The following is a 288,358-nucleotide window of genomic DNA, read 5'->3' on the forward strand; positions in this document are numbered from 1 at the left end:
CTAATAATTTGATAGCTTCTTTACCTCTGTTGCCTCTACTAGTACCTAAACTTTTCTCTCGAGATCCCATCCCCTCTGCTCCTACAGTGTTCACTGATGGTGGAAAAAAGGGAGCTGCTGCCCTTATATATTATCCAGACCAACAATACCCCAAACCTCTCTTTACTGAACTTCCTGATAATTCCCCTCAGTACAAAGAACTTTATGCTGTTTTCCTTGCATTAAAAGCTGTACCAGAATCCTTCAACCTTTTTTCTGACAGTGTGTATACTGTTAACTTACTTCCATGGCTTGCTCGATCTTATGTAAGAATTGATGACAACCCACTTTCTCCTCTTTTAATTCAAATTGCCTCTATGCTCTGTTCTCGAACCCATCCACTGTATGTTCAGCACCTATGTTCCCACAGCCCTCTTCCTGGTCCCCTGTCCGAAGGGAATGCTGCAGCTGACCGCCTTGCCTCCACAGGAATTCTCCTAGCCTCTGTCTCTCATCCTGCTGACTTTCATTCCCTAACCCATGTTAATCTTAAAGGTCTTCGAGCTCGATTTCCTGATATTCCTCTGCCACAGTTAAAACGTATTCTTGCTACATGTTCCTCCTGTGCAGGTCTAATCAAAACACCTGCTATTCAGACTCTAGGGGTTAATCCTCGAGGTTTCAAAGCCAACGCTCTTTGGCAAATTGATGTTACCCACATACCTAACTTTGGCAAACAAAAATATGTGTTCGTCTCAATTGATACCTTCTCTAAGTTTATGTGGGCTACAGCTCAGACTGGAGAAAACTCAAAAAAGCTTATAAGCCATATGCTCTCCTGTTTTGCTGTAATGGGCTTACCTCTTCAACTTAAAACGTACAATGGACCTGCTTTTACCAGCAAACAATATAAAGATTTCTGTTCCCTCTGAAACATTACTCATACTACAGGCATTCCGTATAATCCACAGGGACAAGGCATTGTTGAGAGGGCCCATCAAACTCTTAAGGCTCAATTAAATAAAGAAAAAGGGGAAATGTACCCCCCTAATATCCAGCTGGCAAAAGCCTTAACTACATTAAATCTCTTTAATATTTACAAAAACTCAGACCAACCTCCTATAATTCTTCATTGGCAAACACCACCCACCCTCCCAGCTGTTAAAGTCAAATGGAAAGACCCACTTGATAAAATTTGGAAAGGACCTGACCCCCTGTTGACTATGGGGAGGGGTTTCGCATGTATTTTTCCACAAAATTACTCCAAGCCTGTTTGGGTTCCTGCCCGCCATGTTCGGCAATACCCACATGATGGCGCTGATATCCCTGAAGAACAAGAAACACTGCAAGAAGACTGGCTGCAAGAGGACTGGCTACAGGATGCACCCCAGGATCCATAATACAGCATGGCAGAATCAAAAAAAAAAAAATCTGATTCACAGAACTCTTCCCCCCCCGAATGAATGTCTTATGCTATGACTGGCCAGTTGTGTTTTGTGAGTGAGTGAGTGAAAAAAAAATTGAGTGAGTTGAGTGACCAAAATTTTTGTATGACCCATTGTGCTCAGAGTACTCTGAAAGTTAACAGACTTTATATAAAATGGCTGTACGCAGCCATGGTTTCTGGAGACGTCCAGAAACAGTCCAAAATTTGTTCATTCCCCCTTCTTGATTTCTTTTTTAAGTCTTGATATCAATATGAAATGTTTAGTCTTAAACTGTGTGAGTAAAGATGGTTCAACTATGACAGTAGATCTAAATTCACATTTGAAATGATATATCTTATTTACAAGTTTTTCTCCTCCTGTATGTTATAAACTATATGTTTAATATGCGTGTTTCAAGTTTGGTAAACATTAACAGTTAAATTGTAACTTCGAAGCTACATTTTTATGAGAAGAGGTAAAATCAATTCATTAAGTAACTGAGTGTTTAAGGTAAAACTCTAAATATTCAATGTGACAATTCATCATCTCCTAAGTTAAAATACAAATTCTCTATACAGGACATTTTTGGAGGACCCCCCAAAATGTCCTGTAAGCTATCTTGTGGAAATTAATCCACAACAAATTTGGCATCAATCCTATATTGTAAATGTACCAAAAAAAAAATTGTCACTAAAATGTGTTAACTCTAGTAACCTGAGTTTGCTTAAAAACCCAATGTAAAAATAGTTAAGAATCAATATATGTGACTTAAATTCGGTATGAAAACTTTGCTATGTAAAGCATGAGGTCACGTAAGATGACCTTTACACGAAATTATAAAGATACCTAAACCAATTATAATCATTGAGTTATCAATTGTAGTAAACTTCTAATTTGTTACAAAGTTTTTTCATAAGTAATTGACTACAGCTATGACAAGCCTTCGCATAAAGAAGCATCTGCTCATATAGAATCCCCAGAAATCCATCTTGGACCCCTGACCTCTGACATCACCCACAATTACAGCCATCCCCCGAAACCCATGATGTGACCTGACACGATCTGGAGAACCTGATTCACAGACTCCAAAGGACAAGACTTTCCTACTGCCTTTCTCTCAACCATCGGTGTCTGCTCTTCCTGCTTCTGTTTCGCCCATCATGTTTTGGCGGTTCCAGGTCACTCTCTACAGAGAAGAAAAGTTCCAGTGGCCGTCCTCCTCCATCAAGATAGACGTGTGGCATTTATTTCCTGGCCTTTGACATTGGACTGATGCTTCTATAGAACTTGCTGGACACTCCTTTTATACTGCTGGACTTCTTGAAGAATGACTGTAGCAGTTCATAGAACTTACCGCCAGCTGACTCGGGATTTTGCAATGCCAGATCACCCCTCTAGCCCCTCGGCTTATCAGGCCCCCACTCCTCCACCCATCAGGCTCACTCTGTCTCTTGCTACTCTTACTTATCCCTCCCTGTCTTGTGCTAGTTCTTTTTGAAGACACTTACACACTATCATTCTGCTTTCTTCCCAACAGGTTTCCGTTCACCCCTACACTGCTATTCCACTGACAGAGATGAAGCCTTTTACAGACATTGACCCAGTTATATATGGCCATTAAGTAAGAGGAAGATGTTGGGGAATTGTGAGGATATGGTTGAGCTTGGAAGGGCTTGAGCCTGAGGGGTGTGTCAATCCTGTTAGTCTCTCTCTCCACGGAGAGGTTGAGCAAGGAGGGACAGTAGAACCCCAAAAAGGTGTGCCTCTTATCAGTCTCCCTGCCTCACAAAGTGCTCCGCACTCCTGATACTATAGCAAAAAGTTAAAAAGAAAGGGGGAGATGTTGGGTAGTTGCCACCTCCCCCTGGCTTCTGCTTAACCATATGCCTATATAGGGATTTTACTGATCCAAAGCTTTGGTCTATTTACATAAATCACTTTTACATAAAGCACTCCAGGGCATTGGTGGTTCTATGATAGGATTCTCTCCTGCTCCACCCCCTCCTTGTCACACACTGATCCCTTCTTTGTCACACTCTGATTTTCACCAGTCACTTTTCTCTCCACCCTCTCTATATCACATCCTGTTTCCACCCTACTTGGAGAGTATAAAAACAGCTGCTCTTCTGATTAAAGACACTTGGAAATTGCTTTCCGGCTCCGAGAGTTCCAGAGTGTATCTCCTGCGGAAGTTGGTGCAGCACGAGTTCCTGATCCCTCTCCCACACAGCAGCCTAGATCAGCTCCAGTTGAGTTCTCTCCAACCCAGAGAGCACTAGCTCGGGAAGAAGTACCCTCAGGCTATCCCGGCAGACCTCAAATAAATCCCTCTCTCAATTGTTACAGGTCATCCTTATCAGGAACAACAAAAAAGACCCCTTTGTAGGCCCCCCATAGGACCTTGGCCTCAACTTGGATCAACAATGCTAGAGAATGTTCCATCCGCCCTTAGGAGGATGAATAACATACTCTATGCTACACCCAAGGAAGATGGGTCTTGATATCAGGCAGCTTGGAATGTTTCTACTCATGACCACAGACTATGAGGTCAGATGTACAAGGATGTATAGGGCACATAGGCAGACCAGACTTCCCTGGATAGAAGACCCCCCCCCCCCCACACACACACCAATGTGTTCTGGAGCTCTGATTCCCCAGAGCCCAACCCCACTAGAGAAAGAGAGAGGCAGGTTGGGAGTATGGATAGACCAGTCAATGCCCATGTTCTGTGGGGAAGCAATTACAGAAGCCAGACCTTCCACCTTCTGCATCCCACATGACCTTGGGTCCATACTCCCAGAGGGATAAAGAATAGGAAAGCTATCAGGGGAGGGGATGGGATATGGAGATCTGGTGATGGGAATTGTGTGGAGTTGTACCCTCTTATCCTGTTGTTTTATTAATGTCTCCTTTTTAAAATAAATAATAAATTAAATAATAATAACAATAAAATTGGCTAGTAAGCACATTCATGAAAAATTTAAAGTATATTCTTTAAATGAGACTAGTTTAAATTCATTTGTTTTTAAAAATTGTTACTTTATCAATACAGAAATTATGTGCTAATTTTCTTAGGACAATATCACATTAAAACTTTTACCATCAAAGAAAAATTGCAACACAATGATTGCCACCTCAACATGCTTCACTTCAGACTGTGTCCAGAGACTTCACGTGTGAATGACAACCCTTCAGCTTCATTACTCGGGTGAGACCTTCCCTTTCATAGTATACTCTAATTCCATCTCAGGTGGTTAACTTTCTAACAAAGTCCCAAAACCTAGATATACACCAGTTTCTGTGAGAGAGAGCATATGTTCACACATATCCGTAAACTACTGAAAAATATATACCTGAAAGTAGAAGTACACTAGAGTTTGCAGTGAGTATCCCCCTAACACTTCCTCTCCACTATTCCAAGCTTTGGGTCCATGACTGCTCAACAATTTGTTTGGTTTTGTATGTTAACTCTCTTTTCAGTCACCAAGTTCCAGATGTCATCAGGATGCCGGCCAGGCTTCCCTGGACTGAAGACCCCACTAATGTGTCCTGGAGCTCTGCTTCCCCAGAGACCCACCCTACTAGAGAGGCAGACTGGGAGTATGACCAACCAGTCAACACCCATGTTCAGCGGGGAAGCAATTACAGAAGCCAGACCTTCCACCTTCTCCAACGCACAATGACCCTGGGTCCATACTCCCAGAGGGATAGAGAGTGGGAAAGCTATCAGGGGAGGGGGTGGGATATGGACATTGGGTGGTGGGAATTGTGTGGAGTTGTACCCCTCCTACCCTATGGTTTTGTCAATTAATACTTTGTTAAATTAAAAAAAAAGAAAAAAAAAGAATTGCTAGTGATCTTGCAATATACTGTGAAAATGTGTTGTTTATTTTAAATAGATATACACATGTAAGATGGATGCAAAAAACTTAAGACCATTCTGGTTGTTGGAGAATGTAATGGCATTGCCATTTAAAAGCAATTGCATATATTGATTACATTCAGCATTCAGGAAACACTAATAGAGATTCAATGGTTTGTTGTCTAAGTTGTTAGGTGTTGTCAAACAAATTATCTGGGTCTAATTTTTGATACACAAAATATTTCTCTTTTGGCATGAGTTACTGGAGTATTGAGTAATATTTTGATTGAAGGTACATCTTCTGAGACACTCATATTATTAGGTAGATTGACCGCTTTAGATTGCTATGTAACCTTTATTATTTGTAAAGCTTATACCAATTCAGACGACCTAATGCTTATGAAATGGTTATTGACATGATCAAAATGTCTATAATTTCTCAGGAGGCAGAAAACAATATTTTCTGAGCTAGAATCAAAACAAAACATCCCAGGAGTTGGGAGGAAGCGCAGTGGGTTAAGCACAGGTGGCACAAAGCACCTGGCACAGGTGGCACAAAGCACAAAGGACCAGCATAAGGATCCTGGTTCCAGCCCTTGACTCCCCAGGAGTAGCTTCACAAGCGGTGAAGCAGGTCTGCAGGTGTCTATCTTTCTCTACCCCTCTCTGTCTTCCCCTCCTCTCTCCATTTCTCTTTGTCCTATCCAACAATGACAACAACAATAATAACAACAATAAAACAGCGAGGGCAACAAAAGGAAATAAATAAATAAATATTTTTTAAAAGTCCCAAAGAAATGCATCATTTGGTCTTATCTAATATACACAAACAAAACAATGTCATCATTGCCTAATTATCTTTTTTTTTTGGTCAGTGTTAGGACACTTTCCAAGGACAGGGTTTGAGTATGTTAACATGTTACCAATTATTTGATGTACTGAATACATATTTTCTTTTTAAAAGCATTATTTATTTGATAGAGAAAGTCAGAAATCTATAGAAGGGAGAGAGACAGAGAAACACCTGCAGCACCTGTTTAGAGACCCCCTGCAGGTAGGGATCTGGGGGCTCGAACAGGGATCCTTATGCTGGTCCTTGCCCTTCGCGCCACGTGCACTTAACCCTCTGTGCTACCGCCCAACTCCCATTACTCTTTTGTTCTTATTAGAAGGAATAATTATCCTATTTTCTATCTACATACATTTTTTCACATGTATTTTTCAACAAGGCAGCTTCAGTTGTGCTGGTAATATTTAATTTTATTATTATTAGGATTTCGGCTCTGTTAAGTGTGTTCCTTTTGTGAAAATACATAAACTAGACATTTATGTTTTAAGCACACACTATACATACATATACATTTGTTTTTGTCACTAGGCTTCACCACTACATTGACATTTCCAAATAGAAAAGCAGAGACAAAGATAGACATAAAGAGAGACATCAGGGGCCAGGCAGTGGCGCACCTGTTTAAGTGTTCACATTATAGTGCTCAAGGATCCAGACTCTATCCCCTGGTCCCCACCTACAGGGGAAGGCTTCACCAGTGGTGAAGCAATGCTGCAGGTGTTGCTCTGTCTCTTTGTTTCTCCATTTCCCTCTCCCTTCTCAATTACTCTCTGACTCTATCCACTAATAAATAGAGAGAAGAGAGAGAGGGAGGGAAAGAGAGAGACATCATAGCACTAAAGCTTCCTTCAATGTGGGGAGGGCAAAGCCCAAACCTGGGTTGTGCCCATGACAAAGAAGGGCACTAACCAAATGACTTTGCAGACGTCTCTGTCTCTGTGTGTGTTCCTATCTGTATTTTATGCTTCATAAATTTTGCATATTGGCTTGGGTGCAATTCAATCTAATGTTCTGTGGAATCATTTTTTTTTGTTAGATTGAAAAATTTATGTGCATAAAGTTTTCAAATGAGTATATGCTCATTTTATGAATTGTGACATTTCATAAAATGTTATTATTTATGTAATAATTATAAATATATGATTATTATATATTTATGTGATTTAAATATTCATATGTACACTAAAGCAATATTTTTTAATTTTATCTTTATATAGATAGAGAAGGTAAGGCAGTGAGGGAGTGAGAGAGACCATAGCATCAACACTTCCTTCAATGTAGTGGGGACTGGACTTGAACCTAGTTGTGCACATACCAAAGCAGTACAATATCTAAGTGAGATATTTTTCTGGCGTAAATAAAAGCTATTTTTCAAAAAATTTTATTTGTTGTCTTTAACATTATCACTGGGGTTGCACATCTGACAGATTCCATAGCTTATAGTGCACTCTATTTATTTATTTATGTAATTATTTATTTTTAAGATAAAGATTGAAAGTCAGAGAGTAACAGAATAATTTAGACTGGGAGAGAAGGAGAGAGGGAGAGAGAGGGAGAGAAAGGGAGAGGGAGAGAGAGAGGGAGAGGGAGAGGGAGGGAGAGGGAGAGGGAGAGAGAGAGAGAGAGAGAGAGAGAGAGAGAGAGAAAGAAAGAAAGAAAGAGTAACACTGTGTGTTCTCATGTGGTGGCCAGAGGTTCAAACCTGGGTCCTCATGCATGGCAAAGTGGTGCTCTGTTGGGGAAGCTAATGTGTGGCATTTGTAACCATTTTCTTAAAATACTTTAATTTTTACTTATTCTTTTAAAAATTTTTATTTATTTTCCCTTTGTTGCCCTTGTCTTTTTATTGTTGTTGTAGTTATTATTATTGTTGTTATTGATGTTGTCGTTAGATAGGACAGAGAGAAATGGAGAGAGGAGGGGAAGACTAGAGAGGGGGAGAGAAAGCTAGACACCTGCAGACCTGCCTTCACCACCTGTGAAGCGACTCCCCTGCAGGTGGGGAGCTGGGGGCTCCAACCGGCATCCTTAGTCCAGTCCTTGTGCTTTGCGCCACTTGCGCTTAACCCACTGCGCTACCTCCCGACTCCCTTTTACTTATTCTTAAATGTGTACCCAAAGGGTAAGTACTTATTGCTTGTAGATCCTGCCTTTTAGATTAGTATTTTCCCACAAGTGTAAGAAACCTAAATAAACTGACAATGCCATTTGATCATATACCACTATTATATTTCACATTTAATCTACTTTTAGAAACACAGTTGTTTTTACATAACTATTATGAAAAAATAAATTTACGTAATTTTAAAAAGAAATCTCTTATGAAATTAAGTGCAAAATCTCTGAAACACTAGAAATAGAAAGATAAATGGAAAATAAAACAGTAATATTCTATTACTTGACTAAAGTTGAATAGTGAGTGAATGTTTATTTTCATGTATATATTTTATATTTGAAAGAATATAAGAGACTAGTAAAAGTAATCTCTTTTTTTGTTTTTGGTCTGATGCTTAAAATTAGAAATATTGAGAAAAAATTCTAGATAATTTTATTGGAAGAATAATGGCTTATATTACAGTTGTTGACTCATGGATACAATTTCTCGTTTACCCATCATAGGTGCCTGCAAAACACTCCCTTCCTGAACTTAAGTCCATTTTCACTCTTATGTGTTGGGAACTCAGTGTTTTCTCTACCCTGTCCATCTCATCTTCTCCTAGAGTCTTTTACTTAGAGACGATACACCACACCTAATCAAAATTTCATCTTGAGTTTTCTCTTTCTTTCCTTGTTTCTAAAGTTCTACTTCTAAGTGAAATGAACTGCTACTCATTCTTTTTAAAAAATATTTATTTATTTATTTATTCCCTTTTGTTGCCCTTGTTTTATTGTTGTAGTTATTATTATTGTCATCGTTGTTGGATAGGACAGAGAGAAATGGAGAGAGATGGGGAAGATAGAGAAGGTGGGAGAGAAAGATAGACACCTGCAGACCTTCACCACATGTGAAGTGACTCCCCTGCAGGTGGGGATCCAGGGCTCAAACCTGTATCCTTTTGCGGATCCTTGCACTTTGAGAAACGAGCGCTTAACTTGCTGCGCTACCACCCGACTCCCACTCATTCATTTTTTAAGGCTTATCTCACTTAATCTGATTCCTTCAAGATCTATGTTGGATGAGGCAAAGGCAATGACTTCATGACTTCACTGCTTTTAAAGACTGAGTGATACATATATCACATTTTTTTTTTCCAGAGCCCTGCTCACCTCTGGCCTATGGTAATGTGGGGGATTGAACCTGGGACCTTTGAGCCTGCAAGCATTCGAGTCTTTTTGCATAACTATTATAATGTCTCTCCCATCCTATCACAAAGTTCATAACCACTCATTTGTCATTGGACATCTCAGTTGCTTGTAAATTTGAACTATCACAAATTGTACTGTTATTTTAGAACAAAAAGATGTGTCATGCTAAATATCTTTTAATTTCTAGTTAATGAAAAAGATGGTTTGTCTACAAAAACTTAAGGATATTATTGTTCAAATATATAATAACTTTCCTAAGCAACTAACTCTTTACATTCTATAACCCATATGAAACACACTGACATACAGGGAATATAGTCTGCCTTGGTGGGAATGACACCGTTAACAAAGGAACCATCACACTCAGGAGAAAATATAGGGAGGGGAGGTGAGAGGAATCTAAAAAGATATGGGACATAAGCCAAAGGTAAACTCTGTTGCCTTGTAAGGTTTGTCTTGTTAATGGCTGTGAAGGCTGCCAACTTTGGGGGAAAACAGAGGTACATCATTTTCACAAAGATTCTTCCCTTTCACTTTCAGGAAGATGAATTGCTTGTTTCTCCCAGAGTTCTAAGAGGTAGATTCATTACTTTTAAGTTATAGATGAAATAAGTTGTGCTGGAAAGGAAATGTTTCACATTTTATATACTAAATGTGAGCTATTCTTCCTGTCTCTTAGCAATATTCATCGAAGCGTTGCTATAATAACTTTTATTTTTTTATACAAATTGATTTTTTATTACAGTCCTCTGGGATGTCTCATGTTTCCTGTCATTTTAAATAAAACAAATGCATGGTTTCAAATATTTAAAGTAGTTGTTTAAGGTCTATTTTAAAAATAGGAGAACTATTTTGTTTATGATTTGAGAAAGAAATGTCACCATCCCAGAAGAAAAGTTCATCCTTTTTAGATCATTCCTAAGTTAGCCCATTGTAGTTAAATGTATCTTCCTACCAAACAGACTTTATTTGACCTAATGCTATAAATTCTTCTGTGATATGTTAAATAATCTTGATATGAGATCAAAATTATTTATGAATATTAAAATTGTCTATATTTGCATTTCAAATTATTGTTTCAAAGTTCATAGCATAGTGTCTGGGAAGATGACTCCACTGGTATAGTTTCAGAACTGTATGTCTGATTCAATCCTCAACACTGCATGTGCCAGAGATGTTCTAACCCCATCCCCCATGTGAAACTCTCTCATATGTAATGAAATACATTTTTAAAAGTGTATAGCATGTTTGTTCTATGTAATGGATATTTAATTTTTATCCATAACATTAGGACTGATATGAAATGTGATAAATGGTAATAAAGCTTGTTAATAAAAAAAGTCACCTTCCCACCAAGTGGAAAATCAATTTTACTTGGATTTTGCAGGACACAGAGCCTTGTGTCTTCTGGTCATGAGCTATGTTATAGAGTAGGAAGAGAAATCAATATTCTTTCTGTATCTCAGGAGTCTTATGTTTAAATGCAGGCAACAACATCTAACATACTGGATGGTTAACGGAATCAAATATAAACTTATTTAAAACATTTTCTAGGGCTGGAGAGATAACATAATGGTTATGCAAAAGCCTTTCAAGCCTGAGTCTCTGAGGTCCCAGGTTCAGTCCCCAGCACCTCCATAAGCCAGAACTGAGCAGTGTTCTGGTCTCTTCCTCTCTCATGGTATCTTTCCCTCTGTATTTACTCGTTCTCATTAAAATAAATAAAATATTTTTAAAAAACATTTTCTAGCTTTTAATGCTTCATGGAATGTTGTTTTCCACCTTCTTATGATATTGGGAAGTTGAAAAGTTGCAATACTATAAAATGCTTTATTGAATAGATAAATATATGAATCAGCGGGTGAGTGCTCGGTACTATGCAAGGAACTGGGTTCAAACCTCCTATCCTCACCCACAGGGAATAACTACACAAGTGGTGCAGCAGTTCTTCATGTGTGTGTGAGTGTGTGTGTGTATGTCTTTCTCTCGTCCTCTCCCCTCTCAATTTCTGTCTCTATTTGAAATATAGTAAATAAAAGTACTAAAAAGTAAAAAATTTAAATATGCAAAGAAAAAGCTAGTAAATGCCAAGAACTGAGTGAGAACTTTATTTTGTGATAATTCCATGGTTAAGATTTACTGTACCATACATGATCTTTAGTCTCAGTAGTCAATTCAAATTTGTAAAATGACTGAATTCAGACACTGGAATTAAATTTTTAAAATATTTCTAAAGGTAACTTTTTTTCCCAAAATCTAAATTACTTACAATCTTAGACAAAATAGATCAGAATCAACTTGCCCTGTCAATATCTATAATATAATTATTTATAAGGAGCAATAAATTACATATGCGATTTCTTTCATTTTGTGAGTTAAACCACAAAACAAATCCCTTGTGATTGATTGAGTAGTGACCTCATTATTTATTTATCCTGAAATGTTTTAACTCATTATAGCAATTTTTCAGTTGAAATGAAGCATCTTTTCTTCTACAATAATCTTAAATCTGTCTGGTCAAAGTTAAAGAAAAAATATTAACATATCAACCAGTTTAAATTAAAGAAAAAAAGAGTATAGATAGTAGGGTTTGAGGATTTAAGAGTTCTCTTCAAACTGCTCACATTGTTGAACAGAGAATTATGTTGGCTCAAGGGTATTTTTCCCTACCAGTGCACTCACCAAGGGACTAAAAGCACACCTGGGATACTTGGATTATGTATATGACAAGCCCCTGGAATTGCCAGACAGAAGCCACTGTAAAGATAGTGTTCTTTATACAGCACAGGCCTGAAACTAATGATGCATTACTTGCTGCAGCCATTGAGATAAAACCATCTGTTAGTTTACTTATCCACCATTTTGTTGCTACAGGTTAGAATTAAGGAGAAAAAGAAAACATGTCCTGAAAGCAATGTACATGAAGAGGTTTGGGAAATGTAGACATGCCCTAATGACTACAGGTCAATAAACTTGAAACTTTCTATCACCATGCTGTCTTATATTCCTTAACCCACACATTCTGTGTGACCCCAGCAGCATGAAAAATTAAATTACCAGCAGCATTGAGCCATCAACTTAATTAGTTTATTAGAATGAGATATGAATTCAAGATGTAAAAAGCCTGGAGAAGAGTCAAGCAGATTAACATCAAGAACTATTAAAAATTGTGAACAAGTAGAATTATCAGACAGAACAGCTAAATATGGTTCTATAGAATAACACAATGAAAATTTTAGCAATCACTGTGATCTGACCATTGCCAACTCACTCTAAGAACAACACTTAAAATAATCAAAAGTTAAATCAAAAGTTCTGGTATTATAGAAAGGTAAAATTTTGGAAATACTGCTGCTAATGATTCAATTCTGAGACCGAAGCAGAAAGATCATTTGCTAATTGTGGCATAGTCTTATCTTGACAGGAGAAAAGGTAAGATATCAACTCAAAATACATAAGCAAGTTTAAGATCTCTCTACGTATAAGATATGTCATATTCCTTTTTTTAAAAAAAGGTTTATCTTTATTTATTTATTGGATAGAGACAGCCAGAAATTGAGAGCAAAGGGGGTTATAGGAAGAGAGACAGATGAGACACCTGCAGCTTCACCATTTGCAAAGCTTTACCCTTGCAGGTGGGGACCAGGGGCTCGAACCCGGGTCCTTGAGTACTGTAATGTGTACACTCAACCAGGTGTGCCAACACCCAGCCCCTAAGTCATATGCCTTTTGGCAAAGCAACCCACACCATCAAGTCCAACATCAGTAGAATAGAAATACCTATTTCTTCAGTGGTGGGATGAAAAGAATGGTATAATCTACCATAATTATTTATTTGGGTAAACTATTAGCGTTATTTTTAAAAATTATCTTTATTTATTTATTGGATAGAGATAGCCAGAAATTAGAGTGAAGGGTTGGATAAAGAGGAAGAGAGACAGAAAGACCCCTGTAGCCCTGCTTCACCACTCCTGAAGCTTTCCCCCTGCAGGTGGGGACCAGGGACTCAAACCTGGGTCCTTTCTCATTGTAACATGTATGCTCAACCAGGTGTGCCACCACCCAGCCCCTAAACTATTATCTTTCTATAATTCATTCAAACTCCAACCAAAATGAACCAAAGGAGATGATTTAATCATTTTAAACAGTTGTAACCCAGGTGAGATAAGTCAAAAAGAGAAGAACAAATACCAGATGATGTTACTTAAAGCTAGAATTTAAGAAACAAAGACAGAAAAATGAAAACACAAAACAAAATTCAGACTGGATGGGATATTCTTCACCAAAGCAGAAGATTAGGAAGGAATGAGTCGAGCGGATGTGGAAAGGGCCTTGGATATTGATCTATATCGTTGTCAACAACCATACTTTAAGCAACTAACCCTCTAATAAAATGAAAAAACAGCAATTTCATCCTAGATCATAGAATAGATAAGGCTAATTATTGATTTTTACCTAAACAAGTCAGATATTATTATATATATATATTTTTGCTTTTGAGACAGAAGGATATATATATATATATATATATATATAGAGAGAGAGAGAGAGAGAGAGAGAGAGAGAGAGAGAGAGATGGAGAAAGACAGGCAGAGAGAGACAGAGACAGTATTTCCCCATGCAGTTGGGGACAGAGGGCTTAAACCTATAGTGTCCTTGCACACTATAATGTGTACACTCAATCAGGTGTGCCACTAGTCTGCACCCATGGCATATTCTCTAGAAGACAGTTGATAGGTGTTTCATCAGAAGAACAAATTAGCATACATATTATCTTAAGAAGAAACTGTGTTATTTACAATATTCTCTTTGGCTTCTTTGGTTAATTTTCTCAGTGCCATTCAGGTTACTCAGAGTTTAGCTTGACATAAATTTGCTTTATAGTACGATACTATATTATAAATAACAGTGGTAAAAAGAAATAGAACCTCTCAAACTATAGGTGAGAGTTTCTTTTATTGAGTTGAAAAGGTTATTTTCTATGTAGCAATAATACATTTCAGGATCACAAAATTAGCATTATTGGAAAATTATGACTTTAAATAAAAAAGATTGACAATTACATTTCTTTATTTCTTTGTTGGGGGATTAATGTTTTACAGTCAACAGTAAATATAATAGTTTGTACATGCATAACATTTCTCAGTTTTCCACATAACAATACAACCCCCACTAGGTCCTCTGTCTTTCTTTTCCAGGACTTGTAATCTTCCCCCACTCCTGCCCACACCAAAGTCTTTTCCTTTGGTTTTCTCTTCTGATCTTGTTTTTCAACTTCTGCCCGAGAGTGAGATCATCCCATATTCATCCTTCTATTTCTGACTTATTTCACTTAACATGATTTTTTTCAATCTCCATCTAAGATGGGCTGAAAATGGTGAAATCACCATTTTTAATACCTGAGTAATATTCCATAGTGTATATAGACCACAACTTGCTCAGCCACTCATCTGTTGTTGGACACCTGGGCTGATTCCAGGTTTTGGCTATTACAAATTGTGCTGCTATGAACGTAGATATACACAAATGTTTTTGGATGGGTATGTGGGGTTCCTTAGGATATATCCCCAGGAGAGGAATTGCAGGGTTATATGGTCGGCCCATTTCTAGCTTTCTGAGAGTTCTCCAGACTGCTCTCCACAAAGGTTGGACCAACTGACATTCTCAACAGCAGTGCAGGAGGGTCCTTTGACCCCACAACCTCTCCAGCATTTGTTGCTGCTACCTTTCCTTATGTATGACATTCTCACAGGAGTGAAGTGGCATCTCATTGTTGTCTTTATTTGCATTTCTCCAAAAATCAGAAGACTTGGAACATTTTTTTCATGTTTCTTGGCCTTTTGGATCTCTTCTGTGGCGAATATTCTGTCCATGTCCTCTCTCCATTTTTGTGTGGGGTCATTTGTTTTCTTGTTGAGTTTGGCAAACTCTTTATATCTTTTGGTTATTAAACTTTTGTCTGATGTATGGCATGTAGAGATATTCTCCCATTCCGTGAGGGGTCTCTTTGCTTGGGTATTGGTTTCCTTTGATGTGCAGAAGCTTTTCAATTTGATGTGTTCCCATAGGTTTACACTTCCCTTAATCTTCTTTGTAATTGGATTCATTTCATTGAAGATGTCTTTAAAATGTAAGTGGAAAAGAGTTTCGCCAATATTTTCTTCTAAGTATCTTATACTGTCTGGTCTAACATTCAAGTCCTTGATCCACTTGGAATTTACTTTTATGTTTGGTGAGATATAGTCTTTCAGTTTAATTTTTCTGCATGTTTCAACCCATTTTTTCTAACACCATTTGTTGAAGAGACTCTGCTTTCCCCATTTAATAGTCTGGGCACCTCTGTCAAAGATTAGATGTCCATAGATGTGCGTGCTTAGTTCTGGGCTCTCAGTTCTATTCCACTGGTCACTGTGTCTATTCATGTTCCAGACCAAGCAGTTTTGACTACAGTGGCACTATATACAATTTGAGATATGTGATGCCTCCAGTTCTGTTCTCTCTTCTCAAGATTGTTTTGGTAATTCTAGGTCTTTTCTAGTTCCAAATAAACCTTTGTAGCATTTGTTCTATTATCCTAAAAATGTGTTTGGGATCTTGATGGGGGTAGCATTAAATTTGTATATGGCTCTGGGTATATATTCATTTTAATGATGTTAATTTGTCTTACTCATGAACATTGAATATCTTTCCACTTCATTGTGTCTTTTTCTGTTTCCTTGAGTAGTGACTCATAATTTTCAGTATACAAATCTTTCACTTCTTTTGTTAGGTTGATTCCTAGACATTTTATTGTTTTTGTTGCTATAGGAAAAGGAATTGTTTTCTGGATTTCATCTTCTTCTTAGTGTTTGCATAGAGGAATGCCCCTGACTTTTGTATGTTAATTTTGTAGCCTAACACCTTACTGGATTGTCTGATGATTTCCAAAAGCTTCTTACTGGATTCTTTAGGCTATTCAATGCATACTATCATGTCATCTGCAGATAGGGAGAGTTTGACTTCTCTTCCAATCTGTATGCCTTGAATTCCTTGGTCCTACCTGATTGCTATGGCAAGAGCTTCCAACACTATTTAATAGTAATGGTGATAGTGGGCAGCCCTGTCTAGTACCTGATCTGAGGGGAAATGCTTCCAGTTTTTCACCATTGAGTATGATGTTGGCTATAAGTTTGCCCCACTATCTTCAGGAATTTTCCATCTATTACCATTTTTTCTAGAATTTTGAGCATAAACAAATGTTGGATTTAGTCAAAGGCTTTCTCTGCATTATAATCATGTGGTTTTTGGTCTTGCTTTTATTGATGTGGTGTATCATGCTGATTGATTTACATATATTAAAACTGAGGGCTTTTAAACTATAAACTGAGGACTTTTAAACTATAAGTAGGCTTCTTAGCTTAATCATTCACTTGTGAACAAGAGATAAAGCAGTGAGGGGAGAGATAGCATAGTGGTTATGCAAAGAGACTTTCACACCTCAAAGATGCAAAACTCAGGGTTCAATTCAGCTTCTCTGCCAAGCCAGGCAGCACTGCTGGGCCCTGTGAGTTTCTAAAAAAGTCCCATTTATAGTCCGTAGGTTCTGAGGCCATTATTCACCATGTTCTCCTTGGGAGAACAATGTGGAAAGGTTCCAACTATATAGCCTCACTGCTAGGCCACCGAGGTGCAGATCTTCTCCTGAGTTTCCTGGTTCTCAGTTCTTATCAGCACAGGTCCTCCCCACTGCTGCTCCAGCCTCTGACAACAGTAGCAATGGAGACTCACAGTTGCATTTGGTGAGTCTTAGGGGAGTCCTTTCCTCCCTTCAGCAGTCTTTATGTTGGTAAAACAGACTGGAGGTTGTGTCTCAACTGGTAAACTGCTGGACTGTTACCAGCCGCTCAATCTCTCCTTAGGATCCTCTCTGTCCATGAACCACACATGTTTGCACTCACTGTTAATTTGGTGGGTTCCTGAAATCATTCTTACCCTGTTGTTGTGGTCTCAGGTAATCTCCTTTGGTATTCCTTGTTGACTTGGGAGAAGAAGGGAGAGAAACACAGCTGCTGCTCCCTAGTCCCAACAATAAATTTTTATGATTACTAGAGAGGGAAATAGAAACAGAACAGAATTTGCAGAATCTGGGCTTATAATTACTTGTATTTCATGTTTTATATCACTCATCAATGTCGTACAATATAACTATAATCTATTATAAAATATTAAAAGTTAAAGTGAGGTAAATATCATAGTTATGAAGAAATCAGCATAACAAAGTTTATGTCTAGTATCATTTTCTAAATAAAAAAGCACTGTTAGAGTAGATTGTCTGGAGTGAAAGGGTGGGTTAGTGTGCTTCTTTACAGTAATATATATATTAAAAAACTAACCAATGAGATAAAATATGTGACTGAGTCCCGTATTTAGTGAGGGACTCATTATAATTCTGGCTTTTTTTTTTATTATTATTGACCATAATAGTGATGTTCTAAAAAGATGGTGATAAAGAAGATAAATAAAACCTTTAGGAAAACAAATGCTTTTTTAAATTTATTTTTTATTTAAGAAAGGATAAATTAACAAATCCATAGGGTAGGAGAGGTACAACTCCACACAATTCCCACCACCCAATCTCCATATCCTATTCCCTCCCCTGATAGCTTTCCCATTCTCTATCCCTCTGGAAGCATGGACCCAGGGTCATTGTGGGTTGCAGAGGGTGGAAGGTCTGGCTTCCGTAATTGCTTCCCTGCTGAACATGGGCGTTGACTGTTCGGTCCATACTCCCAGTCTGCCTCTCTCTTTCCCTAGTAGGGTGGGTCGCTAGTGAAGCTAAGCTCCAGGACACATTGGTGGGGTCTTCAGTCCAGGGAAGCCTGGCTGGCATCCTGATGGTATCTGGAACTTGGTGGCTGAAAAGAGAGTTAACATACAAAGCCAAACAAATTGTTGAGCAATCATGGACCCAAAGGTTGGAATAGTGGAGAGGAAGTGTTAGGGGTATACTCACTGCAAACTCTAGTGTACTTTTGCTTTCAGGTATATATTTTGCATAAGACATAAGTTCCTGTCTCTCTCTTTCCCTATTGGGGAAGGGCTCTGGGGAAGTGGAGTTCCAAGGTACAATGGTGGGGTTGTCTGTCCAGGGAAGTCTGTTTGACATCATGCTAGCATCTGGAAACTGGTGGCTGAAAAGAGAGTTAATATACAAAACCAAATTGTTGGACAATCATGGACCTAAAGGCTGGAATAGTGCAGGTGAAGCATTAAGGGGGGGGGGGTCCTCCATTTTGTAGATAGCTAGTAGGCATATTTTAGTTATATTTCAAAGGGCCTGTAGCTATACTAGTGGTTTTTTGTTTGTTGTTTGTTTGCCTGAGCCTGAAATCTGATATGCAGGTGAATCCTACTTATTGTCTGGGGAGATGATGTCATGACTGGGAAAAGGACCAGAAAGCTGGATCAGGGAAGAGAGTAGCTCCCTAATATGAGAAAGGGGTATAAATATTGTTGACTGTAAACGCCATCAATTTGATGTGATCTGGGGCCCATAATTAGCTTAGGAGCCTATGTGACCTCTACATCCCTCTAGATCTGAGCTCACATTCTGTGGTCATGAGTAGGAACATTCCATGCTGCCCCAGTATCAGTCCATCTTCCTCAGGTGTAGCATAGAGTATGTTGTCCATCCTCCCTTCGGAGGATGGAACATTCTCTACCATTGTTGATCCAGGTTGAGGGCAAGGCCCTATGGGGGCCTACAAAGGGGTCTGTTTTGTTGTTCCTGATAGAGATGACCTGTAACAACTGAGAGAGGGATTTATTTGAGGTCTAGGCCCATCATGTCTGTTTGGGAGACTCAGGACTCACAGATTAGAGCCCCAGCTGGTGGAATGACCTAATAGTGACTAAAGAGTCATCATTAAAGTATGCCAGTCTCTTTCCCTTATTCAACTTGCTTTGCTAAAGTTAGCTTTGGAGTGAGTGACAGAACTGTAATAGGAAGTATGTGAGGAAGGTATCTAAGTGTAAGTAGATACTATTTAATTAGGAACTTGATACTGACTCACTAAAGACTATTGTGTATTTTTGCTCTCAGGTATATGTTTTGCCCTAATTTATAGATACATGTGAACATATGCTCTATCTTACAAGACCTGGCCTATATCTAGGTTTTGGGACTTTGTTAGGAAGTGAACCTCTTGGAATAGAATTAGAGACTACCATGAAAGGAAAGGTCTCACCCGAGAGATGAGGTTAAAGAGTTGGAAATCCATGCCTGATGTCTCTGTACACACTCTGAGTTGAAGCATGCTGAGATGGTACTTGTTGCATTGACTAGGTTGGAATCAGAGGATACAATGTCATTTAGCCTGACTTGAGAGAAGCATGCAGGGAAGTGAGGCCCACCCCAGAGGTTCCAGGATTGGGAGAAACATAGGCTCTATAGATGAAGTGGGGGATTCCTGTTGTCTTAGAGTTTAAGAAGACAATAGATAGTTATTGCAATAATTACATTGTTTGACAATTGGGTTAACTTTGAAGAAACCCTTTGTTAGGATTTGCTGTATCATACAAACCCTCACCGTATTTTATGTCCTTTGACATTATTTGCATATAGCTATGCCACTAGTTGCTTTTGTTCTCCCTGGACTAAGTTTTTAAGAGAGTCAACATATCAGATTCAGCATATGTATTAAAAAGACTCAGTGTGTGCTTTAATAGTTTGAGACATACAATTTTCCCCTCTTATATTAATTAAATTATTATTTATATGACTACAAATTAATAGGAGTGTACATAAACCCCATTCCCACCACCAAAAGACTATGTCCCATCCCCTCCCACCCCATGAAGCTGAACATTCACCCTCACCCTTCACCCAGGGTTTTTTCTTTGGTGCCCTACTCCAAATTCAACTCCTGCTTTGAATTTCCCTTTCTGTTCTTCTTTCTCAACTTCTGATTATGAGTGGGATCATCCCATACTCATCTTTATTGTTCTGACTTAGCTCACTTAACATAATTTATTTTTTTATTTAAGAAAGGAGACATTAACAAAACCATAGAATAATAGGGGTACAGTTCCACACAATTCCCATAACCTGATCTCCATATCCCATCCTCTCCCCTGATAGCCTTCCTATTCTCTATCTCTCTGGGAGTATGGATCCAGGGTCATTGTGCATTGCAGAGGGTGGAAGATCTGGCTTCTGTAATTGCTTTCCACTGAACATGGGCATTGACTGGTTGATACATACTCCCAGTCTGCCTCTCTGTTTCCCTAGTAGGGTGGGGCTCTGAGGAAGTGGAGCTCCAGTACACATTGATGGGGTCGTCTGTCCAGGGAAGTCTGGTCAGCATCTTGCTGGCATCTGGAACCTGGTGGCTGAAAAGAGAGTTAATATACAAAGGCAAACAAATTGTTGAACAATTGTGGACCTAAAGACTGGAATAATGCAGATGAAGTGTTGGGGGATGTTCCCTGAATGCTCTTGTGTACTTTTGCTTTCAGGTAAATATTTTTCCCTAGTTTATGGGTACGTGTGAACCTATGCTCTATCTCAGGGGACCTGGACTATATCTAGGTTTTGAGACTTTATTGGGGAATGGACCACCTGGAATGGAATTAGAGAATACTATGAAAGGAAAGGTCTCACCCGAGTGATGAAGCTGGGAAAGGTTGTCATTCCACACCTGAAGTCTCTGGTCACAGTCTGAAGTGAAGCATGCTGGGGTGGCATTCGTTGCGTTGATTAGGTTGAGATCTGTGGATGCAATATTATTTGATTTGAATTGAGAGCAGCATGCAGGATAGTGGGCCCCACCCTAAGGTTCCAGGACTGGGGGAAATATAGGCTCTATAGTGGAGATGTGAGGTTCCTGTTGTCTTAGGTTTCAAGAAGACAATGGATAGTTAGTGTTATCATCACATTATTTGGTGATTGGGTTAACTTTGGAAAGTCCCTTTGTTAGGGTTTGGCGTATAATACCCAGCATCTTGTATACAGTTGTGCTATCGGTTGCTTATGTTCTCCCTGGTCTAGGTTTTTGAGAGAGTCAACATATCAAAGACAGCCTATATATTAAAAAGACTCAGTCTGTGTTTTAAGAAGTTCTAGACATGATCAATTTTCCCTTCTCATATTAATTAAATAGTGGATTATATGTCTACAATTTAATAGGAGTGTACATAAACACCATTCCCACCACCAAAAGACTGTCCCATCCCAACCACCTACCCCTGCATCCCCTACCCCCTGCCGTGCAGGGAAGCCCAATGGCCACCCTCCCCTTCATCACAGTGCTTTTATATTGGTGCCTGCTCTCGATTTAATCAGATCCTGCTTTTAGTTTCCCTTTCTGTTCTTCTTTCTCAACTTCTGTTGATGAGTGAGGACATCCCATACTCATCTTTATCTTTCTGACTTAGCTGACTTAACATAATTTCTTCTAGCTCCATCCATGATGGGTCAGAGAAGGTGGGTTCATTGTTCTTAATAGTTGCTTAGTATTGCATTTTTTATATACATCACAGCTTTCTCAGTCACTCATCTGTTGTTGGGCACCTGGGTTGCTTCCAGATTTTAGCTATTACGAATTGTGCTGCTATGAACATAGGTGTGCACATATCTTTTTGTTTGGCTGTTATGGAGTCCTTGGGGTATATCCCCAGGAGAGGAATTACTGGGTCATATAGAAGGTCCATGTCTAGCTTTGTGAGAGCTCTCCAGACTGCTCTCCACAGAGGCTGGACCGATTTACATTCCTACCAGCAGTGCAGAAGGGTTCCTCTGTCCCCTCAACCTCTTCAGCATTTGTTGCTGCTCTCCTTTTTGATGTATGCCATTCTCACAGGAGTGAAGTGGTATTTCAATGCTGTAAGAAGCAGCATTTTATTTGTTTATTCCTTTTTGATGCTCCCATTTTTATTGTAGTTATTATTGTTGTTGTTATTGATGTCCTTATTGTTGTTGGATAGGACAGAAAGAAATGGAAAGAGGAGGGGAAGACAGAGAGGGGGAGAGAAAGCTAGACACTTACTGACTCACTTGTGATCCGAATCCCCTGCACGTGGGGAGCCCGGGACTCTAACAGGGATCCTTAGGCTGGTCCTTGAGTTTTGCGCCATGTGCGCTTAACCCACTGCACTACTGCCAGACTCCCAGAAGCAGCATTTCTAATAAAGATTTTGACAAGCTGACTTTCAGCTCCTTTCCTTGCTAATCCACTAAAATGTTTAATATTTTTGGTTCCAATATGATGAAATGACACTGCTTGGAGAGTTCCCTGCAGTAGTCTATTTATTTTATGACCTACTCAGCAGAAATTATTTCCATGGCTGCCGGCCACTAGGTGTGTACTAACTCTGTGACTTGGCACCATGGTGCTTCCTTCCATTTGATTTAATTTAAGCATCTTCTCCACTTATACTTTCCAGTCAATGCCAGAGGCTTTCCAAAAAGGGTGCTAGAAAGAGCACTGGATTGAGCCAGCTGTTTGAATATTTTGGTTGTAGCTCTGTGTACATGACTCTATGATGTGGTTCTGTCTTACCTGATGTTTGAATCTATTCCAAAGAGGCTTTGAAATGTGCTTTTTCTATGTGCACATTTTCCAAATACGCTTTTTCTCAGCTTCATTTTATAGTCTGTATATTATTTCCCTCTACTCTACTGCAAAGAGCTTCAGAATTCAAGAAGACTAAATGCAGACCCTATTCACTCTGTGTGCATAAGTTTTTCATCCATAGAAGAGGGGTGATGATCCCTCAGAGTTACTTGGAAGAGTAAGCAGGCTACAGGCAGCAGTATTTAAGATATTAGGACAGAACTTGAACCTTCCCTGTTTGGTCCCCTCAAGTACTATAATTCCTTCCCTTTTGAACTCCATCTCCATCCATAGTCACCTTTTTGTTTCACTAGCCCTAAAAGGGACCAGCAAGTGTTCTAAGGAGCCCTGGTGGATTCTGCCTGGGATTCTGTTTGGTAAGGCTGAAGCTTTATAATTTTTACAGTTGCCTTAGTGACTCTGGACTGAATGATAGGAGATAGACTGTAGTTCTATATAAGAAAACTGAGGGTAGTCAAGCATAACCATAATTATATTATTTTTATTGAGGCTTCAAGTTTGATATGCCAGCAAAATTGGGGGGTGGGATAATGATTTATAATATAGTCTTTACATATAAGCACAGTCTCTGATCTCTCTACTTGAATGAGAAAGTGTCTCAAGAGTTAAAAATCATGCATGTGTGTGACCACAGTTTTTTTTAATAGCATTTTCAGAATTGAAGATATTGAAGTTAAATTAAAAAACAGCAAGTGGTTGATGTACTGCACCAAACTAAAAGACTCTGGGGTGTAGGGGTAGGATTCAAGTCCTGGAACATGATAGCAGTGGAGAACCTAAAGGGGGCTGAATTGTTATGTGGAAAACCGAGAAATGATACATATGTACAAACTAATGTATTTTACTGTCAACTGTAAACCATTAATCCTCCAATAAAAATTATATATATATATATATTTCAAAAGCAGCAAATGTTTGGCTGAAAAGTGGGGTGCTCAGTTGAGTGCACACACTGCCATACCCAAGTACTCGGACTCAAGTTCCTGTTCCTTACCTGCAGAGAGGAGACTTCATGAATAGTGATGCAATGTAGTGGGTCTCTTTGTCTCTCTTTCACACACACACACACACACACACACACACACACACACACACACACACTCTTTCTCCCTCTCCCTTTCCCCTTTCTTTCTCTTTCACACACACACACACACACACACACACACGCACACATTCACTCTTTCTCTAATTCTCTTCACTCTCAATTTCTCTGTCCTATCAAGTGAAAAATGCAAATATTCACATTTATCGTTCAAATGGTTACCTGAAATTCAAGTCCAAAAGTACTAGAATATACAACCTGGGAAACAGTTCAGCTAAAAAGCACAAGATTTATATGCATGAGGTCCCAAGTTCAACTACCAGAACTACACCTACAAGATTAGTACTCTTACATCTCTCACTTATTCTCTCAATCATTAAACTATAATGGGTACTAGTATTTAAATTATTATTATAATTTTAAAGTGTATTAATAGAGACAGAGATAAATTGAGAGGGAAGGGTAATATAGAGAGGGGAGAGAGAAAGAGACCTGTAGCCCTACTGCTTCATGCTTTTATGAAGCTTTCCTCCTGCTGAAGGGGACAAAAGTATTGAACTAAGGTCTTTGTGTATTGTAACATATATGTTCAACTGTGTGTGCTATTACCTGACACATAAAATAATTTATAATTTCATTATTAAATTGCTGGAAACTTTAAAACATTGTTATTTGTTTCCACCAGGGTTATCACTGGGGCTTGCCGCCTACAAAATAAATCCACTGCTCCTGGTGATCAATATTTTTCTTTACATTTTTTCTTTCTTTTAATTTTTTTGATAGTGACAAAATAAATTGAGAGGGCAGGATTAGAGAGAGGAAGAGAAAGAGAGACACCTGTAGCACATCTTCACTGCTCATGAAACATTCCCTGAGGTGGTGGCCAAGAGAGCTTGGACTGGGGTCACTGAGCATGATAACATGTACACTATGTTAGCTGCAACACCCACCTACCCCCAAGGAAACTTTTAAAGTCATGAAACTCATTGTTCTTTTGATGAATTCTGCAATTGCAATTTCTAGTGTAGTGCAAATATGAAAGTCCAAAGAAACAGAAAACAGCTAAATCAAGTGGCCAAAATGACCATGCTTCCAACCAGAGAAACCTTAGAGATATTTGTGGAACCCTTAGGATTTATAAAAATACTTTGAAGACCAGACTTTAAATCAATAAGTAGTTATAGTATCCTGGGCTGAGGGTCAAAAACACTCAGAATCTACAAAGAGTAATCAAAGCTCAACTAGATGAAAAAGGATTTTTAGTTTCATGAAAAATGGATTATAAAAATAACTAATAGATTATAAGTTTTATGGCTTAAAATTTTAAATTTATATGGTTTTAAAGGGAAAAATATTCAGTAGGATACTTGAGAATTTTAAATTACTCCCTGAATTTATAAGCATCTAAAGGATGTCATCTAGCTAAATGTGAACTATTTGTCTGTCTTTCCTGCCTCACCTTTAATGTTCTGGTTTCCAATTACTGTTCAAGGTTGTTATAGCAACAAAATGTTATTTACAATAAGTTTAGTAGAAAACCTGTTTAGAACACCTAATTTATTATAAGTGGAAAACATTCAGTTGTTTGAGTGTATGACAGATTCTTTTTCCATCTAAAATTATTTGATCATATTTGCACTAGACTATTTATTAACCATTTTATAACATAGTATAATTTTTACAGTATGTAGACAATAACACAAAATAACTCCAATACAGACATAGCTCTATCTAGTCAATGCAATTTCTACACTGTTATTTAGACTTTAGGTTTCACCAGTCTCAGCTCATTCCATCTTATTTACCATCAGACACTGATTTATTTAAAATATAGATTTCATATATTCATTATTTCTTAATTTTCTTTCACTGTGAATATAAATGCACTTGAAATAAGTACAATGCAAAAATTAGAAGTAAAGTTGATACATAATACCACTACCAACAACTTTTATTTGAAAGAAGACACACACAATTTTTTTATGTATTGCTTTTCTCAAAAGGTTTAAATTTTACTCTCACCAGGAGAATAATGTCTAGATTCCCATAAAGGTCATCCAAAATTTTACTTGTTTATTTTTTCTAGCTTCAATTTTATTTCTTACACTCATAAATGAGCCAGCACAACTAAACTGGCATAAGAAGGTCTCCAAGTTTCCTTGCCCCACTGTACAATTCTAAAACATTACCCATCATTTAATATTGGTCTATTTCCTATGCATGTCATAAGCAATTGTTTTTGTTTTTCCTTTGCAAACAGTTGTAAGGACTTGCTAAATAATTTGCCTGAATAGTGAATTTGCTTTACATGTGTCGCTGGTTCAACTTGATAGCACCTCACTGGAGGAAAGTGTGGTACTGTGATATGTGTGCTCTACAAGGTGAACCCAAACTGGACCTTCCCTCCCAATTTAGCATACTATGTGCTCAGTAAATTATTATTGGGATGCATTGGATCGACCTTCCCATGAGTACCCATTCATTGGGGAAACTGATGATCCTTCCTAGCCTACTGAATACACATGGATCCCAGTCACTTTCAAAGCCAGCAACAAGCAGCAATAAGCAAGCGTCAACCCGGCTTTGACCTAGCACGTTATGATTGGGCCCTCCTCAATCGCTATTGAACAGGCCATGGCCGGTGCGCTGCTATGTTCCATCGCTGGGGAGCAAGACAACCCGAACTGCCCCTGCGGCTACAGACAGACTGACCCACATAGTCAACGACTGCCACCTCTCCAGATTCAAAGTAGGTCTCGAAACTTTACATCAGGCTCAACCCAACGCTGTCGACTGGCTACGGAAGAAGGGCAAACGCTAGAAGAAGAATAAAAGTAAATTATTGTTGAATAAATAACAGAGTATGTCTAGAAATGAACAGTAGAAAATGGTTACTTGAAGGCAAGCCTAGAGAACTTTGGCATAAGAAATCTTTTCAGACTGATCATTTTTTACTATAAGGGAGATTAAAGAGAAGGGGATAAAAAGAAATTATAAAGGAAATTTCAACATATGGGAACAGCAAAAAAAACCTAAAAATACTGAACAAGACAAAGGTCACCTGTCTTATTTAACTCACTTATAACCCCAAGCCCTGAAACCAGTAGTTTAGGTCATCAGGAGGCTGCATTTAAGAGGCAAGCTGCATTGCACCTACAACTGTGAATCTACCTGACTACATTCCAGAAATAAATGGAATCACAAATTCTAGCAGGAAAATGTTGTGGGGAAATATGAGGCTGAGGTTGAGCATGGTGTGGACCTCCTATGAAATAGGTGCCTGGCGGTACAGCTGCCCCATCAGATTCCCCCACCTGAGGTTGAACAGGGGGGGCCTTGGCCTCCAGGATTCTTTATCCCTGTCAGACTCCCTTGCCCCACAAGGGCTTCACATTCTCTAAGCACAAAGGTTCACTTCCTTGTTATCAAACCGGTTAGTCAGCTTACTCAGCTACTAGAAACCCCCTCACCTCTTCCCTGTCTCCCAGTCTTCTGACCATATATGGTTTAGTTCCCCCTGCCCATGCAGACTCCCCTCCCTCTCTCTCTCTCTCCCTGTGCCTGCTGATAATCTCACTTCCTCATCCCCCAAACTGGCTAGACCACCCTCCCAACAGTTATTGGAAAAACCCTCACCCTTTCTGAACCTCCTGGAGCCTTAACCATATTATGTATAAACAAACTTCTTCCTCTTACCACCCTGTAAAGGCTCTGCTCTGCTGCTCAATAAACAGACTATCTGTAGCCATATTCTCCTGGGGTGATCTTTGGTCTTGTCTCTTGCTGTGGTAGCAAAGGTATCCCAGTGTACTCTACCCTGTTGCTTCGGGGCATATTCTTGCTGGTGCCTGTCTCCAGTGGCCAATGGAACAGTCACACCAGAGAGTTTATACCTGAGATAGCTCCACACCCCCACGAGAGCCTGACAAAATGTTTTCTGTGAACTATTTTATACTGCTAGAATCAAAAAAGTTGGTTGTAGTTGTCCTAGAACCAGCAGTATCTCAGAATACTCAATATGCCTTCTGTGAATTTACTCACACTGGCTATATAGAGAGTGAGGCTTGGCTAGCCAGAATCTTTTGGTCCCTGGAAAATATTTGAAAGACTGAACTGTAGGCAGGGTTGAGGAGTGAAATCCAGTGAACTGTTTGTGGTTACCTGAAGCTAGGGGATTAAACTTCCCTGAGAGTTCAGTCTTCTGTCTAGCCTACCCTAGTTCCAGTACAGTGCTTAGACTAAGTCTTCAGAGAAAACAAGACCAACAGTACCTACAGATAACAGAGAATATTCCCAGTGGCAGTGGGAAAATATTGTAAGAAATAATTACTTCTGTTGGGTTTTTGCTTTAGGGTTTATTAAAAATGACAGGTTTATTAGGTATACATATATATAAACAAAACAAAATGGGAAAAATAGGCAGGAGAACAAGGCTATAAATGTGGCAGGAGCCAAGAGTCTTTTTTATTTTATTTTTCTCTCTTTTAAATATTTCTTTATTGGGAGATTAATGGTTTGCAGCCAACAGTAAAATACAATAGTCTGTACATGTTTAACATTTCTCAGCTTTCCACTTTTCCATTCAATCCCCACTCACTAGGTCCTCCTCTGCCGTCATGTTCCAGGACCATAACCCTCCCCCAACTCTAGAGTCTTTCACTTTGGTACAATACACCAACTCCAGTCCAAGTTTTCCATTGTGTTTTGCCTTCTGTTCTTACATTTCAACTTTTGTCTATGAGTGAGATCATCCCATATTCTTCCATCTCATGCCATGAGTCTTCTACACATTCAGCAGCTTTCAGATTCATAGCATATGGGTCTCAGGAGAAACTGCATTGAGTGGATCCTGGGAGAAGATGGAAATGACCAGGTGAATGGTGACCAGGAGGGAATGATGAAGAGGAAAAAGGCCAAAGGGACAAATTTATGTTAGATGATTACTTAAATAGTCTCTAATAACAACAATTCCTGGTGATTTTGAGTATGTCTGGTCTTCCTTGTGCTCTTGACAACAATCTGACATCAGCTGCATGCTACTAACATTCATGGCCCTTTTGCTCACAGTAAGTTAAACAGGGTTCTCAGTATCTCCCCATTTCTAGTATAAAATGGACAAAGATGTTCAGAGTCTATGAATCAGGGAATAGGCAAATATTCCCTGTCATTGGGGTTTACTGTGCAAGATCTGATCTTGCCTCCAAGAGTGTAGGCACATTATCTGGATATAAGATAAAGGTTTTCTGTTAGTCTTGAGACCTGTTGGTTTGTTTACCTGTCTCTAACCCAGATATGGTCAAATGGCCTTAGAAGCTCAGAAAAGACCAGCAGAGGTAGCCTGGAATTAGGTGATCCCTGAGTGGTGATCATGGTTTATCCAGGGTATTAAAGTACTGTAGTAAAGTAAAGATTTAGCTGCATTGTCATGGGTCCAAATAAAATCTGTGGAAGACAAAACTAAAAACAAACAAACAAAAAACATAGCCTCAACCTTAACTTAGTAATCACAAAAGGCTAGACAAAGCAAAGAGACTTTTTAAAAGAAAATATCTAGAGTAAGTCCAGATAACATTTTTTAGGGTTTTCCTTTGGCCATCTCATGGAAAGGTTTTACTAAATGTGGTGATAACAGTAGTGCACCTTTTGGAGGAAGAACAAGCTCTGTGAAGAAAAGTGACATTCAGCAGCTGTCTTATTAGAATAATTGCAATACAAAAAAAATTAAAGTGTATTAATCTCTCTGAATTTTTCTATTTCTGTTAAACAATCTGTCTTTTTACTAATACATTATAGCATTCCACAATTAGTTGTCCAGTGGGGTTGAAAACTATGCCAGTAATATGCTTAATATTTCCTAAGGTAAGAAATGAGCCATAGTCTAGCAACATACACAGGGCTATTGTTAGTCTTAATTTAATGAGGAATGCTTTTAGCAGCAAAGGCAGAGAACAAGTGTTCATGAACATGAGTTGTCTTCTGTGTGGCAATAGCATGTATAAAGCCTTAAAAAAGTATCAACAGAGACATGAGCATGTTTTAATTTTGCCAAACAAAGGGATGTGTGTAACATCCATTTGCTACACAGCATTAATTGCTAGAAAACTCTCTGGGACTAACACTCATAGAGAGGAAGAACTATGAGTAATAGCTTGACAATCTGGACATGGAAAAATAATGGCTCAGGCCTGTATGTAATAAGTATCATATTCTTTATATCCCTTTCAGTCAAAAAGGATAGGTGTGTATTGAAGCATTCCCCAATCAACAGTGGCACATCCCCTACTGTTCTAACAAATCACATACCCATTATGGAACTGTAAAGTCTAAGACATGGAAGGATAATTTTGACCTTTAAGAGATCAAAGAATTCTTTTACAATCTTGATTTGCATTAGCATAAGTTAACTGCTTAATTAGGATTTTGGTTGCCTCTTTATTGTCTATCTATCTATAGCTACCTGTAATCTGTCCACAGAGTCCATGAAAGATTCTGTAGCTTTGTGAAAAATAGAGCTAAAAGACCCCCAGAGGGTTACTAGGGTCTGGTCTCTTATTCCATTCCATCACTGAAGATCGTGCAGTAAGGCAAATTCCTCATTTCCCAGTGTTCATTTGCTCACTGGGAGAAGCAAAATCACCCTCACCCACTAAATGACTAGATGGGATAGCTTTAAGGACCTGATAGGGCAAAGTTTGATATTTCATTTCAGTCCCTTCCTTTTCAGTGAAATAAGGACAGGGGGGTGAGAGAGAAGATAGAGAGGAGTTGAGTGAAGTACAGTCATGTGGGATAAAAGATGAGATAAAAAAGAGTCTAACATCACAAAAAGAGGAGGGAGAAGAGACTGAACAGTAGAAGTTGTGGAGAAAGGAGGGGAGCAGGGGGGCTAGAGAAAGTATTTCTATGGATTAGATGTTACAGAAGTGGAAAAGTGGACAGAAATGTTGTGAAGTTTGGGACAGCTAAGCAATATGGCTATGTGCCATGTTCACCCCATTCTTTGGCAAATCTATTAATTGTCAGGTAAGGACAAGTTTTCAAGTGAAATTGAGCTCCAAAATAAGCAAAGTAACTGCTTTGACCCAGCAATATGTAAGAATATTTGGGTTAATAGGCACACCAGAAACAATCTGTGTCTGTGAAGTGGGTAAGAAAGAAGATATGAATTCGGAAACAGGAAGAGAAGGAGGAATTAAGGGATTTGTTGTAATGAAACCTGCAGTTGCTTCAGAGCTAAGAGGTACAAGTTATATGTATGTGAATATTTAACTGTGTTCAGACCTGAAGTTTTATACATATCTAAGAGACACTGACAACAACAGTATAAACATGTGGGTTGACAATATATATAATAATAAAATTATATATATATATATATGTTCTACCAGAAAAAAAAAGAGTGGAAGTGGAAGAAAACATGCTAGATAACATAATAGCAGAAAACTTCTACACACTAAACAAGAGGAAGGACATAAATATCTAAGAAGCTCAGAGTGTCCCAAGCAGAATTAACTCAGTGAATCGACAAAGACAAAGTGAAACCTAGATTGGATTTGGTGCATTGCATAAAGCAAAGGTTGATGGGGAAGAAGGGAAATAGAGTGGATGGTAAGGGTACTGGTTTTCAGTGCCTGTTGGTGAAAACAGACTTAAATTGGAGGAGTGTTTGGCAAACATCTGTTAATGAAAAATGAGAAATTGTAATTATGCATCCACAACTGTATTGTAAATCATTAAACTCCAATAAAATGATTTAATAAAAAATGTGAATTTGTAGTATATAATCTTGGAAAGTCTTTTTGCAGATCTTGACAGACAGAAGAATAGTGTCTTCACTTTATGTCCGTCATTAAGCTTAATACTACTGTGCATATTTATTTATTTATTTATTTGATTAAAGAGAGAGAAAGGGAAAGGACAGAGCATCACTGATATATAGGGTGCTAGGCATAGAAATGAAACTTTTACTGTGTTACCTCCCTGGCTTTCAACTTGGGGTAGGCAAATCAATCTATAGACTGGGTGAAGACACCAGAGTTCCAGTGGTCAACACTATGTTAAAAAAATTCACATGGAGAAATGTGTTTAGGAAAGGGTTGATGTAGATGGTCAGAACACTGATTACAGGACTAAGATATTGACGTCATCCTCTGCCCTCTTTTTTAATTTCCAATAAATAAGTCTTCTTTTCCAAAAGTCACTAATGTTACATGCTGATGAGTCTCAGAGGAAATGAACCTGAATCTATAATGGTTATCCTAGTCTTGTGTTAAGCTTTATATCATTTTTTAACTCTTGTATTATTTTATTTCATACATATTTAAAATCCAAACCATTCTTCTTGATTATTTTAGTCTCAGATTAAAAGACTTCTACCCATTAGAGAAGATAGAGGATTTGTATAGTACATTATTCATGATATCTTGGCCCTCAGATGTTCTTGAAAGCTTTTCAAAATTAAAAGTAATTTATGAAACTTTGGATCAACACTTAGGGAGAAATATAGCATCAATTGTTTATGTACTATGGTCAAGTTATGTTTTTTTTTTTTTTTGTACAAAGGATTTAAAAACAGATATGTACTTACAGTTGATTTTTCTTTGTCTTTTCTGCTCAAACCTAAAGAATTTTTATTTCTTTCTTTATTTATTTTGTCTCCAGGGTTATCACTAGGGCTCGGTACCTTCACTATGAATCCACTGCTCCTGGAGGATATTTTCCCCCTTTTCCTGCCCTTTTTTATCATTGTTGTTATTTTTATTGTTTTTTATTGCCATCATTGTTGGATAGGACAGAGAGAAATTGAGAGAGGAGGGGAAGACAGAGAGGGGGATAGAAAGACACATTCAGACCTGATTCACCACATGTGAAGCTACCCCCACAACCCCCCTACCCCGCAGGTGGGGAGCCGGGGGCTTGAACCTGGTTCCTTAAGCCGATCCTGTGCTTTGCACCATGTGTGCTTAACCCGTGGTGCTACCTTTGAAATTCTTTTGAACTGCAGAAACTTAGAGATTATTGTAGGCAAATACTATATTTTTTAAAGCTAAAAACCAGAGGCTAGAGAATAGCACCTTCTTTTTTATAATTTTTTAATAATATTTTTTTTATAATTTTTTATTTATAAAAAAGAAACATTGACAAAACCATAGGATAAGAGAGGTACAACTTCTTACAATTCCCACCACCAGAACACTGTATCCAATCCCCTCCCCTGATAGCTTTCCTATTCTTTAACCCTCTGGGAGTATGGACCCAAGGTCATTGCGAGATGCAGAAGGTGGAAGGCCTGGCTTCTGTAATTGCTTCCCCACTGAACATGGGCATTGACAGGTCGATCCATACTCCCAGCCTGTCTCTCTCTTTCCCTAGTGGGGAAGGGCTCTGGGGAAGCGGAGCTCCAAGGCACATTGGTGGGGTTGTCTGTCCAGGGAAGTCTGGTGGGCATCATGCTAGCATCTGGAACCTGGTAGCTGAAAAGAGAGTTAACATACAAAGCCAAAGAAATTGTTGACCAATCTTGGACCTAAGGGCTGGAATAGTACAGTTGAAGAGTTGGGGGGTTCCTCCATTTTGTATATAGCTAGTAGGCATATTTTAGTTAAATTCCAAAGAGCCTGTAGCTATACTAGTTTTTTTTTTTTTTTTCTTTTGTCTTTTTGCCCTGAGCCTGAAATCTGATATGCCAGTGGATCCAAGTTATTGTCTAGGGAGATGATGTCATGGCTGGGAAAAGAACCAGAAAGCTGGATCAGGGAAGAGAGTAGCTTCCTAATATGGGAAAGTGGTATAAATATTGTTGACTGTAATCCCCAATGATTTGATCAGATCTGGGACCCATATTTATCTTAGGAGCCTATGTGACCTCTGCATACTTGTAGATCTGAGCTCATGAGTAAGAGGCCATGAGATCATGATCTGAGGTCATGAGTAAGAACATTCCATGCTGCTCCAATATTAAGACCCATCTTCCTCAGGTGTAGCATAGAGTATGTTGTCGATCCTCCCTTTGGAGGATGGAACATTCTCTACCATTGTTGATCCAAGTTGAGGGCAAGGTTCCATGGGGGCCCACAAAGGGGTCTATTTTGTCGTTCCTGATAGAGATGACCCGTAACAATGGAAAGAGGAATTTATTTGAGGTCTAGGCCCACCAAGTCTGTTTGGGAATCTTGGGACTCCCCTATTAGGGCTCCAGCTGATGGAATGGCCTGATAGTGACTAAAGAGTCATTGTTAAAGTATGCCAGTCTCTTGCCCTTATTCAGCTTTTGCAGTCCTTATGAGCTACCTAATGGCATGTTTCTTACTGTTCTCTAATTTTCATTTTGCTGGGCATTTACCCATAAAAAAGTGTATAAACAAATAATGAAGTAACAGATACACCTCCAGAAGGATATTTAAACAGACTTTTGTCCTAATACCTACCTTTTCCTTCATATTCTTTCAGACTTGATATGTCATTTGAAATAGTCCATTTGACTGCTACTTTGGCTGCATTGACACCTAGTTTTTAGCCTCCGTATATTTGGAAAACTCAGAAGATTGGAAGCATGAAAGCATGTTTGTGTACATTTTTTAAAAAAACAACTATTACTCTTCTTGATACACTCCTCTTTTTACTTCTATAGAAAAAAAAACCTGGTTCATACAAATACTCATTTACAAATTTATTTAGTTTTAGTCAGATTATCACTGAATTTATGACTTTAATAAAGCTTCCTACTTTGAAGACTCACCTTACATAGTGTTGAAACATCCAAACATGCTCTATAATCAATTGGGTTAAGAGTAAATGTGAAAAGAAAAATTTGCCCAGAAAATTCCAGAAACAACTAAAATTGACAATATTTTCCAGAAGTTTTTGTCTGTATCATCTAAGGTATAAAAGTGGCTTATGCAGAGTAGCCCCAAGGTATAGTCATTGTGCCTGCATGCGAGTCTTGAATTCTTTAATTCTATGTATAGAGCAGAAGTTACTGACAAATAGTCCTAGAAAAGAATTAGGTACGGATTAGATGGTTAAATAGACACATTGCCATGTGCAAGGGCCTGGATTCAAGCCCTGCTCCTTGCTCCCCACCTGCAAATTCCAAGAGCAGGTCTACAGGTGTCTATCTTTCTGTCTTTCTGTTTTCCCACTCTATGTAAATTTCTCTTTGTATTATCAAATTAAAATATAGATAGGGAAAAATGTAGCTGCCAGTAGTGGTGGACTTGTTGAACCCCAGTGATAATCCTGGTGGCAATATAATAACAATAATAAAAGAATTAGACTGAGTTCTTGTTTATGATCTGCCAATATACCTAGAGAAACTCAAAAACCACCAAAATATTACTGGAAATAATATATTCAGTAAAGCAGCAGGATGCAAAATCAATACACATAAATCTGTGATGTTTCCGTATACAGAAAGAGTCAGGGGAGAAGGAATTGGAAGATTAAAATCTATATACGTTTGAGCCCAAATAAATAAAGGGGTGTAAAGGACCATTACTAAAAAAAAAAAAACTATAGTATATTGCTAAAAGAAATTGAGAAAGGTGTAACAGAATATTTATTGAGAATTCAGCAGTTATCACCTATATAATTCAGTGCAAGCTCCTGAAGCAAAGGTGATGCTATACCTGATTTCCTTATTGGTTAATGTTATGAAAATGGTTAATGGTTCCATAAATGTATATTAAGACAATTATCAGTAATCAAGCTATGATTAGGATAAAAAGTATTGGATTCTGCTAGATTTATAATAATATCACCCAATTACTTTGCTTTATTTATTTTTATGACAGAGAGTGTGAACAATCAAGACAGAGACTAGAGTGCCACTCAACTGTGACAAAAGCAGTACTAGAACTTGTACATGGAATCTCATGCATACAAGTCTTGGACTCTACTGATGAGTTATTTCCTATTGGTGCAATGTTTAAAATAAGCAAACGTTAAAAAGAACTTTGAACTTAATCAGTTATTTTTAAGTTATGAATTCAAGTTCTCCTTCATAAGAATATGTATTTCCAAGAATATATGATTCAAATAAGTAAGTAGCCCAAATAATTTTAACTTTTCACCCAAATGATCAGAGTATGTAATGGTTTCTAGTTCAATAGTTCAAATCTAAATTTTAAATGTTATGGAAGCATGTTTTAGTAGTGTATGCAAATGCAGCCCTTTATTAAGTTATCAGGAAGCATTATGAACAATTAAGCTCCCCAGATAGCCCTAAAGACTAACTTCTATTATATGAGAGAGATCAGAACTGGTTGGAATTATATAGCAATGCATTTTATAGCACAGACATGTTTTCAACAGAAAAGATAACTCTCAGGGGATTTGGTCAGCTGCTCATCCCTGTATTGGAGCCAGTTTCATGCCTATGCAGATACCAAAACAGCCATCTGTTAAGAATTGGGGGAGTCAGGCAATCGCGCAACAAGTAAGTGCAGGTGGTGCAAAGCGCAAGGACCAGCATAAGGATCCCAGTTTGAGCCCCCGGCTCCCCACCTGCAGGGGAGTCGCTTCACAGGCTGTGAAGTTGGTCTGCAGGTGTCTATCTTTCTCTCCTCCTCTCTGTCTTCCCCTCCTCTCCACTTCTTTTTGTCCTATCCAACAACAATGACATCAATAACAACAACAATAAAACAATAAGGGCAACAAAACAGAATAAATAAATATTTAAAAAGAAAAGAATTGGGAGGTAAAACCTTGGGTTTAATGCTTTATTTATGAAGGCAGCAATCCGCCATTATTTAGAGACTAAGAGTTCTGAAGTGGTTACATATTAACAGTTTTATTTTTTCATTTTATTTTATATCATAAAATATATTATCATTGCCAGTATTATCGTTGGTGCTCTGTACAGTCATTAATCATCATTTAATAACACATCATTGAATCAAAATTAATTTATTTTGGATTCAAATAATAAATTAAATATATTTATATAAATTCATAAGAATTTTCAACAAATGTTTTTTGTGACCATTGTAATGGGCTGAATGTTTATAGCCCCTCATAATTCCTAGTTGGAAATAAATCCAAATCCCCAATGAGCTGGGGTTTGCTGCTACTTTCTTGGAGGAAGCAGTTATATCTTGAGAGTGGAGCCCCCATGAATATACTGACTTTATGAAAGAATACTACTATAGAGGATTCTCTCTTTCCATCATATGAAAATATAACCAGAAGGCAATAGACTGAGAAAAAGTACGTTCACTAGAACTAACTCCTGTGACAGTTTGTCTCAGATTTGGTCTCTTAAACCATGAAATGCATTTCTATTATTTGTGGCCCATCCAGTCTATGACACCTGTAGATTCTGAGATAAATAGTGGTGGAGATAGAATACACCCTCCCATATGCATACACGCTGGGTTTATGAGCCCTTGGGCATGGCTGTGACAGTCTGGAAGGTACAGAAGGTTGCTATGTTGGTGTAAAGCAGAACAAATTATTTAATACACACGCACATACACCCTTTAATTCCAACTTTCCTTTAGTACTCCACCTTACCCTTTTCCAAATCCCCAGTCTTGAGCAGACAATCTTAATTTGTGAGGGACACCTCTTTGGAGTACTAGACATCATTCATATGGTAGCAGCACTGTAAGATTTAAGAGAATCTGGAGGCCCAGCTTTAAGCATGATCAAGCATTTCTAATATAACCCTAGGGTCTCTGGGTTGCCTTAGAGGGAGCACTTATCTTCTGATTGCTCTGAAGCTAGTTCTGAATCTTCTCATTTTCTTCCACAACCCCACCAATGTGTCCAGGAGCTCCTATTCCCCAGAACCCTGTCCCACTAGGGAAAGAGAGAGGCAGGCTGGGAATATGAATAGACCTGCCAATACCCATGCTCAGCGGGGAAGCAATCACAGAAGCCAGACCTTCCATCTTCTGTATCCCACAATGATCCTGGGTCCATACTTCCAGAGGGATAAAGAGTAGGAAAGCTATCTGGGAAGGGGATGGGATACGGAGTTCTGATGGGAATTATTTGGAGTTGTACCCCTTTTATCCTATGGTTTTGTCAGTGCTTCCTTTTTACAAATAAATTAAAATAAAAAAATATATAGAACAAAAATATTATTATTATTCAAAAACCATTTGTCGCCTATGATTCTTTACATATATTCATGGGGGGAAATCCTGAAAGTCATTAAAAAATTAGCAAATAATTTTTTAATGAATAAGTGATATTTTAATTAAATTTAGTTTAAATTAAAATATGTATTATCTTTTAATTTATTTACTGGTTAGAGACAGTCAGAAATAGAGAGGGAAGGGGGAGTTAGGTAGAGAGACAGAGAGACACCCGTAGCATTGCTTCACCACTAACAAAGCTTTCCCCCTGCAGGTGGGGACTGGTGGCTCGAACCCGGGTTCTTCAGCATTGTAACATGTGCGCTCAAGCAGGAGTGCCACCACCTGGCCCCTTGAATTTTTTTTTTTTTTTAATCACTGAAAATTTGTTGGGGTGGGAGAGAGAAGATTATTTTTTTCTAATTCCCAATAACTTTATTATGTAGTTTTAGCAATTCAACTGTTGCAAAATTTCAATTTGTATCTCTTATTACATGAGAAAAATCTGTCCCCCAAATATCTTTAAATTAAATACCCAATATCACTCCTATTATGTGTTATACATATGAGGACTTCATTGATTCAGGATGTCTTTTTCAGATAGAAAAGGTGACAGAGACAGAGACAAAGACAAAGAGGAGAAGAGAGAGTGTGTTTGTAAAAGGGACCACAGCATGGCAGCTTCCTTCAGTGAAGGGGGACAAGGTCCGAACACAGTAAACACGGTAAAGAAGTATATCATCCAAGTGAGCTATTTTGCCATCCTTCCCCTTCCAGTTCTGTGTTTTAGGATCTCTACAACGTGCTTTCTGAATATAGTAATATTGTACCCATAGAGTCTCTCTTTAAATGTTAAGTAGTTTTATTCAATGAAATATATAACTTCCCCTACAAATTTCATAAAAACCCATTATATCTGAGAAACCTGTAAGTTTATTAGTATGTACTAACAAACTTTGGAAACAGGCACGGTTATGCAGAGACTCTCATGCTTGAGACTCCAAAGTCCCAGATTCAGTCTTCTATGCCACCATAAACCATATCTGAGCAGTGCACTGGTTAATAATAATAATAATAATAATAATAATAATATAGTAGAAGTAAGATAATTCTATCTTGAGAAAGCCTTTAATAATTTCTTTTCCTAGTAAGTAAAAAAATGCTGTCAAGAGAGAGGAATGGAGCTGAGTTGCTGTGTACCTGGCTAAATGCACACATTATTATGCTCAAGAACCTGGGTTCAAGCCCTCTATCCTCACTTGCAAGTACTATAGATGTCTTTCTGTTTCTTTCCCTCTCTATCATTTCTTCACTTGTTGATATCCCCTACCAAATAAAGAAAAAAGGAAAACACGGTCACTAGGAGTGATGGATTCATTGGGCAGGCACTACACTCCAGCGTTAATCCTACTGGCAAAAAATGAACAGACAACAAACAAACAAACAAAAAAAAAACACTAGAATAAACGTTGAGTAGTCCTGTTTAATAAGTTTGGCCACCAGTCACCCTGAACTGATATAGTCTGACCTAAATATAAGAAGTTACATTTAAGGAAATCTGCATCACACTGAGAATATAATAACTACAATATTTTTGGATTTTCTATTTTTTTTTTTTTTTTTTTTGCCTCCAGGATTATCGTTAGGGCTTGGTGCCTGCACTACAAATCCACTGCTCCTGGTGGCCATTTTTCTTTTTTCCATTGCTATTATTGTTTTGTTGCTGTTGCTGTTGTTGGATAGGACAGAGAGATTGAGACATCTGCATACCTGCTTCACCACTCTGTGAAGCCACTGCCCCCTGCAGGTCCGGAGCAGGGGGCTTGAAAAGGGATTCTTGCACACCTGGGTCCTTGCGGTTCTTACTATGTACACTTAACCAGATGCGTACACGCCTGGCCCCTGCTCCCAAATAATTTGGATTTTCTGAAGCACTTAAACCATAGAAAGCTTTTCCCAATGGTAACTTGAAGGACTTTCTGACTTCTTAGACATTGGAGACTTGGAGATGTTTGTTAGTCTAAGAAAACACAGTCGATCATAGCCAGTATTTATATTGTGTAGGCATCCTTTCCCAAAGAGAGAGATTTCTATGATAGTTGCATGTCACTTGAATATCTGGGAATAGGGCCACAAAAACACAGAAGAACTTCCTGGATTGGGTGGTGGCACACTAGGTAGAGTGCAAACATCACATTGTGCAAAGACTTTAGTTCCAGGGAGTCAGGCTGTAGCGCAGCGGGTTAAGCGCAGGTGGCGCAAAGCACAAGGACCGGCAGAAGGATCCCGGTTCGAACCCCGGCTCCCCACCTGCAGGGGAGTCGCTTCACAGGCGGTGAAGCGGGTCTGCAGGTGTCTATCTTTCTCTCCTCCTCTCTGTCTTCCCCTCCTCTCTCCATTTCTCTCTGTCCTATCCAACAACGACTACAACAACAATAATAACTACAACAATAAAATAACAAGGGCAACAAAAGGGAATAAATAAATAAAATAAATATTTAAAAAAAAAGACTTTAGTTCCAGCCCCTAGTCCCCACCTCTAGTTGGAGAAGCTTTACAAGCAATGAAGGAGGTATTCAGGTGTCTCTCCTTCTTTCTCCTTTTATGTCTCCCCCTTCTGTCTCCCTTTCTCTCTCAATTTGTCTTTGTCTCTAGGAATAGAAAATTTTTTTAAAAGTTGCTGATTGCAGTGGATTTATAGTGTAGGTATTGAATCCCATTGATAGCCCAGGTAGCAGATAATTGAGATAAATTTTTTAAATAATAATAATAATAAAAAGGACTCCCATTCAGAATCTTAGTGAAAAGCATTTGGAGTAAGTGACTTTGGTAATCAGCCAGTGAGGACCACCTTCGGCCTAGACTGTTATTAGATATTTCCTGCAAAAATATCCCTGAATGAATTCTTACACAAATAGTTACTTCTGTTAACCACGACATTCCATTCACCACAACATCTATGCATATAATCTCTAATGTGTTTCTCCACACTGGACTGTGAGCATGTGGAAAAATTCTAACTACAACCACATTCAGTGATACTACATTGCCTTTAGGATTTTTTTGTTTTTCCATATTCCATTCAAAATTCCAGCAGAGCTTGTTTCTTTGGACATTTAACAAATGGATTAAGATATTTATCTTCTACAAGAGTTTTAAGCTCTCCCATAACCTTGCAATAAACTTTGCTGAGTCACCTCTGTGAATTTTAAAAGTGTGAATGAAGTAGGGAGAGAAAGGAAGGAAAGAGGGAGACACATAAAAACAACAACTCCGGGAGTTGGCCAGTAGCACAGCCATATAAGCTCATGTGGCAGGAAGTATAAGGATCTGAAAAGGGTCCTGGTTTGAGCTCCCGGATGGCTCCCCACCTGCAGGGGAGTAGATTCACAGGCAGTGAAGCAAGTCTGCAGGTGTCTTTCTCTCTCCCTCTCTATCTTCATCTCCTCTCTCCATTTCTGTCTGTCCTATCTAAGGATGACGGCATCAATAACAACAATAATAACTACGACAACAATAAAAAAAGAAGGGAAACAAAAGGGAAAATAAACAAATTAAAAAAAAAAAAAAAACACCACTCCATGATCCACTGAGCTCTACTTGTTTTGTCTTAGTTTCTTGCATATGGCATTACGGATCCAATCTCAGGTCCTCATTTATATAAGGGATACAGTCTACCTCTGTGCTCCCTTCAGATCAATAATTTTAAAGTTCTGCTTTTTTCAGTAGGGTATATTCAACAGTCATTGAAGTTATTTCCAGTTTTGTTTGGTTGTTTTTCAGAGCTGGAGATGGGGCCTAGCACACAGACAGAGCATAGAGCCAGATTCATTAAGTTCCATAGCACCTCCCGCATGTTATTAGGGCTCAAATTAAGCCCACACATGTGGCAAGGTACATGGCCTTCCTGGTGAGCTGTCACTCCTATTCTAAAATTTCTTATTCTGTATGTATATTTTTGCTATAGAAGAACTGATTTTCTTTTTCCAGGCAAAGAGTGCAACAAATGTACTTGTAGCTTCTGAAACTAAGGGCAAGGAAATGTTTTCATTAAGTTCAAAGATTTTTGCTTAGCAAATTTTGGTGCATTTAAAGTCAGATAAAGTCTAAATAGTGATACCACTGATGTTCATTCTGAGAACATTGTTACAATTCCTATAATGGACTAGATACATATGAAATTCTTATGAACTTCTTTCCAGTCCCCCAGAGAATACTAACATCTTTGGCTACATGTGTTTTTTTTGTTTGTTTGTTTTGTTTTCTTTGTAAGACCAGATAATGCTATGGAAAAGCACCTTTGCTGGTTTCAAAATGTGTTTCAGTTCAAATGTAAATGATAAGTCATCCATACAAGATTGTAAAGAAATTAATGCATTATATTCGGGAAATTCCCATTTATGCAGACTATTTTGAGTCTATGATAGTTTGTTTGTTTTCTGGAGCTACAAATCGTGAGAATGCCATCATTTGGGAAAACTATACTTCAAATATTCTCTTTAATTTGTTCCTGCGGCAATTTAGTCAAGCTACCTCCTTGGAAGTAATCTATTTGTAACACCTAGGTGGGGAAAAACCTGCCACATTGTATAATTCACTGAGTAGATTTTGGTTCCCACTCCACCAATCCATCTTAAACAGTGGCCAGTGCCCTGCATCTAGCAATACGTATGAGCAAGCAAAAAATGAGAACAGCCGTGCCACTTGGCTTCCCTGCAGACATTAATCTTCGAGAAAACCAAATGCATCTAACTTTTGCCAGCGTTTAATAGCTAAACTGTCACGTTGTGCACAAATGAGTATTGGGTCTGTGAGACTGGTGTAGAAGGGACTGGTAGGAGCCAAGAGGAGGAGGAGAAGGAAGAGTCTGAGGTGGGGCTGCTTACTGGACTGTTTCCAAAGTGGCTCCTGTATTTAGGGGAGGGGCTGAGATGCTCAGCGCAGCAGAAGAGATGAAGTAGTTAAACAAGATTACTAGCGAGGGGCCTGGAACCTCGGATGTGGGTATATAAGAGGGCGCTGGAGGCGCTGAGCTACTGCTGCCTCTGCTGTGAGCCTGGAATGGGTCTGGGTCTCTTGAGCTGAGTTCCTCCCTAGCCAGAGACAGGGAGAGGAGAAAAAGAGGGTCGCCGGAGTTCTGGCAAAGGTTCCTGTTTCACTTCTAGGACAGACAGAGGAACCCCTAACTTGTGTTTTCTCTCCCCGAGCCCTCAGCAGGGTCAGTGCGGTGCGCTTTAGCCCAGCCCACCCGCGCGAGGCACCCCAGCACCCTGCAGCAGGTCGCTTCCAAGGCAATGCGCTTCCAAGCAGCTGGGCTTGGACTGCGAGAGTAAGGACACCCAGCAGAGAGCCGGGGAGACTGAGGGGTTAGAGCTTCCAACAGCGCAGGGGACAGAGGACGCCTCCCCGCAACACCACACCTGCTGCTACTGTTGCCACGGCGCGGAGATGCACCCAGCTGTCTCGCTGCTGCTGAGCACAGCGCTGCTCTGTGACCACGGAGCCTTCGGTCGGCGAGTGGTTAGCGGTGAGTCAGGGGTCTGTCCGCCCCACCCGCGGTGGGAACCATTGGACTCGCGGGCTAGAAAGGCACGCGGCAACCAACCGGGGTGGATGTTCTCCTGGGGTGTTGGAAATCAGTGAGAAACTGGGGAACAGAGGGGTGAAGGCAGACACAGACACACACACACACACACACACACACACACACACACACACACACACACACACACACAGAGAGAGAGAGAGAGAGAGAGAGAGAGAGAGAGAGAAGAGGGAGGAGAGAGAGAAGAGAGAGAATATGAATGTTTACTCCCTTACTCTGCAAACACATGCACATAGAAAAGTTAAATTAATTAATTAATTTTGGAAGTGGCCTGTTCAGAAGCTGCAAAAAACGATTTGTAGTTTGTCAAGAGCGGCACAGCAATTCTTAGGAATAATATACACTTCTTATGAGAGAGTCTGCCACATGGCAGGGCTTTGGCACCTGCCATAGGGGTGGGGTACCTAGGAGGCTCTGCGACCGAAGAACAGTTGTAGAAATGCCACCCCCTGTTGGTCTGGCTCTTTAGTTCCTGATTATTGCTCATTATGGTGATTTTAAGGCCAGGCCCTTTTCTTTGAGTTGCTTATCCATCCCTGGGAACTCTGCCTTTGTTCTCAGGAGGACCAACAAAGAACAAAAGATGATTGGTCATTACCTGTAGATGTCTTTCTTTTGTGCATCTCTTTTCAAGTTGGGGACGTCCAGAAAATGAAAGACAATGGGCTGAAATCTATAGGGCAATGAATACAGGTTCTTGCACAGCACTATGTACACAATTAGATCTGTCAATCATTTAATGGGGATAGATCAGCCTTGGCAAGATTGCCATTATTCTTTCTGACTTTTCTTTTACTTGGGCTATCACTATCCTATTAAACAATTTGCTTTTGTATTCACCATGGGAAAGTGAATACAAAAAAGTGAATGCCTTTTGGGAAAGTCTCTTCAAAACCATGTAGGGTCCCAAAGGACTAGGATAAAAATGTCTTTGCCTGAAAGTTGAGCATAGCTACCTTAAGTGAACTCTCTAGTGATTCACTGCAATAAACATTTGTTGAATGTGTGTGGATATGTGATTTAAGTTTTTTTTTTTTTTTAATGTCAAAAAGAGCAAATTCCTTTTCACGTTTTATTTCTTTGTATAACAGGTGTCAGTAGAGGTAGAGATAGATGACAAATGACAACAACATAATCAATAGTGAAGCCAGACCTTTAGAGGCTGGCACGTAAACTTAATTGTTACTGATCTTCCCCTCAGCAATATGTGATCTTTGTTGTCTTTAGAATATAATTCAAAATGTCTATTTATCAATCACTCTCCACTAACTTTTTAGCCCTCTGGAGATACTGGAATTAAATTCATTGTAAAATGGCATTTGGAAGTGACTGCCGCTTTATACATTTTATTTGGAAGAAAAGCAGGCTGTTTCTATTTGTAAAGTAGAAACTTCACGTTATCAAATAAAGATGTTATTGAGATCCTTATCCTGCGATTTAAGTTGGAAGAAGTGTTTAGTATGTAAACACACCCAAATATCTGAATTACTTACCTGACTGCCTTTGTGTTTCTCAGAATTATCCTGGCAAACAAATCAAGAACAAGGCTAGGCATTACATTTTAATCAATGCTTCATAATACTCCTTTGATATACTGGTGTCTATATGCCTTAAACTCTGCAAGGGGAAAGAGGAATGCATAAATTAAAAACAGAAATTACAAATATGTTGATGGAAAGTTTAGTTTGTAGCCTATTATTGTATAAATTGTTAAGATTTCTCTGTTTTTATAGACATCTTATAAGTGACAGCTGGAAAGTTTCTGATGAATTAAACATGATACATTTTATTTAACATGATGTTTATTTGATACTAAAACAACTGCTTAGTTGTGCTTTTCTTATGAATAATTTAGTAGTTGCCATGCATAAAAAATCACATAGAAATTTAAATATTATAAATTGATTTGTGATTTTATCATTTGTAGGCTAGTTTTTAGAGTACACATTTTAGCAGTAATGGCATGAGTTCAGAATAGTCAAAAGTCTGAGGTGCTGAAAGGTGCTTGTAGGTCTAATGTCTGGTTGTGTTAAATTTCAAAAGGTTTATGATAGTTTCTCATGCCACTAGGCAGCATTTACCAAAATTCTACTCATGTGCATGTCAACTGAATTAATCTTTGGGGTAATCACAAGAATCATACTTAAAAGTCCACAGAATAAAATTTACATTTATTAAAGTGATTACAACTCATTATAAATTATATGAATTATGCCAAAGTGATCACCCCAGGAAAGACAAAAGGAAGTAAACAATTTTAACGAGTAGTAACATTTCATAGAACTTCATCACAGTCTACTCCACAGTGATAGGATGATGATTTATGCTAATGATCAGGTATATTTTGATGCATATGTATGTAATTAAGTATATAACCATGACAATAAAATTAAGGAATATTTAGTGACTTTATGAGTCTAGGTTAGAACCTACTTTTGGGATCCCAGACTTAGACTGATTTATTGCTAAATACAAGTCTGTAGACATTTATTGCTAAATACAAGTCTATAGATGTGTAACTGCTTAATTTTATGAAAGCTACTGGTAGACAGTGACATCTTTGGAATAAAAAGGATTTGACTTAAGATGATGTAAATACATCTGTAAAAGAAGAGTTCAAAATTCAGGTCTCTGGAAGCAAGTGGGCATTTTTAGACTTTTGAAGTGTCCTGGAGTAATTTGTTTCTTTTTACTTCTTTTTACTTTGTCTTATTCTTTATAGGCTATGCAATAGAGAAGCCCAGCCTGCTCATACTGTAAGATTGGTTTGGTGTCTATCATAATCCCTCCATGTGTTTCTGTAAAAAACGTTGATACATGTCAATTTGAAATTGGGAAAATTGACATAAACTTGATGGCCTGATTTAGACACCACTTTTTACCATGTGGTTGCCACAGGTTATTGTAAAATTTATGGGTACTGATGAGTAACCTGTCGCATAATATAACAGCAAGGGAGATACTAACAAAACTGCTGAGCAAGTCAATGGTAGTATTCCATGACATCATCAGAAGCATAAAGTGATGACAGTGCAGTTTTCAGATGCAATTACTTTAAGTATCTGCTGGGCAAGAAAGGGACAAATTAATCTTATTAGTGGTCATTTAATAAACTACACATTTGTCATAGCCATTACTGCTTGACTGCTGTTTCTCATAATTTTGTGGCTTTGCTTTTATAACTCTTTTTCTCCAAAGATGGCAATACCTATTTCATTAGCAATGGAAAAAAAGAAAATGCTGTATAAAGAGCTATATAGCGGAAACCCAGCTGATGTTCCCACTAGTAATATTTACTTTTTACAACTTCCTTCTTTTTTTCCTTTTGTCACCAGGGTTATTGCTGGGGCTGAGTGCCTGCACTAGGAACCCATTGCTCCTTGAGGCTATTTTCCCCTTTTGTTGCCATTGTTGTTGTTATTATTATTATTGCTGTTATTGTTGTTGGATAGGAAAGAGAGAAAGGAGAGAGGAGGGGAAGACAGAGAGGGGGAGAGAAAGATAGACACCTGCAGACCTGCTTAACCTCTTGTGAAATGACCCCTGGCAGGTGGGGAGCTGGGAGCTCTAACCTGGATCCTTACCCTGGTCATGTGCACTCAACCCACTGCGCTACTGCCCAGCCTGCTACAACTTCCTTTTTATTCAGGTGGAGGGATATACAGTTACTGGCAAGTCTGCTTTTTTTTTTTTCTTCCCCCCCTCACTGTTCTAATATGTTACCAATGGTCTAACATAAAACTAAAGGTACCCTCCTTGTGATTGGTGAATAAAATTTCACTTTTGGTCTTGTTTGTTTGATTTGGGAAACAAAAAAGCTGGGCTATAAAATTAAGATCAGTATTAATATATGTGATTTCAAGACATAAGGCAGGTGTTCCAGTATTAACCCTATGTCCAAATCTTTAGTAATAAAAAATATAAAATATTCTTAGAAACAGCCCTTTTTTTTTTTTTACTTTTTATTTTTTTATTTTTTATCAGAGCACTGCTTAGCTCTGGCTTATGGTGGTGCAGGGGATTGAACCTGGGACTATGAAGCCTCAGGCATGAGAGTCTCTTTGCATAACCATTATGCTATCTACCCCTGCCCAGAAAAAGCTCTTAATGCATATCCCTTGCATATAGCAATCACGACAAGAACAATACTGTATCAGTGATAACAATCATAAAATAGAAGAAATGAGTAATGGATATATTCATCATTCCTTTTACCCGTGAAATCTTCACTTCAGAAAAATACTATAATAAAGTACATGTGAAAGTACAGATATCTTGGCAAATGTCTGAATTTTAGAGATAGACCACTTGATTCTAAGCACTGATTGTATATGAACTTTGTGAATTCAGTAAATTATTTTTTTGCCATGCTCCTTTGCCTCATTTTTAAAACATTTATTTATTTATGTATTTATTTATTAGAGAGAATATGAATATCACTTTGGCGTATGTGGTGCCAAGGATCAAACTTGGAATTTCATACCTGCAAGTCCAGCACTTTATCCACTATGAACCTCTTGGACTGCCCTTGCTTTATTTTTAAAGTGCATTGAGGGAGCTGGCAATGGCACAACAGGTTAAGTACACAAAAATGCAGAATGACTGGTGCAAGGACCCAGGTTCGAGCCCCGCTCCCCACCTGCAGGGGGGACACCTCACAAGTGGTGAAGCAGGTCTTCAGGTGTCTTTCTCTCTCCCTCTCTATCTTCCCCTCCTCTCTCAATTTCTCTCTATTCTTATGCAATAAAATGGAAACAATAAAAGGAGAAAATGGCTACTGGGAGCGGTGGATTTGTAGTGCTGGCACCAAGCCACAGAGATAACCATGGTGGGGGGAGAGAGATAGATAGATAGATAGATAGATAGATAGATAGATAGATAGATAGATAGAGGACTGTTTAAAAAATATAAATAAATAAATAAAATGAGTTGCGAATAGAGTGTCTTGGGAGTTGGCATAGTGAATAAATAAATAAAGCATGAGGTCTTGTGTTTGATTTTTGGCTTCACATCTGCCTTCTTTTTCTTTTCTCCCCTCTTCTATATTCATTAGCAAATAAATCTTTTAAAATTTTTTTCAAACAATTATATCACAGGATTTTTGGAGGGTTGAAGGTATCTGAGCACTGAATTAAAGGGATTTCTGTGTGCAAGCCAAGAAACTCAGAACTCTCAACATCTAGGCCTCACCCTAGACCTGACACCTAGAGGGACATATGGCTTTTTCTAGCTGAACAACTTATATCATCACCAAGAGAGATCACCTTTTCTCTTTTTTCTTTTTTAAAATTTTCATTTACTTCATGGATAGAAAGACAGAAAAATTGATAGGGAAGAAGTAGAGAGATACCAGACATTACCTTTTCTTTTTCATTTTTAAAAATATATATATTTATTTTTAAAAATTATTATTATCTTTATCTATTTATTGGACAGAGACAGCCAGAAATTGAGAGGAAAAGGAGTGACAGGGAGAGAGCCAGAGAGACATCTACAGTTTTGCTTCACCACTTGTGACACTTCCCCCTGCAGGTGGGGAACAAGGGCTCAAACATGGGTCCTTAAGCACTGTAACGAGAGCCTAACCAGGTGTGTTACCACCTGTCCCCCATATTACCTTTTCTTTAAGTTCTTCAAAGCATTAATTGTGCTAGAAGTGAGGCCCCACATACTATTAAGAATTGTCACGTTATCATAATTATTTATCTAAGAAATATATATTAGGCAATGTACAGTTCTTTCTAGGTAGCAATACTGAGGTCATCAAAGTTTGAGAAATATTGACCATGGTTTCCCCAGTTTAAGCACAGCACCCACACTCAAAACTGGTTCTGGTTAATTACCTGAATTGTTAAATAGTTCAGTTTCTAGGTTTACCATTTAATGTTGCTATCTTGTTTGTAAAAATCAACATCTTAAAGGTCAGCAAAAACAATTCATCTAGATAGTGTATTTGCTTTGTCATGTATATAACCCAGATTTGAAATTGGCCACTGTCATTTTATAGGAAGTGTTAGTGCTGTGGTGTTCTTTACCCCTCCCCCTCATCTTTCTATCTCCTTCAGTCTGACAAAATTGGTCCTGGAGCAGTGAAGCCCGGATGATGAAAAAATAAATAAATAAATAAATAAATAAATAAATAAATAAATAAGATTTTAAATCGTTTCCCAGAAAGCATTTTATGTTTCTCAGCTGGAATGATAGGGTTTGCAACTGCCACCACCATCCGTGGAATCATCCAAAATAACAATTTAGGTATTGCTACCAAAGTAGGAGAATGGATCCTAGCACAATAATGAAGTGCAATATGTCATTAATTATAGTTAATAATTCTCTATTGCAAAAATAAAGTGATTAAAACTATACTTCTTATATAAAAACTTTTAAATTAATGTTCAAACTTTGTTTTATTTCATAGGAAGGGGGGAGAGAGAGACAGGGACAGAGAGACAGAGAGATACCTGAAGCACTTCTTCTCTGCCTGTGAAGCTATCTCCTTGGAGGTAGGGATCAGGGACCTGAACCTTGGTTCTTGTGCATAGTAACACATGCACTTTATCTAGTACACCACCACCCAGTCCTAAAGAAAAACTCTTAAGAACTTGGTGTGATATTGAACATTGAAATCAGACTAAATTACCAATATAGTTGTCTTGTAGTTCTAAAGTGTTGATACTGTTATATGTTGCACTGTTTATTGAATTTCAACAGTGATTAGCGTCATTTTAAGAGGAGTAAGAAAGAGCCATGAAAAGGTGTTTATTGTTGTGTGATTCTTATGAAATTTCCAAAATCTAATTAATCTCACTGGGGGAAGATTTATCATTTTAATCCTGATTTGTGTGCCCTATTTAATGGCAACAAAAATATCTTGTGATTAAATAATAACAATTCATGAGATATCTTCCCTGTTATTGAAAAATATTATGTAGATATGATAGTTACTTAATATTAATAATATATTATTGTAATGTGAAGTACTAACAGAGAAATCATAACACTTTCATAGCTGAAAACTATAGCTATCTTCAAGTTAATAATTATAAAAAATAAGACCAAATTATAATTTTTGCAATATAAATGTTTTCTTATTTATAAAAGTCATGAATTTATGTGTGACTCCAGTTTTACATTGTTGTCTCAAGCACATAAAACTTCCATTATCTATCTCCAAAGCGATTTTGATGAATACAGAAGATAGTAATAGTAGAATCTTAGCTGATTCTAATATGAATGTTTATTAGTAATTAATGTATTATTAGTAATTAATGCTTACACAAACATTGTGTGATTGATTCAAGGGTTCCTCAATTACATGTGTAGAATTTAAGATTGAAGGTCTTTGCTCTTCTTGGAAATAAGCCAAAATCAAAATATATTTCTCACTTCAGATGCTAGATAACATTTAGTAAGCTATTCTTAGACAGTATCAAGATAACATTGTAGTAGAAAGTGTCATAAGGTTATCAGTTTACACATCTTGCCCATAGGATATTTTATCTAACTATAAAGCATTTAAGAGCAAGAGCAAAGGAAATTATCCATGTGATTTCACAGAATGAGAATGAGGTATTAATAATGGTTCTCTAGGAAGATTACCCTTTCGAAAGTGGGAAAATTTCTTCCAGAAGATCCATAATAATGGAACTTTTCTGGGAATTAGAGCAACATTTGTTTCCCAGCTGTTGGAGTTTTACTCTGGTACAGCCAAATATGCTTGGGCTAAGTGATGGTGAATATTTCAGTAGCTTCTTCTGCTGAGCTTGCTGCAACTTGGACCATATTTGCACAATCAGGAGGAAATCAGTAGTTAAATACAATTGGATGTAAAGAAACCCACAGTGTCAGTGTTAATTGTTAATGCATAAGCCATGAGTAAACTGTGCAATGTGTCTATAATTCCCTGAAAATTGTCTTTCTAGATGTGAAATGCTAATGATTTTTCAGTTCAAAATCCATGGTGCAGCTGGAATAATAATATACTTTGGATTTAATATCTAACACCTATGTGCACTTGATATGTGCCCCTGTCTTGTCCATTTGACTTGTCTCTGCTATACAACTACTACTGTCACTATCCTTCTCCCCAGGACCCCTGGACTAATCCATCATCTGCAACTAAAGAAAGGGTGTCAAGAATAGATAGTGCCAAGGCTGGCTGTTTTCCAGGTCCCAGACAGTATTTGTTGTTAATCATTTAAATAAAATCCCTATTTATAGGATTTTGTAATTTTATTTCTCTAATCACCAGCAAAGTGGTGTTAGAAGTTTCCACATGTCACTAAAACCTCTTTTGTGAACTTAATTTGAAGTGCTATATTAATTTTATAAACCAGTTAACTCATTATCTTTGAATCCTCACTGCACATGAACATTGTGACTTTATTTTTTAGTGTATCAGAAATAACAAGTAGAGACCTTAAGCTTGTAAGTCATATTTAGGCATTTTTTAAATATGTTCTGCTTCTTTACTGGAGTCATTTTTACTCATTAAAAGACTAGTTTATTTTCTTTTTCTTAACTTGACTTCTTTTTGACATCTTGCAGAACAATCTTGTGGGACAAGTGCAACATTTCAAAAGTGCCAGAAAAAAACCCAAAATCCACATCTGAGAGTTCTTGGAGTAAAACACTGTTGAACAAATTGAAAAATTCAAGAGAATGAAATTATGATATTTAAAAAAATTCAGAAATATTTTACTAATAAGTTAGAAAAAAAACTATAAAAATATGCTGAGGGCCAGGTGTTGGTACACCTGTTGAATATACAAGTTACCATATACAAAGGCCAGGGTTCAAGACCTCCATCTTGGGGGAAGTTTTGTGTGTGGTAAAGCAGTGCTATAGGTGTCTCTCTTTCTCTCTCCCTGTCTATCTCCCTTCTCCCTCTGAATTTCTGTATTATATTAAGTAAAATAAATATTTTTATATGGTAGTATACTGAGTTTACTAGCATCAACCTTTGGGGATTCCATAATCACTTTTCAAAGATGGTTTATTTCAGATAGATTTCATCCTCCTCAAGCCTCTTTAAGTTCAGTTTGTTATGACCATTTTAGAATAGTAGCTATCATTAACAGTTACTTGGGGACACTTGTTAATTTGTTCATATCATTTGGTGTCTTACTGCTGTGTCCAAATGGTTAATCAAAATGAAAATGACTGTCTTATTTGGAAATGCAATACAGTTATTTTGTTAGCTGACTTTTCCCAGCTAGTTTCATAATATTGAGTGCCTGTCACTCAAACACTGTGGTAAGGTTAATGGCTTTCCACTGATTTCTGTTCTTTCCTGGCTTGAATGTCATCACAGGTCAATAATTGCTGTTGCTGGGGGAGGATGGATGTGATACTGATACTAGATCAGTGTGGTATATTGTAATTAATGATACAAAGCTTGACTCTTCATTTTATAGCCTTTGTTTGCATATTACAATATGCCAGTTGCCTGTTACTTTCAGATTCACTTAATTGACTGCAAAATTAAATATATAGTGAAAAATCCTTGAGTTTTAACAAGAATAACGTGGCTAGGGAGATTGCATAGTGGCTATGTAGAAAATAATATTCATGCAGGTGAATTGTAAGAAAACACAAAAGGTCAACTTCACTTGTTAGTACAAAGTCATTTGACTTAATGTTACATAAACTGTCTTGATACTCTGTTTTCCTAGGCTAAAACTAAACTGAAATAAGAGAAAGCCAAGAGTAATGGGGTTTAAGGACAATAGGTTGGGCATGAGAGCAGTGACAAAGAGGGATCCAAGGTAGTTTTCATAGTTGACAGCAGAGGTCAGAAATGGACTAATGAAAGCCAAAATAAAATTGATAGGGTCAATCTAGTGGTTGACCCTGCAATCTTGGTGCATATCTTTATTGGTCAAAGAGGGTGAGGTTCCATTGTTGTTAGGGTTCAAAAACTAGAAAATTTGTAGTGGTATATATTTTTTATTGTTCTTGTAGTTATTGTTGTTGTTATTGATATCATTGTTGTTAGTTAGGACAGAGAGAAATGGAAAGAGGAGGGGAAGACAGAGAGGGGGAGAGAAAGGCAGACACCTGGAGACCTGCTTCTCCGCCTGTGAAGTGATTCCCCTGCAGGTGGGGAGCTGGGGGATTGAACCGGGATCCTTATGTTGGTCCTTGTGCTTCGCGTCATGTGTGCTTAACCTGCTGTGCTATACCCAACTCTCAATGATATAATTTTTTTTCAAAGACAGAGATTCCTTTAGCGCAGTATATCTTGTCATTTCTAATACACTATCACAGATATATATATATATATAGTTTTTATTAGGATTACCTTAATTCTGCCTCTATTAACTTTTAATTTTAGTGTGTTTGCTTTCAGGAATATGCAACAAAAACAATACTTATATAACTTGTCACTATTATCTACATGATATTTCATATATCACTGTGGTTCTGTAGTTTACCTGTTTTAGTTATTAAATTCCTTTATGAATTCTTGTTATCTTTTCATTTTTTTCCTCAGATTTCTTTATTATGCGTACATCTGAAATTTCATTAGCCATTTGTGTTGACTATGGGCACTAGTCTATAAATTATAGGTGAGAATTATCTTCCCTTTACAAAAGTTTCCCTGAAGTATTATGTTCAAAAATTTCTGTCAAAGATTTAATAGGAGATCAATTTATTTTCATAAGTTGAAAGCATTAGTTAATACTAATGACAGAAACTTTTGGCACATGATATAATAGAAGCAGCAGTCTTAGTAGAATGTTTCTTGTTTTGCTTGAGTCTTTAATTTTAATTCTCAGTGCTATGTATGGATTTAGTTAAGATTAGGTAACCACTGATAGATGAGAGCCTAAGAAAGTTGTGGTTGATATGTACACAATGGAATAGTATCAACTATTAAGTATGTTGTCATGTTGTGTGCTTCATTTCACTTTGGATGGGGCTTGAAGGAATCATGTTAAGTGAGATAAGCCAAAAATAGGATGAATGCTGTATGATTTCACCCATAGGCAGAGCATTAAAAACAAGGATAGAAAGGGAAAACATAAAGTACAACTTGAATTAGCTTTGGTGTATTACACCAAAGCAAAGGATTCTGGGATGAAGGGCATGGAGGGGATTGAGAGTAGAATTTGGGGTTCTGGTACATGATGGTGAATAAGTACCTAAGTTGGGATGAGAGTGTTTTGTAGACACCTATCTTGGTGAGATGAGAAATTTTCTCATGTGTCAACAACAGTACTATAAAGAATAAAATCATAAAAGAAAAACTATTGGTGTATTTCTTTCAGGACAAAAGGTGTGTTTTACTGACTTCAAGCAACCCTGCTACAAAATGGCCTACTTCCATGAACTGTCCAGCCGAGTGAGTTTTCAGGAAGCTCGCCAGGCTTGCGAAAGTGAGGGGGGTACCCTTCTCAGCCTTGAGAATGAAGCTGAACAGAAGTTAATAGAAAGCATGCTGCAAAACTTGACAAAACCAGAAACAGGAATTTCTGATGGTGATTTTTGGATTGGGCTTTGGCGAAATGGAGAGGGGCAAACATCAGGTGCCTGCCCAGATCTCTATCAGTGGTCTGATGGAAGCAGTTCCCAGTATCGGTGAGTTTGAGGGACACAAAAGGAAATTTCTGTTGTTTGTAAAGAATACCAGAGTAGAGGGGACAAAATTACTCAGCAGTGTTCCTATTGCTTTATACTTACAGAAACTGGTATACTGATGAGCCTTCCTGTGGAAGTGAAAAATGTGTTGTCATGTATCATCAACCAACAGCCAATCCAGGCCTTGGAGGTCCCTACCTCTATCAGTGGAATGATGATAGATGCAACATGAAGCACAATTACATCTGCAAATACGAACCAGGTAGGATGTACTGCAAGTCAGTGCAGCAGATTTTCTGCATAGTCCCTGTACCTGACCACTTTCTCTGGCTTTTGGTTTATCTACACTGGAACATGGAATTACATTGCAATTGGTCACCTAGTTTCTTGTATTCTATACAAAAAATAGGCAAATACATTAAAGAGAAGGAAGTAATAGGAACATCTGGAGAGATGTCTTTAAGAAAAATAATATTTCAAAACATCAAGATCAGTTTTACAGTTTTTGCAAACAAATTTTGTGAAAAATATGTATTATAAATCACTTAAATGATGAACAATGTGTGAGACTGAGTACAAGTCACTAAAACACAGATTTACACATCTGAACAACAATTACTTTAGGCATTTATCTGGTGATTCAAGAGAAATAAGCAGATTTCTTCTTTAATATTAGCATATCATTTTATGGCATGATACTTGGCTTATGTCTCTGCATGGAAGTTTGATCATAACTCATCAAGCATAGTGATAAATGTGTAGAGGCAGGTATTAGGATCTTCTTATGATGTTAAATCTTTGAAATATGCATTTTTAGAAAGTTTTTGTTTGTAGTCTCTTAATTATTTCCCATGCAAATGGAAGGCAGCATTGATCTGAATGACATTAGTACAATTTCCAGGTGAAATAATGAATTTGAATTACTTTGAGACAACTTAACTGAATAGCTATTTGGACAAAAGAGACTAGTTAATTTAAAAAAAAATAATTCTTAAAAACTGTGAAGGTATTTTGTTGATGCTATCATGGGGATATAAGGAAAAAAATTAAACTAGATACTTAGATTTTGAGGATTGTTTTTTCTTATCTTTCTTTTAAGTGTCATTTTTACCTTTTTCAATGCTTGTTTAACCTCATATGTTCACAGAAGGCAAATATAATCAAGTGTTACTATTTCCATTATTTTCTTCAAATTACATGATTCCTTCCCTAATAAAACCATAAGGCCCAAGGGATTATTTGGATTAGATTCATCCTTCTCTTAGATTTATCCTGCTCTTGAGTTTATTAGCCAACTCATATCCCTGGTGAGTTTATACTTTAAACCCCTTGGCGACTAAATCCATTCTGATACTTTTAGAAGCTTTTCAAAGCTAAATCTGTTCAGCTTTTTTGTTTTCATGTTTTTTTTTAAAACAACTAGAGTTGTTATTTTTAAACTGTGACACTATGCACTTAAGACAAATGAAACACGGTACATATCCTTAATACAATATTGTCCTTTTACTTCTTTAAAGTTATATTTTTATTATCATTATCTATTTATTAGTTGGAGACATCCAGAAATTGAGAGGAAGGGGGAGATAGAGAGATAGAGAGACACCTGAAGCACCCCTTCACCACTTGTGAATCTTTCCGTCTAAGTGGGGACCCGAGGCTTGAACTAGGGTCTTTGCACATTATAGCATGTTTGCTCAACCTGGTGTGTCACCACCTGGCCCCTGTCCTTTTCCTTTAAGGTTTTAGGTGAATTACTTCATCCTTTATACATTTATTTATTTTGTAGTCATAGAACTTTTTAAGATCTAAAATGTTTTTTTTTACCGTCTATATTTTATTCATGTATTACTTTTGAAACATGTGCTGCAATTGACATTACTAACATGCTTATAACATGTTTGTCTTTAACTGTTTTCCACTTAGTTAACCTCTCATTAATTTTTTTATTTGTGAAGAATGTTAGTTTGATTAATTTCCCTGCCTATAAAATCAATGAGTTATTTAGTATTGAATGGCTGACTTTTTAGTGAGTGAATTGAATATTAAATAGGACTAAATAACATATACTAATTGTAACACTAATTATGTTAAACTTTATTCTTCAACTATAATGGAATTTATGTGTGCTTTAAAATCAGTGTCCTCTTTCTGTTCCCAGATGCCTTCTAGTATGATTCATGGAATCTGAAGTGACCAAGAAAAAAAAAAAAAGAAAAAAGCCTAGAATGTAGACTGAAAAATTCAGTTATGAGCTTCCTCATTCTCTTCTCCACCAATATTTGCTTTTGTCGTGTGGTTGCATATCTATTATTTGGGTATACCAATGTTATTCAAATATATTTTATCAGGCTATTTCTTACTCTAATTTTGTGTTTATTAAAATTGTACTATACATGCTTTGGTTTAGATAGTAAAGCTTAGCGTTTAGCATTTAACAATTTCATCAAAGGAGGGGATGGGTAACGTAATGTACTTGCTAATGCAAAGAAATTCTCTTCCCTGAGTCTTTAAAAAGCCCTAGGTTCAGTCACCTGCACCACCTCAAGCCAGAGATGAACACTGCTCTGGGGAAAAAAAAAAAATAGGGGCCAGGCGGTGGTGTACCTGGGTAAGAGCATGCATTACAATGCAGAAGCTGCTGGGTTCAAGTCCCTTGTCTCCATCTGCAGGAGGAAAGCCTCACAAGTAGTGAAGTAGAGCTGAAGGTCTCTTTCTGTCTCTATCCCTCTCTATCTCCTCCACCATTCTCAATCTCTGTCTTTACCCAATAAGAAAAATAAAATAAAAATAAAAATAAACAAGTGCATTAAACAAATGTTTGTTAACAGTTCATGTTGAACTGCATAACATCTATTATTTACAGCACTGGTAGTGAGTACCTACAAGAACAGAGTGTCTAAAGTCTTGGGAGGATAACAATCTTATAGGGTGGTATGTGGTCAAGCTGCCCAAGAATAGAGGTAATATTAGCAAGTATTACATTGAAATGATGTTCACTGCTTGGAGTTTGAGTAGCCAGTTAATCAGTGCCTCACATCCTAATGCCCACTAATTAACATATCTTTTCCCCCCACTTTATCAGAGGACTAATTGTTTAAAGTATAGTTGCTGACACATAGGTAGACTGATCTTTACCTAGCTTTATGCCTAATTGTTATTATTACTACAGCATAAATGGTTGATCGTTAAGTGAAGGTTTTAGTTACAGTGAGTCACTAAATGTATTTGTTACCCAATAAAGTGTTCATTGCTTGAAGTTTGAGCACCCAGTTAATCAGGAGGCAAGGGCTAATGTGAGTAAAACAGATTTAACCAGGTACCAGCAAAGTCAGAGATGATGGGAACCTCGTCTCAAGGAACCCTCTTCTCTAGAGGCTGGAGTTCAGAACTTAGAAAGGACAGTGTATCACTTGGGGAGAAAAAGTTCAGTCATGTAGCCATCTGATTGAGTCAAAGGCTGTCTACCAGGTTGTAGGGGGTGTCATCACAAAGTCGTTTCTCAGTCTGTAAAGGGTCCTTTTACTAGGTGCTTTGTCCAACTGGTAGAGATATTATCAGAAAGAATAAATCATCACAGCCTAGTGGTTTGTAAAACTTCAAGATAGAATTATTCTTATTATTCTTATTATTGTTATTATCATTATTATTACTTGCCTCCAGGGTTATTGCTGGAGTTTAGTGCCTGCACCCTGAATCTACTGCTCCTAGAGGCCATTTCCCCCCCTTTTGTTGCCCTTGCTGTTGTAGCCTTGTTGTGGTTATTATTGTTGTTGTTGATATCGTTCGTTGTTGGATAGGACAGAGAGAAATGGAGAGAGGAGAGAAAGACAGAGAGGGGGAGAGAAAGATAGACACCTGCAGATCTGCTTCACTACTTGTGAAGCAACGCTCCTGCAGATGGGGAGCCGGGGGCTCAAACCGGAATCCTCATTCTGGTCCTTGCACTTTGCGCCAAGTGCACTTAACCCACTGCGCTACTGCCTGACCCCCCCAAGATAGAATTATTAAGCAGGTCTTCATAACAGTTTTTTTTTCATTTCCCAGAAATTTATGTCACATGCTTCTGGTTTTGTACTTTAAAAGTATACAAGTGAACAGCAAGATGGGGTCTTTAATGCTCATTCACTTACAAACTCGTTATCGTAAGGATTCACCAAGTAGAAATCTTTATGTAAAGATAATGAAAGTTGTTTTAATCATTAAATGCTTTTATGTAAATTTAAATGAAAATATAATTTTAGCAATAAATTGTTCAGAAACTAAAAGAATGCCTAGCAGTACTTTGGGTTTTAATGTGTATTTATCTTACTCTGTTTTATGCACTGATTATTTATTGCACTTTATTTTCATCTGTTTGCCTATCTTGTTACTTATTATTTACAGAGATTCATCCAACAGTTCCTGTAGAAAAGACTTATTTTACAAATCAACCAGGAGACACTGATCAAAATGTGGTTGTTACTGAAGCAGGTAATTAGTTCAAGTGTATTTAACTCTCTTTTAAAGACCATAAACTACTTTCAAACAGTACATTGGCATGCTTTTTCTGTGCTGCTTGGTACAGTGGTGCACTAAACATGAGCTTACCAAAATTTGCTTTTCGTCTATATTAGAACAAATGATGAGGGTTGGGGAGACAGCATAATAGTAATGCACAAGGCTCTTGCACCTGAGGTTCTGAGGTGTCAGGTTTGATCCCTCCTACCACCATAAGCCAAAACTGAGTAGTGCTCTGGGAAACAAGAGGGGGGGGAGAAGAGAGAAGGAAAAAGGAGGAGGAGGAGAAGAAAATAGAGCAGATGATGTTAAACTGGTGATCAAAGAGAAGAATCTACTTTGTTTTCTTCTTTTTTGTTTCTTCAAGTAGATACATCTGCATTAAAACCTACATTGGCAAAGATCTTCCCAAACAAGTAGGCATTATGATGTTAATTGGCATCATTAGTTATCTTCAAATAGTGTTGTACTAATGATTGTTCAGGAATTGAATGGGTTGGGGATCTTCATTAAATATCAATTAGAGCTTGATTTGTAGCCTTTGAGGATTTCCCAGGTGTAAGTACTTGATTTTGGCTGACCTCAAACTACCAAACTGGTGATACTAAATAGTAGCTGGGGAAGAATGCATATAATGAGCTATCAGCCCAGATGCCTGTGGCATAACTCTGTCTTCTAGGAAAGCAAAATGCAGTCTCAAATGTAAATAGCATATTAGGTACAAACTTCTTCATAGGACCAGGTAGTGGTGCACTTGGTTAAGTGCATACACTATAGTACGCAGTGAAAAAAAGTTTAATGATGTCATTTTAAGCTGACAGGAACTACTATGTCACAGTTTGTTTTATTTTTATTAAGATTTAGGATTATCAGTTATGATAAAACATGATTAAAAGATGATTCATTTCAGAATTAAAGTTAAGTCTCTATGCTACCTATGTCTTCTGTCTCTGGATATAACTGTATCATCTGTTACAAGTTACATATGTTGGCTTAACCTCAAAGAATCTTACATATCTTTGAGTTGAGTTTATTGGCTGAGCTTATTGCCCATAAATCAGTAAGTATTTTAATAATGACTATTATTCTTTACTAATCAGGGACTATCTGATTGATAACTGGGAAGGGTAAATGCAGTGACAGAACTCAGGTTATCAATACATTATGAAAATAGTATCAATCTGAATTACAGATTTAATAAGCCTTTTGAAACTATGAAAATTAAATTGGAGCATACCAAGTAGGATAGTATGATTTTGTCTTTACTATTTATTAAGTTTGACCATAGCTGTATTTTACATAAATTTATTTGAATTGTGTAATTTTGGTGTTAGACTCCTATTTCACTTTTATTTTGCACTGAAACTGTCTTACTTTTGCAGGCATAATTCCCAATCTAATTTATGTTGTTATACCAACAATTCCACTGCTCTTACTGATACTGGTTGCCTTTGGAACCTGCTGTTTCCAGATGGTACATAAAAGGTAAATAATTCATACAAGTAGAAAAGACTTGACATTAAAAACATAAAATTTCAGAATAAAAAGTTAATGTAGAGTTATGTGTTTAACTTGCCCAAGACAGTTTTTAATTTTCATCTGTCAGTGCAAATGCAGTATATACAATTGAATACAATCCACCCTTTTTTTTTTCAGAATTCATGCATTATCTCATTTACTACTCAAAGTCTGAAGTAGGCATCCTTTTGTTCCTGTTTTTCAGTTGAAAAGATGTTGACCTAAATCAGCTATGCTATTTGCTTTGTATTCCATAGCTTGTATATATGGTGAGGCTGAAAATTAAATGTTTATAAGCTTACAACATATATAACTTCACTAGACTGCCTCAAGTTTAAGTATAAACATTAATTCATCAGATTTCAATCTTCATTTTAAATATTATGTGAACTTTTATTTATTTATTTTTTTTAGGTATAATTTGTAACATATGACACAGCAGCACACTATCCAAGTGTTCCATTAAAACAAGAGACAAAAGAATCTGTGAAGTACAGGGAAGATTTGCTATTAATCCTCCCAAACTGAGAATAGCTGTAAATGACAAATCATCTTGACAACATAATTTGAAAAAGGATATAGAATTTCTCATTTCTAAAATAATAATTATTTTTAAAATTTTATTTATTCCCTTCTGTTGCCCTTGTTTTTATTGTTGTTGTTATTGATGTTGTCTTTGTTGAATAGGACAGAGAGAAATGGAGAGAGGAGGGGAAGACAGAGGGGGAGAGAAAGTTAGACACCTGCAGACCTGCTTCACCACTTGTGAAGCGATGCCCCTGCAGGTGGGGAGCCGGGGGCTCAAACTGGGATCTTCATGCTGGTCCTTGCGCTTTGCGCCACGTGCACTTAACCCGCTGTGCCACCACCCGACTCCCCTAAAATAATAATTATTAACATGCCAGTAACTTGAGATTTATCTAAAATTTGTTCTCCTTCCAAATAGTGAATTATCGTGAGTTTCCATTTCCAGGTTTGAAGATAATATGGAATTTCTGCTTGTTCAAACTTCTTAGAGTGAGAAAATAAACCACAGTAGAGAACCTGCAGCTGCCAGAATTAGTTTTAGTACATAATTCATTCATCCTTAGCTACTGCCCTTTTCCTTTCTTCCAGGAAAGCAAGGAGAAACTTCATCAAAGACTCAACTCCATTATCATCTGAATGCCTTGCAGAAAGTTTAAATTCCAATCTGGTACACATAATGCTTCCTGTCATTCCATCTTGTATTAAAAATAATAACACTTGTCTAACTCCAATAAAGTACTAACATCACACAAAAGTTGCACTAATAACAAAAGCCATATTAATAATTTAATTTCCCTTTTTAGCATTTATAAAACTGTCGTACTTTTCATAAACCTTGTTGAAAATACTAGGTGACATCATAGATAAAGATGTGTTGAAGTTATCTGTATGTAATCTCAAAAAACATATGATTTAGATAATAAATCTTGGGAACTAATTTAGTGTTAAAATCAATGAAGTAATATTACAAAACTGTATTGCTCGTACTTGCTTAAAAATAAAATTATTTTCTTCCTTTTAAATCCTGCTGTCCTCATTGGATATAGAGTGAATTCAATGAGGCAGAAAAAAAAATCTATTTGGGATTGGGGCAGATATTGATATTACAAGTGTTGTCCAAAAGAGGAAGTTTAAGTTCAGAAACACAATTACCAAGGACAGAAAGTATTTCATAAACCTATTGAGGTTAAATGTAAGGAAAGTATATCAATAAGAATTTAAAACTTAATGAGTAATTTGGTAAATAATGACTTGGGTTAATTCAAGAAGAGACTGTTAATGGGGGTGGGTGGTTGGGTTTGATTGAAAGACAGTTCAATCTGAGTAAATAGGTTTGATGTGTGGTGGGTCCAGATTCTCAATCTGACAAAAGTGAAGTTGCATTGTCAAATCTAAGTGAACTCAGATATTCCTACATTATCAAGGATGGACTCAGCTTTGAATTGTAATAATTTCAATGACAAAGCAAAACCAAACTTTCAGGAATTAAATGATTTAACTATAGAACATAGAGATCAATGAGAAGGGAGGGATTCTTGGGACAAAGAATATTAATGTATGATTTAATATTAATTTCATCATGTTAATGGAAAATATATAAAAAGATTTTAAAAGTCAGCAAATAGTTATCATTGATTCCAGTTAATATTTTTGGTTTATATTGGACACATTTGAGTATGTGCTTGAATACTAGAGTCAAAGGCAGAAAGGCATACCATTTAAAAAATGTTTTATATGAAATCTTTATCTTGTTACAAACTGGAATAATTGAAGCTTTTTTTTTGTAGCATTAAGAAATATGCTGGTGAATAAGGAACCCTTGATAACAAGGACCTGATAGATTTCCATTTGGATAAAGACATGTCTAGTTTGATATTAAGTCTTATATACTAATTTTATTTCTTGTGTTTTTCAGTAAAGGAAGAACTAAAACTAGCCCAAACCAGTCTACACTGTGGATTTCAAAAAGCACCAGAAAAGAAAGTGGTATGGAAGTATAACAATTTATTAACATGACTCGTGGAAATGAGTTTTATAATTCTGGATTTGTATGAAGAATAGCATCAGAACAGTAGCTTGGAATGGCTTAAAAAATCTCAAAGGATCTGCAAGATGAACTGTAAGCTCCCCCTTGAGGCAAATATTAAAATAATTTTATATGTTTAGTTCACTTACAAAAAAAAAAAAGGCTGTGCTAATATTGGAGTGAGACATGCTTATTTTGCTAAAGGAAGCACCCAAACTTCAAGTAAATGGAATAAAGATAAAAGATAAAATTGTAAACACATTAAATGTCTGTGTGTTGGAAGCAGTTATTTGTGTTTCCTTCACCTTTCGTGAGCTGTAATCTAGTTAATGTATTGTAAACATATTGAAATTTACATGTGTAAAAATATTTTACCTTTACACAGGTGTTTGATAAAAATTAATTCTTTGAATATTTATTTTTATGGTGTTTCATTTTTAATACATGTTCTGATTAAAGGAATTTATCATGGTGTCAACTGAATTTACACACACAAATATATTACCATACATTTCTTTTCTAGAAAAGGTTCATTGTCTTTCAGCTTGTCTGCTTCAGATAAAAGTTTAAGAAACTTCTTCAGAAATAAGGATCTAGATCATTAACTTTGGTATAAATCTACTATTTTACTTAGAGGCAAGGCTTATCTAATTTTGACTGTGTAAGACATGTGCCTTACAATTACTTTTAGTTTACAATCTACCACATTTGGTAGTAAGTTTTTAAATAGCTGTATAAACAATAGTAAACTAAATCTAGTACAAAAGAAGTGGTATACATGGTATAAATCATGTCTTCACATGTTGCCTAGTCACAAGCACCTCTCTGAGAGTTTTCCTATCCATTTGGTTACTCTCTTGACCACAAAATCAAGAAGGTTATTTGGGGTATTCTTGATTAACTGGGCAAGACAGGTACAGAACATCCTTAAAGTTTTGCCAAGCTTTGTATAAGCTGTCAGAATTTAAAAGGATCTAAAGTTGGTACAAAGTGAGTGGGCACCACTAACAAGGAGGTAAACATCACCCGGACATTACTGTAAAAAAGAAAAGTCATGAAATTTGTGTGAGAATAAGTAGGAAAGTATCAGTGATCATGTTCATTGCTGAGTGTTTGTCTAGGAGGGTAAATGGGGTAAGTCTTATGTTGCTGAGGAATTATTCTGATGCAGTCTCTGCCCCCAGGTTTTCCCACACCCCACGAAATCCTAGCAGTGCCCCCTTCAACCAATCCTGGCCCCACACGTCACCCCTGGTTGTCACCGAATAAAAAGCCTCCTCACCGCCCCCCCCCCCCGCTCGTTCTCTCTGGGCTCTCGGCTCCCCTCTCTCAGATCTCTCTCCCTTCTCTCGCCCTGTGGTCAGGTAGTGGGGACGGCCATTGTCGGCTGACTCCATGTGGCTTGAGCCACCCCCCCAACCTACAATAAAGATTTGTGTACCCCCTTGCTCCGGACTTCCTCTCTCTTCTCCGCGGTGCAGCCCGACACCTGGCCACAACAACATCTGGTGCCCAACGTGTTACGCACCCACGTCCCGCTGGACGGCCCGGCCTGAGGTCCCCGAAAGCCGCCCAGACACAGGTAAGTGGCATCCGCCCACCTCTGTGGCCCCGCGTTTCCCTCCACCATGGAAAATTTTTCATTTTATGAGGAGGTGTTCCAGTCATTATCTCCTTCTCTCCTGGGACATATTCGCGCTCTCAGAGATGGTTTAATTTTCGCTACACCGTGGGTTCTCATAGCTATAATCGCGACTTACAAGATATGTACAAAGTGGTCTGCCTTGAGGATACGCGACCCTGAGGCTGAGATACGAGAGTTAAAGCACATGTGCTTAAGACTTAGACGCCCTAAGTGATTAGTGTCTAGACCCAAAAATTCCGTTCCCACAGACACGTACACGTGTTCAGATGCTCCTCCTCTGATCCCGCCCCCTGCTGATACGTCATCATTAAGGAACATTGTGGCTGAGATACGAAAGTTAAAGGATATTTTTTCAGCATTTAAGGACTTTAAACCATGTGCAGTCTGCCCCGAGAGCTCCGTCCCCGTAGATATGCGTTCAGTTTCCCCTGCGGCCACTACAGCAGTTTCCACGGCACCTTCCACTTCTGTAGCTCCCTCTCCTGCACCATCAGACCAAATCCACACCTTGCTGGTAAACGTGGCCCCTTCTAAACAAAACCCTCAGCCGTGGAAGCTATACACCTCTAAAGAGTTTGGACAACTCAGACAAGCAGTCAGGGAGTATGCGGTCCACGCTCCATGGACCAAGTCCGTTTTAAGGAGTTTTTACCAGCATCTTAACACGCCCCAGGATTGGAAAGATCTGGCTCGTGCTGCACTCCCAGACACAGTCTATCTACAGTGGAAGGCATGCTTCCATGATGAGTGCTCTATACAGTCACAAGAAAATAGTAACAAACAGGTAGAATAGAATTCTGATGCTTTGTTTGGAACAGGAGCTTATGAATCTGGAGCTAAGCAGGCAGAAGCCAGGTTTTCAACCAGTTATTTTAAACAGGTACGCATCTGCGCAACACAAGCATGGGAAAGGGTGACCATAGCCGATGTAGATTCATCAGTTCCCATTAACTCTCTTCGCCAAGGCACTGATGAATCATTGGCGAGCTTCATCTCAAGACAAGCTTAGAGAGAAAGGTATATAATCCTGACGTCCACTCACTACTCCTGTGCTCTATTGTCTGGGAAGGCATGAAGCCACAACTCCTTCAGGCATGCCTTAATCTTAAACAACTACACTCAGATAATTGAATTTTAGCGACACAGGAACTTACATCAGGCAATTATGGGGCACCCTCTACGACACAGGTTTATGCAGTTACCCCACGTAATCAAAACGGGGCCTGCTTTCAGTTTGGTCACCAAGGACATTGGCATAACCAATGTCCTGATGAGCTGCGACCACAACTCCAGTCAGGGAAACCATGCCTCCAGTCAGAGCAACCCCGCTTTCAGTCAGGGAGCCAGAGGCCATGTACTGTTTGTCCAAAATGTCGTAAGGGGTTTCATTGGAAGAGAGATTGTTGGTCCCAATTTCATAAAGATGGTTCGCCCCTGAATGGTACAAATTCGGGGCCTGAGATTTTGTGGACCACTCCTGTTTTAGAATGGGGTCACCCTTCTATGACAGTAAAGATTGGCAATATTCCTTTTAAATTTTTGATTGACACGGGGGCAGCAAAGACTATTTTAAGGCTAGAAGAGGTTCCCCAAGATTGGGAACTCCTTCCTGGACCCAGTATACATGGAGTAGGAGGGATGACCCCATCATTTCTCACATGAGATTTGCTCATGAGGGAAGACCCGGAAGGCTCTACCAGACACTTCCGCCCTTTGGTAGCTAATATTAACACGAACCTACTGGGCAGGGATCTTCTGGAATGTCTTGATGTTAGGATATCCACAGATGCTTCTGCAAAGCGTTAACACTCGCTTCTGCAAGACCAGGTCGAATCAGCACCCCCAATAATAAATGCCACTGTTCATAGCCAAACACCCTGCTGAAGCTGGCTTTCTAATGAGCCTGTCTGGGTGTAACAGTGGCCTTTACCTAGGGATAAACTAGAAATTTTAAAAGAGCTTGTCCGAGAGCAGTTGTCATTGGGACACATTCGTCATTCTCGAAGCCCATGGAATACTCCTGTCTTTGTGATTAAAAAGTGCTTGGGAAAATGGCGCCTCCTTCAAGATCTTCATGCAGTAATTAAAACCATGCAGGTCTGGGGCTCCCCTCAAAGGGGTTTGCCTCTTGCTTCTGCAATTCCCACGGGAATTACAGTCATAGTTATTGATATACAAAATTGTTTTTTCTCTATTCCCTTGCATCTGCAAGATTGTAAACATTTTGCCTTCTCTGTTCCTTCTATTAATAATGCCAGCCCTGCTGATAGATTTGAATGGTGGTGCTACCCCAGAGTATGGCCAATAGTCCTACAATTTGTCAGGAGGCTGTTAAATCTGCCCTTTTACCATATATTCATAAGGGCCTTCATGTTTTTCATTATACAGATGATATTTTAATATGGGGAAAATCAGATACAGATCTCTGTGCCTTACGTGATTTTCTCATTCCTCCATTAAAGAAAAGTGGCCTTAATGTAGCCACTGAGAAGATACAGCTAATGCCTCCAATATCCTTCCTAGGTCCAGAGATTTCTCTAATGCAAATTTGTCCCTTAAAACCTAATGTCACCTTCCCTTCTAACCTTACTCTTGCTTCTTTACAAAGTTTTCTAGGAAATTTAAATTGGCTTAGGAAGTATCTCTATCTGCATACAAGCTGCCTCCAACCACTGTTTGACCTGTTGAAAGGAAACAAATAGCCCTCTTCAAAACGTAAGTTAACTCCCGAGGCCTCCTCAGCATTAGAGAGGGTTAACCAGGCCCTCCAGGACATGCACCTTGTTCAATTACCCCCTCCTCTCTGGTAAACCTTCTAATATTCAACTCCACCCCCACAGTAGTAGGGGCATTGTGGCAAAACCATGGGGTTCTCAAGTGGCTTCATACGCCAGTAGGAGGAGTTCCAAGACTCCTCACTGAGATAGATGTGTTAGCATTCATGGTTCGCCAAGGGAGAAATAGGTCTGTGCAGTTCTTAGGGAATGAACTGGATTTAATTATTCTACCCTTTTCTCTCACAGATACAGAGTGGCTTATACACCATCATTCCCACTTTGCCATAAGCTTCGTGGGGTTTCCAGGACAAATAGATAACCATTTTCCTTCTAATAAATTGATAGCTTCTTTACCTCTTCTGCCTCTACTAGCACCTAAACTTTTCTCTCGGGATCCCATTTCCTCTGCTCCTACAATCTTTACTGATGGCAGAAAAACAGGAGCTGCTGCCCTAATATATTACCCAAACAATCTCCTAAACCTCTCTTTACTGAGCTTCCTGAGAATTCTCCTCAGTACAAAGAACTTTATGCTGTTTTCCTTGCATTAAAAGCTGTACCAGAATCCTTCAACCTTTTTTCTGACAGTGTGTACACTGTTAACTTACACCCATGGCTTGCTCGTTCTTATGTGAAAATTGATGACAACCCACTTTCCCCTCTCTTGATTCAATCGCCTCTATGCTCTGTTCTCAAACCCAACCACTGTATATTCAACACCTTCGTTCCCACAGCCCTCTTCCTGGTTCCCTGTCCTAAGGGAATGCCGCAGTTGACAACCGTGCCTCCACAGGAACTTTCCCAGTCTCTGTCTCTGATCCTGCTAATTTTCATTCTCTAACCCATGTTAATCTTAAAGGCCTTTGAGCTCGATTTCCTGATGTTCCTGTACCACAGTTAAAACATATCCTCACTACATGCTCTTCTTGTGCAAGTCTCATAAAGACACCTGCTATCCAGACCCTTGGGGTTAACCCCCAAGGTTTAAAAGCTAATGCTATTTGGCAAATTGATGTCACCCACATAGCAAACTTTGGCAAACAAAAATATGTGTTTGTCTCAACTGATACCTTTTCTAAATTTGTGTGGGCTACAGCTCAGACAGGAGAAAGCGCTAAAAAGCTTAAAAGCCATATGCTCCCCTGTTTTGCTGTGATGGGCTTACCTCTTCAACTGAAAACTGACCGTGGACCGGCGTTTACCAGCAAACAATTTAAAGATTTTTGTTCCCTCTGGAACATTACTCATACCACAGGCATTCCCTATAATCCACAGGGACAAGGCATTGTCGAGAGGGCCCATCAAACCCTTAAGGCTCAACTAAATAAAATTAAATGAATCCAATTACAAGGAAGACTAAGGCAAGTATAAACCTATGGGACTACATCAAATTAAAAAGCTTCTTCACAGCAAAAGAAACCACTACCCAAATCAAGAGACCCCTCACAGAATGGGAGATCTTTACATGCCATACATCAGATAAGAGTTTAATAACCAACATATATAAAGAGCTTACCAGACTCAACAACAAGACAACAAATAACCCCATCCAAAAATGGGGGGAGGAATTGGACAGAATATTCACCACAGAAGAGATCCAAAAGGCCGAGAAACACATGAAAAAATGCTCCAAGTCTCTGATTGTCAGAGAAATGCAAATCAAGACAACAATGAGATATCACTTCACTCCTGTGAGAATGTCACACATCAGAAAAGGTAACAGCAGCAAATGCTGGAGAGGGTGTGGGGTCAAAGGAACCCTCCTGCACTGCTGGTGGGAATGTCAATTGGTCCAACCTCTGTGGAGAACAGTCTGGAGAACTCTCAGAAGGCTAGAAATGGACCTACCCTATGACCCTGCAATTCCCTTCCTGGGGATATATCCTAAGGAACCCAACACATGCATCCAAAAAGATCTGTGTACACATATGTTCTTGGCAGCACAATTTGTAATAGCCAAAACCTGGAAGCAACCCAGGTGTCCAACAACAGATGAGTGGCTGAGCAAGTTGTGGTATATATACACAATGGAATACTACTCAGCTGTAAAAAATGGTGACTTCACCGTTTTCAGCCGATCTTGGATGGACCTTGAAAAATTCATGTTGAGCGAAATAAGTCAGAAACAGAAGGATGAATATGGGATGATCTCACTCTCAGGCCGAAGTTGAAAAACAAGATTAGAAAAGAAAACACAAGTCGAACCTGAAATGGAATTGGAGTATTACACCAAAGTAAAAGACTCTGGGGTGGGTGGGTGGGTGGGGAGAATACAGGTCCATGAAAAATGATGAATGAAATAGTGGGGGTTGTATTGCTAAATGGGAATCTGGGGAATGTTATGCATGTAAAAAAAAAAAAAAGAAGTAGAAACGCAAAGCAGAAATTGACTGAGTTTGGAGTATGGCACCAAAGTAAGAAAGCAGAAGTATACTAGAGTTTGCAGTGAGTACCTCCCTAATACTTCCTCTCCACTTTTCCAAGCTTTGGGTCCATGATTGCTCAACAATTTGTTTGGCTTTGTATGTTAACTCTCTTTTCAGTCACCAGGTTCCAGGTGTCATCAGGATGCTGGCCAGACTTCCCTGGATTGAAGACACCACCAATGTGTCCTGGAGCTCAGCTTCCCCAGAGACCCATCCTACCAGAGAAAGAGAGAGGCAGACTGGGAGTATGGACCGACCAGTCAACGCCCATGTTCAGCGAGGAAGCAATTACAGAAGCCAGACCTTCTACCTTCTGCAACCCTCAATGACCCTGGGTCCATGCTCCCAGAGGGATAGAGAATGGGAAAGCTATCTGGGGAGGGGGTGGGATATGGAGATTGGGCGGTGGGAATTGTGTGGAGTTGTACCCCAATTAAAAAAAAAAATTAAAGGAGGAATGTACCCCCTGTATATCCAGCTAGCAAAAGCCTTAACTACGTTAAATCTCTTTAATATTTACAATAACTCGGACCTATCTCCTATCATTCTTCACTGGCAAACACCATCTACCCTCCCATCTATTAAGGTCAAATGGAGAGACCCACTTGATAAAATTTGGAAAGGACCTCACCCACTATTGACCATGGGAAGGAGTTTTGCATGCGTTTTTCCTCAAAACTTCTCTGAACCTGTCTGGGTTCCTGCTGGCCATGTCTGACAATACCCGCAGGATGGGGCTGTTATCCCTGAAGAACAAGAAATACTACAAGAGGACCAGATGCAGGATACATCCCAGGACCCGAATATGACATGGCAGTACCTACAAAATCTGTCTCACAGAGACCTTCTTCCTACCCTTTCCCTGAATGTCTTATGTTACAACTAGCCAGTTGTTTTTGTGAGTGAGTGTGTTGAATGACAAAAAAAAATTTTTTGCATGACCCATGTGCTTGGAGTACTCTAAAAGGTAATTGGCTTTATATAAAAATTCTGGACACAGCCAAATTTTCTGGAGACGTCCAGAAACATTCCAAAATTTTTGTTTTTCTCCCTCTTTTGATTTTTATATATAGTTTTGGTATATATGTAAGTGTTTAATCTTAGACTGTGTGACTAATGACAGATATAAATTTGTTTTTAAAAATAATATGTTTTATAACAAAAGTTCTTTTTCCTCCAGTGTGTTATAACTAAATGTTTATGGGTATGTCTCAAGTTTGGTAACACTAACTTAACAGTCAAAGTGTAACCCTACAACTACATTATTCCCAGACAAGGTAAATATTAATTTGTTAAGGTAACTAACTATTTAGGTAAAAGTCTAAATGTTTAACATGACTATACATTCCCAAAATTAAAATATATAAATTTTATATACAGGACACCTTTGAAGGGCCTCCAATGGTGCCCTGTAAACTATCTTGTAGAAATTAATCCACAACAGATCTGGCATCAATCTGGGACTGTAAACGTTAAAATCATTATCACGAAAATGTGTTAACTCTCTAAGCAATTTGAGTCTGTTTAAAATACATATTTTAGCTAAAATTGGTCTCAAGATCCTGCGGTAGAGACTGCTACAGGAGGTCACTTTAGATGACCTTTAAATATAATCATAAAGAGATTTTAAACCAATTATAATCATCGAGGTATCAACTATAACAAACCTATAACTTGTTACAAGTTCAAATTAACCACGAGAAGCGGATTATTTTTGTTTCTTTCACAGGAATCCCAGAAAAACCAGTTGAACCCCTGCACACCCAGGTGTCACCCACTAGATGGCATGACTACAGTGGCACACCTCCGGAAACCCTAGATGTCACTTAACACCATCTGAAGAACCTGATACACAGACTCCCAAGGACAGAACTTTCTTAATTCCTGCCTGCCTTTCCTGCTTCTGATTTGCCTGTTAAGTGTTGGCGATTCCAGCTGGCTATCTACAGAAAAGCAGAATTCCAGCGGCTGACCTCCCTCATGCAGTGTCTCATCCCCTGCCAATTCTTCCCCTAGCCATCTACTTCGGACTGAGACTTGTATCGGACTTTCTGGCATACCCTATAGACATTTTACACAATTTTAAAGCAGCTTATTTCCCTTCACTCTGCTGGTTTTTTATAGACTGATCCTGAGTAATTCATAGACTTTACAGATTGTTGCCTTGAGGACTATACAATGCCAAATAGCCCCTCTGTTTTGTGGGTCATGCCCTCCCGCCTCCCCCTCATTATGTACCCTTGCCCCTTCCCCCCCCCCCCCAAGCAGGGAACATTCCTTTACACACCAATCCTTCCCTTCACTTCACACTGGCTTTTACTTGTCCCTTCCTGTTTTGTTATATCATTTAGGTTTATGCCCAAAATGTTTCTGCTCCATGATAGTCTTTTACAGACTTTGAACCATCTTATGCTATTACTAGATAGAAAAATAGAAAAGATGTAGAGATATTGTGAAGAGATGGTTGAGCAGGCTGCGCTTAAACCTATGAGATGAGTCCCTCCAGGTAAGTCTCTCTCTCTAAAGAGGGGTTGAGCACAGGAGGACACATAAATCTCACAAGGTTGGCAGCCATTTAAGCCTTCCCTCCTCCACAGAAAGTCCTACATCTTATCACCTGAGCACGACATTCCTTAAAAACATTTAAGCCTGCTCCATTCCATTTTTCTTTACTGTGTCCATTTAGATATAAAGGGATAGGAGGAGATGTTGCTGAGGAATTAATCTGATGCAGTCTCCACCCCCAGGTTTTACCAATCCTGGCCCCACAAGTTACCCTGGTTGTCGCCCAATAAAAATCCCCCCCCCCCCGGGCTCTCAGCTCCCCCTGTCGCATATCTCTCTTCCTTCTCTTGCCCCGTGGTCAGGTAATGGGGACAGACATTATCGGCTGACTCCACGTGGCCTGAGCCACCCCCCCATCCTATAATAAAGATTTGTGTACCCCCTTGCTATGGACTTCTTCTCTCTTCTCCGTGGTGCAGCCCGACACCTGGCCACAACAACAACAGTCTTATCCATCTTACCTTTTCCTAGTTTCTTTAATACTCAAGGTTTTGTGTTTTGAAGCAAGTGTTGTAGCTATCTGGTCTACAAATATTACTATTCTCCTTTTAACTAAATAAAAAATTCTTGTTTCTGAGGAATGATCAGTGGTGTTGTCTAAATTTCTTAAGTGAATCAAAATGGATTTAGTTGATTCAATACATAAAGATGAAAAATTGTTTTTTAATAAATAGTTTATTTTTTTATATTTTTATATTACAGGATTACATGTCGACAGGGATTTGAATCCACACCATTCCCACCACCAGAGTTCTGAATCTTGACTCCTCCCACTGCAATCCACCACAGTTCCCCTAAGGCTGTAGACATGGGCCAACCATCTTCTCTACAACTATCTGTCCACATTTTTAAATAGTTGCCTCTTCTTTTTCTAATTCAATCCTCTAAGCTACTCATGACATAATAACTACCTCCATATATCCCTCTCCTTTTCCTTCTCTTTCTTTGGATGCTGATAGAGCTAGAGTGTAGAGTTCTCTTATCTTCATCCTATCACTTCTATCACTTCTCCCCCGCTGGGAGTATGGATCAAGGTTGTTTATGGGGAACAGAGGTAGGAGTTCTGGCTTCTGTAGCTGCTTCTCCACTGAGCATGGGCATTGATAGGTCCATCCATACCTCCAGCCTATTTTTAATGAGACTGATGTGTGTGTGTGTGTGTGTGTGTGTGTGAGAGAGAGAGAGAGAGAGAGAGAATAGCACTGCTCAATTCTGGCTTATGGTGGTGCTAGGGATTGAATCTGGGAGCTCAGAACCTATAGCATGTTAGTCCTTTGTAGAACTATTGTAGAAATTATTGTTTAAGTGTAGAAGAATATATGTTGTAATTATAGGATGTTTTAAGCTTCATATTTCCTGTCAGTTCTTTTCAGCTAGACAATACAGATTTTTTTCGTCAAACAATTCACAGCTACAGTTGATTGGTATGACTAAGAGACAAAATAGAAATGAACGGACATTGACCCCTTTTCAACTGCTTAGAGAATGGGCAGCTGCATTACAAACTTGGATTTTACCCATGATTAACATCACTCTTTTCTCGGCCACTCATCTTTCTGGACAGAATGGGAGACCAGCTGCTGTGCTCTACTTCTTCCATACAAACTTCCACCATGCATTTCCATGCATTTCTTCTTTAATCAGGACTTGATGGGAAAGAAACATGGTTCTCCCTTTGTGCCACCCAGACTACAACAGCTGCACAGCAGGAGGGGCAAAGCAATGGGGAAGAGCTTTGATATTGCCTTTATCTTGATCTGGGCCTGGCTAGCTCATTTGGTATCAGTTACTAAACTCATAGGTTACCATGGGTAGAGATGGCAGTAAGGCTGTACTGAAAGCTACTTAAAGTTTTGTTTGACCTTTGAAAAAAAGTATACATAGATATACTTCTTATATATCTCTGTATTACATTTACATATACATTTATATTTATATATTGCCTGTATGATCAGAAATCACTTCTAATATATGTGCTTTAAAATGTCAACGAAACTGTGGAGCAATGTTTAGGTAGTAAAATCGAATAATACAAATCTACTTACTACCCCCCCCCCCCATGATACTCTATCTTTCCTATTAGAAGCAGAAACAGTATGTTCAGAGGTTATAGATTGTGATACTAAGAATAAATATTAAATCTTAATTTTTTTTACCAAAAAGTTTATAATAATCATTTGGCTACACCTAATTTTATACAATTTTTATTAGTGATTTAATATTGATTTACACAATTATCAGATAACAGGAGTACAATTCCACACCTTTCTCACTACTGATCTGTGTCTCCATTCCAACCATTGGAAACTGCATTAGTTCTCCAAAGATTACAGATAGGGTTTGACATTTATTTCTATAACTAACTATACATATTCTTCCTTTCTAAGTCACACCTACTGAGTATTCTTTTTTTTTTGTTGTCTCTACTCTTCTCCCTCTGAATCCTGATGGAATTGGTTGGAGCTTAAAGCATTCTGGTCATCATCTTCTTCTAACATTTACCTCTCTGAAAGTATGGGACAAAATTCTTTATAGAATGCAGAAGGTGGAAGGGCTTGCTTCTGTAGTTGCTTCTCCACTGGATATAGGTATTGGCAGGTGGATCCATACCACCAACCTATATCTATCTTTCCTTATTGTGGCAGGGATCTGAGGTAAGGTTCCAAGACACACTGGTGAGGTCATCTTCCTAGGCAAACTAGGATGAAATTGTGGTAGCATCTGAAAATTGGTGGCTGAATTTTAGTAAAATATAAAGCAGGACAAAGTGTTTAATGAACAGGAGCCATAAAGTAGGAATAGAGTAGATGGGAATAGGGATTTTATGGTGAAAAGAAGCTGGGAAGTCTAATTTAAGTATATTCCTAGGAGCCCATGACTGGTGATTTTTACTGGAGCTTGCTAGCTAACTTGCAGGCCACACCTTCTTTAAAGCTTTTCCTTTCACTGACCTTCCTGAGAGAGACCTTTCTTCTTGAACTTTCAGGTTTTGTTTCATATGGATAGTGATCTAGAATACCCCTCCCCCCTTTTTTTTCTACCAAGGGTTACTGCTGGGTCTTGGTCCCTGCATAATGAATCCATTGCTCTGTTCTTGGCAGGGTGTTTTTCCTTTTTCATCCTTCTTGTCCTCCTCCTCCTCCTCCTCTTCTTCTTTCTTCCAATGAGATAGGATAGAGAGAATTGGGTGTGGGTAGAGATGGAAAGATAGAAAGAAACCTGAAGATCTGCTTCACCACTCATGAAGCTTCCTTCTGTAAGTGTGGAGTGGAAGATTGGAGTAGGGCCCTTGTGCATGGTAGCTTATGCACTTGCATCACTGCCCTTCTCCCCCCCAAAAAAAACACACACACTCAATGCCCTCTTAAATACACTAATTATTCATTCATGGCCTCGTCTAAGACATATATATATATATATATATATATATATATATATATATATATATATATATTTGGTATGTGATCAATCTACATGGTCCCTTCTTTTAACTCTTCAACCTATTTTCTCTTCTGTTGTTTTGGAACACATATATTTATATATCTATGAAAGAATGTGGTTGTGGTGTGTGTGTGTGGGTGTATTAAGAAGGTATGCATTTCATCTCAAATATATCATTACGCTTTTGTTAAGCTAAATTGAAATTTGTACTTATTCTGGAAGTGATTCAAGAGATTAGAGCAGCAAAGCAAATTCATTTATTCCACATCTTTGGCCTTCTACTAGTCATTTCAGCTGTATCTAAATAAGCTTTGTATGTGTTATAGACATCCACTCTAACACATATAAACTAGAAAAATTGAAATTATTGCCTTTTGTTTAATATTTTTTTTAAAACTTAAAAAATAGTAGTTTGAAATAGAGCTAAATAATGCAAGTAAAGAATGATTAAGTAAAGCAGGACCATTTCAATTGTGATTCAGTGAAAGAAGGGCCATATTAGTAATTTTATTTTTATTCTTGGTTGAAAAGAGACATGTGTGTTTGTTGTCTAGTTAGCTTATTAATGCGCATGCTTATGAGTAGGGGAAATATTAAAAGGATTCTCTACATGAGTTGGGAATACACTTGGGAAGAAAAAACAGAAGAAAATAATGATCTAAGATAATTTATAGAAGTTTTATTCCAAATGAAAACATACTTTGCAAGGTACTTTATTTCACCTCTATTCTTTTTTAAGTCAAGTTTCCTTAAATACATGCTTTAAAATAACATCTTTAATTAAGAAAAGTTTATAAAATAATTTTTATGAATGACAGAAATATCTGTGAAAGAGTAACATTTCCTGGTAAAATAAAAATACATGATTTTTTTAACATTGTTTTGTATAGATGAATTTCCTTATTTTATATTCTTTCACCAAGATTTTGTGGCTTTATGTAAAAATTAAAGCTTTAGAAAGAATTTTTTAAATAAAATTATTAATTTCCATGAACTTTAAAGTATAAAGAAAAGCTGCCTAATCTTCTTGCTTGATTTAGGAAACACTTTAATTTAGAAAACTTTGTATCCATTCTGTGAACCTCCTGACCCGGACATAGACCCCTGGGCGCCTGGGCCGTGCACACTCATATCCATATGATGTCACACCAGCCAGGAACCACCTGTTGTTTTCTTGGCACATTAATGGTCCTCCAGAGTCTCCCTAAAGAAAAAACAATGTAAAAGAAAGCTGTAGATAGCTGGTCACTTGTTATAAGTATACACGATAGTTTTTAGCGATTCAATTCCAAAATAAAGTTCAAGCATTAAAGTTAATTGCAGGTCATCTCTATTTACACCATTGGTTTTGGTCAATCAAGAATAAGAACCTTGCTCAGTACACATATATATATAGAAACTGTGACAACTAAAACATAATTACATACAATATTCATGATGTACTGCTTTTTTTCCTATCTTCCTTTTTTGTATTTTTTATTGCTGGGGCTCAGTGCCTGCACCACGAATTCACTGCTCCTGGAAGCTATCCCACCCCCTCCTTTATTGCCCTTGTTGTTTTATCGTTGTTGTGGTTATTATTATTGTTGTTACTGATGTTGTTGTTGTTGGATAGGACAGAGAGAAATGGATACAGGAGGGGAAGACAGAGAGGGAGAGAAAGGACACCTGCAAACCTGCTTCACTGCTTGTGAGGCGACTCCCCTGCAGGTGGGGAGCCAGGGGCTGGAACCGGGATCCTTCCACCAGACCTTGTGCTTTGCGCCACCTACACCTAACCCGCTGCGCTACCTCCCGACTCCCACATTGTATGTTTTTATGAATGGGGAAAACTAGTCTATGACAAATTTCTAGTGATAAGCATATATTTTTAACTGAGATTTCAACAATAAAAATGTCTTTAATTTTCATAGTATTAGACTCTATAGAATTAATTATATAGACTTTACTTGAATAAGAAAATTACTTTATAGTCCAGTAAACACAGTTCAAATGTCTCATACCACACCGTTTTATGATAAGGGATTGATCAGTATTTCTCATGTTAACTGTATAAAAGTGTGGAATTAAGCTGTTCTCTCAAATAATAAGGAAAGTCGTGAAAATACTGTATACTTTGAAATTATGTTGCAATTGAATATTTCAACCCAACCTTGCATTTATAAATATTCTGAAAAAACTTTTGCTAAGGACTGGTATAAGGATCCCCGATCGAGCCCCTGGCTCCCCACTTGCAGGGGAGTAGCTTCACAGGTGGTGAAGCAGATCTGCGGGTGTCTATCTTTCTCCCCCCCCCCCATCTTCCCCTCCTCTTTCCATTTCTCTCTGTCCTATGCAACAACGACTACAAGGGCAACAAAAAGGAATAAATAAATATTTAAAAAATTATAAAAAATAACTTTTGCTGATTAATTTTACCATATATATACATCTGTAGCTTCACTATTCTGTTTTTTTTTTTTTCTAGACAGAAATAGGAAGACAGGAAAGGAGAGAGAAGCAAAGAATCTATAACACCAAAGTTATCTTCCATCTGGTAGGGCCAAGCTCAAGCCTGGGTTGCAAACATGGAAAAACTGTACACTATCCAAATGAGCTATTTTGTTGGCCCTATTTTTATTATCCTTAAATTTCACATTTAAGGTGGATAATAAGCTCTAAAAAGCATCTTTTCTCTCTTGTGCACAGTGGAGTATAAATTTCACTGACAACCACAGCTTACCTCTATCTTAGATATAACACATGAGCTCAAATTGATTGAAGGTGGAGGTTATAATATTAACTTCTGCACCTTACCTCTTAGTCCATAGAACAGGTTCAGAAATATTTATGAAAGATTATCAATCCACAATAGCAATACAAACTTAATAGTATGTTCAAAATTACTAAAAGTAACCCTCAAGAATTTCAATATTTTAAGTGATTTATTTTTTCAATGTTTTCAAAAACAACTTAGTTTTAAAACAGAGAATAGAATACAGATGTTGATTACACAAAGTTTTTAATTTACCCATTACAAATAGGTTGAGTTACAGTTATTAATAGGATCCACCAACAGACCTAATGGTCAACTACTGGGTGGTCTGTCTTGTTGAGAGACCTATCTCTGATTCTACCACTTCTCAAAATTTAACTAAATAATTTCGATTCAACTGTGTAATTTCTCATCTTTTTTTTTCTTTAAAACAATCTCTATCAAAGCATGTTTGCTGAGGTACAATTGACATACAACAAGCTTTTTAAAATGTTTTATTTACTATTTATTTTTATCAGAGCACTGCACAGCTCTGGCTGACAGTGAGTGGCATAGAGAACTGAATCTATGATTTCAGAGCCTCAGGTATGAAAGCCTTTTGCAGAACCATTATGCTTTCTCCTTCCTTCTCCTCTTTAATTTTTTTAATTGACGAGGTTATTCTTTACAGTGCAATCATTTAAATATGTATACAATTTCATTATATAATATGCCTGAGAGTTTTCCTCCTATCCTCTCTCTCTTCCTCCCCAGAGTCCTTTGCTTTGTTTCAACACACTATGTTCTTTTTTAATTTTATGATTTTTTTTATGAATGTATTGTCTTATTCTTCTATCTCAGAGATGCAAAAGAACTTTCTTTGGAAGTCTCCGTGAATATCCAGAAAATAACATAATAGCCTAACTTTATTTCTACTTAGATGCTTCATTTGTAAATAAAACAAAAATCACAAGCTTCTTGTAGTATCTGAGTGTGTTAATGTCCATTACAGTTAAAAGAAATGATGCTCAAATATGCGCAGAATCACATGAAGAACATGCTAAACCACATATTACTGGGTCTCATCTTCAGAGATTCTGATTCAACAAGTCTATGAAAGGAGTACAAAATTTATTTCTAACAAATTATCAGGCATTGTCTTCTAGAAAGGAGGTTGTGCTTTGAAAGTCATTGGTTCTCAATGGTTAGCCAAAGTGTGTGTGTGTTACTTAGTATTAAATAGATTGGTAATTCTACAGACACTCACTGTGCCTTAAAAATGTAGACAAATGCCTCTTAAACACGAATCTTTGCTAAGCCCGAAGTATTCATGGATTTGCGAGTGACTTAACAAGATAAATTATTTGCCGCTAAGGGGGTGGGGAGAATAATGCTTCAAAGAACTCATTCAAGTGATATATCAATAAATTACCTGTTCATAATTTCCAGTAACTTACTCTTATTTAAACAGTTGGTCTTCTTATATATCATGGTAGTAAGGTTGAACAAAGACAATCATGTAACTCTCTACCTATTAATTACCCAGTCATGATAAGATTATACTCCATGTAGTATTGCCCAGAGTGGGGGTTTTCTTACTTGTTAATGAGTAACTACTTAGACGCTAGGAAATCAGAGCCAAACTTAAGATTTCAAGATCTGGCAGGGGCTGTTGGTTGAATGTAACTCTAACATCAATAGCATCAGCAGTCATATTTTCTACCTTCTGCATGAGGTGTCTGTCACACAATCTCCATTAGCTGTAATTGAAGTTGCATAGCTGATTTCCCCCATGAACAATAATTCTATAAATCTCCCTCTAAGTGGCCGTATATCTTACTTTTAACATACTTTCATTTTAAAAGGAAAGTATTGGATCCTGAGATAAATTTTAAATAAGAAATCTATTATATTTCTCTGGACTTTGCTCAAGTATTTATCAGAGCAGATTACGTATATAACTAAGTTGAAAGGTTAGTGTGACTTGAGACATTAATTAAATGAAAAGATGCATATATACATTTATCTGCTTAAAGTCTATTAGAAGTCTTATATATCACGGAGGATTATACGTATCTAATATATTTGTGACATATTTGTTACATATAAAACAGTTTTCATTTAAAAAAATGAAATTTTTTTCTCCACGGAATAAATTATTGCTTTCATATTAGTAAATAATTTATTTGTATAGCATTGCTGTCAGGTTTGATCTAATTTATATAAGTTAATTAGTACACATTTCATTAATTTTTAATATTATTAAGTTTTTTTAAAATCATCTTTATTTATTTTATTGAGATAGCCACCAATTGAGAGGAAGGGGAATATAGAGAAGGAGAGATACAGAGACCTACAGCACCGCTTTGCCACTTGTGAAGTTTCCCTCTACAGGTGGGGGTTGGAGACTTTAACCCGGATCCTTGCACTCAACCCGGCCCCTCATTTTATTAATTTTCAGATTCAGAAAGTAAGAATCAAATACTCAAAGCAAAGGTCAAGTAATGGTAAACAACACATTATCTGTTCTCTTTATAGCTGTTTCATGTTCCACTGAAAAAAAATAAACTTAGAAGATATGACAGAAATTACATTTTCTTTACTGAATGCATGTGAATCTGGAATTACTAGATGGTTCTGTTACTTCTAGGAGGTAAAAATGTTTTGTTTCCTATCGGGTAGTTTGTGAACACGGGTTTTGTCTGATTTAACAAGTCATTTATACTTTAAATACATTAAAATATTCACAAGCAGTGACTTCATGTTATATCTTTAAAATTAAATGCAAAAGAAAATATGAACATTATATTTGAGGTACTCCAGAACCACATTAGGTTCTGACTATTAGGTGAGTTATTTATTTACCTCCTGCAAATGGTTAGTTTAAAATATGTCCTTAGGTTATTCACATGGGTTTCATCTAGAAATTAATTGTGGTCACTAAACACTTCCGCCATACTCTAAATAATAACTGAATATGAGAAGCCAAGAAATTAAATTGATCTTAGACCCAACTTTGATAGCTTAAATGTTGCAAAGGACTTTTAAAGGATTGGGATTTTGAAAATAAATTATTTTAGCTAAAATGTACACTCTGCAACTCAACAACAGGCTTACGGCTGTGTGTCTTATCTGCTTCTCACAAATCCATATCCCATGCCTTATTCCTAAAGATTTGTAACACTTGATTTCAGAAAATAGTTTTATTTCTGCAGGCATATGTTTATGAAAGATTAACTTGTTATTTAGAGAGAGTCACATGAGCAGAGAAAAGTACAGAGATGAAATTAAGATCCCAACCTGATACCCACCCCCCACACTCTTTTTTTTTTATAATTTATTTATTTATTCATGAGAAAGATAGGAGGAGAGAAAGAACCAGCCATCACTCTGGTACATGTGCTGCCGGGGATTGAACTCAGGACCTCATTCTTGAGAGTCTAGTACCACTGTACCACCTCCTGGACCACACCCCCCACACTCTTAATACATTGTTGAAAAAGGAAATCATTACACAATAGTGCTTCCTTGGAAATGTAAGTGAGCAGTTTTACATATTTACCTTACAAGAATCTATCCCTCCTTCTTCATAGCCTGCACACATCATGTTTTCTGTAATGTTATATTCTGGCATCTGTTGCTGGCATTTCTCATTTGATACAAGAGGAACCTCAGCTTCTTGCAATATATCTGCAGTAGGACCTGTTCATAGTGGATAATGCAGACAGGCAGAAGTGATCTACATGCATCATTGAACAAACCACCATCAGTCTTATTTATTTCAACAGTTCTCTCTCATTATGCAGTACTATGTGTATACATAATGGAGCTGAAAACTAAACCTTGCACTTTCAAATACATAATAAAGCCCATCTGTAGATTTTTGGATAACAGGAAAACATTTCTTTCATTCCCAAGGGCTACTAGGAATGATAAATTAAACTACATTTTCTTTAGGTATATTCAGTAATTTTAAACATTTATAGTTTGCTCACAGAGATAAACAGGCCACCAACAGAGTTTCATTCATGGAAATGAGAAATGAGCAATGGCTCAGAAATCCTGAAGTTCTTTTCATTTAGCACCTGAAGAGGTGCTTCCTTATAAAACATTCAGTGCCATTGTGATGTTGTGTTAGTGAGCAGGTGCACTTATACCAGAAGACAAAACTCAGATGAACTGTGCCCTGGTCTAAATCATCCATGTGCAGGTGAAGAGAAAGGAAGCATTTTGTGATACATTTTTACTTCCATGCATTTTAAAAAATGACTGATCATCCTGGAAACATGAATTTCTATTTACTGATATACAAATCCCAAGAGGGATATAAACAAGCAGGTGTTTAGCACCCCTGAAAAGGTACACAAATGGGCATTTCTAATAATCAGCAAGTCTGTTTAGTTTGAGAAGCAGATAGTGGAGAGTAAGTCATTCCAAGTGACAACCAATGCTGTAAAAATGTATGTGACATCATTCTCAACTAAGTTTAATCCTTGCACCAAACAAACAAAAACACTGAGGATAAAAAAAAAAATCTCTCACTTTTTCTTTCAGAGAGGGGGGGGGATGAGGGGATATGACACTTAGGTGTGGAACAACTTATGTGTGACTCAGTGGTGTGCTACTAAATGTTTAATAACTAGTTCTCAAGGGAATCAATTGAAGCCTCAGTGTGTACTGTCTGTTGAAATGCCTGGTGTAAACACTCTGATTATAGACAATTTCTAAGTACCAGCATGACAGTGACAGGATAGTAGGAGCTGTGTACAAATATGGATCGACCTGTCAACACCCATGTTCAGCAGGGAAGCAATTACAGAAGCCACACCTTCCACCTTCTGCACCTGATAATGACCCTGGGTCAATACTCCCAGAGGGATAAAGAATAGGAAAACTATCAGGGGATGGGATGGGATACAGAGTTCTGGTGGTGGGAATTGTGTGGGGTTGTATTCCTCTTATCCTATGGTTTTGTCAATGTTTCCTTTTCATAAATAAAAAATTTAAAAACAAACAAACAAACAAAAAACAAATTGCTATTACCATCAGGTATCTGACTCCGGTTCCTTTTTTTTTTTTTTTTTTTTTGCCTCCAGGGTTACTGCTGGGGCTCAGTGCCTGTACTACAAATCCACTACTCCTGGAGACTATTTCTTCTTCTTTTGTTGCCCTTGTTGTTTATCTTTGTTGCCATTATTATTGTTGTTGTTATTGCTGTTGTTGTTGACTAATAAGACAGAGAGAAATCAAGAGAGGAAGGGAAGACGGAGAGGTGGAGAGAAAAATAGACACCTGCAGACCTGCTTCACAGCCTGTGAAGAGACCCCCTGCAGGTGGGGAGCTGGGGGCTCAAACCAGGGCCCTTATTTTTCATGCCATGTGTGCTTAACCTGCTGCACTACTTTCCAGCCCTCTCCAGTTACTTTTTAATAACTGACCAATATTTAAAGTTTGACAATAAACTTTTCTTTAAGGTGAATTGGAACAGTTAAGACAGAGAAGAATCAACTCAGTTTCTGATTATCATCCATCTCACGAAGATCAAAGATGGGCTGACAGACAAGTTTAATAAAAATAAAGTCCCCACCTCTAGGGGGAAATCTGTGAGTGGTAAAGCAGAGCTGCAGGTATCTCTCTGTCTCTCTTCCTCTCTATCTTCCCCTTCCTTCTCGAGTTCTGACTCTATTCAATAAATAAAGACAATTTTAAAAAGACATTGTTGATTTTAATAGATGTGAGATTGATGTAGTATTTTAATGCCATTATCTGATAGGATGCATGTTGAGAAGTATTAATTAATATGAAGGGTGTGTTTCCTTTAAAGTGGTTTGAGAAGGTAGAAATGGTAAGAGTGAGTGTGAGGGAGATTAGAAGAAAAAGTAATAATGGGAAAAACAGTGATAATTGTCAAAGTTAAGTGGTCGATACAAAGCTGCTGATTATACTACTCTCTACTTTTATGTGTGTTTTAAATTTTCCAAAAATAAATCAGAGTTTTGCTTTAAAAATCTAAAAGTCAATATTTATTTATTTATTTATTTATTTGCTTCCAGGATTATTGCTGTGGCTCAGTGCCTGACTGTTCCCAATGTTTGCAGAGGCCATTTTGCATTCATGTATGGTGACAGAGAGAGAAAGAGGGAGAGAGGGAGAGAGGGAGAGGGAAGGAGGGAGAGAAAGAGAGAGAGAAAGAAAGAGAGGGAGAGAGAGAGGTCTTACAATACTGCTACACTGTTTGTGATGCTTTCTCTGTAGGTAATGTGTGTGCTCTAAAGTGAGATACATCTACTGGATGGTTTCTCTCGTTTGGAATTGAACACAAATACTTGCAAAAGCAAGAATGATTGAAATGGAAGACGGATTACAGGCCTGTAGGAGAGAAAATATGGAGGAGAGGACAAAAAGAAACCATTGTGGAAAATTATAACACATTTATGAATGAGCTGAAGGGTGCTGAAAAAACTAAGGGAGAGCTGAGCAACACCAAGTTGCAGATGCTACTTTGATTTTATCCTGAACTCCCTGGTGAGACGACTTCATCATTATTCACCAATGTACATCACATCTCCAGAGCCCTCTCCTCACTAGAGAAATACAGAAACTGAGTGGGGTAAGGGATCCATTTGTCAATACACATGTCCAGCAGAGACACAATTACAGAAGCCAGAACTCCCCCTTTCTGCACACCATAAAGACATTCGGTCCATAGTCCCAGAGAAAGAGAAATGTTAGGGGGACATGACCAGAGGTCTCTGAGCTACAATTCTATCAGAAGAAGGAAAAGAAAAAAAAAAACATTCAAAAGTGGGAGGTGTGACTTAGAAAGGAAGGCAAGCCCATTAGAAAAAATGGATATGGGGGGTCGGGCGATGGCGCAGCGGGTTAAGTGCATGTGGCGCAAAGCACAGGGACCCATGTAAGGATCCCGGTTCGAGCCCCCGGCTCCCCACCTGCAGGGGAGTCGCTTCACGGGTGGTGAAGCAGGTCTGCAGGTGTCTATCTTTCTGTCCCCCTCTCTCTCTGTCTTCCCCTCCTCTCTCCATTTCTCTCTGTCCTATCCAACAACAAAGCAACATCAACAATGGCAATAATAACTGCAACGAGGCTGCAACAACCAGGGCAACAAAAAAAGGGGGAAAAATGGCCTCCTGGAGTGGTGGATTCATGGTGCAGGCACCGAGCCCAGCAATAACCCTGGAGGAAAGAAAAAAAAAAAGGAAAAAATGGATATATATAAGAATCAACCCATATCTGTGATCTTGGGAGAACCACTGAAGTTTCCAGTGATGGAATGGGGACATAGAACTGTGTGTGTGATTTTCTTATAATTTTGTAAATCAATATTAAATAACTAATAAAAAATGACCAAGCTGTCTTTAAGGTTTCATTAGAACTATGTGGTTATTACTGAGGAAATTGTGAGGATGTGGTTGAGCTTGGCACGGCATGAACCTGAGGGGTGTGTCTATCCTGTTAGTCTCTCTTTCTCTCTCTACCGAGAGGTTGAGCAAGGAGGGACAGTAGTAACCCCAAAGGTGTGCCTCCTCCTATCAGACTCCCTGCCTCACAAAGCACCCAGCATTCCTGATACTATGGCCAGTAGATAAAAAGAAAGGGGGAGATGTCGGACATTAAGCCAACCCTCCCCCCCCCCCCGCCACCATTGGTCTATCTTTTTTCTATCTTGAGACCTATCCTGCCAGCAGGGTAACATTAATCCCACTGGCTAAAACCATTGCAACAGTTGCTAAGGAAGTTTTACCTTCCCAGCTTGCCTTTTCCTTTCTCCACCCCCTTCCCTAGCCATTTCCATTTCCGACTTGCCACTTCTGATTTTATCCTATAAAAGCTACTTCTGTTTCTGGTTTCTCTCTTTTCCACATCTAGACCTAGAGGAGGGCAGGCGTGCAGGGGAAGGCAGATGCTGGCCACTGTGTTTTTGGCTCCACATGGCTTAACCCACTGCACTCACGCCCAACTCTGGGGCTCCCACATAAATCAAGATTTGTATTGCTACTGACACAGACTTGGTTCCTGGATCATCTCTCCCACCTGCTACACTAGCCCAGCAGGTGGAGAGTTAGATGGTAACAGAGGTTTGATGGTAGCCACAGTGAGGAACTATGCCCATACAATCTTTTGATTTTTGTATATCATTATTAAATAATTAATTATAAAATCAAAATTTCAGCTTGTCAAAGACTGCGACAGTTTATGGGACTTTGATAAAATCCATTTGTAAAGAAAATTTCAAGTAGTGTTCTTATATTTTTATTTACTTGTTAATAACACAAATATACACAGAAAAATATACATAGAACTAGCCAGTAAAATGACTTGCTCACAAAGCTTTTAAACATGATTTGGCTGTTTACTCCTAAATGAAAATGACCACTGATACAGTTATGTTTGTCTTGGCTCCATGTCATTATTACAGACCTCCCTTAAGTCAATTAAAAGTAAATCTTTAGTAACAATAAGTAAATGTGAGTTAAGTTTACTCAGTTTTGAAAAAACATAATATATATATATATATATATATGGAGAGAGCAATTTTTAAAAAATATTTATTTTATTTATTTATTCCCTTTTGTTGCCCTTGTTGTTTTATTGTTGTTGTCATTGTTGGATAGGACAGAGAGAAATGCAGAGAGGAGGGGAAGACAGAGAGGAGGAGAGAAAGATAGACACCTGCAGACCTGCTTCACCACCTGTGAAGCGACTCCCCTGCAGGTGGGGAGCTGGGGTTCAAACTGGGATCCTTATGCCGGTCCTTGTGCTTTGCGCCCCCTGCAATTAACCCGCTGCGCTACAGCCCAACTCCCCAGAGAGAGCAATTTTATATGGGATAAAAAGTCTTGAATTTTGTTAGCAGATAATTTATTTTTGAAGAGTCTACTGTATGGTCATAATTATATTTTAGTTTGAAGTCTGATGGAGAAAATATCTAATCTAAGAATCCTTTTTTACTTTTTTAGATTTCAAATTTAATAAATCATGCCATTTTTCAAGTAGAGGAAATAAAAGAATAAACAGTCTTCAATATACTCTGTGAACAGCAGACATGAGACATTTTTAATACTATAATGCAATTACAGTGTAAAACATCTTTCAGAACCATCAATCAGTGATGTATCTGCCTTGGAACATCATGTTTCTTTTATAAGAAGTCTACATACTTTAACTATGCATATTTCATTTTTTAGGGCTTATTCATCTTTATCTGATTTTGTGCCTTTTCATTTTAAATGCAAGAAGATTTTGTAAATACTATGACCATGCTTCGTCATTATGGCTCAGAGGCTAACTTGTCCCTCAGACAATAGTTCTTTACCTTTGTGCTTACATTCAAGAATGGACAAATCTCCTTTCTAAGTATCACTCCTCTTAAGAATTGATGCCCATGTTCAGCGGGGAAGCAATTACAGCAGCCAGACCTTCCACCTTCTGCATCTCGCAATGACCTTGGGTCCATACTCCCAGAGGGTTAAAGAATAGGAAAGCTATCAAGGGAGGGGATGGGATACGGAGTTCTGGTGGTAGGAATTGTGTGGAGTTGTGTCCCTCTTATCCTATGGTTTTGTCAATGTTTCCTTTTCATAAATAAAATAAAATATAAAAAAAATTTAAAAGAATTAAAAACCTTTGAGCTTTCCCTTTCTATTAGTTTAAGAGCTTTACATACAGATAAAAATAGTTTTTCAGATTTGGAAAAATGTAACTAGTAGTAATTTGACTTTCAATTATGAAACTTCATTTTGATGAGCAATGTGCAAAATTTACTTACGTTACAAAAATGTCTTTTTGTAACTTTTGGCTTCATTCATTTTAATTGAGATTTATTTTTCTGTCTCAAAATACTTATAATATTAGAATCAAATATTGAATTTGGAGAATACTTGAATTCCCCTCCAAAAGTTTATAGTTATATAATATTCTGTATATAATTGGGAAAATTAACTTTATGAATATATCATATGTGACTACAATCCTGATGGAATTTTTAAGAGATATTATAAAAATCATTACAGGATAAGAATTGTAATATATGTCAAACTATTTAAAGCTACAACACACATTTTTTGTTGTTGTTGTTGTTGTTTACAAGAGCACTGCTCAGCCCTGTGTATGGTGATGTGGGGGATTGAATCTGGGACTTTGGAGCCTCAGACATGAGAGTCTGTTTGCATAACTATTATGCTATCTTCCCCAGCCCCAACATTCTTTTTTCAATTAAGTATTTTCTTCCTCATATATATGACAATTTACCTTGATGTACAAGCCATCCCCAGCCAGCAATAGAACAATTTCTTCCTGGAGGAAAAACTTGACTTTCTTCTGGTAAACAGATAGGTTGTATATAGTCTGGAAAATAAAACCAAAAGAAAAAGAAAATTATACCTTTATCATAAAAAAGATTTTAAATTAATTATTTTCAACAGATTTTATAAAATAAAACTTATATTTTTATATTATCCTCTTTGAACATGAGTGGGGGGAGAATTACAGTGTCATGCTCTTTGTCCATAGATTAAGTGTCATGGGTGACATCTTGAATCCTCAACTCTAGGTGCTAATCACACTTTTATAATTTAATGTCTTATTTCTGGGGTTTACCATTTAGATTTGATTTTTTAAATGATCTATATTTTGAGAACACAGGTTATTTAAATCTGTGTACCGTTTCTGTTCTATGAAATTTTGGGTAAAGGTGTTTGGCAGTGTCAAGTAAGAGAAACTGAACAAATGTTGAGGCTATTTGATCCCCAATCATCACATTTAAAAAGCTTTTAGTGATTGTTTCATAGAGTACTTAATAGAAGCATTAGCACTGGTCACAGCGTTAGCAAAAAGCACTTCACCAGGAATTAACAAATCACCTAAGAACCCATGATATATAAGAACTAGAACAGATACAAAAGTTAAGAAAGTTAAGATCTGAGGCTTACCCTCAAAAATAGATTTGTGTAGCTAACCACAGTCAGTGCTGTAATGCCTTTGTAGTTCAAATTCAATGAGAATATAGAATGCTTGTTTGTAACTGGGGCTTAGGAAAGACTTCAGAGCAAAGATTGGAGTTAAGCAGAACCCTACAGGATAAAATTCATTCCCTCTGTTGATTTCTTGCACACTAGGCATTTGGAGGCAGTCCTCCATCTGTGATTTTATTTATATATACACTTTTTTTTTTCTGCTTTCATAAAAAAGATACTTTTTTCCCCTCCTGTCTTCAGGGTTATTACTGGAGCCTGGTGACCATATTACAAAGCCGCCACTCTTTGTGGCTATTTTTCCTTTTATTTTTAATTTTTTTAAAAGATTATTCAATAGGCCAGAGTTAAATTGAGAGGGGGAAGAGGAGACAGAAAGGGAGGGATAAAAAGACACCTGGAGAAATGCTTCACCTCTTGAAAAGTGTCCCTGATGCAGTTGGGGAGCAGGGGCTTGAACCTGGGTCCTTGCATAGTAACCATGTGTGCTTAACCAGGTGTTTCACCACTTGGCCCCTGATTCTATTAATATTTTGAATCCTTGTTAAAAGATCCATTCTGTGGAAAAATTAATTTCTACTCAGTTTAATTCTAGAACAGACACTTTTCCTTCATTAAGTCTAACTCTGGCTTTTGTGGCAGATGTGTATGCCTATCTTCTCCTGAGCAATAGAGAGGGCATGTGTTATAACCAATTTTTATCTCCTGCTCCTTTGAATTTACTGCTGTAGAGTGCCATGAGAGGGCTTTTTTCGGTCAACTTTCTAGAAAATTGAATTTAAATCCCTCGATGGAAGTAATTTAATGCTTTTTCTCTACACCCCAATTCCATTTAAATTATAATGATTTCGACTACAAATTATCCTTATTTTATAGACTAATAATGAACTGCTACTGATAAAATTTCAAATCCAATAATACATTAACGTGGGCAGGTAAGATGACTAGAAGTGATTTCTTTACCTGTAAAGTTCACATTAAATTCCAGGTGCATCATGACGATATCACTGTCCTTTATTCGCCTATTATAATGTGGGTTTATGATGATTTGATCTATCAACCGAGTTACTGTATGAGGTGAAGCCATATTTGATGCTTTATGCAAGCCTAGGGCCGCTTTCCACCGAGATGGCTGTAAATTTCTCCTATAGATAATAAAGAATCATAAGAAGCTTTCAGTCTTCCACAGTTACTTTCAAAGATCATTGTATCATTTTTTAAAAATTTCTTTCCTTCTTTTATTTTTATTGTATATAATAGAGACAATGAGGGAGAGGGAGAAGGTAGGAGATATAGAAAATAATACTTAAGTTTCCTTTAGCCTGGTGGTTCTGCATATGGCAAAGTGGAAAACTATTCATGGAAGCTATCTCACTGGATCTTAACTTCATTTCTGCTCCCAAAGTTTTCTTACATTTCTGTGAATAATTCTCTTTTAAAAATATTTTTCTTAACTTTCATTTTTTTTCTGATTAGCTCATAGTGGAAGTCTTTATTAGTGCTAGCTTTTGCTACAACTGTTCTTGAATTATTCCTTGATATTTAGTTCTATACTGTGACTATGACTTATAATAGGATCACTTGGAGTGCTTTAAGGTAATGACACCAGCTTCCCCATTTAATGAGTATGAGAAGGAGTAGGGAGATTTCTTAAATTAAATCTCAAAGTTGATACTAAAATCTGTCTAGGTTTGAGAACTGCTGTTCTGGGTCACAATCAGCTGTGGAGACAGCACATTTCTTTAGACAGCCACATAGCTAAAGTAGTAATGGAAGAAAATTTTCTGTTTTCAGGGTTATTGAGATGACAGAGCTATGGTTAGCAATATAATCTGTATAGTGTCTGTAATTTAACATATGAACTTCAGTAACTTCCATAGACAATAAACCTGAATAATTTCCACATGTCATGTTGACCACTGATGACTATTGACAAAGGATCATATTAATAGTTAAACTGGATCGTATATTGCAGTTAGAAGATATACAAAGATTCCTAAATATGTTATTGCCCCATGACATCTTCTTGAGAAGAAAGTACCAATGAATAGCTAGAATTAAGCCATGCAAGTCATATTAACAAAGAAGTAAAGATTCAATAAGTGAAGTTATAGGTAGAATTCATGATCTAAATCTTCAGTTACAAATACCAAGTTGAATGTGGTTTCTCAAAAATTAAAATTCAATTCATCTACAAATTTATAAATTCCTCACAGGATCATGTTTAATCAAATAACACTCACTATTCAAGTCAGTGAAGGTCCAAGTATCTAAAAAGCACCACTGTCAACCACACTGTGTGAATCTGAGCAAACTTATTTACTTGTTTATAATGATAGAATAGCTCCAATTTATACATAACCTGCTTTGTGCTTGACAGCATTGCTGCATACTTTGAGTACATCAACTCAATGAATGGTTTTCTTACTGTTTTATTAGAACAACTGGGTGTTGACTATCAAAGTGGTAGAGCACAGACTAAAACTGAGACTGATAACTTTAGTCTACTTTTACATCTCCATACTGGGTTATTCTATAAGGCTATGGGAAAAGTTCTATAGGAGATACAGAGAACATAATGGGAGGTCTGGTGGGGCTGGGAGTGTGAGGACTGCCATTGAATTATCTTATCTCAGGTACTGGAGGATGCATTTTCACCTAGTAGTTGTTGACAATTCTTTAGGTATCTGCTCAGGAGAATACTGTAGAAAGAGGTACAAGGAAATGGAAAGATACTCTTTGTTCATGCATTAGAAGAAAAAAAATGTCTTATGATCCCATAATGCCACTTTTAGGCATATATCCAAAGAACATGAAAACACAAATCCAAAAGTCGATGTGATTATAGCTACACTATCATTGATGTGATTATAGCTACACTATTCACAACAGTAAAAAATATAATATCAACCTAGAAGTCCAAAAACAGATGATGACTGAAGAAGTTAAGAAGTACATACTGAATTGAATATTAGTAGACTACTAGAAAATACTACACAGTTAATATGTAGATTACCTATGCGGTGCTGTTTGGCCAGCAAAGCATGTGCACTACTTAAGCTATTCTTCCTGGTTCAGGATTTAATTTTTCAGTATGACTCATTATGACTAAATTTTACATTCCCAAGTACACATAGTTCTTTTTTCAGAGATTGTGAATGCTGTCTGTGAAGATACTCATTTTAATCTTCACAGTTAAAGTCATTATCAGATCTCTTCTACTCATTTAGGGAGAAGAACGGTGGGTGGGGCATGGGGAACTGGCCTTGATCAGAGTTTACTGTTTCTGAAGAAGCTACCATTTGTTTTCCTGTCCTAATTAAGAAGTGTTTGGAACATATAAATGTGCCTCTTTTCATGTAGAAGCAGAAAATATTTTGTGTGTGTGTGTGTTTGTTTATTTTACCATAGCACTGCTCAGCTCTAGTTTAGTGGTGCCAGAGACTGAACCTGGGATTTTGGAGTCTCAGGCATGAAAGTCTCTTTGCACAACCATTATGTAGTCTACCCCTGCCCAAGAATATGTTCTCAGACTTGGGGATATTGCTCTCATGTTTATCCTTTCTATGTGCTCTCTTTTCTTTTCTGGCACTACCTTAGGAAGAAACGCTTAAAAAAAATTGATAAAACCTAGAGGTCAACCTGTATTTTGTTACAAATAACAGACATAACTGAAATTAGTTCTAAGATTTAGTTTTGGGTAGCATCAAAATAAATTTGACCTGACAACTAAATACACATTATTAATCTTATTCGCAACAAACTGCTTTCTCATCATTTTCTAGTATACCATTTATTTTTATTTGAAACTTGAGGACTCTTTGCACATTTTTTTTGACAATGACAATTTGGGGATAATAAGTATGGACCTAATGAAATGATAACCAGCACAATTTATACACTATTAGTTTCATATCTTACAAATGCTTGTTTATGAACAGCTAAAGGTTTTAGTATATATATACATACAAAAGACACAATACCAGCATTTAATGAAAAATAATTCTTCATTGTGTGGTCTCAATTTTTATACATTATTTTAATGGAGGAAATGATAAGAAAGGTTATAATATCATAGACAACTGGAATATCTCCCTCAAGTGACAGTTTTATGAGGCTGCATGAAACAGGATGCAGACTGTGGGCAGTGGATATTCTACAGGGACAAGACATTGACGTCACACTCACCCATACACACAGTGGGCAGCAGATACCAGCCAGTCTTTGCTGACTAAAGAAGCACCACAGAGCAGCTGATTGTTGTAATACAGAGCAGTGAGCCAGGGCCAGGCTCCTTCTTTGGCATCATTTCCACCAGAAATCTTTGGTCTGTCTCCTTTGGCTATCAGTTTTTTCCCACAGGCTATTACAATACAAAAGAAAGAACATTCATTTTATTTTGATGGGTTTTTCTCTGATCATATATATTGAGTGAATCGTTGAAAAGTTAGAATTTTACACTAAAGAGGGAGTTGGGCAGTAGCGCAGAGGGTTTGGTGCACGTGGCGCAAAGCGCAAGGACCGGCATCAGGATCCCGGTTCGAGCCCAGGGTTCAAGCCCCTGGCTCCCCATTTGCAGAGGAATTGCTTCACAGTCAGTGAAGCAGGTCTACAGGTGTCTATCTGTCTCTCTCCCTCTCTGTCTTCCCCTTCTCTCTCCATTTCTCTCTCCCCTATCTAATAATGACGGCATCAATAACAACAACAATAATAACAACAACAATAAAACAGGGGCAACACAACGGAAAATAAATAAATAAAATATGTAAAAAATTTAAAAAAGAAAGTTTAAAAAAGAATTTTACACGAAAGACTGGAAGAACATGACAAAGTATTTACTTACGTTTCTGGTTACATTGTAAAAGAATCAAGGAATCCTGTAAACACTGTTTGCTGTAATAGAAATGAAGTTAAGTATCAGAAACTGTGCGCTGAACAATTTAAAACAAAAAAATAATGTAGTTATCCTGTTTTAAGATATAAAATGGACTTTTGAATGTACCAGGTGTGCAGTGCAGAGAGGTGTAGAGCACAGTGGGGGGGAAATCCCCATTTTAAAGTCACATAGGCTCCTAAACTGAATATGGGCCCCAGACCAAATCAAATCTATGAGGTTTACAGTCAACAATGTTTATTCCCCCTCCTCATATTAGGAAGCTACTCTCTTCCCTGATCCAGCTTTCTAGTCATAACATTATCTCCCCAGACAATAACTTGGATCTACCAGCATATCAGATTTCAGGCTCACAAAACAAACAAACAAACAAAAGACCACAACACAACACAACAAAACAAAACCCCCCAAAACTAGTAAGCCACAGGAATTTTGGAATATAACTAAAATATGACTACTATCTACAAAATTGAGGACCCTCCCACCAACTCTTCATTTGCACTATTCCAGCTTTTAGGTCCACGACTGTTCAACAATTTGTTTGGCTTTGTATGCTCTCTTTTCAGCCACCAGGTTCCAGATGCTAGCATGATGCGACCAGACTTTCCTGAACAGATGACCCCACCAATGTGTCCTGGAGCTCTGCTTCCCCAGAGCCCCAGCCTACTAGGGAAAGAGAGAGACAGGCTCTGCTTACAAAGGAAAAATATATATAATAAGCAAATATAAAGGAAAGTATAGAAGTAAATTATTAAAAAACTTAAAACATAAAGTTTAAAGGTCTGGATAGCAACTTTCTGAAAGTTACAGTTTCTATTTTAAAGAATAATGAAAATGTTAAGATTTGCTTTAAAATGTATTATACTTAACAACCACTAGAGATCAGTATTATACAAAAAATTAAAAGTACTTGCCCATAGTGTTTCCTAATGCAGTTCTGTAGATATCAATAATACTAAAATCCATATTTATGAACACATAATTTATATTTATACAGTTAAAGCCATTTAACCAAGTGTTTTGTTTAGACATTAAAGTTTAAGGAAACAACAAAGTAACAGAAAAACACAATTGGAAGCAAGATCTATATGAGATCATGGATATGATCAATGCAATTCAGTGTTTCTGTAGTATACATAAAGTTCATTTGAAATCATCTTGTCTAGCTGGCATACAATTTAGAACATAAGATAATTTACTGATAGATTGAAATATAGGAAATAAATATATGTACTGATAAGCAATGTACATGTATAGATATATAAAGTTTGGATGTCTATAGCTTATCTACAGATATACATATTCATAATTCTCCAGTGAAGAGTTCTCTGTTCATTACTCTTCTATTATGCACACATAATAGAGAATGAGTTTATAGCATGCTTCCAGCACATTATTAGGATTCATCCAAATTCTTTCTACTGTTGTAATACTGAAAATTCATACTTAAAATGGCTCTGTAACAAGCAATGCTTAATACTTTAATGTGGATATAGAATGATTGGATTTCTTTTTAGCAGGTGCATAAAATTGATAGACAACCAGAAAATGAAAGTGAATATAACACCTCATTCTGTTTTGATCTAATCTAAATTTACACACACACACACACACACACGAGATATGTCACTACAGAGAAGAGATTCACATTAATACTTTTTATAGTGAAAAAATAAACACTTTGTTCAGGTATACTTACAAACTGTATATAGAAGCAGAATTACTATCATAGCCTTTGATTAAAACTCTTTGTACAGAAGACATAGAACTTTGGTGGTGAGTGTGGCATGGAACTAAACCCTGTAATCCTACAATCTTTTAACCCACTATAATCACAAATAAAAACATTTTAAAAATAAGAAAGATAATGCCATTATCCACTGTATTTTTATTAACAAAGTGGGATAACATTGTGGTGTAGATCTAGAAATACTATAACATGTTCCAATTACTGGTAATATCATATTAACCTTCAACTTTAAAGTCAATTGGTGCAAGAACTATTTTATTATTAATCTTCTAACTGGTCGCACTCACAAAAGTGACATTTTTTTCAAGTAGTCAAATCATTATATTATTTCATTTCTTACCATAAAGAATATTGAGCAAAAAAACCTACAAGCTAAAAAAAATAGCAGCTGATGTATCAACAAAGTGATCTAAAATCCTTTTTTTATATAGTTACATTTTATGCAGTTGCTTTCTTGGCCTTTAATGGAAATGTAAAATTCAGAAGTCACTTTCAGCAAAAGTGCCATTAATGTCCAAACAGAAGAAGTGATATAGCCTAAACTAATAGATCTTTGGACGAAGGAAGAATGCTGCTTTTGAAAACATCTGAAAGTTTATAAATCAACCTCAGTTAAAAGAGACAATATAGGTATAAATAGATGCTTGCACTTCATCACTTAATATTCTGTCTGTTAAGATAGAGAAAATGATGTTGACTTCCCCCAAATTGTTATTCTTTGTATGTTTAGGATTTATGTATTTATTAATGAGAGAGAGGGAGATAATGGACCAGAGCATCACTGTTATACATGTGACATTGGGGATAGACCTTGGAACCATATGCTTTTTTTTTTTTTTTTTTTTTTTTTGCTTCTGGTGTTATTGCCAGGGCTCGGCGACTGCACCACAAATCCACTGCTGCTCCTGGAGACCCATTTTCCCCATTTTGTTGCCCTTGTTGTTTTATCATTGTTGTGGTTATTATTATTGTTGTTGTTCTTGCTGTCGTTGGATAAGACAGAAGAGAAATGCAGAGGGGAGGGAAAGATAGAGAGGGGGAGAGAAAGATAGACACCTGCAGATCTACTTCACTGCCTGTGAAGCAACTCCCTGAAGGTGGGGAGCTTGAGGCTTGAACTGGTAACCTTACACAGGTCCTTGCGCTTTGCACCATGTGAGCTTAACCCTCTGTGCTACTGCCCGACTCCCGAACCATATGCTTTTAAGCAAAAGATCTAGTCACTGCACTACTTCCAAGGTAGTAACCAATTATTATTCTTGTGGTGACAGTTAATTAGTGTGCTCTCATTACTCTGATCATCAACCATGCTGATCTCAACACTCATACTTTCTTTAAATATATTATAATTTTATTTGAATCTCAAGGAGAAGTATAAAAGGGATGTAGTATTAAAATTCACTGAATACCCCACTACTTCCCATTAGGCAATAACATACGTAATATCTTAATTAGTATCATGTATATGAGGATTAGGCACTGTTATCAGGTAAGATCAAAGGTATTGCTAGAGTATAAAAAATCAAATAACTTTGAAGGTTATATTAAAATCTAACTGGCCAAAAGAAATCTATCTTCTTTTCAGTTAGACTAATCAAATAACAGATTTTTTTTACTTACCTTGATGTTAATATTAAGCTGCCATTAGGTGCTGTATTTAAGTTTACAAATGGTCCACCTCCAGTAGAGAAGACAGGAACAGATGAGTTTCCACTCCTATGGAAAATACACACACACACACGCACACGCACACGCACACACACATACACATACATATCAGCTGAATTTGCAGTTATTTAAAAATGGAAATATTGAGAGAAGTTATTGAAGTCAATACATAGCAATTAGCATTTTATTATAAGACTTTAAGTATTTTGCTATATAAATATAGTATAAATTAGTAAAAGAAATATTCCTAATACTCTGTACTGCAGTTTCCAATATTACATAATATGGTTGTTCTTGTTTACATATTCATATACTGTTTGATGATTTAAAGTCAGTGCATATATCATTTGAATATCTGATTATCTCATTTGACCTGTTTATGTTGTTCAATAATTTTGCTGATGACCCATTTTTATGAAAACAACTCAGATTGACAGCATTATACCAAACATTTTTTTCCTTACTGGGAGTAATTCATCATTTAAAATTGTATGATGTCTATAAATTAGAAGAAAGCCTTCAGTGTTTACCATTTAACTTTTTTTCTTGATGTCTTGTTCAATTTAAATTCTAACCATCACCAATTTAAGGCTAAGAGCTATGTAATTGCCGTAAAGGAGGAACTGTGTAGACTGGACCTGAAAGTGTCAACTAATGAGAAACCAAGATGGAAAAATACTTCATCTGACAATAGACATTAAGTTCTTAACCCCTCTTCCTGGTGACATGTTATATCCTTGCTTTCAACTGTGAGTCTTGACTGAAGATTTCTCTCAATTATTCCGACTTCATAAGGGTCACTTGGTGGAAACTAAAGTTTTAATTTTCTATGTCTCTATTTACTCCAGATTTTAATCTTCCCATAAAGTTGAGTCTTTGGACTAGGAATATCCTGATTCTTATTATTCTCTGCTGTTTATTGGGGAGATGTCACAATTCCTATCAGTTGCAACAATGTGAAAGAACTATCCAGTGCCTTTTCAAAAGAAGACGGATATCTTCCCCAAACTATAGCCAACACGGACCCTTTTATATCTCTGTATAGAGTATAATCAAATAATCCTCTCAACTGTTGTGATAACTAAGAGGAAAAAGAGCTAAATAAAGAGTCTTTTCTCTCCTTTTCAGGTGAGACAAAAATTTAAAGAACCCGAGACTGTGCTCAGAGGGGCAGAGAGGCAGAAAGAACTCTATGCCATGTTACAGAATTTAAAATCAAGTACTATTATTTATAATACTCAAGTACCAAAAGGAAAGAAATAAGTAACTCAAGTACCAAAGGATACATTAATGTTATTATTATTGCTAGAAATTGATATATTACTTCCAAATGGGCATATGAGTCATTTAATGTAGATCTTTTAAAATATGTTTTATTTTTGATTTGATAGTACAAAAAATTGAGAAGGAGGGACAGAATAAAAAGGAAGAGGGAGGTGAGAGAAATAGAGAGAGGAGACACCTACAGCACTGTTTCACTGCTCTTAAAGTTTATCCCCTTCAGGCAGGGATAAGAGGCTTGAACCTTGGTCCTTATAGACGGCAATATTTGCACTCAGCTGGGTGTTCCACTGCCTGGCCTCTCTAATATAGGTCATTACATAAAATGTTTTTGTTATATAATTAAAAAAATAACCAAAGATTTTAAAGAAAAGCAAAGGATTTTAAGACTTGATGAACCATATATTAGTATCAAAGAACTTCTCTATCTGTAGAGAAGACTTATTATCAATCAAAAACAGAGCTTAGAGGATTTCAAATTTTTATCATTAGTGTTGTTTCTAATGAAACCCATCAATCCAGCTTTGCCTTTAAAAACCATCAACCACAACAAGGTACCACCTCATGTTTATTATGAAAATGGCTTACATCCAAAAGAATGGAAATGGCAAGTTTCTGTGAGGAGACAAAGAAGTCTGTTAAACTGAAAGTAAGAAGGCTAACCAATGCAACCCCTTTATAAAACAGTATAAGCAGTCTGAAACTAATAAAAATGAAAATACCTAGTGATCCAGCAATACAACTCCTAAGACCTATAGCCAAAAGAAATTAAAACACAAATTTGAAAGGCTATAGTACCCTTAGTATCCCTGTGTTCATAGTTGAATTATTCATGATAGCCAAAATATGGGAGCAATGTAAATGTCCAACATAGGATGACAGATAAAGAAATTATGGGATATATATTCAGTGGAATACTACCCTGCAATCTAAAATGGTGGAATAAGGTGGATAGAATTAGAGGTGATTAACTGAAATAAGTAAAAGACAGCTACTTGGTGGTTTCACTCTTATGCTGAATATAGGTACCTAAAGCAAAGGAACTTGAAAGGCAAGTAACCAAACTGTCTTTTACACTCTGTAAAAACTATGCTGACTATATGGAGGGGGTGCATAGGACTTGGTTTTTGATGCAGTGAGTTATAGCACACATATTTTGGTATCTAAATATACCCCTAAATCTTATAATTTTTCAGATTAATGTTAAAGTGTGAATAAACTTACTTTAAAATATATAACTAAGATTTCAACCACCCTCAGATCAAAGATATCAAGAAACTCTATTTTACTTATAGTGTTTACTTTGTCAACACTTGAAACATCATTGCAGTTGTTTGATGAGTAACATATTTGCAATAAGAACTAATGGTCCTAGTTATTTTCTAATTTTCTTTATAAATATCTCTCTTATTTCTTTGAGAGAAGAGGAGCAGAAAAAATGACTCCAAAAATTGGGTATGTCGGTTATTTTGAGCTGAATGTAATTAAGATTCAGCAGAGCCAGTGAAAACTTTGCTTTACTCTCCCTCCTAGCTGCCAAAAGAATTTAGGTAGAGGACCTGTACCAGATAGAAACTGACTATGAGAAATAACTATTATCAGATTGACTTATCTGCTTTTGTTCATCAGATTTATGCTTCTTCCTGTAAATTACTCTTCCTCTCTTTGAAGCCCAATTTCCAGGTGCCAGTGTGGATGACAGAATTTGGACTTTAATTTGAGACAAGCTACTTGCATTTCAAATCCTTCCAATTGAACTATAGTTTTTCAGACTGAATACATTTTTCCAGTTTGTAGTCACAGTAAGCAGAATATAAATGATAGAAAGACTTTAGAAAAAGCTATTTCATGTTTTTTTTAAGTTGTAGAGAAAATAAAAAAATACATTTGAGAGTTCTGAGCAAAACAAAAGTTTAGCAACCATATGTTGAATCACATTTACCTTTGATTAAAATATCAGAAATCTAAAAAAAATCTTTTAATTAAAAGAAGATTGTGTTAACTAAGTTCTTCAGCTAAAGGATACAATTGAGTCAGTCCCTGTCTGAGTTCTTCTTCTTACAAGGGAACTAGTTGCTGATTTTTACAACTGTCAAGATTACAACTTGAATTTACATTTTTTAAATTCTGAGAATGTTCCAAATCTGCAGATTCAGATAACTTTATCATACATTTGCATAGCTCTTGGAAATCAGTAGAAGTTTGAAATCACTTAGAAATATCCATCCCCATATGTTAACATACTAAGGCCTCCTGATTACCTATTTCTGAACTCTTATTACCATTTTATAGGCTATGCACCCTCAAAGAACTCCTCTTGCCATTAAGAAATCTTATTCTATATGGGAAAAGAAGCATGTAGATGCAACCAACCATTATGAGCTTTATGCTCTGTCTGAAGAATAAAAATAATACAAGTAGATGAATTTTGGAAAGAGAAAGAACTATATCCCAAGGTGCTTTGTGCAGTATTAAATCTGCTTTTCTTCTCAAGTTCTGCATAGATTTCCTTCTTTGTCTTGCTCCTCAGACTGTATTTGCAGTGATAAGATTCCTCCCATAAGCAATAGCTTATGTAGGGATGTTTTGAATTTTTGGACACATGAAAAATGAAAAAGAATAATAAATGTTGCAAATGCTGCAACCAAGCACTGTACCTCATTTCACAACCCAAGAGGTTTAAGTAATGAATCAAACCAGGTGGGATTAGCCTGAAAAGGATTTTGAAAGAGGATGGGACTTCCTTTTCAGGTTAGCAGGAATGAAGAGGATTGATTTGACAGAGCTGGAGGTAAGGGAGATGATTTTAATAGGCAGGGTAACATAGAATGAAAAGGATTTGAAGTAAAGGATGACACACACACACAAAGCAACTTCTTTCTAGGGCAATCAGGACATGTGGACAGTTAGGTAGTTACCATGACTGAATTTCAGCTACAGTTGTTTATTTGTTTAACAGTTGTATAGCAACACAGCTAGCATTCATCCACTATACTGATAGTTCTTCGTAAACAGGTAGGTTTAGTTAATTTGAGATCTTGCAATGTTAAGCTTTAAATTTTTATTTATAAAAAGGAAAGATTGACTAAACCATAGGATAAGAGGGGTACAATTTTGCACAATTACCACCACCAGAACTCTGTATCCCATCCCCTCCCCTGATTGCTTTCCTATTCTTTAACCCAAGGTCATTATGGGATGCAGAAGGTTGAAGGTCAGGCTTCTGTAATGCTTCCCCACTGAATATGGGCATTGACAGGCCTATCCATACTCCCAGACTGTCTCTCTCTTTCCCTAGTGGGGAAGGGCTCTGGTGAAGAGGAGCTCCAGGACACATTGGTGGGGTTGTCTGTCCAGGGAAGTCTGGTTGGCATCATGCAAGCATCTGGAACCTGGTGGCTGAAAGGAGTTAACATATAAAGCCAAACAAATTGTTGACCCATCATGGACCTAAGGGCTGGAATAGTGCAGATGAAGAATGGGGGGGGGGGTGTCCTCCATTTTGTAGACAGTTAGTAGTCATATTTTAGTTATATTCCAAAGGTACTGTGGCTTTACTAGTTTTTCTTTTCATTTTTCTTTTTTTCCCTGAGCCTGATATGCTGGTGAATCCAAGTAATTGTCTGGGGACATGATGTCATGGCTGGAAAAAGGACCAGAATGCTGGATCAGGGAAGAGAGTAGCTTCCTAATATTGTTGACTGTAAACCCCTTCTATTTGATGTCATCTGGGGCTCATAATCAGCTTAGGTAAGCTTTAAAATTTTATGACACACAGAAAGAAAGAAAACTATAGGACAGGCTAGAAAAAAAAAAAAACAGTTACCCACTGTATGCAAGCTACTGTATTAAGAAAAAAATAAAAAAAATCAGTGGGTCAGACTCATCTCTCTGGATAAACTCTTATGTAATATGGTCTTTAGTCTTTTTATAATAAATTCTTTATCTATTTGTAATTTTATTTTGCCTGCTTCTGTTTACTGAGAATTTCTTTATTTTTAATAAGGAAAATAAGTATGTGCTATGAAGTTTTCTCTTTTTTAATTTTTTTTAGATTATCTTTATTATTTACTGGATCAAGACAGCAAGAAATTGAGAGCAGGGAGAGATAGAGAAGGAGACAGAGAGACACCGGCAGCCCTGCTTCACTATTTGTGGAGATTTTTCCATTGCAGATGTGGACCAGGGTCTTGAACCGGGGTCTCTGAATGTTGTAACATGTGCACTCAACCAGGTGGCCCACCACCCAGCCCCACTATGAAGTTTCCTTAGTATTTATATCTTTTTTCATGCATTAGAACTTCAGAAGGACGTACATGTAAAATTTCCTTAGAACATAGAAAATAACTTGGGGGGGGGGGGTCAGGCAGCAGCTCAACAGTGCAGCAGGGCAGCGAGTTAAGTGCACGTGGCACAAGGCGAAAGAACCAGCCTAAGGATCCTGGTTCAAACTTTCAGCTCTCCACTTGAGGGGGATTCGCTTCACAAGCGGTGAAGCAGGTCTTCAGGTGTCTATCTTTCTCTCCCCCTCTCTGTCTTCCCTTCCTCTCTCCGTTTCTCTCTGTCCTATACAACAACAAACAACATCAACAACAACAATAATAACCACAATAAGGCTACAACAAGGGCAACAAAAGGGGGGGGAAGGCCTCTAGAAGCAGTGGTGCAGGAACTGAGCCCCAGCAATAACCCTGAAGACAAAAAAAGAGAAAAGAAAAGAACGTGGGTCCATTCACTTATCAGATATCAGCCTCAGAACAAAACAAACAAACAAAAAAACCCAAAACCAGTATAGTCATGGGCCCTTTGGAATATAACTGAAATAGGCCTACTAACTATCTACAAAATGGAGACCCCCCAAGTCTTCATCAGCAATATTCATTATTAGTTAACAACTAATAATTAGTTCATTATTAGTCATTATTAGTAAACAACTTATTTGGCTTTATATGTTAACTTTTTTTTCAGCCACCAGGTTCCAGATGCTACCATGATGCCAACTGGACTCCTCTGGGCAGATGACCCCACCAATATGTAATGGAGTTCCACTTCCCCGGAGCCCTGCTCCACTAGGGAAAGAGAGAGACAGGCTGGGAATATGGATTGACCTGACAATGCCCATGTTTGTTGGGGAAGGAATTACAGGAGCCAGACCTTTTACCTTCTGCAAACCATAATGACCCTGGTTACATACTCCCAGAGGGATAAAGAATAGGGAAGCTATTGGGGGAGGGTATGGGATATGGAGTTCTGGTGGTGGGAATTGTGTGGAGTTGTACCACTCTTATCCTCTGGTTTTTGTTAGTGTTTCCTTTTTATAAATAAAAATAAATAAAAAAGATATAGTGTCAGAACACTTTTACTTCCCTTATGGGACTGGTAGCATTATTTTTCTTGTAATAAAACCAATTTGTAAACTTTGAAGGGTTTTTGTTCCAGTTATATCTTTTTTTTTTTTTTTTTTACTATACCAGGTGCACACGGATAAATGAGTGTCAACCATTTAATAGGACTGTTTTGGAACTTTTTTTTAAAGAATCAGGCCTCTGGGTGTCACTCTAGGCTAGGATATTACAGTAACCTTTAGAACCACACATACACCTTATTTAGAAATGCCCAAATAAATAAATGCAAAGTGCTATATATATTTTAATATGCTGATAATTTTAGATAAATTAATTTCATTGGTAATAATGTGTTTTTTGTAGTGTATACCTAAAAATATGAGCCATAAAAGTGGATACGTTTTACCAAACTACTAGAGGTATCTATGACACAAACAGAAAGGATAGCAAACCTAGTAGAGCATGGTTCTTAAGCTTTCCTAACAAGACCTTCAGAATAACCTGAAGGGATTGTTTAAACATTACCCTACTGCCAGGGAAGTTGCACAGTGGTAGTGCATCACACTTTAATGCTTGAGAAAAGAGGCTCAGAGGCTCAGTCCTCAGTAGCACCTCAGTAAGTCAGAACTGAATAGTGTGATATCCCCTCTTGTCCCACCTCTTTATAATATGCAAATAGAATATGGTTGTCAGAAGCCAAGTTTAGGAAATTTCAAAAAATCTATTCAGATGCTTGTCTATCTGACTGGAAAAGAGAGATAACAAAATGTGAGGAGCTTCAGAAAATGGGATGCAAAAAAGCCACAAAAGAAACCTGTAACATATGTGAATAGCAGGAATAAAAACACTGAAAGAAAACACAGGAGATGTGGGGCCAGGTGGTGGTACACTGGGTTAAGTGCACATAGCACTAGGTACAAGGCCCTGTGCGTTGGGTCTGCGTTGGAAACCAGCTGATGAGATGCTTCCTTAAGTGGTGAAGCAAGTCTGTAGGTATCTGTCTGTCTCTCTCTTTCCCTATCTCCCTCTCCTCTTTCAATTTCCCTCTGTCTCATCCAATAAAATGGGGGAAAATGGCTGCCAGGAGCAGTAGATTGCTGGCACTGACCACCAGCAATAACTCTGGAGATTAAAAAAAGAAAAAGAAAAAAGAAAAGAAAGGAAATACAGGAGATCTGTGGGTTTTATTTGTTGTTGTTGTTGTTATTGCTATTTTTGTTTTGTTTTTTGCCTCTTCCCCACCACCAAGCCCAAGTCTTTGGAGACTGAATTATTTCAAGAGGTAAGCCTACAACCAAGAGAAAAAACCAGTAAGATCACATTTCAGAAGTAAACCATCCTCAGACTTCAGCAGAATGAGAGGTTCATTTTGATGTTTCTGATATTTGAACTGAAGGTCCTTTGCAAATTAGGCAATTTAAAAATGAACACCGTCTTTGATATATATATATATATATATTGAAAAGCTCAACTTCTGTCTAGTACTTCTAGTTTTGATGACATAGAAAGGCAAGTCGACCTAATAGTTCATTTAATTTATCAGCAACAGTATAATACACTCTCTTAGGAAATACTCCTCTAAAAAATTACCATTCAAAGTTTCTTTAATATTTATTCTTCTATCAGTATGAAATAGTTTTTAATACTTTGATAAGGGACACTAAACTGTTATTCAAAGTAATTTTTTACTTATTCATGGTATAACTGGCAGGGAATGAAAATGTTTCATTTTAAAAAGGAAAAGAGTTATGAAATCTGCCTTATACGATTTACTAGACTCTATATGCAGTTTCACGTTGCACCCATTCTGCATAAATAATATGGGAGACTATAGAATCCTTTTTAATAAATTGACTCCTAAATTAATTTCCACTGTAGCAAACAAATCATTTTAAACTTGCTAAGTTTTGGTTACCATGCTAAGACAATTTTCATTAAGGCTATAACTTTCTTTCTTTCAATTATTAGACCACTGTAGAGACTATTTAATAAATGTAGATCCAAAGGTTAAAGTGTTTACAGAGAATACCTAGCAAATTTTAGAAGAATGTAACTGCCTGACCGTCATAAAAAAAATCGTATCTGAGGTGAAAAGTTGTATTATTTGATTTATACTAAAAAATGATTCTTTTTCCCTACTTCAATTGGAAGAACTATGATTCATAGTCAATGAAGTCAGTGAATTAAAGAGTAAAACCTGTCTTGGGGAAGACACATGCAAATAGATATTATAGTTATGTGGAATTGGCTTCCATCCACTTAATTCAGACCATTTTCTAGAAAGCTCTCTGGCATTCTCAAGTTGAGTAGGTCTACTGCACATTGTATTTTTCACATTATATTGTAATTATCTACATCATTTATATATCTATCCTTACTTCATTTACGGAAGAACCCATGAATTATTCATCTATGAAACAGACATAATATTACTACTAATGCTTAACTATCTGAACCTGAAGTCATACATGCTAATTATGTTAGCAACTATTAAAAATTAATAATAAAGCTGTTTTTCCTTTCTAGTACTCTCTCACACACAACTACAAGACTTAACATTATTACTAGCTCCTGACATATTTCCTTCAGATGTATTCAAATACTTCTGTCAAAAAAGATGCTGACCATTTTCATCTTTGTAAATGATCTGTCTTAACCTTACCCTTCAGGAAATAATTTCATTGTGATGCACAAATTACACTGGAAAGAACTTCCTTAAGTTTATAGTAATGCTTAAAAGGATGATGAATTAGAACACAAGCTCCGGTGCAGTGAATAGGATACAGCAATTGTGGAAGTAAAGTCATTACCTATTTTTTTTTTTTTGTCTAGTGTTTATAAATTAAGTTCCAAGTCGATAAAACTTCTGAGAATTTGCTGGCTACTTTACTAGTAAATGCGAATGACTTCTAGGGCCTTACTTATATGAAGTTGGTAGTGAACCAAGATCAATGTTAAAGTAGGAACTGAAGTCAATGCCACTTATTTAGTACTTTAACTTGAAGTGAGAATATATACCTGTAACTTTCAGTGTTTGCTGACTTTCATAAAAAAAAAAAATTCCATAACCCATCCACCTTCAAGTCTCTTTAAGTCTGGAAGTCTCTGACATGGGAAGGGTGTTTACTGGAATACAAGTTACACAGTAAACTAAAAAATATTAATATGTACATACGTGCATAGTCTCTAAACCACATAAGGCAAATAGATAATTCTTGATAGAATTGATGAGAAACAATTACCAGTGCTCATCTTTTTCCCTTTATACTTATTTTCCTTTCTTTTTTGTCATTACCAGGACTTTTCTACTTCAGGCTGACTTTTTTGGTTAGACACAGAGACTCAGAAGAAGAGAGAGAAAGATATAACAGCACTGAAATTTCTTCCAGTGTTACAGGGAGGATACTTGAACCTGGGTTATGAGCATGATAAAGTTGGCAGACTATCTAAATGAGATATCAATATTATCTATCCACTTTTTCCCACTTCACTTTGAGACTGACTGGAAGGACAATACTAAATAAGGTAAACTTCTATATTTTATTTAATGCATGATGACACCAGACTGGCAGTTTTTAGTAAATATTTGCTTAATTTTAAAATGGCATTATTACCTGTTTTATACTTCTTAACAGAGAATAAAATTTTGTATACCCTTCCTACAACAATTATAATGTTATAATCCCCCCAAAGAACTATTGCCATTATGTTGCAAAATCATAGCAAAAGTATGTTTTTGTTCAGTGTTATTGACATTTATTAAACATGTTATGATATAGTTAAAATTAAGTATTTAATTTTTATAAAAATGATAATTTAGCAAAAAAGCATTAAAGATATGAGAAATAAGTGTTACAAAACTGAGCATATAATATATGCTTTTCTACATAATTCTATTTGCATAGTATTCATAAGAAATCTCTTAATTGGGTAGTTTTTAGAACAAAATCAAACAAGATCTTAGTTTTTCTGTTGCTCATGTATATTATTTAGTGAACAATTTATATCACCTTTAAAGTTTCTAATACAAATAATTAACTACACTTATGAAGTCGGATATATATATTTTTAAAGGTTAACTAAGTAGAATTACCTACCCTAGTCCCAGTAGCTGGCAAACATGATTTGAAATATGTGTAGTCCAGTTCTCAGCACAGGCTATATGCCATATACTCTGGATTCTGAACTGCACCAAGCCGGTGGTATTTGTTGTGCCATTGAAAAGACTCACTAAAGAGAGGAGGCAACGTATACAGTCATTTGACCTAAATTGATTATAGTAAATGATGGACACTAAACTAAGCATGCAATGTTTTTAACATGTAGTTTAGAGATTGAATGCAATTTTTAATAAGAATATATAGGAAGGTTTAAGTCATAAAAAAGATACAAGTTTAGGTGACCTGATTTGCTTTTTCACACCCATAAAAATTAGAAAGACAAGTTATACAGATTCATGGCATAATAATAAAATAGACATATAGAAAATAAAGTTTATCCTATAAACTTAGACTATAAAGAAAGAAAAAAAAATCAAGTTGGAGACAATTTCAAGCTTGATTCCACCCACACCCTACTCCTCACACCACCCCTATGCATCTCTTTCTCCACAACTTCTTTTTCATTTTGTTCTCTTGAGCCTAGGTTTCAGTCTTATATTTTATCTTTTTAAAATTATTGTTATTATTATTATTATATTTATTTATTATTTCTGGATAGAGGGAGCCAGAAATCAATAGGAATTAGGTAGATATAGGAAATTAGGAAGAGAGACAGAGAGGGACAGAGAGATACCTGCAGCACTGCTTCACCACTTGCAAATCTTTCCCCTTGTAGATGGCTCAGACCCAGGTCATTTTACATTGTAATATGTGTACACAACTAGGTGTGCCATTACCTGGCCTCTAGCTTTTGTTCTTCACAAATTTACACCGTTTTGAATATAGTGTCCAGCCTTTTAATAGCCAGGTAGGGAATAGAACAAACTAATTTAGTTTTTCAAAGAAGTGAAATATCAGCAATGATAGTTGAAACCACAAACACCATACTGTGAGAACATTAGTCATACTTTTTTCTATTATGAGAATAAGAACATTGACATAAAATTTGACAGATAATCACTTGACATAAAATTTGACAGATAATCACTGATAGTCCCAACTTTGCCATGCCTTAGGTTTTTAGGACTAAAATAAGGCAAATCTCTGTGGAGAGACTGCTTTATAGCACATAGTCACAGTGTATGCCATGGAGTAATTATAGAAATCGTTATGACATAGTAAAAAGAGCCATCACTCATAATGTTGTAGAGGGATAGCATGGTGACTATACTAGAAATTCAACAAAGATAGAGAAACTGATCCTGAGAATCAAGACTACAAATGATCAGGTCTTAAGAAAGTCAGCTATAAATAAGTATGAATGAGCCTTTGCATCTGGGTAATGTAGAGAGTTTCATAGTCAACCCATTTGGTAATGAAGTACTTAATATACATAATTTTTATCTCTCTGTTATTTCATGCTTTCTATTCGAATATAGTAGAAATGGTCATCCTGCATTTAAAGTCACTGCTTGTAGGTAAATTTATGTAAAAAAAAACAAAACTAAAACTGAAACAGGAGTCTTCATATAAACCTTTCTTCTAGCCAACATAAAAACAATCATGCTAAAAATCATTGGGGGATATTCACTCTCTTTTTTGAATACTTTTATTTGAAGCCATGTTCAAATAAACATATTCATAGTCTGCCTTTAGTATTTGTAGAGTCAAAAAATAGAGTGAAATGACAGGCATTGAGTGGTGGCACACCATGTGAAGTGTACATAGAATGAAGCACAAGGACCTGCACAAGGATCCCAGATGAAGCCCCCATTTCCCTTCACAAGCCATGAAGCAGGTCTGCAGGTATCTTTCTGCCTCTTTTCCTCTTTATGTCTTCCTCCTCTCTCAATTTCTCTCTGTCTTATCTAATAAAAAATGAAAAATGGCTTCCAGGAGCAGCAGATTCTTAGTGCTGGCACAGAGCCCAGAGATAACCCTGGAGGCAAAAACAAACAAATAAACAAAACCCCAGTAAAATGACACAAAGTATTCTCTTTAAGATAAAACATACCACAGTGCTTTTCATCTGAGCCATCCACACAGTGCAAAAAACCATCACAGAGATTCACCAGTGGCACACACTCTCCATTCTTACACTGAAAGTTGTCTTCCTTGCAGCTCTCTGTGGGAGAATAATAGTGAATAGAATAAAAAAAAAATAGATGAGTCTGGAGTACCTATGCCACTTTTGCCTCCCCCCCTTTTTAAAAAAAATTATCTTTATTTATTGGATAGAGACAGCTAGAAATTGAGAGGGAAGGGGGAGATAGAGAGACACCTGCAACACTGCTTTACCACTTGTGAAGTTTTCCTCCAGCAGGTAGGGACCGGTAGCTCAAACCTGGGTTCTTGCCCATTGTAACATGTGCACTTAACCAGGTGTGCCACCACCGGCCCCTATTTTTGCCCTTTTCTACACTAGTCTTTTAACAGAGCGCATGGTGACAGTAACTTTGATATGAAGTGCAACTATATGCTTAGCTTCTTAGGAAAGTTCAATAATAATAAACGTGGTTTGAGAAGAGTTAGAAACCTTTGTTATTAAAAGATAGAGCATCTTTTAATAGCAAAACATATGAGAGAATCTTAACACAAAAGTTTACATTGACAGCCTTTTCAAGCAAGCTGTCTCTTAAGACTTTGTGAAATCTGTAGTGATTATATTTAGTAGGGTGGGACAATTATCTACCTCAAAGTGAAAATAAATACTTAGCAGTCCTCTGTGATTAAACTTAGCCCTAATAAGCTCAGCAAACAAGTAAAAAGGCCTAAAGAAGGCGCCATAAATTGTCTAATCAAATACTTAATGTCTAGGCCTAGACACCCTCCTCTCATAGCCCCTATTTCAATCCCTTAAATACTCGATCTATTCAACTAACTACACACAAGAAAATACGAGTTATATCCTAATCTCTTCTGACAGTATTAGCATTATTGTCACCCCTTGATAATTAGAAGAAACACTGTACACAATTGGCCAATGGATACACTAGCAGAAATATATATCAATTAAGGATAACTACTGTCCCTATGACAACTTTTATTAGAATCATCAAAGAAATAAATGCAGTAAAATTTAACATTAATTTAGACCACACTAAAACCTTAAGTCTATTTCCTCTCTAACTTGAGGTCAGACCCCATAAATCTAATACCATTTGGATACAGCAAATGACACTCAACACTTTAACAAGTAGGAGAAAATCTAAGTTCATCAATAAAGAAGGCACTACAAAAGCTGGATAAGGAAATGAGACTTTATCACTTAATGATGGCCCTTTTGGTCAATACCAGGCCACTCCATCCTTAGTCCTGGAGTCCTTGGACTCCCCCTAGATAATATGGCCCAAGATCTCTAATAGATCCCTCTCCACCATCACTGGTCACTTCCATCACGAACATTATCATAAGCCTTCTTGTGGACCTCTCAAGAACCTTGCCCTCACTATAAAGTGGAGATGGTAAGAACTGCACCACTCTTCAAAGGGCAGCTGGGTCATCCTACTCTGTCACTTGAGGAAGACTGGTCCTAAAATGAGTGCAGCCTAGAATGTTCCCAGCTGTGACCATGGACAGGGACTCAGAAATTACTGAGGTTCCTGTGCCAAATGTGAATATATATGGGCCCTGTATCAGATTGATAGGGTAAATTGTATTTATTTACTTCAAGTATGAGAGCTGCTCTCTACCCTAATTCAGCTTTCTAGCTCTATTTTCATCTCTGACACCACCCACCTTCCCAGTGAATATTTTTTAGTCCACTTGCATGCTAACTCAAGTTTAGGCAATTTAATAAAGCTATAAGCCCCTAGGCTTATACCTAAAGCAGACTTCCTAGTTTCTTTCCACCCCAGGATCCCTACCCTCATCTGCTCTAATCCAACTTTTTGATTCCTGTTTACTAAACACTTTGTCCTGCTTTATACCTTACTGCCTTTCAGCCACCATTGCAGATACTACTATAATTCCATCATGACCTCTCTGAGCAGATGACCCCACCATTGTGTCCTGGAATGGCAACCTTTCCAGAGGCCTACTCCACTTGGAAAAGATAGAAACAGGCTGGGGTTATGGATTCACCTGCCAACATTCATGTCCAGTGCAGAAACAATTACAGAACCCAGAACGTCCACCTACTGCAACACATAGAGAACTTTGGTCCCTACTCCAGGGGAAGAGAAATGTTAGGAGAAGATGACAAAAGGGCTCTGAACTTCAACTCCATAAGGACCTAGAGAGAGAATAAGAAAAAAAAAAAAAGAAAGAAAGAAAGACATTTGGAAATACTGATAGATGTAGGTGCAACTTAGAAAGGAAGAGAAAATAAAGCCATAGGGCAAAAATGGGCAAATATACACAAATATAGAAATGATAGAAATCATAGTTAACCCATATCTGTGAATTTGGGGAAATTATTGCAGTTTCCAATGGAGGGAATGGGGACACAGAACTTCGGTAGTCAGAAGGAAATTATACTTCTGTTATCCCATAATTTTGTAAATCAATATTAAATAATAAGTAAATAAATATAAAATAAAAAGAAAATAGAATAAACTTTAATACATCCATCAGCACATATTCTTGTATATATTTATGTGTATACATGCAAATAAATTATATTTACTTTTATTCTCCTCTATTCCTTTTTTGCTTTCCTTTTCTCCTCTTTCTTCTTTTCTTTCTGCCTTCCTTCTTTCCTTCTTCCGTTCCCTGTTCCCTCCTTCCTTCCCCAATTTCTTTATTTCCTTCTTACATTTCTTTCTATACTTATTTGAAAAAACACATATTCATTGACTATAATTGAAATATGTGTAAATATCTAAAAATTATAATTTTTATTTGCATTTTAGTCAAAACTATTAGGATTATACTCTAGAAACTGAGAAAAACACGTTTCTTTTTATTTTCTTTTTACACCCTCCCCATGTTGTTTCTATAAGATAGATACAGTAATGAAAATGTGCTGAATGTGATAAAATGATTTATTGTTGCTGAGCTGAATAGAAATGAAAGATTCTGAGGAGAGTTGTAAATAAATCCCTTAAATTTCTTCTTGCATTCATTAACGAGATTCTGATTCTTTGCAACAAATAGCTGTTCAGCTTCACTAATTCTTTAATTCAGAACCTTAACTCTCTGTAGTCTCTGAAATCTTATTTCTTATCACTTTATGTCCATAGAGAGAGTGAAAAAGAAATATTGCTAAGAACTGAATTTCCCAGTCTCCCTTTTATGAAGTCTCTAGTACCCTGCCTCATTTAGTCAACATATGCTTGGTTTTAAATGGAGCTGAATTGATCTCTAAGGCACATACTATACAATCTGGGGAGGGCTCTAACCTCTTACATATAATCAGCAGTCACTTCCACAGTAGCCTGATAAGTACCATTGAATTCCAAATTAAGACTCTGAGTATCAAAAAAGAGAAAAAAGGGACATTTATAGGCGATTGTTCTTAATAAATCTATATTTTACATACTCTAGTTCAATGTAAATGCTAAAAATAGGACAAAGCAGACCCAAGAATGTGTTACTCAACTGTTTTTATACACAAATTGAATGCTTTGGAAGGTGTCCCTAAATACCTTAGAAGGTAAATGAAGCACATAAATGTTGAAAATTTGTGGTCTCTCTATTATACATTTTTCTCTAAAATGACTACCAAAAGCAGAGTAGGAATATAAACAGATATGTGTGCTCAAATTGTTTTTTCTGTTACTAGCTTGATTATCCTCCAGTGCCAATTCCCTCTTTCTGTAATTGCTTTTCAGTTCTTCTGTGTAAAAATCTCTCAGGGAGAAGACTGTGCTGATGACAACTCAATCACTTCATTTTCTTCTCCCCAGCAGCATCTGTCCTGTGTCCAGAAGGAATGTGAAACCACAGTTCCCACTCCATGGTCATGGAAGACTTCATCCCAACTTCTGTCAAGGCTATTTTCTCTTAAAATGACTTGTGGCCTAACAAAACTACTAACTTGAATCTAGTGAAAGGACAAACAAATATAAACAAGTCCTACACCATAAATCTGGTAATTGTTTTCTCTTTTGTTAGAAGCATTAGATGGTACTCTACTGCCTTGAACTAAAACTGGTTGTGATATTTTAAAACAATATTCATTTTATGTATTTTGTTATAAAATTTACTGAAAGTCAGTAATTTCTGATGGAAGGGATTTGTTGCTGTATTGCTTTTTATAGGTCATTCTATTTTGATATTGTTTTACTCCCTTGTCATCTGAAATTTAAAACATAGGTTTAAAGACCTATTTTTCCTGCTATTGTTTATTTGTGATGAACTAATTACAAGATTGTATGATTATATGGTATAGTTCTACTGTTCCCACCATCAAAATTCTATGTCCCCACCCTTCCAAACATAATTACTATAGTTCTCACACAGTCTTAGAGACAGCTTGTTTGTAAAGGCTTAGTTTGGGTGGGGTTAGACAGCATAATGGTTATGCAAAGAGACTTTCTCATGCCTGAGGCTGTGCAGTGCCTGGTTCAATTCCCCTTATCATCATAAACCAGAGCTAAGTTCTTTGGTTAAAAAAAAAAAAATAGAGGCTAGGTGGGGTGCACAAGGACCTAGGTTCAAGCCCCCTGGTTTGAACCTGCAGGAGGAAAGCTTTGCAAGTGTTGAAGTAGACTGCAGGTGTCTCTTCCTCTCTATCACAACTTTCCCTGATTTCTGACCGTCTCTATTCAAGAAATAAAGATAATAAAGAAAAGAGAAAAGAAACAGGCTTACTGTTTATCTAAACTTTTCTGTCAAGATTATCTCACTTTTGCAGATGTAGTACTGTGCAGTTATTACTTTAAGTGGGTTTTTGTAATAAATTTCTCTCTTTTTAGTTAAATCTGTTGGTTTTTAAAGTTTAAATAATTGTCTTATTCATCTCCATTTATTTTCTTTAAGGGTTTAGTTATTATTAGTGAGATATAGAATAAGGTGGGGGATGAGAGAAAGAAGAAGGGAAAGAGGGAAAGAGAGGACGAGAATTCAGAGCACTGCTCTGCCTTGAAATAATTAATGTCCTCTTATTGAACTTGTGGCTTCTGGTGCCTTGTGCATGCAAACTGGTCTCTCACAGGCTGTAGCTATCTCTCTTATCTCATGTCTATTTCTTAAAATGTGAAATACTTTCAAAATTTCTTTCCATGACATCATTCTTAAGGAAAATATTAGGAGGCCCACTCAGTAGTCACAATAACTGGTTCTGTCTTCAAATATTTTATGTAATTGAGTATATAATAATATTTCAGTATAAATACATTTATGCATAGATATTATATATTGAAGCAATGTCTCCTAAAAACACAGGCATATCATTCTGCTGTTTTTAACTATTTATCAAGATATTAGTATAAAGTCTTTATCTTCTTAGAAATTTTTGATAGACTTTTCCTCTTTAAAATTAAAACTATAAAGAAGGAATATCACAACTGATCCATGATTAACTTTTTCACAGAAGACACAGTAAATTTTAGGATTTGTAATATAAGAGAAAGAAGGAATAATTTTTTTCTTTCACTGTTAATATCGGTGGATTTGTTTCCTTGATAACTTCCTATTAGTTTTAGATTGTGGATTGATGTTTTTCTCCTATATGCTCACTTTAGATTCAAGATTTCCCATATGATTGTAAAAAATGATTTTTTGTTATCTTTTAAAAGATACATTTACTTATATATTCTACAAGAGAAAGTGAACAAGTGTGAATACTATTCAGTTCTGACATATGCAGTATTTGAAATCAAACCTATGATATCAGAATTGTTAGCTATTTACCTAGCGATATCTTTTCATTGTTGACCATACTTTTTGTTCAACAGTGTGTGTGTGTGTGCGTGTGCGTGTGTGTGTGTGTTAAAGTGTACTGCACAAGTACTTAATTTTTTTTCCAGATTGAAAAGAATGGCTTGTTGTTGTTAGCATTTTATAGTTTTTGTTAGTGATTTACAAGATTATAAGATAATAGGGGCTTAATTCTGCACCACCCCCATCACCAAAATTCAGTGCCTCCGTCCCCCCTCCAGAGTTAGCATCCATAGTTTTCCTAAGATCACAGATATGGGTTGACTATGTATATATTTTTTTTCCCCAAGTTCATTGCTTCAATTCTCTATATTCCACACATGAGTGAAATCATTCAGTACTTGTCTATCATTTCCTTACTTAATTCACTGTTAAATTCACTTAAATCACTTAAATGACTGTTCCATTCTTTTTGTTTCAAAGGATACAATATAGCCCCTTTTTTTAACTGCTAAGTATTATCTCATTGACTATATATGTTCGATGACTTCATTTTATTTATTTCTATAGGACTTGAATGAGCAATTTTTATCTATTGTTAAAGTTCCCCCTCTCCTCATTCTATCAATCCTCATAAGGCTTAGTTTTGCTTTCTTCTTTTTTAAACTTTTAATCTGGAAAATGAAAAGACATACACCAGAGAAGCATATGGGCCATTTGAAGCTGATGCCATTTTTATTTACTTCTAAACTCTTGCTTTCACTTCCTTCCTAAGCCACACCTACATCTATTATAACTTCTGAGTGTGTTTCCATTTTCCTTTGCTCTCTCAGGTGAAGAAACAGGGTTTGACTCCCTCCAGTATTGTCTGAGTTCCCTTTCCTCTTCAGTGAGGAGGCAAAAACAGACATTCTGGGTCATAAAAGTTCCAGATCCCAGTGAAACTGAGGTTCAGAACCCTCTGGCCATCTTTCTCTAACATTTTCTGCTCCGAGAGTATGAATCAAAATTCTTTTTGGGACTGCACAGGTATTTTCTGCTGAAATAATACCACCTTCACAGCAGAGGCACACATCAGGACACAAGAGGAAGTTTAAGTGATCTCACCTTATAGTTGATTGATACAGAAAAAGAAAAAGAAAAAGAAAAAGAAAAGAAAAAGAAAAAAAAATCCTATTATTGGAAGGAAACAATAAAATTTAAAGTGGGACTAAATGATATTGCACACAATCAAACAAAATAATACCACTGAATAAGAAAATTAAGAGTTGGTTCTTTGAAAGGTTAAATAAAATGGCCAAACTCACTAATAAAAAAGGGCAAAAGCTCTAATAAGTAGTATCATAAATGAAAAGGGAAAAACCAGTGTGTACTATGTATGGGGAGTCAAAGAATCATGTAACATTACTATGCACAATTTTGGCCACTAAGTAGGAAACTCTAGAAGAGATAGGTAATTAAAATCTCCCAATACCTCGTGGGGATTGAATTGTTATGTGAAAAGCTGGGAAGTATTTTGCATGTGCAAACTATTGTATTTTACTGTCAAATGTAAACTATTAACTCTCCAATAAAGAAATTAAAACAGAATCTCCCAAGATTGAACCAGGAGGAAACATAAAACCTAAACAAATCAGTTATAGTCTGGAAAATTGAAACAGTAATCCAAAGTCTTCCCCAAAGCAAAAATTCCAGGAACAGATAACTTTATCAATAAGTTTCACCAATCCTTTAAGCAAAATCTTTTTACCTATCCTTTTCAATCTTAAATAAAATAAACAGAAAGCAATACTTCTTAGTATTTTCTTTTTCTTTTCTTTTTTTTTTTTTTTTTGCCTCCAGAGTTATCGCTGTTGCTCGGTGCCTGCACCACAAACCCACTGCTCCTGGAGGCTTTTTTTTTTTTTTTTTTTGTTGCCCTTGTTGTTTTATCATTGTTGTGGTTATTATTATTATTATTGTTATTGATGCCATTGTTGTTAGATAGGACAGAGAGAAATAGAGAGAGGATGGGAAGACAGGGAGGGGGAAGAGAAGGATAGACACCTGCAGAACTGCTTTACCACCTGTGAAGCAACCCCTGGGATCCTTAAACTGGTCTTTGTGCTTTGTGCCATGTGCACTTAACCAGCTGCACTATCACCTGACTCCCACTTCTTAGCATTTTCTATGAAGCCAACACCACCCTGATACCAAAAACTGCTAGAGACTTCTCAAAAAAGAAAACTATAGCTTGATATCCCTGATGAACATTTACCCTATGACTATGAAAACAATCTAAACAAATCAGATTCAAGTTTACTTTAAAAAAAGTGTATGTTGGCATGGAGGAACCAGTACCTAATGATGGGGGGAGATTTCACATTGTGGAGAGAGCAGTGTGTTGATACCTATTACAAGGAGATAAGAAACTGTACTTTCCACCTGCAGGGGAGTAGTTTCACAAGTGGTGAAGCAGGTCTGCAGGTGTCTATCTTTCTCTTCCCCTCTCTACCTTCCCCTCCTCTCTCCATTTCTCTCTGTCCTAACAGTGACGGCATCAATAGGAACAACAATAATAACTACAAGATCAACAACAACAATAATAATAACTACAACAATAAAACAAGGGCAACAAAAGAGAATACATAAATAAATATTTTAGAAATGATAAAAAGAAAAAGAAACTGTATTCTCATGACAACTGTTTTGTAAATGATTAATTCTACCAATACAGTGGTAAAAATTATACATTAAGCCTAACTCTGATTATCCTGAGGATACATAGCTGTCTCAGTATATGTAAGTCAAGGAAGGTAATCAGCCATCTGAACAACAAGAAAGCCAAAAATCAAACAAACTAAAACCATGATTACCTTAATAGACGCAGAGAAAGTTTTCAATAAGATTCAAATGTTTTATAATTACAACTCTACAGAATTCAGATGGAGGAAATAAAATCATATTCAATGGTGAAAAATTTTCTATATTAGATCTAGAACAAAACAAGACTGGCCACCAGAATTTGTATATGTTTTCAAAGTACCAATAGAAGACCAAATGATTATTGCAAGCGAAATTGAATGTGGAACCAAATTAAGTGTAGGAAAAGTCACAGTCCAAGGGGAAGAGCAAGTTATAGAAGTGACTGCTTATAGTTGAATGTGTAGTCATGGCACAGCCACTTTGTGTGGCTGTAAAGCTAGATATATCAACTTCAATATAGACTCAGATATGGATATTTGCGATGAGTAGACACAATTCAATTTTACTGCTGATTATGTTATGAATATAGTAAGAATATAATGTGAGAAGGTTGTGAATATCAGGAAATATCAGCATGAAACTCATTTTATTATGATAATGACCTTACACTGCTTATCTCTAAGAAGTTGATAATGTTAACTATTTTAATACATACATTGACATTAAAATAACTCACTTGCCAGCTTACTGATCCCTAAAACCACTTTTGACAAAGGGGACAGGGCTTTTTCCTCACAGTGTCAACTACCTCTCTTATTATTATTTTTTTAAATATTTATTTTATTTATTACCTTTTGTTGCCCTTGTTGTTTTATTGTTGTAGTTTTATTGTTGTTATCATTGTTGGATAGGACAGAGAGAAATGGAGAGAGGAGGGGAAGACAGAGAGGAGGAGAGAAAGATAGAAACCTGCAGACCTGCTTCACCGCCTGTGAAGCGACTCCCCTGCAGGTGGGGAGCCGGGGTTCGAACCTAGAACCTTATGCCGGTCCTTGTGCTTTGCGCCACCTGCGCTTAACCCGCTGCGCTATAGCCCGACTACCAAGTACCTCTCTTCTAACATTTAATATGATTCTTTTCACTGAATCGAATTCTTGATTACATATCAGAGGAAGTTATGTAGATAGGCCTTAAAACATGAATTCCTATTTTAAACAAATACATACAGTGGTTAAAGGAGGGTAGTGATTAAAGAAAGATGAGGGAAAATGAATAGATTAGGGTGCAAACATTTACTTGAAAATATCTAAGCCTCAAAATCTAATATGTTTTTATTGTATTCCTCCAAAATTAGCAGTGTAACATGTAATTCTAAGTGCACTTACCTGAAATCCCCAAGTGATAGCCAGTACTAAAGTTTGCTTTAAACCCTCCTTTTGCCAACTCGGTGTCAGTGATAAAAAGAACAGTCATTTTATTGGTGGTTGAGAAAACATCTTTTACTGGACCAGATCCTGTGTAGACATCTACAACAATGTAACATGGATAAAAACAATGAGATAATGTTAAAAAAAAATTTTTAATATTTATTTTATTTAATTTATTCCCTTTTGTTGCCCTTGCTGTTTTTTTATTGTTGTAGTTATTATTGTTGTTGTCGTTATTGGATAGGACAGAGAGAAATGGAGAGAGGAGGGGAAGGCAGAGAGGAGGAGAGAAAGATAGACACCTGCAGACCTGCTTCACCGCCTGTGAAGCGACTCCCCTGCAGGTGGGGAGCCGGGCCCGAACCGGGATTCTTATGCCAGTCCTTGTGCTTTGTGCCACCTGCGCTTAACCCGCTGCGCTACAGCCCGACTCCCGAGATAATCTTTTGAATCTAGAAAGAAACATACTCTTATTTTTTCTAGTTTTTATCGTCTACACCTGCAAAATTCAGCACAGTTTTCCCATGAAATAACCACAAGTTAATAAAAATATGCTTGCTTTTACATTTTGGAGAATGCTTCTAGGAGAGGAAACATCTCTGTCCGTCTTTTGTAAGATTACTTGAGGCTTCTATAATTCTATAATTTAATGATGAATTACTTATACATCTGGCTTAGTGTTACACTACTTAAAATTCATATAAATCATTAATCTCTCAATAAAATAATAAAAGAAAAAACAAACTTATACTAGTCCCCAAATGCTTATCTTCTTTAAAAAAAACAAGAACAATATATAACAGTGGGGTTTATAATTTCTCAGTAAATTTTATCTAAGTTCTTTGACATTTTCTGTGACTTTAGTCATAAACCTAATCAGGAGGCTGGAGTAATGATTGACAGGTAGTATAATCCCAGATGATGGATTTCAAACACTTTCCTACTAGTTGGCTTTATAAAAATGAAAATAGTATTTATTAAAGAATAGGGATTTAAACTGATTAAATTTTCACCCATTTTACTAAATGTTTTGTATATTGGAATTCCTGAAAGTGATTGTCTTTCACAAGTACTTATCTGCAGATGTCAATAAAATGATTCTAACATCCTTTTCAAATTTTCAGTCGTTCTTCAATGAGTAGTGGAAACATGAAGAAATGAAATGGAGAAAACTGAGTTCTCTGAGGTCATGAGAACACTGAAGTGTTTAGTATAATAGTAATGGAATCTAAAATGGGATAACTACTGAAAATGTGTTTATAATTATGTATATGACAACCAAATTTGAAGCTTCTTTATTCTTGTAGACACACACTCTTAGCCACACTGAGACTTTCATAGTTAACTGGTTTTTGTGATACTCAAAATCCTCACCAATAAAAATTGCATTGTAGATATTTGTGGGAATTTGCTGAAGAACAGTAAATAACGAGTGCTGAATTGTTCCTTTTCTCTATAAATAGCACAAAAATAGACCATTTTAGTCTTAGCACATATATTTTAGTACTCTAATAAACCCTTCTGTATACCATGTCTAAATAAATATTTTACTTAGTTATTTTTTATTACCACCTATCATTGGGGGTCAGTGCCTGCATGAAGAATTAGTGGCTCCTAGTGGCCATTTTTTAAAATTACTTTTTATTAACTAGCACAAAGAAAAATTGAGAGAGCAAAGGAAGATAGAGATGGGGATCAGGTGCTTGAATCTGGGTCCCTATGCATGGTAGTTTGCAGGTTCAGAATGTACATCACCACTTGACTTCTTCATTCCTTTCTTCATGAGGTAGTTAGCTATACTCTTCTTGATGACATAATTAGCTCCTGAGAAGTCTTACTAAATTTGATTTTCAAGTAGAAACACTATAAAAATGTCATTTATAATCTTTTGCCAAAAATGTTTAGTGTTATTATTCCACTTGGTACAGTGTAAGGAATATCTCTTCTTCAAGGTCAAAGCCTACTGCTAGTATAGGGAAGGTAACTATCGTTTTTTTTTTTTTTTAATTATGTTATTGAAAGGTTAATGATTTACAATACTTGACACATGGGCAAAATTTCTCATTTAACCATGTTAGGTGTCTGTAAAATACGTTTACCCTTGTGAAATGTAACAAAAGAGGATATTAGACAAACATAAATACAAGATAGGATGATTGATCTACTATCAAGTCTAGTCTGTTCACTTATTCAAAGGGAAAATAAAAAGCTTTCAAACATTCAGAAACTGGACCACCATATTTCATCATATACAAAAATTAACTTCAAATAGATCAAATATTTAGAAGTTAGGCTAGAAACCATCAAATACTTAGAAAAAAATCATAGAACTCTCTTCCATATAACTTTTTTGCAGCATCATTAATATTTTGAATACAAATGCAAGGAAAACAAAGGCAAAAAGACTAGTAGAACTACTTCAAATTGAAAAGTGATTTAATAGCAAGGAGAATCACCACCATAACAAAGAGACCCCCTGTGGAGTGGGAGAACATTTTTATATGTCACACATTGGCCAGAGGACAGATAACCAAAATACATAAAGAATCCACCAAACTCAACAATAAAAAAAGAGTCTCATGGAAAAATTGGAGGGGGGCTATTGGGCAGAATCTTCTTCAGAGAAGAAATTCAAAGGCTCCAAGAGACATGAAAGAATGCTAAAAGTCACTGAGGATCAGGTAAATACAAAGCATAATGAGATAACATTTTTTTAAAATTTTTTATTTAAGAAAGGATTAGTAAACAAAAACATAAGGTAGAAGGCGTACAACTCCACATAATTCCCACCACCCAATCCCCATAACCCCCCCCCCTCCCATGGTAGCTTTCCCATTCTCTAGCCCTCTGGGAGCATGGACCCAGGGTCGTTGAGGGTTGCAGAAGGTAGAAGGTCTGGCTTCTGTGTATCCAGAGACTTCACGTGTGGAATGACAACCCTTCAACTTCATTACTCGGGTGAGACCTTTCCTTTTATAGTACACTCTAATTTCATCTCAGGTAGTTCACTTTCTAACAAAGTCCCATAATCTAGATATACACCAGTTTCTGTGAGAGAGAGCTTATGTGCACACGTATCCATAAACTACTGCAAAATATATACCTGAAAGCAGAAGTACACTAGAGTTTGCAGTGAGTACCTCCCTAACACTTCCTCTCCACTATACCAAGCTTGGGATCCATGATTGCTCAACAAATTGTTTGGCCTCATATGTTAACTCTCTTTTCAATCACCAGGTTCCAGATGCCACCAGGATGCTGGCTAGGCTTCCCTGGATTGAAGACCCCACCAATATGTCCTGGAGCTCAGCTTCCCCAGAGACACACCTTACTAGGGAAAGAGAGAGGCAGACTGGGAGTATGGACTGACCAGTCAACGCCCATGAGATAACATTTTACAGCTATGAGAACATTGTATATTAGAAGACACACACAGGAACTGTTGGAGAGTCTATGGGGTAAAGGGACTTTTCTACAATGCTTATAGGAATGTAAGATGGTCCAATCCCTACAGTCCACAGACTTATCAAAGCTCTAGGAATGGACTTATGACCTAGTGATCCCTCTTCTAGGGATTTACCCAGGGAGAACAAAAACACCTATCCAAAAAAATCCTATGCACAACAATGTTCGTACCGGCACATCTTGTAATAGCCTAGACTTGGAAACCACCCAGGTACTTAACAACAGTTGAATCATTAAGGAATTTGTGGTACATATACACAATGGAATACTATGAAGCCACCTAGATGAGGAGGTCATATCCTTTGCGATATCATTGTCAGAACTCAAAGACCTCATGTTTAATGAGATAAGCCAGAATTAGAAATACTGATACCTCATGATCTCACTTATAGGCAGAATATAAGAACAAATGGCAGTAAGAAAGGATATAAGATAAAACTTGGACTGGGTGTGGCATGTTCTGCCAAAGCAAGGAGCTCTGGTCCAGGAGACAAAGTGACAGGATGAATGAATATTGAGGTCCTGGAGTGTCTTCTAGACACCAGCCAAGGAGAGATGAGAAGTCATGACCATATGTTAAAGACTATACTATGAAGCACTAACCCCCTCAGTAAAATAAATTTTTAAAAACAATTTAAAAAAAAAGTTTTCAAGAAAACCAAGAGAAGTCCTTTTAGTGACAATGGAACCAAAAATAAGGAAGTCCCTGCTGCTTCTAAAGTCAAAGCAAAAGAAAACAAATATTTTGTAGGCCAACAAAAGTGCTGAAAGGTATCCACATGGACACACATATACAAATATTTGCGTATCACCAGCCTTGCAATATTCTAAGAGTCAGAAGAGCTGAAGACAATTTCTGGGGCCAGGTGGTGGCACAACCTGGTAAAGTGCATACACTATGGCGTGCAAGGTCCCGGGTTCAAGCCCCTCTCCCCTACCTACAGGGGGAAAGCTTTACAAGTTGGTGAACCAGGGCTGCAGGTGTCTCTCTCTGTCTTTCTGTCTCCCCTCTCAATATTTCTCTGTCTCTATCCAATAATAAATAAAAAATATGTTCTTGAAGGAACACCCCTGAGGAAAAACACAATCACTCTGCCATCCTCAAGTTTTTCCTGACCACAAAGTCAGCCATGAAGAAAACAGTACTCCTGACTTGTGAATGTCAAGGCCAACAGGTAACAGATAGAAAAGTCTATGAAGAGTCACCAGTACACTCATGGGGCTGAGGTCAAAAATAAACCGGATTTAATATGAAGGCATTTATTTGTCTAACACTGACCATTATGCTCTGGATCTTGTCAACAAACTTGGGCATATCTAAATTGGGGGCAGTGTGGAACTATGCCCTTTTAATCTTGTGAACCACCATTTGATAACTAATAAGATTTTTAAAAATTATAAAAAATAAAGAGTGCTAAATTAATTTGGATGAAGAGCTGTTCCATCACTTTTCCCATTTAGGATATAGAGCATGTTCTGTGCAATCTACATATGTCTGCATCCTACTTGCATAGCACTGGGCTGGATTTTACAGGGTATAATTCATATGAATTAAAAACATAGTTCAGATACAACTGTTACTTGTAAAAAGTATTGATTTATAAATTTCAACTAATCTTTACATAGCTTCTTAATTTAATGTATAATTAGACATAAGTTAAAACTTTCTTAAAAATTGGTAATATTTAATTAAGGTATGTGAGTGGCAAGTTTTTCTTTAACTTATATTTTTTAAGTATTTGTTTATTTATTTTGTTGTCCTTGTTGTTTTATTGTTGTAGTTATTATTGTTGTTGTTACTGGATAAGACAAAGAGAAATGGAGAGAGGAGGGGAAGACAGAAAGGGGGAGAGAAAGACAGACACTTGCAGACCTGCTTCACTTCCTGTGAAGCGACTTCCCTGCAGGTGGGGAGTCAGGGGCTTGAACCGGGATCTTTACTTTGGTCCTTGTGTTTTGTGCCACCTGTGCTTAATCTGCTGCACTACCGCCAGCCTCCCTACTTGTATTTTTTGATATAGTGGTTTCCTCTAGAATATTACATTTTACCCATTCTATAATATTGAAATATCAATAGACGATAAAGGACAATCAGCCTTGGTCATTTTATAAATTGTGTTCAGATATTTGTACATAAAATGTACTAGAAATATGATCAAAATAATAATAAAATATAAAAGCCTAGAAAAACTTGAAATTGTTTGCATTTATGTTTATTTACATAACAGACTTACCCAAGAACAAGGAATTGTCTCCTTTGCCATCTCTTATTTCAACAACATCTGCAATATTTTCTAACTCAAATTCTTGAAAATGAAGTTGTATGTTCTTTCCTTCTTGTGAATTTAAATACCAAATACCTTAAAATAATAGAAAACTATTTGGAATATATTTTTTTCTTAAAAACTTTAATCAGTATATTATATAGTATGCTATACAAACGTGGATTAGTCACATGTAGAGAAATGAAACTAGACTGCCACTTCACACCAAAAACCAATATCATAACTCAAAATAGTTCAAAGACCTGGGTATTAGTCTAAAATGGCAAAATATAATAAGAGGACATGCTGGTAAAACACTTCAGGTCCTTAAATGAAAGATGTATTTGGAAACTCAACCCGCAGGCAAGTGAAACAAATTTCAATAACGGGACTACATCAATTTAAAAAGTTTCTACACATCAAAAGCAAACTCAACAAAGAAATAAACAGGTCATTCAGCAACTGGGAGAAGATATTTTCACATACCACATCTAACAAGTGCTTGATAAAAATATCTATAAATAATCAGTTTAAGAAGAGAAATGGAAAATTCATTTAAAAATTGGGCAAAAAGGGGTCCTGCATTGAAGCACCAGTTAATTGGGGTCTATAGGTGTTTCTTTTTTTTTTTTCTCTCCCTTTCTATATTCTCCTCCTCTCTCTCTCTCTCAATTCCTCTCTGATATATATATATATATATATATATATATATATATATATACACATATATGAGAAAAATGGCCACTGGGAGTCGTGTATTTTACCCATAAGCACTGATCTCCAGTGATAAGCGTGGTGATGATTAAAAAAAAAAAACTGGGCAAAAGAAATGAGCAGACATTTTTCTAAGGAAGAGATACACATAGGTCACAGACTTATGAGGAAATGCTCCACTTCACTCGTTACTAAAGAAATTCAAATTAAAACCAAACTGAGTTTCCACCTCACACTTTTTAAATGGACTGTATCAATAGAATAGGAAATGACAAGTGTTGAAGAAAGACAAAATCTTACACTGCTGGTGGGAATGCAAACCCATGCAGCCACTGTGGAGAACAATATGGAGAAACTTTAAACAAATAAAAATGGAAATGCCTTATGATCTAGCAGTACCACTCTTAGATATTTGTCCAGAAGAATAAGAAAAATCATTTAAAAGGACATATGCACCCTTATGCATATGCTCACAAGAACCAAAACATGTAAGCAACATAAATGCCCATTGAAAGATGGCTGGATAAAGAAGTTATGAGATATATATTCAGCAGTTATAAAAGATGATAGATATTGTGTCCCTCAGGACAAAACTGATGGAACTAAAGGTGTTTATCCTTAGTGAAATAAAGAAATGAAAGACAAATACCAGATGGTTTTACTCAAATGTGGAATATAGATAATTGAAATACATGGACTTGCAACAAAGAAAAAAGGGAGTAACCAATGCATTTCTAACTTTGGAGAACTATGGTGGTTATAATTGGAGGATTTGTGGTGCCACAGAGCTGTTGTGGTGGGAATGGTGTGGTATACTATACTCTGATTATCTTACAACATTGCAGATCACTATTAAAAAACTATATATTTTAAACTTCACTCTCGAGAATTTTTAATTAATTTAAAATATTTTTATTTCTCTATGAAACCAAATATTCTAAATTTATACTTTTACGTCTATGAGAAGATATATTTTTAATTTTTATATGTTTATTTTATTTATTTTCCCTTTATGTTGCCCTTGTTGTTTTTTATTGTTGTTGTAATTATTATTGTTGTTGTTATTGATGTCATAGTTGTTAGGACAGAGAAAAGTAGAGAGAGGAGGGGAAGACAGAGGGGGAGAGAAAGAGAGACACCTGCAGACCTGCTTTACCTCTTGTGAAGCGACTCCCCTGCAGATGGGGAGCTGGGGGCTTGAACCAGGATCCTTATGCTGGTCCTTGAGCTTCGCACCACATGCTACCATGAAGAAATTTATTGACTGTGTCAAAAAATATAATTTTATTTGTAATTGAATGTGTTTTATTATATGTAAAACTGAAGTAATATAGTTAAATTTTATGAATAACTTGTACTCAAACAATTAAAATTTATCTAAATCCAATAATAAATATGCCACTTCTGTTTTTCATGGTTAAATTTAGAGGAAAATTAGGTGATTAAAATGCAGTTTGTAGAATAAATAAATTTTCACATTAATTTAAGTAATTTTGATGTTATTTACATATGATGTATGATGGTAGTTCATTTAAAAGAAAGATTAATAGCTTGGTACAGGTAAGCACTCATTATTGACTCCTTAAGTGAGTTGATTTTTATATTCTATTTTAGGCCCTTTTCTCATACTGTAGAGAGTTCTCTTTCAGCCTCAAGCAAGCTCATTTTATCATCATAGTAATGACTTCAAAGTCTTTATCTTTTGTATTTTCAGGGGAAGTAGACAAATGTATCTAATTATTTGCTTTATATAGATGTACACATTACAAGTGTAACCTGTAATAAATGGAAAACAGAATTATCTCTTTACCAATAACATTCTCTATTCTTCCTGTCTCAGTGAAAGTTGCATTAATCATTCATTTACAGGTGTCTATACCAGAAACTTCTACATCATGTCCAACTGTCTCTCTCTTAGGACTTCAGTCAGCCACCAGTACTGCCTATGATCTTCCTTGAATCCTATTTAGTTCTCTGTCACTATGACAATTATTGGAGTTCAAATCACCCTAATTTCTCACCTTCTAATTGGTAATGTTGATAGTTCTCTTCTCTCTTACCATCTATCTCTAATCCTACAGACATACAAATTCATGTAAAAAGCAAATTTGATTTTATCATTGTTTTCCTGTAAACCACTTAAAGTTTCCCCAGTTCTCTCAGAAAAAAAATACAAAGTACTTAATGAGTTGTGAAATCTATCATGCCTTCAATTTATTATTACTTAATTTTACTTGATGATTTGAGAAAAGTCATAGTCTTCTATCTCTAAATTTTCATGTTAAGTGCTTCTCACATCCTATAGCATTCTGCTTTTGACTTATAACAATATCTTGGATTTTTGTAATACCTGGCAACTTACTTGAATCCTTATCTAATCTTGCTATGCTAGTTTCATACTTACTTTCTTGCCTCAGAAAATGTTAAATAAATATTATTAAAGTAACAGAAATATCTTTTAAATTCCTAATTTTTATTTCAATGTTCCACTGTGCTTTAGACATTTGGAATTTTTTTTATAGATATATGCTTTTAATGAGAAATAGAGATGATAATTAGCCAACCCTGGAAAACATACAACTTAACTCATTGCACCATGGTGGGGGATATAATATTGATGTACATGTGTTAGGAATACATTATGCTTTATTAACTGTAAACAAAACAAAGGTTGTACCATTTCTGTGATATGGCTGATGTCATCAGCATATGAGAGTCTATATAATAGTATGAAAACTCGTGAGGGATTGTGAGAACTGGAGATTATTTAAGGGAGGGTCTGGAGGAAGTTGCCTTTTGCTTCTCTTGTTCTCTCCTGCTTGCTGCCCTTGGTTCCTGGTCTCTCATGCCTGCTGCTCCTGGGACCCACACATCATAAAAGCTGAACGCTGGTGAACAACATTAAGGACTCATTACCATGCCTCAAGGCTGGCTAGATTTTCTTTCTTGCCTATTTTTCCCTACCATGGATTTTTAAAAACCTAATAAATCTGCCAATTTTATAAACCTTAGCAAAAAGTGTGTGTGTGTGTGTGTGTGTGTGTGTGTGTGTGTGTGTGTGTGTGTGTGTGTGTGTGTCTTTTACAGTATTCACATTGGTTTCTCATGATCTGGAAACAGAAATGACTCACAGAAAGCCTGGTTAGGGTAGTTGTTAGGAAAGTTCATAGACGTAAATGTTGTGTTTGGCTCCCACAGTTCAAAAGGTCCTCCACAGTCCGCTGAAAAGGAAAGCAGCAACAAAAATAGCATTAGTGACATAAATGCTATTTCAGAGGGATAATGCTGTGTGGTACATACTTTCTGATATGTTTCTTAGAATACCAGTTTCTACAAGTAAATTATGGGTTTTATGTAAGGAAAACATTGCAACATAAGTAAAGGACAAAAGTACAGATGAACGAGTATCTTTATTGAAACCTTATCAAAACCTTAAATATTTAATGTGAGAATCCTATTTTAGAAATGTAGTCATGATGAGTATGACTGGTGAATTTATTTATTTATGAAGTTATGTGTTTATATTTGTTATTCTTTCTTTTTTTTAATTAAAAAGATATTTTATTATCTTTATTTTATTTACTGGATAGAGACAGCCAGAAATTGAAAGGGAAAGGGGTGATAGAGAGGGAAAGACAGAGAGACACCTGCAACACTGCTTCACTGCTTGCAAAGCATTCCCCCTGCAGGTAGGGACTGGGGGCTCAAACCTGGGTCCTTGTGTACTGTTACATGTGCACTAAACCAGGTGCACCACCACCCAGCCCCTATTCTTTGACTTTGATATCTACTTTTAATTCTTAATCTTTCCTCAAGACATAGAAACATTTCAAATTTTTAAACACCTAATATTGTAGACAGCTCACATATTGGCCATAGATTGAATCTTCATCTAGCAGAATACTTAGTACATTATACAATATATAGATCAGTAGGTATGACTTAACACATAGCCAAAGCTAAAATGTTGTCAACTAAAATTGCTAAAATGGTCAAGACAGTTTGCTTACAACTTTAAAATACATACAAAGTGCTTTTTGAAATGCATTTCGACTATATTTTTAAGCAGTCTTTTAAACTGTTTATTCCCTTTTGTTTTCCCTTGTTGTTTTATTGTTGTAGTTATTATTGTTGTTGTTATTGATGTCATCGTTGTTGGATAAGGCAGAGGAATGGAGAGAAGAGTGGAAGACGGGGGGAAAGATAGACACCTGCAGACATGCTTCACCGCTTAGCGTGGGGGCGGGGGTTGGAACTGAGATACTTAAGTGGATCCTGGTCCTTGTGTCCTTGTGCTTTCTGTCTAGTGCTCTTAACCTGTTGAGCAAATGCCCAACCCCCTTCAACTATAATTTTATATGAACTAACAGACCAGTAGTATATATATATATATATATATATATATATATATATATAGTCATCAGTCTGACAAGATTTTTTTGTTACTTTCTATATATATAAATAACTGGAAGAAATTGGCAAAACCACTTTAAAGCATTCTAAATGTAATGCAATTAATTTCAGTGGTGGTGCTGCTATAGTGGAGATGTAGCATGTGTTTTGGAAGAGTAGCCAAAAAAGCATGAAATGAAGTGTAACTCTAGATGTTACAACCTCTTAGATAAACCATTCCCATCAAGAGAACAAGAGTTTTACAGCTTATCTAGTACAGAGATCTCTATTCACCAGTTAAACTCATTTCATCTTTCTTGAAGTCATTCACTCAAAAATGTGTGTTCAGATTTAGTTTTTAAAACATCACTAGGAACTTTCACTAAAAACACTATGTAAATAAAGATTTCTGCATGTTACTTTCTTTAAGTCATGACATTTTGAATACATGCTTAAACTTCTGATGTCCATGAGTTATATGGCAGTACAGAAGCATTTACTGTGGGGTGTAAATCAGGAGAATGCAACTTTCACATATAATAAGAGGATTCAAAAAAATATATATATAATAAAAGAGGATATAGTAAGAAAAAGGATTTTTAGTCATTGTTGAGTGTTGAAAACAGATGGCAACTTGGGAATTGATCCCTTACACTGAAGTTTGATGCATTCAAAGTGGCTGCTTTTCAAAAAACAGTGATATTTATTTTTATTTTTAATTTTTTGGGGGACTAGTGCTTTATGATATGGTCTTTAACATTTAGACACAATCTCTCATCACCCCAGATTGTTGTCCATTAGACTACTAGGTCCCTAATGTTCTTTAAACCTTTCTCTCTGTTCAGGGGGTCCTATAGTATCAAATACAGTCCTAGCTTTGCTTTATGTCCTCTATGTTTTTACCACCAAAGTCTTTGCTGGGGGCTCAGTGTTTACACCACTAACCCATGGGACTAATCCATGGATCCTGGCAGTCAGTTTTTCCTTTTTTTTTTTTTTTTTTCATTTGAATTGGTAAGACAAGAGAAACTGAGAGGGGAGGGAGGAAAACAGAGAGGGAGAAAAAATATATATGTAGACCTATTTCAACAGTAGTGAAAATTCCCCCAGCAGGTGGTTACTGGGGCTTTAATCTGGGCCCTTATGCAGGATAATATGAGCACTTCACTGGTTACAACACCACCTGATTGCTGACAAGTCTTCTAGTTCTTCTTTGTTATATAATAGATTTTAAAAATCCTACTATATTTAAATAGCACTTTATAAATAGTAATGCTTTTAAACAGTGTTAGCACTAGCTGAAAATGTTTGTTCACTCTATTAAAAATTATTTTCATTAATAGATTTCAGCAACTAGCCAGATCATAGGGTTATTTTACATGTGGTAATAAAGTTCAGATTTATATCCTGTGTGGTACAAATCTTATTTGTAGTTAATAATAATATACAAACAATAACCATTGAAACAAATAAGTTGTTTTGAAACCAAAGAGATAAAAACAATGGAGAAGGGGGGTTCCCGGAAGATGGTGGATTGAGAAGCTGCTAGTGGCTTGAGCTCTGACCACATCTCCTGGAAACGGTAGGATTTTCTCCTTTTATTAGGCCAGTCAATAAGGGGTCCTAGCGGTGACACCAAGGAGGTGACTATAACTTAATTTGGGTTAAAAAATAGAGTAGAAAGAAAGGGAAAAAATTTTTTTTCTTTTAAATTATTATTCCCAAAGCGCACCTCCTCCCCCTCCCCCACTCCATAACCAGTCCCTGGGGACCAGCTCCTAGCAGGCTCCCCTGCTGAGCTTCTTTCTTTACCAAGATTCCTGTCCCACCAGGGAGTATCATTCATTCTAAGTCTATTCCCTTCTGAAACTTCTGGCCTTTTTTCTTTCTAAGTAGCCAACCAGCTGCATCTGCACAAGCAGGTCCACTCCCTGCCCCCCCCATAGTTAATTAAATAATAAAAAAAAAATAAATAAAAAACTCTTCTTTCACCGCTTTTTATTACTGTTCTTTTTCTTATCTTTTTCTTTTTTCTCTCTCTCTTTCTTTTTTTCCCCCTCATTCTTGTCATCCTTTCTTCCTTAATCCTACAGCTTTCTGAATTCACTGATACACGTTTGGGAATTATTTAGGGGAAGAAATCTGACTCAGAGTGGACTCTCTCTGTGAGTATCTCTGCTCCACTTCCCTTCCTCCTTTAGCTACCCCTAGAATATAAAGTGGATAGTAGATTTGCATAACTGTCTATTCCTGCTATCCTTGTCTAGTCCTGAGGGTTTGTTTTTTTTTTCTTTCTTTCTTAACAATCAGCTGCCTCTGCTCAGGAGGCTTGAGGCAATCTGGGACAGGGTGTTTTACCCTGCTCTATTTTATTATTAATATTATATAAAGGCATATATCTTCCCCCCCTTTAGGTTGATCAGAATGAACTCTTAGGGTATCTTTCATTGCTAGGGAGAGGGCATCTTATCTATTGTGAGAGGAACTTGTCTTGTTACTCCTACTTCCTCTACAGACTCTCCCCTTCTTCCTCCTCCTAGCTAATTAAAAAATTAAAATAAAAAAAATTAAGAAATCAATTAAAAAAAACTTTCCTTTCACTGCTCTTTAATTACAGCTCTTTTTCTTCTCTTTTCTCTTTTCTCTCTCTTGTTTCACTCTTTTTTTTTATCTTGCCATACACTTCTTCCTTCCTTCTTTGTCTTTCTGAATTTGTGAATTATTTTGGGGAAGAAATCTGACTCAGAGTGGACTCTCTATGTGTGTATCTCTGCTATACTTCCCTTTCCCCTCTTGTTACCCCTAAAATATACAGTGGATAGTAGATTTGCATAACTGTCTATTCTTGTTATCCCTTCTTTTTTGTCTCATTCTTCTTCACTTGGACTTGGTTGCTATTATTATCATGGACTGGAGACATTGTCTGGATAACTGGTAGTGATTAAACTGCTTCAATACTTGCTTCATTTGCTATGGTAATTCCTGAGTTTGGTGAGTGCATTTGTCATAAAGATATTTAGTACAGTGTTGCTTGTACTCAAGACACAACAACTGAGGAACAACAGAACATAAAAAAGAAACACATAAATCAAAAAAATGGGTAGATCAAAACAAATAAAACTACTACTCCAATGAATGAAGACAAGAGCCCAGAAGAAACTACAAATCGCACAGAAGTAACTATAGATAAGAAAAGTATGCCAGCAATAATAAACTTATTAATCACAGAAATGAAAACAACATTGGAGGAAAGGAATGGCAGTATTAGGGCAACAACAGTTGAGACCCATGAGGAAAATACTGATTATCTTGAGGAAATTAGAGAACTGAAAGCTGAAATACCTGTAATGAAGAAAAAAGCTAAAGGCAAGGGAAAGGAGACTAACAGAAGCAGAAAACAGAATTAGGCAGACAGAGGATGAGTTAGAGAAAAGTAAGAAAGAGCTCAAAAAGAGATAGAGACACACTGAAAACAACAACAGAGACATATGGGATGATATCAAAAGAAGTAACATTTGTATAATTGGACTGCCAGAGGAAGAAAGAGAGGAAGGGGAAGGAAACATTCTAGAGGAAATAATAGAAGAAAACTTCTCATAACTGAATAACAGAAAGGACATCCAGATTCAAGAGGCCCAGAGAGTACCAAACAGAATCAACCCAGACCTGAAGACACCAAGACACATCATAGTCACAATGAAAAGGAGTAAGGATAAAGAAAGGATCCTAAAGGCTGCAAGAGAAAAACAAAAAGTCAAATGCAGGGGGAAACCCATAAGACTATCTGCAGACTTCTCCACTCAAACTCTAAAAGCCAGAAGAGAATGGCAAGATATCTATCAAGCCCTGAATGAAAAAGGGTTTCAACTAAGGATAATATATCCTGCTAGACTTTCATTCAAACTAGATGGAGGGATCTAAACCTTCTTAGACAAACAACAGTTAAAGGAAGCAACCATCACCAAGCCGGCCCTGAAAGAGGTTCTAAAAGACCTCTTATAAACAAGAACATCACTACAATACTGGCAATATATCAGAGCAAACAAAAATTTATTTTGAACAATGGCACTACAATACATAAAATCCATAATATCAATAAATGTCAATGGCTTAAACTCACCCATCAAAAGGCACAGGGTGGGGGGATGGATCAGAAAACATAACCCAACGATATACTGCTTGCAAGAATCCCATCTGTCACAACAAGATAAACACAGACTTAAAGTGAAAGGATGGAAAACTATCATGCAGGCTAACGGTCCACAAAAAAGGGCAGGAACAGCCATTCTCATATCAGGCACGATAGATTTTAAATTAAATAAAGTAGTAAAAGATAGGCAAGGATATTACATAATTATTAAAGGATCAATCAGCCAAGAAGACTTAACAATTATTAACATCTATGCACCCAATGAGGGACCATCTAAATACATCAAGCACTTACTTAAAGAATTTCAAAAATACATCACCAGTAATACAACAATAGTGGGAGACTTCAATACCCCACTCTCACACATAGACAGATCAAAAATGCAGAGAACCAACAAAGATACAAGAGAATTGAATGAAGAGATTGACAGACTAGACCTCTTGGACATTTTCAGAGTCCTTCACCTTAAATCCACATAACACATGCTCAAGGATAGACCACATGTTAGGCCACGAAGACAGCATCAATAAATTCAAGAGCATCGAAATCATCACAAGTATATTCTCAGACCACAGTGGAGTAAAACTAACATTTAACAACAAACAATTATTAAAAGTCACAGAATTTGGAAACTAAACAACATACTCCTTAAGAACCACTGGGTCAGAGATTCACTCAAGCAGGAAATTCAAATGTTCCTGGAAACTAATGAAAATGAAGACACAACCTATCAAAATATTTGGGACACAGCTAAAGCAGTACTGAGAGGGAAACTTATAGTCATAGAATCACATAATAAAAACCAAGAAAAAGCACAAATGAACGCCCTTACTGTGCACCTCAAGGACTTAGAGGAAGAGGAACAAAGGAACCCTAAAGCAACCAGAAGGACAGAAATCACTAAAATTAGAGCAGAAATAAACAACATCGAAAATAAAAGAACCATACAAAAGATCAGTGAAGCCAAATGTTGGTTCTTTGAAAGATTAAACAAAATTGACAAACCCCTAGACAGACTCACCAAACAAAAAAGAGAGAAGACTCAAATTAATAGAATTATAAATGATGGAGGAGATATCACAACTGACACCACAGAAATCCAGAGAATCATGCAAAACATCTGTGAAGAACTATATGCCATGAAGCAAGAGAATCTGGAAGAAATGGAACAATTCCTAGAAACCTATGCACTTCCAAAACTGAACCAAGAAGAACTACAAAATCTAAATGCACCAATCACAGACAAAGAAATTGAAGCCGTTATTAAGAATCTCCCCAACAACAAAAGTCCTGGACCAGACAGCATCACAAACAAATTCCACAAAACTTTCAGGAATCAGTTAGTACCCATACTTCTTAAACTTTTCCATAAGATTGGAGAAACAGTTATACTCCCTTCCACCTTCTATGAAGCCAACATCACCCTGATACCAAAAGCTGATAGGGACAGAACAAAAAAGGAAAACTATAGACCAATATCTCTGATGAACATAGATGCCAAAATATTAAACAAGATCTTGGCCTACCGGATACAACAGCATATCAAAAAGATTGTTCATCACGACCAAGTGGGATTTATCCCAGGAATGCAAGGCTGGTTCAACATCCGTAAGTCAATCAATGTCATTCACCACATCAATAAAAGCAAAGCTAAAAGCTACATGATTATCTCAATAGATGCAGAGAAGGCCTTTGACAAAAATCCAACACCCATTCATGCTCAAAACTCTAAAAAAATGGGAATCGATGGTAAATTCTTCAAGATAGTGAAATCTATATATAGCAAACCTATGGCCAACATCATACTCAATGGACAGAAGCTAAAAGCATTCCCCCTCAGATCAGGGACTACACAGGGCTGTCCACTGTCACCATTACTCTTCAACATAGTATTGGAAGTTCTTGCCATAGCAATCAGGCAAGAGAAAGAAATTGAAGGAATACAGATTGGAAGGGAAGAAGTCAAGCTCTCACTAATTGCAGATGATATGATAGTATACATAGAAAAACCTAAAGAATTCAGCAGAAAACTACTGGAAGTTATTAGGCAATATAGCAAGGTATCAGACTATAAAATCAATGTACAAAAATCAGTGTCAATTCTTTATGAAAACACTAAATCTGAAGAAGAAGACATCCAGAAATCACTCCCATTTACTGTTGCAGCAAAATCAAACAGATACCTAGGAATAAAGATGACCAAAGAAGAGAAAGCCTTGTATACTGAAAACTATGAGTCACTACTCAAGGAAATAGAAACTGATACCAAGAAATGGAAAGATATCTCATGCTCATGGATGGGAAGAATAAATATCATCAAAATAAATATTCTCCCCAGAGCCATATACAAATTTAATGTAATACCCATCAAAGTTCCACCAAGCTTCTTTAAGAGAATAGAACAAACACTACAATCATTTATCTGGAACCTGAAAACACCTAGAATTGCCAAAACCATCTTGAGGAAAAGAAACAGAAATGGAGGCATCACACTCCTAGACCTTAAACTATATTATAAAGCCATCATCATCAAAACAGCATGGTACTAGAACAAAAATAGGCACACAGACCAGTGGAACAGAATTGAAAGCCCAGAAGTAAATCCCAACACCTATGGGCATCTAATATTTGATAATGGGGCCTAAAGGTTTAAATGGAAGAAGGAGGGTCTCTTCAATAAATGGTGCTGGGAAAACTGGGTTGTAACATGCAGAAGAATGAAATTGAACCACTTTACCTCACCAGAAACAAAAATCAACTCCAAATGGATCAAAGATCTAGATGTCAGACCAGAAACAATCAAAGACTTAGAGGAAAACATTGGTAAAACAGTTTCCCACCTATACCTCAAGGACATCTTTGATGAATCAAACCCAATTGCAAGGAAGACTAAAGCAGAAACAAACCAATGGGACTACATCAAATTGAAAAGCTTCTGCACATCCAAAGAAACTATTAAACAAAGAAAGAGACCCCTCACTGAATGGGAGAAGATCTTCACATGCCATACATCAGACAAGAAATTAATCACCAAAATATATAAAGAGCTCAGCAAACTTAGCACCAAAAAAGCTAATGACCCCATCCAAAACTGGGCAGAGGATATGAACAAAACATTCACTACAGAGGAGATCCAAAAGGCTAACAAACATATGAAAAACTGCTCTAGGTCACTGATTGTCAGAGAAATGCAAATTAAGACAACACTAAGATACCACCTCACTCCTGTAAGAATGGCATACATCAAAAAGGACAACAGCAACAAATGCTGGAGAGACTGTGGGAATGAAAGAGGTACACTTTCGCATTGCTGGTGAGAATGTAAATTGGTCCAGCTTCTGTGGAGAGCAGTCTGGAAAACTCTCACAAGGCTAGACATGGACCTTACATATGATCCAGTAATTCCTCTCCTGGGGTTATACCCCAAGGACCCCATAACACCCAACCAAAAAGAGGTGTGTACTCCTATGTTCATAGCAGCACAATTCATAATAGCTAAAACCTGGAAGCAACCCAGGTGCCCAACAAAAGATGAGTGGCTGAGAAAGCTGTGGTATATATACACAATGGAATACTATGCAGCTATCAAGAAAAATGAACCCATCTTCTCTGACCCATCTTGGACAGAGCTAGAAGGAATTATGTTAAGTGAGCTAAATCAGAAAGATAAAGATGAGTATGGGATGATCCCACTCATCAACAGAAGTTGAGTAAGGGGTGGGGGAAATAGCATAATGGTTATGCAAACAGACTCTCATGCCTGAGGCTCCAATGTCCCAGATTCAATCCCCCATACCACCATAAACCAGAGCTGAGCAGTGTTCTGGTGTTTCTCTCTGTGTCTCTCTCTGTCTGTATCTCTCTCAAAAATAAAATAAAATAAATAAAATATTAAAAAAAAAGAAGTTGAGTAAGAAGATCTGAAAGGGAAACTAAAAGCAGGACCTGACCAAACTGTAAGTAGGGCACCAAAGTAAAAACCCTGTGGTGAGGGGTAGACTTGCAGCTTCCTGGGCCTGTGGGGGGTGGGAATGGGTGGGAGGGATGGGTCACAGTCTTTTGGTGGTGGGAATGGTGTTTATGTACACACCTAGTAAAATGTAGTCATATAAATCACTAGTTAATTAATATGAGAGGGGGAAAATTATTTGTATGTCTTGAAGGTTTTTAAAACACAGACTGAGTCTTTTTAATATATAGGCTGTGTATTTGATATTTGGACTCTCTCAACAGCCTAGACCAAGTAGATCAGAAGCAACCAATAGCACAGCTATATACAAGAGACTGGGCACTGTACAGCAAGCCCTAACAAAAGGACTTTTCAAAGTTAACCCAATTACCAAATAATGTGATGATAACATTAACTATCGATTGTCTTTTTGAACCCTAAGACAGCAGGAACCTCACATCTCCACTATAGAGCATCTACTTCACCCAGTCCTGCAACCCTTGGATTGGGCCCACTTTCACGTATGCCTCTCCCGAACCATATCAAATAATATTGCATCTGCCGATCACAACCTAATCAACTCAATGATTGCCACTTCAACATGCTTCACTTCAGACTGTGTCCAGAGACTTCAAGTGTGGAATGACAACCCTTCAGCTTCATTACTCGGGTGAGACCTTTCCTTTCATAGTATACTCTAATTCCATCTCAGGTGGTTCACTTTCTAACAAAGTCCCAAAACCTAGATATACACCAGTTTCTATGAGAGAATGCATATGTTCACACGAATCCATAAACTACTGCAAAATATATACCTGAAAGCAGAAGTACACTAGAGTTTGCACTGAGTATCCCCCTAACACTTCCTCTCCACTATTCCAAGCTTTGGGTCCATGATTGCTCAACAATTTGTTTGGCTTTGTATCTTAACTCTCTTTTCAGTCACCAGGTTCCATATGTCATCAGGATGCCGGCCAGGCTTCCCTGGACTGAAGACCCCACCAATGTGTCCTGGGGCTCCTCTTCCCCAGAGACCCACCCTACTATGGAAAGAGAGAGGCAGACTGGGAGTATGGGCCGACCAGTCAATGCCCATGTTCAGCGGGGAAGCAATTACAGAAGCCAGACCTTCTACCTTCTGCAACCCACAATGACCCTGGGTCCATGCTCTCAGAGGGATAGAGAATGGGAAAGTTATCAGGGGAGGACGTGGGATATGGAGATTGGGTGGTGGGAATTGTGTGGATTTGTACCCCTCCTACCCTATGGTTTTGTTAATTTATCCTTTCTTAAATAAAAATAAAAATAAAATAATAATAATAAAAAAAGAAAAAGAAGTCAATGGAGAAAGCTAAAAGCACATTGATATGTGAGAATCTGAGAGCAGTGAATGTGGGAAGGGGAGCGAGTTCGGTGGGGGGTGTCTGGGTCCTGGTTCATGATGGTTTAAATGCTCCTACTTTCCCCAAACCAGGCACAGTGTGTATCCCTAAAAGCAAATGACAAACTGACCTTTGCATTTCAGGTACTCGTGTAAGACTGTTTTACTTAAATGCCCTAATAAGAACCAAAGTAAGGCTATTAGCCAGTCAGCCATGGTTCCCTTTTATTTCTGCTTAAACAAATCAGTGATCTGGAACCAGAAATGCTCTGTTCAAATAAGAATTTCATTGAACCAATTGCAAATGACATTAGAATGAAATTGTTCAGAATGCATTTGATAGTAATTAACATTTTCTTCTGTGCTAAATATTACCCTGAACTGAACTATTTGGAAACTGGAAAAAATATACTCTGGGAAAATTCTAAAGTTTATATTATAAATTTAAATATGTTATTCTACCATGATGATGTCCCTATTGTAAAAAATACAGGGAAATATATTTATGAATGCATACACACACACACACACATACACACACACACATACACACACACATACACACACACCATGCTTTCTTGGCATTGCAACATTATCTTTTTTCTATTTCTTATAGAACTGGCATATAGAGTATAATATTTATATAGACAAAGTTTTAATATGAGGAATCATATTTCAAGTTTGCTGTTATGCTTGCTAATATGTAAAAAAGCTTACTCAAACTTTTCTATTTTAGAAAAGGGTGAGACTTTCTTAATAAACACATATTAAGTCTGTGAAACAGTATTACTTTCATCTAGAAAATTTTTCTTCTTGATTACTTTTAGTGATGAAAGAACACACTAGCAGAAATGATTATGAAAACATATACTGCTTTTAATGACTGAAATATCAATATAGAAAATATCATTCATGGATATTAATGGGAATTATTTTCCAAAATAGCAGTAACCTTTTATGATTATCATGAAATTTCTTTGTATAATAGACATGTAGGATGAGAAGTAGAAACTAAGTGAGGCAATGTATCATAAAGTGTCAGAAAAGTCAAATGATTTCATTAAAATTGCTATTATATCTTCATTTACATGTAAGACCCCTTATATCAGAATTTCTTCATAAACATGGTTTTATCAACAAAATAAAAACACTGACAAATTATAAAGAGGGTTGTGAAAAATCTTGAGGTCATCTCCTTTGCAATAGCATGGTCAAAACTCAAAGGCATAATATTGTGTGAGACAAGTCAGAATGAGAAATACTAATACTGAATGATTCCCCTTTATAGGTAGAACTTAAGAACAAAGAACAGTAAGGGAAATATAAGGTTACATTTGGATTTGGAGTGTCATATTGCATCAAAACAAAGGACTCTGGGGAAGTAGGGAAAGGGACAGGATGAAGGAACATTGGGATTGTGATGCTTCTCCTAGATACAACCAAGGGGAGGGGGAAGAGGCTATGTCTGTGTGTTAAAGAGTGTGCTGTAAACCATTAACCCTCCAATAAAAAATGTGGAAAGAAAAGAGGTGTTGTGAATTAGTATCATGGTTATGCAAAATGATTAGTTTCAGTCACAGTCATCATCATAAACCAGAACTTGCAGTCTTCTGTTGAGAGATACAAATGCAAATAAAATAAGTAAATTAAAAGCAATGTAAATTATTAGGTGACAATATATTAACTATACTACAGATACAAATATGTATACATATATTAACATATATTTATGTGACATTAAAATCAATAATATTTTCATCCTTCTCTTTCTTTCTTTCTTTCTTTCTTTCTTTCTTTCTTTCTTTCTTTCTTTCTTCCTTTTCTTCCTAGATAGGGCAAGGAGAAATGCAGCAAAGAGGGGAGACATAGATAGGGAGAGAGAAATACACCCGCAGACTTGCTTCACTGCTAGTGTAGCTTCTCTCTTGTAGACAGGGAGTGGGGTGGGTAGGAGGGCTGGAGGTTAAATCTGGGTCCTTGTCATGGAAATGTGTGCTGTCTACCCGGTACACCACCATTCAGCCTCTCTCATTTTACCTATATTCGAAAGTCTTTGATATTCAGTGAAAAAATATTAGACAGATAGTAAACATAATACATGGACTTAATTAAGAAAAATATATTCTACTAGTACTTACTAGGAAGTTCAGGTGGAGGAGTTGGGACCAAAGTTGGTTCTGGATAAAGGCTCACGTTGCAAATTCCTTGTGTTAGGCTGATGTCATCTAATGCTATATCACTTTGGATCTGGTTTTTGAAAGCACTAAAAACAACCTGTAATTCAAAACGGTATATGAAATGATTGTACTTAATCTTCTCTGACTTCATTGTTCTAGTGATCCAACATTCTCTGGAGAACTAATAATGTCATCTCCAAATATATGAGTACAGGTTACTGTCTAATGAAATACTGATACTTTAAGTTTTTTGTTTGTTTATTTGCTTTTGGTGCCTGGAATTGAACTTAGGGCCTCATGCATGAGGAGCATGTGCTCTGCCACTGAGCTACATCTTCAGCTTAGATTATTATTTTTAAATATCATTCTGTTGAGCCTAACTCACATGTTATACTATGCTATGCTATGTTATGCTATGCTATTTCATAGGATAGAGAAAAATTGAAAGGGGGCAAGAGAGAGAGAAAGAGAGAGAGAGAGCTGCAACAACACAACTTCACCACCAGTGAGATTTCCCCTCTCTAGATGGAACCTAGGGTTTGAACCTTGGTCCTTGAACATTGTATTGTGCACTCAACCAGGTGCACCACAGCCTGACCCCATTTATTAGGTCTTCACATTAGTATAATGTTCACAAATATCTTCTTTCCAACTTCTATAATATGGTCATATTTTCTCTCTGCCTTTCTCTTGCTCTCTTTGATGTTATACTCCATCGTACTTTGTCATTTATACATGTCATGGCAGAGGACTGTAACTCAATGTTGTAAGAAATCTAGATATTTATAAAATAATATTCTCACTCTGCACCATGTGTTGACATTGAAAAAGTAGATCTCTTTGTATGATTGTTATAAAAAATATAGTATAGCCACAGGCCCTTTGGAATATAACTAAAATATGCCTACTAGATATCTACAGAACAGAGACCCCTCACCCCAACTCTTCATTTGCACTACTCCAGCCTTTAGATTCATGATTAATCAACAACTTATTATGCTTTATATGTTAACTGTCTTTTCAGCCACCAGGTTCCAGATGCTAGCATGATGCCAACCAGACATCCCTAGACAGACAACCCCACCAATGTGTCCAGGAGCTCTGCTTCCCCAGACCCCCACCTCACGAGGGAAAGAGAGAGGCAGGCTGGGAGTATGGATTGACCTGTCAATGCCCATGTTCAGTGGAGCAGCAATTACAGAAGCCAGATCTTCCACCTTCTGAATTCTACAATGACATTGGGCCCATATTCCCAGAGGGTTAAAGAACAGGAAAGCTATCAAAGGAGGGGTTGGGATATGGAGTTCTGGTGGTGGGAATTTTAAGGAGTTGTACCATTCTTATCCTGAGGTTTCTGTCGGTGTTTCCTTTTTTATAAATAAATTACATATATATATTCAGTGAGGGTTTGGGCAGGGAGCACCCTGTGGAACACACATATACTATAATAGTCAAGGTCCTGGGTTCAAGTCCCCAGTTCCCATATTAGGAGAGTGGTGAATTATTGCTGAGGGTGTTTTCTTGTCTCTTTCCCTCTCATAGTCTTTTTCCCTCTCCATTTATCTATATGTATATTTTACAAAAGCAATAATATTCAGTGAATTGAGCCACATGTATATAATTCAGTGTTCATTTCCCCATTTTCTGACATTTTTTTATTTAGGGGATTAATGCATTATAGTAAATACAGTTATTGATACATGCATAAAATCTCTCAATATTCTGAAAAACACTCTCAAGCCCTGCTGAGGTCCTGCTCCCCCATCATACAACAGGATCAGCAATTCCCCCCACCATAAAGCCCTCTCCTCTGGAGAAATTTATTTTTGCCATTTCTTTGTTCCCTTGATGATATATTTTCCTTATTTGTCTCTGATTTATCAAAAGTAAACAGATGAGAAGAAACAAATAAAAATGAATAGAATAAGAAGAAAAAGAGAAATAAGAAAAAGGAAGAAAGATTAGAGGTATTAGGAGGTGGTGGCACATCAGTATATTGTACATTTTACCATGCACAAGAAACTGTGTTCACATTCTTTGTTCTCACTTGCTGGGCGGTAAGCCACATGGGGTAAGTTGAGCAATGCTACAGGTATGTTTCTTTGTCTCCCTCTCATTCTCCCTAGTTCTATCTTTATTAGAAAGAATGAGGGAGTCGGGCTGTAGCGCAGCGGGTTAAGCGCAGGTGGCGCAAAGCACAAGGACCAGCATAAGGATCCCGGTTCAAACCCCGGCTCCCCACCTCTAGGGGAGCCGCTTCACAGGCGGTGAAGCAGGTCTGCAGGTGTCTGTCTTTCTCTCCTCCTCTCTGTCTTCCCCTCCTCTCTCCATTTCTCTCTGTCCTATTCAACAACGACAACAACAATAATAACTACAACAATAAAACAACAAGGGCAACAAAAGGAATAAATAAATAAAATAAATATTAAAAAAAAGAAAGAATGAAAAAGAGGGGTGCAGACAGTTAAGTGCACATACTACAGTGCACAAGAACCTGGGCTCAAGTCCCTCACCCCACCTGCAGGAGGAAAGCTTCATGAATGGTGAAGCAGGGCTGCAGGTGTCTCTCTGTCTCTCTCCCTCCCCTTAAGTTCTCTATCTCTATCTAATAACAAATACATAAAAATTCAAAAAAAAGAATAAAAAATAAATGGTTACTAGGAGTGGTGATGTTATTGTGTAGTCATTAAGCTCCAGAAATAACCTTGGTGGCAAAAAATAAATAAATAGATAGATAAATGATTAGAAGAATTGAGTATTGTTCTTTATGACCTGTCATATGCTAGTCCTTCACTGATGCTAATGTTTGCCCAAATAAAACATTTCTTGATAGTTATACAGTCTTGTGAAATTATTTAATTGATACATTGTAAAAGCATTAGCCTGTATTTTCTCATGTGTTAATTGCAAACACCCTTAGGAAGAAAACCCATTAAATGCTTATCTGAAAAATTTATTTACTCCAATGTGAAATAAATGGTCAGAAAATTTACAGTGATACAGCTCACAGAATTTGTTTCTAACAGAAATATATGGCAAAAAGTCAGAGTAGGTTCTAATAGGTATGGACAAACAGGACAATTCCCTAGAATAGTGTAAGCATAATCAAAGTGGCGTTTGTAAAAATTTGAAACTCCTAGCCACATAGAAAAAAACTAAGTTGGCTTATACAGTAAAATTGATTTAGAAAGCTGATATCACAAGCTTTCAAAGAATTTTATAGTTCATTACGAATATAATCATGTAAATTCTTTCTACATAAATGGTGTATAAGTGAAAGTAGTGACATTTAAAGTTTATTTTTAAAAAAAGAATGTATAATATAAGGCAATTTGGCTGTATTCAGAAAACATCTTAATATCACATTATCGTAAGGTTTGATTGTATCATCTTTACAGGAAACAAATACATGATTACAAATCACAAAATATCTTGCCAACCTTAAAGTCCACTGTTTCATTTAATGTGATTTGTCCATAATTCCAATTGTCTCCATAATTCCCTTCCTTTTGGAATACCGTCTTCTCCTTGTTTTGGTCACTACTGATATTGACACTTAACTTATAGACCTTTTCACCATACATAAAATACCTAGTTTGGAAATACACAAAAAATGAATGGACTCCTGTAGCATTTGAATAAACACATTTTAAGCTTTTCCTAAGTATTTTTCTGTCTTTGAAATATCCTCCTTTCCATGGTTGAGGATTTTGTTGGAAAAGGGGAGAGGGACAATCTCTCCACATTTTGTTTCTTTATCACTTGGAAATGTAGTGGAATGCCTTAAAACATAAGCTAACTCCTTGGTGAAATCTGAGACTGACAGTGTGAGAAAGCCAATATTTCTTATTAAATGACAGAGTATTTACAACATGTCAAAAGCATACCAGAAACTAAGGCAGACAGGTTCCAAAGTGGGGTGTAAAGGAAGACTTAAAAGTCCAACTCTTTCTCTTCTTCCTCCTGGTCCAGTTGGGGTGGAAATGTAATATCCTATCAAGTCAACAGTAACAGAAGTTTAGACTTTGCTTAAATAGCAGTATTTTTTATTATGTATGGCATTCATAAACAGAAAGGAACTTAAAAATGAAAACATACATAGGCCAAGTGGAAAAAGACAGTAGATTTAGGAAAAGACAGTAGATTTAGGAATAGTTTCTGCCACAAATTTTATTATCTAAAATCACCCTTGTGATTTATTATGTAAAATAAATATGAGTTCTTCCCATTTATAAAACAAGAGTCTTAAAGTAGAATATTGTTGAGGGTATCCCAATTTATTTCATATAAATATGAACTTGTTAGGTGTTCATATCATTATTTAATTATAGTCTAAAGGCTATTTACATTCTAGTATTCTTTTTTAAAATTTTTTAAATATTTATTTATATATTTATTTCCTTTTTGTTGCCCTTGTTTTTATTGTTGTTGTAGTTATTATTGCTATTGATGTCATCATTGTTGGATAGGATAGAAAGAAATGGAGAGAGATGGGGAAGACAGAGGGGGAGAGAATGATAGACACCTGCAGACCTGCTTTGCCGCCTGTGAAGTGACTCCCCTGCAGGTGGGGAGCCCGGGGCTAGAACCAGAATCCTCATGCAGTTCCTTGTGCTTTGCGCCACATGTGCACATTCTAGTATTCTAAATGATCTGATTCATTTATTGTCTTGAAACCTTTCCTTACCTGAGGGTATTCAGAAATTGTGTGTACTCAAGCATAGTACACACAAGTATTTAAGTATAAATTTGTAGGAAAAATTAAAAGTTTACAGATTATCAGCTTTATTCCAGTTACATACTGTATTTCTCTAAGTCAGTAGTTATCTGATTTTATAATACTTTTGTCTACCATGGTTCTTTGAATGATGGCTAGTCAGATCACTGAGGAAGTATGGTAATCCACATAATAGCTTTCCAAAGCTTTTCAGGTCACTGAATTAAATGCTTTCTGCTCTGTAATTCATCGCTCTAACCAGTGATTTGAGTCATCTGAAGAATAGGAAGAAATTGTTGGGACAAGAATATTTGAAACATTTTCTTAAGAAAGTTAATATTTTTCTTTTGCAATTTGCAGTTCAGGGATTATGACAAGAAGAGAAAATTTCATATGGTATAAAACAAATGAAATAATGGGAAAACCTGATTTTGTTGAAATATATTTCTAATGAAATACTGATAGTTTTTCAGTAGTTTTATTTCTAGGGCTTGTTGCCTGCACAACAACTCTAATGCTGCTGGAAATTCTTTTTACTTTTTTCTTTTATATTTTTGTTTTTGATAAAGTTAGAGACTGCAAGAGAATTGGGAGACAGGAAAAGAAAGACATAGAGCAGAGAGATACCTTTCCTCCCTTCCCAAAATCTTGCCACTCCTGCGGGTGGAAACCAGGAGCTTGAACCTGGGTCCTTGTACATGGTAAAATTTATACTCTACTAAGTGCAACACTACCTGTCCCCTGAAATGCTGACTTTTATTGTTCATTTAAAATCTGTTCTTTTGCTTTCTAGTAGGAATTGCTGTAGGAAATGGTATTTCTCAAATTCAAACTCACTAATTTATAAATATATAGTAACAAAAAGACATGAAAAATACTAGTAGGGCTTTCAATAAATATATTGATGTATGCATTAGTAAGAATAAATGAGAATTTCTTAGGGTTCAAGAAGACAATGGATAGTTATTGTTATCATCACATTATTTGGTAATTGGGTTAACTTTGAAAAGTCCTTTTGTTAGACATACAATCAATTTTTCCCCCTCTCATATTAATTAAATAATGATTTATATGACTTCAATTTAATAGGTGTGTACATAAACACCATTCCCACCTCCAAAAGATTGTGTCCCATCCCACCCAGCCACCCCCCTGCTGGCCCAGGAAGCCACATGTCCACCCTCCCCCTCACCACAGTGTTTTTACTTTGGTGCCCTACTTTCAATTTAGTCAGATCCTGCTTTTAGTTTCCCTTTCTGATTTTCTTTCTTAACTTCTGTTGATGAGTGGGATCAATACTGTGAAAATCACAATCAAATGTCTTACTAATACAAGTGTCTTTGTAGGATTTGTATTACAAAACATGAAATAGACATGAATAAATTTTAACTTTTGATATGATCATATTTCTTGCATTTTGTTGTCTGTAATGCTTAGTAATCTTCATTTCAGTTAGATAATTAGCTCTCTGTTATTAATCCCACTGAAGGTATGAGTGCAGAAATGTTTCAGAACCCATTGGGTGCCAGCTCAAAGTTAGTTTTGAGTTTACCTTACTTTTGCTTGTTGAGCATATGATAGTGGAAAAAGTAATTGAAATACTGAAATAAGATTAACCTTGACTAACAAATTGCAGAAAAATATATAGTTTGATGAAATTATATAACAAACCCCCTCCATTTCATACTTTATGTATTTTAGGACATGCTCATAACTGACTATAGTTACATAATTTGGAATATTTTTAAAATTTATTTTGACTCATTTATCAGTACATAGATTTGACTTTTCTGTCTAATGAAGCTATTATGATGCTATGAGCTTTTAATTATTGCACAGATGAAATATTATAATGGGCAGTATAGATCTTGATGTATTTTTCATGATGATTCTAATAAAGGGTCTGAAAAGTAGCCCCCTTGGATAGTGTGTTGCTTTGTCATGTTTGAAAAACCTAACTTTGAGCCTGCCCACACCCCAACACACTCCCACACTCCACATTGACTGAAGCTTTGGTGATGCATTATTTTACACTTTCTCTCTATCTTTCTCTCTCTCTCTCTCCCTCTCTCTCTCTCTCTATACATATATATATGTATATATATATATGTCAAAAAGAAACTTTATATAAGTAAAATCTGCATACTATGAAATGTATTAAATATACTAATATATTATTTGTATGATACCAACTAAATGGTGACTTAAGTTAGATGGGCATTGTTGTTGTCTATTTCCAAAAATGTCTCATTCATAGTTTTCTGATTCTCTATGATAACTCTTCATTACTGCCACCTTTGCTTAATCATATTTTACTATGTGCAATATTCAGCCTTTACTTAGTATAACATGTAATCTCTTTATGTTCATTCAACTCTTACTATCTACACATTGCCTATGATTATTACTATCTAGTCATCATTGCAAGTTTCAATTAATTAGTAAAGCTCTCTGGAAACTTGGCAAGTTTATTCAGGAAAAAATAAGTTAATATAGATCTTGTATCAATTATAATATAAATTATTAATGCATAGGTAAAATCAACTAAACCTAGGAGAGAAATATTCAAAGCTTTATATTAGAAGATGGTTTAAATTCAGTCAGCATATCTATATTGAAATATATTTTCGGGGATTGGGCTGTAGCAGCGGGTTAAGCGCACATGGTGTGAAACTTGAGGACCAATGTAAGGATCCCTGTTTGAGCCCCCAGCTCCCCACCTCCTGGGGTGTTGCTTCACAAGTGGTAAAGCAGATCTGCAGGTGTCTATCTTTCTCTCCCCATCTCTGTCTTCCCCTCCTTTCCCCATTTCTTTCTGTCATATCCAGCAATAACAACAGTAATAATAACCACAACAATGATAAAAACAAGGGTAAAACAAAACGTAAATAAATAAAATTTAAAAATGTTTAGAAAATAAATTTTCTAGTTTTTTCATCACATGAAACAAAAAAGAACTACCTTGAAAATACTGTTACAATGATTTTAGAAATAGTTTATATACTATATTCAGTGTAGTCTCTAAGACAGACAACTCATTTAGCTTTAAGAGACTTAATATACTTTTGAAAATTGAACAATGTAACTATTTTCCTCCCCAGTGTACTACAGTCAATTTGTTTCTACTAAAGACTTTAGTGGCTTGAAAACAGAGTAGCTAACATGCTCAAGATTTACATAGACCTTTTTGTGCCAGGATTTTTTCTCCTAAATATAGTAATCAATATTCCTCCAAATTAGGATCGTTTGTCATTCTTTTTTCTAGATTATGGGAGAGAGGGAGAGAGAGAGAGAGAGAGAGAGAGAGGAGGGAGGGAGAGAGAGGCATTTTTTCTCATTACAGTAGTCATTTAAGGTTCTTGAACATACTAGAGTATGGCAGAGATAAGATTTAAACCTACCTCACTTGAAAGATTACTATTTTAATGATCTTTCCTGCTACTCTATGCTAACGACCAATCCTAGTAACTATAGGAAAGGCCAACAAAGAAGGAATTTTTTTGCACTGTCTAAACCTTTTCTGACCTCAACATTTCTGATGTTTTCACATGTTACTCACCTAATTTACCCTAAATGTTCTGAACAAATGCACCTCTTCTGTGCCCCCTCCCGAGATGCTGCCAGCTTCAGAGACCTCATCATCCCCAATTCCTTTTGCTTCTGACAGGGTAACCCCATTCATTGACAGGGTAGATTCAGGAGCTAGTGCTCCACCAGCTCAGGACTCTTCAGAAGGACTCAAAAAGTTGGGAAGCTTAGATATTCTTTTCTGAAGCAATGTTAATTCAAAGCTTATCTCTTTCATTTAGACCTTCCTGTCATTTTAAGCAAAGGTGAAGAACAAAAAAAAAAAAAATCCCTGCATGATAAAAGGAACAGCAGGAGGAATTTAATTCTCTTCCATTTCTGAGGTAGAGTGTTCTGACACATAAAAAAGCAGGTAGGAAGAAAAATGCCCCTTGAGAGGGGATGACTAGTAGATGATGAAATTACAGCTATGAGAGCTGGAGAAGACCTATTAAGTCTTCTCATCTGTTCTCATTACATTGCTGCCTCTGGTGGGCTCTGAACTGCTCTAACTTATCTAATTTTAAATAACTACTGCTACACAACTTTCTCCCGAGACTGCTTTTCCAACCCCGCTATTTAAGACCTCCACCTGACTTTCAACCTGCTTCACTTTGGTCAGTTTCATCTGATTTCTCTAGCCATTTAATCTGTTGACAAGCTGATTTCATTTTTTTCTCCTGTGATGCACTTACATTTCTCAGCAATCAGTGGAATTATTTTATCTTTTGCAATGATGACATGAAAGTAGATAAAATGATAATTTTAACATCAATGATTTCAAATACGTAAAAGGTATCTGTCATAGTCAATAGATATAAATGCTTCCTGCACTTTCCTCTAACTACTCTTGTCCAAGTGTAGTAGAGAAAAATGTTTTATTATAGCAAAAGAAATTATTTGACTGTTTTAGACCAAGCAATTTTAGACAGAGTGATTATCACTGAAGGGTTAGCCTTCACCTGTGCAGGTTGTCTCCTTATCCATGAAGGATTAGGCTATGAGAAAACACTTCTAAAAGAAGATTAATTACACATGATACTATGCATGCTATACTTTTCAATAAAATAAATATTTAGTGGATTAATTATCTATACAGAGTCCCCCACCCCTCATTTTGAGGTACACACAGCTAATAATTAAGCAGATCTTATTGGAAATACTTTAATATTATATCCAGAATCTGACCTCTCCTCTTCTCATCTGTTTCCAGAGATCTGAGAGTACTGTGGCCATTTTTGGGCAGGCTAGATAATGCTTTCCATTGCTCTTTTACTTATCTTGATAGTGGTCTTGTCCTTCCACAAAGCGTTCAAATGTTCAGTGTGAATTCTATCACTAGTATGTTCAAGAACCTTAAATGACTCTATTGTAATGAGAAAAAATGTCCAAACTAGAGACAACCCATATCTATGTTGTTTTCCCACCAGGGTTATCAGTTGGGCTATCTTTTTTCTTTTCTTTTCTTTTCTTTTCTTTTCTTTTCTTTTCTTTTCTTTTCTTTTCTTTTCTTTTCTTTTCTTTCTTTTTAAATCCGGGGTTAATGGTTTATGGTACAATTGCTGGCACATGGGTACAATTTCTCATCTTGCCATGATAAATGTCTGCAAAACATTCTCACCCCCCCCCCAATTTAGGTCCTTTTCCATTATCATGTATAGGACCTGAAAGTGTTCCCTCCTCACCCTTCTCCTTGTCCCTCTCAAGAGTCCTTTGCTTTAGTGCAATACACCAAATCACCCCACTTGTTATTTTGTGTTTCCCTTTCTGTTCTTATTTTGCAACTTCTGTCTATGACTGAGTTCACCCCATATTCATTTCTCTCTTTCTGGCTTATCTCACTTCACACGATTCTTTCAAGCTCTATTCAAGATAAAATGAAGAAGGCGATTTGATTATTTTTAATTGCTAAGTAGTATTCTTTTGTGGGGAGAGAGAGAGAGAGAGAAGAGGGACCTGTAGCATACTCTACTATTTTTCTTTTCTTCTCCTAGCTTCTCTTCTGCAGGTAGAGACTTTTAAACATGTGTATTTTACTTGAAGATCCAATGCCCAGCCCCTGCCAATCCATAATTATCTGGATGCTACAGACCTGATGTTTACCACATCAGTTATACTGTTGCACTGTTTTTTTTTTAAAAAACAGCTCTCTTTAGAGTTTTACTCTGCTTCTCCACTCTGTGTCTAAAATACTCTGTGTACCAAACCCTATCTATTCCTTAATTTTGATTTTGTTTTTATCTTAATCTCTGATTTAAAAAAAATCAGGAGTAAATGGATTTCGGTGCAAATGTTGACACATGGGTACAACCTTTTCTCTTCATGTCATAGGTGTCTAAAAAATATCTCACCCCAAATTTCATCCTTTCTGTCAATAAATCTTAGCCTGATTACTCTTATTTTTATTTACAACACAACCTCGGTCCCTGTTCACCCCACTGCCCTTAGCAGTTTCTCAAGACTTTCCAGAATACTCATTTACATTTAGCTATTCCTAAAATGCAATTATTTGTCATGTATATTACTTTATGTTTTTATCTACTAAAATTTGTATGTTATGAGAGCAGAAAATCATATTATTTTGCTCACAGATAAGTCCTGAAAGCCATGAATAGGACTAGAGGCTCCAAAACAAAAAAACCTTGAAGAGAGGAATTAAGGAGTAAATTTAATGAGGTTTCTAGGGATGATTATGAAAACAGATAAAAAAAAATAGCTACTCAATGTTATAAAATATGACGATTGGAGGCTGGGTTGTAGCACACCAGTTAAACACACATAGTACCATGTGAAAGCCCTGACTACACACCTTCGGGGGTTGGGGGGTGGTGGGGACACATCCTGAACAGTGAAGCAGGTCTACAGGCATCAATCTTTCTCTCCCTCTGCTCCCTCAATTTCTCTCTGTCTTATAACAATAAAAATTAGAGAAAGAGAAAACGAAAAGAAAAGAAAGAAAAGAAAAGAGGGAGTCTGGCCGTAGTATAGCAGGTTAAGTACACAAAGCACAAGTGGAGCCCTTGGCTCCCCATCTGCAGAGGAGTCACTTCACAAGTGGTAAAGCAGGTCTGCAGAGGTCTCTCCCACTCTCTGTCTTCCCCTCCTCTCTCCATTTCTCTCTGTCCTATCCAACAATGACTACATCAATAACAACAACAGTAATTACAGCAATAAAACAACAAGGGCAACAAAGGGAATAAATAAATAAATAAACAAACAAAAAGGGAAAGAGGATGCAAGGAAGAGAAGAAATGGATGTAGGGAGCAGTGAATTTGCAGTGCAGGCACTCAGCCCTAGAGATGAACCTGGTGGCAAGATAAATTAATTAATTAATTAATTAACTAAATTATGGTGATTAAGTTCTAATGTGACAAATGATACTTTGTTATTCTAGGGATGCCACTGTTTAAAGAACTCAATTTAGATACATTTCTTTTTTAAATTTTTATTTATTTATTTTTATTTAAGAAAGTATTAATTAACAAAATATTTCTAACCTAAAATCAGCTCTGAAACATTCTCATGCTAAATGTCATTTACAATTGACTTTAAATCAACCATAGATTTTGAAGGTTGTAAGAATGAGAATATTGAATTTTGTGATAGAAAGTATGTTTAATAATAAATCGCAATGCAATGTACTCAGATAATTTTTTTAAGTTATAAGAAAATTCATTCTGTCAATAACTAAACATTTTAAACCAAAGTAATATATATTCATTCATATGATTAAATGTAATGCTACTTGTTAGCAAAATTAGTAAAATGCTTATTAGAATCAGACATTGCAAATACACAAGGAATTCAAAGATCAAAGTAACAGAACCCTATGGTGAAAAGATCAAGTAAGCAATTATAAAGTTACCTGACAGGAATAATAAAAGAACTTATTATAGTGTATAGAGGGAAGAAATATTTCAACTTTTATTAGATTCACCAATGTAGTGATATGTGATCTCAAGGTCTAGAACTATGCCTGGTTAATGAAAGGTTTTCAATAGACTTCTTAGACAAACTACACCCTGCAACATGACTTGTAGAATTCCTGATTGGCATATGGGTCAATTAAAACAAAAGCTTACTTACTTACTTAATAATAAATAGTAAATCTATGACAACCATTCTCTTTGTTTCTGTTTTAAAATTTATTTATTTATTTTTAATTTTTTTATTTATTTGATAGAGACAAAGAAATTGAGAGGGACTGGGGAGTAGGAATGGAGAATAACAAACACTTGCAGCATCGCTTCACAGCTAGTAAAAATTTCCCCCTGCAAATAGGGACTGGGGCTTGAACCCAGGGTCTTGCACACTTCAATATGTGCACTCAACCAGGTTAGTCACCATCAAGCCACAAATGGTTTTACTTTTTATTGGGTAGAGACAGAGAGAAATCAGAAGGAAGGTGGAGATAGAGATGGACAAAGAAAAAGGCACACATGCAGCACTATTTTACTTATTGGGAAGGTCTCCCCTTGCAAGTGGGGACCATGAGCTTTAAAGTGGGTTCTTGTGCACAATAGCAAGTCTGCTCTAACAGAAGTGTCATTATCTGACCCCTCTTTGTTACTAATAGCCTTAGTTTACTCTTCAATATATTTTTTAAACATATAGGATAGAGAAGGAAATGGTTCTTGGGATCAGAGAGATATCTCCTAGATAGGACATATAACTTGCCAAGTGTATGGCTCAGAATAAAAATCTGAAACCATATGGGATAATCACAATGCTACCTGTGGAAGATCTCTGACTCTCTATATGTGAAAAAGAAGAAAAGAAGGCCTTGATTCCAAATATATATACAAAGGAAGAAAAATATTTAAGGATCGATTTAATATTTAATACTAATTACTTTAAACTACAGAATGCTATATTCATTTTCATTTAGTTTATGAACAAAAATAAATCATACCTGACACATTGCCAAATGTATGGTCAAAATTAGGTCCAGTTAAAGGAGGAAAGGTGTGCCCCTGTATCCTTTCCCATTCATTATCATCATTTAGATCTTGGATCCAGAAACAAAATCCATCTTCAAAATCACAGTTGATTTTATCATAATCTGTGAATCAAAAAAATACTACTTTTTAAAAATTAGTTCACATAGCACTTAGTAGTAAATTGCATTGAAAACAACCTAACTTTCTATAAGTTATAATTCAGAGCATGCATGAAACAATTTTTACTGATCTAAACTATTGTCACTTTATTGCTTTAAAAAAACATTTTGTTGCCAACTGATTGATGTTTGCTATACCCTGGGAGAGCTGCAGAAAAAACATGTTTCTTGTTTTGATATTTCTGTAGTTTTTGCAACTCAGTTCTATTGGTCAACTCACCTGAATTTAGTTCCATAATTTCTCTTTCCTTATTACTAAATTTAATATTCTTGTCAAGTTAAGTTGATGGAAAACATTTTCAAAATTAGTTTCACACTAATATATTTAAATATTAGCTTTTTATAAAATGCCATATACTTCTTAAGTTAACTTATAGTTTCTGTCAAATTGTTATTAGATTATTTATAATAATATAAGCTATTTTGTAATTTCTCATAACCTTAAAATAGAAAATCATACATAATGGATATTTATTAAATAATTTATGGAGTGGAATATTACAATCTTGTTCTCATATTCTCAGTTCTACTATTTCTAAAGTTCCAGTATAATGTATTAAATTACTTGAGCATTCAAAAGTTAAAGAATGCAATACTTACTATTAAGCTCGGTGCTATTAAAAGTTGTGTATGCTGCAGTAAAGCCTTTATAATCATTTTCATCAGAGTCTACAAGAAAGGTGATGGTAACTTGGTTGGAAAAAATCCTAATTGTGCCAGGATTAAATTCCAAGATAGAAGCTGCAAAATAAAATGAATGATAAAAGGTAAAAAAAAAAATAGATACTCTCACTCATATATTCAGATTTACTGTCAAAAGCAGATGGAAACAGAAGTTGTGCTGCCGTGACTGAGGTGAGAGGGAATGGATGAGAGAGAGGCTCCATGAACTGTAGGTGAAAGTGCTTGACACCTTTGAAATGGGTATAATAGGATGATACACATTTTAAAAAGAAGTGAAGGGGTTCACATAAAATATATATAATCTTACAAATGTACATTATCACAGTTAAAATGGGAATTAGGGGTTTGACTAATGATACTCTGTAGAGCACATGCATAACCATATGTGAGAACCTGGGTGCAAGCTCTCTGCCCCACTTGCAGAAGGAAAGACACCTGCCTCCTGCAGTACTGCTTTACAAGTGGTATAACAGTGCTATAGGTATCTCTTTTTCTCTTCCTCCCTTCTTATTCTATTGTCTCTCTACCTCTGTCTCTATAAAAGAAGAGAGGGAGAGGAAGAGGAAGAGGGAGTGGAGGAGGAGGAAGAAGAGGAAAAGAAGAAAAATAAATAAAATTAAGAAGTTACTGGGAGTGGTGGACTCATTGTGCAGGCACCGAGCCCAAGCAACAACCCTGATGGAAAAAAGGTACAAAGAATTATAAAAGGGCAGAAATGGATGCCATATGTGCATATCCACCCCATCAATATATCCAAAACACATAGGTCTATTAATCTATAAATCTATTAATTTCCTGGTTAATCTATATGACCCATCTAACTAAAAACATTAATTCTATGATGAGGAGAAATGACTCTTCATCTAAGTATTAGAGAATGTCAAATTGTTATATATACTACAGTTTGAAAAACTTTTTTTTTTAGCTACAAACACTATACACATAGTAAATGACAATATGCTTTACTAAAAAGTTTTTTAAAGAGACTATCAAGCTAAATCTTCATTTATCTCTAGTATACCAGTGGGCTAAACTCAGGCACAAAATTAGAAACACTAATCATTATTATTTCTTCCTCTTCTCCTTTTTTTTTTTCTCCTCCTCCTCCTCCATCTTCTCCTTCTTCACCAATATAACTATAGAACCTCAAAACAATACTAAACAATTTAAGGATTATTTCCACAGAATGTCAAAATAATTTTTGCATTTTCTGTGTATCTTATGTAGGAAGTGAATGGTGACACACTTGATTGACTACACATGTATATATACACACACACACACACACACACACACAAAGGCACACATATGTATATGTATTAGATATATAATATATATAGTTATAGTAATACCACACACACATATATAGTTTTGAAAACCACAAGACCTTGTTACTTCCAAAACAAAGAAACAAATACAATCAGTGAGGTGAGAGAAAAAAGAGAAGATAGGCTCTAGAGTCCACAGGATATTCTGAAATATAATTTTGATGTCAGTTCTTATTAAACTCCTCAGTGCTTTATTCTTCTGTAGAAAACAATATTTCCATACAAATGTGATAAGAAAGAAATAACATGTCTATGTGTTATAGTGTCTGGTGTGCAAAATGCTTGATGAATTCTAGCAATTACGTCTCTATTTCCTCAACTGGATTATAAATCTTAAAAATCTAGATATTCTATTTCACGCTTTCTGTGTTTCTTCTTTGTGCTGGAACACAGAAACTTTAACCAACATTTGGTGATATGAAATAAGATGTGAGTTTATAGAATAAGTAAGTTTGTCTATAGAAAAGATCAGGGCTGGAGTTGAAGGAAGTAAATTCTTAATTAAGTCTTAAAGCTGGATTTATCTATAGCAGATATAATACATTTTAATAGTGATTAATTGAGAGAATCCACTTCTCATGAAAGACTAATGATTATTTTGTTTATTTATTATTTTATTTGATAGGGCAGAGAGAAATTGAGAGCAGATGGGGATATAGAAAGGAGAGAGAAAGAAAGATACCTGAATGTGGAATGATAACTCTTCAGCTTCATTACTAAAGTGAGACCTTTCCTTTCATAGTATTCTCTAATTCCATTCCAGGCGGTTCACTTCCTAACAAAGTCCGAGAACCTAGATATAGACCAGGTCCCCTGAGACAGAGCATATGTTCACATGTATCCATATACTAGAGCAAAATACATACCTGAAAGCAAAAGTACACAATAGTTTGCAGTGAGTACCCCCAACACTTCATCTGAAGTATTCCAGCCTTTAGGTCCATAATTGTTCAACAATTTGTTTGGCTTTGTATGTTAACTCTCTTTTCAGCCACCAGGTTCCAGATGCCAGTATGATGCTGACCAGACTTTCCTGGACAGACAACCCCACCAATGTGTCCTGGAGCTCTGCTTTTCCAGAGACCCACCCTACTAGGGAAAGAAAGAGGCAGACTGGGAGTATGAATCAACCTGTCAACGTCCATATTCAGTGGGGAAGCAATTACAGAAGTCAGACCTTCCACCTTCTGCATCCCACAATGACTTTGGGTCCATACTCCCAAAGGGATAAAGAATGGGACAGCTATCACGGGGGGGGGGGGGGGGGGGGGGCTGGGATATGGAGTTCTGGTGTTGGGAATTGTGTGGAGTTATACCCCTCTTATCCTATGGTTTTATTAATGTCTCCTTTTATTAAGTAAATAAAAAAATAAGAAAAATACCTGAAGTGTTGCTTTCCCACTTGTAAAAAGTGTCCCACCTGCAGGTGAAGACTTGAACAAGGACCAGGGACTTGAATCCTCTACTAGGTGTGCCACTGCACAGCTTCAAAATAACAGTATTTCTATGGATATTAACTTAGAATCTTCTCAAGAAAGCACATTTAAATGTAACTTAAATTGTATATATGGCATATGAACACCACTCTAGGTTTCCATATCCCAAAGCAAGTTCTTTGTCACAGGAAGGAGGGTCTGGAGCAACAAGCCTGATGTGTACTTTCTGACGATAACCATGCCTTACAAAGCAAAGAATATGATAACTGTGTACACAATACAGTCACTAAAATATGTAGGATAGATGACATAATGTCTATAGATTAAGGTTTTGGTATAGGGTGGAAGTTACATAGAACATTCTCTGTCAGAGCCATGTAGAACATACATTACCCAAATTATTTATACTTGGCTAACTTTCTTTAAACTCCTGCTTTTATTTTATTTACATTTGTATCAAACATCAATAAAAGAAGCATTGAGGCTTGGTTCACTAATGCATTCCAAACTTCCCTATCTGTGGAGAAACTTTCCTGTGTAACCCCTCTGGTTAGGCTCATACACAACATTATGTGTATGAATCTTCTTTTCACTTCAGGTTGATTCTGGAGCATGATACCTGAAGTAGATATATTAAAATGGAGCCAGAGTGCTTTATAAGGAGAGTAATGGATAAAGATGGCAGATTCATCTTACATATGATTCATCAGATTTAGCTTAAAAGTCTTTAGCCAGGGGCTAGGTGGTGGTGCACCTATTTAAATGCTCATATTAGAGTGCACCACTGCCTAGCCCCTGGATAAACACTTTTAAAAGTATTTTTTTCTGATATTTAACTCTTTTTTTAAATATTTATTTTATTTATTTCCTTTTGTTGCCCTTGTTGTTTTATTGTTGTAGTTATTATTGTTGTTGTCATTGTTGGATAGGACAGAGAGAAATGGAGAGAGGAGGGGAAGACAGAGAGGAGGAAAGATAGACACCTGCAGACCAGCTTCACCACCTGTGAAGCGACTCCCCTGCAGGTGGGGAGCCGGGCAGGTCCTTGTGCTTTGCGCCACCTGCCCTGCGCTTAACCTGCTGCGCTACAGCCCGACTCCCTGGATAAACACTTTTAAGTTAACTCTTTCCTTCTCTTCCCTTCTCTTCCCTTCCCTTCCCTCCCCTTCCCTTCCCTTCACTTTTCCCTTTCCTTCCCTTCCCTTCCCTCCCCTTCCCTTCTCACTTTTCCCTCCCCTTCCCTCCCCTTCCCTCCCCTTCCCTCCCCTTCCCTCCCCTTCCCTTCCCTTCCCTTCCCTTCCCTTCCCTTCCCTTCCCTTCCCTTCCCTTCCCTTCCCTTCCCTTCCCTTCCCTTCCCTTCCCTTCCCTTCCCTTCCCTTCCCTTCCCTTCCCTTCCCTTCCCTCCCCTCCCCTCCCCTCCCCTCCCCTCCCCTCCCCTCCCCTCCCCTCCCCTCCCCTCCCCTCCCCTCTCCTCTCCTCTCCTCTCCTTTCCTTTCCTTTCTTCTGTAGTGCTGGAGCCTAGAATATGAACAATTTCACTGTTCCTGGGCCTCCTTTTTCATTATTTTAATTTCACACACACACACACACACACACACACACACACACACACACACACATTATATGTCTATGTCTATGTCTATGTCTATGTCTATGTCTATGTCTATGTCTATGTCTATGTCTATGTCTATGTCTATGTCTATGTCCATGTCTATGTATATAGGGGGAGAGAGAGAGAGAAAGCCAACAACACCTTAGCACTGAAAATTTCTCTAGTGATATGGCATGTAGTCTTTCTTTGATGATACATAGGCATAATCTATGTATTTTTCTGAACAACAGCACAAAATGAAATAAGAATCCATGTAATAATTTTCTTAATTTTTAAATCTTTATTTACTGGATAGAGATAGTGAGAAACCCAAAGGGAAGTGGGAGATAGAAAGGGATAGAAGTAGAGACACACCTGCAGCACTGCTTCACCACTTACAATGCTTTTGCCATACAGGTGGGGCCAGGGACTTGAACCCAGGTCCTTGCACATTGTAACTTGTGCACTCAACCATGTGCAACACCACCCAGCCCCATCATTTTCTATCATTTCCTTTACAACTGAACCTGCAATTATTTTATAAGCTCTCCTGTCAATGTTTCCATCCATTTGGGGAAGACTATTGTATGCTCAGGTCTGTTTCTCTTTCTCTTTTTGTCTTTCTCTTTCTAACTCTCTCATCAAAATAAATAAATAAAATATTAAAAAATAAGATGGCGCTTCAAATCAATGCAATTTACTCAAAATTTAAGTCACTTAAATATATTTAAGTGTCAAAGCTTTAAATTTATATCCCGAAAGTCTTTAAGTTGAATAGCCTATGTATTATAATTTAAATACTTTTATAAATTTTTCTATTCATATATAACATTTTCTTGCATATTTAATGATAATTATGTGTTATTTTTATCACTGTGACTAAAGATTCTAAACTTATTGATGGCATGAATATATGAAAACAATAGATATAGATATAGATGTAGATGTAGATATAGATGTATATAGAGATAGAGATAATTTAGGAATCCTATGGTAGTTGAAGAGTAGTAGTACATAGGGATAATTTAAACCGATCATTTTTGGTAAATCAGTTTATACAAATGTAGTTTTTATCATTTGTAAAATGGATATCATAACAGATTACACATAAAATTATGTTAGATATGATTGATTATAATAGCACCTGAGAGTTAATTTATACAATGAAAGTCATCAATGTATGATACAATAATATTATTAGTGACTGGGTAACATTATATGATAAAGATTATTAGTCCACCTACATAAATATTTATGTTGATCACAATTTTAAGTAATTAAATTTGTTAACAACAGAAATAAGTAGATTAAAAAATGCCTGGTTCATTTGTCAAAACAAATGTGATTTAACATGAACTCATCTGTTTTATGTAGGCTTATTATTGTATTTGGTTTGGATCTTAAAGCACACTAGATAGTTGCGTTGAATTTGAGACAAGACTTGTCTGGGTGTGCTTTCTACCTTTGTTCTACTAACTTGCTTTATAAACTTATATTACTTAAACTCTTAGATCTCATTTTTTTCTGAAGTAATGCATCCATTTGAGGCTTATTAAACACACTAAACAAAACTTATCTAGGGCAATCAAAAAAGTGAAATATCAATAGCATCCAGTTCTGTAGAAAAAAAAAGGGAAACAGAGTGTAGGTAGAAACACTTGGAGTAGGTATGGTCTGTGTTAGCAAAGCCAAGGACTTAACAAAAGTGAGAGGAAGTGCTTGAGAGGGCATGGGGACCCACTGCACCATGGTGGAGGAGGACATAAATTGAGGTGGGAAACTACTCATGACATAGACTTTATACTATCTGCCAAAAGACATTTATGCCTGAAGCTTGTAGGTAGGTCCCAGGGTCAATCCCCAGGAAACAAAATAAATGAAAGCTGAGCAGTCCTCTGAATTCTATCCTTGTCTTACCATCTTCCCCTCTCTTTCAAAATAAAATAATGTATTAAGAAAAAAGAAGTCATATTCATGAAATAACTGTCTTGTAACTCATCACTTCTGTAATAAAACTGTAAGTATTTCTGAAATGACTTGGAAATTACTTTTTAGATAGGATTCACTTTCATTATTCAACAGTATGAGTTAAAATCCAGAGTAGTTTAAATTCAGCTTTTGTGCACATAGTATGATGCATAAGGATGCACACAAATATTCAGGTTTGAGCCCTGGCTACCCAGCTGTAGAGAGAACATTTCACAAGTGGTGAAGGAGGCATGCAGGTGTCTTATCTTTCTCTCTCCCTCCCTCTGTCCCCCTGCTTTCTGAGTTTCTCACTGTCTTATCAAAAATGGGAAAAAATGGCTGCCAGGAGCAGTGAATTCATAGAGCAGGCACGGAGCCCCAGTGATAACTCTGGAGATAAATAAGTAAATAATAAATAATTCAGCTTTTGTATAATCTTCACTGGCAGGTGTCACTTTCTTTTCTTATACTTTTTCCTTTTTCTTTCCTTTATTCTCACTGAACCAGAGCATTGCTCTAGCATATTTGACACAATGGATCAAATCTGGAACCTCATGCAGGCAAGATGATTTTTTCTCCTACTGTAACACTCCCAGATAGCATAGATAACGTTTTCAGTGTCTGCTCTTTATTTGAATATTCCTCCCAAGGGTGAGGAAAGCTGCTTTTCCCCTACAGCTGTATTTTCATTTTCTAAGAAATAACTGTTTATTGATTAATGATTCATGATAGGGACAGGTCCAGACCATCACTCTGGCACATATGATGCAGGGTATTGGACTTGGAACTTCATGCTTATAAATCTAACACTCTTATCAGTTTTGCCACCTCTAAGGTAATTTATTTTCATTTTAGGAAGGTTTTTTAATGATTTTAAAAATTATTTATTTATTTTGGATAAAGGAGAGTAATTGAGAAGGAGAGGTAATATAGAGAGGGACACCTGGTTCACACTCATGAAACTTGCCTCTGCAGCTGGGGACTGTGGGCTTGAACTCAGATCCTTGAACATTGTAATGTGTGCACTCAATCAAGTGCACCACCACCAGACCCCTTTTAGGAAGATTTAAAACAAAATGTATTTCACAAGAAATGAAAAAGCCAGAGCTTCACTGCATCATATATAGTACCAAAGATCAAATGCACTGAGCAATTCTCCAGCAAGGAAACTTAATTATTCCCTAATTTTTACTGTCATGTTTCTCTTCTTCATCCTTATAATCTCTCTTCCCAGAACTTCACTCCTACTTTCTTTGGTTATCATGAGTAGATCAATGGATTTGGGAGCCAGACGGAATAATGTAGACTGGGTGAATATATATTAGCAGTGTATTCTCTACTCTTCTCAATGTAGCCTCCAAGAACACTTTGAACTGCCAAGTCCAAGAGATCTCTGAACTGAATAGTGGCAGAATTCCAGCCATATCAACTCTTTTTCCTGTTCATTGCATCTTTGCCGAATGAGGGTGAACAAACTTCCCTAGTTTTCCTGGACCAATCACAGTAGACTCTGGTTCCCTGGCCTTATTATTGACAGAGTTTCCTCTAGGTTCAGATTATTCCTTTTTGGGGTACAATTTGTGTGTTCCCCTTGCCCCCAAGATATCTGCTCTATGTACATTATTTTTCTGATTATATGAATAACCAGCAGCTGCTTGTAGTATCAAAAATGATATGCATTTTTAAGTAAACTAGAAGCAGATAACTCAGGAAATATCCATGGTTATTTTTTTTTCTCTTGTTGCCTCCAGGGTTTCACTAATCCAGGCCAATGTTTCCAATAGAAAGAGACAGAGACATATATACCATAGAACTAGTGCACCCTCATTGACATGGGAACAGTATATAAACCTGGGTCATAAGAATTGCAAACAGGTACACTATCTTGCTAGCCTATAATTATTGCTTATCATCGTTGTATCAATACTTATTTTACTCAGAGTATCATCAACAGAAGTTGAGGAAGAAGATCTGAAGAAGAAGCTGAAGAGAAACTAAAAGCAGGACCTGACCAAATTGTAAGTAGGACACCAAAGTAAAAACCCCTAGTGAGGGGTAGACATGTAGCTTCCTGGGCCAGTGGGGGGTGGGAGGGATGGGTCACAGTCTTTTGGTGGTGGGAATGGTGTTTATGTACACTCCTAGTAAAATGTAGTCATATAAATCACTAGTTAATTAATATGAGAGGCGGAAAATTAATTGTATGTCTTGAAGTTTTTTAAAACACAGACTGAATCTTTTTAATATGTAGTCTGCGTATTTGATATGTGGACTCTCTCAAAAGCCTAGACCAAGTAGATCAGAAGCAACCAATAGCACAGCTATATACAAGATACTGGGTACTATACAGCAAACCCTAACAAAAGGACTTTTCAAAGTTAACCCAATTACCAAATACTGTGATGTAACATTAACTATCGATTGTCTTTTTGAACCCTAAGACAGCAGGAACCTCACATCTCCACTAGAGAACCTCTACTTCCCCCAGTCCTGGAACCCTTGGATTGGGCCCACTTTCCCACATGTCTCTCCCAATCCATATCAAATAATATTGCATCTGCTGATCACAACCTAATCAACGCAACGATTCCCACCTCTACATGCTTCACTTCAGACTGTGTCCAGAGACTTCACGTGTGGAATGACAACCCTTCAGCTTCATTACTCGGGTGAGACCTTTCCTTTCATAGTATACTCTAATTCCATCTCAGGTGGTTCACTTTCTAACAAAGTCCCAAAACCTAGATATACACCAGTTTCTGTGAGAGAGAGCATATGTTCACACGTATCCATAAACTACTGCAAAATATATACCTGAAAGCAGAAGTACACTAGAGTTTGCAGTGAGTATCCCCCTAACACTTCCTCTCCACTATTCCAAGCTTTGAGTCCATGATTGCTCAACAATTTGGCTTTGTATGTTAACTCTCTTTTCAGTCACCAGGTTCCAGATGTCATCAGGATGACGGCCAGGCTTCCCGGGACTGAAGATCCCACCAATGTGTCCTGGAGCTCTGCTTCCCCAGAGACCCACTCTACTTAGGGAAAGAGAGAGGCAGAATGGGAGTATGACCAACCAGTCAATGCCCATGTTCAGTGGGGAAGCAATTACAGAAGCCAGACTTTCCACCTTCTACAACCCACAATGACCCTGGGTCCATACTCCCAGAGGGTTAGAGAGTGGGAAAGCTATCAGGGGAGGGGGTGGGATATGGAGATAGGGAGGTGGGAATTGTGTGGAGTTGTACTCCTCCTACCATATGGTTTTGTTAATTTATCCTTTTTTTTAATATATTTTATTTATTTTTTCCCTTTTGTTGCCCTTGTTGTTTTATTGTTGTAGTTATTATTGTTGTTGTCGTTGTTGAATAGGACAGAGAGAAATGGAGAGAGGGAGGGGAAGACAGAGAGGAGGAGAGAAAGATAGACACCTGCAGACCTGCTTCACCGCCTGTGAAGCGACTCCCCTGCAGGTGGGGAGCCGGGGTTCAAACCGGGATCCTTATGCCGGTCCTTGTGCTTTGCGCCACCTGCGCTTAGCCCGCTGCGCTACAGCCCAACTCCCTTAATTTATCCTTTCTTAAATAAAAAAAAAAAAAGAAAAAGAATTGCAAACAGGTGCACTATTGCCAGCCTATAATTATTGCTTATCATCGTTGTTTCAATACTTATTTTACTCAGAGTATCAGGCAAAAGAGAGTGAGATTTGAAGATAGTGTCCTAGTCACTAGGTCTATAGACCAAGTGAATGTCAACTGGAAACTTAACTTAGGTTCAGAAATTATGTACCTTATTTTCCTTTTTTTGGCTATAAGGAATATTTATTTAATATTCAGACTTATACCAGAAATGGTAATGTAATAAATCATATTATCCATACCTACCATATATTGAGCTAATCATTGCTTTAATTACATTATTACTAATAATTTCACAAGTTCCTCATTCCTGAAAAGCTCTACTACAAGAGTAATGTGCATATTGACAATCAAAATGAGAGTCAGTAGGTTTATTGCCTAAGCAATGCCAGAGAAAAATAAAATGCTAGCTTTTAGGCTTTATCTGTATTTTGCTGAATGTGAACTAACACTTCAGCAATATGTGGAAACAAAAGGTATAATAGTACTTTTCATTTATTTATTCACTTTTGAAAAAAATCAGCCACGTATTAGAAGAAAACAGTAACTCTTTCATTCGTAGGAAGATTGCTTGTAATGAGCACCACAATGTCTAATTTTATACTGAGAATTTTTTCTTTTTTTCTTCCAATGATGTAAGAACCAAGTACAAATTTAGAATCAAAGGGGTACTACCACTCTCTAAAAATTTTTTCCTTCATCTTTTCTTTGTGCTAATTGATTTTACACTTCTTTTAACTCACCTCTTAAAATCTTGCTTGTACCCACACCTTCATAAATGTTTAATACGTCTGTGTAAAAGATATTGAAAGAATTGAAGCGTAGTTCAATGGAAAGCCCTTGGTTTACTCTATATTAAAACAAACAAACAAACAAACAAACAAACAAAATAAGGCAAATTTCTTCTAGCAGCTCTTCCAATTAATGCATTATAGAATTTGAATGTGCTTTTCTAACTATGATTAGAAAACATAACATAAAATTGTCACTCTACAAATTTTTGGTTTATGATAACAGTACTGATAACTATGGGCATAATACTGATGTTAGTAGCTCTCTGGAACCTTCACACTTCTGTGACTAAAACTCTATACCCATAAGTTTTTAATTTTCATGGTATTGATAGCAATATCTTATTACTCATTTATTATTTTATTATTCATTATACTTTTCTTTTTCTTAATATAGCTAATTTTTTTCAATTTTGCTGCTATTTTAAAAATAAACGTTTTTAGTTTCATTGACCCTTTTCCACTGATTCCCTAGCCCCTTGTCACATACTTCTTTTTTTATATTCATTTATTTATTTTCCCTTTTCTTGCCCTTGCTTTTTATTGTTGTTATAGTTATTATTGTTGATGTCATCTTTGCTAGATAGGACAGAGAGAAATGTAGAGAGGAGGGGAAGACAGACGGGGAGAGAAAGATAAATACCTGCAGACCTGCTTCACTGCCTGTGAAGCAACTCTGCTCAGGTAGGGAGCTGGGGGAGGCATACTTCTGATATATTATTTTTTCCTCCCTTCTGCTCAGTCTTAACTAAGTTGATTCTTCTTTTTCTATTTCCTTAAAATAGCTTGTCATTTTGCTAGTTTTCTCATCTGAGATGCTTGTTTTGTTTTAAATATATCTACTTTAATAAACTTTTAGTATTGTTTTCTACATTATATACGTTTTGGTTGTTATTTTATATTTCATCTGCCTCAATTTATTTTATAATTTATTTAGTAGATTTACGATTAATAAGGAAGAGACATGAGTATAACATAGAGTAAGGACCAGAGCGTCACTCTGGAATATACAAAGCCAGAACTTGAACTCAAAACCTCATGCTTGAGAGCCCAGTGCTTTATCCGCTATGCTATCTCCTGTGCCTCCATTTTCTATTTTGTTTTTTTACTTCTTCTAAGAAAACTGATGACTCATAAACAATCAGAAGTTTCCAGGTTTCAGGAGTTCTGAAATTCTTGTCCTTATATGTGTCTGTATGTGGCACAACAAATTCTATAGTTGTAAACCACCTACTATCCCTTGTTCTCTCTTGTTCTCTGTAGCCAGCAGACATTCAGAGTGTGCCAGAACGTCAGCTTCTTGAGTCATGGGAGACATAAACAGTCCCAGAGGCTGCCCTGAGAAAATTGGAGATGCTGGCTGCACATTCCACTCGTCTCTGTTTCCTTCCAAGAGAGGATCAGTGAGCCAAGACCAGACATTCCCCATGTGCTGTATCATGCTGACTTGAAATGGAACTCATGTGGGTATAGTGATTTTTTTTCCCCATTTCAAGGCAGCTGTTCCTGGCTCTGCACCAACCAGAAAAACTTAAATCTTTTAACTGGATTCTGGATTTCTCATAAATGCACTGTTATTGCTAAATTAGAGTCTCCATGGAAGTGGCTGAAAATTCTTTTTCTACCATTTAATTATTAATTGTATTTTTAAAAAATATATATTATTATTTATTAATGAGAGAGAAAACCAGAGCTTCATTCTGGCGTATTTAATGACAGGGATTAAACTCAGGACCTACCTCATTCTTGAGAGTCCAACTCCTACCTACATCTCATGACTGCTTTAACATATTCTGTTTTTAATGTTTTATTTCCATTGTATTTGTTGATGGTTTATTGATTGGGGTCATAAATAAAGAATGAAAGAGATAAAAAAATGAGATAACTGAAGCACTGCTCTATCACTTGGGAAGTTTTCCCCCTGCAGGTGGGGACTGGGAACTTGAACCCAGGTCCTTGTGCAAAGTAACATGTGTGCTCATCTGGGTAAGTCATTATGTATTAAAAATAGTATTTTTTTACAAATTTATTTATTTTACTTGAGAGAAGAGAGAGAAGTTGAGAGGGAAGGAGAGGTAAAGAGGTAGACAGAGTAACCTGCAGCACTGCTTCACCACTTGTGAAGCTTTCCCATTGCAGGTGGGAACTAGGGGTTTGAACCTAGGCCTGTGTACACCAGATGTGCATGACCCTCCAAATAGTGATTTTTTTCATTTGGATAATTTTACTTTATTTTTGAAGCAGAATCAAAAACTTAAAATGAAGCAGGATAGCAATGAAATGTAAATTTCTCTCTTAGTTGAGAGACTTTTAAAACAAATTACTTATAATTAATACTATCTCGCTATAGGTAGCTAATAATTAAAATCTTCAAAACTATTTCGCTGTGCTTTATCATCCAAGCCTGATCATTGGAGTCTCATACAAAAGATTTTGCATAATCATTATTCTGTTTCTCCAGCTCACTACTTAGTTTTAAAACCCGCAAGATCAGAACAGAACATATTTGTATCTGGATTTTCATTAGATACTGTCCCTTTACTTAAAACAGGTACACTATGTAGTTTGTACAGTCAATATTATCACATTCTATAACTGTTAGTTACGAGGCTAATTTGACTTATTACTAGAATTTTTCAGAAGTATTTTTTTTAACATGGCCATCATTTGATATTATTTAGTAAGTTTAGAATACTAGTGGGTTGTTTAACATATGGACCAATAGCACTTGATCCATCAGCATGTGAACCTCAACCCTAGATGTCACACTGGCAGTTCTGGAATGGATATATGTTTTTAAACATACCTAGGATGATTGCCAGTTTCTGTGTCTCCACCAATAATTATATTTTGGTGTCCCCCAGGAAAGAATATAGTGACTTTACTTTATGTGATATTGTTTTCAAGACTTTCACACAAACTCTGATATGTATGAAAGGAACTACTACATAAACAGGATGAAAATGATATGAAATGCCATTCCTACCTGTATACAGTCACATATTTATTCTGTTTGCCATGGAAACACTTTCTTTATGCCAAACATAGATAAAATAATGTTACAGAACACAATGACATGTCCCTATTTGTATTTTTCATCAACTGAATATGACTTAAAAGTTAAAACAGGAGAAACTTACCTTATAGGTTTATATTTGGAAAAAACATGCCATAGGGCTAATGAAAATGATTGTCAAAAATAAATAATATACTACTATAAGTAATAATTCTTACTGTACCAAAATATTTATGGCATAATCATGACAGGGAATAGCTGGTGTATTACCGTATAATCCACTGACAAACACTTGATTTAGGTTTTGGATAAAAAGCAGCCTGAAAAGTTCCAGAAAATCCAGTCAACAAAAATCTTCCATCACAAGCTGTTGCTGTAAAAAAAAAAATAAAAAAAGAAAGGAAAAGAAAAAGAAAGGAAAAGGTAGTTAATATTAAGAAAAAAAAAAGTGTTGGTGTGTCCAAGAAAATAGCTCAGCTGATTGAGGGATTTCATGAGTAAGGTTTCTGCTTTGACTCCCTGTGCCACATATACTATTGGTACTCTGACTTCCCTCTCCTTTTTACTACTTCACATCAAATAAGTGAAAAAATAATCTTTAAAAATCAGTTTTGGAAATTTCTTCAAATGAAATGGGAATCAGCAGACTAGTAGACATTTCACATAGTACCCATGAAAATTATGATAAGGCCATTTTAAAAATTGAAATGATCAAATGGAAACAGATCCTATTTCATATTTATAATCTAGTAGTTATTTTCACATGCTTTCACAGGTATTTAGAGAAGGTCTTTACGTCTAAACACTTATACCTGGGGGACCTCAATGTGATTCAACTGGTTCTGTCAAGATACAGGGAGGCAGACTTGCTGAGGAGGCAGAAGAGAGTCCTAAAGCTCAGGACTTCACAGATTAAAACAGGAGATATTTAAGGGGATTTAATATGATTAGCAACAGACAAAGTTTGCACTAGAAAGCAATCTTAATGGTTGCAACTGCTTGTAACATCAGAGAAAACAACAAAACAAACAAACAAAAATCTGTCTCTTGAGAACTCAGTGACATTGCAACCTGAATCATACCAGGTAGACCAACATGCCTCACAGAGAGAACTTGATACTGTTCTCACAACTCAGATTTGGTGACTTCACTAATCACTAGTGACCTGAGGACACCAAAGGATGAGGCTTTTGCTGCCACTCTCAGACATTTTAAAGACCCCGTGTTTAATCTTGATGTTTACTACTCCTTAGATAAACTACTTACAGCTTGACAAAACAACAGGTTCTGTTTTACTCCTGAGATTAAAGAGGCAGCCCACTAATCTGCACCTCTACTCACCTGAAATACTTGTATTTACCCAAAGGCAACAGGATTACACCTGTTATCCCTTCCACTTTTAAACCCCCACCCCCAGAGATCTCAGAGTTATTCCTTTAATCAGCATCTACCACTCAGCCTGACCACTAACAGGAGGACAACTGGGCCCAGCCTATCACAGCTAACCACTCAGCAGGCATTTCAGAGGGCCTAGAGTCAACCAGCACCTCTTAGCTAAATTATTGGGGCAATAGGATTCCTCCCAGATGACCACAAAAGTTCCACTATCTCAGAGTGGAAACTAAATCACCATCTTAGAGGAAACTTTGTCCCAAGGAGAAACTGCCCTTGCTGAGGATAATATATATATATATTCCTGACACTGATCACTGAAAAATAACAAATCACAATAGGGAAACAGAAGGAAACATCTCCACAACCTTCACCGAGAGGTCAAGACAAAAATCACCCTAAAAGCCTCAAAAAGATAGAGCTCTGCTTTAAGACTGTAATATATCAGTTCTTGATGAACTTAAAGAAATTAGGAAACTAGTAGTGTAAAATTCCAAAATCAGAGAGACAATGCCCAAATCCAGCAGATAAATGGAAATGGAAAACTAAGACCTAAGATGGCTATAGCTGAAGTAATGAACACAGTAGCTAAACTGAATGTCATGGTAGCTAAACAGAAGACCACACAATAGCTGAGCTAATAAATATAAAAGAGAGATTGATTCAACAGCAGAATGACATAAGTATAGGCTGAAAAATCAAATGAATAAGCTTGAAGATAAGTACTGAGAATACTGAGGACAAATGGAAAAAACAGGAAAAGAGAATAAAAGACAAGGAGAAGAACATCGACGACATTAAATAACATTAAAAGGGACAACATACACAAGTTTCTGTGAGACTACTGTATGCTATTTCATTTTGTCTTTTCATAGAGCGAGTATTTTGAAAATGGAAAATTTCACTATGCCTTAGCCAAGTTTTTCATATAAAACATATATATGTATATATATATATATATATATATATATATATATATATATATATGAGATATCATAGTACTAGAATTTCCCCTGCTTCTGTGTCACTCCAACGAGTTGCTAAGGCTTGAACTTGGGCCATATATAAGAGAAAATATGTTTCCTAACCAGTGAACTGCTGGCGCTCACATGGGTGGCCTTGCAACCCGAGGTAAGCCACTTGCTTTCCCACCACCAGTTCTAGGGACTGTGTGATACAGAAGGAAAACTGCCATGGGAAACTCAGGTATGAACTTCCACTTTATTGGGGGTAAGCACAGGGTTTTATAGCAAACAGAACAAAGGACATTTTTCAAATATGTCAGAAATTACAGGGTTCTAAAGGTCTGATACCCCTATGGTGGGGAGGGGTAGGAATGACAAGAATTAATGAGATACAGAAAGGTCAAAGCAATTAATTTCCATGATGCAAGACATGTTAATTATCTAAAGGTATTAAGAAAAACATAGTGGTTAAACCAGCAAGGTGAGATAAAGCAGAGAAGGGCAAAGCTTGATGTAAATCATAGATATCAAAGACAAGGAAATAGGAACACAGACTGTCTTCTTCTTATATAGGCTGCGTATTTGATATGTGGACTCTCTCAAAAGCCTAGACCAAGTAGATCAGAGGCAACCAGTGGTACAACTATTTACAAGATACTGGGTATTATACAGCAACCCCCAACAAAAGGACTTTTCAAAGTTAACCCAATTACCAAATAATGTGATGATAACATTAACTATCGATTGTCTTTTTGAACCCTATGACAGCAGGAACCTCACATCTCCACTATAGAGCCTCTACTTCCCCCAGTCCTGGAACCACTGGATTGGGCCCACTTTCCCGTATGTCTCTCCCAATCCATATCAAATAATATTGCATTTGCCGATCACAACCTAATCAACACAACGATAGCCACTTCAACATGCTTCACCTCAGACTGTGCCCAGAGACTTCACGTGTGGAATGACAACCCTTCAGCTTCATTACTCAGGTGAGACCTTTCCTTTCATAGCATTCTCTAATTCCATCCCAGGTGGATCACTTTCTAACAAAGTCCCAAAACCTAGATATAGACCAGGTTCTGTGAGAGAGAGCATATGTTCACACTTATCCACAAACAAGTGCAAAATATATACCTAAAAGCAGAAGTACACTAGAATTTGCAGTGAGTACCCCCCCCCCCCCACACACACACACCCAACACTTCCTCTCCACTATTCCAAGCTTTAGGTCCATGATTGCTCAACAATTTCTTTGGCTTTGTATGTTAACTCTCTTTTCAGCCACCAGGTTCCAGATGCCATCAGGATGCCGGTCAGGCTTCCCTGGACTAAAGACCCCACCAATGTGTCCTGGAGCTCCGCTTCCCCAGAGACCCACTCTACTAGGGAAAGAGAGAGGCAGACTGGGAGTATGGACCGACCAATCAATGCCCATGTTCAGCGGGGAAGCAATTACAGAAGCCAGACCTTCCACCCTCTGCAACCCACGACCCTGGGTCCATGCTCCCAGAGGGATAGAGAATGGGAAAATTAGCAGGGGAGGGGATGGGATATGAAGATTGGGTGGTGGGAATTGTGTGGAGTTGTACCCCTTCTACCCTATGGTTTTGTTAATTTATCCTTTCTTAAATAAAAAATAAATTAAAAAAAAGTTCTGAATGAGAGATAAAGGGCTCTGTCATATAGTATCAGACATTTTGTTCTTACATCCAAAATATTGCCTATGATGTGATGGGATTCATGTGTAGACATATTCTTAGGCTTACTAAGAGCTCCCTCTGTGGACTCAATTATACTAGTCCCCTCAGTGTTTCCCCTTCAGCAGTATCTATATAGTGCATATACATAGAGGCATGGAAACCAATGGAGACAAGTGTCAACTTCTAAATAGGCCTGAATATTGGTCTAAAGAGTGTGAGTCAGCATCTTTCTTTCTCATGGGTCAGCTAAAAAAAAGTGAACATTTTTGCTGATGCAATTCTAATCAGAAGGAAAAAACAATTTAAAGAAATCTTGTTTCAGCTATAGTCAGCTATAAGTTGTGCAAACCTAAGTAACGAAATACTAAAAAAGAAAGCTGTGTAAGGAAGTCAACATTAATGTGGCTCTATTAATAACACTATCCAGAATTGCAGCTCCCAGCTGGAAAAGAGAGAGCAAAGGTCAATTTCATATAAAAATAATTTCCTTCAATTAATTTCCTATGAATGTATACTGATGGGAAGGGGCTTTCACAGAAATTATGCCATCCAAAGTTCAAGTTGGTTCTGAGGTGAAGTGTGCTTGATTTCGGAGTTCTCTATCATTAATTACTAAATGCTGAATAAACAAGGTGTACACCTGAATCACAACTAAAGATATGCTAATTGACTGAACTCCCCTATTTCACAGTATTTTTTGCTAATTTTGAAATAGAAATAATGAAGACTAGAGGGATAGTTCTCAGTGCATTAGAGCACAGGGCTTGAATGCCCGAGGGAACAGTTTTGGTTCCCAGCACTGTCACAAGTAAGAGTTAAGTAGTTTTATCACTTCTTTCTTTCTTTCTTTCTTTCTTTCTTTCTTTCTTTCTTTCTTTCTTTCTTTCTTTTTCTTCCTTTCTTTCTTTCTTTCTTTCTTTCTCCTTCCTTTCTTTCCTTTTTTCTTTTTTACTTCTTTCCTTCCTTTCTTTCTCTTTCTTCTATTTCTTTATTTCTTTAACTCATAACAATAATAACTCTTTAATTAAAAAATAAATATAATGACATTAAGGAAAATGAGTATCTAGAGTCTTAAGATGGTGACTTGGATGGCCAGTTAATATTAACATTTAGATGGGATGGGAAGATAGAGTAATAGTTATCCAAAATAAATTCCATGCCTGAGACTCTCATGAGTTAGGTTCAGTCCTCAGCACTACCATGAATGACAGTTCTGGTTAAAATAATAAAAATAACACCAACTTTCACTTGGCATAAAACACCCATGACACAAAGAATAATGCAACCTGTTTATGACTTTCAAGCAAATTTAGAAAATTCAGTTCTAACACTCAATCTCATGTCATGAGTTTACAGTAACAACAGAAGGACATGTGAAAAAATCTAGCGAATGAGTCATGACTGTACATATTATTTTCAGAACAAATATAATACTTATATGGAAGTTAAAGATGTTTGTGTCATTTTGTTAAAAGTTATTTATGAGCTACAAAACAACATTGTCTTTATTACCTCATGATGCCACACTTTGTTTTTAACTAAAGCCTGTTTACCTCATTCTGCAATAGAATCTGAAATTGGTGTGTGTGTGTGTGTGTGTGTGTGTGTTGAAGAGGATGAAACGTAAAGGTGGGGGAGACAACCTGGGACAGCAACAAGACAGGATTAGAACAATTTCAGGCACCCACCAAACCACCGGATAGTGAAAACACGTATGGCTCATGGACAGAGAGGAGCCTAGGGAACAATTAAGTGGCTGGTAACAGTCTGGCAGTTTACCAGTTGAGACCCAACCTCCAGTCTGTTTCACCAACAAAAAGACAGCTGAAGGGCGGAAAGGTATCCCCTAAGACTCACCAAATGCAATTGTGAGTCTCCATTGCTCCTAACCTCAGAATCAGGAGCAGTGGGGGTGGGGGGAGTCCATGTGCTGACACCAGAGGACAGAGAACTAATTACATATGTTCTTAGCAGTACAATTTGCAATAGCCAAAATCTGTAAGCAACCCAGGTGTGCAACAACAGATTAGTGGCTGAGCAAGGTGTGGTATATATATATACACAATGGAATATTACTCAGCTATTAAAAATGGTGACTTCACCATTTTCAGCCAATCTTGGATGGACCTTGAAAAATCCATGTTAAGTGAAATAAGTCAGAAACAGAAGGATGAATATGGGATTATCTCACTCTCAGGCAGAAGTTGAAAAACAAGATAAGAAGAGAAAACACAAGTAGAACTTGACCTGGAATTGGCATGTTGCACCAAAGTAAAAGACTGGGGTGGGTGTGGGGGAGAATACAGGTCCCAAAATGGTGACAGTGGACCTAGTGGGGATTGTATTGTTATATGAAAACTGGAAATGTTATGCATGGACAAACTATTGTATTTACTGTTGAATGTAAAACAGTAATTCTCCAATAAAGAAATTAAAAAAATAAAACAATAAAAAATAAATAAAAGTAAAAGTGAGAGAAAATGTGGAAATGTTACTTACCAGAGAGGTCCAGTGGTTAAGCACACATAGTATATAGTGTAAGGACCCACACAAAGATCCAGGTCGAGTCCCTGGCTCCCCACCTCTAGGGGGGTTGCTTCATCTATCTATCTATCTATCTATCTATCTATCTATCTATCTATCTATCTATCTTCTCCTCCCACTGTCAATTTCTCTCTGTTCCATCCAATAAAATGAAATAAAAAAATGGCCTCCAGTGGTAGTGGATTGTAGTGCTACGATTGAGTCCTAGCAATAATTCTGGAGGTAAATATATAGGCATATAAATATACATATGCATATGTAATATATGTATATTACTTACCACAAACTGTGTTATCTTCATCAGAACCATCTGGACAGTTTAGTTCTCCATCACAAAATAAGTCAATTGCTATACAATGTAGAGCATCAATACAAAGTCTTAAACCAGGCAGGCATTCTATGGAAACATTTCCTTAAAAAGAGAAAGAGAGAGAGAGAGATTTTATTTGTAAGTTTTCTGCACTGCAGAGTTAATGCCAAGTCATATATCATAGACAATGTTCTAAAATTTACTATGTATTTTTTTGTTGTTGTTACTTAAGTGTCCTTATGACATATAGTACAATTCCTAATGGAAATACTTATGGGGTTTAACTAAACTTTTATGACAATTAGAGTTTTAAACTTTGAAAAATGTACTTTGTCATGGAAGTTAGCTATGAGTATGTTAACCTTGAGACCTTAATATCACATCTTGAAATTCTTAGCTTCTAACATTTATGCCCTTTTAGATTACTATGTATTATATGCAGCAACTTATTAGAATGATTGTCACATCATCGGCAAACATAGAGGACAATTTTCTTTGTTGTAAACTTAATATTTACAAATGTAGTGCTTGGATTAGACTTGCACTGAACAGAACATAATTTGTCAGTGGGAGCCATCTTATAATAAAAATTAAGTACTGAATATTCCCAATGCACTACTCCATGAAGAACTGGAAAAACTCAATGATTACTGACATTCAGTAGTACTTTGATGCTTTGGTAAGAACTTTTTAGTGGAAAAAAATGGAAATAAACCCATTTGAAGGGTTTCTTGTCAAATTGGGTTCACTATTTGACCATTTCTGTCACTCAGTTTATGCTATCCTTTGCCAGTTTCTCTATTTATGTTTAAGTACAGAGCTTCACCAAGAAGAAAAATTTGTCTCTAGAAATCAACTGGAAAATTTTGGGTGCAGTTCTAAAAATAATCACATTCTCTTGCCCACCAGATATATATGCTTTCATTTTTCAAAGCAATGTGAAACTTTCATTATTTTAATCTAATATTTATATTGAAAGTATTTGAGCTCAATAGTACATCTTGGGTATTGTTTTTCATATTAAATCAGCACTGCACTGCCACCTGCTGGGTTTTACATTTATGTTTGATTTTCAAGTTATTGCTTCTATTTCATAAAATTAATTAAGAAGCTAAAAGTATTGGTGTTAATCAGTTTACTAAAGTAAAACCTAATAAAAATATATATGAAATTGGCTTCTAAGTATACATATATATCTAATTTATACTTTTGTAATTGACTGCAATTAAAGTAGATAGAGACCTTTGAGTTTCCAATTTCTTGAACGTCTTGAATAACCTAATATTTAATACTACAAAGGACAAAGGTCAGAGATATTCCCTAAAACAAAAAATGGTATTAAATTCAAACCCACAACAATTGTTAATGTATATTATTAAGAAAGTCCTTGTTCTGTGAGTCCCTAATCCATTAAAAATATAATGTCTATTTATTAAAAGAAGTAGAAGACATAAAGAAATCAGAACTGGTCAGATAGCTCACTGTTTGCTTTGTCATATGTATAACCTATATTGAGGCTTAGCCCCCAGTTCATTGAAGGAAGCTTTGTATGTGGTTGTCTCTTTCACTCTGTCCCTCTGCCTTTCTCCCTCTCTGCTTTTATTTTAAAAAAGAATAATAAAGAATTAGGAAAATACTCTGTACTCACACATTGGAAGATTTTGTTTTAGTTACCATTCAGTCCAAAAATTTATGAAGATTCAGGAAGATATTTATAATATAGTTTCATTCCTGATGTTTTGTATCTCTGTTGCAAATTGAATTTTATAGTCTTAATCTCAGAACCACACTGGCAAGTGACACAAATTTGGTTCCTTTTATACTAGTTAGGATACTTTATTCTGCAAGTATATTTTAGATGCTAATTTGTGTCAATGTTTCTTTTCAAATATTTATTTTCTTATGGAAGAGTGATGGAGAGAGAGGGAAACAAGCTATCTAAATATCAAATATTAGATTCTTTGTTTAATATGAGAGATATAACAGCTTTACGTCACCATGCTTTGAAGATGTATCCAACTGTACTAGGAGTAGAGGAATATGCATGTATTCGTGGTAAGGTCACTAGGATATTTTCAATAAAATATGTAAATGGTGTGTGAAAATGGGATATTTGTGAAAGTCACCATGGAAAGAAAATTAGGAAATTATTCACCAGATTCTGACACTTTTTTAAAATCTCTTTCCATCCTCTCCCCTTTTGAGTTGGTCTTAAAAATATCCCTTTACTGGGGGAAAATGATGATTTACAAGACTGATGTTGTCACAGGTATATGGTTTCTTATCTCCTGATGGTAGGTGTTAGTTCACTACATCCTCCACCAACTTGTCACCTTCCTCTACTGGGACCCCCCCAACCTCCTTTACAATACTTTCATTCCTCCCCCATTTGGAGTCCTTAGATGTACCAACTCTCTGACTTCAAACTTATTTCTTTAAATGTACATGTATCTCCCAATGAAAGCATTGATTAAAACTAACTTAATCAATAACCTTATGTTAGTTTTTTTTCAAGAGTTCTTTGTGATAATTACTTCTATTGGAACATGACCAGTTACCTGAAATTTAGTTACCATTATCTTGAATGGAGAAAAACGTATGCATACATTTATATGATATTTTAACCCTAGTATATTTCTCTTGACATACTGTGAAAATGCACAAATAAGTTAGTGTCATTTCAAATTCATGTGGAAGTTTTAATTATACATATTTTTTACTATGAAGGATACAGTGAAATTCAGATGTGATCATATTAAAGTGAACCAAAGTCCTTATTTTTAGTGATTTGGGTTAAGACAGCTCCATTTTCTCATATGTTCCAATCCCTGAAGTAGGCATTGTGAAGAATAAAATGGCTCAAATCTATTATTTTCCCCCTCTAAGCTACTTATAAGAAGTGTACAAAATAGGATAATACTTCAAAAAATCACAGGTTGGAGAATATAGAACATATTTTCACTGTTATTTAAATGGGGCAATAGAGTTTGATGACTAAAACTATTTTGGAAAAAAATAAATTTAAATGCTTATGGTTTACTGAGTAGTTGAAAGCAGTATCTTAATACATGAATGTGTTCTTTTACATTACAGTGTATTGGAAGAATGATATACTTTTTTAAAAATTTGATAGAATGAATTTAAACTCGTTAACAAAACTGGCAGGTCAATCCAAAAGAAATTATAGTGGATAGATACTTTAATAGTTCTGATATTGTGGGAATTGGAATGCCTTAAATTATAAAAGAGTGTTTACACACACACACACACACACACACACACACACACACACTTCTTGCTGAGATAAACATAAGTTATAATACATTTAACGTCAAATCAAATCGTTGTGTCATAGTACCTGGAACAAATCAATTGAGAAGCATTATTTTACTTTAGTGTCTCTTGACCCAAACTCCTAGTTTCACCAAATCATCTAATTCTTCTTTTTCTTCAGTACCCAAGACATTCCACATAATGGAATTGTACGACTGCATTTTGTACAGGATGAGTAAGCCCAGGATAATGAAATTTTTGTTTTTTCTACAATCAGTGCTCATACAGTAAATGGCAAAGGACTAAAACAAACTGTGTTCTAGAAACCCTTCAAGCATATGAACAATTTGCCCTGAAAACAGCCCCTGCTACATAAGCACTCTGTAGCAGTGAAGAAATCAATCTGTGCAGTGGAGACTTAGATGCCATCTCTCTCCTCCTGTGTTCTAAATGGGCTAGTGAAACTTTACAGTAATTGGCAACAAAGGCAGTTGAACAATAGAACATAATCCCCATGGACTTTGTACCAGTTTTCATATAAAAAATTCTCATGGGCAGAATTGATAATAGTTCTCATGCCAGGTATATGATGCATGCATTTGTTGATCTTTTGCAAACTCTGTCTTCCAGGTATATAAAAATGAGAATAAACTTAACATCCCTGAAAGGCATATTCATAATAAATTACTGCTTGGAAACTGTGGTTTTCAAGTTTAATTGTCTTGTTCTCCTTCATAAATCTATAGTATCTTGCTGTATGAGAGAAATAAATAAGAAAAATGACTAGGGACTCAGGTAGTGCTTGGATTCAATAAAAGAAGGAATATGATATTTTGTCACCTACTTACCTTATAATAATTCCTTGAGAATGATTAAAGTAATTCAATACAGTATGCAATAACCGGAAAACTTCAGAAATGGATTTTTTTTGTAAAGCAAATTATCAAATTAAAAGAAGCATACTGAATATCATTAAGTTGCTTTTACTGAGGTTCATTCTTGGAAATATTTATTTTTAATTTAAATATTGTTGTTTTTGGTGCTGGGGGGGGAGCCCTATACATAGATAACTTACCACCAGGGTCAGAGAGTTATTCCTCTGGGTAGAACGCAAGCTTTGCCATGTATGCAGCCCAAGGTCGTGTCCAAGAAAGACAAAGGAGGTGCTATAGCACTAGAGAAAGCTTCAGTGCTATGGACTTTACAGCTTCGTCTCTCTGCCTAAAAATAGTAGTGGCCTAGAGCAGTGACATTGCTTATGTATAAGGCCCCAACTTCACATGTAAATTAAAAAAAAAAACATATTGAAGACCAAAGGTTACTTAACTTTTTAATCATTGCAAAAATCATGAGATAGGACTGGGCAGTGGTACACTCTATTGAAGGTATATAGTGTGTAAAGATCCTAGTTCAAGCCCCTGGTCCCTACCTACAGGGACAAAGTTTCATGAGCAGTGAAGCAGTGCTGTAGGTCTCTCTCACCTCTCTTCTATTACCTTTTACCTTTCAATTACTCTCTGTCTTTATGAAAAATAATTAAAATATTTTTTAAAAAAGAAAAACCACAAATTAGTCTACCATTAGCTAATTTTACCGATTGCTCTGTATGTGACTTGAACTTGGGCTGCATACATGGCAAAGCATTTATCCTACCCAGAGATATCTCTCTGACCCTGGTCCTTACTGTAAATACAAAAAATGCTCATGCAAAGTGTGATAAATAGGTCTATAAGTACACTAATCCTATTCTTGTTGGAATGTATTATTATTGAGTACAAATGCATTATTGAAAGTTTGTTTAGAGAACTGGGCAGTGGTTCACCCAGTTAAGTGCACATAATACTAAGTGCAAGGACCCATGCAAGGATCACGTTTGAGCCCTCAGTTTCCCACCTGCTGGGGGGGGGTGCTTCATAAGCTGTGAAGCTGATCTACATGTGTCTGTCTCTCTACCTTTCTATCTTCCCCTCCTCTCTCAGTGCTTGCATTATGAATTCATTGCCCCTAGTGGCCATTTTTTCCATGGCCACTAGGGGCAATGAATTCATAGTGCAAGCACTGAGCCCCAGCAATAACTGTGGAAGCAAAAAAAAAAAAAGTTTGAAAATGATTCTTAAATTCTGTAACTATGGGGCCAGAAGTTATTTAAGCAGTAAAACACACATATTAATGCTAATATCTGTGAGGTCACACAAGAATAACATGTATAGAGTCAGGAACACAGCAGACATAATCCTTTTGTGTCTCTTTGTTTTTCCTTTTATGCTTTCTCTTAAAAAATAGAACAAGATAATGGGCTAGGAGGTCCACTTAGTGGTTTTTTACACGTGTAAGACAGTGAGCTTATTCCCTTATGTCCACATAAAATAAACACATAATAAGCAGGTAATGCCATAATAGTTTTCCATGTTGCAGAAAAGCATACGGACTAAATGGCAATTTTTGCCTTTCAATGTATTATGTGTCTATGTCAATAAAACCCCAACAGAATTCCATGTAGGATTAACCTATTATTAAAGACCTCTATGGGATAGAGTTCTGATGATCTGTTCCACAAAATATTTTGATTAGTAATTCATGTACTATCTTGCTTTTTAACTGCTACACTTACTATGTTGTACAGTTTCACAAATATTATTTTTATTGTATGCATATATCAGTTAGAATGAATTCTAATATAAAAAAATGACAGTATTGTTTGAGAACCAAAGATCTATAGAACATTTTCTTTAGTGAGTTTTAAGAAATTACTAATACACACAGCCATTCAATGATAAAAGTAAATTAAGGCCAGAAATGACACTTGTCCAGAAGATAGACAAATGAACAGACAATACAAGAAATTCAGACGAATTAACATATCAATGATATAAGCTGGGGCTTGGCACAAAATAGACACTTAAGCAAACTTGATGAATAAATGAATCCAGGTTTCTTTGACACTGAGTTCTCAATTAGTGAGATCATGAGGAGAATGCAAGTATATCTACCTTCTATGCAGTGGGCTAAGGAGCCCTACACTCCTTTTGGAAAATACTTAATCCTCTTGATGGCATTCTTAGCAGTATATAACAGCTATAGTTCTAATAGACAGAGGACTAGACAAAGTCCAGATAATACAGACTTAGCCTACAAGATATTATCTATTTTAGGAAAAAATTTAAACTAGAACTACAAACTTTTATCCTCCGGTTTTCTTACATATAAAATAGAAGTAGGGACCTGGTGGTGGCACACCTGGTTGAACGCACATGTTACAGTGCATAAGGACCCAGGTTGGAGTCCCCAGTCCCCACCTGCACGGGGAAACTTTACAAGTGGTGAAGCAGGGCTGTAGGTGTCTATCTGTCACTCTCTCTGTAGATTTCTGGCTGTCTCTATCCAATAAATAAATATAATAAAAATTTTAAAATAGAAAAAATAAATAAAACAGAAGTAATATTAACTGCTATGTTATCAGAAAAATCTTAAAAGCCTACAGTTAAACATTAGTGAATACTTTCTTAGCATGATATAAATAATATCAAAACTAACCTGGAGTTGGCAGAAGACTGTTTGTTGTTAGTTTTTCTGTAAAAATAAATAACAGTAATATTATTGTTACATTATTGTGAATTTATTGTTTACCCCTTCTATTGAATATTGTAACTAAAGTGTTTTAAGATGATTGTTAACTATTATTATTACTAACTTATGAATATGTCATTGTGTCTAGTGCTTAAGAACACAATTATTTGTTTTCAATGATGTTTAGAATTTTAGGTTTTTTTTGCTAAATAAAAGCATTATTCAAAGGGGGGGGACTAGTGGTGATGTACCTGATTAAGCACACATGTTACAATGTGCAAGAACCCAGGTTCGAACCCCTGACCCAAACATACAGGGGGAAAGCTTTGCCAGTGATGAAGCAGGGCTGCAGGTGTCTCTCTGTCTCTCTCTCTCTTTATCTCACCCTTCTCTCTTGATTTCTGACTATCTTTATCCAATAAATTAATATAGAAAAAATTTTAAAAAGCATTATTCAATAATCAGCACCTAAGTATTAGAATTAGTTAATTTAGTAATGATTATAAATTTAAGTTTCCTATCTTAATCTAATATTATTTGAAATGAAAGCATGGGATATGCTTAGAATGTGGGCCTCAGAGACAAAAGAAACTGCTTTTAGTTATTGATTTTACCATATGACTGCTCTCTGACTTTAAGGATATTACATATCAGTTATCTCTTCATAAGTTAATAAAGATATTAACTCATTACAGTATCATTTTGAGAATTAAATAAATCTATGTTTGTAAGATATCGTGTCTGGCCCCTGTCAATACTTTAAAAGTTGGGCCAGTTAAATAATAATGAAAATGGTCATGATCATAGACATAAAAATAACAACTTTATGTCGCATTGCAATCTATTCTATGTCAACTGTATGTTAATTTAATATTTGCAGTGAATTTGTGATTAATATTATTATTAGCAATTTATGGGAGACAAATTTTCAGAGAGGTAAAAAGATGGACAATGGTTGTGGTAATTAGTGGGGGCAGGATTAACAATCATCTATTCAAATATCAGTTTTTATAATTTTTCCACAATATTTTCAAATAATTCATGTTAGTTGAAATTATAGAGATATTCTCAAAGAAAACACTTGGCAATTTGCAATTTTGTGATTAGTAGTGACTAGCCAGTTACAATTAAAATATGACATTAAGGTGGGGTAGATCACATAATGATTCTGTAAAGAGACTCTCATGCCTGAAGTTCCAGAGTTCTAGGTATAATCCCCATGCACCACCATGAGCCAGAGCTGAGCAGCACTCTAGAAAGAGAAAAGTAGAAGGAGGCAGAGGCGGAGGAGGAGGAGGAGGAGGAGGAGGAGGAGGAGGAGGAGGAGGAGGAGAATGAATAGAAGGAGGAGGCGATAGTGGAATAAAGTATAAAATTAACACTAATTTGAATTCTCATTTTCTAAGTGTGTGGTGCATTTTAACAATCATCATTTGATTATCTCATATTTTCCTTCCTTCATCTTAGTAACCTTATATTTTGATGTGTTACACACAGACTATACATATATGTATATGCATATACATATGTATATATATTCCAAAGTTCTAGGTACAATCCTAATGCACCACCATGATTCAGAGCTGAGTAGCACTCTAGAAAGAGAAAAGTAGAAGGAGGAGGAGGAGGAGAAGGAGCATGAGGAGGAGAAAAATAGAAAGAGGCTATAGTGGAATAAAGTATAAAATTAACACTAATTTGAATTATCATTTTCAAATTGTGTGGTGCACACCTCTCTCTCTCTCTCTCTCTCTCTCTCTCTCTCTCTCTATATATATATATATATATATATATATATATATATACAATAACTTGGGTCCACTTGGGTCAGATGTCAGGCTCAGAAAAAAAACTAGTATAGTCATGGGTCCTTTGGAATATAACTAAAATAGGCCTATCTATAAAACATAGCTATCTATAGATATAGATATAGATATAGATATAGATATAGATATAGATATAGATATAGATATAGATATAGATATAGATATAGATATAGCTCTATAGATATTGAGACCCCAAATCTTCATCTGCAATATTCCAACCTTTAGGTTCATGATTAGTAAACAATTTGTTTGGCTTTATAAACTCTTTTTCCAGCTACCAGGTTCCATATGCTAACATGATGTCAACCTGGGCAAGATGATCCCACCAATGTGTCCTGGAGCTCAGCTTCCCTAGAGCCCCGCCCCACTACAGAAAGAGAGATGGGCTGGACGTAGGGAATCGACTTGTCAATGCCCATGTTCAGTGGGGAAGTAATTACAGAAGCCAGACCTTCCACCTTCTGCACCCCATAATGACCCTAGGTGCATATTCCCAGAGGGATAAAGAATAGGAAGGTTATCACGGGAGGGGATGGGACACGGAGTTCTGGTGGTGGGAATTGTGTGGAGTTGTACCCCTCTTATCCTATGGTTTTGTCAGTGATATATATATATATATATATATATATATATATATATATATATATTTTAAAAAGCCATGATTTCTGACCTGAAGTTGTTGCAGGTATTATTGTAGTTGTTATTGTACTCTCCAAAGAAGCTGTAAGAAAGTGAAGTTAATTAGAGTTTTGGACTTATAATTTAATATAAAGATACTATAAGACAGAAAGTGCAGTTTGAATAGTCATTTAAGGAAAATCTGATTCTTTAAGAGTTCCTCTCTCATAGTGAATCTACTATCATTTTTATGATAGCTTATTTGATGGATTTTCAGAATATGTATTTTATCTATAAAATATACCTGTCCAAACCTTGTTTATTTTACACATTTATAAGAGGTATTCATTTATTCAGCATGACCACACAGTATTATTTATATTTAAGCCATGTCATAGCATACCTGGAACTAATTGCTTTAAACTAAAACAGATGAAACATATCAGTCACGAAATTGTTTTGAATATATACTGGCAACTCAATCTTGCTTAAAGGGAAAAAAAATTCCATAAAATGCAGAAGCTCTTTGAGCCAGGGGAAATGCTCAGTTTTGAAGTATATATTTTGAAAGTTTTGACATATGTATTCGGTGCCCAGCACACACACACACACCACACACACACACACACACACACACACAGATGAAAACTAGCTTTTCTAAGTTTAATTGTTTTAATAATATTGGCAACTACACAAAATATAAAAATTAAGTCACAGTTCATCTTTATTTTTATTTACTTAATTAATTAATTTTCATTACTGAGGTTTAATCACTTCTGACCGCTTCTGCAGATAAAGAAATAGAGACATAGAATGTAGTAAGACCCACAAACATTTATGCATATGGCATTTTCAACTTTTTGGTCTTTTACTCACTTATTTTTCTTCAAATATGATTTTCCCCATATTGTACACTTTAAAATTTTTTTATCTTTATTTATTGGATAGAGAAAGCCATAAATCGAGATGGTAGGGATAAAGAGGGAGAAAGACACCTGCAGTACTGATTCACCACTAGTGCAAAGCTTTTCCATGCAGGTGGGGAGTGGGGGGCTTGAACCCAGGTCCTTGAGCGAGGTAACATGTGCGCTCAACCAGGTGAGCCACCACCTGGTCCCCTGATATTTTAGACTTTTCATGCAAATGTGTTGCCTCAGTAAGAAAGACAAGTTCTTAAAGAATGATTCTGCTGCTTTTCTGGCATAGAACTATAATTTTAATTTCACAGTTTAATGATTCAAGGAACTCAAATGATGTACAGATACCTGTGATATTGATGCTGCTCAAATCAACATGGAAAGTGACCAGTTGACTGGACTTATTTGCTTCAATGCCCTGAATCAGTTCTTCTTTTACATTTTCATCTGACACCCAATGGTCAAAGAAAAGGTCAAATAGAACTATAACACTTCCATTTCTGCAAATCAAAAAATGAAGGAAAAGTCAATTTTCTAATATTTGGTACTTGATCCCTATAAAATGCACCAGAAGTTCTTTATAGTTATAACTCTCTTAATCTTCGTTACATTTTCACAAAGTAAATTATGTGAAATATTCTATTTTAAAGGTAAACAAAAATAATTGAAAGAGAAAATGGTTTTTCAAAGAAACCATCACATAAAGCATCAGTAGAGGAAGCACTAAATGAAGGTTTCCTGATTTCTACTTTCGCATACCAATACCTAAGCCAGACTGTTCTGTAGTCCATTTTGTCAAGCTAAACGACTTCACATATTTCTATATCATTATTCTTATTTTACTATTGGAATGAAGCATACAGATATATAGAATTCCACAGGTGATTTTTAAATATGTAGATATTTAAGTTTCACTGACTTTAGGAAGAAAATCTATATATGTCTATGAAGACCTAATAACAAGTTTATAACAAATAGGCTCTATCTAATTTATTTCCATAGAAAGAAGGCAATCATATCTCTGATTATTGGTGACTCATAGGATATTAAGTATTATGATCCAGATTTAGGTTTATCTTGCCTACATCCTCTCTGTCCACAGCATTCAAGTTCAATTATATGGCCATCATCATTTTTATTTTTTTTATTTACACCAAGCTCAGCAGCATCTGTTTGTAAAGTTCCCTTCATTGGAATAGATTTTGAACTTAAATCACCTGAGAGATATTCATTCCACATTTCTTTTTTTAAAATGTTTTTAAATATTTATTTTATTTATTCCCTTTTGTTGCTCTTGTATTTTTTTTAATTGCTGTAGTTGTTGTTGTTATTGATGCCATTGTTGTTGGATAGTACAGAGAGAAACTGAGAGAGGAGGGGAAGACAGAGAAGGGGAGAGAAAGACAGATACCTGCGGACCTGCTTTACTGCCTGTGAAGCGATTCCTTTGCAGGCGGTAGCTGCGGGCTCGAACAAGGATCCTTAGGCTGGTCCTTGTGTTTTGCGGCCACCTGAGCTTAACCTGCTGTGCTACCCCTGACTCCCTCATTCCACATTTCTACTTATCCCAAACTATTATTTTATAATTTAGCTTCTTTGAAGACAAAATTTAACTCTGATCCTAATTCTGTACCCTTTAGTATGCTCGGGGTACAATAAATATACTTGGATTTTTAAAAGGCAGCTTAGATAGAATCAATATTTGTATGACATATTTTCTAATTAAAAAAGCACATAGTTATAGTCATATTATTATATATATTCATATATGTATCCATATATATGTATATATATATATATATTCTTTTTACCAGAACACTGCTCAGCTCTGGCTTATGGTGGTGCAGGGTATTGAACCTGAAACTTTATAGGCTCAAGCATGAGTCTTTTAGCATAAGCACTATGCTATCTTCCTCACTTGTGATAGATATAAATTAATGAGATTTTCCCCCAAACCCCCAGAGGAGGAAATGTTAGGTGAATGAAGATGACTAGAGTGCCCTAAACTACAGTTCCACTGGAATCCAGTACTTTTTAAACAAGGAAACTTTGTTTCTGTACCATCACTGAGAGGAAAGAGATCCTGCAGAACACCCAAGGAAGTTTTACTTTATTTTTATTTATTAATGTTTCACTTATCTGAGAGGGAAGAGAAAAAAGGAAGGACAACTTTAGGATGATTTAACTCCTAAGTGGAATATAGGGATCTGAAATACATGACCTTGTGAAAGTGAATAGTACTTGTCATTTTTCTGCTTTCAAACTCCACATTTTTACCCAATTCTTAGTTACACATTAGTTTTGATTCTGATTAAATTGACTTTTTAATGTGATTCCTACATGTTCCTTTGATAGGATACCTACTATTATTTCATTTGAATTAAGAGAGAATAGGGAATTTATTTAAAGTAGAGAAGTTATAAAATTTTTAATTTTCCTTCAGAAAATTGAAAGTTACTGGATAAACTCATTTTCAGGAATGAAATATATCTGTATGAAAGATGTATTTTTAACTGTGAATCATCCATTGCATTTATTAATTTATTCTTTGCAAGGGCAGGAAGCATATAGCTTATATTCCAATATATGTATATTTAATATATGTCCTATATACAAATATTTGCATAGTATACTCTGGGTTTTTTTTATTTACCATAACAGTTGAAATAAGTGATGTATATTAGAATCAGGAAAACTGTCCTAAATATTTGTGTATCCCCTGATAAGAAAGCTAAAGATGCAATATTAGTAGTTTAGTAATGGTTTCTCCCACTGTTCTGAAATTAATTTTATTTATGAAGGAAAATAAATCTCCTTTTAGAAAAAAAAGCAGTGATTATTTCCATCTCAAAGTACTTGTTTCAGTAGAGTATCTTGAGTTTTATGTTTAAGCAGATAAATTCTATCATTGTACTGAGGGCCTTGGTGGAATAAATCAAAACATTTCTTATCTCATTTTCCCTAATGATATTGATAACCTCTGGGGCTACTAAGTAAACAGGAGTATTTCATTTCCTAACTTGGTGACTCATCTGTGCTCAAAGGGCAAAATAAGCTTCCACAAGGGCAGACAACACTTTATTAAAAAAAAAAATCAACTGCTAAATAATCTTTAAGTCAAAGGGCATTCCACAAAGAAAGATAATAGAATGTTTCCCAGATAAGTAGAAACCATTTGCTTGTCATATAGAGTGACTGCCCCTCCACACACATACCATAGCATGAGATAATAGTTAACATAGGGTAATATTTGTCAGTATAGTAAGTCAGTGACAAAATCTACTATTAATATTTTGAGTACTCTAATTTGATCACATAATGACGCATGCTGTATAAATTTAATTAAAGTCAGAAACAAAAAGAGAAAGAATTAATATTAAGTATTTTTGCATTTATTTCTAGGATTTTTTTTCTTTTGCCTCCAGGGGTATTGCTGGGGCTCAATGCCTACACCATGAATCCACTGCTCCTGGATCCCATTTCCCCCCCTTTTGTTACCCTTGTTGTTGTAGCCTCATTGTGGTTACTATTATTATTGTTGTTGTCAGATAGGACAGAGAGAAATGGAGAGAGGAGGGGAAGACAGAAAGGGTGAGAGAAAGACAGACACCTGCAGACCTGCTTCAATGACCATGAAGCGACTTCCCTGCAGGCAGGGAAGGGGGTCTCTAACCAGGATCCTCACATCAGTCCTTGCACTTCGCGCCACATGAGCTTAACCCTTTCTAGGATTTAAAAAAAATTATTTATTTATTTACTTTTGCTAACCCTTGTTTTACTGTTGTAGTTATTATTGATGCTGTTGTTGTTGGATAGGAAAGAGAGAAATGGAGAGAGGAGGAGAAGACAGAGGGGAAGAGAGAAAGATAGACACCTGCAGACCTGCTTCACTGCCTGTGAAGTGACTCTCCTGCCCGTGGGGAGCCCGGGCTCAAACCAGGATCCTTACACCTGTCCTTTGGCTTTTCGCCACCTGCGATTAAACAGCTGCATTACCCCCCAATGCCCAATTTCTAGGATTTAATGTAAATATTAGATCACTATTGTCTCAGTTAAATTTAAGAATTAACATTACAAAGTTACATATAGTTACTTAAAAAAAAAACCTGAATATTTGCTTCTTATACTCTTTCCTGCATCTAAATTACTTTTCTTTATATATACTCAGTGCACAACATACTCAGTTTATTGAAGTACAAACCTGAAATTTATCTTATATCTAAGCTTTAAAAATTTCTCTCACTGAATATTTCAAAGCCTCATTTCTAATTTAAAAGTACTTTGGTTATCCCTAGATGAAAACAGCCCTGAATTAATTAAGTATATTATTTGAGAAGCATTACAAAATAAATATCTTTTATAAAATAAAGATCTTTTCACTGGCTTCCTAGGCAATTATAAAAGAAGAGATGGATAAAATTCTCCAGCTCAAATAGTTTTCAATTTCAATTTTTTGCCATTTAGAGAAATAAAAATTTGCTTACTAAGTAAATAAGAGTTCTGAGGTACTGATGATCCAGTATGTTCAACAAATTTTTTCAACTTTCTAAAATCAAGTTATCCAGAAAATTATAATCATGTGGACACAAAGGGTTCCATTAGCAAAACTATCTAATAATGAAGTGGTGTCTCATTGTCTTTATTTCCATTTCTCTGATAATTAATAGTGACTTTGTCTTAGCGAAGTTTCTGTCCATGTTCTTGGCCTGTTTTCTAATGGGTTTGTTTGGTTTTTTGGGAGTGCTAAGTTTACTGAGCTTTTTATTTATTTTAGTTATTAGTTCTTTATCTGAAGTATATTATGTAAAGATCTTCTCCCACACGTTCATAAGTATCTTTCTGAGTGCTGATACTCTTCACTGTGCAGAAGCTCTTAGTTTGATGTAGCCCCATTTATTTTTTTTGTCTTTGTTTTCTTCACTGTTAGATTTGAATATTTTAAATTATTTTAAAGCATAGATTGAGAGGTGTTGTGCCAATATCTTCTTCTATGTATCTGGTAATGTCTGGTCTAATGCTCATGTCTAATGCCCAAGGCTCTAGGAGTCAAGTGGTAGCACAACCAGTAGATCACACATTATCATGGGGGTGCAAACCCTCATCCCCTACCTATGGGGGGAAGCTTTATGAGTGGAGAAGCAGTGCCACAGATGTTAATCTTTTCCTTTCCATATCTCTCCCTGCCATCTCAATTTCTCTACATCCTATGAAATAACAGAAAGAACAAAAAGAAAGAAAAGAGAAGAAAAAAATTTGGCTGCCAGGGATGGTGGATTTCTGGTACAGGCATATAGAGCCTTGTCAATAAACCTGGTGAAAAAAAAAATACAAGGTTCCAAATTTTCTTCTTCTCATTAAATAATACTTAGTCGACCTTCATTGTTTTTACTAAGTGTAATTTGACTTCCTTAGTTCTCTAACTGAATAAAAAAGTCATGGGACAGGGGCAAGTGGTGGCACACCTGATTGGCTGCACATGTTACAGTGCACAAGGACCCAGGTTCAGACCCCTGGTCCCCACCTGCAGGGGGACAGCTTCACAAGTGGTGAAGCAGGGTTGCAGATTGCTTTCTCTCTCTGTGTGTCTCTTTCTTCTGTCTCCCCCTTCCTTCTCTATTTCTGGTTGCCTCTATCCAATAAATAAATAAAGATAATAAAAAAGTTTTAAAAAGAAGTCACAGGACACATAGTCAATGGTATATTACTCTACAATTTAAAATGATGATGTGATTTTAGAGACAAAATGAATTGAACTTGAGGTAATTATGCTTAGTGAAGTAAGCAAGCAGGTATAGGACAAGAACAGTATGGTTTAATCAAATGTGAAATATAGAGAATTGAAACATATTAACTTGCAAAAAATAGTAGACAGACTGTTTCTAAGACTGTGAATACTATGGTTGTTATTGTTGGGAGAGGGTTAGCACAGACCTTTATTGATGAGTGTGGCATGAAAATATACCCTTGTAGTTCTATAATCTTGTAAAACAGCATTAACTCACTATAAGAAATATTAACACATATATAAAGTTATTTAAAAAAACTAAGGACTTTTGTACCATGTCAGGATTCTTGTTGTTTGTTTTGCTTTTAAATATTTTATTTAATTTTAATGAAAGAGACAATGGAACTCTCCTCAGTTCTGGTTTATGGTGCTACTGGATGGAACCTGGAACCTCAGAACCTCAAGCATGAGATTCTTTTGCATAATCATTATGTGCCTCTCCAGTCCTGCTTCAAGACATTTAAGAAGATCATACACTAAGTATATTTGTCACTGATCTCTCTATTATAATTATTTCTGATCCGAGATAACATTTCTATAAAGATGTTCTCATTGTGTTTCCCTAATGACCTAGAGTCTCCTATGGCTTTTGTTTTATGCAGGTTGAATGACTTTGACTTTGACCTCCTCCTTTCAAATAGTCCGGCCACTAGAGATACAATTTGTTAAGTTCAGTTATTACTTGCTTGCAGCACAGACATCTATTGTATTCTCTTTTTCTCAGTCCTGACAAAACTGCTGAAAGTTAAATATTTTCTCCTAAATCAATGACTATTAACAAAACATTCTTATTTTGTGATTTTTATACTTTCAGTCAATAAACAAATTAAGTTTTACTCACTCAAATTTTGAGACTCTTGAGTTTTTATATTCATTTTTCAGATTACTTGATTGAAAGATCTCATCTATCTAAAAAAGAACATGTAAACATATATTAAATGTAAGAGTTAAACTTAATAAAATTCAGTTATCTTTATGTTCTAAGAACTGATTGGAGATTTTTTTTTCTCTATAGTGAATGAATTCACATATTTGAGCATCCTGGGTGTATTGCAATTATTCATGAAAAAATTTCAAACTAAGAAATGGAATTTATTTATCTTTTGACAAGTACTTTGTGAAATTATATTCATAATTATAAACATGCTGAAGAGAGAATTTCTTACCATTTGCTGAAGGTCAAAAGCAAGAACTTTGAAATCCACTGAAAGTTTGTCTTGTAAATTTGGATTGTATGTAGCTCCTGATGTTATTTTAAATGTCCCTCTAGTTTCATGCCGTTTTTCAGATTCTGCATATAGGTGGATTAATTAAAAAAACACACAATGTGAATTATGAATAAGATAAATATGCATATTCTACTCATGACATAGATGTAATATTCTTGCTTAGCATATTGGGACTTAGTTTTATATTGCTTTTTCTTTGTAGTCTTCATGTTTTATGACCTACTGCCTTTTCTGCTGCTTGACTGATGTAAAAGGTTAAAAACTAAATTTCTTCTCTATTCTATCATTTTTTCTTTCTTTTCTTTTTTTTTTTTTGAAGTTAGCCCACATTCCAAGCTTCCACGATATTTTTTATTATTGAGATTCCTGTTGGGTGACAGAGGAATTGTCAACTTGCACCAATTACAGGATCTGATTCAGGGAGACATGGTGAGACATGGACCATTAAGTTTTGTAGTTGCTTTTAGATACTTCTTGAGCACCTAGCATCAAGCGACACAGCTGGTTTTCTGCATGTGGATTGCTTTGAAGATTTCACTGTGTGTATTACTTTGAAACAGATTTGAAGCAACTTCTTTCATTCTAATAATTATGAAATTGACATGTAAGACCTTTTGCTTTTGAAGGTAATTGTCAGTCTGGAGAAGCAATTGAACTGAGGATACTATAGAAAATATATTATCTCAATATTAATAAAGTAAGGGAAAAATGTTAGCAGATTGAATATAAAGTTAGCTACCTATATGTAGCATTAAGTCCAGCACTTTTTATTGTTATGATAGAAATTTGACATTCAATTTTACTTAAAAGGAATCACTTCAAATGAAAGGCACATGTTAAATAAATTTTATGTAGAAATCTCCATGGGATCATGAACAGGTAAAAAACATTAGCGGAATACCTGGTGAAATTTGAATAAAGAGTATGATTTTGTTAATAACATTTCATGAACATTCATTTTTTTGGCTGTGATATTTGAACTATAGATGTCCAAAATATTAGCAGGATAAATGTCATATGAGAACTGTTTAATTTTTGCAATATTTTTGTTAAGTCTATATTTACTTCCAATAAAATGAAAAAAAATTCTTTATTATGAATTTAAAGTAGTATATTCTGTCGAGGGGTGTTGCATTATGGATTTAACTTGAATTTTTTATATTTACTATTAAATAACTATCATTTATATATTTTTCCTCAGAGATAATAAATTATCTTTACTTTTTTCCAGTTTTTTCCTTTATTGGGGAGGTTAATAGTTTAGAGTCAATAGTAAAATATAGTAGTTTGTATATATTCATTTGTAAATTTTTATTTTATAATATATTTAACATAAGTACCTTAAAACCTAAATTGATCATTAATGAGTCTAATAACTTCTAAAATATTTTACAGTCTTGAAATTATGTAAGCATTTAAATAAGATAAAAAAGCCAGTGCTTTACTATAGATCTAATTTGTTTATTGTAATCATATGACATAGCACAACTATTGTTTATTTCATATATATGTGTCTTATAAATATAATATTTAAATAAAGCAGAAATTATTTTGAATAATTTCATAGCAGTGCACATACTTATACACTTTCATTTTGATCATAGTTTGTATTTACTCAATCAACAGAGGAAAATAGCTACTCAAAGACTGTGAATTTTTAAATTTTTGGTGTTTTTTCAATTTTTAAATTATCTTCATATTTTAATTAGATAAAGACAGCCTGAATTTGAGAGGGAAGGGGGTGACACAGAGAGAGAGAGAGAGATACAGAGAGACAGAGACAGAGACAGATACCTGCAACAATGCTTCACCACTCTCAAAAGCTTTTCTCCTACAGATGGGGACCAGGGGCTCAAACTTGGGTCATTGTACATTGTAACATGTGCACTCAGTCAGGTGCGGTACCATCTGGTCCTGTGACTTTTTTTTTTTTTCATACAATCATTCATACTGTAAAGTTTTACCCTGGTGGTTCTCAGAAATAGTTAACATATGTGTATAATTTATCATTTAAAATGAGGCTTTAGAAAATAATCTCAATATTCATGGTATTGCTATGCTGATAATTTTTAAGTCTTCTACATATAATAAGTGGTCATAAGGATGCAAGTTCTCTACCTTAGTATTTAACTAATTAAAATTAATTAAATATTAATTAAAATAATATAAATTTAAATGTCATAGAAATTCTCAGATTACTCAAATATAAAATGAAGTTAACCATTAAAAACCAGTGCAGATATTTCCTATAATAAACAATATTTGAGCTTCTTTGAAAAAATATTGTTACAAATAATTTAGCTGTAAACTAGCTATTGTTAAGTATTTATTTCTGAAATGGGTACTTATGGCTGGGGAGATAGTATAATGTATATGGAAAACACACATGTCTGAGTCTCTGAGTTCCCAGGCTTAATTCTCCAGGCACCACTATAAACCAGAGCTGAACAATGCTCAGATTATTATTTTTTAAAGTTGTTACTTAGGCAAATTGAGATTTTTTGAAAGTCACATTTAAATAAAAATTCCATTGTAATTGTTGCAATTATTAATTGTTGGCCTAATGAGAGAGTGAATATATCATCCTTTAGAAATAAACACTATTAAAAAATTTTGCCTACTTACTGTCTTGTATTACCAATGCAGTGATATTACTATGATTCAAATTAACTGAAAGAAACCCACAGGCTAGTCTTTATTGAAACATAACAAAAATTTTTTTGAACAAATTATTTCTAGGCTTGAAGTCTGGATTTAATTTCAAGTTACAGAACAACATTTTGTTGTTGTTGCTAATATTCTGTGAGGTGAAAGTGAGACATCTGAATCAACATGAATATCTTGCCATGAAATATAATGGTTAATAAATTACACTGGCAGGGTAACTGAGATTAAAGCAAATGCATCTATATCATAGCACCCCAGAAACCAGCCCCATGTGATTTACCTCCTTCTAATCCCTCCATTGCCAGCCAGGCCACAGCAATTAATCCAGCACAGACCAACACCAGCATGGTGAAGAGAGCGGCAAACATGACTTCAAAGGTGCTGAGTGAATCATGCCTTGAAGGCATTTTTCTTTTTGACACCATTTTTAATTTTTGAAGATATACTAAACCAAGTTTTTGAGGGATTACAGAAATATGTATCAACTAAAGAAAAATCTTTTCAAGTGTTCAAAGAATAAGATTTTCCAAAGTGACTCTATTACTGGTCTTAACTAGGCTGTATAAATGAATTGCCAATGCCCCATTGGCAGTATTATATCTCTATACATTAGTAAGCTTAAAAGGATAGTTAATCTTTAAGAAGATATAAATGAGTAAAGAGATGCCCAGGGTTGTAAATGTTAATCATCTTAAATGGCCATATGTGGGAGCAAAAGCAAATGTACATTGTCAATAAAGATGAGAATAATTTTGAAAGCTATTGGGGCAAAACAAACAAACAAACAAACAAAAAAACTAAAAAACCCAAACCATGAAATTCATGACACACAAGTCAGCCATTGAACATAATAACTTGGCATTTTTACAGAGCTTCTAGCAGATTAACCTTCTACTCTCTGACTCAGGTCATTATTAAGGTATTTTCCCTGGCCTGTGTGGTGTAGATAATCTAAAAATAACTTATGTGCACAAGCACATGTGTGTGTATCCTTCTTTCCTTCTTTGCTCTTTACCTCTATCTTTCTGTGTACACCTTATTGAGACCATCACAAATGTTTGCAATTTTCACTATACTACCTATGTAGAGTGATACAATGTAAGGAGGTATTGATTTAACCTGAGGGAAAGTTCACTTAAGCAAGACATTATATGACTCCTCTTTATGACCTCCTGCAGTTATCAATAAATGGCAACAGCTACTGAGAAGAATAAAGTATTTGTTTCTATTTAAAGGAAATATTCTGGGCAGGGAACCATTGCTTACTTGTGCTGGACTTTTATCTTTTTGAGCATTTCAATTATAACAAGCCAATTGTAAATACACTAAGATAATCTCATTTATAACTGTTAATCAATGGTTTATGGGAAAATCAAGGCAGTTTTCTGATGACTATAGTTCATTAATAAAAACTTCCCCACTTGGAATAACAATGAGTATGGAATCAAAAATAATAAATTTATTCAGATCTGTCCTAAGTTAAACTGATTTTCTTTTTATTCCAGTAAGTAACATCTGCTAGACATTAAAAAGTCCTAGATTAGAAGACTTGATGTACTGAAGTGGTATTCAATACTGTAATTGTCTAAAATGAGAAATATTTACTTTTTCTTTGTCCTTTATAGAAGATAATTTCTGCTTGTTAATCTGTCTGTCAACAATTATCCTATATACCATTAGCCTGTCAATAAAATGATAAAAACATGAAATATAAATGAATTAGTATGTGTAATTGTATATTTACATTAAACTGAATTCATATTAAATTGAAAAACAATACTAATCGCATTATTAAATACTTAAATATACACGAAATGTGCAATATTACTAATGGAGTTGGGAGAAATTTACTTCACTTATATTCTAGGAGAAAATCAATTAAATAGGGCAGAACCTTTGATAAAGTTAAAGCCTAGAAGTAACCCATGAACCTGGGAAGACTTGAAGGTGGAAACACAATTACTGCTTTCTTTTTAAATTTTTTAATTCTTTATTTATTGGATAGAGACCGTCAGAAATCGAGAGGGTAGAGGAGCTAGAGCGGGAGAGAGGTGGGGACCAGGGATTCGAAACTGGGTCCTTGTGCACTGTAACATGTGCTCTCAAGCAGGTCACCACCACCTGGCCCACAATTACTATTTTCTTTATCACAGTTGATGCACAGTATTGTTTTTTCATAAATCAAACAGAATTCTAGCAGTTACTAAAACAAAATGGAACTTGGCCTACCAGATAGACAATGCAGAGTTGTAATGATAGAGTGTGTGATACTGGTTCAGGAACAGAAAAATATGAGTGGATTAGAATAATGAAAACTCAAGACAAGATTTTTTTTCTTTAAAACACAATTTAATTTCATTGAGTTAAAGCAAAACAGAACTAAGAAAATTATTGAGGGAAGTTCCTTGTCTTTAACGCTTGTTTCTTTGACTTGTCCTGTATGAAGATAGAATGTCCATGAGAAGCAAATGTCAGAAACCAGTGATGTAAGACAACACACATCAGTGTGCCTTAAAGTTTACAAGTGAAAAACATTTTCCAGAACTTATATAAGGCCAGTTAACTCATATAAGACAGTCATCAGACAACTAACTAAACACAAAGCTAAACAGACAGTGAAGAAAATGGGAACAAATATCAATACATGTTTGATGCTAGCAGATATTCAGTTGTAGCAGAAATGATGGAATTCTAATTAAAAATACAAGGGAAATATTATCGCCCTTGAACTTAATCGCAAAAATGAAAATATTCATCACTATTATGTGGTGGTGATAGCAAGTTAATTGTAGAAGAGAAAATACAAAGAATCATATTGTAGAGTGATTTGGGAATCTCTAAACTAAATACACAATTTGTCCCCCAAATCCTTGTTCAAATTATATATTCTATATTAACTCTAGTACTTACAAAATGAGACAATATATTATAACTTTATTTATTTATTGCCTCTGTCCCCGCACTACACATCCACTGACGTTGGTGGTGGTCATTTTCTTCCATTTTATTAGATAGGACAGAGAAAAATTAAAAGAGGATGAGACATCTGAAAAACTGTTTCACCACTTGTGAAGCATGCCCTCCCTGCAGGTGGGGGCTGGGGTTTTGAACCTGGATCCTTGCCCTAGTCCCTATGCTTAATACTATGTGAGCTTAAACCAGGTGTGCCACCGGCTGCCCCCCCCCAACCACTACTTTTCTTTAATGACTTTTTTTTAATATATATTTTTTATTACCAGAGCACTGTTCATCTCTGGCTTAGGGTAGCCCCTATGACTTCTTTTTTAAAAATATTTTATTTATTTTATTTTTGAGAGATATGGAGAGAGAGATAGAGAGAGAGAGGGAGGGAGGGAGAGAAAGAAAAAGAGAGAGAGAGAGAAACACCAGAGCACTGTTCAGCTCTGGTTTATGATGGTGCAGGGGATTGAACCTGGGACTTTGGAGCCTCAAGCATCAGAGTCTGTTTGCATAACCATTATGCTATATCCCCTGCCAACACTACTTTTGTTATGTGTCACCTGGATATAGCAAAACAAACTTTAAGCAAAGAGAATCATGCTACAAAAATTATCATTTTTTTCATTATCATTAAATCAAACTTTTTACAGAAAAAATATGTAATCTGTTTAGTGATGTATTTATATGTTTAAAAACATATATATATAAGTGTGACAAATGGAAGATAATAGTATCAGAGTGAGAAAAATAGATTTTTTTAATTGAGGAGTTAACAGTCGACAGTAAAAGACAGTAACATTACTTAATTTTCCACATAACAATCTAACCTTTACCCCCCAACCCCTACCCCCCAGTCCTATTCTGCCATCATGATCCAGGAACACTCCCACCACCCAGAGTTCTTTACTTTGGATACAATACACCAGAGATTTATTTATTTATTTATTTATTTATTTATTTATTTATATTTTTCTTCAGCTGCTGGTAATTTAGTTAATGCTTTTGAATTAAATCAATGAACCATGTTAAATATGAAGAAGATAAAGCTCAATGATCAGGAATATATATTAATAGTATTCTGCATTTTTCTTAATGCATATATACAAATATATAAGCATCACATATATTAATAGTATTCTGCATTTTTATTAATGCATATACACAAATATATGTGATGCTTTTATTAAATGCTATATGCATTTGAAGAAACTAATATATGAATTTGAAGAAACTATGCTCATGTATTTTCTACTTTGACAACTATGGACATTACAGAAAATGCTCCAATTTCAAGTCATAAAAGGTCTGCAGGAAAATAAAATGTTTACTTTAAACATATACTTAAAATATGTAGCTTCATTAAATGAAGTAGAAACAATTCAAGTATAATATACTGGACATAGTTAATAAGAGAATGGGGTGGAGGGTAGGTAGCATAATGATTATGCAAACAGACTCTGATGCTTGAGTGTCAGAAGTCACAGGTTCAGTCCCCCATACCACCATAAGCCAGAGCGGAACATGCTCTGGTAAAATAATAATAATAATAGTAATAATAATAATAGTAATAATAATACTAATAACAATAAATAGAATGTATACTTCTAGGTAAGTAAATGTCACTGATGTTCCTATGAAGCTCTCAGTAAAGAAAAAAAATATGACCACTTTAATAATGATAATGACATGTTCTGGTTGGATAAAAATGAGGAAGAGGGAGTCGGGCTGTAGCGCAGCGGGTTAAGCGCAGGTGGCGCTAAGCTCAAGGACCGGCATCAGGATTCTGGTTCGAGACCCCGGCTCCCTACCTGCAGGCAGGTCCCTTCACAGGCGGTGAAGCAGGTCTGCAGGTGTCTGTCATTCTCTCCCCCTCTCTGTCTTCCCCTCCTCTCTCCATTTCTCTCTGTCCTATCCAACAACAACAACATCAATAGTAACTACAACAATAAAAAAAAAAAAACAAGGGCAACAAAAGGGAATAAATAAATAAAAATAAAAAAATTTTTAAAAATGAGGAAGAGATGTGAGAATACAAAAAAAAAATTCCTTTGTTTTCTTTGATAATTTTATTCCTAGATATCTAATTCATTCTGAATATATGGTAAATGGTACTTGTTACTTAGCTTCTTTCTCTTTTTCTTTATGATTTGCTGTTGTTTTTCTTTGTACAAAGTCTATGAAAGATTTGATACATCTCTTATTGGGTCAAAAAAGACTGAGGGAAGTAAAATACCAAATATTATTAGATATCCTTCTCATGAGTGCATTTTGTTATTATTTTAAATATTTATTTTTTATTAGATATAGAGAAAAAGTGAGAGGGGAGAAGATGAAAGAGAAAGAAAGAAATAGAGAGAGAGGTACCTGCAGCCCTTCTCTTCCACTTGTGAAATTTCCCCTCTTGGAGATGGGAACTAGGAGATTTAACTTGAGTCCTTGCACACTGAAATGTGTGTGTGTTTAACTAGGTGCGCTACTGCCTGGCCCCCACTTGGTTATTTAATGAGAGATTTTCTGATTAGGTTGTTTAAAAAAATTATAATGGGGGGAGTCGGGTGGTAGCACAGCGAATTAAGCAAACGTGGCAGGCTGTTTTGATGATGGTGGCCTTATAATATAGTTTGAGATCTGGAGTGTTATGACTCCATTTCTGTTTCTTTTCCTCAAGGCGCTTTTTGGCAATTCTAGGTGTTTTCTGGTTCCAGATAAATGATTGTAGTTTTTGTTCTATTCTCTTAAAGAAGCTTGGTGGAACTTTGATGGGTATCACATAAAATTTGTATATGGCTCTGGGGAGAATATTCATTTTGATGATATTTATTCTTCCAATCCATGAGCATGGGATGTCTTTCCATTTCTTGGTATCAGTTTCTATTTCTTTGAATAGTGTCTCATAGTTTTCAGTATATAAGTCTTTTACTTCTTTGGTCAACTTTATTCCTAGGTATTTTATTGATTTTGCTGCAACAGTGAATGGGAGTGATTTCTGGATGTCTTCTTCAGATTTATTGTTTGCATAAAGAAATCCCACATATTTTTGTACACTGATTTTATAGCCTGACACTTTGCTTTATTGAATAATTACTTCCAGTAGTTTTCTGCTGGATTCTTTCGGCTTTTCTATGTATACTATCATACCATCTGCAAATAGTGAGACTTCTTTCCTTCCCATCTGTATTCCTCTGATTTCTTTCTCTTGCCTGATTGCTATGGCAAAAAATTCCTATACTATGTTGAAGAGTAATCATGATAGTGGACATCCCTGTCTAGTCCCCAATCTGAGGAGGAATGCTTTCAGCTTCTGTCCATTGAGTATGATGTTGGCTGCAGATTTGCTATATATGGATTCCACTATCTTGAGGAATTTCCCATCTATTCCCATTTTTTGTAGAGTTTTGAGCACAAATGGGTGTTGGATTTTGTCAAAGGATTTCTCTGCATCTATTGAGATAATCATGTGGTTTTTGGCTTTGCTTTTATTGATGTGGTGAATGACATTGATTGATTTATGGATGTTGAACCAACCTTGCATTCCTTGGACAAATCCCACTTGGTCGTGATGAACACTCTTTTTGATATACTGCTGTATCCGGTTGGCCAAGATCTTGTTTAATATTTTGGCATTTATGTTCATCAAAGATATTGGTCTGTTGTTTTCTTTTTTTGTTGTTTCCATATATGCTTTTGGTATCAGGTGATGTTGGCTTCATAGAAGGTGGAAGGGTATTGTTTTCGCGGGGCTGGCTAAACGAGCGGGTAACAGATGACCCGGGACTCATGGCTGGGTTGTACACAGTATCTCTTTATTCATGCAGGACGCAGCGCAATCTATACCAAGCTAAGATAAACTAACTAAAAACTACAATCTTGTCCTTATAAATATACTAGCCCAGTAGGGTGGGAACAGGATGCGATGCAGAGAGGGTGGAGAGAAAAATGACTGGTGACAATCAGGGTATGACAAGGAGAGGGGGTGGAGCAGGTGAGAATTCTACCACTAAACCACCAATGCCCTGGAGGGAAGGTGGTGCTTGTTAACAGAGGTTATGTAAATAGAATACAGTGTTATGTAAATAGAAGAGTGTTAGGCAGGGGGAATTAAACTAATGAAACAGAAGGGGTTTTTAGAAGCATACCAACAGAAGGGAGTGTTCTTGTTTCTTAAATCTTATGGAAAAGCTTTAGAAGTATGAGTATTAACTGTTTCCTGAAGGTTTTGTAGAATTTGTTTGTGAAGCCATCTGGTCCAGGACTTTTGTTGTTGGGGAGATTCTTAATAACTGTTTCGATTTCTTTGTCTGTGATTGCTGTATTTAGGTTTTGTAGTTCTTCTTGGTTCAGGATTGGAAGGGCATAGGTTTCTAGGAATTATTCCATTTCTTCCAGATTTTCTAGCTTGGTGGTGTATATTTCTTCATAGAAGTTTCACTTGATTTTCTGGATTTCTGTGGTGTCAGTTGTGATATCTCCTCTATCTTTTATGACTCTATTAATTTGAATGTTCTCCTTTTTTTTTTAATGAGTCTGGCTAGGGGTTTGTCAATTTTATTTAATCTTTCAAAGAACCAACATTTGGCTTCTTTGATCTTCTGTATGGTTCTCTTATTTTCGATGTTGTTTATTTCTGCTCTAACTTTAGTGATTTCTGTTCTTCTGGTTGCTTTAGGGTTTCTTTGTTCCTCTTCCTCTGTGTCTTTAAGGTGTACAGTATGGTTGTTTATTTGAGCTTTTTCTTGTTCTTTAATATTTGATTGTATGGCTATGAATTTCCCTCTCAATACTGCTTTAACTGTGTCCCAAATATTTTGATAGGTTGTGTCCTCATTTTCATTTTTTTCCAGGAATGTTTGAATTTCTTGCTTGACTGTCTCTCTTAAGCAGTGGTTCTTAAGTAGTATGTTGTTTAGTTTCCAAATTCTCTGTCTTTTAGTAATTTTCTGTTTGTTGTTAAACGTTAGCTTTACTCCACTGTGGTCTGAGTACTTACTTGGTATGATTTCAATGCTCTTGAATTTTTTGATACTGTCTTTGTGGACTAACATATGGTCTATTCTTGAGTATGTGTTGTGTGGATTTGAAAAGAATATTTATTCCGGTTTTTTAGGGTGAAGAACTATGAAAATGTTCAGGAGGTCTAGTCTGTCCATCTCTTCATTTAATTCTCTTGTTTCTTTGTTTATTCTCTGCTTTGTCGATCTGTCTAAGTGTGAGAGTGGGGTGTTAAAGTCTCCCACTATTACTGTATTACTATTGATGTTTTTTTGTGGTTATTTCAGTAGGTGTTTGATGTATTTAGATGGTCCCTATTGGGTACATAGAGGGTAATAATTGTTAAGTCTTTGTGACTGATTGATCCTCTAATAATTATGTAATGTTCTTGCCTATCTTTTATTACTTTATTTAATTTAAAATCTATTGTGTCAGAGATGAGAATGGCTGTTCCTGTTTTGTTTTTTTTTTTTTTTGTGGTCCATTAGCCAGTATGATAGTTTTTCATCCTTTCACTTTAAGTTTGTCTTTATCTTGTTGGGTCAGATGGGATTCTTGCAAGCAATATATGGTTGGGTTATGTTTTCTGATCCATCCTCCCACTCTGTGCCTTTTGATGGGTGAGTTTAAGCCATTGACATTTATTGATATTATGGATTTAATGTATGCCATTTAATGTGCCATTATTCAATAATTTTTTATTTGCTCTGATATATGGCAAGCAGTATGGTGATGTTCTTGTTTATAAAAGGTCCTTTAGGACCTATTTTAGGGCAGGCTTAGTGATGTTTTTCTCCTTTAACTGTGTCTGTCTGAGAAGGTTTTGATCCCTCCATCTAGTTTGAGTGAAATTCTAGCAGGATATATTGTCCTTGGTTGAAACCCTTATTCATTCAGGGTTCAATAGATATCTTGCCATTCTCTTTTGGCTTTTAGAGTTTGAGTGGAGAAGTCTGCTGATAGTCTTATGGGTTTTCCCCGTATGTGACTTTCTGTTTTTCTCTTCCAGCCTTAAGGATCCTTTCTTTATTCTTACTTCTTTTCATTGTAATTATGATGTGTCTTGGTGTCTTAAGGTCTGAGTTGATTCTGTATGGGACTCTCTGTGCCTCTTGAATCTTAATGTCCTTTCTATTGTTCAGGTTTGAGAAGTTTTCTTCTATAATTTTCTCTAGAATGTTCACTTCCCCTTCCTCTCTTTCTTCCTCTGGCAGGGCCAATTATAAGATTATTACTTCTTTTGAGATCATCCCATATGTCTCTGTTGTTGTTTTCAGTGTCTCTCAATCTCTTTTTGAGCTCTTTTACCTCTGTCTTAGTTTTCTCTAGCTCATCGTCAATCTGGCTAATTCTGTTTTCTGCTTCTGTTAGTCTTCTTTCCCTTCCCTCGGCTTCTTTCTTCAGTTCAGCTATTTCAGCTTTCAGTTCTCTAATTACCTTAGGTAGCTAGTATTTTCCTTGAGGATTTTATCTGTTGTTTCCCTAATTCTGCTAGCCCTTTCCTCCACAGTTGTCTTCATTTCTGTGATTATTAAGCTACTATTGCTTGCATACTTTTCTTATCTATGGTTACTTCTGACTGATTTGGAGTTTATTCTGGTCTCCTGTCATCATTCATTGCAATAGCAGTTTTATTTGTCTTGTTTTAACCATTTTTTTATTCATGTGTTTTTTATTCTTATGTTCTGATGTTCTTCAGTTGTTGTCTTTTGAGTACAAGCCATGCTATACTAAATACCTTTATGAAAAATGCAGTCACCAACCTTGGAAATTACAATAGTAACTGAAGCAAGGTTTGAAGCAGTTTAACCAATACCAGTTAGCCAAACAATGCCTCGAGTCTAAGAAAAAATAGCAACCAAATCCAAATGAGAAAGAATGAGACAGGAAAAAAGGATAGCAATAATTGACAATTATGCCAATCCACTGCCCACTGTAAATTCTAGAGGTAGCAAAAGGAGAAAGGAAGTATAGAAGAGACACACACAAAGAGTCCATTCTGAGTCAGATTTCTTCCCCAAAATAATTCACAAAGGAGAATCAGTTAATTCAGAAAACAGAAGAAGGAGTAAAGAAGAAGACACAAATGAGAGGGAAAAAAAGAAATAAAAAAGAAAAAAATAGAAGTGAAAGGAGTTTTATTTTATTTTATTATTTTTTTATTTTATTAGGTAAGAGGAGGGAGAAGGGGGAGCATGGATATAGGAGGTAGTTAGAGTGAAACAAGTTCCTCTCACAATGGATAGGACACCTGGTCACCTAGCAATGGAAAATACACTAAAAGTTAATTTTGGTCAACCTGAAGGAGCTGTGGAAAGGCAATCATGTATATATAATAGTAATAATAAAATAGAACAGAGTATAAAACCCTAACAGTCAGTCTGTAGCTTGGATGGCTTCCAATTAGCTCAGGCTGCCTGAGCAAAGACAGCCAATTGTTAACAACAACAACAAAAAAGATGCTCCAGGTAATCTTTCTTGGGCGGGATGAGGCTCTGATTGGTCAGATATATTGTCACTCCAATTGAGCTTGAGAAGAAAAAAAAAAGCAAATGGACTCAGAAAGGAAAAGGATTAGAATCACACCCCTGGTGAGCCAGGAGTCTTGGTAAAGAAAAAAACTCAGCAGGGAACCTGCTGGTAGAGGCTCTCCTGCCCACAGGGTCTGGTTATAGAGTGGGGGACTTCAGAAATAATCAGAAAATTTTCTTTCTTTTTTCTTTGTTTTCTAACCCAAATTGAGCTATAGTCACCTCCTTGGTGTCACACTTAGAACCCCTTATTCACTGTCCTGCTGAAGGCCAGGTATCCTACACTTTCCAGCTCATGCCAGCTGCTGCCTCCAAGTTACCATCTTGGCTCTGCTCCCCGCCTATTTTTTTAACTGTTTTTACACTTTCTGAAAATTTTATCTTTCATTCAGAAATTTGATTTTATTTATTTTATATGTATCTTATATAATTTCCCTTTCCTTTTCTCTTTCGCCTTTTCTTCCTCCTTAGGATATCTGCCTGTTTACCATGCTATTTCATTTTATTTTACTTTATTTTGTTTAGCTAATGAATTACAGTTTTTATTTATGGCTTTTTCACATTGGTGTAATTTTTGCATTTTGTATGAATTGTAGTTTAAGAACTGCAAACTCTGTATTTTTGTTTACTTTCCTATAACTTGATAGTTTAGAAACAGATGTTGAGGGAGTAGGTTCAAGCCATATTAGTTTATATGCAATCTTTATTTGATGGCTCATAGTCCTTTATTTCTTCTGAATTTTTGTTAAACACCCTGTACCCAGGTTCACATCTACTAATGTGGGATTTATTTTGATTGTGAATGACACTGTGCTGAAACAAAGTCTCAGCAACTTAATGAGCAGCACTGAGATAGAACTCTCTGGTTTTCTCCCACCTCCAGTGAAAGCCCATAGCACTCACAGCCACTAGGGGTTGCTAGTCCCCAAATACTTTGTTACCAGGGCTTCATAAAATAGACCTACCAGCTTTTTCCAAAACTGAGACCCCCAAATTTTATCTGCAATATTTTTGCTTTTGGGTTCATGATTAGTCAATAATTTGTTCAGCTTTATATCTTAACTCTTTTTCAGCCAGCAGGTTCCAGATGCTAACATGATGCCAACCTGCTTCCCTGGACAAAGGGCCCCACCAATGTGTCCTGGAGCCCCACCTTCCCAGATCCCTGACCTACTAGAAAAAAAGAGAGACAGGCTGGGAGTATGGATCAACCTGCCAACACCTATGTTCAGTGGAGAAGCAATTACAAAGCCAGACCTTCCACCTTCTGCACCCCATAATGATCTTGGGTCCATATTCCCAGAGGGATGAAGAATAGGGAAGCTCTCAAGGGAGGGGCTGGGATTCAGAGTTCTGGATGATGGCAAATATGTGGAATTGTACTCCTCCTATCTTATAGTCTTGTCAACATTTTCATTTTATAAATAAAAATTTAAAATATAGTAAAAATGTGTTTTTGGTTATTTCCCAAAATATTGATATTCATAGGTGAGTGCTAGAAAACAGAGTCTTAATGCATATTTTACTATTCCTGTCATTCAATAAACCGTATGCCATAAACTGTGCTTCTGTCATGGCTTGTCTCTACTTATTATTTTTCTCTTATTGAGCATTTGACTGGCTTGCCATGGATTTATATAATATTTAACAACAATATACAAAGATACATTTTAAGCTTTGATTCAATTCAGATTTTACTCAAAAATTTTATTTCATACAATTTCTGGTGAAATACTCTCTCTAAAGTTTATATGAATTTAATCCAGTTAAAATTATACTAAAAATTAATGCACATATATTAAAGTTTCTTGATTATGAATATATAAGTAGACATTATTGCTCAGGTCTTTTATGTATAATATTTTCAGCTTAATACTATTATAGGTGGAGACAAAGAAAACTAAAATGAACAGATTTAATGTATTTTCAATTAATATATCATCTCTCACATCATTGAATGTTATCAAGCAGGAGTTGGATTGTTCTGTAAAATATAAAGAAAGCTCATAAAGATGCTATGCACTCTTCCTAGTCCCTGAGACTGGGGAGGCCCTTGGGGGTCCAGGGAAAGGAACTTGCAAACAGAGGTCAGAGCACAGAGACAGACTGGAACCTTTGGGAGTGCGCCTGAGAGCAAACTCGATTTACTGTAGCAAGCAAGGGTATTTATATATTTATGTTGGGGAGGGAATGGGTGTAGTAGACTAATCACATTTAGTTTTATCAGTCATTCCATATATGAGTAAGGGTCTCAGTGGCGGGTAACACAGGGTATGAGGAACAAGGAACAAGGATGTTTGTCAGAAAACAGAAACCAATAGCCATTAGCAGTCAGGGTATTCTTGTCCTAGTTAATCTCTAGGGACCCTTTTCCTTTTCTGGGGACAATAGTCATGACCTGTTCAGTTTCTCCTTAGAGGGTACTCAGGGTTCACCCTCCCCAAGGCCCTAGGGGTGGTTCCCACATTGCACTGCCATGTTCTGTTTTAAATTCCAAAATGGTACTCTCTGAATTGCTCAAAACTGGTCGTATGATGTTGTGAGCAAAAACATGTAGACAGTAACTCAACCTTTACTTATAAACTCTGACTTTTGCTATGTTACCTGGGTATTTCACTAAAACTTTCTGAGCTACATTTTTTTTCCTCATCTTTAAAACAAAACCATTGATTCTAAAATTGCTTTAGTTTCTAAAATTCCATGACTTTATAATTTCTATGGCCCCTTTTAAGGGAATGTATATGATTTATGTCCCATCACATTAAAAAAGGCCTTTCTTTCCCAGATTTCTTTCAGATACTCACCTAAAAATCACCTATGAGAGATAATGTCTTTTAAAACATTTTCTTAAGATCTTTGCCTTCACATCTCCCACTGACCTTTCATTCTCAGTGCAGCTTCTTTTTATCCTTCCCTTGTCTTCCTGCCATGAGACCATATTTACTTTCTCTTTGCTAATGTAAATTCTACTTCTTAGCTCTTCATCCTTTGTTCCCACTCCACATGTGGTTTTTTACCTTGCCATATAAAAGTCACTTTCACCAAGCAAATCTCCCTAATCTACTTTTGTCTGCAAAGTGGATTATGGAACTTTTGAATAAAAGGTATCATACCAGAACATGCTGAACTGCATAGCACTTAACTGTTCCAAAGGGGAGAACTCTATTCATGACAGTATTCAAAAATAGATCTGTGTTTCAGGGAAGAAAAATGAACTAGGCTTGGAGAGATTGGTTTTTCCTAGTAGGGGTTACCACATTTTTTATAGCATCCTAGTTGGTTAGTAGGGAGCTTTGAAAAAAATCAGCATGTTCTTCCCCACCAGCTGCTAGTTGAGGTCATTTTCAAAGAAACCCCCTAAGTATCTAGAATCCTTACTAATTCACAACCCCACAATTCTATATTGTTGTGCCAGACACATCTGTAGCTCAGGCAGGATATATCATCTCACTGTGTTACTTTTTAACTTTAATCATCTTAGTGCCTGGAGGTCAAAACATTTTTTGATATGGAAAGGAGAGTCAGCCTACTTGTCAATTTCTCTATGTTCTTTTATCTAATTGCCTTGCTATCATCACCAAAGTGATATATGAAGCTTTTCTTTTTCCATAGAATAAGTTTTCCAAGTCAGTTTATGACTTTTTCACTGCCATTAAAAACTTCCAAGAACCCCATATTTTCTTTCTTCATTGAATGAATACAGATTAAGGGAGTAAGAGATCTTCAACTTAAAGAAATTTACATTTACTGGCCCAGTCTTGATCTCAGTCAGTCACAAGTAATTTTTGCACTTTGCCACTATGCTTTTAATATTGGGGGTAGTACAAAATATACTTGTAGCATTTTTTTTTCTAGCTAAATGAATAGCTTCTTTTTAGGAAATCAAATCCCTTCACTAAATGTTGGTTTCTAGATGCAAGTGGTAATAAGCACTCTTTTGTTTAGATAATAGTCTGCTTGGGGAGAAGCAAATTATTCTGTATACTACCCTTAAATATGCTACTTTAGCTTGTGTATTATTTTAAGTCAAAGGTAATAAGGACATAAAAAGTAGTTTAAATGGTACTAGAGATTCAACTCGGTGCTTATTACTATCGAGTCTCTTCCCTGGTGCAACTGTTATTCTATTATTTAGAATGAGATAGATAGCAAGACAGTGGGAGGGAAAGGCAGTCAAGTAGTAGGATAAATAGAATGCACAAATGAACACTTTATCTGAGAAGATGGCAGAATCATGTCTCAAAGAACCACCTGGCTCTGAGCCTGGGGCTCATTGTTGATAAAGGGAAGTTGGGGAGAAGAAGTCTAGTCTTGTGGCCATCTGGAAAACATAAAGGGTTCTATACTGAGGCTGTTTTTCAAGGTAATCTGTCAACCTGAAGAGGGGTCCTTTCATAAGGAATGAATAGCCAGAGACCACTGACGTGTAAAACTTTGAGATAGACTCACTGAAATAATAACTTCTTCCTGCGGACTGACTGCATAAAGCTCAGCTTGGAGGCTCCTTGTTAACAGCAAGGTTGACGCTGAGGAATTATTCTGATGCAGTCTCTGCCCCCAGGTTTTACCACGCCCCGTGAAATCCTTGTAGTGCCCCCTTCAACCAATCCTGGCCCCACATGTCACCCCTGGTTGTCGTCCAATAAAAGCCCCCTCTGGGCTCTCGGCTCCCCCCCCTTATTCAGCTCCTTAGGCTCTCTCAGATCTCTCTCCCTTCTCTCGCCCAGTGGTCAGGTAGTGGGGACGGCCATTGTCGGTTGACTCCACATGGCCTGAGCCACCCCTACATCCTATAATAAAGATTTGTGTACCCCACTTGCTCGGGACTTCCTCTCTCTTCTCCGTGGTGCAGCCCGACACCTGACCACAACAAAAACATCTGGCACCCATCGTGTTCTGCACCCATGCCTGACAGGGTGGCCCAGCCTGAGGTCCCCGAAAGCCGCTCAAAGGTAAGTGGCATCCGCCCACCTCTGTGGCCCCACGTTTCCCTCCACCATGGGAAATTTTTCATTTTAGGAGGAGGTGTCCCAGTCATTATCTCCTTCTCTCCTGGGACAGATTTGTACTCTCAGAGACGGTTTAATTTTCTCTACACCATGGGTTCTCATAGCTATAATCACGACTTACAAGATATGTACAATGTGGTATGCCTTGAGGATACCTGACCTTGAGGCGGAGATACATGAGTTAAATCATATGTGCTTAAGATTTAGACGCCCTAAGCGATCAGCAGTTAGACCCAAAGCTCCTATTCCCACCGACAAGCACACGTGTTCGGAGGCTCCTCCTTTGACCCTGCCCCCAGCTGATTCTGTAGGCCCGGTTCCCGTATCTGGCTCTCTAAGCCCGCCTTCTGTTGACCCCGTGGTTCCAGTATCTGGCTCTCTAAGCCCACCTTCTGTTGACCCCATGGTTCCGGTCCCTGCTTCCCTAAATCCTCCCCCTGCTGATACATCATCAGTTTCCTCTGAGGCGACTACAGCAGTTTCCATGGAACCTTCTACTTCTGTATCTCCCTCTCCTGCACCATCGAACCAAATCCACACCTTCCTGGTAAACATGACCCCCTCTAAACAAAACCTTCAGCCATGGCAGCCATACACCTCTAAAGAGCTCGGACAACTCAGGCAAGCACTCAGGGAGGACGGGTGTCATGCGCCATGGACTAAGTCCATTTTAAGGAGTTTTTACCAGCACCTTAACAACCCCCAGGACTGGAAAGACCTGGCTCGTGCTGCACTCCCAGACCCCCTCTACCTACAGTGGATAGCATGTTTCCATGATGAATGCTCTAGACAATCGCAGGAAAATAGTAACAAACAGGTAGAATGGAATTTTGATGCTTTGTGTGGAGCAGGAGCTTATGAATCTGGAGCTCAACAGGCAGAAGCCAGGTTTCCAACCGGTTATTTTGAACAGGTACGCATCTGCGCAACACAAGCATGGGAAAGGGTGACCCCACCCAATGTAGATTCATCAGTTCCCATTAACTCTCTTCACCAAGGCACTGATGAATTATTAGCGAGCTTCATCTCAAGGGTGAAAACAAACTTAGAGAGAAAGGTTTATAATCCTGACGTCCGCTCACTACTCCTGTGCTCTATTGTCTGGGAAGGCATGATACCACAATTCCATCAGGCATGCCTTAATCTAAAACACCTACACCCAGATAATTGGATTTTAGTGACGCAGGAACTTACATCAGGCAATTATGGGGCATCCTCTACAACACAGGTTTATGCAGTTACCCCACGTAATCACAATGGGGCCTGCTTTCAGTGCGGTTGCCAAGGACATTGGTGTAACCAATGTCCTGATAAGCTGTGACCACGCCTCCAGTCAGGGAAGCCCCGACTCCAGTTAGAGCGACCATGCCTCCAGTCAGAGCAACCCCGCTTACAGTTAGGGAGCCAGAAGCCATGTATGGTGTGTCCTAGATGCTGTAAAGGGTTTCACTGGAAGAGAGATTGTTGGTCCAAATTTCATAAATATGGCACGCCCCTGAATGGTACAAAATCAGGGCCTGAGATTTTGTGGACCAGTCCTGTTTTAGAACGGGGTCACCCTTCTATGACAGTAAAGATTGGCAATATTCCTTTTAAATTTTTGATTGACACGGGGGCAGCAAAGACTATTTTAAGGCAAGAAGAGGTTCCCCAAGATTGGGAACTTATCCCTGGACCCAGTATACATGGAGTAGGAGGGGTGACCCAATCATTTCACACACGAGACTTGCTCATGTGGGAAGACCCAGAAGGTTCTACCAGACACTTCCGCCCATTAGTAGCTAATATTAGCACCAACCTACTGGGCAGGGATCTTCTGGAATGTCTTGATGTTAGGATATCCACAGATGCCTCTGCAGAGCGTAACACCCGCTCCTGCGAGACCAGATCTAATCAGCACCCCCAATACTAAATGCCATTGTTTATAGCCAAACACCCCGCTTAAGCTGGCTTTCTAATGAGCCTGTCTGGGTGGAACAGTGGCCTTTACATAGGGATAAACTAGAAATTTTAAAAGAGCTCATCAGAGAGCAGTTGTCCTTGGGACACATTCGTCATTCTTGAAGCCCATGGAATACTCCTGTCTTTGTGATTAAAAAGTGATCGGGATAATGGCGCCTCCTTCAAGATCTCCGTGCAGTAAATAAAACCATGCCGGTCTGGGGCTCCCCCCAAAGGGGTTTGCCTCTTGCTTCTGCAATTCCCATGGGAATTGCAATTTCTATGGGAACTGCAATTTCTACGGGAATTCCCATAGCTATTGATATACAGGATTGGTTTTTCTCTATTCCCTTGCATCTGCAAGATTGTAAACATTTTGCCTTCTCTGTTCCTTCCATTAATAACGACAGTCCTGCTGACAGATTTGAATGGGTGGTGCTGCCCCAGGGGATGGCCAATAATCCTACAATTTGTCAGGAGGCTGTTAAATCTTCCCTTGACCCATATATTCATAAGGGCCTTAATGTTTTTCATTATACAGATGATATTTTAATATGGGGAAAATCAGATACAGATCTCTATGCCTTACGTGATTTTCTCATTCCTGCATTAAGGAAAAGCGGCCTTAATGTAGCTCCTGAGAAGATACAGCTAATTTCTCCAATATCTTTTTTAGGTCCAGAGATTTCTTTAATGCAAATTTGTCCCTTAAACCTAATGTCGGGAGTTGGGCTGTAGCGCAGCGGGTTAAGCGCAGGTGGCGCAAAGCACAAGGACTGGCATAAGGATCCCAGTTAGAACCCCGGCTCCCCACCTGCAGGGGAGTCGCTTCACAGGCGGTGAAGCAGGTCTACAGGTTTCTATCTTTCTCTCCTCCTCTCTGTCTTCCCCTCCTCTCTCCATTTCTCTCTGTCCTAGCCAACAATGATAATAACTACAACAATAAAACAACAAGGGCAACAAAAGGGAATAAATAAAATGAATATAAAAAAAAACTAATGTCACCTTTCCTTCTAACCTTACTCTTGCTTCTTTACAAAGTTTTCTAGGAAATTTAAATTGGCTTAGGCAGTATCTCTATCTGCCTACAAGCTGCCTCCAACCACTGTTTGACCTGTAGAAAGGAAACAAACAGCCCTCCTCAAAATGTAAGTTAACTCCTGAGGCCTCCTCGGCACTGGAGAGGGTTAACTAGGTCCTTCAGGACATGCACCTTGTTCGATTCTCCCCCTCCTCTCTGGTAAACCTTCTAATCTTCAACTCCACCCCCACAGTAGTAGGGGCATTGTGACAAAACCATGGGGTTCTCGAGTTGCTTCACAAGCCAGTAGGAGGAGCTCCAAGACTCCTCACTGAGATAGACGCGTTAGCATTCATGGTTCGCCAAGGGAGAAATAGGTCTGTGCAGGTCTTAGGGAAAGAACCGGATTTAATCATTCTGCCCTTTTCTCTCACAGATACAGAGTGGCTTATACGCCATCATTCCTGCTTTGCCATAAGCTTCGTGGGGTTTCCAGGACAAATAGATAACCATTTTCCTTCTAATAAATTGATAGCTTCTTTACCTCTTCTGCCTCTACTAGCACCTAAACTTTTCTCTCGGGATCCCATTGCCTCTGCTCCTACTATCTTTACTGATGGCGCAAAAAGGGGAGCTGCTGCCCTTATATATTACCCAGACAAACAATCTCCTAAACCTCTCTTTACTGAGCTTCCTGAGAATTCCCCTCAGTACAAAGAACTTTATGCTGTTTTCCTTGCATTAAAAGCTGTACCAGAATCCTTCAACCTTTTTTCTGACAGTGTGTATACTGTTAACTTACACCCATGGCTTGCTCGTTCTTATGTGAAAATTGATGACAACCCACTTTCCCCTCTCTTGATTCAAATCGCCTCTATGCTCTGTTCTCAAACCCAACCACTGTATATTCAACACCTTCGTTCCCACAGCCCTCTTCCTGGTTCCCTGTCCTAAGGGAATGCCGCAGTTGACCGCCTTGCCTCCACAGGAACTTTCCCAGTCTCTGTCTCTTATCCTGCTAATTTTCATTCTCTAACCCATGTTAATCTTAAAGGCCTTCGAGCTCGATTTCCTGATGTTCCTGTACCACAGTTAAAACATATCCTCGCTACATGCTCTTCTTGTGCAAGTCTCATAAAGACACCTGCTATCCAGACCCTTGGGGTTAACCCCCAAGGTTTTAAAGCTAATGCTATTTGGCAAATTGATGTCACCCACATAGCAAACTTTGGCAAACAAAAATATGTGTTTGTCTCAACTGATACCTTTTCTAAATTTATGTGGGCTACAGCTCAGACAGGAGAAAGTGCTAAAAAGCTTAAAAGCCGTATGCTCTCCTGTTTTGCTGTGATGGGCTTACCTCTTCAACTGAAAACTGACCATGGACCTGCATTTATCAGCAAACAATTTAAAGATTTTTGTTCCCTCTGGAACATTACTCATACCACAGGCATTCCCTATAATCCACAGGGACAAGGCATTGTCAAGAGGGCCCATCAAACCCTTAAGGCTCAATTAAATAAAAATTAAAGGAGGAATGTACCCCCCGAATATCCAGCTAGCAAAAGCCTTAACTACGGTAAATCTCTTTAATATTTACAATAACTCGGACCTACCTCCTGTCATTCTTCACTGGCAAACACCATCTACCCTCCCATCTATTAAGGTCAAATGGAGAGACCTACTCGATAAAATTTGGAAAGGGCCTGACCCACTATTGACCATGGGAAGGGGTTTCGCATGCGTTTTCCCTCAAAATGTCTCTAAACCTGCCTGGGTTCCTGCTGGCCATGTCCGACAATACCCTCATGATGGCGCTGTTATCCCTGAAGAACAAGAAATACTACAAGAGGACCAGATGCAGGATACATCCCAGGACCCTAATAAGACATGGCAGTACCTACAAAATCTGGCTCACAGAGACCTCTCTCCTACCCTTTCCCTGAATGTCTCCTGTTATAACTGGCCAGTTGTGTTTTGTGAGTGAGTGTGTTGAATGACAAAAAATTTTTTTGCATGACCCATGTGCTCAGAGTACTCTAAAAGGTAATTGGCTTTATATAAAAATGCTGGATGCAGCCAAAGTTTCTGGAGACGTCCAGAAACATTCTAAAATTTTTGTTTTTCTCCCTCTTTTGATTTTTATATATAGTTTTTGGTATATATGTGTTTAGTCTTAAACTGTGTGATTAATGACAGATATAAATTTGTTTTTAAAATGATGTTTTTATAACAAAAGTAATTTTTCCTCCAGTGTGTTATAACTAAGTGTTTATGGGTGTGTCTTAAGTTTGGTAACACTCAAAAGTGTAACCCTACAGCAACATTATTACCAGACAAGGTAAAAATTAATTTGCTAAGGTAACTAACTATTTAAGGTAAAAGTCTAAATGTTTAACGTGACTATACATTCCCAAAACTAAAATATATAAATTTTATATACAGGACACCCTTGGAGGGCCCCCAAAGGTGCCCTGTAAACTATCTTGTGGAAATTAATCCACAACAGATCTGGCATCAATCTGGCACTGTAAACGTTAAAATCGTTGTCACAAAAATGCGTTAACTCTCTAAGCAATTTGAGTCTGTTTAAAATACATATTTTAGCTAAAATTGGTCTTAAGATCCTGCAGTAGAGACTGCTACAGGAGGTCATGTTAGAAGACCTTTAAATAAAATCATAAAAATTTTAAACCAATTATAATCATTGAGGTATCAACTATAACAAACCTCTAACTTGTTACAAGTTCAGATTAACTATGAGAAGCAGATTGTTTGTGTTTCTTTCACAGGAATCCAGGAAAAACCATCTGAACCCCTGCACACCCAGACGTCACCCACTAGATGGCATGACTACAGTGGCACACCTCCCGAAATCCTAGATGTCACTTAACGCAAAATCTGAAGAACCTGATACACAGACTCCAAGGACAGAACTTTCTTAATTCCTGCTTGCCGTTCCTGCTTCTGATTTGCCTGTCACGTGTTGGCGGTTCCAGCTGGCTATCTACAGAAAAGCAGAATTCCAGCAGCTGACCTCCCTCATGCAGCATCTCATCCCCTGCCAATTCTTCCCCTAGCCATCTACTTTGGACTGAGACTTGTATCGGACTTTCTGGCATACCCTATAGACATTTTACACAATTTTAAAGCAGCTTATTTCCTTTCACGCTGCTGGTTTTTCATAGACTGATCCTGAGTAGTTCATAGACTTTACAGATGTTGCCTTGAGGACTATACAATGCCAAATAGCCCCTCTGTTTTGTGGGTCATGCCCTCCCGCCTCCCCCTCATTATGTACCCTTGCCCGTTCCCCCCCCCAAGCAGGGAACATTCCTTTACACACCAATCCTTCCCTTTACTTCACACTGGCTTTTACTACTCCCCTACTTGTCCCTTCCTGTTTTGTTATATCATTTAGGTTTATGCCCAAAAGGTTTCTGCTCCATGATAGTCTTTTACAGACTTTGAACCATCTTATGCTATTACTAGATAGAAAAATAGAAAAGATGTAGAGATATTGTGAAGAGATGGTTGAGCAGGCTGCGCTTAAACCTATGAGATGAGTCCCTCCAGGTAAGTCTCTCTCTCTAAAGAGGGGTTGAGCACAGGAGGACACATAAATCTCACAAGGTTGGCAGCCATTTAAGCCTTCCCTCCTCCACAGAAAGTCCTACATCTTATCACCTGAGCACGACATTCCTTAAAAACATTTAAGCCTGCTCCATTCCATTTTTCTTTACTGTGTCCATTTAGATATAAAGGGATAGGAGGAGATATTGCTGAGGAATTAATCTGATGCAGTCTCCACCCCCAGGTTTTACCAATCCTGGCCCCACAAGTTACCCTGGTTGTCGCCCAATAAAAATTCCCCCCCCGGGCTCTCAGCTCCCCCTGTCGCATATCTCTCTCCCTTCTCTTGCCCCGTGGTCAGGTAATGGGGACAGACATTGTCGGCTGACTCCACGTGGCCTGAGCCACCCCTCATCCTATAATAAAGATTTGTGTACCCCCTTGCTATGGACTTCTTCTCTCTTCTTCATGCCCGGCGAAATCCTAGCAGTGCCCCCTTCAACCAATCCTGGCCCCACATGTCACCCCTGGTTGTCGTCCAATAAAAGCCCCCTTACCCCCCCCCCTCTCTGGGCTCTCAGCTCCCCCCCCCCGTCTGCTCCTTTGGCTCTCAGATCTCTCTCCCTTCTCTCGCCCCATGGTCAGGTAGTGGGGACGGCCATTGTCGGCTGACTCCACGTGGCCTGAGCCACTCCCCCATCCTATAATAAAGATTTGTGTACCCCACTTGCTCTGGACTTCCTCTCTCTTTTCCGCGGTGCAGCCCGACACCTGACCACAACAACAACACAAGGTCAAGTCACGTGCTCTGGCTCTTCATGTCTGTACTGTTATGTGAGACACAGCAAGCATTTGTCTTAATCAACTTGCTCTTTATGCTGCTCTTACAATAAAGCTGTAACAGTAGGCCTAAGAGACACCACCATGGTGGTGGCATGCCAGGATTTCATACCTAAGGCCTGGTAGTCTCATGTTCAACCCCTGGCACCACCATCAACCAGAGCTTGAGCAGTATTCTGATCTCCCTTTGTTTCCTACTAATATAAAATAAATCCTAAAAAAAACAAAAACAAAAGTATGTATTTTGATGAAGAATTCAAATATAAGTTATATTTCACTTTGCATTGTTAACATATTTTATAATGCATTCATTTGAAATAGAAATTTGTTAATTATAGCTTTTTAAATATATATTTATTTATTTTCTCTTTTGTTGCCTTTGTTTTTAATGTTGTTGTAGTTATTATTGTTGTTTTTGGTGTTGTTGTTGTAAGATAGGACAGAGAGAAATGGAGAGAGGAGGGGAAGACAGACAGGTGGAGAGAAAGATAGACACCTGAAGACCTGCCTTGCTGCCTGTGAAGCGACTGCCGTGCAGGTGGGGAGCTGGGGGCTCGAACCCGGATCTTTATGCCAGTCCTTGCGCTTTGCGCCACGTGCGCTTAATCTGCTGCACTACCGCCCGACTCCCAACTATAGCTTTTTAATGGTATTTTCCTTTTCCACAGGAAATTATTCTAGTGTAAGAATATATTAGTTTTGAATGTAATAGATTATCACTAGATTAATAAAATAACATGCCTGTTTTGTTTCTTTTTTCTTAGTTCCATTCAACAATTTTCTAAATTTCTCATAATGTAAAGATATTGATAGTTTGTTGTAGTCTTTCAATTTCTAGATTATCCTTGGGTAAATTTCAGATAATCTTGAATATTTTGGGGGCAGTGAAAAGGTGCAGTCTTACTCTTAGAGCCACGTGTGCTACTCCCTGCTTTGTAGTGGGGCTCATAAAGACAGTTATCCCCATGATTTAGCTATAACTTAAAGAAAGTAGAAATGCTATTGATTACTTTGTGAAGTTCTAGTATTAAAGTATAAAATCCTTTAATAAATCTAAATAAAATTCTTGATATAAGTGGAATGCAAGGGCACTGGGTGGTGGCACAGCATGTTAAGCGCATATGCATATATACTACCAAGTACAAGGACCAGGGTTCAAGCCCCTGCTCTCCCCCTGCCTGGGGGACACTTGAGGAACAGTGAAGCAGGTCTGCAGGTGTCTATCTTTCTCTTTTCCTCTCTATTTCCCCTCCTCTTTCAATTTCTCTCTGTCCTGACAAAAAAGAAAAAAACAAAATCTCCAGTAGAAATGGCTGCTGGAAGCAATAGATTCATAGTGCTGACACTAAGCTCCAGCAACAATTTTGGTGGCAATAACTAAATGAATACATAATAAATAAATAAAATAAATTGATATGCAATACAATGAAAAAATTATTTTAAAAATTATTTTCCTTGTTTTTAGCTTTAAGGTATTCAGAAGGGTTTTATTCTCTTTATTTCTTGCTACTGAAGTGAAACATTAACTCATTTAGGAATATGCATATTTGATTCTCTGGGTAACAAATTAGATGTGCTTATCTACTGTGTGGACACATTTTCTGTGATTAGTATTTTGTTTTAATGAGGTTATAAACTAATACAAAGACACATATAACTCAACCATATTGATTTAAAATCAACTATGCAGGGGGCCAGGCAGTGGCGCACCTGGTTAAGCGCTTACACTACAGTGCGCAAGGACCTGGGTTCAAGCCTCTGGTCCCCACCTGCAGGGGGAAAGCTTCACAAGTGGTGAAGCATGGCTGCAGGTATCTTTCTGTCTTTCTTCCTCTCTATCTCTCCCTCTCCTCTCCATTTCTCTCTGTCTCTATCCAATAAATAAATAAATAAATAAATAAATAAATATCTTTGAAAAAAATTTAAAAAATCAATTATGCCAATCAATTATCCAGATCTTTGAAAATAATGATAAATGATCACATTAGCTTACATTTCAATTAATTATAAGACTAATGTCAATGAGTGAGGAAACAATTTTAACAAAGTGAATAAAGGACAATCTTTAGTCAAAATACATGTTGATGGCAACATTTCAGCCTAGTTTTAACTAAAATGCTCTCAAAAAATTTTTCCAAGATCTTGAACAGGTAATTGTAGCCAATCTTCTATTAAAAATGCCTCTGTTTTTAAACAGCCTTTTATTATTTCCACCAAAACTATAGTATTATAATTTAAATTAAAAATCTTCTACTTTCTGAAAGTAAGAAAGTAACAATAGCGATAAAAAAACATAATTTCTCATAATTTTACTATGTTTTATATAAGCAAGTGCTGTGAGAGCCAGGCTGGGATATCTGAAAATAAATAATAAACACAGTTGTTTTAGAGAGATCTTGAGATAGAGTTATGTTACTAAATGTTCACTTAAAGCATGCAGTTAACATGGAGAATAAATTTCCTTGCAACAGACAACCAAAATAATTTTTGGAGGGCATATATTATAATTCCTACTTCAAAAGGTAATATCTATGTGAAACAAGACATAACATACACACAATTTTATTAAATTTAACTTAAGTAATCCTAAAATAAAAATATATCTTATATCTATATCCTCTCTATTTTTTCATCTGCAATAAAAATTAATTCTTCAAATAATCTGAAAGATTGTCAAGAACTAATTTGTTTATATTCTTCTTTATATCTACTTTATTAATTTTTGCCACCAGGTTTATCTCTGGTGGCAGCACAATGGATCCACTGCTCCCAAGACACCTGTAGTGAAGACCACTAGTGAAGAGTCCCTTATGCAGGTGGGGAGTGGGGACTTGAGCCTGAGTCCTTGTTCACCATAGCATGCGTGCTCAACCAAATGCAGCACTTTCTGACCCCTGTCAAGAACTAATTTTGCTCAATGAGAATTCATTAGTGGGTCAGTAAAATATCTCACTTGGGTAGTGTGCTGCCTTGAGATGTACAAGACCCATGTTTGAGTCTTTAAAGAAGGCCATGTTTGCATTTAAAGAAGATATGGTGCTAAGTGTATTTATTGTTTGTTATGATAGTCAACTATATGTTATTACAAGCAACTATATGTAGAAGCAAAAATGAATATGAATATATGTATACACACATACACATATTCTCACATGCTTAGAACACATACACAAAGGACATGTACATATACCTGAACATATATAATATACATTCTATACAATAACAGCCACAAAATACATATATGTGTACAGTTGAAGTCTAATTGTTAAAATGTTATACCAATTTAGCAGACATTTGTTAGAGAAGTTTTGAAGTCTTCTCAACAGAGGTATAGGGAAAATTTGAGCTTTTCTACTCAGTATCATTAAAAAAAAAAGAAAAACAATTTATTTATATGCTAGTGTCTTTCTGGATTTAAAAGCATGCACATTTGTTGCTCATTTCTTCTATCACCATGTACTAAATCAAACGTATAAATGATAACTTCTAATCATCCCTTTCAAACAGTCCCCTCTGATTTCATTTCAATCATTGATTTCTTTACCACTTGATACTGGTTCGTATGTAGTAAGAAGTGTACAGGGTCTAAGTGATCCTCTAGTTTTGTGCATTATATTTGAGAGAGTTGAGTAGCTTCTTCTGCAAAACTTCTGTTGTTTTCCCTGCATAAGTTACCATTTTACTTTCTGAAGCAGTGGACTACAGGAATGAGGATGTCATTTTACAGTCCATACAGTAGAATCCTAATAACTGTCTGGCCACATATAGATATGGTCATTATTGCATCTTGGTGAAAGAACTGTCAATTTGTATACATCTATCAGGTGGACTCTTAACTGTAAGCCACAGGCAATTTTCCTCTGATTAGAAGTGGCTCCACATGGGGTCTTTTGCTGATACATGAAAAATGACACCTCTATAACTTTGCTTCTTGCCCTAACATCCTGCCTAGTTATCTCTTTGGTGCTACCTACACATCATTTTTCTCCACAATCTTCTAACTATAGGATGGTGTAACTGCTATTTATAGCTGTCATCTTGTGTCACAGGAGAGAACACTTTCACTAAAATATTTTGAAATAACTATAACCAATTTTATGCTAGAAAATACTATAGAAGCTCTAGACACCAGGGAGTGGAAACGGGCTGACTATGTGCTCTCTAAGAATAGTATCTGTGTAGAAAGATGCAGAAGCAACAGAGTTCATACAATATGCACCTGTGGAAGGTTACATCCTTAAAAAGGTCATTATACTCCCCTGATAGCAAATTACCCAATTCTACTGCATGGATGTCAAGCTTGACATTGACACTTGGAGTGTTTCTCTTAGCATGATATGTGATTTTAATGACTAATAAAATATGAGTAAAACAAGCATTGTTTTTTTATTCTACAATGTGGATAATCTTCCAAGTAGGGTTACTCTGTCAACCTGAATCTCCAAAAGAAGATAATGCAAGACAGAGTTACGACTGACCAGCAATAAGAATACATTATGAGCAAGAAAATGATGTTGGAGCATGCCACTGAAACATGAAGGTCATTTTCTAATATGGTATGATTTCACATTATACTTCACATTGTAATATTGACAATAAGTATGCACATTGCAGTGTTGTTCCTTCCTAAACAGAAGGCTATTGTTTATTGGTAACCAGTTGCTAAATTTGCCAATAAAGTCTCTTTAAGCAATGTACTGAATTCTTCAAGTATTAACTAGTGCACCGTGTACCCGTGTACGAATGGTTTGAATTTCAAGTATTAAGCAGCTTTAACATTAATTCAGCTGGTCTATAATTAAATCAACTCTAAATAGCATTGCTAAAGTCATTATTTATGTCATTATAGCTGATAGAACAGAGAATCAATAGTAAGTGACAGACAAAAACATCCAATGTTTATTTCTTACAGTCTAGGCACTGAAAGTTTGAAATCAGGGCATTTGCATGATGGAGGCATGGTGAGAGCTCTATTCATTATATTTTCCTTTTGTTGCCCTTGTTTTTATTGTTATTATAGTTATTAGTGTTGTTATTGATGTCATTGATATTAGATAGTACAGAGAGAAATGGAGAGAGGAGGGGAAAACAGAGGAGGAGGAAGATAGACATCTACAGACCTGCTTCACTGCCTTGTGAAGTGACTCCTCTGCTGGTGGGGAGCCTGGGCTCCAACCAGGATCCTTACACAGGTGCTTTTGCTTTGCCCCATGTGTGCTTAACCCGCTGCACTACCACCCGACACCTGAGAGCTCTATTCTTGATTGTAAACAGTCATTTTCTTATAGGATTCTCTCTTGTGAGAATTCAATATGTGAGAGGTAAGAGAGCTCTCTCTTTTAAAGGCACTAACCCCATTCACAGGGACTTTACTTCATGGTCTAATTACTTCCCAAAGGCTTCATTTCCTCATACCATCATATCGAAACTACTATTCACAACAGAGTTTTGAAGGGACACAAATATTCTGTTCTTTGCCTTATTGTTTGGGTTTGCAACATCTTCCTTTTGTTATGTCTTCATTAGGTGTTGTTGGATAGATACAGATTTAGTTAAATTTGCTATTTCTGTGGGGTTGAAAAGGATCTTCAACATTTGAAACATATCATAATATATTTGAAACATAATCAAATTATTAAGTTGTGATGAACATCAAATCTATAGTTAGAACTTATCATGCAAATGTACCTTCCATGTTAGCAAAAACAACTAACTGATTTAGGGATATCAATATTCTTCATTACTTCATGCTTATAATTCAAGATGGGTTCTATATAAAAAGCATACTTGATCTTGCTGTTGTATGAAACAATCTTTTGATTTTTGACTTTCTGTTAAGTATGAATGTCAGGCTCGAACAGTGAGGATAACACTGCCAGTGTGATTCTCCATGGATGTGTCATGGTGTCATTCTGGGTCTGAGTCACATCAGAGACATCACTGCAATGAATTCCAGCAATATATTATCAAAGAGTTCCCTGTATTATCAAAGAGTTCCCTGGTGCATGGTGCATGGGATTTGTCCCTTGTATACCTGAGAGCTTACCAGAGAGAATCTGAAGAGGTTACAGCCTTATCATTCAAAGGCTGGCCTCTGAACTTTAACTGGAAATCTGTCAGAAGTTCAGGATGAATCCAAATTATAACCCAAATTTCCATTTTAACAAGACTTACAGGTGACATATATACCCATAAAAGTTATGAAAGTACAAGGTAATCAAATGATAACCTTCTGGAAAAACTTAGAAATGATTTTTGTAACTATTACATTGAGTATTTAACTTGGATCTCTATACCATTAAGCAATGTACCACTAATAGGAAGAAAAAGAGCAAAAATGAATAGATCATACTATAATATGATTTGATATAATATAGTATAAATAATATAGAGTCAATATGAGATTGATAGTGGCTCACCCAGTAGAGTTCTCATGTTATTATGTGGGAGGAGAAAGTTTTAAAGCTCCAGTCCCCACCTCCAGGGAGGAAATTTTATGAGTAGTGGAGCAGTGCTGCAGGTAACTCTACCTCTCTCTGTATGTGTCTCTCTCTTTTAGCTTTATTTTTAAAAAAGAAAGAAATATGGGGGTTGGGTGGTGGTAGAACACCTGGTTAAGTGCACATGTTACCATGTGTAAGGACCAAGTTTCAAGCCCTTACTCCCTACCCACAGAGAAGATGCTTCATGAGGAGTGAAGCAAGTGCTGAAAGTGTCAGTCTTGTTTCTTATGTCCCCCTCCTACTCTCAATCTCTCTCTGTCCTATCAAATAAAGAATAAATAAATAAAATAATCTTTAAAAAGAAAGAAAGAAAAGAAGAGATTGAATCTTTGTGTAGATACCAGGATCCAACAAAAGCCCTTGAGGCAAATACACACACACACACACACTCAAGTGACCAGTAATGTTATAAAATATGAAATATATTAGACACATCAAGTGGGATCTCTAATCTCTGTCCTTGATAAATTTTTTTCTGGAATTTGATGCTTATGACCTTGGTTCTAGTGTTTGTTTCTCTTATTGAGATTATAAAGGGAAGACAGTTTGCTTAGAAGTGGAAATCATTGGGTTTTGATTCTGTTTCTTTAAAAATCTTAGTTTTTGGTGCTAACTCAAAACTGGGAATGTTTTGATTCAATTTACTTGAATGTTAATTTCCTCATTAATAAAGTTGGGGCAATAATTGTCCAACTTCTAGGGAAAATCTAGAAAATTCTGAGGCCCAATATTCCTATCTCAGGGGTTGGTAGCATCCCCCCCCTTTAGAATTCTCTAATAAAATTACAGTGTATTCTTTTAAAAAATATTGGGTGGGGTTAATGAATTCCAATACATCTGTTTACACATTCATATGAGGTTTCCCTGTTCTGCATAACAGGTGTCTGCTTCACACTTTTATCTTCCCCTATCAGGGTCTTCAAACCCCCTCTTCCTCCAGACCCCTTTTTCCTTTTCCTCCCCACCCAGAATCCTTAGCTTTGTTGTAGTATCCCTCCCCCAGCCCAAGTTTCACCCCACATTTCCCACTTCCTAATTCACCCCCAAGTTCCATTTACATGTGGAGTTATCCCAAGTTAATCCTCTTAGTGACCTATCCCACCCAACTTTTTTTTTTTTTCTTGTTACCAGCAAAGGTGAGGAAAAGATTGAGACTTCAGAGTTTCTATTCTTCAGTTTAGGCCTTTGCTGGCTGGCATTGGTTTATTCACATTGGTCACATTACTCTGTTCTTTCCTGCCCTCTCTTTTCCTATGCAGTTGGTCTTTCTGTTGCTTTTCCTTGAGTTTTCATTTATATTCTATTACAAATTATCTCATTTGGAGTTAGAGTTCCTTTACTTCTTTTCTCGTAGTATTCCTTTCAATAGTTCTTGTAGGACAGGGTTGGTAGTGGTGAATTCCTTTAGTTTCTGTTTGGGAAATTTTTGATTTTTCCTTCATACTTGAAGAATAAGTTGGCAGGATATAGTACACATGGTTGATAATTATTACCTCTTTTTAAAAAATTTATTATTTGTTAATGAGAAAGATAGGAGGAGAGAGAAAGAACCAGACATCACTCTGGCACATGTGCTGCCGGGGATCGAATTCAAGACCTCATGCTTGAGAGTCCAAAGCTTTACCACTGTGCCACCACCTAGACCACGATAATTATTATCTCTTAATATTGTAAAAATGTCATTCCACACCCTTCTTGCTCCTTGGGTTTGTGTTGAGAATTCTGACTTATGTCAGTTTCTTCCTTTCCTTTGAAGCTTGTAATATCTCTCCCTCGTTCTTACTTTTGGACAATGCTACTATGACATTTCTTGGGGTGTTTGTTTAGGGTGCAATCGCTTTGGCTTCCTTTCAGCTTTTACTATATAAAGTTTGGTGTCATCTTGATGTGGAAATTTGTCTGCAATAATTGCTTTGAATATACTCTCTGCTCCTTTCTCTTTATCTTCATCTTTAGGGACCCCTAAAACTTTCAGCATATTTATTTATTCATTTATTTATCCTCCAAGGTTATTGCTGGGGCTCTGTGCCTGCACTATGAATCCACTGCTCCTGGAGGCTATTTTCCCCATTTTGATGCCCTTGTTATTATTACTGTTGTTATTGCTACTGCTGGATAAGACAGAGAGATATAGAAAGAGAAGGGAAAAGCAGACAAGGGAAGAGAAAGACACCTGCAGACCTGCTTCACTGCCCGTAAAGTCACCCCTGGGCAGGTGGGGAGCTGGGGCTGAAAGTGGGATCCTTGCATTTAGCACACAACAGTTTGCTAAACCGGCTTCCTTACCGCCCACCCCCCCTAAATCCTTCCTTCTAATGGAGTCTGCTAGCTTAGAGAATTGCTTCATTTTTTTTTTTTTTATGAACTTTTCTCGCTCTTCGAGAGTGTGGGTAGCGGTTTTGTTTTCTGGTTTTGCTATTCTATCTTCAAGTTGATTTATCCTGGATACAAGACCTCACAAGTAGGCTCTTGTGCTATCAAGGCTATCTTTTAGTTCCTCTGTTTCTTCTCGAAGCTCTCTTTGTGAAACTCCCTGATGAGTATATTTCAAGAGTCTTTTGTTTTTTTCTGCCTCTAGGATTATCTCTGGGGCTCAGTGCCTGTATTATGAATCCATGGCTCCTGGAGGCCATTTTTGCCATTTTGTTGCCCTTGTTGTTACCCTTGTTGTCATTATTATTATTATTATTATCATTGCTGCTGTTGTTGAATAGGACAGAGAGAAATCGAGAGAGGAAGGGAGACAGAGAGAGGAAAAGAAAACAGACACCTGTAGACCTGCTTCATCACTTATGAAGCTACCCTCCCCCCTTGTGCTTAGCACCATGTGTGCTTAACCCGCTGGGCTACTGTCCGGCCTCCAAGATTCTTTTTTTTTTTAAAGAAAAAAATTTTATTTATTTATTTATTTATTTTCCCTTTTATTGCCCTTGTTATTTAACATTGTTGTGGTTATTGATGTCGTTGTTGTTGATAGGACAGAGAGAAATGGAGAGAGGAGGGGAAGACAGAGGTGGGAGAGAAAGATAGACACCTGCAGACCTGTTTCACCTCTTGTGAAGCGACTCCTCTGCAGGTGTGGGGGGGGGGGCTCAAACTCGGATCCTTATGCCGGTCCTTGAGCTTTGCACTTTGCGCTACGTGTGCTTAACCTGCTGTGCCACCGTCGGACTCCCCCAAGATTCTTTGAGTTTGTATGTTATGATTGGAGTTATGAATGGCCTTCATAATTAGCTTTCTAAAATTACATTCAGTCACATTTTCATAAACCTTATGGAGATGAATATTTGTACTTTTCCCTATGTACTTTTTACTTTTTCCCAGACTTCACTGTGATCTTTGATTGTTCTATTGCGTTCCCATGAGCTTCTGCTCTCCACTGCGTTTGCTTTTCAACTGGCAGGTGGCGCTATGCTTGCATTTTTTGTGGTAATGTGAGGAGCCAGGGTGATGGGGTGAAGTGTCTACCTTGTTAAATTTAGTTGGAGTAAATCCTCAGTGGGTGGTGGGTGATTTGATATGGTTTCCCATGGCTTCTTTTTTTTTTTTTAAGAAAGGATTAACAAAACCATAGGGTAGGAGGGGTACAACTCCACATAATTCCCACTACCCAATCTCCATAACCCACCCCCTCCCCTGATAGCTTTCCTGTTCTCTATCCCTCTGGGAGCATGGACCCAGGGTCATTGAGGGTTGCAGAAGGTAGAAGGTCTGGCTTCTGTAATTGCTTCCCCACTGAACATGGGCGTTGACTGGTCGGTCCATACTCCCATGTCTGCCTCTCTCTTTCCCTAGTAGGGTGGGTTTCTGGGGAAGCTGAGCTCCAGGACATATTGGTGGGGTCTTCAATCCAGGGAAGCCTGGCCAGCATCCTAATGGCTTCTGGAACCGTTTCCAGGAGATGTGGTCAGAGCTCAAGCCACTAGCAGCTTCTCAGTCCGCCATCTTCCAGGAACCTCCCATGGCTTCTTTTCCCACTCTTGTTCTGAGTTATTTCAGGATCAGGGTTTTGCTGTGCCTGCATTTTTTAGACTTCACTGTGATCTTTGACTGTTCTATTGTTCCCATGAGCTTCTGCCCTCCACTGGGTTTGTAGAAATAAAGATAGGTCACCTCAGATTCAGTTGTAGCTCAAGAATTGAGCTGCCTCTGCTTCACAAAGTTGTCCCACCACTTTCTACTGATCTGTTGGTACACACCTGATTCTCAGACTTTATAGGCTGTTCTGTGAGATTCCAGGTGTTTGTTTATTTATTTTTGTCTTTTTATACAGAACGTGATCTTTCAGATGCTATTATTCTTTGGCCATGTCCCCCAGAAGTTTCACACTGTATTCCCAATTTATTCATGCCAGAGCTAAATATATATATTTCTAGTGAAATAATTATACTATTTTTTAAAGGAAAATAGAAAGCCTGTAATTCCATCTTTTTTTTGGGGGGTGGGTGGTTCCTTCAGTCTAGTGAACTGACATCTATTCCTTTGATTATTTGGACTTTTTCTGATATAATAGATTAAATGTATTAAAAATATAATTAGATGTTTTGTGTTCAGCTTTTACTGAACTTAAAGAAAATTATGAAAAAAAATTGGCAGATTCCTTCAATCGCAACCACTGAAAATTATGATACTGACTTTGGGAAAGATATTTCTTAGATTACTGGTGTTTCTGCCTTCAGACAAGAGTGGAAATAATATATTATCCATAATAGAGCATTAAATATAAAGGTTAACTCCCCTGATATTTTGTCATGAGTTTTCCATAAATACAAGCCATCTCTAATCTAGACAAGAAGAACATAATCAAACATAATTGAAAAAGATGTGATAAAATGCAGATACTTGCACATATGCAATGACCATTTACTATGTTATATTTAATTTTAGAAACTTTACAGGCATTTACTCATTTAATTTTGGCAAAAATTCCGTGGGTTATATGTTACTATTGTTCCTGTTTTTGATATGGAAACTCAGGTACAGACCACTTAAGTAGCTAGCCCAGGGTAGCAGAGACAATAAGCAATAGTTTCAGAAGGAAATCCAGGTGTTCTGGATCTAAATTCTAAAGTCAATGATGCATGTCAGTTTAATCAGATTTAAACTTTACTTTTCAAGTGTCCTTCTCTTCATGATTCTGTTCTACTCTGGTCACAAAAGGGTAAACTGTGAGATTTGGTAGGGTATGTGAAATAGTAGTTGCTATGTTAAGATCTTGGTGGTAGGGTTTCAGGCATCACTAGGTATCATATTGTCACTGAAGTGGTAGTTTCTCTCACTTATATGGAAATATAATCAGTATTCAGCCCCTTTACATGCTTTGAGTATGTAACTCTTAAGTAAAGTAATCCTTTATAAGTTTAGGGGCAATCCCAAGGTGAATAATCCCAGCTTCTTATTCAAGTTGCTCAAAGTCCCTTACTGCTACTCATGAGGTCTGGAACAAGAATAACAGTTCATACTCATGGATTTAGCTTTGTTTATGCTTATACTTTTCTGTAAATAAGAGATTAGAATCTTATTTTAAATTTATATTTTATTCTGTTATTCATCTTGTTGCTCTATAGTAACTGTTGCCCTATTCTCCAATACAGAGACAAGAGCCTTCTATTGATTTTGCAACTCTTGTCTATGATGATTAGCTAGTAACTTTTTCATGATTTTCTTGTCATACCCTCTGGGATCTTTCCTTCTGTGAGTTCTTTCATAACTAGAAGTTCTAATATATAAAATAGCCTTCTTATTGCTCATTGATTCTTCTTTCTTAATCAAATCTTATCTCTGTAAAAAAAAAAAGATATAGGCTATTTACAAAACAAACTCTGTCCTCCTTATACTGACAGATTATAACCCAATAAGTTTACCTAATTCCAGGGCATTATTGTTACTCAGCACTGTTCAATATCATTTTCATCCTCATTTCATCATCCAGCCTTAAAAAATTACCAAAGTTTTGTCAAAGGGCCAGACAAAATTCAAATTCAAATGTGCTTTAATTAAAGTAGAAATAGTTTGTCCAGCATCTGTAGTTTAATAATACATGTTAACAAAAAGAGCCTGTATTCACAAGTTCTCAAATGGAAAAACACTGCATTTTTACTTCTAAAGCAACTGTTTTAAATGCATCTTTTAATTAGTAGGTTCACAGTGTTTCTGAGGCTTTATATCTATTATTTATTCTTCTATCTAAGTACTAACTGCTAAGGATCACGACTTCTGAAGTAAGATTTTGTTTTCCAAATATATAATCCTACATTATGATCCCTTCAAATCCTGATCACTCTAATGCCCAGATTCCTCCCACTTGTTTAATAATGCTCTAAACCTAACCAAATATTATGGAGGAACTCTATAGGAAATATGTTATGCAACATTCTTCTTTTGACATCGTAGTGAGTTTATTTACGTGTAGTAATTTCCCAGTGCCAGTTAGAGTCTGATCCACTATGGCATTCTTGCAAAATATGATAGTTGGCCTCATTAGTCCCGTGATTCATTAAGTCTATGATGTTGTTTGGCTAAAAATAATAAGAAAATAAAGGCAAGTCAGTCCTCAAAAGTCAGAGTAAAGTAATGCTAACTTTGAAGATTCATATAAAGAACTGTAAAAAAAGGAGCAATGAGGGTAAAAAGAACTATAGAGATGAATGAATCATGTTTTATGACAGTCTTGAGCTATAAGCTGAAAGAATTCTGAATCCGGCAGCTAGAAAAGGCTAATGAAAAAAATCAACAATGACTACTAAGTTATATACCATTTCTGTTTTCTTGATATAAATATAATTTTTAAAAAGGGTAACAAGGTCAAACAATAAAAATAATGCAATGCACCAAAAACATTGATGCTATTGATTTTAAGGAAAAAAAAAAACCCTACTTAATAGATCAGTAGCATATTGCAGTACCCATTCATAAAAAAAATGTCGGGAATAAAGAAGATATTTTTCAGATGTCAACACTATAAGCTCTTTAATGAAACTCTGGCAGAGTAGCTGAAAGCCAGCAGAAATCCACTTCTCCTGCCTTCTTGTTTTTCTCTTCCTCTTCCTCCTCTACCCCTTCTTCATCCTCCTTCTCCTCCACCACCACCACCAGCACCATCTCCTCCTCCTATTATACCTCATCCTTCTTCTTTTACTGCTGTCACTGAAGTTTTATAACTCCAAGTTGACTCCTTGAGGGAGAAAGACAGGTGTTATAGTGAGTAGGATTGAACCTGAAAGCAGAAAGACGGGAGTTTGATCCCCAACATCCCATATGTCAAAGTGATGATTCTTTTCTCTCTAATGAATACATAAAATATTTTAAAGGGAAAGATAAAGAGCTTGTGAAATAACCCACTCACTTAAATATTATGCTGTATTGCCATATGCACACTCCAGGTTTAAATACGCCCCTACCACCTTGAAGGAAACTTTGGTGTTGAAATCTCTTTCTTTTTCTTTCTTAAACTCAAAATTCATTAATTAAATAAATAAATCAATGAAAGAATGAAAGAGAAACACACCGACCATGGTCACACATGTAACAAAGCAAACTCTCTATCCAGGTGAGCTCTCTGGATTTCCTTACATAGGTAGTGCCTTATTGAAATTTTATTGCATATTGATCAGATGTCCATGCTCTGTTAAAATAAGCAAGTCTCACTCACATGAAGGCCCAAATTCAATCCCCAGCGCCACACATGCCAGAATGATGCCCTCATTTTTATTCTCCTTCTCCCTTTCTTTCCTTACAAATAAATACAAATTTTTTAAAAGACCTGCTGAAAAAAATTCAACTCAAAAATGTATACATTTATTCTTTTCATTTTATCGTTTAGGTGCTGTAAGCGGCCTTCCCATGAGAAGATATTCCTACATGTCATCTAGGGACTTCTACCCTGTAAATATTTAATGCAATCAGAGACCTCAAAATATTGGGAAGTGTGGTCCGATGAATTGTTGAATGACATAGCAAGAAAAAGTTTCCTGGACAGCAAAAAGTAAAATTGATGCAACCCACATACTTTCCACTCCTATGCTGCAATGAAAAGAACAATAGCAACTTATAAATGTTGTAGATTTTTTCTTTATTAGCATTATTGAATCATTTATTGTTATTATTTTAAATATTGCTGTTATTCTAAAAAACAATAAATAAAGGCTTATTAAAATAGAATATGTTGTCAGTTCAGATTTTGGTAAGGATCACGTGCGCTTAGCCCGCTGCGCTACAGCCGACTCCCTAAGACTCATCATTTTGAGGAAAGCTACAGATAATCATAGATATAGAGCATTCTTTTATGGTCATTTCAGTATAATAACCCTATTTTATTTTACTGCTATTACTATTTTACCAGAACACTGCTAAGCTCTAGTTTAGGATGGTTTGGGAGATTGAACCTGGGACTTTGGAGCCTCCCTCAGGCATTAGAGTCTCTTTGCATAACGGTTTTGCTATCTCCTTATTTTATTTTCATTATTACCTATTGTTTTGTCAACAGTGTAGTAACTATGCCTCATTGACTCTGCTGACTCTGGCAGCCATTTTCCCTCCTTTACTTTGATAAAGGGTAAGTAACAGAGGACTAGAGAAAGAGAGAGGAAAGGAGAATACATAGCAGGGAGAGATACCTGCAACATTGTTCCACGAATCCTGAAGTTTCCTTCACACAGGTGGGGCAAGAGGCTTAACCCTATCATTCGATTGAATAAATTAAAGATGCATATACAAGAGACATACATTACTTTCTTTCCAATTCTTATATATTTGTTTATTATCATTTATTTTTTGCAGTTCTCCAGTTCTCCCTGCTCCTGGTGGCCATTTCTTTCTTTTTTTCTTTTTTCTTTTTCTTTGATTGAGAGTGAGACACACGCATACATGGATATATAGAGAGACAGGGAGAGACACATGCACACCTCCATAACTTTAACCTTTGAAACCAGGGATTCATTTTACCCTTTCTATGTGTAATTCAAAAAGCATTAAATATGGAAATTTTGATGTATGTATATGTGACATTTTGATTTTCTATTAAAAAATATTTGCATTGTGATGAGACAGGTGAAATAAAATGATAAAGAAACCAGGAACGTTGGTTCAATTTAACATAGAGTGTCTGCATTGACAAATATTTTTCTTTTATTTATTACTAATTTATGGGGAGAATGTTTCCTTGACAAATTGATTCATGTTTTTATAGTTTATTTTCTGTAACATATTTACAGAGCTTACCTACTGTGTTGTTTTAGGTACTGAGAATTCAGGCAAGCTCTTATTTGAATAGCATTTATTTTTAAAAATGTGTATGTGTTAGAATCATCTGGGAAATCTGTTAAAATTAGATTATTGTTGATAGTGTATATTCCAAGTTTTTAACATCCTGACTTGCTGTAGATGATATAATGTATTTTTATTCATTTTCATATTTTTAATACAGTCTACTCACATGGTCCACAGAAATCTGGTTCTCTGAGAATACTTTGAGAATACTGACCTATACATCAGAAAAGTGAATTACCATGCTTTGTCAATCTTAGAAACCAGTACACTTTACTATAAGTGGGTCACTAAGAGTATTTACCCTGGAACTAGAATCCCTCCTTGTGTAACTCTATTTTTACTGACAATCTCTGGAAATTTTGACAGATTATGTAAATTTTGTTACATGATCATAGTGGAAACAGTAACACTATAATGATAAGAATGTCTAATGTCTGAATAAGGCAATACATACAATACACCAAAAGTAATACATTATTTAAAAAAATAATAATAATAGTATTTTTTTGAGATAGTGTTGGTTGACACAGCTACAAGTGTCTTAGAAGTATAATTTCTTACTTCCTTAAAGCATGTGATCCCACCTCTAACCCCACAAAAGCAATAAATATCTGTCCACCAAAGTCTACTAGACCACTGTCCATTCTCCTAGCACTACCCAATAACACTGTTAACATCAGTTCCTTTCTCTCTTCTCCTCCTTTTACCTCAATTTCGTTCTATAATCCCTTATTATCTTCATTTGTTTTATTGCCCTTCTTTGCTTTTTTGTTGGTGTATGAGTAGATGTGTATGTGAACTAGCAATAGCCTGAGGGGACAAGATGGCAGATGTGACTGCCTCTGCACAATTTCCTAGCACCTTCCTTCTTGTTTTCTGGCTGTTTCTATCAATAAGTAAATAAACATAATTTAAAAATCAACATTTGTGAGTCTGATTCTTTTTTTTAATATTTATTTCCTTTTTGTTGTACTTGTTTTATTGTTGTAGTTATTGATGTTGTCATTGTTGGATAGGACAGAGAAAAATGGAGAGAGGAGGGGAAGACCGAGAGGGGGAGAGAAAGACACCTGTAGACCTGCTTCACCACTAGTGAAGCTACTCACCTGAAGGTGGGGATCTGGGGGCTTGAACCAGGATCCTCACGCCAGTCTGTGTGCTTTGCACCACCTGCGCTTAACCTGCTGCATTACCACCCAGCTCCCTATGAGTCTAATTCTTCATGACTATTTACTGCTTGTCTGTCTTCTATCAAGTTGCTGAACTTTTTATGTCCTTCACTTCCTATGTATATAAGAAAACTAATTGAACTTATATTTGGCTTACTTTATTTAAGGTTTTTTTCAAGAGACTGTCACATAATTTGTGTGCAATATCTACTTAATACCATTCTCATTTCATTTTGAAAAAAAAAGGGGGTGCAGATAGTATAATGGTTAGGCCTGAGGTTCCAAAGTTCCAAATTCCCCAATCACCATAAGCCAGAGCTGAGCAGTGTTCTGGTACAAAACAAACAATTTTTTTTTTCAAAGTATCTAAGTGATGAGAAATCTTTGGTCATTCACTGAAATTCTTGAATGACCAAATTCTTGAATTTTCATGGGCTACAATGGTGAAATGCTTTTCCTCTGAGATGACACTGAAAGCTTTCTAATCTTACCTTGCAAAACACATACACACACACACACACACACACACACACACACACACACACCCCACACCAAAGATACAACATAAATTCAAAAACAGATGTAGAATAATCCTTCAATTAGGAATTGCAAAATATGTGTCATGTATACATGTCATGTATACAAAATATGTGTCATGTATACATTTCAGTATATATGTACATATTTTCCTTAAGATATTTACTATTCAACCTTTTTCCCATCTGCATTTTGCTTAAGTTCCTTACTTTCAACTTGTCAAATTAAAGTTAATGGAGATTAAATGAAATCTCCAAGGGGATAAAGAGTCACAGAATATAGCTTGATTAATACACATATATGCATTCCTTTCTAAACAAAAACAGTAGTTTTCAGGTTAATGAGAATCATCTTAATTTTACATTTTTGTTTGTATAGTTATCATTTACAATTAAATATAATGCACATTCCATTATTTCACACATTTATCTAACATATATATTCCTTCTAGAGCTACACAATGAAAGGTTCTATTTTCTTCCGAAATCTTGTCATGGTTTGAAAGATCAATGACTGTTCCCTGTGTTTCAGTTTCACATAGCTATTTCCTGTGCACTCTTAAAACTTAGACTCTCAATGCATTCTTCTCTGCTTAAGAATTTTAAATCTTCTTACTTCATTCTGTGATTATGCCATCCCTTGACAATAGTTTCACTTAGCAGATTTTCAAAAGCTGAGTCCTGGGAGTAGAGACAGGTTTCAACTTTGGATGCTATTTTCTGATCAATTGGAGCTTCTTAATCCTCTTCTTCCTTTACTCATCTGCGCTCTGGTAAATACCTGTCAGCAAGGGAAGAAGTTCAATACCTTCGGGCCATGACCCACTTAAATACTCCTTCTGCTGGGGAAGAACAATCTACAGCAGACTTAAATGTCAGTATTCTCCTGGCATCCCCTGGTGTCAGCCTCAGGGGTTCGATTGCCATGTGTATATATAAATTCCTGTCTTTTCAAATAAAATACTGGAAGTTATTACATCTTTCAGGTGAAGCAGAGGTAAATACAAGCCTAGAATATAAAGATTCAATCTCTCTCTTTCTCTCTCTGTATATATATATACTGTAAACAACAACAAAATCAGGGATAATACTAGTATTTAGACTTGTACAATAAACTCTATAGGTATATATTATATTAATTAAAATTGGCTATTATTTTTATCTTATTTAGTTCAGAACGATCCATTATTAGTTATTGATACAGCTATGCAGTGCTCTACAAAACTCTGTCAGAGTTGACCTACTTTAGACAAAAAACATTTTCTTCTTCTTTCATTTATAGTGCTTTCGTTAGAAAGTTTATTATTCAGTTCAGTTGCAATTTGGAGCTATTATGAGGCACTTTTTAATAAAAAATCCAACTGAACTTAATTTTTAAAAAAATTATTGGGGAATTAATGTTTTACATTCAACAGTGAATACAATAGTTTGTACATGCATAACATTCCCAGTTTTCCATATAACTATACAACCCCCCCCACTAGGTCCTCTGTCATACTTTTTGGACCTGTATTCTGCCCCACCCACCTACCCCAGAGTGTTTTACTTTGGTGCAATACGCCAGTTCCTGTTCAGGTTCTCCTTGTGTTTTCTCTTCTGATCTTGTTTTTCAACTTCTGCCTGAGAGTAAGATCATCCCATAGTCATCCTTCTGTTTCTGACTTATTTCACTTTACGTGAATTTTTCAAAGTCTATTTAAGATTGGCTGGAAACAGTGAAGTCACCATTTTTTATAGCTGAGTAGTATTCCATTGTGTATACAGACTGCAACTTGCTCAACCATTCATCTGTTGTTGGACACCTGGGTTGCTTCCAGGTTTGGGCTGTTACAAATTGTACTGCTAAGAACATATGTGTACACAGATCTTTTTGCATGGGTGTCCAACTGAACTTAATTTGCACTTTTATTTAAGTGAACTAGTCATCGATTTGTCTGCCTAATCTCATTATGAAATGGTAAACTATGATATACTGTGTATTGCAAAGATACTGTTAACATTTAAATGAATCCAATAAATAAATTATTATTTTAATTGTCACATGGGGTATCATTGGGACTTGAAGTTCCTAGCAACCTTTTTTTTTCTTCCTTTATTTGCTAATACAGAGAGCAATTAAAAGGAGACTGGGAGATAGAGAGGGAAAGAGAGAAAGGGAGACACCTACAGATCTGCTTCATCACTTATGAAGCTTCCTTCCTACAAGTGGGTACTAGGGGCTTAAACCCAGGTTATTATCATGGTAATGGACAGTTAACCAGGTGTGCTATTGCCCTACCCCATGATTTAACTTTTTAATATTTATTTATTTCCTTTTGATTTCTCTTGTTTTTATTGTTGTTGTAGTTATTAGTGTCGTTGTTGTTGGATAGGACAGAGAGAAATGGACAAAGGAGGGGAAGACAGAGGGGGAGAGAAAGACACCTACAGACCTGCTTCAGCACTTGTGTAATGACTCCCCTGCAGGTGGGGAGGCGGGGCTGGAACAGGTATCCTCACTCCAATCCTTACGCTTTGCGTACAATTTAATTTTTAAATCTCTCCCTTTATCTTTCTCTCTCTCCCCCTCCCTCTCTCTCTCTCTCTCTCTCTCTCTATATATATATATATATATATATATATATTTATCCCTAATGTTTTGGTGGCAGGAATTGTGTGGAATTGTACCCCTTTTATCCTATGGTTTTGTCAGTGTTTCCAGCTTATAAATAAAAACTTAAAAAAATAGTTATCATTCTTCTGATCTGACATAAACCTTGGTTTTTCTTTTTCTTTATTTTTTAATTTCTTTATTGGGGAATTAATGCTTTACATTCAACAGTAAATACAATAGACTAACTACCACTCTGACTCTTAGAGAGAGATCATCTAGCTAATATTAATGTAATGGTACCGAACACCAGACATAAACATAAACAGAAAGGGAAAACATAAAGTAAAACTTGGACTGGTTTGGTGTATTGCAACAAAGCAAAGGACTCTGGGAGTACAAACATTTTGCAGATACTCATCTCTGTGACATGAGAAATTTAACACAGGGGATTCTTAGTGCTTGATGGCAGAAAAGGACATTAGTTGAAAGTGAGAATGTTTTGCAGAGACCTGTTACAGGGAGATGAGAAATTGTACCCAGGTCAACATTTGTATTGCAAATCATTAACCTACCATAAATAAGAAAGGGAAAAAGTTACAAAAAAAGTAACATTAAGATCTGTTTGGATATTTTTTTGACTTTGAGTTCTACATTATTGAGATATAAAAAAATGAATGTATTTTACTATGGAGTTGATAATCAACAGAATATTTTTTTTTTATTTATCTTCACGTTAGTGAAATCTAGTTACCTATGGTAGAGATGTAAACATTGGGAATTTAGTATTGGAATATTTGATGTCTTTCATTTGACATCAGTGGAAATTATCACACAGAACCCTTAGTGAGATATGAAGTAGACTGTCTTTAAAGATTTGGTAAATTATTATTATTGTCAAAGGGATTATGTTGTTATAATCCTTCATGGAAAGAAAACAAAAAGATTCTTGGAAAATGAAAGCAATTCCATTTTCAAAGTTCCAAAGTAGATTCTCATAAATACAATATAAACCCTAATTTGAAGTTTCCATGATTTGAAAATTCACTTTATAAAACTGCCCATATATTCAATGTATTTTATTACTGATGTGTTGCATTTGTACCAGGATATTTTGTTTTATAATATTTCTGAATAATTAAATTCTTAGGATAACATATTTTATCATTTCTCATAAATTCTATTAATATTAAAACACAGACCTCTTAGTGAGATATGAAGTAGATTATCTTTAAAGATTTGGTAAGTTACTATTATTGTCAAAGGGATTATGTTGTTATAATTCTTCGTGGAAAGAAAGCAAATAGATTCTTGCTATTTTCTCATCAGTGTCTGATTTATATCAGTGGAAATATCTAGGCTGCCGATGTCTTGATATCTACTGGCCAGAAAACAGGAATTTCAGTTTTAAAATCTTATGAGGCTCCCTAGAACTCAAATGATTCATTTATCAACATTCACTATTGGATGCTTTTTTTCTAAGGAAATTTTTATTCATTCTTTGGCCCTGTTCTCAGGGAAATATTCTCAGTTTCTGTGAATCAGATTTCTGTTTTATGCTAGATGTCAACAGTGAACATCAGTAAATTTTGGGTGAAAGTAGTTTAACTTTTTTATGACAAAATTTTTTTTAAATATTTATTTAATTTATTTATTCCCTTTTGTTGCCCTTGTTTTATTGTTGTAATCGTTGTTGGATAGGACACAGAGAAATGGAGAGAGGAGGGGAAGACAGACAGGAGGAGATAAAGATAGACACCTGCAGACCTGCTTCACTGCCTGTGAAGCGACTCCCCTGCAGGTGGGGAGCCGGGGTTCGAACTGGGATCCTTATGCCGGTCCTTGTGCTTTGTGCCACCTGCGCTTAACCCGCTGCACTACAGCCCGACTCCCTATGACAAAATATTTTTGAAGATAATGGATAACAAAATAGTACTAAGTTAAACAATTGAGAGGATGAAACCATCCCATAAAAAGAAAAGTGAATGGGAGTCGGGCGGTAGCAAAGCGGTTAAGCACAGGTGGCACAAAGCACAATGACCAGCGAGAGGATCCCGGTTTAAGCCCCCGGCTCCCCACCTGTAGGGGAGTAGTTTCACAAGCGGTGAAGCATGTCTGCAGGTGTCTATCTTTCTCTCCCCTCTCTATCTCCCCCTCCTCTCTCCATTTCTCTCTGTCCTATCCTACAACAAAGACATCAATAACAACAACAATAATGACTACAATAATAAAACAAGGGCAAAAACAAAGGGAAAATAAATAAATATTTAAAAAATAAAGAAAAGTTAAAATATATTTCTGTACACAGCACTAAATAACTATCTAGATAACACTTGATTTGGTTTACTCAGAAAAATTTTTTTCAGGACACTTTTAGATTACTAAAATGAAGAAGCTTATCCTTTTTATGAATTATTTAAAGTAAAATGAGATTTTTGAGTAAACTTGTATGAAAATAATGAACATGGAAAGTGAATTCCTTAATTAGAAAAGTTAAAGAATTATTATTATTTTTTTTAATATTTATTTTATTTATTTATTCCCTTTTGTTGTCCTTGTTGTTTTATTGTTGTAGTTATTATTGTTGTTGTTGTTGTTGGATAGGACAGAGAGAAATGGAGAGAGGAGGGGAAGACAGAGAGGAGGAGAGAAAGATAGACACCTGCAGACCTGCTTCACCGCCTGTGAAGCGACTCCCCTGCAGGTGGGGAGCCGGGGTTTGAACCGGGATCCTTATGCCGGTCCTTGTGCTTTGCACCACCTGCGCTTAACCCGCTGTGCTACAGCCCGACTCCCATAAAGAATTATTTTGCTTTAAAGAAATGAAATTGTTGCAATTACTTTTTAACAGATAATACAAAAACAAAGGAAAGAATTTAACAAGTCAGAAAATATTTACAGGCATTTAGGATTAACTTTTTCCTCTAGGAGTTTCTTTAGAACTTCAGCATTAATTTATTTCCAAATTCTAAAATACAAGGATTTTCTAATGCCAGAGTTTCATTAAGTAACTATTTAGGCAACAGTTTTATTTAAATTCTATTAGTCATATGCTCTTAAAGTATACATTTTCTCATAACTTCATTTTATAGAAAATATTACCTAATTAAGACCAGTTTGATTTTTTTAAAAGAATCATTTATAGCTATATTTAGAATTCACTTTAATTTGACATATGCAGACATCAAATTCACTTACTTTTCCAGGTACTTTTCTCAATACTGAAGATTTTTAAGCTATGTAAAATGTTTAGGAGGGGGGCAGGTGATGGTACACCTGGTTGAGTGAACATGTTAGACCCAAGTTCTATCCCCTGAACCCCACCTGCAGAGGGAAAGCTTCACAAGTAGTGAAGCAGGGCAGCAGGTGTCTCTCTGTCTTTCTCCCTCCCTAGCTCCCACTGCCTCTCAGTTTTGGCTGTCACTAGCCAATAGTAACAGATAATTAAAAAATTAAATAAATAAAATATTTAAGATATGTTAAACTTAATGTTTTAGGATGTTTTAAATGAGTTGGGTAGGTTATCTAATTTCCTAAATTTCAATAAGATATTCAAACCATTTAATAAAGATAATAAAAGGCATGGGAAACAGTACACATAGTTAGCAAGATTCTTATTATAGAGTTGATAAGAATTGTTAGAACTGGATATTGTCTGTGAATTTAAATCATAAATGAATAACCATATTATCCTTTATATACAAACATCCAATCATCAAATCTCCCCATATATTTATGCTTTTCTTTAAATATATGAGTAATTTTCATAATAGGTAACACTTTCATATAAGTTACATAATCATTTAATTATTGCATTTAGTTTTAATTTGATAATACATATTCAAATATATATGTTCTATATTACAGTTCATTACATATAGACAATATACTGTAATGATTAAGCAACTATGCTCTGAAACAAGCAAACAAACAGAAACAACAACAACAACAACAAAAATAAACCTTGAGGGCTGGGGTGACAGCATAATGGTTATGCAAAAGGTTCTCATACCTGAGGCTCCAAAGCCCCAGGTTCAATTCCCAGCGCCACCATAAGCCTGAGCTGAGAAGTGTTCTGGTTTTTCTCTCTGTATGTCTCTTTCTTATTAAAATATTAAAATAAAAAAGAAAGAACGAAAACTCGAATTCCAACCACATAACTGAGATTAGCAAAAATAGAGGAAGGTGAGAGTTGGAAGAGGAGGGGAGATCCACAAGAATTGAGATGGAGGGTGTTTTAGCGGTCGGTGGGTGTGGTATGCCGACATACACCTGAACAAGTAAGCTGCACCCTGAAAAAATACACAGTCTTATAAACTATTATGAACTCAAAGTTCATTACTATAAAAAAGAAAATGAACTTTTAAAGAAACTTCAAACCTGAATTTGTTCTTGTTTTTCTACTGTGTCACTGGCAAACGCTAGAAGAACTGTGTCACTGTCAGTGAAGTATTTGACTCATCTAAATCTCAAGTTTGCTCATTGTGGGAGGAACTGAATAAATTATATTTAATTTATTATTTTTATATTAATTATATTTAATTTCCTAAACCAAGTGCCTCAATCGGTGTGGTCTGTTTCATATATATATATTTGCCTCCAGGGTTATTGATGGGACTCACTCAATGCCTGCACCATGAATCCAACGCTCCTGGAGGCCATTTTTTTCCCTTTTTGTTGCCCTTGTTGTTGTAGCCTCATTGTGGTTATTATTAATATTGTTATTGTTGATGCCATTTGTTGTTGGATAGGACAGAGAGAAATGGGGAGAGGAGGGAAAGCCAGACAGTGGGAGAGAAAGATAGACACCTGCTGACCTGCTTCACCACCTGTGAAGCTACTCCCCTGCAGGTGGGGAGCCGGGTCTTGAACCGGGATCTTTAGGCAGCCCTCCCTCTTTGCGCCACGTGTGCTTAACCCACTGCGCTACAGCCCGACCTCCTCTTCTATATATATTTTTATACAGATTACACATGAAGAATGAAAATAAGCATGTGGATTATGTCTCTGTAGGGACACGATGTGCTGAACCTGGTTGGAACCTCGGATACCTTTGTGAGGCGTTCACCTATAAGCCTCCCCACTCCTCCCTGACCTCCATCTTGTTAGACCCAGAGGCTGTTCTCCCTCCACCTGGTCTGGATAAACCTGATTTGCTCAATGGAATGTGGATAAACCCGAAGAGCCCCTTCCTCATGCTTAAGTCCCATGCCCGGGGTAAGGGAAACTCAAGAGCTGAAGTCGTTAGAAGGAAGCTAGAGTCTAAAATATCTGATTGGTTCTTACTGTCAAACATTCCCGCCTATTCAGCTTGTTTCCCTAGCACCCTGCCCCAGCACCTGGCTTCTTTTTACCCCATATAAACTCTGCCTTTTTCTTCAATAAACACACTATCGCTTCTCATAGTGTCAGAGCAGTCATTCTGTGCGCTCACCCACAGTGGCCTATAATCCTCCTCCTCTATGACACCTCTGTGGTGGCCAACAGAATGGTGGACATGAGGTGTACAGGGCAGGCCTTCCAGCACTTTGCCCCTGCGTGGCCCACGTCCAATGTGGGTGAATGTTTGAGGCTTTAGAAAAAACTTTCTTACAATATATATTTTTTCTTGTATTGTTTAATGTGCTCTGGTAATCACTTTTGGGATTTGAAAAGCAAAACAAAGTATGGAGTACTTAGGCATGGTTTTAATTTATGACCTCTGCTTACTGAAAAAGAAATTATTCTTCTGGTGCTAATAAAATTTGCATATACGTAAAGTAGAAAAATCATATGTTTTAACATAAATGACAGAGGAAAAAGTGACTGCAGCTGGTTGCTGAAAGTCTTGCTTCTTGTGTCCACCTGGCTGATGAAGGAAATCCTCACCACAGCTGCTCTTCCAGAAGTTTTCTTTGATTTGTCAACAGCAATTAGGAAGCAGAGAAAGGCATGAGTGACTTAGAATTCCCTAGGTCATAAATGAATGTTTGCAATAAAAGAAGGCCATTTCTTTCTGAACTGTTTGAATATTCAGATAGAGGTGTCAGATTTTAGAAGGCTATGGCACACACTTTAAAAAATATATTTATTATAGATACAGTGAGAAATTGAGGAGGGAAGGGAACATAGAGAGGGAAAGAGATAGACACCTGCATCCCTGCTTCATCACTTGTGAAACTTTCACCTGTAGACAGAGACCAGGGGGCATAAACCCAGGTCCTTGCTCACTGTAATGTGCGCACTTAACCAGGTGCACCACCACTGCCTGGCTCCATGTTTTTAAAAAACATTTGCTTTATATTAGGGTAAGAAACTACACACAAGAAAGATAAATATCATTCTGATAATTGTGCTGCCTTGTATCAGATAGGGCACCTGTTTGCAAGCTCTGTGCTCTGTCAAACTGTGACTGAGCTTGGAGACAACACATATCTGCTTTAGAGCTGCATATTAACAGATAACCTATGACCCAACACAGTGATACCTTCATTTGAGTGAATCAGGATTGAGTCAGTCCACACAAATCTGAAATGGCCAATCATGGATGATGATGATAGGGGTGGGGTTAAAAGGCTATATAAGTACTGAGAGACTTGCATCTTGGTCTCTTGATGCTCTTGATCATTTTCTGGTTCCTCACAAATACACTTCTCGTTGGGTAGCGGTTTGAGGAGGTGGTGGTTAAAGTGTTGAGGGGGAAATGGAGTTAAGGGGTATATAGCTTATCTTTTTTGCTATTTCTTTTCCTTCCTTTTAAATCATTTGTGTTTGGGGGGAATGATAATGTGGATGGGAGAGAGATCTATGAATGTCTGCCTTGTGTACTTTAATGTTGTAACAATTAAATGAAATATTTGGTGTTTTCTTATTTTCTTGTATTTATGTATTCCCTTTTGTTGCCCTTGTTTTATTGTTGTTGTTACTGATGCCATCATTGTTGGATAGGACAGAGAAAAATGGAGAGAAGAGGGGAAGACAGAGAGTGGTAGAAAAAGACACCTGCAGACTTGCTTCACCGCCTTTGAAGCGACTTCCCTGCAGGTGGGGAGCTGGGGGCTTGAACCAGGATCTCATGCCATCCTTGTGCTTTGTGCTACCACCCAACTCCCAATATTTGGTGTTTCTTGGGGATCATGTACCTGCATAATTTTTTCTCTCTCATTCACTCTCATTGTGTCATACTGACCACCCTCAGAACAGGGTAAAGTATGAACCCAAAAGATTACTCAGAAAGACATAAATTGTGTGTCTCACTGAGACCCTGTAGATGTCTCCATTGAACATGTGCCCCTAAAGGGGGGAGGGGGCAGTGGAACATTCCCTTAAGGGTCAAAACCCTTTTTATAGCAAGTTTTAAAATACATCAAGAATTCTAGGTTACAAAGGAAGTGACTCAGCAGGAAGCCGGACACAGTGCCAACATGAATAACCATCTTTAGGATTTGGGGGTAGTAATTAAGTCTTAAACATTCTAGATGTTATCTCAGCATCTCTGTGTCTATTTTGCCTCACTGAGCTGCTGTTCTTCTCTCACACAACAGGGGTAAAAGTTAAACTAAGAGCTTTGGCCTTCTGGCTGCTTTTGCTCTTTAACCCCAACCATGCTTGAAGAATAAATGGATAGCTTGCCGGGTTCAAATCACTTCAGGTACTGAGTTAGGCATTAAATATACATTAAACTGCAAATCATCAAATATCTAGTCGGAATGTGCTACAACATCATTAGACGTTTTTCCATTTTAATAAATGTTTCTTAGCTCTACTTACCTTTATGCCTAGCCTGAGTCGTGACATCTACACTGTTCTGGGGCAAAAGTCAAAGGGAGCAGAAGTACACAGTACATACTTTAGCATAGATTGCTGGGGACACAGTGTTATTAATGAGTAATTTATCATAGAGAATATTTTCTAACTTCTATTTTGTAATGCCAGTGGAAAGATAACATAGGTATGGAGGAAAAATAATTAAGTTATTCTGTTTCTGTTAGCTTACAAAATAGCTCAGACTCATTATTGTTTTCATCTATGTAAATAAAATGCAGCCCTATGTCTTTATTAAGATTTAAGATAACATTAATTTTATGTGACAAAATAATTGGGAATATTCTCAGTATTCATGCTAAAATGGAAATATTTTTAGCTGTGGTAAATTTATAAGTTGTAAAATATAGTTGCTTTTCTTGAATCTAAATGGAATGGTTGTTTATTGAGGAATATTCCAATAAATTTCCAGGTGAGCAGACATGCTAAAATAACAGTTCTACTTCCTGCAGTAAATGAGAACTACTTGGGGAATATCCTTTACCCTTTTAAAATTGTTTTATTATCTTTATTTATTTGATAGAGACAGCCAGAAATTGAGAGGGAAGGGGGTGATAGGGAGAGAGACAGAGAGACACCTGCAGCACTGCTTCAACACTCCTGAAGTTTTCCTCTTGCAGTGGGACCCTGGGGCTGGTACCTGGGTCCTTACACCACCACCTGACCCCCCCCCCCCCTTTACCCTATTTTACAATGGCAATTCTGAAAATTTTTATTTCTTCCACTTCCCTGCAACTTTTTCTTGGGGGTTCCAAGCTCTCCCTAGTTAAGGTTTGATTTTTTGTGTTTTTTTTTAAATTATTACAAACTGTTCCCAATCCTAGTATTTGGATTTATACTCTATCAATATAAGGCCAAGTATTTTCTTTTATGGACTTCTCTTCATTGATGAAAATATCAATAGTGACAAATACATTGGTGTTTAAAAATACAGAAGTAAACCAATGATTTCTAAGACTTTGTGAGAACTATAGTAGTTACTGCTGGGAAGTTTGAGCACAGAACTGTGGTGAGAGATGCGGTGTGGAACTAACTTAAACTTGTCAATTTACAGTCTTGTAAATTGCTATTAATCACAAAATTTTAACAATGGCTAGAAATATTTATTGGCCTTGGGAAGAGAGGGAAGGAAATACAGAGGGCAATATTCAACACAGCAAAAAGTGAAGCCATAGTCTTAATACATAGTAGAAGAACATCAAAATACATAAAATAAGCTTAGTAGGTCAGGCAGTTGATCTCCTGGTCTAGACCACACGTTACAGTGCACAAGGACCTTGGTTCAAGTTTCTAGTCCCTACCTCCAGGGATCTTTGCAAAAAAAAAAAAAAAAAAAAAAAAAAGCTTTTTTTTCTCCACTGTCAGAGGCTTTATAGTTAAGGATCTGCAAGGTATCTTTCCAGGAAACTAATCTTTGTGCTTTTGGAAAAATTAGTTTGGAAGTAAAAAAAAAAAGAAATGACAAAGTCTATAAATAATAGGATCATTATTTTCAAGACTTCTTAAATCTATTTTATCCATGCATCATTGATTAAGGGAAAGCATGTGCTCATAAACTGTTTTTTTTTTCCTATAGGTGAACAAAATTTTGGGTGAACTAACAGAGATAGAACTCAATTTGTCTTTCAGCGAGAAAAATGTTGGATTTAGATAAACTGAAGTTCAATAGAACTTTATCAAAAGTTCTATCAGATTTTCTCCTGCAAGAAACTAGGCTGTTATGACAGAAAGCACAAAAATGCAGTAATGTATTTCTGGATTTGTAATCTTATGTCTATGAATTCTACTTTTTGAAATCTATATCTATTCTGCTGTTGTTTCAAATGCATTTTTCCCTTTTAGGTATTGTGGTTTTCAACATTTGTAGAGGTAGAAGTAATTTTGTAAATTGGTTTATTTCTGTAATTGCTGTGGTGACTTCTATTTCTTCAGAGGCATGTAAAAAAAAACCAGCATAATCAGTGTTTTCATTGTTCTTAGTGGCTAAATAATGTTTGCTAAAGCTAACAATTGCACAGTATACAAAAATAAGTATACCATCAATTAATAGGTTTATGGAGTAGACATTAGACACAACATATGTTTGAAAAATTAATAATCATCTTTATTGAGACTTTTGCAACCAAACTGGGACATTCTAATGTACAATCAATTGAAGAATGAAAATAAAAAAGAACAAAAATGAAAATTTTGTATGCTGTTATTCTAAGGATATTAATGTAAGTTGTCTGCAGTAGTAAATCTGTTCTATCTACAAAGCAGAAGTCAAGAAAGGTTTTCTAACTTGCTCACATGGGTTAGAAGCAACCAGGAGAATTACATTTATACAGAAACAAAGGAAGATCAACAAATAACCATTATATGATCAGGCTGGTGGGACAGAGATCAAAGGGCAATAAAATGTAAACATTGTCCTATTGTGCAACCATGGCTAAGGAAGCTAATAAAATGGAATGTGAAATAAAAATCCTAGGGAGAGACAGAATAATCCATATTCTTTGAAGTTAAAATTGTTTCTGCCAGAAGTTACTTTAGAAATGGAAACTACTCAGTAGAGAAATAGCAAAATCAAGGTGGAAAAATTCAGGTAATCTCAGTGGTAATAATATAAAGGATATCATTTTGTGATATTAATTACCTACAACTTTTAATTACCCACAACTTTCTTTTTATATCATTAAACAAATATTTTCCTTCTATGAAAGGAGAAACTTGAATTTTAGAACATATATCACATCCTAACAGAACCTAGCTTGCAATTAAATATATGGCTATTTTCCAAAGATAATGATTTTTTTTTAATAAATGGGATTCAACTCAGGTAGTCAATTATTTGAACAAGGTGCCTAATAATTCTGAGTACAGTTCAATAAGCAAAATTTTAAACCCAAATGGTCATAACTGTGCAATAATTTAATTAGCTAATTCTGCATTAGTTTCTTTTTTAAATTTTTTTAATTAATTTTATTTATTTATTTATTTATTTATTTTGAGAGAGATGCAGAGAGAGAGAGAAACACCAGAGCACTGCTCAGCTCAGGCTTATGGTGGTGCGGGGGATTGAACCTGGGACTTAGGAGCCTCAGGCATGAGAGTTTGTTTGCATAACCATTATGCTGTCTCCCCTGCCCGTGCATTAGTTTCATGTAACATAGTTGAAAATAGTTTAACAAATCACCATAGTAAATGAAATGTTTGGTTGGGTCTAAGTGAATGGCACTGGCACAAAGAAAGTAAAGAATGAGACCAATAATAAGTAGTTCAAGACATGAAATAAGGATTGAGAAAATGTACCTAGAAGTTTAATTGCTATATTATTCCTATCAAAAATTCAAATGCATCAACCCCACAGGAAATAAAAAAGGAATCATAAAAATGTTAAGATCAATAAATGGGAATGTGAGAGATTGGGTGACAAGTCAAAGTACATTATAAGCAAGTGACTTTGCTTAAAAATATAAATTCTAGTTACTCATTCAATCAAAAGTCACAAAAATATAATATTAATTAAATTCCTTTAATAAAATATGTGATTACAGTGACAAATACAATGAGATCAATGTGGCTTGTATCCAAATAAAATCTCACAATTGTTTTCAAGGACTAGATAAGGAAACTGGTTCACATTGAAAGTTATAGTCCAAATTTTGTAGTCTTAAAAGAGAGAAGTAATAAATGGAATAATGCAGTTCTATATCTAAAGCTGGACTTTTGATGCAGCATATAATCAGAAACTCTTTATGCAAGAAGGAACTTATCAGAGTGCATGTTTCTCTTTGCATCTGAGTAACTTGAGAGGTCACTGATGGGGTACGGTGATAAGTAATTTTAAAATTCTCTTCAGGTTGCTTAGAAGACTGTTATTTCATAAAATATGCATTTTGTGAGGGCTGAATCTTCCATTTGCCTTTATATTTATTGATACAGTCTGTAGTCTATATACATAAATATAACCTAAATTAAACATTACACTGATTATAGTCAAATATTCTTAGTAGATCAAAATCAAGTCTAATAAATACATGAAGTTCTTAGGTCTCTTGAAATATTTTTATATTATGAAATGAATAATGTAAACATCATATATCCATGCCATTTACATGTCTTCTGTTACTACTACCTACATAGTCACAGCGACATAGTTTAGAATTTAGGCAGCTAGACATAGTCAACAAAAAAATACGTTCATTTTCTGTGTTTATATGTCATATGATCATAGATGTGAAAAAGCTATTATCATCAACAAAGAGTTTTGTATTGGTTACTATTTTTTCACAGACTAGAGAAATTGTTTGGCTAACTGGTAACGATCAAACTACTTCAATACTTACTTCAGTTGCTACTGTAATTCCTGAGGTTGGTGAGTGCAATAGTCAGAAAGGTACTTAGTACAGTGTTACTTGTACTCAAGACACAACAACTGAGGAACAACAGAGCATAAAAAAAAAAGAAACACATAAATAAAAAAAAATGGGTAGATCAAAAACAAATAAAACTGCTACTCCAATGAATGAAGACAAGAGCCCAGAAAAACTACAAATCAGCCAGAAGTAACCATAGATAAGAAAAGTATGCAAGCAATAATAAACTTATTAATCACAGAAATGAAAACAACATTGGAGGAAAGGAATGGCAGTATTAGGGAAACAACAGTTGAAACCCCCAAGGAAAATACTGATTATCTTGAGGCAATTAGAGAAGTGAAAGCTGAAATAGCTGTAATGAAGAAAGAAGCTGAGGCAAGGGAAAGCAGACTAACAGAAGCAGAAAACAGAATTAGTCAGACAGAGGGTGAGTTAGATAAAACAAAGAAAGAGGTGAAAGAGCTTAAAAAGAGATTGAGAGACACTGAAAACAACAACAGAGACATATGGGATGATCTCAAAAGAAGTAACATTCACATAATTGGCCTGCGAGAGGAATAAAAAGAGGAAGGGGAAGCAAACATTCTAGAGGAAATAATAGAATAAAACTTCCCAGACCTGAATAACAGAAAGGAAATCAAGATTCAAGAGGCCCAGAGAGTACCAAACAGAATCAACCCAGACCTGAAGAAACCAAGACACATCATAGTCACAATGAGAAGAAGTAAGGATAAAGAAAGGATCCTAAAGGCTGCAAGAGAGAAACAAAAAGTCACATACAAGGGAAAACCCATAAGATTATCTGCAGACTTCTCCACTCAAACTCTAAAAGCCAGAAGGGAATGGCAAGATATCTATGGGGCCCAGAATGAAAAAGGGTTTCAACCAAGGATAATATATACTGCTAGACTTTCATTCAAACTAGATGGAGGGATCAAAACCTTCTTAGATAAACAACAGTTAAAGGAGGCAACCATCACCAAGCCAGCCCTGAAAGAGGTACTAAAAGACCTCTTATAAACAAGAACATAACTATAATGCTTGCAATATATCAGAGCAAACAATTTTTTTTAGAACAATGGCACTACAATACATTAAATCCATAATATCAATAAATGTCAATGGTTTAAACTCACCCATCAAAAGGCACAGGGTGGGGGGATGGGTCAGAAAACATAACCCAACCATATGCGGCTTGCAAGAATCCCATCTGTCACAACAAGATAAACACAGACTTATAGTGAAAGGATGGAAAACTATCATGCAGGCTAACGGACCACAAAAAAGGGCAGGAACAGCCATTCTCATCTCAGACAAGATAGATTTAAAATTAAATAAAGTAATAAAAGATAGGCAAGGACATTACATAATGATTAGAGGATCAATCAGCCAAGAAGACTTAACAATTATTAACATCTATGCACCCAATGAGGGACCATCTAAATACATTAAGCACCTACTGAAAGAATTTCAAAAATACATGAATAGTAATACAATAATAGTGGGAGACTTCAATACCCCACTCTCACACTTAGACAGATCAACAAAGCAGAGAACCAATAAAGATACAAGAGAATTGAATGAAGAGATTGACAGACTAGACCTCTTGGACATTTTCAGACTCCTCCACCCCAAGAAAATGGAATACACCTTCTTTTCAAATCCACATAACACATACTCAAGGATAGACCACATGTTAGGCCACAAAGACAGCATCAATAAATTCAAGAGCATTGAAATCATCCCAAGTATCTTCTCAGACCACAGTGGAGTAAAGCTAACATTGAACAACAAACAGAAAATTATTAAAAGTCACAGAATTTGGAAACTAAACAACATACTCCTTAAGAACCACTGGGTCAGAGACTCACTCAAGCAGGAAAATCAAATGTTCCTGGAAACAAATGAAAATGAAGACACAACCATAAAAAAATTTGGGACACAGCTAAAGCAGTACTGAGAGGGAAACTTATCGCCATACAATCACATATGAAACACCAAGAAGAAGTTCAAATGAATGACCTTACTGCACACCTCAAGGACTTAGAGGAAGAGGAACAAAGGAATCCTAAAGCATCCAGAAGGACAGAAATCACTAAAGTTAGAGCAGAAATAAACCCCATTGAAAATAAAAGAACCATACAAAAGATCGGTGAAGCCAAATGTTGGTTCTTTGAAAGATTAAACAAAATTGACAAACCCCTAGCCAGACTCACCAAACAAAAAATAGAGATGACTCAAATTAGTAGAATTGTAAACGATGGAGGAGATATCACAACTGAAAACACAGAAATCCAGAGAATCCTGCGAAACTTCTATAAAGAACTATATGCCACCAAGGTAGAGAATCTGGAAGAAATGGAACAATTCCTAGAAACATATGCCCTTCCAAAACTGAACCAAGAAGAACTACAAAATCTAAATGCACCAATCACAGACAAAGAAATTGAAAACGTTATTAAGAATCTCCCCAACAACAAAAGTTCTGTACCAGATGGCTTCACAAACAAATTCTACAAAACTTTCAGGAAACAGTTAATACCCATACTTCTTAAGCTTTTCCATAAGAGTAAAGAAACAGGAGTACTCCCTTCCACCTTCTATGAAGCCAACATCACCCTGATACCAAAAGCTGATAGGGACAGAACAAAAAAGGAAAACTACAGACCGATATCTCTGATGAACATCGATGCCAAAATATTAAACAAGATCTTAGCCAACGGGATACAGCAACATATCAAAAAGATTGTTCATCATGACCAAGTGGGATTCATCCCAGTAATGCAAGGCTGGTTCAACATCCATAAATCAATCAATGTCATTTACCACATCAATAAAAGCAAAGCCAAAAACCACATAATTATCTTAATAGATGTAGAGAAAGCCTTTGACAAGATCCAACACCCATTCATGCTCAAAACTCTACAAAAAATGGGAATAGATGGGAAATCCCTCAAGATAGTGGAGTCTATATATAGCAAACCTACAGCCAACATCATACTCAATAGACAGAAGCTGAAAGCATTCCCCCTCAGATCAGGGACTAGACAGGGCTGTCCACTGTCACCGTTACTCTTTAACATAGTATTGGAAGTTCTTGCCATAGCAATCAGGCAAGAGAAAGAAATCAAAGGAATACAGATTGGAAGGGAAGAAGTCAAGCTCTTACTATTTGCAGATGATATGGTAGTATACATAGAAAGACCCAAAGAATCCAGCAGAAAATTACCGGAAGTTATTAGGCAATATAGCAAGGTAGCAGGCTACAAAATCAATGTACAAAAATCAGTGGCGTTTCTTTATGCAAACACTAAATCTGAAGAAGAAGACATTCAGAAATCACTCCCATTTACTGTCTCAGCAAAATCAATCAAATACCTAGGAATAAAGTTGACCAAATAAGTGAAAGACTTGTATGCTGAAAACTATGAGTCGCTACTCAAGGAAATAGAAACTGATACCAAGAAATGGAAAGATATCCCATGCTCATGGATTGGAAGAATAAATATCATCAAAATGAATATTCTCCCTAGAGCCATATACAAATTTAACGCAATACCCATCAAAGTTCCACCAAGCTTCTTTAAGAGAATAGAATAAACACTACAATAATTTATCTGGAACCTGAAAAAACCTAGAATTGCCAAAACCATCTTGAGGAAAAGAAACAGAAACGGAGGCACCACACTCCCAGACCTTAAACTACATTATAAAGCCATCATCATCAAAACAGCATGGTACTAGAACCAGTGGAACAGAATTGAAAGCCCAGAAGTAAATCCCAACACCTATGGGCATCTAATCTTTGATAAGGGGCCCCAAAGGATTAAATGGAAAAAGGAGGCTCTCTTCAATAAATGGTGCTGGGAAAACTGGGTTGAAACATGCAGAAGAATGAAATTGAACCACTTTATCTCACCAGAAACAAAAATCAACTCCAAATGGATCAAAGACCTAGATGTCAGAGCAGAAACAATCAAATACTTAGAGGAAAACATTGGTAAAACACTTTCCCACATACACCTCAAGGACATCTTTGATGAATCAAACCCAATTGCAAGGAAGACTAAAGCAGAAACAAACCAATGGGACTACATCAAATTGAAAAGCTTCTGCACATCCAAAGAAACTACTAAACAAACAGAGAGACCCCTCACAGAATGGGAGAAGATCTTCACATGCCATACATCAGACAAGAAACTAATCACCAAAATATATAAAGAGCTCAGCAAACTTAGCACGAAAAAAGCAAATGACCCCATCCAAAAATGGGCAGAGGATATGAACAAAACATTCACTACAGAGGAGATCCAAAAGGATAACAAACATATGAAAAATTACTCTAGGTCACTGATTGTCAGAGAAATGCAAATTAAGACAACACTAAGATACCACCTCACTCCTGTAAGAATGGCATACATCAAAAAGGACAGCAGCAACAGATGCTGCAGAGGATGTGGGGACAGAGCAACCCTCTTGCATTGCTGGTGGGAATGTAAATTGGTACAGCCTCTGTGGAGAGCAGTCTGGAAAACTCTCAAAAGGCTAGACATGGACCTTCCATATGATCCAGTAATTCCTCTCCTGGGGTTATACCCCAAGGACTCCATAACACCCAACCAAAAAGAGGTGTGTACTCCTATGTTCATAGCAGCACAATTCATAATAGCTAAAAACTGGAAGCAATCCAGGTGCCCAACAACAGATGAGTGGCTGAGAATGCTGTGGTATAGGTATATATACACAATGGAATACTATGCAGCTATCAAGATCAATGACCCCACCTTCTCTGACCCATCTTGGACAGAGCTAGAAGGAATTATGTTAAGTGAGCTAAGTCAGAAAGATAAAGATGAGTATGTGATGATCCCACTCATCAACAGAAGTTGACTAAGAAGATCTGAAAGGGAAACTAAAATCAGAACCCGACCAAATTGTAAGTAGGGCACCAAAGTGAAAACCCTGTGGTGAGGGGTAGACATGCAGCCTCCTGGGCCAGTGGGGGATGGGAGTGGGTGGGAGGGTTGGGTCATAGTCTTTTGGTGGTGGGAATGGTGTTTATATACACTCCTAGAAAAATGTAGACATATAAATCACTAGTTAATTAATATGAGAGGGGTAAAATCAATTGTTTGTCTCAAAGTTTTTCAAAACACAAACTGAATCTTTTTAATATATAGGCTGTGTATTTGATATGCGGACTCTCAAAAGCCTAGACCAAGTAGATTACAAGCATCCAGTAGCACAGCTATATACAAGATACTGGATACTGTACAGCAAACCATAACAAAAGGACTTTTCAAAGTTAACCCAATTACCAAATAATGTGAGGATAACATTAACTATCGATTGTCTTTTTGAACCCTAAGACAGCAGGATCCTCACATCTCCACTATAGAGCCCCTATTTCCCCCAGTCCTGGAACCCTTGTATAGGGCCCACTTTCCCATATGCATCTCCCAATCCATACCAATAATATTGCATCAGCCGATCACAACCTAACCAACGCAACGATTGCCACCTCAACATGCTTCACCTCAGACTGTGTCCTGAGACTTCACGAGTAGAATGGCAACCCTTCAGCTTCATTACTCTGGTGAGACCTTTCCTTTTATAGTACACTCTAATTTCATCTCAGGTGGTTCACTTTCTAACAAAGTCCCATAACCTAGATATACACCAGCTTCTGTGAGAGAGAGCTTATGTTCACACGTATCCATAAACTACTGCAAAATATATACCTGAAAGCAGAAGTACACTAGAGTTTGCAGTGAGTACCCACCTAACACTTCCTTTCCACTATTCCAAGCTTTGGGTCCATGATTGCTCAACAAATTGTTTGGCTTTGTATGTTAACTCTCTTTTCAATCACCAGGTTCCAGATGCCACCAGGATGCTGGCCAGGCTTCCGTGGATTGAAGACCCCACCAATGTGTCCTGGAGCTCAGCTTCCCCAGAGACACACCCTACTCGGCAAAGAGAGAGGCAGACTGGGAGCATGGACCAACCAGTCAACGTCCATGTTCAGTGGGGAAGCAATTACAGAAGCCAGACCTTCTACCTTCTGCAACCCTCAATGACTCTGGGTCTATGCTCCCAGAGGGATAGAGAATGGGAAAGCTATCAGGGGAGGGGGTGGGATACGGAGATTGGGTGGTGGGAATTGTGTGGAGTTGTATACCTCCTACCCTATGGTTTTGTTAATTAATCCTTTCTTAAATAAAAAAAAAATTTAAAAAAGAGTTTTGTATTCAAGAAATCAAATTTGTCAGTAGACTCAGTTGTAAATTATTATGTTAATAAGATAACCCAAGAATAAAATTAGTTTTTTTTTTAAAAATTTACTTGTCATGTCTAAATATCAGTTAAAAATGATTCAGTTCAGGTATGTGTTAAAAATTCCCCAGAGTAAATTTATTAACTTTAAATAATGTGATGTTATAAACAAAAATAATTGAAAATAGTGAGGTAGAGAGTGTTTTCTAAGTGTTTAAAATATAATTTCCCTAGGGCTGAATGATGGGGCACCCAGTTAAGTGCACATGTTCCAATGCACAGAGACCGAAGTTTAAGCTCCGAGTTTCTACCTGCAGGGTAGAAGCTTCCCCAGCAGAGTATCTATGTGGAGGGTGTCTCTGTTTCTCTCCATCTCTATCTCTCCTTTGCTTCTCAATTTCTCTGTTTCTGTCCAATAAATAATAAATATTGAAATCAAAAGAAGCTTCTCTTTAAAATATAATTTTCTACTCAATCATTTCAAAGTAGGGTGTATTCAATAAAAATGCTACTTTTAATAGTTTTAAATGTGAATAAATATTAATGGGCTGTTATAATGAAGACTACTAATTACATTAATCTGTACTACCAAATGCTATGATAATAGAGACAGAGCCCACGTACTACATACATGGGACCATTTACATAGAGTTTAAACTTATGGTAGTTTGAACTTCTGATCTTTTATATGTGAAGATTACTTTTAAACTTTGTGCAGATTTAATTTTCTCACATAAAGTTATGATAAATATATATATATTTATTTATTTAATCATAGAACCGCTTAGCTCTGGTTTATGTGCTGGGCATTGAATCTGAGACTTCAGAGTCTCAGACACGAAAGTCTTTTGCATAACAATTACACTGTCTCCTCAGCTCTTAAAAATTATAATCCTTCTCTTTACTGAATGTAAGATTGAATTCTACTGACAGAAATTTAGAAATGCTATCTTAATTGTCAAGCACCTGCTAATGAAGAATAAAGCATAGATTAGTAAGCATTGCATTTTATAGTGTCTTAAGGAAGCCAAAGAAGTGTCTGATGTAATACAGGCAAGTCTGAATTATTGGAACATTCACATGATATTAAGAAATTATATGTTAATAGAGAAATTATATGCCATAAAACTGTTTTTATCTGAATCATAATTCTTAGTATTTTTCACTACTAAATGGCTGACTTAAGGCCCTAAAATATCCTGGAAAATAATGACTTCCTTGGTGGGATATATAAATATTCCTTGAAAATAAATGATACATTTAGTCCATATTTTTAGCATGAATTACTTTATGACTTCAAGACAACAATGCCCAGTTTTTTTTTTCCTCTGATTCAACTATTTTTAGATATGTGGTAGAAAGTTGTAATTCAAATATTTGTGAACTATGAAGGGAAATTTAACTATAACATCAAAAATACACAAGTGATTTTTATGGTTTATTTGCAAAATATGTGAGAGAAAAGTACCATTGGAAGCTACTCTCTCGTGGCTGGAAAAAGCATCAGAAAGCTGAATCAGGGAAAATAGTAGCTCCCAAACATGGGAAAGGTGTATAAATATTGTTGACTGTAAACCCCATTAATTTGATCTGATCTGGGGCCCATATTCAGCTTAGGAGACTGTGTGACCTCTGCATCCCTGTAGATCTGAGCTCACATTCTCTGGTCATGAGTAGAAATGGTCCAAGCTAACACAATATCAGGACCCATATTCCTCAGGTGTAGCACAAAGTATGTTGTACAGTCTCCCTTTGGGGGGAGGGACATCCTCTACCGTTGTTGATCCAAACTGAGTGCAATGTCCTATGGGGGAACACAAAGGGGTCTATTTTGTCGTTCCTGATAGAGATGACCAGTAACAATGGAGAGAGGGATTTATTCAAGGTCTAGGCTCATCATGTCTGTTTGGGAATCTCAGGACTCCCTGAATATGGCCCCAGCTGTTGGGGTTGATTGATAGTGACTAAAGAGTCATCATTAAAGTAGGCCAGTCACTTACCATTATTCAGCTTTTGTACTCCTTGCTGTGATAAGGATAACTCAGGAGTAAGTGAGAGAAGTATAATAGGAAATAGCTGAGGAGGGTATCTAAGTCTAAGTAGACACTGTTTCATTATGAACTTGATACTCACTGCAGACTATTATACACTTTTGCTTTCAGGTACATTTGTGCCCTAATTTATGGATACATGTGACCATATGCCCTATCTCATGGGACCTGGTCTATACCTAGGTTTTGGGACTATGTTAGGAAGTCAACCACTTGGAATGGAATTAGAGAATCCTATGAGAAAGGAAAGGTCTCACCAGAGTTATATGACTGAAGGGTTGTCATTCTACACCTGACATCTCTGGACACAGTCTGAAGTAATGCATGCCAAGTGGGTACTCCTTGCATTTATTAGGTTGGGATCAGCAGATGTGATACCACTGGGTATCAATTGAGAGAAGTATGCAGGAAATTGAGCCCCACTCTAGAGGTTCCAGGACTGGGGAAATATAATCTCTATAGTGGAAGTAGGAGGTTCCTGCTATCTTAGGGCTTAAGAATGCAACAGATAATAATTGCTATAATCATATTATTTGGCAATTGGGTTAACTTTGAAAAAAAATTCCTTTTTTTAGGTTTTGCTGTATCATACACAACATCACCATAATTTATGTCCTTTGACATTATTTGTATATAGCTGTGCTACCAGTTGCTTCTGTTCTCCCTGGACTAAGCTTTTAAGAGAATCAACATATCAAAGACACAGCCTATGTTCTGTGCATTAAAAAGTTTGAGACATTCAATCAATTCTTCCCCTCTCATATTAATTAAATAGTGATTTACATGACTACAAATTAATAGATGTGTACATAGACACCATTCCCACCACCAAAAGACTGTGTCCCATCCCATCCTCCCCCCACACCCCCTGCCCCATGAAGCCAAACATCCACCCTCACCCTCACCCCAGGGTTTTTACTTTGGTGCCCTACACCAGATTCAGTTAAATCCTGCTTTTAGTTTCCTTTTCTGTTCTTCTTTCTTCGGTTTATGAGTGGGATCATCCCATACTAGTCTTTGTCTATGAGACTTAGCTCACTTAACATAATTCCTTCTAGCTCCATCTAAGATGGGTCAGAGAAGGTGGGTTCATTGTTCCTAATAGCTGCATAATTGCATTATGTATATATACCACAGCTTTCTCAGCCACTCATCTGTTGCTGGGCACCTGGGTTGCTTCCAGGTTTTAGCTATTATGAATTGTGCTACTATGAACATAGGTGTACACATATCTTTTTTGGTTGGGAGTTCTGAAGTCGTTGGAGTATATCCCCAGGAGAGGAGTTGCTGGGTCATATATAAGGTCCATGTCTAACCTTGTGAGAGTTATCCAGACTGCTCTCCACAGAGTTTGGACCAATTGACATTCCTACCAGCAGTGCAAAAGGGTTCCTCTGGCCCCACAGCCTCTCCAGCATTTGTTTCTGCTGTCCTTTTTGATGTATGCCATTATCACAGGGGTCTGGTGTTATCTCAGTGTTTTCTTTATTTGCATTTCTCTGATGACCAGTGACCTGGAGCAATTTTTCATGTGTTTGTTAGCCTTTTGGATCTCTTCTGTAGTGAATGTTCTGTTCATATCCTCTGCCCATTTTTGGATGGAGTCATTTGCTTATTTGTTGCTAAGTTTGCTGTACTCTTTGTATATTCTGGTGATTAGTCTCTTGTCTGATGTATGGTATGTGAAGATCTTCTCCCATTCTGTGGGAGGTCTCTTTGTTTGTGTCATAGTTTCTTTGGCTATGCACAGATTTTCAATTTGATGTAGTTCCATGGATTTGTTTATGTTTCAGTCTTCCTTGCAGTAGGGTTTGTATCATCAAAGAGGTCCTTGAGGTTTATTTGGGAAAGTGTTCCACCAATGTTTTCCTCTAAGTATTTGATATTTTCTGGTCTAACATTCAGGTCCTTGAACCATTTGGAGTTGATTTTTGTTTCTGGTGAGATAAAGTGCTTCAGTTTCATTCTTCTACATATTTCAACCCAGTTTTCCCAGCACCATATGTTGAAGAGAGCCTCTTTCTTCCATTTAATATTTTGGGTCCTTTTATCAAAGATTAGATGTCTATAGGTGTGGGGGTTTAGTTCTGGGCTTTCAATTATGTTCCATTTGACTGTGTTCCTTGCCTATCTTTTATTTATTTAGTTTAAAGTCTATGGTGATGAGAATGGCTTCCCCTGCCTTTTTCTGTAATCTATTAGTCTGTATGATAATTTTCCATCCTTTCACTTTATGTCTGTGCTTGTATTGTTTGAGTCAGTTGGTATTCTTGCATGTAGCATATGTTTGGATTGTGTTTTCTTATTTACTTCCAACTCTGTGCCTTTTAATGGACAAGTTTAAGCCATTGACATTTATTGATATTATGGATTTAATGTAGTGTTATTATTCAATAATTTTTTTTCTCTGATACATGGCAGGTAGTATGGTGATGTTCTTGTTTATAAGAGGTCTTCTAGAACCTCTCTCAGGCCAGGCTTGTTGATGGTTGCGTCCTTTAACTGGTGTTTGTCTAAGAAGGTTTTGATCCCTCCATCTGGTTTGAATGAAGTCTAGCAGGATATATTATCCTTGGTTGAAACCCTTTTTCATTCAGGGCTCGATAGATATCTTGCCATTCTCTTCTGGCTTTTAGAGTCTGAGTGGAGAAGTCTACTGATAGTCTTATGGGTTTTCCCCTGTATGTGATTTTTTGTTTTTCTCTTGCTGCCTTTAGGATCCTTTTTTTTTTTTTTTTTTTGCTTACTTCTTTTCATTGTAACTATGATGTGTCTTGGTGTCTTCAGATCTGGGTTGATTCTGTTTGGTGCTCTCTGGGCCTCTTGGATATTAATTTCCTTTCTATTCTTTAGGTCTGGGAAGTTTTCTTTTATTATTTCCTCTAGAATGTTTACTTCCCTTCCTCTCTTTCTTCCTTTGGTAGGTCAATTACATGAATGTTACTTCTTTTAAGATCATCCCATATGTCTCTGTGGTTGTTTTCAGTGTCTCTCAATCTATTTATGAGCTCTTTTACCCCTTCCTTTGTCTTCCCTAGGTCATCATCTATCTGGCTAATTCTGTTTTATGATTCTGCCTGCTTTCCCTTCCCTCAGCTTCTTTTTTCAGTTCAGTTACAGTATTAGCTTATTAATTGGCCTTTTATCTCAGCTATTTCAGCTTTCAGTTCTCTAATTACCTTGGGGTAGCTAGTATTTTCCTTGAGGGTCTCATCTATTGTTGCTCTAATTCTACTAGCCCTTTCCACCATGGTTGTCTTAATTTCTGTGATTATTAGGTTTATGATTGCTTGCATACTTTTCTAGTCTATGGTTACTTCTGACTGATTTGGAGTTTCTTCTGGTCTCCTGTCCTGATTCATTGTGGTATCAGTTTTATTTGCTCTTTATTTAACCATTTTTTTATTGATATGGTTTTTATTTTTCTGTTCTGTCATTTCTTCAGTTGTTGTGATTCAAGTACAAGCCAATCTTTACTAAAGCCCATTCACAAATGCAGTCACAAACTTCAGAAATTACAACAATAACAACTAATTGATACAGTTCAACCAATACTAGTTAGACAAATAGCACACAAGTCCATGAAAAAATAGCAAACAAAACCAAAAGAAAAAGAAAGAGAAAGGAAGAGAGAGCAAGAATAGAGAATTATGCAAATTTACTGTCCACTGTAAATTCTAGGGAGAGCAAGAGGATAAAGGGTAGTAGAAAAGAGAGGCATGCACAGAGAGAGAGTCCACTCCAAGCCATATTCTTCCACAAAGTAATTCCCACATAAGTATCAGTGAATTCAGAAAGCAAAAAAAGGAATAAAAGGAAAAAAAAAAGAGCAGGAAAGGAAATAGCTTTTTTTTTTTTTTAATTAGCTAGGAGGAGAGAAAGAGGGAATTGGAGGGAAGAGGAAGACACAAGTTCCTCTCACAATGGATAGAACACCCATTCACATATCAATTGAAAAACAACAACAATTAATTTTGGTCAACCTGAAGTAGAAGGGAAAAGGGACATGGGTACATAATAATAGTAATAATAATTAAATAAAATAGAGTAAAAAACCCTAAGAATAATTCTGCTGCTTGGACTGTTTTGTTTTGGCTTCGGGTAGCCTGAACAAAGGCAGCCGATTATAGGAAGTATACAAAAACAAAACAAAACAAAAGAAAAAACCTCCAAGTACACTTTCCCAGACAGGGCTGGGGCTCTGGTAAGGTATTTTGTCACTCAAATAGAGCTCCAGCCACATAAAAAAAGGGGGGGGGGGACAAACAAACAAAAAGGCTTGGAATGACATCCCTGCTGAGCCAAGAATCTTGGTAAAGAAATTCGCTCAGCAGGAATCTTCTATGAGTGGCTTCTCAGCCCCTGGGGGCTGTTTCTTGGGTGTGTGGGGGGGGTGAGTTCAAAAATAATAAAGCCCAAAAGATTTTCCTTTATTTGTCCTCTTGGCCTCTGTTTGCCAGCCTAAGAGTGGGTTATAGGACTCTTTTGTTGTCACCCTGGCAACCCCTTGTTCACCCTCCTACAGACATCCCAGTATCCTACCCTATCCAGAGAATCCCAGGATGTAAGCTGCTTCTGTTTGAAGCTCAAGCCAGCTGTTGTTTCCAAGTAGCCATCTTGGCTCTGCCCCATAAAAGAAGTTTTAAATAAACAAAGAATAGTACTTGACTAATGTTTGCATGATGATGACATTCCTTTATTTGCCATCTCAGAAGGCTGAAAGAAGTGAAGGCTTTGGTTTTCACCTTGATCATTTGATTGACTTTTTCTCTTGATTTCTATATAGCTATGTAAATTCTGAGAACTGTATTTTTTTTTCATGACAATGGAAGAACAATACAGAAAATGTTCCTCTATTATCCTATGTCTTTCTTACCTATTTATTTATTGCTATCAGCATTATTCCTGTGTTCAGTGTCTGTATGATGACTCCATCACTCCTTGTGGATTCTTTATTTTGTGTTTTTCTGAGAGAGAGAGAGAGAGAGAGAGAGAGAGAGAGAGAGAGAGAGAGAAAGAGAGGCAGCAACACCACTCTACCACTTGGGAAGCTTCTCCCCTAAATTTCCTGGTGGTGGCAGGGGTCCTGAATCTTGGTCTTCAGCAAATGATGACATATGTTTTCTATGTAGTGAGTCACCACCCAGCTCCTCCTATGCTTTCCTTAAAACAGTGAATACTCTATTTGTAATGCCCTAGTTAAGACACAGCAAATGGTAAGGGTGAAAGATGATTACTTAGTCCAGTGATTTCAAAAGTGTCATCTATAAAGTGTATCAGAATTTTGAATCTTGGATACCAGAAGCTCAGGCTGTGGAACCTGCAGATGCTCAGCAAACTTTTTGGATGATGGTGATGTTTTAATGTTTGAAAATTCCACATAAAACATGACTTGCTTCCACTCTATGAATTAGAGTAATATGCACAGTAATATGACAAAGGGACCAAAATCACTCAGTGGGGAAAGAAGATTACCTCAACACAAGGTCCTTAGAAAACTGGATAGCCACATTTAGAAAAGTGAGTCTAGGTTACAACTTAACACCAGGCACCAAAATCAGATCAAAATAGATCAAAGACCTGGATATTAGAGCAGAAACTCTAAAATCATCCATCATCTTTACTTAATCTTGGATGGAACTTAAAGGAATAATTTTGGGTGTGATGAGCTGGGGAAAAAGAGAATACTGGATGGCCTTACATATAGGTGGAATTTGGGAGGTAGGGACAGAAAAGGTGCTCCACAGGGGGAGAAAACACTCTCTGGGGAAGGGTGGGCTACAGGTGGTAGGGGTATAGGGTTGAGGGCTCTAATTTGGAGGTGATAATATTTTACAGACACCCCTTATGGAGATGGGAAATTGTATCTCTGTGTCAACACTGTGCTATAAACCATTAACCCCTATTAAAATGAGGGAAACTAGAGTAAACAGCTCTGGTATCTTTCTGGAAAACTGTTGTGAACTGAAGGGGCATTCCTTGTCCTATTTCTAGATTAAAACTCTATATTAAAAATCCAATTTTCGGGGTCGTGCAGTAGCCCAGTGGGTTAAGTGAATGTGGCGACAGGCGCAAAGGACTGGCATAGGAATCCGATTCAAGCCGCCCCCACTCTGCCCAATTGTAGGGAGGTAGGGATGGTCACTTCACAAGCAGTGAAGCAGGTCTGCAGTGTCTATCTTTCTCTCCCCCTCTCTGTCTTCCCCTCCCCTCTCGATTTCTCTTTGTCCTGTTCAACAACAAAGACAGCAAATAACAACAACAAGGACAACAAAAGGGGAGAAAATAGCCTCCAGGAGCAGTGGATTCATAGTACAGACACAGAGTCCCACCAATAACCTTGGAGTCAAAAAAACAAAAAAAATCAACACCTTAGAATGTAAGTATATTTGGAGATGTTTTTTATTCTTGTTTATTTAGTTAAAGTGAGATCTCTGCTGACACCTTAATTCAATGTGTGATCTTTTTTTAAAGAGGAAATTTCAAAGTAAAATAAGCAAAAGACACAAGTGTACTGAGATATGATCATATGATAAAAAAGGGAGGGGAAGGAAGGGGAGAGCAGAAAACCCTGTGGAAGCCAAGGAAAAAGATACCAGGAAGAACTAAAGTTCTCACACTTCACCTCAGACTTCTAAACTCTAGATATGTAAGAAAATTAGTCTGTTGTTTAAATCCACCCAGTTTTGTTGTATTTTGTCGTATTTGTCGAGTTACAGTTTTCCCAGAAGTATGCAACACTCAATTTTTTTTTCAGTTCCTCTATTTAGTGAATATCATAGTAACAGGACCACCTACCTTCCCAGTCTGTTGATAACTATGCTGGTTTTTGCTGTGGCACCAACACAGTCTGGGAATTCTTTCAATCTTAGTCATCTATGAATACATGCATATCTTGCTGACCATTTTAAGGGATGTTCTAGGTTAATGATGACCCTCTTATAGTCTCCAGTGATTTAAATAAATTTTCTAGAATTCAGTCAGGTTATGTAAGATCATGTACCATTCAAATATATGTATAAACTTTTTTAAATTTAAATTTTATTTTTTCCTTTATCGGGGGGATTAATGTTTTACATTTGACAGTAAATACAATAGTTTGTACATGTATACAATTTCTCAGTTTTCCACATAACAATACAAGCCCCACTAAGTCCTCTGTCATCCTTTTTCAGGACCTGTAAAAACTTTTAAAGACATACATTGCATTTTCTTAATCTTGGACTGAGTTCTGAAAAAAAAAAATAAAAACAACAGCAACAACAACAAACAAAACCTAGTTATAGTTCATAAATAAAAAGACAATTAAATGGTATCATTGATGGATGAACTTTGACTTCTGCTGGCATATAATTATAGTTTCATTTATATTTTCTCCTCCTGACTTCTTGGTAGCCAACTTTTTTTTGTCAGAACAAATGTCAAGCTCGGATCTAACAGGGCAATATGTAGCTATCATGTCTGGAAAATTCCTACGACTCAAATGAGATTTTGATTTATGATTCAGTGTAATTAATAATAAATTAAAGGCAAGTAAACACGATAAAGCATATTAATTTCCCTCTGTTCATGTATGCTTGAGAGATTACTAAAGGTTCCTAGTGCCTACCTATCCAGACTCATTATTCTTAAAATGACTGATACTTATCAAAAATATAGTATAATTAAAAACAAAAAGAAATCTAACTTGTACTCTTTTTCAATTAACACTGAGTCATCAATAGTCCCATTGTAGAACCATTTAAATTGAATATTATGGTATTTAAATCCAACTAGAAATCAGAGATCTATAATGGAGGAAGCATAGTATATGTTGAATTCTGTGCTCAAAATACTTAAGTCTAGATATGCTCTGTGGAAGGTTATAGAATCTTTCTACAATGCTGTTTCTTTATTTATGAAGTAGTAATACTAACAATTCTTCTTTGTTTGATAATCAGCTGACTACAATCAGTCTTATCTCTAATGAGCTTTCTTTCATTTATTTGCATAATACTGACTTGATTGTGTCAACCAACTGCTTCCAGGATAAAGCAAAATGTAAGTTAAGTCTTCAATCAGTTGTTATAATTATAATTAACTGAGCTATATAGATGTCATGTGCAACTTAATAAAAATTATATTGTTGTCCTAATCAAAGAATAGAGAACTAGTTATGCTATGATTCATTTAGTTTATAGATTAATCTATGATGGTCCTGGAAGTTGCTTTTGCTGACATATACTAGTGTCAAGGGTAGCAAGCAATATCTCATGAACTTTGTACCTATGATCAACCTGTCAAAAACCAAAAACTAAAGAAGATATATTAGAAAATAAATATTTCTTATCCTGAGTAAAGTTAAAAGGTAAGTCTGAATCAGTCTATTTTCTCAACCCCTTATATAATTAGAATGGTAATTGTTTTTATGACTTTTTATTCTTTTTTTTTCTCTTATTTTCAATGACCTTTCTTATAATTTGTACAGGGGCAAGTGGAAGGGATAACAATATACACAACAAATAATCAAGGCTCTATTTCAAGGTTTTGAAACAGATCTGATTTCTGTAAGATTTAATCTTAATTTATTTAACCAAATGATTTGGTCTAGGGAGAATAATGAAAACAACCCAGCAGAACACTTTTGCTCATACATTTAAAACATTTTTATAAGTTTAATCCAATATTAATAATTTTGAGATATGCATTTAATTATTTTTCAGTGTATTTTGCTTTTGAAATATTAGTGCAGATGCAATTTTGTCTGTGATAGCTATAGTTTCAATGATTTCACATATATCTGCACTTTTGATTGTTCTAAATGTATTAGACTAAGATTATCTCACTCATTTTTCTTACTGGCAATAGAGAATTTGAATCATACAGATAATTACTATTAATAATAGAAATAACTAATAGAAATAACTAAAAAATATAGAAATGTTCTATAGAAACAATAGAAATAACTAATAAACTGTAGAAGTATTCTATAGAAACAACAGAAATAACTAATAAAATACAGAAATACAGAGAGATAATAGAAATAACAAATAAAATATAATTATTTATTTTTAGCGTTGATTTTGGTGATATGTTTGGTGATAATGTTGTTTACTGGATAGAGATAGCCAGAAATCCAGAGGAATGGGGAAATAGAGAGGAGGAAGATACCTGCTTCACTACTGGTAAAGCTTTTCCCTTGCAAGTGGGGACCAGGTTGTGATCCTTGAACACTAATGATGTGTGTGCTTAACCAGCTCCACCAGCACCCGGCCCCCCTTTTTTAATAGTAGTAGTTAATACGTATATTACTCACATGATTTTTTTCATAGAAACTAATTTTACTTCATTAGTTATATAAAATGTTTGTTTTCTATGAATTTTCAATATAAATATATTTATTATAACATTTAATTTCTTTTGCAATCCTTAAAGTGATTTTTATATGTTCTTAAATTACATACTTTTGATCATAGCACACTGGTGTTCAGACAAAATGTGATTTTCAAGCAGAGAAAAGCATAGGTAGTCTTTACTTGTCATTGCTATTTATTACTTTTCCAAACAGTTTTCAGTTAAGTTCACTGTACCTTAGGCAATCTCTCAACTAAAATAGATTGCACTCTGATGTTTAGCAACTGCTTGTGATTCAGCTCTTTGGTTCTAACATTAGAAATCTGCTTTTAACATTTGCTATATCACAATATTTTTGAGACCTAGGGCAGGCCTTTGAAGGTTCTTTATTTAAATTTTTTCTCTTATAATGTTACTTATATAGCACCGTTTTGTTGACAAATCCATCAAAATTATTAGAAAGTTCCAACTATGAGCCTTTAGCAGTTCATGTGTTTGTGTGGCATGTGTATCATTCACATCTGTGTAGATAATTAAAATCGTATAAAGAAACATGCACATATCGATAGACTTTACTTTAACCACATAATAATGACAATTCAAATAAATATTTTGGACTAGCTTTTTTGTCTCCTTTTGAAAATTGAAGTATAGCTTTTGTACAGAACAACTCATAGCAGTCACATATATTAATGAATTTTCACAAGGTGACTGCACACATACAATTAAAAATCCTGTAGAAACAAACTATTATAAACAGCTGAGAATGCTTTCCACTGCATTCTGACATTTAACCTCTTTATTAAAAATCTTGATAATAAATATCTTATATGTAATGCCCATAAATGGACCCGAGATCTCACACATGCGAAAGTCACTGTTGAGTTGTTGTTACACCTAATTTTTATTCTATATTTTGGGAAAAGAAAGAATGAGGGATAGGGCTGGATACCAGGTCACTGATGCAATATCAACTAATTTCAATAGTTCATTTCTGTTCTTTGTATTCTATAACTTCAGAAAAGCAGAACACCTTTTTTTGTTACTCCAGATTTTTATCATCATATACAAATATATTAAAGAACTCTTTGAGCTAGTGCCACCATATATTTATCTCTTCAATACTGTCACTGCTTCCAGAAAGACTTTAATTGGTGAATAACACATTATACTTTTCATTGAATGATGGTTCTACTCTCAATTTTAGCTGATTTTATTATTTCAGCAACTTTACTAAGAATGAAGAAATATTTTTAAAAGAATAAAATAATAAGATTAAAAATATCAGGGTTGGCTGATGACACACTTGTTTGAGAGCACATATTCTTTCTTTTAAATTTTATTAGTGAGTTAATATTGATTTACAAAATTACAGGATAACAGGGTATTAATTATATACTATTCCCACCACTAGTTTTGTATCTCCCATTCCTTCCAATGTAAATTACAGTAGTTCTCCCAAGATCACAAATATGGATTCACTATAATTTCTATAACTATTTGCTGGGGGGGGAGAAGGGACAGGGAAATGGGAGATGGAGATATATTGCTCAGCTCTGGCTTATGGTATTTTTGGAGACTGAACTGGAACTTGGGAGCCTCAGGCATGAGAGTCTTTTCACATAACCATTATACTATCTGTCTCATCCACAAATTATATATTAAATAGAGCATTATAATTGATTCTAATTCCTCCTTGGAATCCAGATTAAAATATTGGCGTTTTTTCACTAATGAAATGATGTTATGGTCTGATACTCAGGATTTATTCTGCTCTTAAAATTCTGGAAGTTCACACAAGTCTTAAGCAATTATCATGATAAAAATGTAAAAAAAAAAATCAAGTTTGGAAGCTGGTGCAAGGATATATCATGGGGCCTGCCAGCATTAGGTATATAGCTTTATTCCCACCATCTCCTATGCCAGAGTGTTGTTCTACTTCTTTCTCTGTCTGCCTTTGCTCTCATAAATAAATGAACAAATGTTTGAAAAAAATGTAGAAAATGATTTTCATTAGTTGGGCCACTATTCAAATCTTAGTAATGCTGTGGTATTTATGGCTTTTCATAGATAATTTTTTTTGGTATACTCAGCATATAAGAAGAGATTCTCAAGAAGAAAACTCACCTTGTAAGACTCACAGGAGCTTTAAAATTAAGGATATGAAGTGATTAGTTGAGCTTTCTAATGTGTAATATTGTTCCTGTAGACTCACTTTGAAAGTTTAACTAACAGTAATACATGTATTGTTCCAGAAATGATTATTATGCTTTGTGTCTAACAACAATTTAAACATCAAATAATCCACCCTGGAAACTGGAAGCACCTTTTATTTTTCTCCTCTCCCTATTGCTGGGCATCTTAATTGCAGTGACTCATAAACTGTCTGCTTTTCTTTTCTTTTTTATTTTCATTTGCTTGCAGTAGGGCTGATGTGTCACAGAGCTGTGACTACAACTTCTCCAGTAATTGATGGGGACAAATTCTTCCAGGATGTACTAATATAGCTGCAGGCAGTGAGGCAAGCAGTGAATGGAAAGTAAATGGGCTCAGGAGCTCTAGAGACATCAATATGGCTGGAGGCAGGCACACAGGCAGCTACTAGTAACTACAGCTAAACAGTGGGAAGAAAGTAGGCCCAGGTTTGTTCCACTTATCATTATATACCAAATGAACTAGGTGGTTGCAATCCAGTGTCATTTTCCTGAACAAATGAGCCTTTCAGGGTTGCTAACCAGTGAGTATTTAGCTGCTAGTTAGAATGATCACCAGCTCTTTGTTTTTAAGCATCCAATCTAAAGGTAAGGGTTTTCTGTAGAGTTTTGAACATGAAATAATTCCTTTTTCCTTCAGTCTTAAGTATTTTATTTTATTTTTTCAGAAACCATTGTAAGAATACTGCTTCATATTGTTTTCATTTAGGTGTGTTCAACTCAAAATCACAGGATTTAGTTCTAGTAAAAACCATTTCATTTTTCTGTAGACAGGAGATAACATTGCTGGTAGAGTTTGCATTCATAGAGGTCCTGGGTTTGATTCCTAGTAATTTATATGTAGAAGTTATGCTTTAGCCTTTGTTTTATGAAAGAAATGAAAATCATTATATAGATATATGTGTGTACACATATATATGTATATATATATATTTAGAAATATGCTATATGCAGAATTAAATTTTCAATAGAAAGTATAAAACAGAAAATGTCTTAAAATTCATGTGTTACTATATGTATATCTAATTCATTACTTTTAACTTTTTATTTATAAATATATAGCTAATTCTATGAAAGAATTTTCACTGTGAATATCGTTCCTACATTGAATGTCTTCTTCTTCTTCTTTTTTTTTTTTTTTTATAAAAAGGAAACACTGACAAAACCATAGGATAAGAGGGGTATAACTCCACACAATTCCCACCACTAGAACTCTGTATCCCATCCCCTTACCTGATACCTTTCCTAATCTTTAAGCTTCTGGGAGTATGGACCCAAGGTCATTGTGGGATGCAGAAGGTGGAAGGTCTGGCTTCTATAATTGCTTCCCTGCTGAACATGGGCATTGAGGGGTCTATCCATACTCCCAGCCTGACTCTCTCTCTTTCCGTAGTGGGGTGGGGCTCTGGGGAAGCAGAGTTCCAGGAAGCAGAGGAAGTTCCAGGGAGCAGAGTTCCTCATACTGGTGAGGTTATCTGTCCAGGGAAGTCTGGTTGGCATCATGCTAGTATCTGGAACCTGATGGCTAAAAAGAGAGTTAGCATATAAAGCCAAACAAATTGTTGACTAATTATGAGCCTAAAGGCTAGAGTAGTGCAGATGAAGAGTTGGGGGGGGGGGGAGTGTCCCTGTTTTGTAGATAGCTAGTAGGCATATTTTAGTTTTTTAGTTATATTCAAACAGGCCGGTGGCTATACTAGTTTCTTCCTTCCTTTCTTTCTTTCTTTCTTTCTTTCTTTCTTTCTTTCTTTCTTTCTTTCTTTCTTTCTTTCTTTCTGTTTTCCCCCCGAGCCTGAAATCTGATATGCAGGTGGATCCAAGTTATTGTTCGGGAGATGATATCATGGTTGGAGAAAGGACCAGAAAGCTGGGTCAGGGAAGAGAATAGCTTCCAAATATGGGAAAGGTGATACTTTAACGATGACTCTTTAGTCACTATCAGGCCACCCCATCAGCTGGCGCCATATTCAGGGAATCCTGAGATTCCAAAACAGAAATGATGGGCCTAGACCTTGAGTAAATCCCTCTTTCCACTGTTACCAGTCATCTCTATCAGGATCAACAAAATAGACCCCTTTGTGGGCCCCCATAGGACCTTACCTTCAACTTGGATCAACAATGGCAGAGAATGTTCCATTCTCCGAAGGGAGGCTGGACAACATACTCTATGCTACACCTGAGGAAGATGAGTCCTGATATTGGGGCAACTTGGAACTTTCCTACTTATGACCACAGAATGTGAGCTCAGATCTACAGGGATGCAGAAGTCATACAGGCTCCTAAGCTGAATATGAGCCCCAGATCAGATCAAATCAATGGGGTTTACAGTCAATAATATTTAGACACCTTTCCCATATTAGGGAGCTACTTTCTTCCCTGTTTGTCCTTTTATGTGTTTGAGGAGATTTATGGATTGGGTGTGAACAAGATGGATCAATGTTCTTTCTATTCCTAAGATTCAGAATTTGAATCTAGCCAATATTTTCTGGAGAAAATATTCTCTGGAAAAAAAAAGATATTTAGACATACTGACCACTATTCAAGAAATATACTGTCAAAGACTCAAATATTTGTGTGTGTGTGTGTGTGTGTGTGTGTGTGTGTGTGTGTGTGTGTGTGTGTGTGTGTGTGTAGAATTTGTATTTGTAGGCATAACTAATATTTGGCTGGTTTACTATAAAGGAATATAGTTTGGGGATTATTTGTAGTTTTTGATCTCAATGATAACCACTATTTTTATAAGATAACTTCATAAGAGTGTTCAATAATATTTCCATTCTAGAAATGCTTTCTTCTAGTTATGATTTATGTTGAAGTATTTTCTGTTTTACCCTTTCTATTAAAAATTATATATTTAAAGATAATATATTTAAAGACACATTTTGTGGATTAGATGCTTGATCTAGAGAGAATATGTCACATGTCCATCTCTTAAAAAATATTTTAAAAGTAGCACTAGGCTATTTAACACACTATCAGATTCATCATGGTCATATTTTCCAGCAATTCCCTACAGTAAATCGAGAATTTATTCTGTGTTGGACATCCTGCTAAAGGTATATAAAGCATATAAAGACATTTAATTTACTTTTGGCAGGATGTCCAACACAGAATAAATACAGAGACAAATGCTCTCTCAGTACACGTCATTTATAGTCTTGTAAACAAAGTATACAGGAACAAAAAGAAGAGAGCTTTCATTTGTTCAGAGAGTTGGAGAGGTGGGTACAAGCAGTATCAGGTACTACTGTGAAAAAGAACAGGAAGCATACAGCAGAGTCTTTGGAGGGCGTGATGGAATGATCTAGCAGTTACTGATCCAGATATAGCTATTATCATAAAGTTTTTGAAATGAATCTAGAGACTGTGTAAAACTGCAATTATTTTGCTTAGGCTTTTTTCTTATTAGATTCGTAATACAATAAAGCTTGCTAAGATAACTAACGTCTAAGAAATCTTTAGATATAAAACACACCTTGTCTTCATAGTTCCAAAAATAAGCACATTCTATACCCTTGTGATCATGAATTGCACTTTGCAAAACAATACAAAGAGAAAAGCATGCAGTTTGGTTCATGAATTGCACACCCCTGACTTTTCAATGAATCAATGCCTTTCAAAGCCATCTATATAATCTTGTTATTGATATTAACCCTGTCATCAGTCATTGTTAGTACATAGATGATTATATACAAACAGCCTTGTATTTTCAAGTCTTTATTAATAATCCCTTAAACAGACATCTTTCTTTGTAAATAATGAGCCAGGCGTGTGTTTGGCTTACATGTCCATTTGGGAAGAATTTCATGATCACACTACCATATGTCGCCTTCCTAGTGAGCCACAAGTCACACTAAGCATAAAAAATAACTGCACCACAGTGTTTGATATGGATGGCAGCCTCCTGCGGAAATTGTCAAGGAGTATTCAATATTTGTGTCAATTTTCAGCAGGCATTTTGATGAATATGAATGTAATAAAATGTCTGAATATATGTATGAATCAAATATCAACCAAATATTAACTGCTTCCCAAGAAGAAATTCTTTTCATTTTTCTTTTCTACATGGTCATATTTTTTTTTTTTTGAGGCATCAAACATCAAGGTGGCTTAATGCTAGAGTGTTTTTTGCCTTTAGAAGGAAGAAATATTTTAAGGAAGACATATAGATAAGACCAGCTTAAGTCTATTTTTAGTAAGCTTTACTAAAAATTATTATTTTCAAAGAAATAATGAAAAATTTAAAGCAACTTTTTATTTTAAATAATTATAGATATGCATAGTCAGATAGTCATGAAGCAAAATTAACATTCTTGACATACTGTTCATTCTTTTCAAATAGTACAACATAAAAGAGTATGTCTGACTGAAATGTTAAACCAGCATCAAATCTCACGTGAAATAAACATCTCAGGGATTGAGTATAACTTTCTCTTTCTTACCTATTTGGGATAAAGGAAATAAATTGAACTTAAGACATAGAGAAAGAATAAAAATAAACTAAATAAAAATGATATACCTTTATTACTTAGCTGTCAGAGGTATAGTGGGACTGGAATTCTATGAACTGTTAATTTGTTCATTGAATGCTATGATCAAGTTCTGGAGCAGTACATCTTTACAGCAAGATATTTGAGAATCTGATAGATCTGTAGACTGTGCTTAAGGAGAAAATACTTATTTCAAATGAAAAATAATAAGAAAATTATTTATATATATATATATTTACCTGGTGATAATTAGTCAACAACAATTTCAAGAGATTGAATTTTACCCGTTTATTTATGTTTGTACCTTTAGATTAGGTGAATATGTATATGAGAAAAAATATGGAGTGGGGGGGGCTGGTCACACTGGTTTAAGCATACATAGTCCGAAGCACAAGGTCTTGTGCAAGAACCCGGGTTCAACCCCCCCACATTTCCCCGTTAGGGGAGGATTGATTCACAAGCGGTGAAGCAGTGTTGCAGGTGTCTATCTTTCTTTCTCCCTATCTTCACCTCCTTTCTCAATTTCCCTCTGTCTTATTCCATTAAAGAAATGAAAAAATAAAATGGCTTCCAGGAGCAGTGGATTAGTAGTGCAGGTACTGAGTGAGTCCCAGCAATAACTCTGGAGACAAAACAAAACAAGCTAACAAAACAAACAAACAAAAAACAGAGAGAAATATACAGAGATAGATACCAAAACATTGCTCAGTTCTGGCTGATGGTATGGACTGAAGCTAGGGTACTAGGGCCTTGGGCATTAAAGCCATTTTGCATAACCATTAGGCTATCTCATTAGCCTAGAATATGTTGATTTTCATAGAAAGAAAATCTGAGTATTTTCTTTTTTTCAGCTGGCAATACACACACACAGTGGAAATGTAAAAGTGTTATTAGCTGGTGTGGAATTTTGGTAGTAAATATATGTATAGATTAAAAGTATATGCACAGAAATTTGTTTTTTTATGTATAAGGTAAATGATAACATTAAGAACCTAAATGTATTCTTACAAAGTATTATTCTTAAGATGTTTTTCTCTTTATTCATATATTTTATTTATCAGTTATTGGATAGAGATTGAGAGAAATCAAGAGGGATGAGGGAGGTAGGGAGTGAGAGAGAGACATACTCAGTACTACTCCATTGCTTAACTCTCCCCTGTAGGTGGAGACCAGAGGCTTGAATCTGGATCCTTACAGATTATAACATGTGCATACTATCAGCTGACCCGTCACCTGGGGCTTCTTTATTTGTATTTCAATAAGGATATGTCTTTGGTAAAAATCCCTGTGAATGAATCAATAGGGTGTTATTCATAATAAACTATGGATTCCTACATATTTGAGAATATACACTAAAAACAAACTTTTCTTTTTTATTTTTCCCTTTATTTATTTGTTGGATAGAGACAGAAATGGAGAGGGAAGGGAGAGGTAGAGAACGTGAGAGACAGAGACACACCTTCATCACTGCTTTACAACTTGTGAAGCTTTCCTTCTGCAGGTGGGGACTGGAGGCTTGAACCTGTGTCCTTGAGCATTGTAACATGTGCGCTCAACCAGGTGCGCCACCACCCTGTCCCTAAAAACATACTTTTCTATAATAGTTTTAAAATGTTATTTACTTATTTTGGACAAAGAGAAATTGAAAGGAAAGAAGAGTTAGGAAGAGAGAAAGAGAGACTCCTATAGCACTGATATATCAAGCTTCCTCCTGTAGGTGGGGATCCAGGCCTTGAATCCTGGGTCCATGTTCATTTAGTCAAGATTTGTTTGTGCCCTCAGTGCTCCTGTGCCTTATGTTGAGCTAAATGAGACAAGTCCTGTACCTATACTGATTCTGATTTAATCAAATGATCTCTTTTACTTTCTTATGACACCTTTATTATTCTCAAGAGATATTATAGGGTAAGAAGAAATCAGATGCTGTTTGAGATGTATTATTGTCTATCTGTAATAGAAAAATATCGATTAAGTTAGAAGATGGCACTTTCTCACTGTATCTACACAGGCTTTTATTTTTATTGTTTTACATTTATTTTCCCTTTTGTTGCCCTTGTTGTTTTTTTATTGTTGTTTTAGTTATTATTGTTGTTAATATGTCATAGTTGTTAGATAGGACAGAGAGAAGTGGAGAGAGGAGGGGAAGACAGAGAGGGGGGAGAAAGATAGACACCTGAAGACCTGCTTCACTGCCTCGGCAAACACTAGAAGAAGAAGACTGCCTCTGAAGCGACTCTCCTGCAGGTGGGGAGCCAGCCAGGGGCTCTAACAGGGTTCCTTATACCTGTTGTTGCACTTTGTGCCACCTACCCTTAACCCACAGAGCTACCGCCTGACTCTACACAGGCGCTTTCCTTACTTCCATTAATACCTAGAGTCTTTCTGTTCCTCTTATAGAACTAATCAGGTTGAATTAAGCCCCATCTTAAAAGCACCATTTTGGTTTCATTACATCTGTGAAGGCCCTGTCTCTAAATACACTTACAGTTGAAGGTTCTAGGACTGACAATACTTGAACTTGGTGGAGGGGCTGGGAATGAGGGTGAGTGTTGGGAACATGTGTGATCCTGATAGAGCTTAGGGAGAACCACCCCATCTTTGGATGGAGGTCTGAGAAGATAACCTCTTGGTAAGTCTCTCTCAACCGAGGTGAGCATAAGGGGGGAAACTAAGACTTGGTTCTTTCCTTCTTGACTCTCAGGCCCACAGATACCCCAGTACTTCCCTCCATTAACTGCAGGCCACATGGCCGCAGATTCACTCATTCAAAGACACCTTCTGATCACAGAAGAACACACCTTATCACACACTTCATCACACACCTCAGACCCCAGACAACAGAGATTACAAACTATATGGCCTTTTGATATTCATCTTCTCTCTGTCTCACCCTATGGGTTTAACCCCTATGCTTCTCTCAAATACCTTTGGATAATTAAGTTGCTTGTGTTATGGAAAATAACTGTCTTGTATCTCATCAATTCCTGTCATACCAACCCCCTACCTTAGGGGCATGCTGACTGTTAAGAAACCTGTAATTTCTGTCATATTGCAACAATAATTACCTCCATTGCTTTTCTATTTAACTCATGCCCACTTTGCCAATAAACGGACTCTAGTATTCTGGGACTCAAGAACTCAGATTCTAGATTCACTCTAAGAGTCCCCTGGTGTCTTTTACTTCGTGTCACCCCTGTTGTGAGCGAGAAAGAACCAGCCCGTTACCTTTCCCCTGGAGGACACCCTGCCGGAGAAGGAGAAGGAGAGAGACACCCCGAAATCTGGCGCCCAGAGCGTGGGGCAGAATTTCCCGACCCCAAGCACCCGGTTGAAAAAAATGCTGGCCCAACCATAGAGGATCGGGACCGTGACTCCAGGAATGAAGAAGCAGTACCAAAGTACATCGGAAGGTAACCCTGAGGCTCTCGTTTGAGTCCCTGTGTTCTTTCTCTCCTTCTCCCTATCCTTCAAGCTCCAGGGAAGCTCGTGGAGTGGACACAGAGAAGGAACCTCAGCAGATCAGAACCCTGGCCAGGCTCTGAGAAACTGAGTGTCCTTCCCCTGTTTAATCTTAAACGAGTCTGACCTAATTTTTTCCTCTCCCACTTTTGTGGCATTTTGTTCTATACCCTCTCCTAATTTCTGAGTCAATCAGACATTAAAGTGGACCTAGGCATGGTCTTAAAACTGCTATTTACTGCTTAAAAGGAAAACGCAAAAGATAAAGCTTTTTTGTGACAGCCAGAGCCCTCAGAAAACGATTAAACCAGTTCTGAGTGAGATATTGCCTGGCTAGCAAGTTATTCTTTAAAGAAAGAAAGAAATCAATCAAACAAGACGGTCTCTTTAACTTAAAGGTTATTAGAGAACCAGCACACACTTTTGATAGCAATTCAATGATTTGTTTCTTTAAAAATCTAAAATGTACCTTAGCCCAGAAAAGAAACTTCCTAAATTTTTTTCTAGGCGGGGTGGTAAACTAAGCCCGCCTGTTCCATCCATGCAGCCAATCACATCACAGAGATCCTGCTCCACAGATTGGCAAAGACTGCAGTCAGTCATTCCTCTAGCCACACCCGCTCCTCCTGGGGTCAGGGTGGCGGGGGGAGTGGCTGTGAGCTAAGAAAAAAAATTTTTTCACCAAGAATGTCTGTTTTAAATTTGTGTGCTAACTTTGTTTTCACTAATGTGTGTTAACCCTCTGAAATAACTAGATTTTGTTTTAAGTTTTAAATAAGATTTAGTTAAGCTGAATGTGATTTTAAAGATCCTGACTTGTAGAGTTGGCACACCTTTACCAGACTAAAATATAAGACAGTTTCATCCTTCTGATAGCTAATATCAGCATCAGTTCATTAGTTAAAAGATTTTCTGAGATCTCTAGGCATGGTAAAATGCCTCTACAGTCTCTCTCACTCTTGTGAGAATTGTAAACCTTAACAGCACCCCAATACCAACTGCCACTGTAACAAATTCCGTGCTTAGTCTGGCTTTCTAATGACCCAGTCAGGGTAGAACAGTGGCCTTGCCAGGAATAAAGGGTTAAACATGATATTCCTGGCCTGATAATTTTTTTTTTTATTCGGCAGATGTGATTCAACAAAATTATTTAGTCTAATATTGTCATCTAAAATAAATGTAACAGTAAAAATTTATTTTTAAACATTTAAGCTATGAGGTTTATCTTAGCTTTGTAAGTGAAAGATCAATTAAGTTGTGTACCCACCCTTGTTTATAGCTGCCCTAAGGGTGTGATAAGCTTTGTGATAAACAAAGATTCTAACAAACTAAGTTTAAAATTGTTTAAGTGATTAAAAAAAAATAGTAAGCATTTTATCATGTTAACACATTAGGTATTGACTTTCTATAACATACTGGTATATTTTAATAAAGAGCCTTCTAAAATCATATGAAGGAACTCAAGCCAATTCTAACCATTAAACTTCTAACTTGGTACACATTATTTTCTCTTAAGTAAATAATTATAGGTACAATCTACAGATGAAGAACCGACTGCTCATATGGTAAGATTTAAAGCTAAACATTTTTCTTTTTTATTTATGGGTGTGTGATGACTCTTAAAGTCACTCATATCCTAAAATTTTTTTTTCATTTTTTTACAAGCGTCTTAAATTTTAACGCTTGACCTGCCATAGTGAGAGCACTTTACTGGCTCCTGCTTTGTTTAATTAAGATCCTGCTATTCAGAATTTGAAGACTAATCCCCATTGATAAAATCCAGTGCTCTCTGGCAGATTGATGTAACTCACCTGCCCATGTTTGGTAAACAATTTTTTTTCTCAATTGGTACTTTTTCTAAATTTATGTGGGCTATAACTCAAACAAGAAAAACTATAACCCTTAAGCTCAATTAATAAAAAAAGAAGGGGAATGCACCCCCCAGTATTCAGTTGGCTAAAGTATCAATGAAGTAACTTTACTAAACCTTCTTAATATTTACAGAAATCCGAATTGTCCATTTATTATATCTCATTGACAAAGCCACCCAATTTATAGAGACACATAGTCATAGAGACACATTTTTTTTCTTTTTTCTTTTTTAAATGCTGGAATGTTTGTTTTCCTTTTATTATGGTGGATGACATTACTGCTCTTGGAAAATCCACAGAGTCCCTGTTGGCAAGTCCTTACCATTAAAGGACACCATGCCAGTATATACTCCAGCTAACCTCACCAGCCTACCCAATTCTCTTTCTGCTGACCTAATTTTCATGTCAGTTCTTCTCTACCTGGTCCTTGCCTCCTAGTTTTTCTTATTCCACAGCTGACCCTCTATGAAGAAGAAGAATTTCATCAGCTGGCGCTGACCCACCAGAGAACCAGACTTGCTATTTCTTCCCCTGAACATCACATCAACTGACTGCATCCCTTAAACTTGCTGGTGGACTTTGGGACAATCTCTCTATGCTGCTGGACACATTGAAAATCAACTTCGACAGTCCATTTGACTTCACCTCGGACAGCTTGGAGCCTCTCCAGAGACAGATGAACTCCCTTGCCAAGGTGGTACTCCAGAACTGCCATGGTTTGGACTTGATTTATGCTAAATAGTGTGATCTTTGTCTAGAAAAATGTTGTTTCTTTTGTAAATGAAATTAGATTTGTAAAACCGAAATGTTAATATCTTGCACAAACTTAGCTGTGATATTAAGAATTCCTTTTCCCCTTTCAATACTAACTCCTGGTTCTCTTCTCCTTTAACTGCTTGGCTTCTACCTCTCCTAGGCCCTTTGCTAGCTATGGTAGCTCTATCGCTGATTATTCCTTGCCTCATTCAATTCCTCAAGAAACGCATACATGACATAATTAATGTTACAGTACAGAGAGTCTCAGTTCACCCTTACACTCATATTCCTTTAGAGGAAAGAAATGCTCTAACTGACATTGATCCATAAACACAGTTCATTAATTAAAGAAATTAGGAGGAGATGTTGGGAACATGTGTGATCCTGATAGAGCTTAGGGAGAACCACCCCATCTTTGGATGGAGGTCTGAGAAGATAACCTCTTGGTAAGTCTCTCTCAACCGAGGTGAGCATAAGGGGGGAAACTCAGACTTGGTTCTTTCCTTCTTGACTCTCAGGCCCACAGATACCCCAGTACTTCCCTCCATTAACTGCAGGCCACATGGCCGCAGATTCACTCATTCAAAGTCACCTTCTGATCACAGAAGAACACACCTTATCACACACTTCATCACACACCTCAGACCCCAGACAACAGAGATTACAAACTATATGGCCTTTTGATATTCATCTTCTCTCTGTCTCACCCTATGGGTTTAACCCCTATGCTTCTCTCAAATACCTTTGGATAATTAAGTTGCTTGTGTTATGGAAAATAACTGTCTTATATCTCATCAATTCCTGTCATACCAACCCCCTACCTTAGGGGCATGCTGACTGTTAAGAAACCTGTAATTTCTGTCATATTGCAACAATAATTACCTCCATTGCTTTTCTATTTAACTCATGCCCACTTTGCCAATAAACGGACTCTAGTATTCTGGGACTCAAGAACTCAGATTCTAGATTCACTCTAAGAGTCCCCTGGTGTCTTTTACTTCGTGTCACCCCTGTCGTGAACGAGAAAGAACCAGCCCGTTACCTTTCCCCTGGAGGACACCCTGCCGGAGAAGGAGAGAGACACCCCGAAAGGTGAGAGTGGTAGGAACACATTGGAGGGTTCCTTTAGGCAGAGCTAGGCACGAACAAGCTAGAAGAAACACTTATATGAATCTAGAGTCAAAATTCAGTGGAGAAGAATACCAAATTCAATTTGTGAGTGTTCATGGGAAAGATAAAGGAAAGTCTCAGAGGGAGACTGCAGGTTGGGCAGTAGTGACTAGGTAGGGTGGACACAGTACTACACATTACTATGCACAAGGACCTGCCTTCAAGTCCCCATTCTCCTCTTGCAGGGAGGAAGCGTCACAGGTGGTGAAGCAGCACTGCAGGTGTCTCTCTATCTCCCTCTCATCTCTCTAACTATTCCTTACTTTTCAGTTTTTGTCTCTATCAGAAAAAAAATAACAAAAAAGGGGGGTTGCCTGGGTAGGGAATTCTTCTATCCCTTTTCTCAGCCTCTGGAAGATGCAGGAAATGAAAAAGAACAATTCTCAAAGTCAAAGTCAAACAGAGAAAGGCTGATAGGTGTACAAAGAACATATGAAGAGGAAAAGGGAAGAAGCCCAGGACAATCAAGGCTTGAAAATTAGTTAATAACTATTTCTTGCAATCAAGTATGCAGCTTAAATGAATTAGCAAGTTAGATTCAGAGTGATACAGTATTTCTCTATAGCTCGTTATGATTGAAGCAATAGCGAGAGCAACAGCATAAGGTAGTGAGTTACATTGTTTTTTAAATATTTATTTCCCTTTTGTTGCCCTTGTTTTTTATAGTTGTTGTGTTTATTATTGTTGTTGTTATTGATATCATCATTGTTAGATAGGACAGAGAGAAATGGAGAGAGTGAGGGGAAGACAGAGAGGGGGAGAGAACAATAGACACCTGCAGACCTGCTTCACTGCTTGTTAAGCGATCCCCTACAGGTGGGGAGCCGGGGGTTTGAACTAGCAACCTTAAGCCAGTCCTTGCGCTTTGCATCACCTGCACTTAACCCACTGCTACCACCTCACTCCTCTGAGCTACATTCTTAAAATTAGTCATGCTTTGAAAGTTTATAATGATTTATTTATTGTGCATCCAATCCATATACATGTGCACATTCATTACTCCAGGTTAATTTTTTAGAGAGAGGTGGTGGTGGTGAGGAGGGCTAGGACCATCCAGTAGCAAGTAGAGTGTAAGAGTTTTAAACCTGGGTCTCACACACGGACAAATTGGTGTCCTCTCAAGTCAGCTATGTTACTGACCCAAAATATCTTACTCATGGAAATATTTCACCAGTTGACAGATATTCTAAGACTTAAATGTTTAATATTCAGCTCCTGGTATTAAAAAAAGCTTTAAATGTTCCACACTATAATTATCTTATTTGTTAAGTGGAAAGACTTCTAAAAAGATGTATTTTTTTAACTGTAACTCAAGAGATGGATCAGTGACTAGGGGCTTGGCTTTAAAAGCATGAGATTCTGGTGAGCTCTCTAAACAAAGTTATAGACCCTAGGTATGGCTAGGGCCTCAGGAACTGGGTACATCTATACATGTATCCATCAATTAGGGGCAACTATATACCTCAAAAAAGTATTTACTCGTCCTCTCTGACTAAGCTTAAACCTAATAAGCTCAGCAAGCAAGTACAAAAGCCTAAAAAAAAAAAAACACAAACAGTCTAAGCAAATATTTACCACTGAGACAGGATCCTTACCGGTCCTTGCACTTAGCACCATGTGCGCTTAACCCGCTGCGCTACAGCCCGACTCCTGGTCTATTTTCAACTCTGACATCATCTTTCCAAACTATATTTTTAGTCCACATGCGTGTTAGTGATCAAGCTTAGGCAAAAATCATTAAAGTCATGAACCTCTAGGAAATACCTAAAATAGCCTTCTTAGCTACTTCCCATTCCAGGATCTCTAATCTCTTTTGCTCCACTCATACTTTTTGGTTCATTTATTAAACATTTTGTCCTGATTTATATCTTAACCACCTTTCAGCCACCAAGTTGTAGTTGCTACTATGATTCCATCTTGACGCCTCTAGGCAGGTGACCTCATCAATATGGTCTTGAGACCTCACCTCCCCAGAACCCTACTCCACTAGGTAAAGATAGAAACAGGAAAGTGTTAAGTGGATTACCCACCAATACCCATGGCCAGCAGAGAAGGTTTTACAAAAGTCAGATTTCCCACCTTCTGCATCCCATAAGGAATTTTGGTTAATACTTCCAATAGGAGAGAAATGACGGGGGAGATAACCGAGCACCCTGAACTTCAACTCTATCAGGACCCTAAGAGAAAAGAAGAAAACAACCAGGGAATTTGGAAGTAGAAACAGATATAGGTGTGACTTAGAAAGGAAGAGAAGTCACACCCAACTAAAAAGAGGTATGTACTCCTATGTTCATAGCAGCACAATTCATAATAGCTAAAACCTGGAAGCAACACAGGTGCCCAACAACAGATGAGTGGCTGAGAAAGCTGTGGTATATATACACAATGGAATACTATGCAGCTATCAAAAACAATGAACCCACCTTCTCTGACCCATCTTGGACAGAGCTACAAGGAATTATGTTAAGTGAACTAAGTCAGAAAGATAAAGATGAGTATGGGATGATCCCACTCATCAACAGAAGTTGACTAAGAAGATCTGAAAGGGAAACTAAAAGCAGGACCTGATCAAATTGTAAGTAGGGCACCAAAGTGAAAACCCAGTGATGAGGGGTAGACATGCAGCCTCCTGGGCCAGTGGGGGGTGGGAGTGGGTGGGAGGGATGGGTCACAGTCTTTTGGTGGTGGGAATGGTGTTTATGTACACTCCTAGAAAAATGTAGACATATAAATCAGTAGTTAATTAATATGAGAGGGGGGAAATCAATTGTATGTCTCAAAGTTTTTCAAAACACAAACTGAATCTTTTTAATATATAGGCTGTGTATTTGATATGCAGACTCTCTCAAAAGCCTAGACCAAGTAGATTAGAAGTATCCAATAGCACAGCTATATAAATGATACTGGATACTGTACAGCAAACCATAACAAAAGGACTTTTCAAAGTTAACCCAATTAACAAATAATGTGATGATAATATTAACTATCGATTGTCTTTTTGAACCCTAAGACAGCAGGAACCTCACATCTCCACTATAGAGCCCCTACTTCCCCCAGTCCTGGAACCCTTGGATAGGGCCCACTTTCC

General features: G+C 36.6%; 2 protein-coding genes and 1 long non-coding RNA gene across 5 annotated transcripts; 1 reads left to right on the forward strand and 2 right to left on the reverse strand.

Moving 5' to 3' along the window:
* Positions 1-42,970: 42,970 nt before the first annotated feature.
* On the forward strand, positions 42,971-73,911 carry CHODL (chondrolectin). Of its 3 annotated transcripts, none has more exons than XM_060171949.1 (8): positions 42,971-43,032; positions 43,368-43,687; positions 55,039-55,348; positions 55,453-55,610; positions 59,732-59,818; positions 61,228-61,330; positions 63,807-65,055; positions 73,777-73,911. In XM_060171949.1, the coding sequence occupies exons 2-7, from the start codon at positions 43,609-43,611 to the stop codon at positions 63,889-63,891; spliced, it is 822 nt and encodes a 273-aa protein (XP_060027932.1). In that variant the 5' UTR covers positions 42,971-43,032; positions 43,368-43,608; the 3' UTR covers positions 63,892-65,055; positions 73,777-73,911. The 3 variants fall into 3 exon arrangements, with proteins under 3 accessions (XP_060027932.1, XP_060027933.1, XP_007521345.1); XM_060171950.1 differs by lacking the exon at positions 42,971-43,032 and adding an exon at positions 62,480-62,558 and having other exon boundaries at positions 43,040-43,687; XM_007521283.2 differs by lacking the exon at positions 42,971-43,032 and having other exon boundaries at positions 43,041-43,687.
* A 3,908-nt stretch (positions 73,912-77,819) lies between these two features.
* TMPRSS15 (transmembrane serine protease 15) lies at positions 77,820-198,979 on the reverse strand. The gene is made up of 25 exons (XM_007521284.2): positions 198,817-198,979; positions 195,825-195,949; positions 195,500-195,567; positions 189,222-189,373; positions 185,480-185,515; positions 178,643-178,774; positions 172,029-172,131; positions 168,695-168,801; positions 157,907-158,047; positions 157,100-157,249; positions 147,790-147,895; positions 147,343-147,493; positions 143,864-143,999; positions 130,985-131,074; positions 127,110-127,235; positions 121,369-121,509; positions 111,549-111,659; positions 109,532-109,664; positions 98,761-98,856; positions 95,340-95,389; positions 94,685-94,859; positions 91,460-91,641; positions 89,775-89,870; positions 83,068-83,207; positions 77,820-77,975 (listed from the first exon to the last, which is right to left on the reverse strand). Exons 1-25 carry the CDS (start codon positions 198,977-198,979, stop codon positions 77,820-77,822), a joined length of 3,066 nt encoding a protein of 1,021 aa, XP_007521346.1.
* A 34,461-nt stretch (positions 198,980-233,440) lies between these two features.
* On the reverse strand, positions 233,441-235,138 carry LOC132532667 (uncharacterized). Its single transcript, XR_009544571.1, has 2 exons — positions 235,042-235,138; positions 233,441-233,703 (listed from the first exon to the last, which is right to left on the reverse strand). It is a non-coding gene; the product is annotated as an uncharacterized LOC132532667 (long non-coding RNA).
* Positions 235,139-288,358: the final 53,220 nt, after the last annotated feature.

Source organism: Erinaceus europaeus, chromosome 14 (assembly GCF_950295315.1).
Source record: "Erinaceus europaeus chromosome 14, mEriEur2.1, whole genome shotgun sequence".
NCBI lineage: Eukaryota > Metazoa > Chordata > Mammalia > Eulipotyphla > Erinaceidae > Erinaceus > Erinaceus europaeus.

Coding starts and splice junctions, on each gene's coding strand:
- CHODL (XM_060171949.1), top strand. CDS start 43,609: ATGCACCCAGCTGTCTCGCTGCTGCTGAGCACAGCGCTGCTCTGTGAC. Junction 59,819..61,227: donor TGTGGTTGTTACTGAAGCAG/GTAATTAGTTCA, acceptor TTACTTTTGCAG/GCATAATTCCCAATCTAATT. Junction 61,331..63,806: donor TTCCAGATGGTACATAAAAG/GTAAATAATTCA, acceptor TGTGTTTTTCAG/TAAAGGAAGAACTAAAACTA.
- TMPRSS15 (XM_007521284.2), bottom strand. CDS start 198,979: ATGGTGTCAAAAAGAAAAATGCCTTCAAGGCATGATTCACTCAGCACC. Junction 144,000..147,342: donor ATGAAACAGTGGACTTTAAG/GTTGGCAAGATA, acceptor TTTGAATTACAG/GTTGTTTTTAGTGCTTTCAA. Junction 83,208..89,774: donor GGGATGGCTTGTACATCAAG/GTAAATTGTCAT, acceptor CACTATGAACAG/GTCCTACTGCAGATATATTG.